General features: G+C 45.3%; 4 protein-coding genes across 5 annotated transcripts in view; 1 reads left to right on the forward strand and 3 right to left on the reverse strand.

Moving 5' to 3' along the window:
- Nucleotides 1-73,870: 73,870 nt before the first annotated feature.
- Nucleotides 73,871-85,171, forward strand: LOC123763704 (golgin subfamily A member 6-like protein 25). The gene is made up of 2 exons (XM_069304281.1): nucleotides 73,871-74,031; nucleotides 82,312-85,171. Exons 1-2 carry the CDS (start codon nucleotides 73,989-73,991, stop codon nucleotides 84,237-84,239), a joined length of 1,971 nt encoding a protein of 656 aa, XP_069160382.1. The 5' UTR covers nucleotides 73,871-73,988; the 3' UTR covers nucleotides 84,240-85,171.
- Nucleotides 85,172-94,282: 9,111 nt separating this feature from the next.
- LOC123763703 (Structural maintenance of chromosomes 6) lies at nucleotides 94,283-223,983 on the reverse strand. The gene is made up of 25 exons (XM_045750994.2): nucleotides 223,831-223,983; nucleotides 217,582-217,737; nucleotides 201,356-201,457; nucleotides 195,951-196,047; nucleotides 194,955-195,113; nucleotides 192,652-192,773; nucleotides 190,280-190,402; nucleotides 189,672-189,794; nucleotides 184,824-184,954; nucleotides 170,964-171,167; nucleotides 170,593-170,789; nucleotides 161,551-161,688; nucleotides 156,885-157,069; nucleotides 151,155-151,330; nucleotides 148,573-148,707; nucleotides 134,243-134,378; nucleotides 130,952-131,083; nucleotides 130,142-130,261; nucleotides 112,987-113,174; nucleotides 112,636-112,801; nucleotides 111,527-111,640; nucleotides 110,636-110,730; nucleotides 108,998-109,151; nucleotides 102,985-103,109; nucleotides 94,283-95,384 (listed from the first exon to the last, which is right to left on the reverse strand). The coding sequence occupies exons 2-25, from the start codon at nucleotides 217,735-217,737 to the stop codon at nucleotides 95,333-95,335; spliced, it is 3,330 nt and encodes a 1,109-aa protein (XP_045606950.1). The 5' UTR covers nucleotides 223,831-223,983; the 3' UTR covers nucleotides 94,283-95,332.
- Nucleotides 223,984-235,453: 11,470 nt separating this feature from the next.
- On the reverse strand, nucleotides 235,454-261,395 carry LOC123763702 (uncharacterized). Of its 2 annotated transcripts, none has more exons than XM_045750993.2 (2): nucleotides 260,381-261,395; nucleotides 235,454-249,075 (listed from the first exon to the last, which is right to left on the reverse strand). In XM_045750993.2, exon 2 carries the CDS (start codon nucleotides 248,679-248,681, stop codon nucleotides 246,912-246,914), a length of 1,770 nt encoding a protein of 589 aa, XP_045606949.2. In that variant the 5' UTR covers nucleotides 248,682-249,075; nucleotides 260,381-261,395; the 3' UTR covers nucleotides 235,454-246,911. The 2 variants fall into 2 exon arrangements, with proteins under 2 accessions (XP_045606949.2, XP_069160383.1); XM_069304282.1 differs by having other exon boundaries at nucleotides 260,272-260,424.
- A 9,992-nt stretch (nucleotides 261,396-271,387) lies between these two features.
- The window catches only part of Glyp (glycogen phosphorylase), a 42,738-nt gene continuing 39,125 nt past the window's right edge, over nucleotides 271,388-275,000 (reverse strand). Inside the window, exons 6-7 of the mRNA XM_045750992.2 lie at nucleotides 273,505-273,758; nucleotides 271,388-273,269 (exon numbers count right to left, since the gene is read on the reverse strand). Coding sequence (XP_045606948.1) covers nucleotides 271,973-273,269; nucleotides 273,505-273,758 — 1,551 coding nt within the window. The 3' untranslated portion in view covers nucleotides 271,388-271,972. The remainder of the gene's footprint in view (nucleotides 273,270-273,504; nucleotides 273,759-275,000) is intronic.

A 275,000-nucleotide genomic window follows, 5' to 3' on the forward strand; every position in this document is an offset into this window, starting at 1 on the left:
CTACGTTCCTGTGCTTTGTTTAGATATTCTTAAATAAGTTATATATTGAATCCACATCGAAATCCCCATTTAAGTCACCTATCGCTGGGTTCATGTCTCGCTCCAAGACCGGCCCACACCCCATACCCAAGCCATTCCAATCAATTTGACCCAAAAAATTTCTTAGGCTATTAAAATCAGCTTTTCGAAAATCTGGCACTTTAACAGAATTTTCTCCTACTGGTCTATTCCATTCTATGCTAAATCTGATTTCTTTGTGATCACTGCTCCCTAGCTCACTCCCTATTTCGATGTCATTAATTTGCGTTTCCCTGTTAGTTAACACTAAATCTAAAATATTATTTTCCCGTGTTGGTTCCTTAATGTGTTGCGTAAGAAAGCAATCGTCAATTAATTCTAGAAAATCTTCTGCTTCACTATTCCCTGTTTTGTTCAACCAGTTTATTCCGCTAAAATTAAGTCACCCATGACATAAATACTGTTAGATCTAGATGCTCTAGATATTTCATCCCATAGATGCTTTGCTTCCATTCTGTCTAAATTTGGTGGCCTATATATTACTCCTATTATAATATTATTAGCTTTTTCGTTTAATTCAATCCAAATAGATTCTGTGTGTGGCTCTGTTTTGATTCCCTCTTTGAGACTACATTTCAAATTGTCCCTAACATATATGGCTACTCCACCTCCTCGTCTAATATATCTATCTGTGTGAAATAGTTTAAATCCATATATTTGATATTCAGCTAATAGTTCTCTATTTTCTACATTCATCCACGTTTCGGTAAGTGCAATAATATCTATTTTTTCTGTGCAGACAAGAGCATTTAATTCGTTAATTTTATTTCTTAGACTTCTACTGTTAGTGTAATATACCCTAAGTGAATTGTTATTTTGCGGACCTTCTCTTTCCCTGATCGTTTTGCCAATTCCTTTCTCCCACAAACACATACTTTATTACCTCCTTCCTCCAAATCAATTCCCATACCTCTATCTACTAACAGTTTAAACCCAAACAAACACCTCTAACCACTTCTTCTAGCGAGTTCGCAACAGCAACAACCCCAGCTCTCGATAGATGCACCCCATCACGAGCATACATTTCATTTCTTCCATAGAAGTGTTCCCAGTTGTCTATGAAAGATATTGCATTTGATTTGCAATATCTTTCCAGCCGGCAATTGACACCAAGTGCCCTCGATATCCATTCATTTCCCACTCCCTTTCTTGGAAGAATGCCACATATGATCGGGATTCCTCCCTTGCTCCTAACTAACTCTATGGCTGTTTTATACCTCTGAATCAGTTCCTCACTCCTGACTCGACCAACATCATTTCCTCCCACGCTAATGCAAATAATGGGATTGTTCCCATTACCAGCCATAATATCATTCATGTTGTTTATAATATCACCAATGCCAGCTCCGGGATAGCAAACCCTTAACCTGTTCCCCCTATCTCTAGCACAAAACGTTCTATCCAAATACCTTATCTGGGAATCTCCCACAACTAATGTTTGCTTAGGTACTTCCTTTACTTTCTGAGGGGCCTGCGCTTCCTTTCTCTTCGTTGCTTTCCCTTTTGCGCGATCCACAGTCTCTCCACAGCACTCGTCCTCCAAAACGTCAAATGAATTTGAAGTTGCTATGGCGTTTGAAGGCGGCTTTATCAAAGTCTTCTTAAGGCCCCTGTCTTTCGCAACTCTCCAAGACGAGGTCCCTTTACTGCTGGTCTCCTCCTTCGTTACTTCTCGTTGTTTTTTAAGCTGACGCACCTCCTCCCGCAGAGAGTCCAACTCTGTCCTCAGGGCTCCCACTAGAGTCACCAGGTCCTTCACTACAACTTCCATATTGCTATGATAATATAACAACACTCAGGAGCTCCGGTTAACACAACCTCTCACTGAATATGAAGAAAGATTAACAAAGCTTAAGTTGCATTCACTGGAAAGGCGAAGAGTTAGGGGTGACATGATAGAGGTTTACAAGTGGATGAATGGACATAACCGGGGGGATATTAATAGGGTATTAAAAGTATCAACACAGGACAGAACACGAAACAATGGATATAAATTGGATAAGTTTAGATTTAGGAAAGACTTGGGTAAATACTGGTTCAGTAACAGGGTTGTTGATTTGTGGAACCAATTGCCGCGTAACATTGTGGAGGTGGGGTCCCTCGATTGTTTCAAGCACGGGTTGGACAAGTATATGAGTGGGATTGGGTGGTTATAGAATAGGAGCTGCCTCGTATGGGCCAATAGGCCTTCTGCAGTTACCTTTGTTCTTATGTTCTTCTTATGTTCAAACCTGAATCTAAATCATTTATATATATTATAAACAACAGGGGTCCCAGGACAGAGCCTTGAGGCACTCCACTTACAACATTTTCCCACTCTGACTTGATTCCATTTATACTAACTCTCTGTTTCCTTTGGTATAGCCATGCCCTAATCCAGCTTAATATAGCACCCCCAATACCATGAGACTCTATTTTTTTAATCAGTCTTTCATGTGGCACTGTATCAAAAGCTTTGCTAAAGTCAAGGTATACAACATCGCAATCCTTACCACTATCAACTGCCTCAACAATGCTAGAATAAAAAGATAACAAATTTGTTAAACATGAACGGCCATTTATAAAACCATGTTGCGACTCAATTATTAATTTATGTTTTTCAAGATGAAGACGAATTTTATTTGCTATTATAGATTCGAGTAACTTTCCCACAATAGACGTTAGGCTAATTGGTCGATAGTTAGACGCAAGTGATCTATCTCCTTTCTTAAAAACTGGTATCACATTAGCAACTTTCCAAAACTCTGGCACTCTGCCTGACTCTATTGATTTATTAAATATGGTTGACAGTGGGTCACAAAGCTCCTCTTTGCATTCTTTAAGCACCCTAGCAAACACTTCATCCGGCCCTGGGGATTTGTTTGGTTTGAGTTTTACTATTTGTTTAAGAACATCTTCCCTGGTAACTGCTAAACTCGTCAACCTGTCCTCGTCCCCACCCACATAGACTTGTTCGGCTGAAGGCATATTGTTAAGTTCCTCTTTAGTAAATACAGATACAAAATATTTATTAAAAATACTACTCATCTCTTCATCACTATCTGTTATTTGACCTGTCTCAGTTTTTAATGGACCTACCCTTTCCCTAGTCTTAGTACGATATAACTGAAAAAACCCTTTAGGATTTGTCTTTGCTTGCCCTGCTATGCGAACTTCATAGTTTCTTTTTGCTTTCCTTATCTCTTTTTTAACATTTCTAACCAGTTGTACGAATTCCTGTTCTAAAGTGACCTCCCCATTTTTAATCCTTTTGTACCAAGCTCTCTTTTTACCTATAAGGTTCTTCAAATTCTTAGTTATCCACTTTGGGTCATTAGTATACGATCTATTCAATTTGTATGGTATACTACGTTCCTGTGCTTTGTTTAGAATATTCTTAAATAAGTTATATATTGAATCCACATCGAAATCCCCATTTAAGTCACCTATCGCTGGGTTCATGTCTCGCTCCAAGACCGGCCCACACCCCATACCCAAGCCTTTCCAATCATTTGACCCAAAAAATTTCTTAGGCTATTAAAATCAGCTTTTCGAAAATCTGGCACTTTAACAGAATTTTCTCCTACTGGTCTATTCCATTCTATGCTAAATCTGATTTCTTTGTGATCACTGCTCCCTAGCTCACTCCCTATTTCGATGTCATTAATTTGCGTTTCCCTGTTAGTTAACACTAAATCTAAAATATTATTTTCCCGTGTTGGTTCCTTAATGTGTTGCGTAAGAAAGCAATCGTCAATTAATTCTAGAAAATCTTCTGCTTCACTATTCCTTGTTTTGTTCAACCAGTTTATTCCGCTAAAATTAAAGTCACCCATGACATAAATACTGTTAGATCTAGATGCTCTAGATATTTCATCCCATAGATGCTTTGCTTCCATTCTGTCTAAATTTGGTGGCCTATATATTACTCCTATTATAATATTATTAGCTTTTTCGTTTAATTCAATCCAAATAGTTTCTGTGTGTGGCTCTGTTTTGATTCCCTCTTTGAGACTACATTTCAAATTGTCCCTAACATATATGGCTACTCCACCTCCTCGTCTAATATATCTATCTGTGTGAAATAGTTTAAATCCATATATTTGATATTCAGCTAATAGTTCTCTATTTTCTACATTCATCCACGTTTCGGTAAGTGCAATAATATCTATTTTTTCTGTGAAGACAAGAGCATTTAATTCGTTAATTTTATTTCTTAGACTTCTACTGTTAGTGTAATATACCCTAAGTGAATTGTTATTTTGCGGACCTTCTCTTTCCCTGATCGTTTTGCCAATTCCTTTCTCCCACAAACACATACTTTTATTACCTCCTTCCTCCAAATCAATTCCCATACCTCTATCTACTAACAGTTTAAACCCAAACAAACACCTCTAACCACTTCTTCTAACGAGTTCGCAACAGCAACAACCCCAGCTCTCGATAGATGCACCCCATCACGAGCATACATTTCATTTCTTCCATAGAAGTGTTCCCAGTTGTCTATGAAAGATATTGCATTTGATTTGCAATATCTTTCCAGCCGGCAATTGACACCAAGTGCCCTCGATATCCATTCATTTCCCACTCCCTTTCTTGGAAGAATGCCACATATGATCGGGATTCCTCCCTTGCTCCTAACTAACTCTATGGCTGTTTTATACCTCTGAATCAGTTCCTCACTCCTGACTCGACCAACATCATTTCCTCCCACGCTAATGCAAATAATGGGATTGTTCCCATTACCAGCCATAATATCATTCATGTTGTTTATAATATCACCAATGCCAGCTCCGGGATAGCAAACCCTTAACCTGTTCCCCCTATCTCTAGCACAAAACGTTCTATCCAAATACCTTATCTGGGAATCTCCACAACTAATGTTTGCTTAGGTACTTCCTTTACTTTCTGAGGGGCCTGCGCTTCCTTTCTCTTCGTTGCTTTCCCTTTTGCGCGATCCACAGTCTCTCCACAGCACTCGTCCTCCAAAACGTCAAATGAATTTGAAGTTGGTATGGCGTTTGAAGGCGGCTTTATCAAAGTCTTCTTAAGGCCCCTGTCTTTCGCAACTCTCCAAGACGAGGTCCCTTTACTGCTGGTCTCCTCCTTCGTTACTTCTCGTTGTTTTTTAAGCTGACGCACCTCCTCCCGCAGAGAGTCCAACTCTGTCCTCAGGGCTCCCACTAGAGTCACCAGGTCCTTAACTACAACTTCCATATTGCAATTTTCGCCGCTACCGGCCAAAAATAGCGCGATTTTCGCCGCTAGCAGCCAAAAACTGTGCGATTTTCACCGCTAGCGGGCAAAATCGGGCGATTTTTCCCGCTAACGGCCGAAAACCGCGCTATTTTCGACGCTAGCGGCCAGAAACCATGCGATTTTTGCAGCTGGCGGCCAAAAACCGCGCGAATTTCGCCGCTACCTGCCAAAAATCGACCGATTTTCGCCGCTACCGGCCAAAAACTGCGCGATTTTCGCCGCTAGCGGCCAAAAACCATGCGATTTTCGCAGCAGGCGGGCAAAAATCGCGATTTTCGGCGCTACCGGCCAAAAATAGCGCGATTTTCGCCGCTAGCGGCCAAAAATCGTGCGATTTTCGCCGCTAGCGGCCAAAAATCGTGCGAATTTCGCCGCTAGCGACCAAAAATCGTGCGATTTTCGCCGCTAGCGGCCAGAAACTATGCGATTTTTGCAGCTGGCGGGCAAAAATAGCGCGATTTTCGCCGCTACCGGCCAAAAACCGCGCGATTTTCGCCGCTACCGGCCAAAAACCGCGCGATTTTCGCCGCTAGCGGCCAAAAAACCATGCGATTTTTCGCAGCTGGCGGGGCAAAAATCGCGATTTTCGCCGCTACCGGCCAAAAATAGCGCGATTTTCGCGCTAGCGGCCAAACACAGTGCGATTTTTGCCGCTAGCGGCCAAAAATCATTCAAATTTTGCCGCTAGTGGCCAAAAATAATGCGATTTTCGCCGCTAGCGGCCAGAAACTATGCGATTTTTGCAGCTGGCGGCCAAAACCGCGCGAATTTCGCCGTTACCCTGCCAAAAAATCGACCAATTTTCGCCGCTACCGGCCAAAAAACCGCGCGATTTTCACCGCTAGCGGCCAAAAACCATGCGATTTTCGCAGCTGGCGAGCAAAAATCGCGATTTTCGCCGCTACCGGCCAAAAATAGTGCGATTTTCGCCGCTAGCGGCCAAAAACCGTGCGATTTTCGCCGCTAGCGGCCAAAAATCATGCAAATTTCGCCGCTAGCGGCCAAAAATCGTGCGAATTTCGCCGCTAGCGGCCAAAAATCGTGCGATTTCGCCGCTAGCGGCCAGAAACTATGCGATTTTTGCAGCTGGCGGGCAAAATAGCGCGATTTTCGCCGCTAACCGGCCAAAAAACCGCGCGATTTTCGCCGCTAGCGGCCAAAAACCATGCGATTTTCGCAGCTGGCGGGGCAAAAATCGCGATTTTCGCTGCTACCGGCCAAAAATAGCGCGATTTTCCGCCGCTAGCGGCCAAAAACCGTGCGTTTTCGCCGCTAGCGGCCAAAAATCATGCAAATTTCGCCGCTAGCGGCTAAAAATCGTGCGAATTTCGCCGCTAGCGGCCAAAAATCGTGCGATTTTCGCCGCTAGCGGCCAGAAACTATGCGATTTTTGCAGCTGGCGGCCAAAAACCGCGCGAATTTCGCCGCTACCTGCCAAAAATCGACCGATTTTCGCCGCTACCCCGGCCAAAAACTGCGCGATTTTCGCCGCTAGCGGCCAAAAACCATGCGATTTTCGCAGCTGGCGGGCAAAAATTGTGGCAAATTTCGCCGCTAGCGGGCCAAAAATCGTGCGAATTTCGCCACTAGCGGCCAAAAAATCGTGCGATTTTCGCCGCTAGCGGCCAGAAAGTATGCGATTTTTGCAGCTGGCGGGCGAAAATAGCGCGATTTTCGCCGCTACCGGCCAAAAACCGCGCGATTTTCGCCGCTAGCGGCCAAAAACCATGCGATTTTCGCAGCTGGCGGGCAAAAATCGCGATTTTCGGCGCTACCGGGCCAAAAATAGCTCGATTTTTCCGCCGCTAGGGGCCAAAACCGTGAGATTTTTGCCGCTAGCGGCCAAAAATTGGACGATTTTTCCCGCTACCGGCCGAAAACCGCGCTATTTTCGACGCTAGCGGCCAGAAACCATGCGATTTTTGCAGCTGGCGGCCAAAAACCGCGTGAATTTCGCCGCTACCCTGCCAAAAATCGACCGATTTTCGCCGCTACCGACCAAAAACCGCGCGATTTTCGCCGCTAGCGGCCAAAAACCATGCGATTTTCGCAGCTGGCGGGCAAAAATCGCGATTTTCGCCGCTACCGGCCAAAAATAGCGCGATTTTCGCCGCTAGCGGCCAAAAAACCGTGCGATTTTCGCCGCTAGCGGCCAAAAACCGTGCGATTTTCGCCGCTAGCGGCCAAAAATCGTGCAAATTTCGCCGCTAGCGGCCAAAAATCGTGCTATTTTCGCCGCTAGCGGCGAGAAACTATGCGATTTTTGCAGCTGGCGGGCGAAAATAGCGCGATTTTCGCCGCTACCGGTCAAAAACCGCGCGATTTCGCCGCTAGCGGCCAAAATCCATGTGATTTTTGCAGCTGGCGGGCAAAAATCGCGATTTTCCGCCGCTCCCAGCCAAAAATAGCGCGATTTTTTGCCGCTAGCGGCCAAAAACCGTGCGATTTTCGCCGCGAGCGGCCAAAAATCGGGCGATTTTTGCCGCTAACGGCCGAGAACCGCGCTATTTTCGACGCTAGCGGCCAGAAACCATGCGATTTTTGCAGCTGGCGGCCAAAAACCGCGCGAATTTCGCCGCTACCCTGCCAAAAATCGACCGATTTTCGCCGCTAACGGGCCAAAAACCGCGCGATTTTCGCCGCTAGCGCCCAAAAACCATGCGATTTTCGCAGCTGGCGGGCAAAAATCGCGATTTTCGCCGCTACCGGCCAAAAATAGCGCGATTTTCGCCGCTAGCGGCCAAAAACCGTGCGATTTTCGCCGCTAGCGGCCAAAAATCGGGCGATTTTTTGCCGCTAACGGCCGAAAATCGCGCTATTTTCGACGCTAGCGGCCAGAAACCATGCGATTTTTGCAACTGGCGGCCAAAAACCGCGCGAAATTCGCCGCTACCTGCCAAAAATCGACCGATTTTCGCCGCTACCGGCCAAAAACCGCGCGATTTTCGCCGCAAGCGGCCAAAAAACCATGCGATTTTCGCAGCTCGCGGGCAAAAATCGCGATTTTCGCCGCTACCGGCCAAAAATAGCGCGATTTTCGCAGCTAGCGGTCAAAAACCTTGCGATTCTCGCCGCTAGCGGCCAAAAATCGTGCAAATTTCGCCGCTAGCGGCCAAAAATCGTGCGAATTTCGCCGCTAGCGGCCAAAAATCGTGCGAATTTCGCCGCTAGCGGCCAGAAAACTATACGATTTTTGCAGCTGGCGGGCGAAAATAGCGCGATTTTCGCCGCTACCGGCCAAAAACCGCGAGATTTTCGCCGCTAGCGGCCAAAAACTATGCGATTTTTGCAGCTGGCGGGCAAAAATAGCGCAATTTTCGCCAATACCGGCCAAAAACCGCGCGATTTTTTGCCGCTAGCGGCCAAAAACCATGCGATTTTCGCAGCTGGCGGGCAAAAATCGCGGATTTTCGCCGCTACCGGCCAAAAATAGCGCGATTTTCGCCGCTAGCGGCCAAAAAAACCGTGCGATTTTCCCCGCTAGCGGCCAAAAACCATGTGATTTTTGCAGCTGGCGGGCAAAAATAGCGCGATTTTCGCCAATACCGGCCAAAAACCGCGCGATTTTTTGCCGCTAGCGGCCAAACACCATGCGATTTTCGCAGCTGGCGGGCAAAAATCGCGATTTTCGCCGCTACCGGCCAAAAATAGCGCGATTTTCGCCGCTAGCGGCCAAAAAACCGTGCGATTTTCCCCGCTAGCGGCCAAAAACCATGCGATTTTTCGCAGCTGGCTGGCAAAAATCGCGATTTTCCGCCGCTACCGGCCAAAAATAGCGCGATTTTCGCCGCTACCGGCCAAAAATAGCGCGATTTTCGCCGCTAGCGGCCAGAAACTATGCGATTTTTGCAGCTGGCGGCAAAAAAACCGCGCGAATTTCGCCGCTACCTGCCAAAAATCGACCGATTTTCGCAGCTACCGGCCAAAAACCGCGCGATTTTCGCCGCTAGCGGCCAAAAACCATGCTATTTTCGCAGCTGGCGAGCAAATATACTTTGGACAAGTATATGAGTGGGATTGGGTGGTTATAGAATAGGAGCTGCCTCGTATGGGCCAATAGGCCTTCTGCAGTTACCTTTGTTCTTATGTTCTTATGTTCTTAAATATCGCGATTTTCGGCGCTACCGGCCAAAAATAGAGCGATTTTCGCCGCTAGCGGCCAAAAACCGCGCGATTTTCACCGCTAGCGGCCAAAAACAATGCGATTTTCGCAGCTGGCGGGCAAAATCGCGATTTTCGCCGCTACCGGCCAAAAATAGTGCGATTTTCGCCGCTAGCGGCCAAAAATCGTGCGATTTTCGCCGCTAGCGGCCAAAAATCATGCAAATTTCGCCGCTAGCGGCCAAAAAATCGTGCGAATTTCGCCGCTAGCGGCCAAAAATAATGCGATTTTCGCCGCTAGCGACCAGAAACTATGCGATTTTTGCAGCTGGCGGCCAAAAACCGCGCGAATTTCGCCGCTACCGGCCAAAAACCGCGCGATTTTCGCCGCTAGCGGCCAAAAACCATGCGATTTTCGCAGCTGGCGAGCAAATATCGCGATTTCGCCGCTAGCGGCCAAAAATAGTGCGATTTTCGCCGCTAGCGGCCAAAACCGTGCGATTTTCACTGCTAGCGGCCAAAAATCATGCAAATTTCGCCGCTAGCGGCCAAAAATCGTGCGAATTTCGCCGCTAGCGGCCAAAAATCGTCCAAATTTCGCTGCTAGCGGCCAAAAATCGTGCGAATTTCGCCGCTAGCCGCCAAAAATCGTGCGATTTTCGCCGCTAGCGGCCAGAAACTATGCGATTTTTGCAGCTGGCAGGCAAAAATAGCGCGATTTTCGCCGTTACAGGCCAAAAACCATGCGATTATCGCAGCTGGCGGGCAAAAATCGCGCTTTTCGCCGCTACCGGCCAAAATAGCGCGATTTTCGCCGCTAGCGGCCAAAAACTGGGCGATTTTCGCCGCTAGCCGGCAAAAATCGGGCGATTTTTCCCGCTAACGGCCGAAAACTGCGCTATTTTCGACGTTAGCGGCCAGAAACCATGCGATTTTTGCAGCTGGCGGCCAAAAACCGCGCGAATTTCGACGCTACCTGCCAAAAATCGACCGATTTTCGCCGCTACTGGCCAAAACTGCGCGATTTTCGCCGCTAGCGGCCAAAAACCATGCGATTTTCGCAGCAGGCGGGCAAAAATCGCGATTTTCGCCGCTACCGGCCAAAAACCGTGCGATTTTCGCCGCTAGCGGCCAAAAATCGTGCGAATTTCGTTGCTAGCGACCAGAAATCGTGCGATTTTCGCCGCTAGCGGCCAGAAACTATGCGATTTTTGCAGCTGGCGGGCAAAAATAGCGCGATTTTCGCCGCTACCGGCCAAAAACCGCGCAATTTTCGCCGCTACCGGCCAAAAACCGCGCGATTTTCGCCGCTAGCGGCCAAAAAACCATGCGATTTTCGCAGCTGGCGAGCAAATATCGCGATTTTCGCCGCTACCGGCCAAAAATAGAGCGATTTTCGCCGCTAGCGGCCAAAAACCGCGCGATTTTCGCCGCTAGCGGCCAAAAACAATGCGATTTTCGCAGCTGGCGGGCAAAAATCGCGATTTTCGCCGCTACCGGCCAAAAATAGTGCGATTTTCGCCGCTAGCAACCAAAAATCGTGCGATTTTCGCCGCTAGCGGCCAAAAATCATGCAAATTTCGCCGCTAGCGGCCAAAAATCGTGCGAATTTCGCCGCTAGCGGCCAAGAATAATGCGATTTTCGCCGCTAGCGGCCAGAAACTATGCGATTTTTGCAGCTGGCGGCCAAAAACCGCGCGAATTTCGCCGCTACCGGCCAAAAACCGCGCGATTTTCGCCGCTAGCGGCCAAAAACCATGCGATTTTCGCAGCTGGCGAGCAAATATCGCGATTTTCGCCGCTAGCGGCCAAAAATAGTGCGATTTTCGCCGCTAGCGGCCAAAAACCGTGCGAATTTCGCCGCTAGCGGCCAGAAATCGTCCAAATTTCGCCGCTAGCGGCCAAAAATCGTGCGAATTTCGCCGCTAGCCGCCAAAATCGTGCGATTTTCGCCGCTAGCGGCCAGAAACTATGCGATTTTTGCAGCTGGCAGGCAAAAATAGCGCGATTTTCGCCGTTACAGGCCAAAAACCATGCGATTATCGCAGCTGGCGGGCAAAAATCGCGCTTTTCGCCGCTACCGTGATGGTCGAGCACGGTCGAGAGCTGGGGTTGTTGCTGTTGCGAACTCGCTAGAAGAAGTGGTTAGAGGTGTTTGTTTGGGTTTAAACTGTTAGTAGATAGAGGTATGGGAATTGATTTGGAGGAAGGAGGTAATAAAAGTATGTGTTTGTGGGAGAAAGGAATTGGCAAAACGATCAGGGAAAGAGAAGGTCCGCAAAATAACAATTCACTTAGGGTATATTACACTAACAGTAGAAGTCTAAGAAATAAAATTAACGAATTAAATGCTCTTGTCTGCACAGAAAAAATAGATATTATTGCACTTACCGAAACGTGGATGAATGTAGAAAATAGAGAACTATTAGCTGAATATCAAATATATGGATTTAAACTATTTCACACAGATAGATATATTAGACGAGGAGGTGGAGTAGCCATATATGTTAGGGACAATTTGAAATGTAGTCTCAAAGAGGGAATCAAAACAGAGCCACACACAGAAACTATTTGGATTGAATTAAACGAAAAAGCTAATAATATTATAATAGGAGTAATATATAGGCCACCAAATTTAGACAGAATGGAAGCAAAGCATCTATGGGATGAAATATCTAGAGCATCTAGATCTAACAGTATTTATGTCATGGGTGACTTTAATTTTAGCGGAATAAACTGGTTGAACAAAACAGGGAATAGTGAAGCAGAAGATTTTCTAGAATTAATTGACGATTGCTTTCTTACGCAACACATTAAGGAACCAACACGGGAAAATAATATTTTAGATTTAGTGTTAACTAACAGGGAAACGCAAATTAATGACATCGAAATAGGGAGTGAGCTAGGGAGCAGTGATCACAAAGAAATCAGATTTAGCATAGAATGGAATAGACCAGTAGGAGAAAATTCTGTTAAAGTGCCAGATTTTCGTAAAGCTGATTTTAATAGCCTAAGAAATTTTTTGGGTCAAATTGATTGGAAAGGCTTGGGTATGGGGTGTGAGCCGGTCTTGGAGCGAGACATGAACCCAGCGATAGGTGACTTAAATGGGGATTTCGATGTGGATTCAATATATAACTTATTTAAGAATATTCTAAACAAAGCACAGGAACGTAGTATACCATACAAATTGAATAGATCGTATACTAATGACCCAAAGTGGATAACAAAGAATTTGAAGAACCTTATAGGTAAAAAGAGAGCTTGGTACAAAAGGATTAAAAATGGGGAGGTCACTTTAGAACAGGAATTCGTACAACTGGTTAGAAATGTTAAAAAAGAGATAAGGAAAGCAAAAAGAAACTATGAAGTTCGCATAGCAGGGCAAGCAAAGACAAATCCTAAAGGGTTTTTTCAGTTATATCGTACTAAGACTAGGGAAAGGATAGGTCCATTAAAAACTGAGACAGGTCAAATAACAGATAGTGATGAAGAGATGAGTAGTATTTTTAATAAATATTTTGTATCTGTATTTACTAAAGAGGAACTTAACAATATGCCTTCAGCCGAACAAGTCTATGTGGGTGGGGACGAGGACAGGTTGACGAGTTTAGCAGTTACCAGGGAGGATGTTCTTAAACAAATAGTAAAACTCAAACCAAACAAATCCCCAGGGCCGGATGAAGTGTTTGCTAGGGTGCTTAAAGAATGCAAAGAGGAGCTTTGTGACCCACTGTCAACCATATTTAATAAATCAATAGAGTCAGGCAGAGTGCCAGAGTTTTGGAAAGTTGCTAATGTGATACCAGTTTTTAAGAAAGGAGATAGATCACTTGCGTCTAACTATCGACCAATTAGCCTAACGTCTATTGTGGGAAAGTTACTCGAATCTATAATAGCAAATAAAATTCGTCTTCATCTTGAAAAACATAAATTAATAATTGAGTCGCAACATGGTTTTATAAATGGCCGTTCATGTTTAACAAATTTGTTATCTTTTTATTCTAGCATTGTTGAGGCAGTTGATAGTGGTAAGGATTGCGATGTTGTATACCTTGACTTTAGCAAAGCTTTTGATACAGTGCCACATGAAAGACTGATTAAAAAAATAGAGTCTCATGGTATTGGGGGTGCTATATTAAGCTGGATTAGGGCATGGCTATACCAAAGGAAACAGAGAGTTAGTATAAATGGAATCAAGTCAGAGTGGGAAAATGTTGTAAGTGGAGTGCCTCAAGGCTCTGTCCTGGGACCTCTGTTGTTTATAATATATATAAATGATTTAGATTCAGGTTTGAGTAGCAACATTTGCAAATTTGCCGATGATACGAAAATCGGTAGGGAAATTAATTCGGAGGAGGACTCACTATCACTTCAAGTTGATCTAGATAGGGTTTTGAAATGGTCAAAGGATTGGCAGATGCAGTTTAATGCTGATAAATGTAAAGTTCTGAGGTTAGGTAATGATGATAGAGTTACAAGATACGAGCTAGATGGTGTTGTGATTGCGAAGTCGGATTGCGAAAGGGATCTGGGAGTTATGATTAGTAAGAATTTAAAACAAAAGGATCAATGCATAAATGTTCGTAATAAGGCAAATCGGACACTTGGATTTATTAATCGCAGCGTTAGTAACAAGACACCTGGTGTGGTTCTCAAGCTATATCTTGCTCTAGTTAGGCCCCATTTAGATTATGCAGTTCAGTTTTGGTCGCCATATTATAGAATGGATATAAATTCACTTGAACGTGTCCAGCGCAGGATGACTAAGTTAATTCCCCAAATTAGAAATCTTTCATATGAAGAAAGATTAACAAAGCTTAAGTTGCATTCACTGGAAAGGCGAAGAGTTAGGGGTGACATGATAGAGGTTTACAAGTGGATGAATGGACATAACCGGGGGGATATTAATAGGGTATTAAAAGTATCAACACAGGACAGAACACGAAACAATGGATATAAATTGGATAAGTTTAGATTTAGGAAAGACTTGGGTAAATACTGGTTCAGTAACAGGGTTGTTGATTTGTGGAACCAATTGCCGCGTAACATTGTGGAGGTGGGGTCCCTCGATTGTTTCAAGCACGGGTTGGACAAGTATATGAGTGGGATTGGGTGGTTATAGAATAGGAGCTGCCTCGTATGGGCCAATAGGCCTTCTGCAGTTACCTTTGTTCTTATGTTCTTATGTTCTTACCGGCCAAAAATAGCGCGATTTTCGCCGCTAGCGGCCAAAAACTGTGCGATTTTCGCCGCTAGCGGGCAAAAATCGGGCGATTTTTCCCGCTAACGGCCGAAAACCGCGCTATTTTCGACGCTAGCGGCCAGAAACCATGCGATTTTTGCAGCTGGCGGCCAAAAACCGCGCGAATTTCGCCGCTACCTGCCAAAAATCGACCGATTTTCGCCGCTACCGGCCAAAAACTGCGCGATTTTCGCCGCTAGCGGCCAAAAACCATGCGATTTTCGCAGCAGGCGGGCAAAAATCGCGATTTTCGCCGCTACCGGCCAAAAATAGCGCGATTTTCGCCGCTAGCGGCCAAAAACCGTGCGATTTTTGCCGCTAGCGGCCAAAAATCGTGCGAATTTCGCCGCTAGCGACCAGAAATCGTGCGATTTTCGCCGCTAGCGGCCAGAAACTATGCGATTTTTGCAGCTGGCGGGCAAAAATAGCGCGATTTTCGCCGCTACCGGCCAAAAACCGCGCAATTTTCGCCGCTACTGGCCAAAAACCGCGCGATTTTCGCCGCTAGCGGCCAAAAACCATGCGATTTTCGCAGCTGGCGGGCAAAATCGCGATTTTCGCCGCTACCGGCCAAAAATAGCGCGATTTTCGCCGCTAGCGGCCAAAAACAGTGCGATTTTTGCCGCTAGCGGCCAAAAATCATGCAAATTTTGCCGCTAGTGGCCAAAAATAATGCGATTTTCGCCGCTAGCGGCCAGAAACTGTGCGATTTTTGCAGCTGGCGGCCAAAAACCGCGCGAATTTTGCCGTTACCTGCCAAAAATCGACCAATTTTCGTCGCTACCGGCCAAAAAACCGCGCGATTTTCGCCGCTAGCGGCCAAAAACCATGCGATTTTCGCAGCTGGCGAGCAAAAATCGCGATTTTCGCCGCTACCGGCCAAAAATAGTGCGATTTTCGCCGCTAGCGGCCAAAAACCGTGCGATTTTCGCCGCTAGCGGCCAAAAATCATGCAAATTTCGCCGCTAGCGGCCAAAAATCGTGCGAATTTCGCCGCTAGCGGCCAAAAATCGTGCGATTTTCGCCGCTAGCGGCCAGAAACTATGCGATTTTTGCAGCTGGCGGCCAAAAACCGCGCGAATTTTGCCGTTACCTGCCAAAAATCGACCAATTTTCGTCGCTACCTGCCAAAAACCGCGCGATTTTCGCCGCTAGCGGCCAAAAACCATGCGATTTTCGCAGCTGGCTAGCAAAAATCGCGATTTTCGCCGCTACCGGCCAAAAATAGTGCGATTTTCGCCGCTAGCGGCCAAAAACCGTGCGATTTTCGCCGCTAGCGGCCAAAAATCATGCAAATTTCGCCGCTAGCGGCCAAAAATCGTGCGAATTTCGCCGCTAGCGGCCAAAAATCGTGCGATTTTCGCCGCTAGCGGCCAGAACTATGCGATTTTTGCAGCTGGCGGGCAAAAATAGCGCGAATTTCGCCGCTAGCGGCCAAAAACCATGCGATTTTCGCAGCTGGCGGGCAAAAATCGCGATTTTCGCCGCTACCGGCCAAAAATAGCGCGATTTTCGCCGCTAGCGGCCAAAAACCGTGCGATTTTCGCCGCTAGCGGCCAAAAATCATGCAAATTTCGCCGCTAGCGGCTAAAAATCGTGCGAATTTCGCCGCTAGCGGCCAAAAATAGTGCGATTTTCGCCGCTAGCGGCCAGAAACTATGCGATTTTGCAGCTGGCGGCCAAAAACCGCGCGAATTTCGCCGCTACCTGCCAAAAATCGACCGATTTTCGCCGCTACCGGCCAAAAACTGCGCGATTTTCGCCGCTAGCGGCCAAAAACCATGCGATTTTCGCAGCTGGCGGGCAAAAATTGTGCAAATTTCGCCGCTAGCGGCCAAAAATCGTGCGAATTTCGCCACTAGCGGCCAAAAATCGTGCGATTTTCGCCGCTAGCGGCCAGAAAGTATGCGATTTTTGCAGCTGGCGGGCGAAAATAGCGCGATTTTTCGCCGCTACCGGCCAAAAACCGCGCGATTTTCGCCGCTAGCGGCCAAAAACCATGCGATTTTCGCAGCTGGCGGGCAAAAATCGCGATTTTCGGCGCTACCGGCCAAAAATAGCTCGATTTTCGCCGCTAGGGGCCAAAAACCGTGAGATTTTTGCCGCTAGCGGCGAAAAATTGGACGATTTTTTCCCGCTACCGGCCGAAAACCGCGCTATTTTCGACGCTAGCGGCCAGAAAACCATGCGATTTTTGCAGCTGGCGGCCAAAAACCGCGTGAATTTCGCCGCTACCTGCCAAAAATCGACCGATTTTCGCCGCTACCGACCAAAAACCGCGCGATTTTCGCCGCTAGCGGCCAAAAACAATGCGATTTTCGCAGCTGGCGGGCAAAAATCGCGATTTTCGCCGCTACCGGCCAAAAATAGTGCGATTTTCGCCGCTAGCGGCCAAAAATCGTGCGATTTTCGCCGCTAGCGGCCAAAAATCGTGCGATTTCGCCGCTAGCGGCCAAAAATCATGCAAATTTCGCCGCTAGCGGCCAAAAATCGTGCGAATTTCGCAGCTAGCGGCCAAAATTAATGCGATTTTCGCCGCTAGCGGCCAGAAACTATTCGATTTTTGCAGCTGGCGGCCAAAAACCGCGCGAATTTCGCCGGTACCGACCAAAAAACCGCGCGATTTTCGCCGCTAGCGGCCAAAAACCATGCGATTTTCGCAGCTGGCGAGCAAATATCGCGATTTTCGCCGCTAGCGGCCAAAAATAGTGCAATTTTCGCCGCTAGCGGCCAAAAATCTGGCAATTTTTGCCGCTAACGGCCGAAAACCGCGCTATTTTCGACGCTAGCGGCCAGAAACCATGCGATTTTTGCATCTGGCGGCCAAAAACCGCGCGAATTTCGCCGCTACCTGCCAAAAATCGACCGATTTTCGCCGCTACCGGCCAAGAACCGCGCGATTTTCGACGCTAGCGGCCAAAAACCATGCGATTTTCGCAGCTGGCGGGCAAAAATCGCGATTTTCGCCGCTACCGGCCAAAAATAGCGCGATTTTCGCCGCTAGCGGCCAAAAAAGCGTGGGATTTTCGCCGCTAGCGGCCAAAAATCATGCAAATTTCGCCGCTAGCGGCCAAAAATCGTGCGAATTTCGCCGCTAGCGGCCAAAAATAATGCGATTTTCGCCGCTAGCGGCCAGAAACTATGCAATTTTTGCAGCTGGCGGCCAAAAAACCGCGCGAATTTCGCCGCTACCTGCCAAAAATCGACCGATTTTCGCCGCTACCGGCCAAAAACCGCGCGATTTTCGCCGCTAGCGGCCAAAAACCATGCGATTTTCGCAGCTGGCGAGCAAATATCGCGATTTTCGCCGCTACCGGCCATAAATAGAGCGATTTTCGCCGCTAGCGGCCAAAAACCGCGCGATTTTCGCCGCTAGCGGCCAAAAACAATGCGATTTTCGCAGTTGGCGGGCAAAAATCATGCAAATTTCGCCGCTAGCGGCCAAAAAACGACGAGATTTTCGCCGCTAGGATCCAAAAACCATGTGATTTTCGCAGCTGGCGGGCAAAAATCGCGATTTTCGCCGCTACCGGCCAAAAACCGTGCGATTTTCGCCGCTAGCGGCCAAAAATCATGCAAATTTCGCCGCTAGCGGCCAAAAATCGTGCGAAATTCGCCGCTAGCGGCCAAAAATCGTGCGATTTTTCGCCGCTAGCGGCCAGAACTATGCGATTTTTTGCAGCTGGCGGGCAAAAATAGCGCGAATTTCGCCGCTAGCGGCCAAAAACCATGCGATTTTCGCAGCTGGCGGGCAAAAATCGCGATTTTCGCCGCTACCGGCCAAAAATAGCGCGATTTTCGCCGCTAGCGGCCAAAAACCGTGCGATTTTCGCCGCTAGCGGCCAAAAATCATGCAAATTTCGCCGCTAGCGGCTAAAAATCGTGCAAATTTCGCCGCTAGCGGCCAAAAATAGTGCGATTTTCGCCGCTAGCGGCCAGAAACTATGCGATTTTTGCAGCTGGCGGCCAAAAACCGCGCGAATTTCGCCGCTACCTGCCAAAAATCGACCGATTTTCGCCGCTACCGGCCAAAAACTGCGCGATTTTCGCCGCTAGCGGCCAAAAACCATGCGATTTTCGCAGCTGGCGGGCAAAAATTGTGCAAATTTCGCCGCTAGCGGCCAAAAATCGTGCGAATTTCGCCACTAGCGGCCAAAAATCGTGCGATTTTCGCCGCTAGCGGCCAGAAAGTATGCGATTTTTGCAGCTGGCGGGCGAAAATAGCGCGATTTTCGCCGCTACCGGCCAAAAACCGCGCGATTTTCGCCGCTAGCGGCCAAAAACCATGCGATTTTCGCAGCTGGCGGGCAAAAATCGCGATTTTCGGCGCTACCGGCCATAAATAGCTCGATTTTCGCCGCTAGGGGCCAAAAACCGTGAGATTTTTGCCGCTAGCGGCGAAAAATTGGACGATTTTTCCCGCTACCGGCCGAAAACCGCGCTATTTTCGACGCTAGCGGCCAGAAACCATGCGATTTTTGCAGCTGGCGGCCAAAAACCGCGTGAATTTCGCCGCTACCTGCCAAAAATCGACCGATTTTCGCCGCTACCGACCAAAAACCGCGCGATTTTCGCCGCTAGCGGCCAAAAACATAAGAACATAAGAACATAAGAACAAAGGTAACTGCAGAAGGCCTATTGGCCCATACGAGGCAGCTCCTATTCTATAACCACCCAATCCCACTCATATACTTGTCCAACCCGTGCTTGAAACAATCGAGGGACCCCACCTCCACAATGTTACGCGGCAATTGGTTCCACAAATCAACAACCCTGTTACTGAACCAGTATTTACCCAAGTCTTTCCTAAATCTAAACTTATCCAATTTATATCCATTGTTTCGTGTTCTGTCCTGTGTTGATACTTTTAATACCCTATTAATATCCCCCCGGTTATGTCCATTCATCCACTTGTAAACCTCTATCATGTCACCCCTAACTCTTCGCCTTTCCAGTGAATGCAACTTAAGCTTTGTTAATCTTTCTTCATATGAAAGATTTCTAATTTGGGGAATTAACTTAGTCATCCTACGCTGGACACGTTCAAGTGAATTTATATCCATTCTATAATATGGCGACCAAAACTGAACTGCATAATCTAAATGGGGCCTAACTAGAGCAAGATATAGCTTGAGAACCACACCAGGTGTCTTGTTACTAACGCTGCGATTAATAAATCCAAGTGTCCGATTTGCCTTATTACGAACATTTATGCATTGATCCTTTTGTTTTAAATTCTTACTAATCATAACTCCCAGATCCCTTTCGCAATCCGACTTCGCAATCACAACACCATCTAGCTCGTATCTTGTAACTCTATCATCATTACCTAACCTCAGAACTTTACATTTATCAGCATTAAACTGCATCTGCCAATCCTTTGACCATTTCAAAACCCTATCTAGATCAACTTGAAGTGATAGTGAGTCCTCCTCCGAATTAATTTCCCTACCGATTTTCGTATCATCGGCAAATTTGCAAATGTTGCTACTCAAACCTGAATCTAAATCATTTATATATATTATAAACAACAGAGGTCCCAGGACAGAGCCTTGAGGCACTCCACTTACAACATTTTCCCACTCTGACTTGATTCCATTTATACTAACTCTCTGTTTCCTTTGGTATAGCCATGCCCTAATCCAGCTTAATATAGCACCCCCAATACCATGAGACTCTATTTTTTTAATCAGTCTTTCATGTGGCACTGTATCAAAAGCTTTGCTAAAGTCAAGGTATACAACATCGCAATCCTTACCACTATCAACTGCCTCAACAATGCTAGAATAAAAAGATAACAAATTTGTTAAACATGAACGGCCATTTATAAAACCATGTTGCGACTCAATTATTAATTTATGTTTTTCAAGATGAAGACGAATTTTATTTGCTATTATAGATTCGAGTAACTTTCCCACAATAGACGTTAGGCTAATTGGTCGATAGTTAGACGCAAGTGATCTATCTCCTTTCTTAAAAACTGGTATCACTGCGAACAATGCGATTTTCGCAGCTGGCGGGCAAAAATCGCGATTTTCGCCGCTACCGGCCAAAAATAGTGCGATTTTCGCCGCTAGCGGCCAAAAATCGTGCGATTTTCGCCGCTAGCGGCCAAAAATCGTGCGATTTTCGCCGCTAGCGGCCAAAAATCATGCAAATTTCGCCGCTAGCGGCCAAAAATCGTGCGAATTTCGCAGCTAGCGGCCAAAATTAATGCGATTTTCGCCGCTAGCGGCCAGAAACTATGCGATTTTTGCAGCTGGCGGCCAAAAACCGCGCGAATTTCGCCGGTACCGACCAAAAACCGCGCGATTTTCGCCGCTAGCGGCCAAAAACCATGCGATTTTCGCAGCTGGCGAGCAAATATCGCGATTTTCGCCGCTAGCGGCCAAAAATAGTGCAATTTTCGCCGCTAGCGGCCAAAAATCTGGCAATTTTTGCCGCTAACGGCCGAAAACCGCGCTATTTTCGACGCTAGCGGCCAGAAACCATGCGATTTTTGCATCTGGCGGCCAAAAACCGCGCGAATTTCGCCGCTACCTGCCAAAAATCGACCGATTTTCGCCGCTACCGGCCAAGAACCGCGCGATTTTCGACGCTAGCGGCCAAAAACCATGCGATTTTCGCAGCTGGCGGGCAAAAATCGCGATTTTCGCCGCTACCGGCCAAAAATAGCGCGATTTTCGCCGCTAGGGGCCAAAAAGCGTGGGATTTTCGCCGCTAGCGGCCAAAAATCATGCAAATTTCGCCGCTAGCGGCCAAAAATCGTGCGAATTTCGCCGCTAGCGGCCAAAAATAATGCGATTTTCGCCGCTAGCGGCCAGAAACTATGCAATTTTTGCAGCTGGCGGCCAAAAACCGCGCGAATTTCGCCGCTACCTGCCAAAAATCGACCGATTTTCGCCGCTACCGGCCAAAAACCGCGCGATTTTCGCCGCTAGCGGCCAAAAACCATGCGATTTTCGCAGCTGGCGAGCAAATATCGCGATTTTCGCCGCTACCGGCCATAAATAGAGCGATTTTCGCCGCTAGCGGCCAAAAACCGCGCGATTTTCGCCGCTAGCGGCCAAAAACAATGCGATTTTCGCAGTTGGCGGGCAAAAATCATGCAAATTTCGCCGCTAGCGGCCAAAAACGACGAGATTTTCGCCGCTAGGATCCAAAAACCATGTGATTTTCGCAGCTGGCGGGCAAAAATCGCGATTTTCGCCGCTACCGGCCAAAAACCGTGCGATTTTCGCCGCTAGCGGCCAAAAATCGTCCAAATTTCGCCGCTAGCGGCCAAAAATCGTGCGAATTTCGCCGCTAGCCGCCAAAAATCGTGCGATTTTCGCCGCTAGCGGCCAGAAACTATGCGATTTTAGCAGCTGGCGGGCAAAAATAGCGCGATTTTCGCCGTTACAGGCCAAAAACCATGCGATTATCGCAGCTGGCGGGCAAAAATCGCGCTTTTCGCCGCTACCGGCCAAAAAAACGCAATTTTCGCCGCTAGCGGCCAAAAACTGTGCGATTTTCGCCGCTAGCGGGCAAAAATCGGGCGATTTTTCCCGCTAACGGCCGAAAACCGCGCTATTTTCGACGCTAGCGGCCAGAAACCATGCGATTTTTGCAGCTGGCGGCCAAAAACCGCGCGAATTTCGCCGCTACCTGCCAAAAATCGACCGATTTTCGCCGCTACCGGCCAAAAACTGCGCGATTTTCGCCGCTAGCGGCCAAAATCCCAGCGATTTTCGCAGCTGGCGGGCAAAAATCGCGATTTTCGCCGCTACCGGCCAAAAATAGCGCGATTTTCGCCGCTAGCGGCCAAAAACAGTGCGATTTTTGCCGCTAGCGGCCAAAAATCATGCAAATTTTGCCGCTAGTGGCCAAAAATAATGCGATTTTCGCCGCTAGCGGCCAGAAACTATGCGATTTTTGCAGCTGGCGGCCAAAAACCGCGCGAATTTCGCCGTTACCTGCCAAAAATCGACCAATTTTCGCCGCTACCGGCCAAAAACCGCGCGATTTTCGCCGCTAGCGCCCAAAAAACCATGCGATTTTCGCAGCTGGCGGGCAAAAAACGCGATTTTAAGAACATAAGAACATAAGAACAAAGGTAACTGCAGAAGGCCTATTGGCCCATACGAGGCAGCTCCTATTCTATAACCACCCAATCCCACTCATATACTTGTCCAACCCGTGCTTGAAACAATCGAGGGACCCCACCTCCACAATGTTACGCGGCAATTGGTTCCACAAATCAACAACCCTGTTACTGAACCAGTATTTACCCAAGTCTTTCCTAAATCTAAACTTATTCAATTTATATCCATTGTTTCGTGTTCTGTCCTGTGTTGATACTTTTAATACCCTATCAACATCCCCCCGGTTATGTCCATTCATCCACTTGTAAACCTCTATCATGTCACCCCTAACTCTTCGCCTTTCCAGTGAATGCAACTTAAGCTTTGTTAATCTTTCTTCATATGAAAGATTTCTAATTTGGGGAATTAACTTAGTCATCCTACGCTGGACACGTTCAAGTGAATTTATATCCATTCTATAATATGGCGACCAAAACTGAACTGCATAATCCAAATGGGGCCCAACCAGAGCAAGACACAGCCCGAGAACCCCACCAGGCGTCCTGCCACCAACGCTGCGACCAACAAATCCAAGTGTCCCATTTGCCCCACCACGAACACCCATGCATCGATCCTCCTGTCCCAAACTCCCACCAATCACAACTCCCAGACCCCCCTCGCAACCCGACCTCGCAACCACAACACCATCCAGCCCGCATCCCGCAACTCTATCACCACCACCCAACCTCAGAACCCCACACCCATCAGCACCAAACTGCATCTGCCAATCCTTTGACCATTCCAAAACCCTACCCAGATCAACCCGAAGTGATAGTGAGTCCTCCTCCGAACCAACTTCCCCACCGACCCCCGCATCATCGGCAAATCTGCAAATGTTGCCACTCAAACCCGAATCCAAATCATTTACATATACTACAAACAACAGAGGTCCCAGGACAGAGCCCCGAGGCACTCCACCCACAACACCCTCCCACTCCGACCCGATTCCACCCACACCAACTCTCTGTTTCCCCCGGCACAGCCATGCCCCAATCCAGCCCAACACAGCACCCCCAATACCATGAGACTCCATCCCCCCAATTTTCGCCGCTACCGGCCAAAAATAGTGTGATTTTCGCCGCTAGCGGCCAAAAACCGTGCGATTTTCGCAGCTGGCGAGCAAAAATCGCGATTTTCGCCGCTACCGCCCAAAAATAGTGCGATTTTCGCCGCTAGCGGCCAAAAACCGTGCGATTTTCGCCGCTAGCGGCCAAAAATCATGCAAATTTCGCCGCTAGCGGCCAAAAATCGTGCGAATTTCGCCGCTAGCGGCCAAAAATCGTGCGATTTTCGCCGCTAGCGGCCAGAAACAATGCGATTTTTGCAGCTGGCGGGCAAAAATAGCGCGATTTTCGCCGCTACCAGCCAAAACCGCGCGATTTTCGCCGCTAGCGGCCAAAAACCATGCGATTTTCGCAGCTGGCGGGCAAAAATCGCGATTTTCGCCGCTACCGGCCAAAAATAGCGCGATTTTCGCCGCTAGCGGCCAAAAACCGTGCGATTTTCGCCGCTAGCGGCCAAAAATCATGCAAATTTCGCCGCTAGCGGCTAAAAATCGTGCGAATTTCGCCGCTAGCGGCCAAAAATAGTGCGATTTTCGCCGCTAGCGGCCAGAAACTATGCGATTTTTGCAGCTGGCGGCCAAAAACCGCGCGAATTTCGCCGCTACCTGCCAAAAATCGACCGATTTTCGCCGCTACCGGCCAAAAACTGCGCGATTTTCGCCGCTAGCGGCCAAAAACCATGCGATTTTCGCAGCTGGCGGGCAAAAATATTGCAAATTTCGCCGCTAGCGGCCAAAAATCGTGTGAATTTCGCCACTACCGGCCAAAAACCGCGCGATTTTCGCCGCTAGCGGCCAAAAACCATGCGATTTTCGCAGCTGGCGGGCAAAAATCGCGATTTTCGGCGCTACCGGCCAAAAATAGCTCGATTTTCGCCGCTAGGGGCCAAAAACCGTGAGATTTTTGCCGCTAGCGGCCAAAAATTGGACGATTTTTCCCGCTACCGGCCGAAAACCGCGCTATTTTCGACGCTAGCGGCCGGAAACCATGCGATTTTTGCAGCTGGCGGCCAAAAACCGCGTGAATTTCGCCGCTACCTGCCAAAAATCGACCGATTTTCGCCGCTACCGACCAAAAACCGCGCGATTTTCGCCGCTAGCGGCCAAAAACCATGCGATTTTCGCAGCTGGCGGGCAAAAATCGCGATTTTCGCCGCTACCGGCCAAAAATAGCGCGATTTTCGCCGCTAGCGGCCAAAAACCGTGCGATTTTCGCCGCTAGCGGCCAAAAACCGTGCGATTTTCGCCGCTAGCGGCCAAAAATCGTGCAAATTTCGCCGCTAGCGGCCAAAAATCGTGCTATTTTCGCCGCTAGCGGCGAGAAACTATGCGATTTTTGCAGCTGGCGGGCGAAAATAGCGCGATTTTCGCCGCTACCGGTCAAAAACCGCGCGATTTTCGCCGCTAGCGGCCAAAATCCATGTGATTTTTGCAGCTGGCGGGCAAAAATCGCGATTTTCGCCGCTCCCAGCCAAAAATAGCGCCATTTTCGCCGCTAGCGGCCAAAAACCGTGCGATTTTCGCCGCGAGCGGCCAAAAATCTGGCGATTTTTGCCGCTAACGGCCGAGAACCGCGCTATTTTCGACGCTAGCGGCCAGAAACCATGCGATTTTTGCAGCTGGCGGCCAAAAACCGCGCGAATTTCGCCGCTACCTGCCAAAAATCGACCGATTTTCGCCGCTAACGGCCAAAAACCGCGCGATTTTCGCTGCTAGCGCCCAAAAACCATGCGATTTTCGCAGCTGGCGGGCAAAAATCGCGATTTTCGCCGCTACCGGCCAAAAATAGCGCGATTTTCGCCGCTAGCGGCCAAAAACCGTGCGATTTTCGCCGCTAGCGGCCAAAAATCGGGCGATTTTTGCCGCTAACGGCCGAAAATCGCGCTATTTTCGACGCTAGCGGCCAGAAACCATGCGATTTTTGCAACTGGCGGCCAAAAACCGCGCGAATTTCGCCGCTACCTGCCAAAAATCGACCGATTTTCGCCGCTACCGGCCAAAAACCGCGCGATTTTTGCCGCTAGCGGCCAAAAACCATGCGATTTTCGCAGCTCGCGGGCAAAAATCGCGATTTTCGCCGCTACCGGCCAAAAATAGCGCGATTTTCGCAGCTAGCGGTCAAAAACCTTGCGATTCTCGCCGCTAGCGGCCAAAAATCGTGCAAATTTCGCCGCTAGCGGCCAAAAATCGTGCGAATTTCGCCGCTAGCGGCCAAAAATCGTGCGAATTTCGCCGCTAGCGGCCAGAAACTATGCGATTTTTGCAGCTGGCGGGCGAAAATAGCGCGATTTTCGCCGCTACCGGCCAAAAACCGCGAGATTTTCGCCGCTAGCGGCCAAAAACTATGCGATTTTTGCAGCTGGCGGGCAAAAATAGCGCAATTTTCGCCAATACCGGCCAAAAACCGCGCGATTTTTGCCGCTAGCGGCCAAAAACCATGCGATTTTCGCAGCTGGCGGGCAAAAATCGCGATTTTCGCCGCTACCGACCAAAAATAGCGCGATTTTCGCCGCTAGCGGCCAAAAACCGTGCGATTTTCCCCGCTAGCGGCCAAAAACCATGCGATTTTTGCAGCTGGCGGGCAAAAATAGCGCGATTTTCGCCAATACCGGCCAAAAACCGCGCGATTTTTGCCGCTAGCGGCCAAAAACCATGCGATTTTCGCAGCTGGCAGGCAAAAATCGCGATTTTCGCCGCTACCGGCCAAAAATAGCGCGATTTTCCCCGCTAGCGGCCAAAAACCGTGCGATTTTCCCCGCTAGCGGCCAAAAACCATGCGATTTTCGCCGCTGGCTGGCAAAAATCGCGATTTTCGCCGCTACCGGCCAAAAATAGCGCGATTTTCGCCGCTACCGGCCAAAAATAGCGCGATTTTCGCCGCTAGCGGCCAGAAACTATGCGATTTTTGCAGCTGGCGGGCAAAAATAGCGCGATTTTCGCCGCTACCGGCCAAAAACCGCGCGATTTTCGCCGCTAGCGGCCAAAAACCATGCGATTTTCGCAGCTGGCGGGCAAAAATCGCGATTTTCGCCGCTACCGGCCAAAAATAGCGCGATTTTCGCCGCTAGCGGCCAAAAACCGTGCGATTTTCGCCGCTAGCGGCCAAAAATCATGCAAATTTCGCCGCTAGCGGCTAAAAATCGTGCGAATTTCGCCGCTAGCGGCCAAAAATAGTGCGATTTTCGCCGCTAGCGGCCAGAAACTATGCGATTTTTGCAGCTGGCGGCCAAAAACCGCGCGAATTTCGCCGCTACCTGCCAAAAATCGACCGATTTTCGCCGCTACCGGCCAAAAACTGCGCGATTTTCGCCGCTAGCGGCCAAAAACCATGCGATTTTCGCAGCTGGCGGGCAAAAATTGTGCAAATTTCGCCACTAGCGGCCAAAAATCGTGCGATTTTCGCCGCTAGCGGCCAGAAAGTATGCGATTTTTGCAGCTGGCGGGCGAAAATAGCGCGATTTTCGCCGCTACAGGCCAAAAACCGCGCGATTTTCGCCGCTAACGGCCAAAAACCATGCGATTTTCGCAGCTGGCGGGCAAAAATCGCGATTTTCGGCGCTACCGGCCAAAAATAGCTCGATTTTCGCCGCTTGGGGCCAAAAACCGTGAGATTTTTGCCGCTAGCGGCCAAAAATTTGACGATTTTTCCCGCTACCGGCCGAAAACCGCGCTATTTTCGACGCTAGCGGCCAGAAACCATGCGATTTTTGCAGCTGGCGGCCAAAAACCGCGTGAATTTCGCCGCTACCTGCCAAAAATCGACCGATTTTCGCCGCTACCGACCAAAAACCGCGCGATTTTCGCCGCTAGCGGCCAAAAACCATGCGATTTTCGCAGCTGGTGGGCAAAAATCGCGATTTTCGCCGCTACCGGCCAAAAATAGCGCGATTTTCGCCGCTAGCGGCCAAAAACCGTGCGATTTTCGCCGTTAGCGGCCAAAAATCGGGCAATTTTTGCCGCTAACGGCCGAAAACCGCGCTATTTTCGACGCTAGCGGCCAGAAACCATGCGATTTTTGCATCTGGCGGCCAAAAACCGCGCGAATTTCGCCGCTACCTGCCAAAAATCGACCGATTTTCGCCGCTACCGGCCAAGAACCGCGCGATTTTCGACGCTAGCGGCCAAAAACCATGCGATTTTCGCAGGTGGCGGGCAAAAATCGCGATTTTCGCCGCTACCGGCCAAAAATAGCGCGATTTTCGCCGCTAGCGGCCAAAAACCGTGCGATTTTCGCCGCTAGCGGCCAAAAATCATGCAAATTTCGCCGCTAGCGGCCAAAAATCGTGCGAATTTCGCCGCTAGCGGCAAAAAATAATGCGATTTTCGCCGCTAGCGGCCAGAAACTATGCGATTTTTGCAGCTGGCGGCCAAAAACCGCGCGAATTTCGCCTCTACCTGCCAAAAATCGACTGATTTTCGCCGCTACCGGCCAAAAACCATGCGATTTTCGCAGCTGGCGGGCAAAAATCGCGATTTTCGCCGCTACCGGCCAAAAATAGCGCGATTTTCGCCGCTAGCGGCCAAAAACCGTGCGATTTTCGCCGCTAGCGGCCAAAAATCATGCAAATTTCGCCGCTAGCGGCCAAAAACCGTGCGATTTTCGCCGCTAGCGGCCAAAAACCGTGCGATTTTCGCCGCTAGCGGCCAAAAATCGTGCAAATTTCGCCGCTAGCGGCCAAAAATCGTGCTATTTTCGCCGCTAGCGGCGAGAAACTATGCGATTTTTGCAGCTGGCGGGCGAAAATAGCGCGATTTTCGCCGCTACCGGTCAAAAACCGCGCGAATTTCGCCGCTACCTGCCAAAAATCGACCGATTTTCGCCGCTACCGGCCAAGAACCGCGCGATTTTCGACGCTAGCGGCCAAAAACCATGCGATTTTCGCAGCTCGCGGGCAAAAATCGCGATTTTCGCCGCTACCGGCCAAAAATAGCGCGATTTTCGCAGCTAGCGGTCAAAAACCTTGCGATTCTCGCCGCTAGCGGCCAAAAATCGTGCAAATTTCGCCGCTAGCGGCCAAAAATCGTGCGAATTTCGCCGCTAGCGGCCAAAAATCGTGCGAATTTCGCCGCTAGCGGCCAGAAACTATGCGATTTTTGCAGCTGGCGGGCGAAAATAGCGCGATTTTCGCCGCTACCGGCCAAAAACCGCGAGATTTTCGCCGCTAGCGGCCAAAAACTATGCGATTTTTGCAGCTGGCGGGCAAAAATAGCGCAATTTTCGCCAATACCGGCCAAAAACCGCGCGATTTTTGCCGCTAGCGGCCAAAAACCATGCGATTTTCGCAGCTGGCGGGCAAAAATCGCGATTTTCGCCGCTACCGACCAAAAATAGCGCGATTTTCGCCGCTAGCGGCCAAAAACCGTGCGATTTTCCCCGCTAGCGGCCAAAAACCATGCGATTTTTGCAGCTGGCGGGCAAAAATAGCGCGATTTTCGCCAATACCGGCCAAAAACCGCGCGATTTTTGCCGCTAGCGGCCAAAAACCATGCGATTTTCGCAGCTGGCAGGCAAAAATCGCGATTTTCGCCGCTACCGGCCAAAAATAGCGCGATTTTCCCCGCTAGCGGCCAAAAACCGTGCGATTTTCCCCGCTAGCGGCCAAAAACCATGCGATTTTCGCCGCTGGCTGGCAAAAATCGCGATTTTCGCCGCTACCGGCCAAAAATAGCGCGATTTTCGCCGCTACCGGCCAAAAATAGCGCGATTTTCGCCGCTAGCGGCCAGAAACTATGCGATTTTTGCAGCTGGCGGGCAAAAATAGCGCGATTTTCGCCGCTACCGGCCAAAAACCGCGCGATTTTCGCCGCTAGCGGCCAAAAACCATGCGATTTTCGCAGCTGGCGGGCAAAAATCGCGATTTTCGCCGCTACCGGCCAAAAATAGCGCGATTTTCGCCGCTAGCGGCCAAAAACCGTGCGATTTTCGCCGCTAGCGGCCAAAAATCATGCAAATTTCGCCGCTAGCGGCTAAAAATCGTGCGAATTTCGCCGCTAGCGGCCAAAAATAGTGCGATTTTCGCCGCTAGCGGCCAGAAACTATGCGATTTTTGCAGCTGGCGGCCAAAAACCGCGCGAATTTCGCCGCTACCTGCCAAAAATCGACCGATTTTCGCCGCTACCGGCCAAAAACTGCGCGATTTTCGCCGCTAGCGGCCAAAAACCATGCGATTTTCGCAGCTGGCGGGCAAAAATTGTGCAAATTTCGCCACTAGCGGCCAAAAATCGTGCGATTTTCGCCGCTAGCGGCCAGAAAGTATGCGATTTTTGCAGCTGGCGGGCGAAAATAGCGCGATTTTCGCCGCTACAGGCCAAAAACCGCGCGATTTTCGCCGCTAACGGCCAAAAACCATGCGATTTTCGCAGCTGGCGGGCAAAAATCGCGATTTTCGGCGCTACCGGCCAAAAATAGCTCGATTTTCGCCGCTTGGGGCCAAAAACCGTGAGATTTTTGCCGCTAGCGGCCAAAAATTTGACGATTTTTCCCGCTACCGGCCGAAAACCGCGCTATTTTCGACGCTAGCGGCCAGAAACCATGCGATTTTTGCAGCTGGCGGCCAAAAACCGCGTGAATTTCGCCGCTACCTGCCAAAAATCGACCGATTTTCGCCGCTACCGACCAAAAACCGCGCGATTTTCGCCGCTAGCGGCCAAAAACCATGCGATTTTCGCAGCTGGTGGGCAAAAATCGCGATTTTCGCCGCTACCGGCCAAAAATAGCGCGATTTTCGCCGCTAGCGGCCAAAAACCGTGCGATTTTCGCCGTTAGCGGCCAAAAATCGGGCAATTTTTGCCGCTAACGGCCGAAAACCGCGCTATTTTCGAAGCTAGCGGCCAGAAACCATGCGATTTTTGCATCTGGCGGCCAAAAACCGCGCGAATTTCGCCGCTACCTGCCAAAAATCGACCGATTTTCGCCGCTACCGGCCAAGAACCGCGCGATTTTCGACGCTAGCGGCCAAAAACCATGCGATTTTCGCAGGTGGCGGGCAAAAATCGCGATTTTCGCCGCTACCGGCCAAAAATAGCGCGATTTTCGCCGCTAGCGGCCAAAAACCGTGCGATTTTCGCCGCTAGCGGCCAAAAATCATGCAAATTTCGCCGCTAGCGGCCAAAAATCGTGCGAATTTCGCCGCTAGCGGCAAAAAATAATGCGATTTTCGCCGCTAGCGGCCAGAAACTATGCGATTTTTGCAGCTGGCGGCCAAAAACCGCGCGAATTTCGCCTCTACCTGCCAAAAATCGACTGATTTTCGCCGCTACCGGCCAAAAACCATGCGATTTTCGCAGCTGGCGGGCAAAAATCGCGATTTTCGCCGCTACCGGCCAAAAATAGCGCGATTTTCGCCGCTAGCGGCCAAAAACCGTGCGATTTTCGCCGCTAGCGGCCAAAAATCATGCAAATTTCGCCGCTAGCGGCCAAAAACCGTGCGATTTTCGCCGCTAGCGGCCAAAAACCGTGCGATTTTCGCCGCTAGCGGCCAAAAATCGTGCAAATTTCGCCGCTAGCGGCCAAAAATCGTGCTATTTTCGCCGCTAGCGGCGAGAAACTATGCGATTTTTGCAGCTGGCGGGCGAAAATAGCGCGATTTTCGCCGCTACCGGTCAAAAACCGCGCGAATTTCGCCGCTACCTGCCAAAAATCGACCGATTTTCGCCGCTACCGGCCAAGAACCGCGCGATTTTCGACGCTAGCGGCCAAAAACCATGCGATTTTCGCAGGTGGCGGGCAAAAATCGCGATTTTCGCCGCTACCGGCCAAAAATAGCGCGATTTTCGCCGCTAGCGGCCAAAAACCGTGCGATTTTCGCCGCTAGCGGCCAAAAATCATGCAAATTTCGCCGCTAGCGGCCAAAAATCGTGCGAATTTCGCCGCTAGCGGCAAAAAATAATGCGATTTTCGCCGCTAGCGGCCAGAAACTATGCGATTTTTGCAGCTGGCGGCCAAAAACCGCGCGAATTTCGCCTCTACCTGCCAAAAATCGACTGATTTTCGCCGCTACCGGCCAAAAACCATGCGATTTTCGCAGCTGGCGGGCAAAAATCGCGATTTTCGCCGCTACCGGCCAAAAATAGCGCGATTTTCGCCGCTAGCGGCCAAAAACCGTGCGATTTTCGCCGCTAGCGGCCAAAAATCATGCAAATTTCGCCGCTAGCGGCCAAAAACCGTGCGATTTTCGCCGCTAGCGGCCAAAAACCGTGCGATTTTCGCCGCTAGCGGCCAAAAATCGTGCAAATTTCGCCGCTAGCGGCCAAAAATCGTGCTATTTTCGCCGCTAGCGGCGAGAAACTATGCGATTTTTGCAGCTGGCGGGCGAAAATAGCGCGATTTTCGCCGCTACCGGTCAAAAACCGCGCGATTTTCGCCGCTAGCGGCCAAAATCCATGTGATTTTTGCAGCTGGCGGGCAAAAATCGCGATTTTCGCCGCTCCCAGCCAAAAATAGCGCCATTTTCGCCGCTAGCGGCCAAAAACCGTGCGATTTTAGCCGCGAGCGGCCAAAAATCGGGCGATTTTTGCCGCTAACGGCCGAGAACCGCGCTATTTTCGACGCTAGCGGCCAGAAACCATGCGATTTTTGCAGCTGGCGGCCAAAAACCGCGCGAATTTCGCCGTTACCTGCCAAAAATCGACCGATTTTCGCCGCAAACGGCCAAAAACCGCGCGATTTTCGCTGCTAGCGCCCAAAAACCATGCGATTTTCGCAGCTGGCGGGCAAAAATCGCGATTTTCGCCGCTACCGGCCAAAAATAGCGCGATTTTCGCCGCTAGCGGCCAAAAACCGTGCGATTTTCGCCGCTAGCGGCCAAAAATCGGGCGATTTTTGCCGCTAACGGCCGAAAATCGCGCTATTTTCGACGCTAGCGGCCAGAAACCATGCGATTTTTGCAACTGGCGGCCAAAAACCGCGCGAATTTCGCCGCTACCTGCCAAAAATCGACCGATTTTCGCCGCTACCGGCCAAAAATAGCGCGATTTTCGCAGCTAGCGGTCAAAAACCTTGCGATTCTCGCCGCTAGCGGCAAAAAATCGTGCAAATTTCGCCGCTAGCGGCCAAAAATCGTGCGAATTTCGCAGCTAGCGGCCAAAAATCGTGCGAATTTCGCCGCTAGCGGCCAGAAACTATGCGATTTTTGCAGCTGGCGGGCGAAAATAGCGCGATTTTCGCCAATACCGGCCAAAAACCGCGCGATTTTTGCCGCTAGCGGCCAAAAACCATGCGATTTTCGCAGCTGGCAGGCAAAAATCGCGATTTTCGCCGCTACCGGCCAAAAATAGCGCGATTTTCGCCGCTAGCGGCCAAAAACCGTGCGATTTTCCCCGCTAGCGGCCAAAAACCATGCGATTTTCGCAGCTGGCTGGCAAAAATCGCGATTTTCGCCGCTACCGGCCAAAAATAGCGCGATTTTCGCCGCTACCGGCCAAAAATAGCGCGATTTTCGCCGCTAGCGGCCAGAAACTATGCGATTTTTGCAGCTGGCGGGCAAAAATAGCGCGATTTTCGCCGCTACCGGCCAAAAACCGCGCGATTTTCGCCGCTAGCGGCCAAAAACCATGCGATTTTCGCAGCTGGCGGGCAAAAATCGCGATTTTCGCCGCTACCGGCCAAAAATAGCGCGATTTTCGCCGCTAGCGGCCAAAAACCGTGCGATTTTCGCCGCTAGCGGCCAAAAATCATGCAAATTTCGCCGCTAGCGGCTAAAAATCGTGCGAATTTCGCCGCTAGCGGCCAAAAATAGTGCGATTTTCGCCGCTAGCGGCCAGAAACTATGCGATTTTTGCAGCTGGCGGCCAAAAACCGCGCGAATTTCGCCTCTACCTGCCAAAAATCGACCGATTTTCGCCGCTACCGGCCAAAAACTGCGCGATTTTCGCCGCTAGCGGCCAAAAACCATGCGATTTTCGCAGCTGGCGGGCAAAAATTGTGCAAATTTCGCCGCTAGCGGCCAAAAATCGTGCGAATTTCGCCACTAGCGGCCAAAAATCGTGCGATTTTCGCCGCTAGCGGCCAGAAAGTATGCGATTTTTGCAGCTGGCGGGCGAAAATAGCGCGATTTTCGCCGCTACCGTCCAAAAACCGCGCGATTTTCGCCGCTAGCGGCCAAAAACCATGCGATTTTCGCAGCTGGCGGGCAAAAATCGCGATTTTCGGCGCTACCGGCCAAAAATAGCTCGATTTTCGTCGCTTGGGGCCAAAAACCGTGAGATTTTTGCCGCTAGCGGCCAAAAATTTGACGATTTTTCCCGCTACCGGCCGAAAACCGCGCTATTTTCGACGCTAGCGGCCAGAAACCATGCGATTTTTGCAGCTGGCGGCCAAAAACCGCGTGAATTTCGCCGCTACCTGCCAAAAATCGACCGATTTTCGCCGCTACCGACCAAAAACCGCGCGATTTTCGCCGCTAGCGGCCAAAAACCATGCGATTTTCGCAGCTGGCGGGCAAAAATCGCGATTTTCGCCGCTACCGGCCAAAAATAGCGCGATTTTCGCCGCTAGCGGCCAAAAACCGTGCGATTTTCGCCGCTAGCGGCCAAAAATCATGCAAATTTCGCCGCTAGCGGCCAAAAATCGTGCTAATTTCGCCGCTAGCGGCAAAAAATAATGCGATTTTCGCCGCTAGCGGCCAGAAACTATGCGATTTTTGCAGCTGGCGGCCAAAAACCGCGCGAATTTCGCCGCTACCTGCCAAAAATCGACTGATTTTCGCCGCTACCGGCCAAAAACCGCGCGATTTTCGCCGCTAGCGGCCAAAAACCATGCGATATTCGCAGCTGGCGAGCAAATATCGCGATTTTCGCCGCTACCGGCCAAAAATAGAGCGATTTTCGCCGCTAGCGGCCAAAAACCGCGCGATTTTCGCCGCTAGCGGCCAAAAACAATGCGATTTTCGCAGCTGGCGGGCAAAAATCGCGATTTTCGCCGCTACCGGCCAAAAATAGTGCGATTTTCGCCGCTAGCGGCCAAAAATCGTGCGATTTTCGCCGCTAGCGGCCAAAAATCATGCAAATTTCGCCGCTAGCGGCCAAAAATCGTGCGAATTTCGCCGCTAGCGGCCAAAAATAATGCGATTTTCGCCGCTAGCGGCCAGAAACTATGCGATTTTTGCAGCTGGCGGCCAAAAACCGCGCGAATTTCGCCGCTACCGGCCAAAAACCGCGCGATATTCGCCGCTAGCGGCCAAAAACCATGCGATTTTCGCAGCTGGCGAACAAATATCGCGATTTTCGCCGCTAGCGGCCAAAAATAGTGCGATTTTCGCCGCTAGCGGCCAAAAATCGGGCAATTTTTGCCGCTAACGGCCGAAAACAGCGCTATTTTCGACGCTAGCGGCCAGAAACCATGCGATTTTTGCATCTGGCGGCCAAAAACCGCGCGAATTTCGCCGCTACCTGCCAAAAATCGACCGATTTTCGCCGCTACCGGCCAAGAACCGCGCGATTTTCGACGCTAGCGGCCAAAAACCATGCGATTTTCGCAGCTGGCGGGCAAAAATCGCGATTTTCACCGCTACCGGCCAAAAATAGCGCGATTTTCGCCGCTAGCGGCCAAAAACCGTGCGATTTTCGCCGCTAGCGGCCAAAAATCATGCAAATTTCGCCGCTAGCGGCCAAAAATCGTGCGAATTTCGCCGCTAGCGGCCAAAAATAATGCGATTTTCGCCGCTAGCGGCCAGAAACTATGCAATTTTTGCAGCTGGCGGCCAAAAACCGCGCGAATTTCGCCGCTACCTGCCAAAAATCGACCGATTTTCGCCGCTACCGGCCAAAAACCGCGCGATTTTCGCCGCTAGCGGCCAAAAACCATGCGATTTTCGCAGCTGGCGAGCAAATATCGCGATTTTCGCCGCTACCGGCCAAAAATAGAGCGATTTTCGCCGCTAGCGGCCAAAAACCGCGCGATTTTCGCCGCTAGCGGCCAAAAACAATGCGATTTTCGCAGCTGGCGGGCAAAAATCGCGATTTTCGCCGCTAGCGGCCAAAAACCGTGCGATTTTCGCCGCTAGCGGCCAAAAATCATGCAAATTTCGCCGCTAGCGGCCAAAAATCGTGCGAATTTCGCCGCTAGCGGCCAAAAATAGTGCGATTTTCGCCGCTAGCGACCAAAAACAATGCGATTTTTGCAGCTAGCGGGCAATAATAGCGCGAATTTCGCCGCTACCTGCCAAAAATCGACCGATTTTCGCCGCTACCGGCCAAAAACTGCGCGATTTTCGCCGCTAGCGGCCAAAAACCATGCGATTTTCGCAGCTGGCGGGCAAAAATTGTGCAAATTTCGCCGCTAGCGGCCAAAAATCGTGCGAATTTCGCCACTAGCGGCCAAAAATCGTGCGATTTTCGCCGCTAGCGGCCAGAAAGTATGCGATTTTTGCAGCTGGCGGGCGAAAATAGCGCGATTTTCGCCGCTACCGGCCAAAAACCGCGCGATTTTCGCCGCTAGCGGCCAAAAACCATGCGATTTTCGCAGCTGGCGGGCAAAAATCGCGATTTTCGGCGCTACCGGCCAAAAATAGCTCGAATTTCGCCGCTAGCGGCCAAAAATAGTGCGATTTTCGCCGCTAGCGACCAAAAACAATGCGATTTTTGCAGCTAGCGGGCAATAATAGCGCGATTTTCGCCGATACCGGCCAAAAACGACGAGATTTTCGCCGCTAGGATCCAAAAACCATGTGATTTTCGCAGCTGGCGGGCAAAAATCGCGATTTTCGCCGCTACCGGCCAAAAACCGTGCGATTTTCGCCGCTAGCGGCCAAAAATCGTCCAAATTTCGCCGCTAGCGGCCAAAAATCGTGCGAATTTCGCCGCTAGCCGCCAAAAATCGTGCGATTTTCGCCGCTAGCGGCCAGAAACTATGCGATTTTTGCAGCTGGCGGGCAAAAATAGCGCGATTTTCGCCGTTACAGGCCAAAAACCATGCGATTATCGCAGCTGGCGGGCAAAAATCGCGCTTTTCGCCGCTACCGGCCAAAAATAGCGCGATTTTCGCCGCTAGCGGCCAAAAACTGTGCGATTTTCGCCGCTAGCGGGCAAAAATCGGGCGAATTTCGCCGCTAGCGACCAAAAATCGTGCGATTTTCGCCGCTAGCGGCCAGAAACTATGCGATTTTTGCAGCTGGCGGGCAAAAATAGCGCGATTTTCGCCGCTACCGGCCAAAAACAGTGCGATTTTTGCCGCTAGCGGCCAAAAATCATGCAAATTTTAACATAAGAACATAAGAACATAAGAACAAAGGTAACTGCAGAAGGCCTATTGGCCCATACGAGGCAGCTCCTATTCTATAACCACCCAATCCCACTCATATACTTGTCCAACCCGTGCTTGAAACAATCGAGGGACCCCACCTCCACAATGTTACGCGGCAATTGGTTCCACAAATCAACAACCCTGTTACTGAACCAGTATTTACCCAAGTCTTTCCTAAATCTAAACTTATCCAATTTATATCCATTGTTTCGTGTTCTGTCCTGTGTTGATACTTTTAATACCCTATTAATATCCCCCCGGTTATGTCCATTCATCCACTTGTAAACCTCTATCATGTCACCCCTAACTCTTCGCCTTTCCAGTGAATGCAACTTAAGCTTTGTTAATCTTTCTTCATATGAAAGATTTCTAATTTGGGGAATTAACTTAGTCATCCTACGCTGGACACGTTCAAGTGAATTTATATCCATTCTATAATATGGCGACCAAAACTGAACTGCATAATCTAAATGGGGCCTAACTAGAGCAAGATATAGCTTGAGAACCACACCAGGTGTCTTGTTACTAACGCTGCGATTAATAAATCCAAGTGTCCGATTTGCCTTATTACGAACATTTATGCATTGATCCTTTTGTTTTAAATTCTTACTAATCATAACTCCCAGATCCCTTTCGCAATCCGACTTCGCAATCACAACACCATCTAGCTCGTATCTTGTAACTCTATCATCATTACCTAACCTCAGAACTTTACATTTATCAGCATTAAACTGCATCTGCCAATCCTTTGACCATTTCAAAACCCTATCTAGATCAACTTGAAGTGATAGTGAGTCCTCCTCCGAATTAATTTCCCTACCGATTTTCGTATCATCGGCAAATTTGCAAATGTTGCTACTCAAACCTGAATCTAAATCATTTATATATATTATAAACAACAGAGGTCCCAGGACAGAGCCTTGAGGCACTCCACTTACAACATTTTCCCACTCTGACTTGATTCCATTTATACTAACTCTCTGTTTCCTTTGGTATAGCCATGCCCTAATCCAGCTTAATACAGCACCCCCAATACCATGAGACTCTATTTTTTTAATCAGTCTTTCATGTGGCACTGTATCAAAAGCTTTGCTAAAGTCAAGGTATACAACATCGCAATCCTTACCACTATCAACTGCCTCAACAATGCTAGAATAAAAAGATAACAAATTTGTTAAACATGAACGGCCATTTATAAAACCATGTTGCGACTCAATTATTAATTTATGTTTTTCAAGATGAAGACGAATTTTATTTGCTATTATAGATTCGAGTAACTTTCCCACAATAGACGTTAGGCTAATTGGTCGATAGTTAGACGCAAGTGATCTATCTCCTTTCTTAAAAACTGTTATCACATTAGCAACTTTCCAAAACTCTGGCACTCTGCCTGACTCTATTGATTTATTAAATATGGTTGACAGTGGGTCACAAAGCTCCTCTTTGCATTCTTTAAGCACCCTAGCAAACACTTCATCCGGCCCTGGGGATTTGTTTGGTTTGAGTTTTACTATTTGTTTAAGAATATCCTCCCTGGTAACTGCTAAACTCGTCAACCTGTCCTCGTCCCCACCCACATAGACTTGTTCGGCTGAAGGCATATTGTTAAGTTCCTCTTTAGTAAATACAGATACAAAATATTTATTAAAAATACTACTCATCTCTTCATCTCTATCTGTTATTTGACCTGTCTCAGTTTTTAATGGACCTATCCTTTCCCTAGTCTTAGTACGATATAACTGAAAAAACCCTTTAGGATTTGTCTTTGCTTGACCTGCTATGCGAACTTCATAGTTTCTTTTTGCTTTCCTTATCTCTTTTTTAACATTTCTAACCAGTTGTACGAATTCCTGTTCTAAAGTGACCTCCCCATTTTTAATCCTTTTGTACCAAGCTCTCTTTTTACCTATAAGGTTCTTCAAATTCTTTGTTATCCACTTTGGGTCATTAGTATTCGATCTATTCAATTTGTATGGTATACTACGTTCCTGTGCTTTGTTTAGAATATTCTTAAATAAGTTATATATTGAATCCACATCGAAATCCCCATTTAAGTCACCTATCGCTGGGTTCATGTCTCGCTCCAAGACCGGCCCACACCCCATACCCAAGACTTTCCAATCAATTTGACCCAAAAAATTTCTTAGGCTATTAAAATCAGCTTTACGAAAATCTGGCACTTTAACAGAATTTTCTCCTACTGGTCTATTCCATTCTATGCTAAATCTGATTTCTTTGTGATCACTGCTCCCTAGCTCACTCCCTATTTCGATGTCATTAATTTGCGTTTCCCTGTTAGTTAACACTAAATCTAAAATATTATTTTCCCGTGTTGGTTCCTTAATGTGTTGCGTAAGAAAGCAATCGTCAATTAATTCTAGAAAATCTTCTGCTTCACTATTCCCTGTTTTGTTCAACCAGTTTATTCCGCTAAAATTAAAGTCACCCATGACATAAATACTGTTAGATCTAGATGCTCTAGATATTTCATCCCATAGATGCTTTGCTTCCATTCTGTCTAAATTTGGTGGCCTATATATTACTCCTATTATAATATTATTAGCTTTTTCGTTTAATTCAATCCAAATAGTTTCTGTGTGTGGCTCAGTTTTGATTCCCTCTTTGAGACTACATTTCAAATTGTCCCTAACATATATGGCTACTCCACCTCCTCGTCTAATATATCTATCTGTGTGAAATAGTTTAAATCCATATATTTGATATTCAGCTAATAGTTCTCTATTTTCTACATTCATCCACGTTTCGGTAAGTGCAATAATATCTATTTTTTCTGTGCAGACAAGAGCATTTAATTCGTTAATTTTATTTCTTAGACTTCTACTGTTAGTGTAATATACCCTAAGTGAATTGTTATTTTGCGGACCTTCTCTTTCCCTGATCGTTTTGCCAATTCCTTTCTCCCACAAACACATACTTTTATTACCTCCTTCCTCCAAATCAATTCCCATACCTCTATCTACTAACAGTTTAAACCCAAACAAACACCTCTAACCACTTCTTCTAGCGAGTTCGCAACAGCAACAACCCCAGCTCTCGATAGATGCACCCCATCACGAGCATACATTTCATTTCTTCCATAGAAGTGTTCCCAGTTGTCTATGCCGCTATTGGCCAAAAATAATTGGCCAATTTTGCCGCTATTGGCCAAAAATAATGCGATTTTCGCCGCTAGCGGCCAGAAACTATGCGATTTTTGCAGCTGGCGGCCAAAAACCGCGCGAATTTCGCCGTTACCTGCCAAAAATCGACCAATTTTCGCCGCTACCGGCCAAAAACCGCGCGATTTTCGCCGCTAGCGGCCAAAAACCATGCGATTTTCGCAGCTGGCGAGCAAAAATCGCGATTTTCGCCGCTACCGCCCAAAAATAGTGCGAATTTCGCCGCTAGCGGCCAAAAACCGTGCGATTTTCGCCGCTAGCGGCCAAAAATCATGCAAATTTCGCCGCAAGCGGCCAAAAATCGTGCGAATTTCGCCGCTAGCGGCCAAAAATCGTGCGATTTTCGCCGCTAGCGGCCAGAAACTATGCAATTTTTGCAGCTGGCGGGCAAAAATAGCGCGATTTTCGCCGCTACCGGCCAAAAAACCGCGCGATTTTCGCCGCTAGCGGCCAAAAACCATGCGATTCTCGCAGCTGGCGGGCAAAAATCGCGATTTTCGCCGCTACCGGCCAAAAATAGCGCGATTTTCGCCGCTAGCGGCCAAAAACCGTGCGATTTTCCCCGCTAGCGGCCAAAAATCATGCAAATTTCGCCGCTAGCGGCTAAAAATCGTGCGAATTTCGCCGCTAGCGGCCAAAAATAGTGCGATTTTCGCCGCTAGCGGCCAGAAACTATGCGATTTTTGCAGCTGGCGGCCAAAAACCGCGCGAATTTCGCCGCTACCTGCCAAAAATCGACCGATTTTCGCCGCTACCGGCCAAAAACTGCGCGATTTTCGCCGCTAGCGGCCAAAAACCATGCGATTTTCGCAGCTGGCGGGCAAAAATTGTGCAAATTTCGCCGCTAGCGGCCAAAAATCGTGCGAATTTCGCCACTAGCGGCCAAAAATCGTGCGATTTTCGCCGCTAGCGGCCAGAAAGTATGCGATTTTTGCAGCTGGCGGGCGAAAATAGCGCGATTTTCGCCGCTACCGGCCAAAAACCGCGCGATTTTCGCCGCTAGCGGCCAAAAACCATGTGATTTTCGCAGCTGGCGGGCAAAAATCGCGATTTTCGGCGCTACCGGCCAAAAATAGCTCGATTTTCGCCGCTAGGGGCCAAAAACCGTGAGATTTTTGCCGCTAGCGGCCAAAAATTGGACGATTTTTCCCGCTACCGGCCGAAAACCGCGCTATTTTCGACGCTAGCGGCCAGAAACCATGCGATTTTTGCAGCTGGCGGCCAAAAACCGCGTGAATTTCGCCGCTACCTGCCAAAAATCGACCGATTTTCGCCGCTACCGACCAAAAACCGCGCGATTTTCGCCGCTAGCGGCCAAAAACCATGCGATTTTCGCAGCTGGCGGGCAAAAATCGCGATTTTCGCAGCTACCGGCCAAAAATAGCGCGATTTTCGCCGCTAGCGGCCAAAAACCGTGCGATTTTCGCCGCTAGCGGCCAAAAACCGTGCGATTTTCGCCGCTAGCGGCCAAAAATCGTGCAAATTTCGCCGCTAGCGGCCAAAAATCGTGCTATTTTCGCCGCTAGCGGCGAGAAACTATACGATTTTTGCAGCTGGCGGGCGAAAATAGCGCGATTTTCGCCGCTACCGGTCAAAAACCGCGCGATTTTCGCTGCTAGCGGCCAAAATCCATGTGATTTTTGCAGCTGGCGGGCAAAAATCGCGATTTTCGCCGATCCCAGCCAAAAATAGCGCCATTTTCGCCGCTAGCGGCCAAAAACCGTGCGATTTTCGCCGCGAGCGGCCAAAAATCGGGCGATTTTTGCCGCTAACGGCCGAGAACCGCGCTATTTTCGACGCTAGCGGCCAGAAACCATGCGATTTTTGCAGCTGGCGGCCAAAAACCGCGCGAATTTCGCCGTTACCTGCCAAAAATCGACCAATTTTCGCCGCTACCGGCCAAAAACCGCGCGATTTTCGCCGCTAGCGGCCAAAAACCATGCGATTTTCGCAGCTGGCGAGCAAAAATCGCGATTTTCGCCGCTACCGCCCAAAAATAGTGCGAATTTCGCCGCTAGCGGCCAAAAACCGTGCGATTTTCGCCGCTAGCGGCCAAAAATCATGCAAATTTCGCCGCTAGCGGCCAAAAATCGTGCGAATTTCGCCGCTAGCGGCCAAAAATCGTGCGATTTTCGCCGCTAGCGGCCAGAAACTATGCAATTTTTGCAGCTGGCGGGCAAAAATAGCGCGATTTTCGCCGCTACCGGCCAAAAACCGCGCGATTTTCGCCGCTAGCGGCCAAAAACCATGCGATTCTCGCAGCTGGCGGGCAAAAATCGCGATTTTCGCCGCTACCGGCCAAAAATAGCGCGATTTTCGCCGCTAGCGGCCAAAAACCGTGCGATTTTCGCCGCTAGCGGCCAAAAATCATGCAAATTTCGCCGCTAGCGGCTAAAAATCGTGCGAATTTCGCCGCTAGCGGCCAAAAATAGTGCGATTTTCGCCGCTAGCGGCCAGAAACTATGCGATTTTTGCAGCTGGCGGCCAAAAACAGCGCGAATTTCGCCGCTACCTGCCAAAAATCGACCGATTTTCGCCGCTACCGGCCAAAAACTGCGCGATTTTCGCCGCTAGCGGCCAAAAACCATGCGATTTTCGCAGCTGGCGGGCAAAAATTGTGCAAATTTCGCCGCTAGCGGCCAAAAATCGTGCGAATTTCGCCACTAGCGGCCAAAAATCGTGCGATTTTCGCCGCTAGCGGCCAGAAAGTATGCGATTTTTGCAGCTGGCGGGCGAAAATAGCGCGATTTTCGCCGCTACCGGCCAAAAACCGCGCGATTTTCGCCGCTAGCGGCCAAAAACCATGCGATTTTCGCAGCTGGCGGGCAAAAATCGCGATTTTCGGCGCTACCGGCCAAAAATAGCTCGATTTTCGCCGCTTGGGGCCAAAAACCGTGAGATTTTTGCCGCTAGCGGCCAAAAATTTGACGATTTTTCCCGCTACCGGCCGAAAACCGCGCTATTTTCGACGCTAGCGGCCAGAAACCATGCGATTTTTGCAGCTGGCGGCCAAAAACCGCGTGAATTTCGCCGCTAGCTGCCAAAAATGAGCTGCCTCCCCATGTACTGACTTTAAGCGTCCCGCTGATAATCCATGGCTCAGATTATTGACTCAAATACATGATGACCAAAAGTCTATAATCCGAGAGCAGTCGGACCTGATAATGAAGCTTCAGAGTGATGCTTTGGCAATGCACAAGGCTAACCAAGATCTGTCTGCCAGAGTCGGCCACCTCGAACATGAATTAAGCTCTCTTCGGATCTCGGTTACTAACTTTAAACCAGCAGAAACCTCTAAGAAGCAAGAAGAGATGTTACAAAAGTTAGAGAACCACTTTAACTCCCTACAACAGCAACAAACTGCAACCCAAGACGAATCAGACCAACTTAAGCTCCTTGATTCTGTCATCATCTCATCACAGGATTTTCCCCATGAAACTGACAGAGAAGACTGTACTGCCATCGTGATCCAGGAATTGCGTACTAAGTTGAATTATTCAATCGAAGCAAGAGACATTAAGTCAGCTTATAGAGTGGGTACCAAATCATCTGGTGCAAACAACAGAAGGATACGCGTGAAGTTGGATAGCTGCTCCCGCAAGTCAGACCTTATCACTGCTGCAGTCGCTAGGAAATCCAAGGTTTATGTGAACGAATGTCTTACCAGATTCAGACAAAATCTCTTATTTAAACTACGTGGAATTCGCAATAGATCCACTGCTATTAAACATTGTTTTGTGCGCGATGGTAAAATAATAGCTAGGAAGACTGACTCTGGAAAAACTTATGTCATAACCACTGAAGCACACCTCACTTCTTTCCTGGATGACTGTGGGATATCAGCTGAATAACCAGAACATAATTTGTAGTCTCACATACAACCAAAGTGTACTTAAGCTCTGCCTTTCCTTTCCAAAGGTGTTTATTTTTATTTTTTTTTTAATTTTTACTTTATTTTTTGTTTGTCATCTTTGCCTGTTTTATACTCTTAATTATTTGTTCTTAGTTAATCCCCTTGTCACTAAACCTAGGGCTTTTTATTACCCTGTTAATTAACCATTACTAAGCTAATTATCTTCAAGATCATTTTTTTATGATTATTATTATTTTTCTTATTATTTTTTATTTTACATTTATATTGTCAGTCTCTACTGATTTTTTGTGTTTTATTTTATGTAACTTCTGTGTCCTCCCTGGCTATCTATTGGATCTTTATTTTACTTCTAAATTGTTACTATTTTATTGTATCTGCTTTTATTCTTGTGTTTTGCTTTATCGTGTATCTTGTATCGTGATCCCTCTGCATCTCTATGCACACTGATATTGATCCTGATCAAAATCTTCTGTCTCATATCTATACCAACCAGCACATTGATCATCATTATTGCAAGTATTTCACAGCACACCAGGCTAAAAACAAACTCCAAAATAGCACCTGTCTATCAGTTTATAACCAAAATGTTAGATCACTTGGTAAACATTTTGACGATTTAAATGCACTACTCACAGCACTAGGTACTAACCTATCGTTCATTATTTTAACAGAAACTTGGCTAAATAAAGACTATACCCAACTCTACAACTTAGCTGGTTATAAAGCCATGCATAACTGTAGGCCTAATAAAAAAGGTGGTGGCACAGCTATATATTACCGAGATACATTTATCTGCAACAGTGTTATTAGTGACAGAGATGACTACTGTGAATATACTTTTGCTCAGTTTACAATTAAATCCCTTAAATCCTCTTTGACTATTGGAGCCATCTATAGATTTCCTAATACTAACATAGCTTCTTTCTCAGACAACCTAAGGAATCTTATTATAAACAACAATCTCAACAAAAACCACATCATTCTGGGAGGAGACTTTAATATTGACCTGGGTCAACAAAATTGCTCTCAAGTTGACTATTTCCTTAACAGCATGAACTCCTGTATGCTAATCCCCACTATCACCAAACCTACCCGAGTCACTCAAACATCAGCCACTACCTTGGACCACATATGGACAAACATAACAGCTCCCCTTGTATCTGGTATAATCTACGACAGAACAACTGACCACTATCCTACCTTTCTCATAGCGAACATGGTCATAACACCACCAAAAAGCAAGAAATTTTCATTTAGGCTACACAGTGAATCAGCTTTAGACAATCTTACAGAGGCACTTCACAATATTAACTGGGATTCTGAATTCAATAACTGGGATTCTGAATTCAATAATACCCATGATATAAATTCATTAGCTAACCTCTTCCTCTCCAAAACTCTAAGCCTCTACAACCTTCATTGTCCCCTTCTTACAAAGCAAGTAACTGACAAAAGATTAAACAATCCATGGCTCACAAATGGCATTCTCAACTCAATCAACAAGAAACATGAATATGAAAAGAAAGTTAGGATTGGCCTAGTTTCAAGGGAAGTAGCTAAAAGGTACTCATCAATGCTTACCAGTATCATAAGAAAGGCAAAACTTGCATATTATGTGAATAGATTCAATGAAGCAAAAGGTAACATGAAAAACACTTGGAAAACTATCTCTAGTATCCTAGGAACTAAACAACACTCACATAACCAAATAAAACTCTACAAGGATGGGGATATACCGTCAACTGATTTAGAAATGGCAAATGAATTTAATAGTTTCTTTTCATCGGTTGGTGCTAATCTTGCCAGTAAAATCCCACAGACTCAGACACATATTAACACATATCTCTCAGGCAGCTATCCAAACTCTCTTCTCCTTTCACCAATCAGCCCGGCAGATGTTGTGTCCATCATACACTCTCTAAAAACCAAGGCAGGGAACACCAGTGAAATTCCGTCCATTGTGTACAAGAGAGCCTCCCATGCCCTTGCCCCACCCATAGCACTACTGTTCAACAAATCTATAGAGTGTCACACCTTCCCTGATATCCTCAAAAAAGCAAGAGTAACGCCAGTCCATAAAGGAGGCAATCCGGCGGACATAAACAATTATAGACCAATATCAAATCTACCCATTCTATCAAAAATATTTGAAAAAATTATTTACAAACAGCTCTATTCCTACCTCGTAAAATTCGACATACTCAGCCCCTGCCAGTTTGGCTTCCGGTCCCAAAAGAGTACCAATGATGCAATCATTAGTCTCCTTGACATTATCTACTCAGCCCTTGACAAAAATGAGTTTCCGATTGGACTCTTCATTGACCTAAGAAAAGCCTTTGATACTGTTAATCACAACTACCTCTTATTTAAACTCCAGCATTATGGAATCCGAGGCCTTGCCCTTGACTACATCCGATCCTATCTTAATGACAGACACCAATATGTAACCATCAATGATACAACTTCTTCCACTCTACCAATTACCGTTGGAGTGCCACAGGGCAGCATCTTAGGACCTCTTCTATTTCTTATATATATAAACGATCTGCCTAATGTCTCTAATATTCTCAAACCTATATTGTTTGCTGACGATACTACCCTTATCTACTCAAACCTCAACCCACATACACTAAATAATGTTGTGAATAATGAATTAAAAAAAGTCCACTTATGGATGTCAACGAACAAACTAACATTAAACATCGAAAAGACTTACTACATCTTATTTGGAAGCAAATCATCAAATGCAATTCAGCTACAGATAGACAACATTAACATCAGTAATAAAAATGATGGCAAGTTTCTTGGCCTATTCCTAGACAAGAGACTCAACTTCAGCACCCACATTCAACACATAACTAAGAAAGTCTCTAAGACAGTTGGTATACTCTCCAAAATCAGATATTATGTTCCTAACTCTGCTCTCCTCTCACTATATTATGCACTAATCTACCCCTATCTTAATTATGGTATCTGTGCATGGGGGTCTACCACTGCAAACCACCTTAAGCCCATCATCACACAGCAAAAATCTGCTATCAGAATAATAACTAACTCTGCTTTCAGACAACACTCAGCTCCCTTGTTTAAATCTCTAAACTTGCTAAATATTAACTCCCTCCACACATTCTCTTGTGTCAACTACATTTACAAAACCCTGTTCTTAAATGCAAACCATGCTCTGAAACTCTCCCTGGACAGATGTAATAGGACCCATTATCACCACACCAGAAATAAATATCTCTTTGATATCCCCAGGGTCAAACTTAATCTGTGTAAACACTCTATGCAAATTAAGGGACCTAGTCTATGGAACTCACTCCCTAGTGAATTGAAAAACTGTAAAACTTTTGCCTTATTTAAAAGCAAAACCAAAAAGTACCTAACTTCATCTATTTAGTTTCCTACACTGAGCTTTAAATTTGCTCTGTACCTAGTGGTACCCAATCTCCTAATTTTTATGTAATATCAAACAACCTTATCATTGTGTTCATTGCTGTCTTCTTTTATGTGCTAGCCATATGCTGTATTGTGACTACCAATTTTTGTCAACTACCATTCAAGCTGTCATTGCAATCAATCTTATATTGTTTCTGCTGTATTGTGCCTACCAATTTGTTGTCAACTACCATTTTAAGCTGTCATTGCAATCAATCATAGCTACCTATGTGCTTTAATATACTGTACCTATAATTTTCTCTCATCTTTTTTTTTTTCATTCCATGTAATCTGTTATCATTTTTTTGTCTATAAATTTTGCAAGTATTTACCTCCTTAAAATTTTCTTAGATTAAGGACCTGCCCGAAACGCTGCGCGTGCTAGTGGCTTTACAAGACTGTAATTACCATAATTGTATCCTCACATTCCTTATGTACATTCTTGTATATGCATAAATAAATAAATAAATAAAAAAAATCGACCGATTTTCGCCGCTACCGACCAAAAACCGCGCGATTTTCGCCGCTAGCGGCCAAAAACCATGCGATTTTCGCAGCTGGCGGGCAAAAATCGCGATTTTCGCCGCTACCGGCCAAAAATAGCGCGATTTTCGCCGCTAGCGGCCAAAAACCGTGCGATTTTCGCCGCTAGCGGCCAAAAATCATGCAAATTTCGCCGCTAGCGGCTAAAAATCGTGCGAATTTCGACGCTAGCGGCCAAAAATAGTGCGATTTTCGCCGTTAGCGGCCAGAAACTATGCAATTTTTGCAGCTGGCGGCCAAAAACCGCGCGAATTTCGCCGCTACCTGCCAAAAATCGACCGATTTTCGCCGCTACCGGCCAAAACTGCGCGATTTTCGCCGCTAGCGGCCAAAAAACATGCGATTTTCGCAGCTGGCGGGCAAAAATTGTGCAAATTTCGCCGCTAGCGGCCAAAAATCGTGCGAATTTCGCCACTAGCGGCCAAAAATCGTGCGATTTTCGCCGCTAGCGGCCAGAAAGTATGCGATTTTTGCAGCTGGCGGGCGAAAATAGCGCGATTTTCGCCGCTACCGGCCAAAAACCGCGCAATTTTCGCCGCTAGCGGCCAAAAACCATGCGATTTTCGCAGCTGGCGGGCAAAAATCGCGATTTTCGGCGCTACCGGCCAAAAATAGCTCGATTTTCGAAGCTTGGGGTTAAAAACCGTGAGATTTTTGCCGCTAGCGGCCAAAAATTTGACGATTTTTCCCGCTACCGGCCGAAAACCGCGCTATTTTCGACGCTAGCGGCCAGAAACCATGCGATTTTTGCAGCTGGCGGCCAAAAACCGCGTGAATTTCGCCGCTACCTGCCAAAAATCGACCGATTTTCGCCGCTACCGACCAAAAACCGCGCGATTTTCGCCGCTAGCGGCCAAAAACCATGCGATTTTCGCAGCTGGCGAGCAAAAATCGCGATTTTCGCCGCTACCGGCCAAAAATAGCGCGATTTTCGCCGCTAGCGGCCAAAAATCGTGCTATTTTCGCCGCTAGCGGCGAGAAACTATGCGATTTTTGCAGCTGGCGGGCGAAAATAGCGCGATTTTCGCCGCTACCGGTCAAAAACCGCGCGATTTTCGCCGCTAGCGGCCAAAATCCATGTGATTTTTGACGCTGGCGGGCAAAAATCGCGATTTTCGCCGCTCCCAGCCAAAAATAGCGCGATTTTCGCCGCTAGCGGCCAAAAACCGTGCGATTTTCGCCGCGAGCGGCCAAAAATCGGGCGATTTTTGCCGCTAACGGCCGAGAACCGCGCTATTTTCGACGCTAGCGGCCAGAAACCATGCGATTTTTGCAGCTGGCGGCCAAAAACCGCGCGAATTTCGCCGCTACCTGCCAAAAATCGACCGATTTTCGCCGCAAACGGCCAAAAACCGCGCGATTTTCGCCGCTAGCGCCCAAAAACCATGCGATTTTCGCAGCTGGCGGGCAAAAATCGCGATTTTCGCCGCTACCGGCCAAAAATAGCGCGATTTTTGCCGCTAGCGGCCAAAAACCGTGCGATTTTCGCCGCTAGCGGCCAAAAATCGGGCGATTTTTGCCGCTAACGGCCGAAAATCGCGCTATTTTCGACGCTAGCGGCCAGAAACCATGCGATTTTTGCAACTGGCGGCCAAAAATCGCGCGAATTTTGCCGCTACCTGCCAAAAATCGACCGATTTTCGCCGCTACCGGCCAAAAACCGCGCGATTTTCGACGCTAGCGGCCAAAAACCATGCGATTTTCGCAGCTCGCGGGCAAAAATCGCGATTTTCGCCGCTACCGGCCAAAAATAGCGCGATTTTCGCAGCTAGCGGTCAAAAACCGTGCGATTCTCGCCGCTAGCGGCCAAAAATCGTCCGAATTTCGCCGCTAGCGGCCAAAAATCGTGCGAATTTCGCCGCTAGCGGCCAGAAACTATGCGATTTTTGCAGCTGGCGGGCGAAAATAGCGCGATTTTCGCCGCTACCGGCCAAAAACCGCGAGATTTTCGCCGCTAGCGGCCAAAAACCATGCGATTTTTGCAGCTGGCGGGCAAAAATAGCGCGATTTTCGCCAATACCGGCCAAAAACTGCGCGATTTTTGCCGCTAGCGGCCAAAAACCATGCGATTTTCGCAGCTGGCGGGCAAAAATCACGATTTTCGCCGCTACCGGCCAAAAATAGCGCGATTTTCGCCGCTAGCGGCCAAAAACCGTGCGATTTTCTCCGCTAGCGGCCAAAAACCATGCGATTTTTGCAGCTGGCGGGCAAAAATAGCGCGATTTTCGCCAATACCGGCCAAAAACCGCGCGATTTTTGCCGCTAGCGGCCAAAAACCATGCGATTTTCGCAGCTGGCGGGCAAAAATCGCGATTTTCGCCGCTACCGGCCAAAAATAGCGCGATTTTCGCCGCTAGCGGCCAAAAACCGTGCGATTTTCCCCGCTAGCGGCCAAAAACCATGCGATTTTTGCAGCTGGCGGGCAAAAATAGCGCGATTTTCGCCAATACCGGCCAAAAACCGCGCGATTTTTGCCGCTAGCGGCCAAAAACCATGCGATTTTCGCAGCTGGCGGGCAAAAATCGCGATTTTCGCCGCTACCGGCCAAAAATAGCGCGATTTTCGCCGCTAGCGGCCAAAAACCGTGCGATTTTCCCCGCTAGCGGCCAAAAACCATGCGATTTTCGCAGCTGGCTGGCAATAATCGCGATTTTCGCCGCTACCGGCCAAAAATAGCGCGATTTTTGCCGCTACCGGCCAAAAATAGCGCGATTTTCGCCGCTAGCGGCCAGAAACTATGCGATTTTTGCAGCTGGCGGGCAAAAATAGCGCGATTTTCGCCGCTACCGGCCAAAAACCGCGCGATTTTCGCGGTAGCGGCCAAAAACCATGCGATTTTCGCAGCTGGCGGGCAAAAATCGCGATTTTCGCCGCTACCGGCCAAAAATAGCGCGATTTTCGCCGCTAGCGGCCAGAAACTATGCGATTTTTGCAGCTGGCGGCCAAAAACCGCGCGAATTTCGCCGCTACCTGCCAAAAATCGACCGATTTTCGCCGCTACCGGCCAAAAACTGCGCGATTTTCGCCGCTAGCGGCCAAAAACCATGCGATTTTCGCAGCTGGCGGGCAAAAATTGTGCAAATTTCGCCGCTAGCGGCCAAAAATCGTGCGAATTTTGCCACTAGCGGCCAAAAATCGTGCGATTTTCGCCGCTAGCGGCCAGAAAGTATGCGATTTTTGCAGCTGGCGGGCGAAAATAGCGCGATTTTCGCTGCTACCGGCCAAAAACCGCGCGATTTTCGCCGCTAGCGCCCAAAAACCATGCGATTTTCGCAGCTGGCGGGCAAAAATCGCGATTTTCGCCGCTACCGGCCAAAAAACCGCGCGATTTTCGCCGCTAGCGCCCAAAAACCATGCGATTTTCGCAGCTGGCGGGCAAAAATCGCGATTTTCGCCGCTACCGGCCAAAAATAGCGCGATTTTCGCCGCTAGCGGCCAAAAACCGTGCGATTTTCGCCGCTAGCGGCCAAAAATCGGGCGATTTTTGCCGCTAACGGCCGAAAATCGCGCTATTTTCGACGCTTGCGGCCAGAAACCATGCGATTTTTGCAACTGGCGGCCAAAAACCGCGCGAATTTCGCCGCTACCTGCCAAAAATCGACCGATTTTCGCCGCTACCGGCCAAAAACGGCGCGATTTTCGACGCTAGCGGCCAAAAACCATGCGATTTTCGCAGCTCGCGGGCAAAAATCGCGATTTTCGCCGCTACCGGCCAAAAATAGCGCGATTTTCGCAGCTAGCGGTCAAAAACCGTGCGATTCTCGCCGCTAGCGGCCAAAAATCGTGCAAATTTCGCCGCTAGCGGCCAAAAATCGTGCGAATTTCGCCGCTAGCGGCCAAAAATCGTGCGATTTTCGCCGCTAGCAGCGAGAAACTATGCGATTTTTGCAGCTGGCGGGCGAAAATAGCGCGATTTTCGCCGCTACCGGTCAAAAACCGCGCGATTTTCGCCGCTAACGGCCAAAATCCATGTGATTTTTGCAGCTGGCGGGCAAAAATCGCGATTTTCGCCGCTCCCAGCCAAAAATAGCGCGATTTTCGCCGCTAGCGGCCAAAAACCGTGCGATTTTCGCCGCGAGCGGCCAAAAATCGGGCGATTTTTGCCGCTAACGGCCGAGAACCGCGCTATTTTCGACGCTAGCGGCCAGAAACCATGCGATTTTTGCAGCTGGCGGCCAAAAACCGCGCGAATTTCGCCGCTACCTGCCAAAAATCGACCGATTTTCGCCGCTAACGGCCAAAAACCGCGCGATTTTCGCCGCTAGCGCCCAAAAACCATGCGATTTTCGCAGCTAGCGGGCAAAAATCGCGATTTTCGCCGCTACCGGCCAAAAATAGCGCGATTTTCGCCGCTAGCGGCCAAAAACCGTGCGATTTTCGCCGCTAGCGGCCAAAAATCGGGCGATTTTTGCCGCTAACGGCCGAAAATCGCGCTATTTTCGACGCTAGCGGCCAGAAACCATGCGATTTTTGCAACTGGCGGCCAAAAAACCGCGCGAATTTCGCCGCTACCTGCCAAAAATCGACCGATTTTCGCCGCTACCGGCCAAAAACCGCGCGATTTTCGCCGCTAGCGGCCAAAAACCATGCGATTTTCGCAGCTCGCGGGCAAAAATCGCGATTTTCGCCGCTACCGGCCAAAAAATAGCGCGATTTTCGCAGCTAGCGGTCAAAAACCGTGCGATTCTCGCCGCTAGCGGTCAAAAATCGTGCAAATTTCGCCGCTAGCGGCCAAAAATCGTGCGAATTTCGCCGCTAGCGGCCAAAAATCGTGCGAATTTCGCCGCTAGCGGCCAGAAACTATGCGATTTTTGCAGCTGGCGGGCGAAAATAGCGCGATTTTCGCCGCTACCGGCCAAAAACCGCGAGATTTTCGCCGCTAGCGGCCAAAAACCATGCGATTTTTGCAGCTGGCGGGCAAAAATAGCGCGATTTTCGCCAATACCGGCCAAAAACCGCGCGATTTTTGCCGCTAGCGGCCAAAAACCATGCGATTTTCGCAGCTGGCGGGCAAAAATCGCGATTTTCGCCGCTACCGGCCAAAAATAGCGCGATTTTCGCCGCTAGCGGCCAAAAACCGTGCGATTTTCTCCGCTAGCGGCCAAAAACCATGCGATTTTTGCAGCTGGCGGGCAAAAATAGCGCGATTTTCGCCAATACCGGCCAAAAACCGCGCGATTTTTGCCGCTAGCGGCCAAAAACCATGCGATTTTCGCAGCTGGCGGGCAAAAATCGCGATTTTCGCCGCTACCGGCCAAAAATAGCGCGATTTTCGCCGCTAGCGGCCAAAAACCGTGCGATTTTCCCCGCTAGCGGCCAAAAAACCATGCGATTTTTGCAGCTGGCGGGCAAAAATAGCGCGATTTTCGCCAATACCGGCCAAAAACCGCGCGATTTTTGCCGCTAGCGGCCAAAAACCATGCGATTTTCGCAGCTGGCGGGCAAAAATCGCGATTTTCGCCGCTACCGGCCAAAAATAGTGCGATTTTCGCCGCTAGCGGCCAAAAACCGTGCGATTTTCCCCGCTAGCGGCCAAAAACCATGCGATTTTCGCAGCTGGCTGGCAAAAATCGCGATTTTCGCCGCTACCGGCCAAAAATAGCGCGATTTTCGCCGCTACCGGCCAAAAATAGTGCGATTTTCGCCGCTAGCGGCCAAAAACCGTGCGATTTTCGCCGCTAGCGGCCAAAAATCGTGCAAATTTCCCCGCTAGCGGTCAAAAATCGTGCGAATTTCGCCGCTACCGGCCAAAAATAGCGCGATTTTCGCCGCTAGCGGCTTAAAACCGTGCGATTTTCGCCGCTAGCGGCCAAAAATCGTGCAAATTTCGCGGCTAGCGGCCAAAAATCGTGCGAATTTCGCCGCTAGCGGCCAAAAATAGTGCGATTTTCGCCGCTAGCGGCCAGAAACTATGCGATTTTTGCAGCTGGCGGCCAAAAACCGCGCGAATTTCGCCGCTACCTGCCAAAAATCGACCGATTTTCGCCGCTACCGGCCAAAAACGGCCCGATTTTCGCCGCTAGCGGCCAAAAACCGTGCGATTTTCGCCGCTAGCGGGCAAAAATCGTGCAAATTTCGCCGCTAGCGGCCAAAAATCGTGCGAATTTCGCCGCTAGCGGCCAAAAATCGTGCGAATTTCGCCGCTAGCGGCTAAAAATCGTGCGATTTTCGCCGCTAGCGGCGAGAAACTATGCGATTTTTGCAGCTGGCGGGCAAAAATAGCGCGATTTTCGCCGCTACCGGCCAAAAACCGCGCGATTTTCGCCGCTAGCGGCCAAAAACCATGTGATTTTCGCAGCTGGCGGGCAAAAATCGCGATTTTCGCCGCTACCGGCCGAAAATAGCGCGATTTTCGCCGCTAGCGGCGAAAATCGCACGATTTTTGGCCGCTAGCGGCGAAATTCGCACGATTTTTGGCCGCTAGCGGCGAAATTCGCACGATTTTTGGCCGTTCTTGTTGAGGTTACCTTGAGGTGCTTCCGGGGCTTAGCGTCCCCGCGGCCCGGTCATCGACCAGGCCTCCTGGTTGCCGGACTGATCAACCACAGGCTGTTGGACGCGGCTGCTCGCAGCCTGACGTATGACTCGTTTATTAATTTATGTTTTTCAAGATGAAGACGAATGGTATTTGCAATTATCGATTTAAGTAACTTTCCCACAATACACGTCAGGCTAATTGGCCGATAGTTTGATGCAAGTGATTTATCTCCTTTCTTAAAAATTGGTACCACATTAGCAACCTTCCACGACTCTGGCACTCTGCCTGACTTTAATGATTTGTTAAATATAGAAGACAATGGATCGCAAAACTCCTCTTTGCATTCTTTAAGCACCCTGTCAAACACTTTGGTATCAGGAAGCACTACCTAATAAATTCCCTGTAACCTACCTTACCCCTCTATTGTCAATCCATATGTCTGGTTTTTTTTAAACAACGCTGTTTGTCGACCTAATTGTATTTGTGCTGCTTTTTCAGCCATGTTCCCCCCTTTTTTATCTATTTTTATTTGTTCTCAACACACTTTATTCTTTATACTCAATTAGTATTAAGATTTAGTCATTAATGCTTTTCATGCCCGAAACGCTTTGTGTAATAGTGGCTTTAGGCATCGTATGTACTAGCTCTATCTATAATTCCATCAATCTTTGTAAAATCTCTTGTATGTATGTACCTTACCTAAATAAACATTTATTTATTTATTTACTTCATCCGGCAGTCCGGACCGGCTCGCGATCGTGTGCGGTCGCAGTGTAAGCGCTCTTGGATATTGTGAAATTGTGCTCAACTACTACATTTGTACTGTGCATCTGCGTGTTGGGGAAATGGCAAAGTCAGTCTGCCTCAGTGATGGACAATCCTGCACTGAGACTGTTGATAGTGAGAGTGAAGATGACTCTCCAGTACAGCTAGGTGATACCAGGCCGTACCAAGTTGCAATGTCCAGGAAGAAACGGCGTGGTTTTCATAGACAGCGAGACAGTGATAGTGGAGAGGACATGAAAAAAAGAGACAGAAAAATTGCCGAGATCCACAAGAGACACCAGTGATACAAACTCCCAGGAACCCCTCAACAGGCAACCCTACCACGAGGCAAAGCAAGACACGAAGATTAATAGAAGGAAGCGGCTGTTGTTCCCTACAACATGCCAACTGAACTTCCACCAAAAGCTGGAGTGGACAGTACGTCTGGCTGAGGAGTGTTTGGAATATAAACTACTCTTCAAGGAGGGTCTTCACCGGCCCTACATAACAGTTGGGACAGAAAAGGCCGTGGAACGCCTAATGACGGTTGGGTTTGAGAATATTGTAATGGTTACTCCGGAAGAAGGTATTATGCACACCAAGGTCATAGTTTTAAAGTATCCAACTTATTTGGATCCTGATTGTCTTCTTCTCAACAATGATAGTGTTGTATGGGCAAAGAGGAACAGTTGTTGTTGTTGTTGTTGAGTTAGGGGCGACGACGATTGTGGGATCGGATGTACCCCGGCTTACCCGAGAAGGGTGAATTGCGAAGCCAGGAAAGGCGAAATGCCAAGCCAAAACGAGTGACGCCAAGCACTAGAAACTAATACGCCACACTGCAGAGCAACGCACAAAGGGAGAGGCAGAAGCACATAATAGAACAGGGCAAACAAACAGCCAGAAGGGCACACAGCATGTCATAGAACAAATACACAGGAGATCAGAGCGCATACTTGCCCGGGGACCTGGCACGCGGGAACGCGCACCCGCACCACAGGGGTACCCACGGCCCCGGGCACACCACCAGACGACAGCAGGGAACCCGGACGGCGCGCATCCTTCCGTAACGTCACCACCAGGCCACGCCCAGCACCAGAGTCCACACCATCCCTGGCAGCGGAATCCACCACCCCCCACTGTGGAGAGTCCCCCGGCGGAGAAAGAACCGAAGGCACGTCCGAGACACAGGCACCAGCACCAGCAGGCACATGGACCTCCACCACCACGAACCGCGGAGACATCGACGCATCCGTATCCACACTGTCAATACCCGAAGACCCGCAGTCACTGAAGTCACCAACGTCGGCCCTGGCAGAAGACAAACGCCGGAAACGTTTGGGCACCGGCCGGATATCGTCAGAGTCGGTAAGTGACCCAGAAACGCGGGTACCACGAGCCGGAGGAACCGACGCCCGACACAGAACGGCAGCAGCCTCTACCACAGGGGGAACCGGGCCACACACAGCAGGAGGCTCCGCAGCCACCCCAGCACCAAGCACATCTGGGGCCCGAGTCACGGACACAGGGCCAGGCGCAGCATCAGAAGACGAGGGAGAAGACAGTGACGTCACAGGGAGCTCCAGGAAGGCCCACAGGAGCAGCTGGGGCAGCGACAGGATCAGGCAGACCAACCGACGGTACCTCAAGAACCGGAGGAGGGACGGCAACAACCGGAGGAGGGACGGCAACAACCGGAGGAACGGCAGGCGCCGCCGGGGAAGCTGCAGCAGCAAACGGGACGCGCACCTCCTCATCAACATCACCGGAGACTGCCTCCAGAGGGAGCGGCGGGAAATCCTCGTCGCGGAACTAGTTGACAGGAGCAGCTGGGGCCTCAGAGCACCCGGCAGCCTGATGCCCCAACAGGCCACACCGGAAACAGGTACGAGGCTGCCGGGCATAATACACCCGGACGTAGTACCCCATAAGCCGGACAGAAGAAGGTATATCCGACCGCAGGCGCATCCCCAACGTGCGAATGTTTGTACGCCTCCCAACATACCGCCCCGAGGAGAGCGTGTTCACCCGCACGCTGACAACAGTACCAAAACCCCCAAAGTAACGCCGGAGGAGATCATCAGGGAATTCCAGGGGCGCACCATGGATACTGACATAAGTCAGGGCACCACTGCGGTCCGAAATCGCCACAGAGCCGGCATCGTCTGGCATCCACGAACGATTTGATTGATGAAGATTAAGCCACCCAAAAAGGTGGCACGGGCATGAATAGCCCGTAAGTGGTGGCCCTTTTGAGCCATTACCAGTATCAGTAGATGATTCTGGAGATCTGTGGAAGTGCGACTGCACCCTGCGTGACGGGAGATGTCTCCCGTGATACACTGTTGATGATGAAGATTAAGCCACCCAAGAGGTGGCACGGGCATGAATAGCCTGTAAGTGGTGGCCCTTTTGAGCCATTACCAGTATCAAGAGCTGATACTGGAGATCTATGGAGGCGCGACTGCACCCTGCGTGACGGGAGATGTCTCCCGGACCAAGTCGTGACCAGATGGTGTCCACGAACTTAATAACAACCCGATGGGCCGTAACTAGCTCCACACCGTAAATAGCTTCCACCGGGATACGAAGCATGTCACACATCACCATCTCGATGGTGATGTGTGACATGCCTTACAAGTGAACTCCAGGCCCACGGAGTTCACACGCTGAACAGGAGGAAAATGGCCCCCCCCATGTCAGAACTGCCACGTCAACGCAGCCAGGCAGCCAACAAAACTGGTAGGGCAGGGACGCCCACACCACCTGGCGACCAAAACAGCAAACAACTCCAACAGCCACGGAGGGTCGGGAAACGTCCTCACTCCACGGCTGCTAGCAGTCCAAAGAGGAACAGTGTTCGTGGTGACAAAGCCAGGTTGTTGCCTTGGTAAAGGGTGAGGCTCCGGAAAGAATTTTTGTGCAAGAACTAGGCTACAGGAAAGTTGCAAAATACATTGAGGAGCCCATATTATGCATGAAGTGTTCACGTGGGGACATATGGCATGGAAATGCCAGTTTGACTCCAGGTGTCGGTATTGTGGTAATAAACACGACTCGCGAGAGTGTAGAGTCAAGATTGAAAAAAGTGAAAAAATCGTCCCATTTTGTTGCAACTGTCGAGGCAGCCACAATGCTGGTTCCTACCTATGCCCCATGAAGCCTCATCTCAGAGACTAGGACGGGTCGATTGATTGATGAAGATTAAGCCACCCAAAAGGTGGCACGGGCATGAATAGCCCGTAAGTGGAGGCCTTTTTAAGCCATTACCAGTATCAAGAGCTGATACTGAAGATCTGTGGAGGTGCGAATGCACCCTGCATGACGGGAGATGTCTCCCTTGTGAATGTGTTAAGATGAAGATGAAGCTACCCAAAAGGTGGCACGGGCATGAATAGCTCGTAAGTGGTGGCCCTTTTGAGCCATCACCAGTATCAATAGATGATACTGGAGATCAGTGGAGGTGCGACTGCACCCAGCGTGACGGGAGATGTCTCCCGGACCAAGTGGTCTAGGACGGGTCCTACAAGCAGGATAGATGTATCCTCGAAGGAAGGAAAGACTGTACCTCTCTCAACCAGTTTAAGATAAAAACTAAGCACTACCTAATTAACCCCCTGTAACCTACCTTACCCCCCTTACCCCTATACGCTGAAACTGAATAAAACGCTGAACTGTAATGCCAATCGTGACCTCAAAAGCTTCATTGAAGGTTGTAACAGGACCCATGAGCACCACACCAGAAATAAATAGTTTTGATATTCCAAGAGTACGATTTAATCAAACAAATCTACAAATCAAGGGACCCAGATTGTGGAATGACCTTCCCAACCATGTTAAAGACTGTACCTCTCTCAACCAGTTTAAGATAAAAACGAAGCTATACCTAATAAATTCCCTATAACCTACCTTACCCCTATATTGTTATCCAATGTCTGTTTTTTTTAAAGAGCGCTGTTTGTCGACAGAATTGTATTTGTGCTGCTTTTTCAGCTATGTTTTCATTCCATGTTTTCATTTTATTCTTTATGCTCAACTAGTATTAAGCTTTAGTCATTTAAGTTTTTCATGCCCGAAACGCTTTGCGTAATAGTGGCTTTAGGCATTGTATGTACTAGCCCTATCTATAAATCCATCACTCTTTGTAAAATCTCTTGTATGTATGTACCTTACCTAAATAAACATTTGATTTGATTTGATTAAGATCTCTTATTGATTATGCTTCACCTATCATTTCTTGTTTTGGTAAAGGTAGGATGGGCAAGTTGGAGAAGGCACAAAATGAAGCCATGAGAATTATCTTAGGATGCCCAAGAAATGCTATGATTGAGATAATGAAGATGGAGTTGAATCTGCAGAGTATTGGGGATAGAATTTCAGAGATAAATGTAGCCTCTGCCATTAGATTAATGAGAGGTGGGGGAGCTAATGAATTAATCCTCTCGGTTCAAAAGGTGGGAAGTAGTGAACAGTGTATGATGAAGAAGAGAGTATATATGAATAACTTATGTACTAATGTTATAAAGTATGATATTATTACAGAGTGTATTGTTGTGCCCAAGAGAAAATTTACACCACCATGGGAGGATTGTAATGTAGATGTAGTAATTACTTCCTTGCATAAGAAAAAAAGTATGTATGAAATAGGAGAGCTGAGGGCAACATATGATTGTATAATTAGACAACTGCCTACGGAAAACACTCTACATGTATATTGTGATGGGTCAGTAGCTAGGGATGGGAAGGCAGGATGTGGAGTCTTGATCAGGGAGTACACTGACATCGGCACTGTAGATACTGTTATTGGACGCCGCTTAACTGACAATGTCTCTTCAACGCCTGTATAAGAACATAAGAACATAAGAACAAAGGTAACTGCAGAAGGCCTATTGGCCCATACGAGGCAGCTCCTATTCTATAACCACCCAATCCCACTCATATACTTGTCCAACCCGTGCTTGAAACAATCGAGGGACCCCACCTCCACAATGTTACGCGGCAATTGGTTCCACAAATCAACAACCCTGTTACTGAACCAGTATTTACCCAAGTCTTTCCTAAATCTAAACTTATCCAATTTATACCCATTGTTTCGTGTTCTGTCCTGTGTTGATACTTTTAATACCCTATTAATATCCCCCCGGTTATGTCCATTCATCCACTTGTAAACCTCTATCATGTCACCCCTAACTCTTCGCCTTTCCAGTGAATGCAACTTAAGCTTTGTTAATCTTTCTTCATATGAAAGATTTCTAATTTGGGGAATTAACTTAGTCATCCTACGCTGGACACGTTCAAGTGAATTTATATCCATTCTATAATATGGCGACCAAAACTGAACTGCATAATCTAAATGGGGCCTAACTAGAGCAAGATATAGCTTGAGAACCACACCAGGTGTCTTGTTACTAACGCTGCGATTAATAAATCCAAGTGTCCGATTTGCCTTATTACGAACATTTATGCATTGATCCTTTTGTTTTAAATTCTTACTAATCATAACTCCCAGATCCCTTTCGCAATCCGACTTCGCAATCACAACACCATCTAGCTCGTATCTTGTAACTCTATCATCATTACCTAACCTCAGAACTTTACATTTATCAGCATTAAACTGCATCTGCCAATCCTTTGACCATTTCAAAACCCTATCTAGATCAACTTGAAGTGATAGTGAGTCCTCCTCCGAATTAATTTCCCTACCGATTTTCGTATCATCGGCAAATTTGCAAATGTTGCTACTCAAACCTGAATCTAAATCATTTATATATATTATAAACAACAGAGGTCCCAGGACAGAGCCTTGAGGCACTCCACTTACAACATTTTCCCACTCTGACTTGATTCCATTTATACTAACTCTCTGTTTCCTTTGGTATAGCCATGCCCTAATCCAGCTTAATATAGCACCCCCAATACCATGAGACTCTATCTTTTTAATCAGTCTTTCATGTGGCACTGTATCAAAAGCTTTGCTAAAGTCAAGGTATACAACATCGCAATCCTTACCACTATCAACTGCCTCAACAATGCTAGAATAAAAAGATAACAAATTTGTTAAACATGAACGGCCATTTATAAAACCATGTTGCGACTCAATTATTAATTTATGTTTTTCAAGATGAAGACGAATTTTATTTGCTATTATAGATTCGAGTAACTTTCCCACAATAGACGTTAGGCTAATTGGTCGATAGTTAGACGCAAGTGATCTATCTCCTTTCTTAAAAACTGGTATCACATTAGCAACTTTCCAAAACTCTGGCACTCTGCCTGACTCTATTGATTTATTAAATATGGTTGACATTGGGTCACAAAGCTCCTCTTTGCATTCTTTAAGCACTCTGGCAAACACTTCATCCGGCCCTGGGGATTTGTTTGGTTTGAGTTTTACTATTTGTTTAAGAACATCCTCCCTGGTAACTGCTAAACTCGTCAACCTGTCCTCGTCCCCACCCACATAGACTTGTTCGGCTGAAGGCATATTGTTAAGTTCCTCTTTAGTAAATACAGATACAAAATATTTATTAAAAATACTACTCATCTCTTCATCACTATCTGTTATTTGACCTGTCTCAGTTTTTAATGGACCTATCCTTTCCCTAGTCTTAGTACGATATAACTGAAAAAACCCTTTAGGATTTGTCTTTGCTTGCCCTGCTATGCGAACTTCATAGTTTCTTTTTGCTTTCCTTATCTCTTTTTTAACATTTCTAACCAGTTGTATGAATTCCTGTTCTAAAGTGACCTCCCCATTTTTAATCCTTTTGTACCAAGCTCTCTTTTTACCTATAAGGTTCTTCAAATTCTTTGTTATCCACTTTGGGTCATTAGTATTCGATCTATTCAATTTGTATGGTATACTACGTTCCTGTGCTTTGTTTAGAATATTCTTAAATAAGTTATATATTGAATCCACATCGAAATCCCCATTTAAGTCACCTATCGCTGGGTTCATGTCTCGCTCCAAGACCGGCCCACACCCCATACCCAAGACTTTCCAATCAATTTGACCCAAAAAATTTCTTAGGCTATTAAAATCAGCTTTTCGAAAATCTGGCACTTTAACAGAATTTTCTCCTACTGGTCTATTCCATTCTATGCTAAATCTGATTTCTTTGTGATCACTGCTCCCTAGCTCACTCCCTATTTCGATGTCATTAATTTGCGTTTCCCTGTTAGTTAACACTAAATCTAAAATATTATTTTCCCGTGTTGGTTCCTTAATGTGTTGCGTAAGAAAGCAATCGTCAATTAATTCTAGAAAATCTTCTGCTTCACTATTCCCTGTTTTGTTCAACCAGTTTATTCCGCTAAAATTAAAGTCACCCATGACATAAATACTGTTAGATCTAGATGCTCTAGATATTTCATCCCATAGATGCTTTGCTTCCATTCTGTCTAAATTTGGTGGCCTATATATTACTCCTATTATAATATTATTAGCTTTTTCGTTTAATTCAATCCAAATAGTTTCTGTGTGTGGCTCTGTTTTGATTCCCTCTTTGAGACTACATTTCAAATTGTCCCTAACATATATGGCTACTCCACCTCCTCGTCTAATATATCTATCTGTGTGAAATAGTTTAAATCCATATATTTGATATTCAGCTAATAGTTCTCTATTTTCTACATTCATCCACGTTTCGGTAAGTGCAATAATATCTATTTTTTCTGTGCAGACAAGAGCATTTAATTCGTTAATTTTATTTCTTAGACTTCTACTGTTAGTGTAATATACCCTAAGTGAATTGTTTTTTTGCGGACCTTCTCTTTCCCTGATCGTTTTGCCAATTCCTTTCTCCCACAAACACATACTATTATTACCTCCTTCCTCCAAATCAATTCCCATACCTCTATCTACTAACAGTTTAAACCCAAACAAACACCTCTAACCACTTCTTCTAACGAGTTCGCAACAGCAACAACCCCAGCTCTCGATAGATGCACCCCATCACGAGCATACATTTCATTTCTTCCATAGAAGTGTTCCCAGTTGTCTATGAAAGATATTGCATTTGATTTGCAATATCTTTCCAGCCGGCAATTGACACCAAGTGCCCTCGATATCCATTCATTTCCCACTCCCTTTCTTGGAAGAATGCCACATATGATCCGTATATTATACATATACATATATGTATATGTATATGAGTGGGATTGGGTGGTTATAGATAGGAGCTGCCTCGTATGTTCTTATAAGAACATAAGAACATAAGAACAAAGGTAACTGCAGAAGGCCTATTGGCCCATACGAGGCAGCTCCTATTCTATAACCACCCAATCCCACTCATATACTTGTCCAACCCGTGCTTGAAACAATCGAGGGACCCCACCTCCACAATGTTACGCGGCAATTGGTTCCACAAATCAACAACCCTGTTACTGAACCAGTATTTACCCAAGTCTTTCCTAAATCTAAACTTATCCAATTTATATCCATTGTTTCGTGTTCTGTCCTGTGTTGATACTTTTAATACCCTATTAATATCCCCCCGGTTATGTCCATTCATCCACTTGTAAACCTCTATCATGTCACCCCTAACTCTTCGCCTTTCCAGTGAATGCAACTTAAGCTTTGTTAATCTTTCTTCATATGAAAGATTTCTAATTTGGGGAATTAACTTAGTCATCCTACGCTGGACACGTTCAAGTGAATTTATATCCATTCTATAATATGGCGACCAAAACTGAACTGCATAATCTAAATGGGGCCTAACTAGAGCAAGATATAGCTTGAGAACCACACCAGGTGTCTTGTTACTAACGCTGCGATTAATAAATCCAAGTGTCCGATTTGCCTTATTACGAACATTTATGCATTGATCCTTTTGTTTTAAATTCTTACTAATCATAACTCCCAGATCCCTTTCGCAATCCGACTTCGCAATCACAACACCATCTAGCTCGTATCTTGTAACTCTATCATCATTACCTAACCTCAGAACTTTACATTTATCAGCATTAAACTGCATCTGCCAATCCTTTGACCATTTCAAAACCCTCAACCCCTTATGTTCTTTCTTGTTAGTAAACTTACTTGAACTTGAACCTCATCCGGCCCTGGGGATTTGTTTGGTTTGAGTTTTACTATTTATTTAATAATATCATCCCTGGTAACTGTTAGACTAGTTAACCTGTCCTCGTCCCCACCCACATAGACTTGTTCGGCTGAAGACATCGAGTTAAGTTCTTCTTTAGTAAATACAGAGATAAAATATTAATTAAAAATACTACTCATCTCTTCGTCATTATCCGTTATCTGACCTGTCTCGGTTTTTAATGAACCTATCCTTTCCCTAACCTTTGTTTGTTCTCTAACCAAACTTAGTTTGTGTTACTGCAGAACTTTACACCTTTATAATCTACTATTTAGTAAATACGTCCCCCATACTGGCTTGCGTCTTTCTCCCCGAGCAGAAAATCCTAGTGTCTTATTTGCCTTATTACGAACATTCATGCATTGATCCTTTGGTTTTAAATTCTTACTAATCATAACTCCCAGATCCAATTCTATAACCAATGTTCCAACGATGTGTAAATATTTCATTCAAAATGATCTGCTACCAGAAATTTTAGTCAAATATCTCCAGTTTGCTAAAAGTAGGTAGTAGCTAAATGACTGTAACTTATCCACCGCTGCCCACTGGATGGGGGGCGGTGTGCAGGACAAACATATCAATTGTGACACTAGCTCTCTACATATGTCAGTTGCTTAATTTAGTAAAATAAACAATACCCAAATTTGTAACAAATTAGATGGCAAATTCCTGAGCATTCTCATTGACCACAAGCTGAATTTCCAGGGACACATTCTAAATATATCAAAAAAAGTTTCAAAAACTGTGGTCATTCTTTCTAAGATCAGATATTATGTACCACGCCCTGTCCTGGTGACTCTATTACTCCCTTATCTATCCATATCTCAACTATGGTATTTGTGCTTGGGGCTCTACTACCCAAAATCACTTACGTCCTCTAATTACTCAACACAAAGCTGCTATTAGGACAATATCCAACTCTGGCCCCAGACATCACTCGGTACCCCTACTCAAATCTCTGAATATGTTAGACATTAAGTCTCTGCACATTCTCTCGTGTGTATTATACATATATAAAACGCTAAACTATAATGCCAATCCTGATCTCAAAAGCTTCATAGAAGGTTGTAACAGAACCCATGAACACCACACCAGAAATAAATACAGTTTTGATATTCCTAGAGTACGACTTAATCAAACTAGAAATGCTCTACAAATCAAGGGACCCAGAATGTGGAATGACCTTCCCGACCATGTTATTTATTTATTTATTTATTTATTTATGCATATACAAGAATGTACATAAGGAATGTGAGGATACAAATATGGTAATTACAGTCTTGTAAAGCCACTAGCACGCGCAGCGTTTCGGGCAGGTCCTTAATCTAAGAAAATTTTAAGGAGGTAAATACTTGCAAAATTATAGACAAAAAATGATAACAGATTACATGAAATGAAAAAAAAGATGAGAGAAAATTGTAGGTATAGTATATTAAAGCACATAGGTAGCTAAGATTGATTGCAATGACAGCTTGAATGGTAGTTGACAAAAAAATTGGTAGGCACAATACAGCAGAAACAATATAAGATTGGTTGCAATGACAGCTTGAATGGTAGTTGACAAAAATTGGTAGTCACAATACAGCATATGGCTAGCACATAAAAGAAGACCACACTTTGATTAACAAAGCTTAAGTTGCATTCACTGGAAAGGCGAAGAGTTAGGGGTGACATGATAGAGGTTTACAAGTGGATGAATGGACATAACCGGGGGGATATTAACAGGGTATTAAAAGTATCAACACAGGACAGAACACGAAACAATGGGTATAAATTGGATAAGTTTAGATTTAGGAAAGACTTGGGTAAATACTGGTTCAGTAACAGGGTTGTTGATTTGTGGAACCAATTGCCGCGTAACATTGTGGAGGTGGGGTCCCTCGATTGTTTCAAGCACGGGTTGGACAAGTATATGAGTGGGATTGGGTGGTTATAGAATAGGAGCTGCCTCGTATGGGCCAATAGGCCTTCTGCAGTTACCTTTGTTCTTATGTTCTTATGTTCTTCTTAAGACAGCAATGAACACAATGATAAGGTTGTTTGAAATTACATAAAAATTAGGAGATTGGGTAACACTAGGTACAGAGCAAATTTAAAGCTCAGTGTAGGAAACTAAGAAGATGAAGTTAGGTACTTTTTGGTTTTGCTTTTAAATAAGGCAAAAGTTTTACAGTTTTTCAATTCACTAGGGAGTGAGTTCCATAAACTAGGTCCCTTAATTTGCATAGAGTGTTTACACAGATTAAGTTTGACCCTGGGGATATCAAAGAGATATTTATTTCTGGTGTGGTGATAATGGGTCCTATTACATTAAATTATGTAATTTATGTTAAATTATTATTATGTTAAAGACTGTACCTCTCTCAACCAGTTTAAGTTAAAAACAAAGCTATACCTAATAAATTCCCTGTAACCTACCTTACCCTTCTATTGTCATCCAATGTCTGTTTTTCTTTAAAGAGCGCTGTTTGTCGACATATTTGTATTTGTGCTGCTTTTTCATCTATGTTTTCATTTCTTGTTTTCATTCTACTCATTATGCTCAATTAGTATTAAGCTTGTCATTTAAGTTTATGCCCGAAACGCTTTGCGTAATAGTGGCTTTAGGCATTGTATGTACTAGCTCTACCTATAAGTCAACCAATCTTTGTAAAAATTTATTGTATGTATGTACCTTACCTAAATAAAATATTATTATTATTATTATTATTATTATTATTATTATTATTATTATTATTATTATTATTATTATTATTATTATTATTAGTAACTGTACTTGTGGTCGATCTCGAACCCATTGTTGATGTGACGACTTATACTGAGTTTTGTAACTAGCTCATCAAGATTGTAACTTGCTTAGCTAAATGAATTGTGGGGTTCAGTCCCTGAGCCCATTATGTGCCTCTGTAACCCTTTCCACTACCGCCCACAAGATGGGTATGGGGTGCATAATAAATGAACTAAACTAACTAAACCTTTCGCAATCCGACTTCGCAATCTCAACACCATCTAGCTCGTATCTTGCAACTCTATCATCATTACCTAGCCTCAGAACTTTACATTTATCAGCATTAAACTGGATCTGCCAATCTTTTGACCATTTCAAAACCTTATTTAGATCAACTTGTAGTGAGAGTGAGTCTTCTTCCGTGTTTATTTCCCTACCTATTTTTGTATCATAAAATCATGTAACAGGATTGATTGATAAAGATTGATGTTGATTTGTGGAACCAATTACCACGTAACGTGGTGGAGGTGGGATCCCATGATTGTTTCAAACGTGGGTTGGACATGTATATGAGTGGGATTGGGTGGTTATAAATAGCAGCTGCCTCATATGGGCCAATAGGCCTTCTGCAGTTACCTTCATTCTTATGTTCTTATGAATCCTGAGCACTGTCCACTCAGCTGGCAGGCCCCCACTCCAGGGGTAACTCCAGAGGTACCTATTTACTGCTCAGTGAACAGGTGCATTAGGTGACCGGAAATCTGCCCCATCATTTATGACCCGCCGGGTATTCGAACCTGGGATTCCCTATTATGAGTAGAGAACGAATATTTGTCCTGGTAGATTGTGTTGACATGAGTAAGGTAATTATAACGAGCAGTGGGCAGGAGTAAATAAAATAAATAAATAAATGTTTATTCAGGTAAGGTACATATATACAAGAGATTTTTACAAAAATTGCTAGGTTTATAGATAGAGCTAGTACATACAATGCCTAAAGCCACTATTACGCAAAGCGTTTCGGGCAGGAAAAACATTAAAGACTAAAATTTAATACTAATTGAGTTTAAAGTATAAAATGTGTTGAGAACAAATAAAAATAAAAATAAGAAAGGGGGAAACATGGCTGAAAAAGCAGCACCAAATATAATTAGGTCGACAAACAGCGGTGTTTAAAAAAAAAACACACATGGGTTGACAATAGAGGGGTAAGGTAGGTTACAGGGAATTTATTAGGTATAGCTTCGTTTGTATCTTAAATTGGTTGAGAGAGGTACAGTCTTTAACATGGTTGGGAAGGTCATTCCACATTCTGGGTCCCTTGATTTGTAGAGCATTTCTAGTTTGATTAAGTCGTACTCTTGGAATATCAAAACTGTATTTGTTTCTGGTGTCTGGTTTCTGGAGTCTCTTATAGACATTCACGCAATTATATTTTTATAAATAAATAATAAATGAATAGTTTATTCAGGTAAAAGAACATACCTACAAAATAAATTACAAACAGAATGTTGGATTTCTAGATAGAGCTAATATATACTATGCCTAAAGCTGCTAATACGCACAGCGTTTCGGGCGTTTTATATTGTGTTTGGCTAGTCTCAGTGATTAAGAGAACAATTTTCTCATTGATACATCACGTGAATGTGATTTCTTTGTGCTCAGCGATTCCCATACTGGCGGAGTTACCGTGGCAATATGCACTGTAAGGGTAACTAAAGCCTTCCTCGCCCTGCCCTCACGCGTTTAAGGGGTAGCCATAAACTTTGAATGAGACTCCCGCGAGGGTGACTTGTGTAAAAAATTTGAAGGTACTTCATTGTCCTAAATGTGGGTATTGTGTATCGATTAAACATTTTAGAATGCATATAATGCCTTACGGAATAGTGCAGAAAGTTAAAACATAGCTGACTGTAGGGAAGAACGATGATATTAGACGTATATACGCCAAGTATTTTGAAAGGTCGATATCTGAGGGAAGCCTTGTGAGGCACGGAAAGTAGTTCCTCCATGTCTTGCACAATATTAACCAGTATATCAAGTATTAGGCTTGGCATAAAAGGATAGAGATAAAATACACCTAAAACGAGTCATATAGAGCTAATATTAACGATTCATCTATCCAATTAGAAATATTCTTCCATTTACAACAGTTTCCCCCGTTATTTTTAAAAATTTCCACAGCCCAAACTCTTGTTTTAAGTTGGTTGGTGGTCCAGGGGGAGGGGCCAGCGACGCCGCGCTGCCTGACGCACGACTGCCTTAACTCTGACGACTATCGCTTTCCACCAATTTGTTTGCATAAATGACCTACTGAGGGTAAATATAACACACATCCACACAGGCAGGGTGAATATAACACACCTATTCAGGCATGGTGGTATATGCTTCTCATCTGAGGATTAATGAGGATTTGATTAATCTGAGGATTTGATTTGATTTGAATGCTTATGAGACCCGATTATCGGAGGTAAAGCTGTTTCACCTACTGTGACGATCGTCAGTAGTCCGACTTCGTATGTACTTAGCTCTAAGATAGTGGTATACTGACTAGTAAGGAATTCTTTTAAAGTAAATGAAGCTAAAACACAAGCTTAAATATTCCAAGGCCTAGTAATTGGAATTACTAGTACATTTGTGGCATAACAGCCACATATGTACTATATTAGGGCTCTGATATCGTGTATTAGGTCTAGGAAAGTTAGGTTAGTTTAGTCTATCAAAGCAACACAAGTAAAAAATAGTTTCCTGGTGTACTTCATTCATAATGATATACCGCCAGGAATCTTAGTGAAGTATCCAAAATTTGCTTACTGTAGGTGCAGCCTGCACATGACTGTGGGGTATTTGCTGGTAGCTGTGTGACTCACCATTTATTTATTATTTATATATTTATTTATATACCAGAAGGAACATTGGGTTTATGAGAGTACATATAGCATTGATGTTTTTACATTATTGTAAAGCCACTAACACGCATATCTTTTTGGGCAGGTCCTTAATCTAACAGATCATTTTAAGTAGGAAATTTCTAGCAAAATTAAACAAAAAATGTTAACAGTTACATTGTAAGAAAATTTGACAAAGGTTAGTAGGTATATTAAAGTAAAATTTTAGGGTTATCAACAGGTACATTGTAGGTCTTCACCATAAATGTAAAGTGCCTTGTATAGTGACTGTTGTGAGCCTCTTGTTGAATCACTTGTGATATGAAAAGATTATCGATATGTATATGTATTTGTGTAAATGATTGTATATATATGTTTTGAGGCTGACTCCATACACAGTTTCAAATGTAGATATGATACTACAAATGTAACTCTGAACTGCAAATGTTAATCCTGACCTTAGAAGCTTCCTAGAAGGTTGTGACAGAACTCATGGGCACCACACCAGAAACAAATACCTATTTGATATTCCAAGAGTGCGACTTAACCAAACTAGAAATGCTCTACGAATCAAGGGACCCAGAATGTGGAATGACCTTCCCAATCATGTCAAAGGCTGTACCTCTCTCAACCAGTTTAAGAGGAAAACCAAGTACTACCTAATTAACTCCATGTTAACCTACCTTACCCCCTAAATGTCAATCCATGTTTTGCTTTTTTAAACAATGCTGTTTGTTCATCAACGAGGACAATTGATGATTTCTGCCATGGTTTCCCCCCCCCTTTTTAATCCTTTTTTTCAACACAATTTATACCTAATCCCAATTACTATTAAGTTTTAGTCTAAGTGCCCCCCCCACACCTTGCCCGAAACGCTATGCGTAATAATAATAATAATAATAATAATAATAATAATAATAATAATAATAATAATAATAATAATTTTTATAATAATTTTTATTTAGGTGAGGTACATACATAAAGAGATTTTACAAAGATTGTTGGCTTTATAGATAGAGCTAGTACATACAATGCCTAAAGCCACTATTACGCAAAGCGTTTCGGGCAGGAAAAACATTAATGACTAAAGCTTAAAGCGTATTAGAGGCTTTAGGTATTGTATGTACTAGCTCTATCTATAAATCCAATTTTATGTTTGTAAATCAACTATGTATGTACTTTTCCTGAATAAAGAATTTGAATTTGAATTTTTAATTTGAATAGAGCCCAATAGGCTCAGGAATCTGTACACCAGTTGATTGACTGTTGAGAGGCGGGACCAAAGAGCTAGAGCTCAACCCCCGCAAGCACAATTAGGCGAGTACAATTAGGTAAGTACACACACTGGATTACCTATAAACAACCTGCGAACAATAATGTACCAAGAATTTCAGCAAAACTTTTGGGTCTGAGGCAAAGTGACTTCTGCCCCAGCTGTCCCTGCCCATCTATCATCATATTATCATGCAAGAAGAACCACATACCTATGGACCATCCTATAAAATCAGCAGACTCCTAAATGTTACTACTGCTCGGTTTAGACTCGGTTGTAAATATTTACCAGAATTTACCTGAGGGGCCACTATCTAGTGGCCTCGACGAGGACATGAAGCAGCGGTTTATCGGTCTTTCCATTTCCTGACGATTTTATCCAGCTGGAATTTAATCTGTAGCATGTATTGGCATTCACGGCTTCGGGGAGTAGGCGTTTCTATAGCTTTATAGTCGTATGGATGAAAAAGCATTGTATGTACTAGCTCTATCTATAAATTCATCAATATTTGTATCACCCCTTGTATGTATGTACTTTACCTAAATAAACATTTGAATTTGAATTTGAAAGCATCTCCTGTTTTCTGCCCTACATTATAGCTAATTGAGCTTGAAGCCGTTGCTCCTTGTTTGTGTTACATGTTCACTCTTAACCGTTCCTGGTATGAGAATCAGTAGTTCTGTGATGATCTTTGTCACCCAGTGTTGAACTTTGTCTAAAGCAGATGTCCTTCTGAAGATGAGGTTTCGAAGCTTAGATATAATAATCGAAATTATTGCACCCGAGATTTATTCGCTTTAATTCCTTGGAGTCAGTGGTTTGTTTGACTAGTCTTAAGGTTTGGTCGGCCTTTGCTTTCTTCGGTTTAACCATTATTTTATCCATTCTAGTACTCTACCATTTATTCTTCATACATGTAATATTCTTGCAGTCTTTCTAGAGGAACCTTATCCAAGGCTTCAGCGAAGTCCATGTATGTTACATCTACTGGAAGGTCTTTGTCTGAATAGCTAGTTATCATGTTAGAAAATGTGAGTAGGTTTGTAAGGCACAATTGCACTACCTGCTGACGTAGGCGACGACGCCATCTTGACTGTCAGCAAAATCACTCACCCTACGTCACTATGTGATGGAATGTGAGCCTTACTGTCGAATTTACAGATAATACTCTAACACAAATGTTCAAGACATGTGAATTTTATTCAGAATGATGTCCTATCTGAAAATGTTATTAAAGTTTACCAAGTTTGGTAACAGTGGATAGTGCATGCAGGTGATTGTAACCTTTCCTGCTTGGACGAGGGTAGAAATAGCCTAAGCATATATATATATATATATATATATATATATATATATATATATATATATATATATATATATATTAAGTCATATATTATATATATGACTTAATATATATATATATATATATATATATATATATATATATATATATATATATATATATATATATATATATATATATATATATATATATATATATATATATATATATATATATATATATATATATATATATATATTAAGCCCTGATGCTAAGAAAATAGTTAGAGGGATAGAAGCCCTAAACCAGAAAATAATAAATACAGAATATGCGGTCATATTCAATGAAACATGTTTGAAAGAAAACCTGCTGCCAGTATACACCAATATATATATATATATATATATATATATATATATATATATATATATATATATATATATATATATATATATATATATATGTCGTACCTAGTAGCCAGAACTCACTTTTCAGCCTACAATGCAAGGCCCGATTTGCCTAATAAGCCAAGTTTTCATGAATTAATATATTTTCTCTAATTTTTTTGTTATGAAATGATAAAGCAACCCATTTCATTATGTAAGAGGTAAATTTTTCTTTATTGGAGTTAAAATTAACGTAGATATATGACCGAACCTAACCAACCCTACCTAACCTAACCTAACCTATCCTTATAGGTTAGGTTAGGTTAGGTAGCCGAAAAAGTTAGGTTAGGTTAGGTTAGGTAGGTTAGGTAGTCGAAAAGCAATTAATTCATGAAAACTTGGCTTATTAGCCAAATCGGGCCTTGCATAGTAGGCTCAGAAGTGAGTTCTGGCTACTAGGTACGACATATATATATATATATATATATATATATATATATATATATATATATATATATATATATATATATATATATATATATATATATATATGACATTCGAAGCAAATATATTTGTACCAAAATACACATTATATAATATCACAGATAACGATCAGGCGATGTTGAAGCCAGTTCACTCGCTCAATAATAACAATGATAGTCTTCCTCATACAAGTGTGAATATACAAGAACTTCGAGCAAACATTCCCCAATTCCAATACCAACATAAACGCTTCTTACGCAAACATTTGGCGCGCAAATTACCGGTCACGTTTACATTTGGCGCGCGGATTAGCGGTCTGTGATTGGTGGGTTCGGGTACGTGGCAGCGTGGCTGGCGACCAATCAGCGGCCAGTTTTCATTACGCCTGGATAGGAATATTGTTTGCGTCTAGGCTGCGAGTCCTCGCCCTCAGCTAGGTTTTCTCTATTCACACCCGCAATTACGTCGGGAACTTCAACAAAATGAGGAGAAAAGGGCGACCCAAAAAGCAGAAGGGAGGAAGAAGTAAGCATAGTGACGGTTGTTAGTAGGGCGAGGAGGCGCGCCAGGACACGGCCCTGGTGGATATATTAACTGTAAGAGTGAAGTAATGGCGTCGGGGGGATAACCCCACTCTTAGTTTTCCATGGTAGGGTCGTGTGTGGCCGTCTGGCCAGATAAGGAAGGACCTAATGCATGCCCCGTGGTCGCTGTGAGGCAGGAGGCAGGAATCGTCTGCTCCTGGAGGCCACACATGAGGAGCTGGAGGTCGTGTCACCCAAATAGTTCTCTGCCAACGGCAAATGGCCGTTCTGCTTCTCTGGCATTTTCTTTTATTTTTTGTCCACGACTCTCTACTCTCGTCTGCCTGTTTGAAAGCCGAGTATTTGTAGAATCTTAATTCTATTTGTGGCATAGATAAGAAACCTGCCACTTGACAAAGTTGTGTTTTGTTATCACTTGTAAACATTGTACTTGAAAGCTGGTTTGGAGTCGAGGTGTCTGGGGGTCATAACTCGTCTTCCAGCTGGTGAAACTGTGTCATTAGGTTCATGTTATGTAAAGTTGGGTTAGGTTAGATGGGGTGCGTAGTTTAGAAATGGTTTTGAAAACTGACGTGTGTACGAAGCGACCAGCTGATGCAGGTAGACAATATTCTGCTTGGCTTAGGAGGTTGAACCACATCCGAATGCGAAGTATTATTCCCTGGAATAATTTGAGAAGCTTGTGGGGAATGGGTCCCAATCTTTACTCGAGGTTCGTGGATATGTCGGACGTGGAAATTATATTTTTTTAAGCTGGCATTTTGTAATTGGTGTTATTGTTTTTAAATTCCTATTAAAATTCTTATTAAAATTTTTGTTTGTCATATTTTTTAACTTTAGGGCATCAGTGTTGCAGTTTGCAGGGATACCAGTCACTTTGTACCAAAGAATGCTTTTATAGTAGATTACAAAACCTACTTGAACTACGTACAGGCATACCTCAGTTTAAGAGTTTAATTGGTTCCTGGAGACGCCTCGTATTCCGAAAACTCGCATTCCGAAGCTAATTTCCCCATAAGAAATAAAGGGAAATGAATTAATCCGTTCCTGACTACCCCAAAAACCCCACATCAAACTAAATTTTTATACCTAATTCATCTAAATAAATCTACAAAACTATGTTCAAGTTATTACTTACCTTGCTGTTGATTGCTGTAGGCGTATGGAAGATGGTGAGGAGGTGGGAGGAAGAGAGAAGTTACTGTTTGGAAGGGGAGTCCCCTTCCATTATCACATCAGGCAGTGAGGACTTCACTGGTATGCACACTCTGGCACATTTTGCCTGCATACCACTAGGACTTGCTTGTTTTACTAAGAATTTGTCTAAAGACACTTGTTTTTCCCTACATTTTAACACTTGTCTGTATTAAGACATCACATTGTAATTTAAAAGGTCAATGCAACGGCTTGCTACAGCTTTATCTGGGTGAGTTTTTTCAACAAAACTTTGCAGTTCTTCCCATACTTCACACATTTTCTTAATCAAGAAGGTACATCCTCTACTGCCTCTACTCACAGCTATTTTCTTAGGTTGAACCTTACCAATGGCTTTCTTGAGACCCATGGCAAGATATATAATGACAACTTTTATGCTCAAATGGCCAAAAAACCGATAAAAAACTGTAAATCCTTGTGAAGAATTCAGGTGGGATAGTCACTGGACACGAGACACTGGTAAACTGAGGCGCGATCGCCATGCCACCACGCGCCAGTCGGCCTGTACACGTATCAACAAACTCGCGTTCCGAGGTAACCCTCGCCTTCCGAGACATATTTTCCGAGGAAATCCTGCTCGTCTTCCGAAAAACTCGCATACAGGGACACTCGCATTCCGAGGTACCACTGTACAGTAATTAAATCCAGCTTAAGCTAACAATATATAATTCAACAATTGGAAAAAACTTTGTCGAAAAGCCTGTGTACAACATGACTGTACCTTATTGTATTCAAGTTTATGAAGTGCTTTGCTGCTGTATTTGTATTAAATATGCAGTATGAGTTCTTACTCTTTACTGTATGGGTAAAACTACAAGTATGGTGTTTTGCACTAGTTTCTTTAGGTCCATCTACACTAAACCACCTAGAATTACATAAACATGAGCCTAAATAATATTGTAAGAAAGGTAATTCTTTTGGAACCTAAAAGAACTTAATTTGTCTCTAGAAATAATTCACTTTTATATTTGAAATAAAACAAAAATAGTGGGTACATAATGTAATTCTAGGTAGTTATGGGTACTTGAAGGCACTGGGTTCATCTGTGAACTCTTAGTTTTAACATTTATAAATTGTTGGCTGTAATTCATGTTTTGAAACTATTTTCCACATCGTGCTAAAATACGCTTCATACGTCTTGGCATATACCATGTATAGGTATAGATGTTTTTAGTCCATAGCATCTAATGGCATAGTGGTATACACACCTGTAAGGTCCCAGGTTTGGTATTCGTTGTAGGACAAGATATTGAGCAAAGTTTTCTTTCACTTGATCTTTGCCTAGAAGTAAATAGATTCCTAGGAGTTTGGTAACTAGTTGGTTTCATCCTGGGGGAGGTTAGTAGTGGTCCTAGAGGTACTGTACTTGATAAGCCTAACTAGCTTCCTGTCCTCGGTTACTGTGTAAGGTGACTCGTATCGTGGTGTCTCCGTGGTGTAGTGGTAAGACGCTCGCCAGGCGTTCCGCGAGCGCTTTGTCATGGGTTCGTGTCCTGGCCGGGGAGGATTTACTGGGTGCAAATCTTAACTGTAGCTTCTGTTTAACTCGACAGTACAATGTGTACTTGGTTGTAAAAACGATTCTTCGTGGGGGTCGTATTCCAATGACCATAGGATTAAGGACTTGCCTGAAATGCTACGTGTACTAGTGGCTGTACAAGATTGTAACAATTGTATTAAAAAAAAAAAAAAAAGACCCTATGCTGTACAATGACATATATCTAGCCTTTCAGCTTCATGTTGGTGCCAGTTGTGCATTGATTTCACCGTTGCTGAGTGTATAAAAAGCACAGTACCAAGAAGGTTTTTCAAAATGACAATTGGATACTTTGCCAAATTTTGAATAATCTTCGTTTTATTTTTGGGTTCTTGAATTCTGTTAGATTAGGTGTGTTGCAGAGCAGTGTCTGACTACACCATTGTTTTTTTTTTTATTTTTTTGAAATAACAGTGGTGGCTAATGCATTTAGTTCTTGGATTACTATTGATATTGTTTTATGTAGAAAAGTTCAAATTGAGTTATGGTCATTTCCTAGATAATTCTGTGCCGTATTTCTTATTTTACTTGGTAGTTTATACTCCAATACTACAGTATGTTATATGCTTTGTATGTGTTTAATGCTCTAGAGCAGTAGTATGGGTTTGCTCAGGTGCTAGAATTTTTTAAACTATTGAAACTATTTAGACTATTCCTGCTATGTGAAATGACATATCCTTCAAAACTGCCTCATCGAAGCTGCATGCAGTGTCCTACTTCATGTCCCACCATATAAATATTCCATTACCAATTATCCTCACCTAACCTATATGTAACCACTTTTATCATACTCGTTTCCATCCACCATACTCTCACTCCATCCACCAATCCCAACCACACAGTCTTTGGGCAGAAAATGCATCTAGTGATTCAGAAAAATATTGAAAAAGAACAGAGGTTTGTATTATTGCTTGTTCCTGAACTTAGAGATTTAAGCTATAAAGACAGGTTTTCCCTTTCACTGTGATATTTGACATTTTATCAGTTGCCTAGAAAATAATTTATAAATAGTACATATAGTACTCTACTGTGTAGTTTAACCAGACCCTCAGTCCTTCAAAATGAACATCAAGAATGTCAATTTTTATGATGATCAAAGGCTGTCTTCTAATTACAATTCTGTTTTAGCATAATTAAAATGTTATGTTATGCATATTGTGACATTATTTACCACTGTACTGTGTAAAGCCCTCTAAGGCGCTCTGAGTTTTTTTTTAATTAGGCTCTATTTTAATGTTTTTAATGTTTTCATCATTCTTTGTGGTGTGAAATGAAAATGGCTGAGTTTGGAAACATTTGACATTAACTTTACCTGAACATTTATAAAAACAATAGAAATATGTCCTTGACAATTGCACTATGAAGTTTTTGCCAAAACTAAGTGCGCAGTGCAGTGGTTAAATGCATGTTTTTGTCAATTTATAAGCTTGATATTTTTATTTGTGTGAAATTATAATTATTTTTCATCTTGGTCACAATTATCCATGACATTATATAATAATTAAAGGTAAATAGGAAAACTTTAATAGAAATAATAATGTACAGTGATTACTAATCGGCAGCCCTCGTGGCAGAGGACTTGCAGGCTCACTTGCACTTGGCTATGGTTGTGCATTTTTTTGCCCCTCGTGGAACTCCATGCTAATTGACTCCGCAGGGACGTTGATGAGCTTGGGTGTGAACGCCTTGTTATCCGCTGTGGCACTGTCGGTGGCTTTGCCTAAATTGTATGTGCCCGTGCTCTGGGAGGCAGTGGCCGCATTCTACTCTGCCTGTCTCATGTGTCGATAGGCTGCGTTGGCCCAATTGTTAGGTTAGGAGTCCTTGGACCTTTTGTCCGCTGCCTCCTTTTTTTGTCATGCCTCTTCCCAATTGTTATTGCCCAGTTTGACTACGGTAGTGGCTTTATGCCGGACTATTTCACATCTCTCATATTCTCAGAGTTCTTGTCCATGGTCTTGGAGATGGTCCATGGATAGCTTAGTTTGAGGATTATATTTAAGCATTGTACTCATTGTTCATGCATGTCCGAGACGGTGTTGGACGTCTCAAAAATAAGCTTGTTTGTTTATGGCCACTATAGGTAAATCATTATTTTCCTGTATATAATGTTAGTTAGGTACACGCCCAAGGGTTGTCAAATTTGTCTAGCAGATCGCCGAGGACGCCGATGATAGCGTGCCGAGCGGTGTTGGATGCCAGTTAGTCGCCATGGACATACACATAGGGTGACCTAATACCCTCTTAAGCTAAGCAACTTAACACTTTGGCGTACCCCGCGCACCACCCCTCAACTGTGCGATAGAATTCTCTACAGCACTAAATGCATATAAACTCCAAAAGCCCGGCTAATTACTCGCAGCAAACAGAGAAAGTGCGAACGAGTTACCCTGGAGCACGCAAACGCGATAAAATGTTTTCACTATTTTCACTCTGGTCACCTCAATTTTCGTCCTAGGTCTTTCATTTGGGTCTCAATGGGTTTACAATAGAATTCTCTAGAGGAACATTAGCATATAAAATAAAAAACCTGGTCACGCTCCAACTGCCGACGAGTTGAAGACGGGCCACGCGTTAGCCGCGAGTGAGCGCTCAGACGCCTTCCAGCTACACTCCCAATTCCCGCCCTTTTCAAGCCTTTCTTTCGCAATTTTCTTCCTGGAAGGGCCTTGTTCATGATCACTATCCATTGTGGAGTAAGCGTAGATAGTTTCTAAAGCCGCAGTAAGAAATATAGCCACGCAAAATAGTCAAAATGTTCACACGTTTGAGATGCGAGGGGAGGTGACATTGGTCACAACAATGGAGCGAAAACAATGGGCCCACGGCATGTGCCAAGCCGCCTGAGGGCCACGAGGCTCAACAATGAAAATGGGAAGACATCGGCGCACATTTTAAAACCATTCCCCAAAAAATCGGATAAAAACCTGATTTTTGGCGATTATTTAAAGTGGATGACGCAATGCTGCGTCATCCCCGGCATTACCGACAGTAAACGGATGACGCAATGCTGCGTCATGCCCGGGTGAAAGTGTTAATAGGTATCAACAACGTGTCAGCAGATTTGAATGCAATCTGCCCTGCGCCTGCAGCCCTCCCTCAGACCTTCGGAGACAGCCCTGGGCAGCGGAGCCTCACACACAAGCTTCTAGATCCTGGCCGTGTAGAAGATATATATATTTATAATAAAACTAAGGAAAACCAGTGGACATTTGGTATTCCAATTCCTGCCCACAACCTAATCATTCTACAACAACATCCCACCGCTGCCACCAGTGTAACATCGGTTGATGTTGTTGTAGAATGATTAGGTTGTGGGCAGGAATTGGAGTACCAAATGTCCACTGGTTTTCCTTAGTTTTATTATAAATATATATATCTTCTACACGGCCAGGATCTAGAAGCTAGGAGCTTGTGTGTGAGGCTCCGCTGCCCAGGGCTGTCTCTGAAGGTCTGAGGGAGGGCTGCAGGCGCAGGGCAGATTGCATTCAAATCTGCTGACATGTTGTTGATACCTATTACGTTGTTTAGCTTAAGAGGGTATTAGGTCACCCTATGTGTATGTCCATGGCGACTAACTGGCGTCCAACACCCAGGGCTTTGCCTGTTGCTGGTTGGGGTAGGATATCACTAGCTTTAGGGTCATAGGCTCCTCCAGTTGTTTGTCTGTCTTCTGCTCATCTGAGCTGTTTTGGTGCTTTCCAAAGGGCTACTGCGGATAATGGTTTGCACTGCCTTTCCCGGTTTGCTCCTTTGATAGGGGGGGGGATGCTGGAGTTGGTCAAGGCTTTCAGGATAGGCTTCTTCCTCGTGCTTTCATTAGGTCATTGCAGAGTTGGTGACTTCCTGCATGGTTGAAATGACTCTTCGCTGGGTGTCTCATCTCGACCTAGTTCTGAAACGGAACTCGGCAAAGCTCTGTTTCATCCTCGATCTTTCGGGGTTGAACAGGTTCAACCCATCCCACGTTCTGTATAACCATTCTGACCCAGATTTGCTGCACGTTGGACGTGGGGTCCTGGATGATTTCCACGGACCTCCGGTATGCTTACTGGCACGTCCCTGTATATCTGAGGTTCAGGGATTGGTTTTGTTTTGTGGTGGCGTGTCAGGCCTACAACTTCAGGGTGCTTCCATTTGACTTCAGTCTGACTCCTTGTGTTTTCACCGGATTGACTCGGGTTGTGGTGACTCGTCTTTATATGTAGGGGGTTTATGTTATGGTCTACCTTGACGACTGGCTGGTGTAGGTCTCGTCAGTCCTCGTGTCTGCTAGTCAGGGATTTGTTTCTTTCCCAGCTTTCCAGGTTTGGGTTGCTGGTGAACTGTCAAGTCCTAGTTGGTGGTGTCCCAAGTTTGAACTTAGTTTGGCCTTTCATGGGATGTCAAATCGGCGTCGATTTCTCTTCCTCTTGTGGCTTTGCTCAGGTTGCAGTACCACTGGCTGCTGGTGTTGAGGGGGCCCTGAGTAACTAGGAGATTGCTCAAACCATCTTCACTTACCTCAATCTCTTGAGGTGTTAGAGAGCCTGAACTTTGCCTGCATGGTTTTGCTGTTGGCCAGGGTGTGGCTTCAGGGTCTGCTCTGGTTCCTTTGATTCCACCCCCTTTTGCCACTGTTGTGACCCATTGGGTTTTGACCCCAATTGCCCTTTGCCTAATGCCGTGTCACTGGCTTCCTTTTTTGGCTTTTTCGCATTAAGTTCCTTGGCGTCGTCTTTAGCCATCGCTCAGCATTGTTATGGACACATCGGGTCTGGGTTGGGCTTCATGATCAGCACTTACCAGGCCACCCAGGATCGTTGACCAATTCCGTTCCGTCGGTCACACAGTACAGTGTGGGAATTTATAGCCAATGGCATGCCAAGAGGATTCAGATTCCTCCGGGCACCGTGCTCTGGCTTCGTTGAGACTGCTCTCCGGTGGGTTCATTGTCTGAACTGGGGGTAGCTGCCTTTGGAGCTGGATGCTGCAGGTAGCAATGTCTGCTGGTTTTTTTGAGTTTGGTTCTCCATGTAGTTCACATTCGGGCAGCGTCGAATGTTCTCGTAGACGGTCTTCCTTGGTTCCTTCCCATCTCTGTGGAGCAGACAATTACACTGTCTCCTTCCTGACACTGGCTTTGTGAGAAGTTTGGGTACCCTGATGTGGATCTCTTTGCATCAGTTTGGAATTAGTGCCTCCTTTATGTGGATCTGTTCCCTGAGAGTGAGGCTTTTGTGATGGATGCCTTTTAGCTGGACTGATCACAAATCAAGCCTGGTCACGGGCTGGGCTTGGGGAGTAGAACTCCTAGAACCAGGTACAATTCAAGTGGAGGTTTTTGTATCTCTTTCACTAGCAGTTGCTACGGGTTCTGGCATGGTTTGAGTTCTATCAGGGGAAAGGTGGTCCTTTTGGCTCCTTAGTTGCTGGCTCTTTTGTTAATACTGTATTTAACTTTTGTTAAAATATAACTTTTATTATATTTCTTCATTACATTTGATTTCATAATTTGTATCATTTCAGATCCTGGAAAGCGTCTGGGGCGCCCTCGAAAGAAAGTTGATCCGTCGTATATTGAGGAGGCTACCACACGACCTGGAGCATCAAAAAGAGCAAGAGTGGAAAATGATGATGATTCCATTGATAGAAGAGATAAACAAGTGCTTTCTACAGTATTGGTTGTGGATGATGGTATGTCAGAAGGGTTACACATGACTACCAGCCAAGTTCAAGCGTTAGGTTCTCTTGTGGCTTGCCGTGAGTGTGGAGAAGCTGTGGTTATAGGAGTTAGGCCAACGACCAAAGGCATGATTTCAGAATTCACTGTATCTTGTACTGTATGTGAAGACCACAAATCTACCAATACTCCTAATTTGATTCGTGAAAGGAAGAGAAAACGTGAAAAAAAGGATGCAATGCTTCAGAAAACAGAAAACATTAATTATGCCCATGTTGCTGCATATTTAGACAACGGTCTTGGCTATAGTGGATTGCGTCACTACTGTAAGTATTTCAATGCCAGATGTTTAAATGAGGCAACTTTTATTGTATACGCCCGTCAAGTGATCAGTGATGTTGTGGCTGACACTGAAGAAAGCTTGCTGTACAGTTCTGGTATTGTTAGAGAAGTGTTCAAAAGTCAATTGGAAACTGATGGGCTTATTGATCTTACTGTTGCCTTTACAACTACTTATCATCAGTGGGGTAGTGACTTCTGCCTTGTAGCTGGTGCTGTGATAGAGTTGACGACAGGTCTTGTTCTCGATTATGATGTTGCCAACATGTATTGTCATGTATGCAAGATAAATGCCAAAAAAATTGTCTCTATGTCCCCCACAGAAATGACAGAATGGTTCAATAAGCATCAAGACACGTGTGAAATCAGAGAATGGTGTGATGAATTAGACCATGATGCTGAAGAAGGTGTTAGAGAGATAGAACCAAAGTATTTGGAATGCTTCATTGCCAAAAAGATATGGTCACGTTCAGTTGAAAAATATGGCTTCAGATACACTAATCTCATTCATGAAAGTGATGAAAAAATACATGAAGAGCTATCAAGGGCGAATGTCTATGAAGACATTCCCATTCTTATTGACAGCACTACCTCTTGCTTTAGCAGGAGAAAGAGTGAACATGCACGAACTTCTTTTCAAACGAAATTGAAAGCAAAGTGTCCGCGTGAAAGAGTGCAGACCAAAGACAGGATCATGTATGTTTATGCTATGTCTATTCCTGAATACAACAAATTTGCTATTTCCTCGAATATTAAACTAAGGCAGTTGGTAAAAGAATTAGAGAGTGGGTCAGATGAACCTACTATGATACTTGGTCAGCCAATGGAGGAATTGGAAGTTCTGCAGCTGGGTGATGTAAAGAACATAAAAGTTGCAGAGGCAAATGGGGAGCAGGAGGCTAATGAAAATGAGGATATGGAAGGGGATGAAGCAGAAAATGCAGATGATGATGAACAGGAAATTGATGATCCAGAGGAACCAGTAGGTGAGGAATTTGAGAGACAGGAAATAGAGGAAGAGGAGGAGGAAGAGCAGGAAAAGGAGCAGGAGAAACAGCAGAAGCAGCAGGAGAAACAGCAGAAGCAGCAAGAGGGAGAGGATGAGGATGAGGTAGCGAGAGAGGATGAGGATGAGGTAGCGAGAGAGGATGAGGATGAGGTAGCGAGAGAGGATGAGGTAGCGAGAGAGGATGAGGTAGCGGGAGAGGATGAGGTGGCGGGAGAGGAGGAGGAGGAGGAGGAAATGGAAGAGGAGGAGGCCGAGGTGACTATTGAAGGAACAACAATAATATTGCAGGGTGAAAGTATGGAAGTGCAAGAGTCTAAACCAGTAGCAAAAGATACCAAAAATAATGTTGACAACAATGTTAAAACAGAACAAGGTGCCCCTGACACAGATAAACTCGAGGACAATAAGCCAGAGGAAAAAAAGTGATAAATACCAATCCAATATTATTGTTGGAAATGCCTTTACTTTTAGGGGTCAAGGGGATGTACAATAATAAAATATGGCATATCTTTACCTTTTGGTTAAAGCATTCTTTGTTTAAACTTATCCAAAAAGTATTACCAGCATTCATGTTATTGTAAAATTAATAAGTTCTGCATGAGTTTTGTCAGTTATGAATTTCTGAATTATATATTTTTTCTTATGAAGCAGCTGTGTTCTTTTGAAAACGTGCAGTGTGATATCTATGAAAACATTCCTATTTTACTTGGCATTGGTTGATCATGTATTTTATACTTCTAATTAAATAAGTACTTTTTATGTACAGTGAAACAGTTTATGTGTGCTAACTGTCCATCAGCACAATAGTTGAGATTTTGAGGAGCGGTTTGCTGTTTTTTTTTTTTTTTTTTTTTTTTTTTTTTGTTATACAGTATGTATACAGGGATATATAATTGCCCAGTGACCAGCAAACTTAACAAAATTAAATTAAGAATTATAATGAAAAAATATAAAAAACTAAAAAAATTTGAACATGGTAAAGAATCAACCTTCTGGTGATTTATTCAAATTTTATTATAGATTTGCATATATGTATATGTGTGTGTGTGTGTGTGTGTGTGCACGTGTGTATTGAGTTAAATTTTCTAACTTTCACAAACTACTGATTTCATAAATGATGGTTTTATCAACCTTTAATTTTGTCGAGTTATGAGAGGTGGTGTTTACAGAGGTTATGGATTGTGAATAGCTTGTATATCACTGATATTTGCAGAGATTTATATGCAGTACTGTACTAATTGTTATGTAGTTGATCAATTACTCCAGGATTCACAAGTGGTGCGTGTGCATCACGTGTTATTATATAATCACTATTGTACAACGGCAAATATCTTTTAGGGAATAAAAATTTCATACGAGTATTAGTTTTATTTTGTACGCCTACAGTCTTTATATTTGATGGCACATCTTGTAAGTAATAGTCTGGGTTTATCTTTTAAAGTTCTGACTGTGTTTTCATTATTACTTACTAGTTTTGGTATTTCTTTTATTTGACCGAGATGTCTTGAACTTAACCATACAGCTGAGGCAGGAATATACATGGAATTGAATGGTTTGTATTTATTCCATTTTCACATTGTAAAGAATAGCACGGTAATATTTAATGGGTGTTGTGGGTGTAATGTGGCTGTGGGTGTAATGTAACAAAATATGAATTGTTGTTGAATGGTTTAAAGTGAAACAAATTAACTGGAAAGATCCAAAATCAAGCTCTATATGTGTTGGTTATGTTTTGGAGGTAGTTGAAGTGCTGCTGCTTGTTTGTGTAGGTTTTAATGTAGGTTTTTGAACTAGGTGTAGTTCTACCACAAGCTGATGGTTATTCCAACCATCCTCCAATACCACATTTACTTGCCTTTATTCGGTTTACAACTCAAATGTTTAGTTCTCTATCCAGCCCATCATTAAAACAAAGGGCTGTGAGGTTCACAACATGTAATTCAAATACTGACTACCAAAAACTATACACAAGTCAGTACAGTATTTAGACTTCGTCCACCTAGCCATGTTTGAGGCTGACTCCCAATGTGCTTCATTCACTTTCAATGTATAGCGTAAACATGCCCAAAAATCAGCATGACAACACCTCTCCTAACCTATCATAGATCTAACTATACTTAAACCCCACAATATATAATAATGTTAATTTGCATTTCAGAAAAATGTTTGTTTTTATATTGTATGGAAGATTCATCTTGTTGGTTGTCTGCTGAATAAGTCAGAAACTGCATTTTAATTGCTTGGGCTGGAAGATGGGTAGATGCCAGATAGAGGATGCTTTATTTGACTTCCAAAAATGCTTCAGTTCTCTAATCCCCTTAATATTCTAGCTCTTATAAAGGGATTAAAGCATGTCCAGAGATGTTAATTTTGTACAGAATGTTTGCTGCTACCAGCGCTGCACTTCATGGTCATCCTTAGAAAGTAATTTTTGTTAAACTTCTCAAAGGTATTGTACCTCACATTTCTTAATTCTGGAATCCATTTTGCTGCATGCCCTTAGAAATTTGAATATTTTGTTAATACAGTTTAGTAATTTAAAGTGCAGGCTCCATATCTTTTCCATAGCCACACTTCATTCTGTTCTCCAGTTAGTCTGATTTATGTTTATTTTTTTTTTTTTTTCCCATTTCATCAATGTACTTAAGACCCTTCTAAAATTGTGTTGTACACGCAATCACCAAAAACCTATTGCTAATGATAACCCATAGAGCTTCCATATGTATCCAATTTCTTCTCTTGTCATGCCATATAGTTATACAGTATTTTCATTTTCCTCATTAATTAACACTTTCGCGCTTTCGATTAGAGATAACTCGTCACTGGTTTTTCTTACGATTCCGCATAACTGCCTACTTTTCTCGTCAATCGAAAAAATATTTCTATAAATTCCATTTTTTAACCGAAATGGATGGGGATACATTTGTTTTGTAGAGAATTTATTTGCGAATTTTTTGGTACCAGAATGAATATTATATCACATAAACTTCTATGAGTAAAAAAAAAATACACAAAGTATGTTTGGGGGTGTGGCGAGCGTGTGGCAGTGGGTTCGCTTTAGCCGTTGATATATCCAACACGTGGGAAATATTTGTATGTGTTATGTATATGTCTGTGTAGGGAATTTTACTGCGATCACTGTCATACAAATTATAAAATGTTTCAACAAGTATAAACATGACAAACGTCAAACGAACGAAAACAATGCGTTCGTTTTTGCCGCGAACGCATACTGAGCGACGTGGTTCTATATTTGGCGCTTCTCTTACACATGCTTTGTACAAATGTTATACAGTTCATCTTATAGAAAATTTTTTTGCGAACACATTGGTATAAAAAAGAAATACGTACATAGAAAAGTAGGGTCAGGAAACGTATAAACTTTCCAAGCATGATTTCCCCCCTGTGTTTTCGCCAGTGCGCTCGCGGCTAACTACTCTCAACTTCACACACTCTTGCGGGTGGGCAATTACCTATATTAAACATTCATATGCATATGTCCGTGTAGAGAATTTTATTGCGATTCCAATGATACCAAAATTAGCGATGTAGGACAACTGTAGACTTCGCAACCATTAAGAGAGTGGAAACATTTTGCTGCTGTTTGGCGCTCTCGGCGAGTGATCTGCATAGTTTTTTATTTGGTGTTGATACTCCTTATGCTTGGGCGGCATTTTATAGGTATGCTCTTATAGACAATTTCATTGCGAACACAGTGATACCAAATTTAAATACGTGCGCCTTCAATTATTGTCAGGACAGTCAAAAGAGTGTACACTTTTTCGGTCTTACCGCGTAGGCGCGCGAAGTGCGGAAAGCATCTGGGGTATTGTTTTTTTTTTGAGCGCCGAGAGCGCGAAAGTGTTAATGCCAAAGCAGACCAAGGTAGCAAGACACTCAAGATAGTCAGCATATGGTATATGCTTGTGAAACTTAATAAACATAAGTCCTAACTTACAGACAAAAGTCCAGATGTAAAGCTTGTTCAGTCATGGCAAAGTTTTGTCAGGTTATGCATCATGCATGTGTGTCTTCATGGCCAGTCAGGCTTCAACCCTGCACTATAATAGTTATTTGGTGAGTGTGTAAAAGGATGCCTTAATAGGTTCTTCAAAAGTTTTGTTTACTAATTAACCACTTTCCAAACATTCTCCATACTTATCGATGCCTGATCACCGTCCTGTTGAGGGGGCAAGTCTGCATAAAGACACATGCTCACTGTGGACAGAGATATTCACAGAAGCCTGGCATATCTGATGGCCCTTAGGTGCCAGTGCTGTAAGTTAGGGGAGCTACTGAGGTGCCATACAGAAAAGAACATTTCATTACATATTCAATACACAGAAATAACACTCATTACATTCAACAATGGAAAAGCCCCTTGGTGGGGGTTTTCATTGCAATTGGTCACATCAGTTGCAGGTGTTCTGTTTGACATGCCAGGAAGCAGATCCAGAACCTGGCCTCCCCCTCAGTGAGGCACAGGGAGCAAGTGATAATGCGCCTTCCCACTGGGAAAGCATCCAGAAAGCCAGTGAGCTTTATTGCAAGGTTCACAGAAAGTAATGCATGGAAACCACCAAACAAGTAAACCTGTCCTGAGACCAAGTCCATTCCATCCAGCAGTCGACTCCAAAGATGCATTCATCAATTTTAACATGCTTTTCATTCAAAATAGGAATTTTCTCAAATATAAATTAATATTGTTATACTGTATACTGTATTAGCATATTGGGCATATTTAGGCATTGGTTAGGTTAGGTTAGGTGTTTAGGTTCTTTGATGATTATTTGTACCGGTACTTGTAGTACGTGGATGAAGCATTTCCAGCGTTGTGGTTCGAACAAGAGTCGTCAGCGAAGCACTTGTTCTGGAAGTGTTCGGACGTCATCAGCTGTGAGTCGTGTGTAAACCGTTTTTCATTCATAAACGGGGTTTGGCGGCTGCATGGAATGGACTTTGGCCTTTGTTTATGAGGACGGCTAAACAAGTCCACAAATGATTCAAATTAAACAATTGATTCACTCAAACCCTATAAACTTGGTACAGTACTGAGAGCTGCCATCAAGTGGCCCAGAGCCTGCTCTCCTGGGTCATTTCTGTCACTGATGTGGTAGTGTCGACTACCTGTAGTGCTCCAGGTCTGTCTGCTTTTGACGTGTCGCCCCCTCTGCTTTCTGCTAAGTGCCAGCCTTTCTTTGGCCTTCAATCTGCAGGGGCCATTTGCTTGTGTTTTTTTTGTGGATAGGTGTGGATAGAGCCAACGTGGAGTTCACCAACACCTCCCAATCTGGGGCCCTAAACACCAGATGGGGCAGCTCGGTGACATCCAACCGGACACACAACCTAGACCGTTGCAACTTAAAACAAACAAATACGCAAAGCAGTTGCAGCCTTATAAGCCCTAACTACTTCAAGAGGGCCAGAAAGAAGTGCAACACGAGGGGAAAACAAACACCACAGGACCTTCGGTCAAAGGTGTCGCTGACCCAACCATGGTGGACACAGAAGGAATGAATGAAGGCACATGGCATGGATGGTGAGCAAACCTCAAACTTGTCTTGAGCAAGAGCAGGTTTGGGGGAATATCCAAAGGACCACTGAACCCAAAAGAGATTTCCAAGGCCTGAAGGGGAACACACGCAGGACACCCAGCCACTTGGATTGCTACACCAGACTTTTAGATAAGCTGACACAGCCTGGGTCATGCAGATGTTAAGGCCATGCTTGGTGCTAAGAGAAGCATGCAAACCCCCAGTGTGCCCGCCAGCCAAAGTGGCTCCTGATCCAAGCTAAGACAGGAAAGTCCCAAGATACCAGACTCAGCCTGGGTAAGGGCCACCACAAGTGAGGAGGACCTAAAGTATAAGGAAGTGAACACCCGAACACTCCAGGGAAGATAACCTTGACGATGCAAGGGCAGCACAGTGAAGGTAACCCTGCACACATGCAGCTCCAAGTATGTGGAGTACTTAGACTACTGCAGTGTACAAGAAATACCACCAAGGGCAAACACCACCACTTTGCTGAAAAAGCAAAACACTGGAGCCAGCATGGAAGAGGCAACCTGGTACCACCTACATCAACACTAGAATTGAAGGTAGAAATGCTGGTTGGTAATGGGCTACCTCCCCCATCTATCCCCAAACAAGTGGGGGAGGTAGCATGAATGAGCTTGCTCTAAGGGAAGGGAAGGGAACTATCATAAGAAAGTGCCAAGCCTTTACAACTACAGTATATAGCACTTGGATGGGAGCAGGATAAAGTTTTGGGATGGGACTTGGGAAAGGAATGGTGCCCAATCACTCGGATGGTCGTGGATTGAGTACAGACCTGCATGAATCGAGACCGTCACTCTATTGTCCAGCCCAAGTGGTTGGGCATCAAATGTTTGTTTACATGATTGGGAAGAGTTCTTTCACTGGTTTTCAAGGTTTCGGTTTCTATTGAAACTAGCAGTAGTTTGTTTTAACTTGCTGACTCTGGTTGCCTTCCCCAGTGAGGTGGCAAAAATATATGTCACTGCTCCCTGCACCTCTGTGATGGGAGCCAGGTTCTGGCTCTAGTTGCCAGTAGGCCTATAGATTTCCACGGCTGATGCAACCTAGTAGATGGTACCATATCAGGATATAGTAGCTTCAGGGAGCTGTCTCTCCCAAGTAATGTTTAAAGTGTGTTCAGTTAATTTAAGAGATGATCTTTTAGAGAATTAATTTGAGAACTCGTCTATTAGCTGCACTATAGTTTGCTGACAGTAGTCTTTGACATCTCATGTTCTAAAATTAGTGGCATATCTGTCTTCCACACTGGTATGACACTCAAATTCAATTAATTACCTAGCAATCTGTTGTCTTCCTACAAAATATATATATAAAAAAAATTCTACTTCTTTTCCATGGAGATGAACTAAGACTTAAGAATTTTCTATATGATCTTGAAATTAAAAAAGTTGGGATGGAAGATACTGGAGGGCCACGTACCAAATCTACACAGTAAAATAACAACGTACTGGAGTGAACGATACGGAAGAAAATGCAGAATAGAACCAGTGAAGAGCAGAGGTGCCATAGGCACAATCAGAGAACACTGTATAAACATCAGAGGTCCGCGGTTGTTCAACATCCTCCCAGCAAGCATAAGAAATATTGCCGGAACAACCGTGGACATCTTCAAGAGGAAACTAGATTTATTCCTCCAAGGAGTGCCGGACCAACTGGGCTGTGGTGGGTATGTGGGCCTGCGGGCCGCTCCAAGCAACAGCCTAGTGGACCAAACTCTCACAAGTCAACCCTGGCCTCGGGCCGGGCTTGGGGAGTAGAAGAACTCCCAGAACCCCATCAACCAGGTATCAACCAGGATGAAGTGCTTGAAATGTTTATCTAACAGATGCAGGTAGCTTTCAATATGAAGAGATGATAATTAGGCAAAATAGAGATACTGTACTGTACTGATAATACCCAACCACTTGGGCTGGACTGTAGAGCAATGGTCTCACTTCATGCAGGTCAGCGTTCAATCCCTGACCGTCCAAGTGGTTGGACACCATTCCTTACCCACCCCATCCCATCCTAAATCCTTATCCTGACTGACAAGTGCTATAAAGTCATCATGGCTTTGCGCTTTCCTCCGATAATTAATATTAAACAAATGTACTGATAAACTGGATGTATAAAACAGGTAGGTAACTGTATCATGCATTTCCAGACACAGTTGTCTGGAATAGTCTAGTAGTAATACTGGAATCGGGTACTATCCAGTATTTTTTTTTTAGGGGAGCACCTTGATGCTCTCTGAAGCTATCCTACTGAGATGGCTCCCAACTACTAGGTCACACCAGCTGTGTTGTTCAGCTGTCCTACTAAGGACCAGTTCCAGAGCCTGTAAATGCAGGAAGCAGTTGACACTGCACTTCACCAGGAAAGTATCCAAAAGTCAGTGGTTACCTTGAGGTGCTTCTGGGGCTTAGCGTCCCCTGTGGCCCGGTCATTGACCAGGCCTCCTGGTTGCTGGATTGATCAACTAGGCTGTTGGATGCGGCTGCTCGCAGCCTGACTTACGAATCACAGCCTGGTTCATCAGGTATCCTTTGGAGGTGCTTATCCAGTTCTCTCTTGAACACTGTGAGGGGTCGGCGGAAGCGTGTTGAACAGTCTCGGGCCTCTGATGTTGACAGAGTACCCGTTGCACCTTTGCTCTTCAACGGGGGTATTCTGCACATCCTGCCATGCCTTCTGGTCTCATGTGATGTTATTTCTGTGTGCAGTTTTGGGACCAGCCCCTCTAATATTTTCCACGTGTAAATTATTATGTATCTCTCCCGCCTGCGCTCAAGGAAATACAGATTTAGGCTCTTTAGTCGGTCCCAATAGTTTAGATATTTTACTGAGTAGATTCTAGCAGTAAAGGATCTCTGTACGCTCTCCAGGTCAGCAATTTCTCCAGCTTTGAAAGGGGCTGTCAATGTGCAGCAGTATTCCACTCTAGAGAGCACTAGCGTTTTGAAAAGTATCATCATCGGTATAGCATCTCTAATGTGAAAAGTTCTTGTTATCCAACCTGTCATTTTTCTTGCACTTGTGATGTCTACTTTATTGTGTTCTATAAAGGTTAGGTCTTCTGACATGAGTACACCCAGATCCTTTACATTGCCTTTTCATTCTATGTTATGATTTGCCCAAGTTTTGTACTTGGTTTCCGTTTTTATATTTTCATATGAAACATATTTTCAGTGAAACAGATGACAACAAAGAAATGAGTGAAATATTGAGGAATCAATATGACTTTTCAGCGAGCCACTAAATCCATGAATTCTTCATGGATGTGATATCAACATCAAATTTTGAAGAAGTCATAGACAGTATGCCTATGCACTCTGCACCAGGCCCCTGATTCTTGGAACTCCATATTCATCAAGAACTGTAAAAACCACTATCGCAGGCCATTCTTTGGAGACAGAGCCTAGATACAACCCATACCAACATTTTCCCTTGACACTGCCGCTGATACTAAGTGTAGTATCCCTGGATACTGCCATTGAAAAGCAGAGGTGCAATAGATATTCTTGAGAGAGGGCTCTATCAACATCAGAGGCCCAAGGCTGTTCAACACGCTTCCAATACACATAAGGGGCATAACTGGCTGACCCCCTCACAGTGTTCAAGAGAGAACTGGATAAATACCTCCAAAGGATACTTGATCAACCAGGCTGTGATTCATACATCAGGCTGCAAGCAGCCGTGTCCAACAGCCTGGTTGACCAGTCCAGCAACCAGGAGGCCTGGTCGAGGACGTCGAGCCTAAAACTCATAGCAAGGTAACCAATACGTACACAAATCCACAGGAGCCGTGATGAGGGTTTAAACCTATGCGCTGGGTGTTCTCAAGTGCACGCTCTGGTCAACTGCGCCACATGGTAAAATAATTGCAACCTGGGGTGCTACAACTATTGCACCTCTGCTTTTCAACAGGGATATTCTACACATCCTGGCATGCCTTCTGGTCTCATGTGATGTTATTTTCTGTGTGCAGGTTTGGGACCAGCCCCTCTAATATTTTCCATGTGTAAATTCTCCTCCCACTGGCCTGTGTTTGAGGACGGGCTAAGTCCATTCCCTGCACCCGCCAAACTCCATTTATGAATAAAAAACTGCTTACATACGACAACTGATTACGTATGAACACTTCCGGAACAAGTGCTTCGCTGACGACTTTTGTTTGAACCAATGCCGTAAATGCTTCACCCACATACTACAAATGCAATTAATCGCCAGCAGAACCTATACACCTAACCTAACAAATGCCTAAATATGCACTATATGCTAATATATAATAATATTAATTTATATTTGAGAAAATTCCTGTTTTGAATGAACAGCATGTTAAAATTTATGAATGCATCAACAGTCGACCATGTGAATGGTTGACCATTGGATGGAATGGATTTGATCTGAGGACGGGTTGCCTCCCAAGAATGTAAGCAAACAAACTTGCACTCGTTTGCCCCACAAGTTGGGGGAAGGTGGGAGCCGGGGCTCACACTGTTCATTAGCTAATGCCATCAGTTCTGTTGCTGATGCAGATTTTAAAGAACGTCAGTTGTAAGGCTCCCAGATCATTAGCAAGCTGTGGCAGATCCTAGTCCTTTTCTGCTAAGTGCCAGTCTTTCTTGAACTTTGTCCTGTGTGGCCATTTGTTGTGCATTGCTTTGTTACTATGTGGACCTGGCTCTTGCTGTGTTTGGAGCTGCATTTGGAGGTCAAGTGCAGCTCACAATCTACGATCTTGAGCCCTGTGGGAAATGCTGATCCTTGTAATCATTGAGAGTTGTTTGACCATTACCGGTATGTTCTAACTGATGTAGCATGTGATCACCATTACCCATATGTACTGCTAACTGATGCAGCATCTGTCATCACAAAGTATATTCATGTATTAACATTTGTGTATGTTGGTAATATAAACACATTACAGCTTGTGGATAATACTTTATATTTCACTGATCAAATTATGAAACAATAAAGGGAATGTATACATGGAATGAACACAAAAGAAAAAAAGAAAATAAGGGTCAAAATGGCTTGCATTGACATCTTGCAGCTAATTAGCCCAATGATGAGGCAGGCTCTCCACACCTCATCTAACGACTCAACAACAGATACACAGACCTTGTACACCCACTCATCAGTGTTTCTGTTGTGTTAACAATGATTTGGCCATATAAACACAATGCAACAAACATCACGACAAGCTTGTATTCTGTAGTTAAATGTAATACAAAAGTATAAGAAGTACAAAATCCTTATTATTATTTTGAATTCACCAAAATTCATCTGCATTATAAAACTTTCATAGCATTCATACATGCTTATAGGGTATTTCAGAGCAAATGATCCAATGACTGACTCCAGCATCTCAGATGATTCTTGCATTTAGTTTAGCAGCAGGAATTTCATTCCTATTTATAGTTCAGCCTATGAATAAGATGAGATGGCACCAGTCACTTTGAGGTCAAAAGTGATTGGTGCTCATTATTTCAAGTGGCCATAACTGGCTTCTACTCATCTGAAGCACAACAAATAATTTAACATTGAATTAATTTCAGAACGTATTAACCCTTTTGTATTTCATAGATACAACACATTTGTTAATTTAAAATAGAGTAACTATTGTTTCTCTATTACAGTATCCTTTTAGAATACAGAACATAAAACCAATTATCGACAAATATCAAGTTTGACTAATATCAATTATTTCCAGGCTTTATAGTCCTCGGCTATAACTTCTTTCATTTAGTTAACTAGAATCTTTCAAACCTTGATGACTGAGGTTGAAAAAAAAAAAATTCATCCTTATACAACTATACCAATTTTTAATAAGATGAGCAATGGCTTGGATGTATACTGGAGACACAGTACCACTGTCCACAACACCCTCATATATACCCTTGTTTTAACCCATACACCAACACACATCTGCACACAAAGAATTATGGAAGATTTGATCATGCAAAATGGGGCTTCTCACGTTTCAATTCCTCGTCTTTCTGAATCGTTTCTTTCGGGGTCAGGCATTCTGTAAAAAAAAATATCCAGTCAATTAACCGGATAAGAAATGCATGTGATATAAAGAGGAATTAGTAAATTTTGAAATATGGAACAAAAATTGGGAACCATTTTTGACCATGGAGCCGGTCGGCCGAGCGGACACCATGCTGGATTTGTGATCCTGTGATCCTGGGCTCAATCCCAGGTGCTGGCGAGAAACAATGGGCAGAATTTCTTTCATCCTATGCCCCTGTTACCTAGCAGTAAAATTGGTACCTGGGTGTTAGTCAGCTGTCACGGGCTGCTTCCTGGGGGTGGAGGCCTGGTCGAGGACCAGGCCGCGGGGACACTAAAAAAAAGCCCCAAAATCATCTCAAGATAACCCCCCCTCTCACCTGTATACCTATCCTATCCTATCTTTTATTAGAAATCCATTAACCCTTCCACTGCATGACACAGCTGGAGTTGATCACACTAATTATCCGTTAACTGCAACATGGCTGGGGTCGTTTTTAACCACTGTGCTGCGCCAACCGAGAAAACTTGGTAGATTGGAAACTGCGCCAACCGAGAAAACACCTTTTGAATATTTGGTACCCATTCAAAATGTGCGCGCGGTAGGTTGTGTACGAAATGGACTCTTAGGACCTCCAGCGAGAGGCAGCCATCTTGGAAAAAATTCCCAGAATCCCCTAGGGCTGCTGGCTGGGTTAGTACTGAGTGAGCAACCATGGGAGGCGCACGTGCCTCTGGCTCCCAAACACCTGTCTGACGGGTGTTGAAAGAACACGCTCTGTCGGTGAAATTCAGACCTTATTGTTTGAAGAACATAAGGGTCATGATATTGGTGAAGCTAGGCGCAATAAGGACCTAACACAAAGGTCGGATGCAACTGATACAGCACCTATGACAACAATATAGCAAGCGAATCCAGTTGTGGCTCTTGAGCGCCACGCTTGCACACCTATGCCATCTCCAATTTATATACAACATACATAGACAAATCATTTCCTGGTGATGATGCATCTGATACAAGTAGCATAGATGAACAGTGTTAGCGGCTTCCATGGTAGCATTTTCCATAGATATTTTCAAGAATAGCCGAATCTCTTCCAGAATGCCTGAATCTCGATGTCCGAATCTAGAACGACCGTGGACATCTTCAAGAGAAAACTAGACTGTTTTCTAAAAGAAGTTCTGGACCAACCGGGCTGTGGTGGGTATGTGGGCCTGCAGGCCGCTCCAAGCAACAGCCTGATGGAACAAACACAAGTCAAGCCTGGCCTAGGGCCGGGCTTGGGGAGTAGAAGAACTCCCAGAACCCCTTCAAGCATGTATCTCTTCCAGATTGACTGACACTCTTTGAGAATGACAATCTTTTCCAGTGTGGAACCTTACAAAGCGATCTTTTCAAGAGTACCTTACAAATTGATCTTTTCCTATAATCTTTTCAAGACTACCTTATGATTTACAAGCTTGGCTACATACCACCTACAAGTATTAAAGCCAAGGGTGTTCGCGAGTGCATTATTTGCAAGCACACAGAATGAAAAAACGGGAAGCGAAAATCTATCTTATCTGGTGCAACGAGAGCGAAGTCGCGCTGTGTACCATGGACTACTTTGTTGATTATTACTCACTTCTGAAGTGCTGAATGTGTAATACAGTGTGTTACTTTATAGTGTGTGAAACTGTACATATTGTGTCTTTAGTGAATTTTTAACAAGTAATATTGCAACAATAAACATTTATTGTGGACACATTACTGACACATGTATCACAGTGCCATGGAACATTATGAACGTTCTACTGTATACATATTGTAAAGGACACAAATATGCATCATATATGATTAAAAACAAAAACAAATAAAACTGCAATAAACTCACAATAAACGAGTGAGAGTTTGTGTGCGCCGAGTCACAAACTCGGTGCATCACAGTGGTTAACCCATCACAGTGGTTAACCACTGTGATGGGCAGAGCGTATTGTGAAATTTTCCCTGTGTACATAAAATCAAGTGTTTCAAAAAAATCATTTTTTCTTTGTAAAATGATAAATTCCCTTCCCAGAACTATGTAAAAATAAATACCAAATTCCACTTACTTTGGCTGTGGGGACGTGGACAAGGTGCGCTGTGACGAAGCTCCCAGACACGGTCGCACGGGCCATTCAAGCACCGGGTGTTGCCACAAATTTATTTTAAATTATTTGTTCTATGTATTTCCAATGCAGTTATAATTGTTGTTTTATCGTATGATGCATATTTGTGTCCTTTACAATATGTATACAGTAGAACGTTCATAATGTTCCATGGAACTGGGATACATGTGTCAGTAATGTGTCCACAATAAATGTTTATTGTCGCAATATTACTTGTTAAAAATTCACTAAAATTACAATATGTACAGTTTCACACACTATTTACACAGTAACACACTGTATTACACACTCAGTACTTCGGGTGAGTAATAATCAACAAAGTAGTCCATGGTGCACAGCACGACTTCGCTCTCGTTGCACCAGGTACAGATGGATTTTCACTTCCTGTTTCTTCGTTCTGTGTGCTTGCAAATAACGCACTCACGTACACCCTTTGCTTCAGTACTTGTAGGTGGTATGTAGCCAAACTTGTAAAGCATAAGGTAGTATTGAAAAGATTACAGGAAAAGGTCAATTTGTAAGGTAGTCTTGAAAAGTTTGCTTTGTAAGGTTCCACACAGGAAGAGATTCAGCCAGCCTCAAAGAGTGTCAGTCAGTCTGGAAGAGATTCAACTATTCTTGAGAATATCTATGGAAAACACCACCATGGAAGCCGCTAACACTGTTCATCTGTGCTACTTGTATCAGATGCATCTTCACTGAACGCAGAAAATGATTCATCTATGTATCATCTATATAAATTGGAGATGGCATAGGTGGGCAAGGGTGGCACTCAGAGCTACAACTGGATACGCTCGCTGTATCGTTCTCATAGGTGCTATATCACTTGCATCCGACCTTTGTGTTAGGTCCTTATTGCGCTTAGCTTCACCAGTATCATGACCCTTATGTTCTTCAAACATTAAGGTTTGAATTTTACCAACAGGGCGCGTTCTTTCAACACCGCCTTGGACAGGTGTTTGGGAGCCAAAGGCACGTGCACCACCCATGGTTGCTCACTCAGTACTAACCCAGCCAGCAGCCCTAGGGCATTCTGCAAATTTTTTCCAAGATGGCTGCCTCTCCCTGGAGGTCCTAAGAGTCCATTTTGTACACAACCAACCGCGCACACATTTTGAACAGGTACGATGAAATAAAAAAAAAGAGTTTTCTCGGTTGGTGCAGTTTCCCATCGACCGAGTTTTCTCGGTTGGCGCAGTCCAGTGGGTTAAAGAAACGTGTAAGATTTAAAAGTCCTGTTTGTACACGGGGCTAACATTTGCAGCCTCAGGTGTCCAGTAAACAGATGCTATCTTGGAAACAATTTTGGGCACCCTCTCCTAGGTGTGAGGCTTCAGTTACTGAGAGGGTGACCACATGCTGCAGCAGCTCACAGCACTGCCATGCAGCTTGTGCCCACACCATCATTTAATAACCACAAAATAAATAGCTGATTGTTTTGCAATGATAGTGTAATAGTAGACCGTGTCTGTGATAAAGACTATACACAAGGTTCAGATATCATGAACACAGTGCTGGTTATGATGTTCACAGTGGAAGAGACAGACATTAGCAGCACACAGCCGCAGTGTCGTGCAATTAAGCATCATGAATTGGGTTCTAATGTTTTAGAAAATACACTTGTGGAAAATGATTCATATTCATGATTTGGTGACAGCAATCTAATAATAATAGCAGTATTGGAGACATTTTGCTGCACAAGATGGCATCACCTACTGGTAGCATGTGGTGCTATGTTGTGCTGGGATTTTATAACCACACCCACCAGAACTGCTTACCAGTTATAGTGCATAAAAATGTAGACAGTTATATGTAACATGTGTACATTGTGTCTAGAAAGTTAACTTGTTTACATGATGTAATAACAAACATCTATGTTTTATTAATCAAAGAATACAGTGCTACCTTTGTTTTCAAATTTAATATGTTCGTAGTGATGGTTCAAAAACCAAAATAAATTTTAACACAAGAAATAATGTAAATTGAATTAATCCGTTGTACACTTCCAAAGATATTAATTTAAAAATACATCTTATAAATACTTCTACTCATTTTGTACTACAGTATGTACAAGTATATCTTACCTTTATTGAGAACTCTTGTTGGCATATGAAGATAGTGAGGAGGGGGGGGGGAGGGAAGAGAGGTGGTGTGATAGTATTTGGAAGGGGAGTCCCCTTCCATTATGACATCAAGCAGTGATGACATCTCTCACATTTTACAAGCATACCACTAGGACCTGGTTGTGGCTCACTGCTTGCTTGTCTTACTAAAAATCTGTCTACAGACACTTGTTTTTCCCTACGTTTTAACACTTGTCTGTAGCGAGACATCACATTGTCACACGATGAATGATCTCTTGTTTTTTCCTCTATTGTCATCCTCACAACTATTTTCTTAGGTTGAACTTTACCACTGACTTTCTGGGAACCCATGGCATGATATATAATAAGAACTTTTATGTTCAGAAACCAAAAATGCAGAAAACTATGAAATTCTTCACAAAGAACTCAAGCGAGGTCATCACTAGGCGGGAGACACTGGTAAACTGAAGCGTGCCAGGTGCTCGGTGGGTCCATACGTGTATCAACAAACTCAAGCACCAAGGCAAACCTTGAATTTGAATACAGAGTCAAATTTTTAGAAGAAATTGAGCTCGAGAACCAAAAAATTTGAAAAGAGGGGCATTCGAAACCAAGGCACCACTGTACTGTTAATGGAACTCATATTAGTGACAAATATATATATATAATTCCTTCATATGATAAGTTGGATCACACAAGTGGACCACACAACAAGTGAACCATATGAACCAAACACCAGCCAGAGTGGACCACACAACAAGTGAACCATATGAACCAAACACCAGCCAGAGTGGACCACACAACAAGTGAACCATATGAATCAAACACCAGCCAGAGTGGTCCACACAACAAGTGAACCATATGAACCAAACACCAGCCAGAGTGGACCACACAACAAGTGAACCATATGAACCAAACACCAGCCAGAGTGGACCACACAACAAGTGAACCATATGAACCAAACACCAGCCAGAGTGGACCACACAACAAGTGAACCATATGAACCAAACACCAGCCAGTGGTTCACACAACAAGTGAACCATATGAACCAAACACCAGCCAGAGTGGTTCACACAAGTGAACCATATGAACCAAACACCAGCCAGAGTGGTCCACACAACAAGTGAACCATATGAACCAAACACCAGCCAGAGTGGTTCACACAAGCGAACCATATGAACCAAACACCAGCCAGAGTGGACCACACAACAAGTGAACCATATGAACCAAACACCAGCCAGAGTGCACCACACAAGTAAACGACTGTGTTTCCATGATTTTAATTTACCGATTTGTGGGACCTAATCTTTTATTAATCTTTTGAAGATTAATTTAAAGGCTGAAGTGTGAATAGCTAGCTAATGTCTTGAACTCTTCTTATATACATTTTCTGTGATGAGACAAGATGAGTGAGGGTGAACAGATAAGGGAATATTGTACTGTAAACCTCACTTTACAGTGAGGTTTCACTCACTTTTGTCTGTGTCGTCATAATTCAGTGACCCATGACTTTGAAAGTTTCAGATTAATAAATCATTTCTAAAACCAGTGTTTTAATAGCTCTTCATTATCCTAATTAAAGTAAACTAAATAAAACCAAAAATATACTGCAATATGATAGGCATCTGCTATTTGAGAAATTATTCATGTTATTGGCACAAGAACTCCAGTGTGAGTGGACGGGTCTAATCCGTGTACACCCAGCACCATACATGTTTCGTTTGATTTCGTCGCCACAGTTCAGTGACCTACAGCTTCAAAATAATAAAATAAATCAGTTCTAAAATAAGTATTTTCTATAGCTCTTATTATCGTAATATTGTTGCTAAACTAAATATATAACCCATAAATATATAATTTTATGTAAATCCAATATTTGAAAGAAATTTATGTTACTGTATCTGGCTTAAACACCAGCCTACTGTAGGGTGTATAGACCTAGTCTGCGTTCATACAGTAGGCACCGAGTGCAATTAGCTTTGTCTGCGAGTATCGTGTTTGTCCGCCAGTAGAAGAATAATCTTCGAATTTACCATTTTTTTACTACAGCTGTATTGTTATACAACAAGATGTCTCAAGGGCTTGCTAATAGTGCCTTATTAGTGCCGAAAGTGAGTCAATATTTTGCAAGAACTAGTAGCAGAAAATCAACCAGCACAGCCGTACCCAGCACTGGTACAACAGCAGCCAGCACCAGCTCAGAAGCAGCTGAAGTAAACACAGCAGCAGCAAGCACCAGCAAAGCTGATGCAAACATCTAAGAACATTGTGTGTGGAGTGTACAGTACAGTTAGAATAAGTGTTAAATTTAAGTACATAGTGTTAGTGTTCAAATTAAGGTTGCAGTACAGTAATTTTAGTGTAAAATAGTTTTCATAAACTGTATTGTAGTACTCAATATACAGCAGAACTACTTATCAATACAGTGCTAATGGCATAATACAGTACAGTACATATTTACTGTACAGCATTCACAACTCCATGAGAAATCAAGATGGACATTATTCCAACAATAAGGTAAATAACAACTGTAACAAGTTGCTATTTTTAGTAGAGTAGTAATATATAGGTACAGTATATAATATGATAATACATTGTTATTGTTTACAAGAAAAAAAAAAGACTGACACAAACGCCTCCTGAAGGTCACCTCCAGAAACGAATCCAACCCTGCAATGCACTGGGGTTGGTCCCATATAGTGGGTTGAATGGAGGTTGTACTGTACGTGTATACCTATATTCTATGCGTTCTGTGATACAACTATTATTACTGACAGCCCAATCTGTAATGCTAAACTTCTAAGGGTATTGGTTCTCTACTCAGGGTCTTTCCCCAATGATGTGTTAAAAGTCATTCAAAAATTTTGCCATCAGGGAGCTACATGGCCCAATACATGGGACCTTCCTTGCACCACCATATGTGGAGCCGGTCGGCCGAGCGGACAGCACGCTGGACTTGTGATCCTGTGGTCCTGGGTTCGATCCCAGGCGCCGGCGAGAAACAATGGGCAGAGTTTCTTTCACCCAATGCCCCTGTTACCTAGCAGTAAAATAGGTACCTGGGTGTTAGTCAGCTGTCACGGGCTGCTTCCTAGGGATGGAGGCCTGGTCGATGACCGGGCCGTGGGGACATTAAAAAGCCCCAAAATCATCTCAAGATAACCTCAAGATGCAAGTCTGCAAAACTACTATAAAAAGGTATTCTCCAAATATCACGCAGACAACTCACATTTTCATATCCAAACTAAATGGTTTCTCTACAGGGGATACCTAATTACTCAAAATTACAGTGTACTGTACAGTACTTGCATGTAGTCTTAGTTAACAATTAAGTCATGCTTAGCATTTCATAATGATTAAAGAGAAAAAATACATAAATACCTGAATATATAAATATTTGGGTGAGCAATAGTGTCTATGTCAAGTGGAGTCAAGAAGATATACTGAGTCTTGCACTTGGCTGCTTTGATCATCATAGTCATACTTTGCTTCCTGGACACTATATCCTGCGGGATCATAAGCATATTGAAGAACTTAATTGTGTACAATAAAATAAATCACACATTAAACACAAAATAAATTACATCATAACAAACAGCTGTATTCATTGAAGTTAAACCTGTCATACAATAATGATAATTTAACAACAACACCTTTTTTAGAGGTGGTCTATAGATAGATAATAATTAATGTTATTAATTAAGAGAAAAACAAATCTCAATATGGTAGACAGCACATAAAATATTTATAGCACACAAAGTGTAACAGTAGCCTTCAGAGCAAAGTCAAAGTATAGAAACAAATGTCTTATAATATACACCACATTTTCCTCTCGAGTATCCTCAACACTTGGGAATTCTGATCCCCCCCCCCCCTTCACACTCCCCCTCTAAATAAATGCTTAAAGTCTCTCAAAGTCCTGCTCAGCCATGCTAAAATAGCCTAAAATATTCTATTAATATTTTCAAAGTTCTGTTTCAAGTTATAACTAAATTTGGTGTAAAAATAATTTTTATATAAATGTTCTTGAGAATAAATGGAAAAAACTAGCGTAGAATGTAATGCAATGCCAATTTCTGGGCGAGCCCTGGTGGTTCCCTCAAGTCATCTTGCTAAGATAGCCCCTAACTGGTGTTAGTTCACATCAGCTGTGGAGCTCAGTTCTACCTACCAGGGACCAGAGCCAGAACATGACTTCCTCACAGAGTTGCAGGAAGTAGGTGATGCTCCACCACCTCATCAGGGAAGGCACCCGGAAAGTCAGCAAACCGATAGAAAAAAGAAACCGTAGCCTCACAACCTGCCAAATGAACTCCCTCCACAATGTAAACAAAGTACTGGTATTTAAAATGTGTCTAAACAAGCATGTGCTCCTTTGCACCACCCTTCCCACTCGTTTGGGGAGGGAGGGGGGCTGGGGCCCACATTGTCCACTGGCTGGAGCAGTCAGTCCTGGAGCAGATACAAACACAATATATCCCCAACGGACAACCTGGAAGGGAGGTTGGGGCGGAGGGGAGATCAGGGAGCCACTGGAGATCACTCAGAAATTGGCATTTCATTACATTCGCTGCTGGTTTTCTGGGAGGAGCTCTTTGAGGCTTCATAAAGCTAACTACCAATGGAAAAGAAAATAGAGACTCATCAGGGAGGAGGAATGGCAAGAGGTCAAGATGAAGATGAGACAGCAGGCTGAAACACACGACCCAATGCAACACAAGGGATGACAAGGTCCAGGAACATTAACCCAGTACCAGGCCACCAGTACCCTGTTTAAACACCAGAACCCATGTTCCCGAATATCAATCCAGGACATGTTAGCAAAAACAACTGGAAGAGCGGAGTCCTCACCAACATCATGGGCATGAGAGTAGACTAAAGGCTGGCTAGATTTTATATCATTGCGGACAATCTGGGAGACATGAGCCTTGGAACAGGGAACCAAGGAAACAGGATTGATCCACAAAGCATTCACCAAGGCAGAATCTGTGGCCTGAAGGTAGCAGAAAGGAGTTGCTACATGAGCCTACAGCACATGATTCACTCCCTGCCTAACCAAGCATCGATAACCAAAGGACCCTTTTGGATGCCAGCCAATGCATTCTTTGCAAGAAAAGAGCTGGCTGCAAACAAATAAAATGCCCACTGGGGTCAAAAGAACAAAAACTCTGCCTCTAGAGGAAAGCATGAAGCTCCCTGACCCTATAACTGGAAGCCAAGTCTAACAAAAACAGAGCTTTCGAAAAAGAATCCTGGACCAAAGGGGGGGGGGGACATCATAAATCTAGAAGAAACCAAGTGGGCTCAATCGGTGCATGAGCAGCCCAGAGGTGAAACAATGAATAAAGCTTACAAAATGGATCTGAAGATATATTGATGCCAAAGGCAAGCAACAGCGCTGCACAGTGCTGCCAGTGTTGCACAATAAGAGGCGACTTGCGCTGTATGGATACCGGAATACCATCTCAAGCAGGGATGGCGGTTACCAAACCAACTATCTATTTTCACAGCGGAATTATATGCCTTATATCAAGCTCTCTAAATCATCACAACATTACCAGTTGGGATATATACAATCTGTAGTGACTCCAAGAGCGCGATTCAAGCAATTACGTACTCTTCGAAAACATGCAAGGAGATTGTCTACCCATGCCTTCAACTTCTTCACAAACATCAATTGAACGGTTATGACACCTCTATCCAATGGGTCCCAGCACATTGTGGTATTCTCCATAATGAACTTGTAGACCAACTAGCCACAGCGATGCACAACATGCCTCACCTTACCCATCATCCAATTCCCCATGTTGCACGTAAAGGAGCCTTCAAAGATACCATCTCCCAGGATTTTGCAACAAACTGGAAAACGTTATGCTCACCTTTGCACTATGGGTCCATTAAAAAGAAATGGGAAACTTGGAAACATGTCCGGTATAAAAGCAGAGAAATTGATGTAACGATGACCAGATTAAGGCTGGGACATACCAAACTAGCAGCACACAGCTCTAAGTACAGAACAGACATCAATGAACTCTGTACTCACTGTCAGATGCCTGAAACAGTTGAACATTATCTCTTGCACTGCTTCCGACATCATAGTGCCAGAGTAAATTTCAAACAAGTCTTTATCGCACTTAAAATACCCTTCACCATCGAGCATATATTAGGAGGTGGTGACCACTCGTTACTAGAAAAATACCAAATAGTCAAAGCACTGGCTAAATATCTCCAGTCGACCAACAAATTGGGTCACATCTGACCCGCGCCACAGTTATACCTGGCGCCACCAACAGCTAAACACAGACAACTGCCTCGTCACAGCACCAAGGATCAGCTGACGCCATAAACACAACACACCGCCCTACGGTGCGGCAAGTCTCCCTACAACACACACCTGTTTTAATCACCGTTCCTCTATCTACAGCACAACATAACAAACACCTTGGTAGCTCCGATCATCCTCAACATAAACGCGTCCACCAACATCAGTACTGGTGCAGTCATCGGGAGGACAATCCCTTCATGCAAACTGCACCTACTATCAAGAAGAAGAAGAAGAAGAGGCGACAATATTCAGCGTTAAGTGCCGATCAAGAAACTACCAAGAAAGAATCACATGTTCTGCAACTGAAGAGCAACAATGAAGAGAAAGAAAATGGCAAAACGAGTGTCAAGAAACTTCCCACTGCTGCTGAGAAGAGAACCACAGGTGGGACACCCTCAAATTAGCCACCTGTTTGCTGTAGAGATGGCAATAAAGACACATTGAAAATAAAAATAATAAGATGGCAATAAAGACCAAATGAAATTGTGTAGAGCACCAAACCTTGAGAATCCAGAAGTAGAACTACTCGCAGTTTCCAGTAGCTCCAAGGAGCAACAGACCAAAGAGAGCTCCCCCATCCACATGTTCAGAAAATGAAGCACTCGGTACAATCCGAATGGAGCCGGAGCACAGGTCTTACAGGAATTTGAAGCCTCCTTAAGGCATGCCACTTGGCCGCAAACTACCGCACCATAGTGTGTGGCCACCAAAAAGGAGGTCACCAATGATCCTGAGCAGCCTGGCGAGTGCTGGTCACAAGCTCCAACCCAGAGCCAAGGCACCCGTAAAGACGCTGAGTGAGGGAAAAGAGGAACATATCATGGAACTGAACCCTGAAAAGCCCATAGAAGCCAGTGACACAGCAGTCACCAAAAGGCAAATGGGGCTTGCACCCAGCAGCCGTGATGGTGACGAATGGCGTGGAACCAGAGAAACCAGAACAGCCCCCAAAGTCACAGCCTGCCCAGCGGAAAAACCACGTAGGCAAAGTTCAGAAACTCATGCAACTACTCAAGTAAATGCCAAGTCATCCAGGACTGTCTCAACACCAGCAGGCAGTAGCACTGCAGCTGAAGCCAAGCTGCTGGAGGAAAGGAAAGCAACACAGACAAACGCCCACATGAGGCCCCAGCCAAGTCCAAACCTGGTCCAGAATCAACTGGACTTCTGCCAGGCCTCCCAAGATAGCCAAAATCACCCCAGCAAATGTGGGAAAATAAAGCAGACGAGAGAAGGGACGAAGCCCAAGAAGGGGCAAACAGTCCCAGAACTGCTAAAGGGCTTTCCCCCACAGTTGTCCTTCATGCCCACTACCCCTGAAGAAAGGGCAGAGTCCAGGGGAAAAGGCAGCAAAGAAGGGGCTACAGGTAGGATCCAGAAGCCACTGCAGGAGGAATAGGCTCGAATGCTTCCATTCCCAACCCGAATGGGGCAGCCCCCGAAGTCGCCCGGGACAGGGGGGAGAGGGGAGAAGCTGCATGGACAGGCGGTGAGGTGTTTGCTCGTTTCCTTAAGTTATATGGCAAGTTCTGCCTCCCCGTTTGGTTTTTGGTAGCATTTTCTTAACAAGTGGGGTTTGTTTTGTTATGCACAACCTTTCTGGGTGCCAACATCGGTCGATCGCAGACATGGAATGCCCCCAACCACATGGGAACTTTTATAGGCCATTGCTCCCTTTGCCTCGATGAGGGGGCCAAGTTCTGGATCGTGGTCCCCGGTAAGCTGAACTCCAATCGACTGATGCCTCAGACTAATATAACACACATCAGCCTGATAGCTCCAGGGAGTTGTAGGGGCTCCCTACTAAAAGTATTGCTTTTCAAATACAGGTATTTTAAGAATTGCTCGTAGCAGTGATGCAGAGCATAGAGAATTATGTCCTCCAAGGGTTTGAGTGACCTTTCGCGCTCTCCGCAAAGGTCACTCAGCCAACCGAATGTGCGCGCTGCGTTTTTATAGCTTAAGCGTAAAAACAAAAATGTGTATACTCTTTTTACTCTTCTGACCTTAGTTCTCATGCTACGTATTTCATTTTGGTACCAACGTGTTCGCAATAAAATTCTCTAGAAGAACATCAGTAAAAAAAGTCACGAAACGTATAGGGATACCAGCACCAAATAAATAACTACGAAGATGACTCGCCGTGAGCGCCCATCAGCAACAAAATGTTTTTACTCTTGGGATTGTAATCACCTCCACACTTATTCTACAGCGTTAATTTTGGTATCAATGGACTCGCAATGAAATTCCCAACACGGTGATATGAATATAAGCGTAGAATAATGATGCGGCCCGCCCGCAAGAGTGTGGGAAGTGGTGAAATTGTTACCCGGTATCGGTGACGGGACGACGCACGGCGCTTTGAAAGTTTATACTTATTTCACTCTCATGACATTAATTTTCTATGTACGTCATTCATTTTTGTGTCAATGTGTTCGCAATAGAATGTTCTATGTGCCCATAGGTAAAAAATATCAACAAAGCGTAAGTTAGAATAGCGCCAAATATAAAACAACGCTGGAACATATCAGTGAGCGTCAAACACACACGAAATGTTTTTACTTTTGTTATGTTTGTCAAGTTTATACACGTTGCACACAGTTATTTTTGGTTGTATATTGATCGGAATAAAATTCCCTAAACAGACATATGCATATAATACATGATATGGGGGAAGCATTACCAGTATAAACGGCTAAAGTCACCCACCTGCAACCCGTTTGGGACAAAATACCATTTGATCGAAGTTATCCACACCTTTCATGAACTTATTGTACCATGCAGCCTAGTGGTGAGAAAGAGAGCCTCAAAGCGCGCAGTTTGAAACAAACCCAAAGTAAATCGGATAAAAATTGAATTTTATACAAATATTTTAAAAGAGGACTCAACTTTATGTCCACTATGCGTTAGCGTTAGACGAAACGGGACGCGCCGGCGCGTCCAGATAGCGCGAAAGTGTTAATGCAGTAACAGAGCATAGAGAATTATGCTCTTTAATTGTTAATTTATCTTTACCAATAAACTTTTTATAGGAATTACAGACAACTATTTGAAATATAAACCACTCACCATAAAAACATCAAACTCATCCAAAATCCTTATAGGGGATTCAATGACATCCCAGAGAGCAATGATGAAGGACACAGTTGAAAAAGAGCGTTCTCCTCCTGACATCATTGCTAATGTCTGCTGTGGCATCCGCTTTTTATCCCGATTTCCAGAGCTAATGGTTTACAAAACCTCAATTAAATATTGGAATTTAAATATAATCATCTTAAGTAAGCATTAAAAACAATTCCCCCCTCATCTCCCACAAAATGTGGGGATTCAAAGATGCATGGACTGATCATGCAAATGGGATATGGTCAAAACACATACAAGATGGTTCCACAAAGCTTGATTTGTGATTGTGTAAACCATACATACATATATATACACACACACACACACATTATATTTTATATTATAAAATATAAAAGTCGAGGAGGTTTTTCTACTCCTCGACTTGTAGTAACTTAGTCCAACAGGCTGTTGGTTGAAGTGGCCTGCAGGCCCACATATTCACTACAATCCATTTGCACCGGCACTTCATGCAAGAACTTATCTAAAAGCTTCGTCGAGATATCCACCTTTGTTCCGGCAAAATTTCTAGTGCTTGCCGAGAGATTATTTAACAGCCATGGACCCCTCCGAGTGTTCTCTGATTGTGCCTATGGCACCTCTACTCCTCACTGGTTCTATCCTGTATTTCCTTCTGTATCTTTTACTCCAGTACATTATTCTACTGTGCAAATTTGGGACCGGACCCCTCCAGTATCTTCCATATATATGTTATTTTATACCTTTCTTGTCTTCTTTCCAGGGAGTACATCTTGAGAGCTTTGAGACGGTCCCAATAATTTAGATGATTTATCGTTTCCATGCATGCCGTATATGTTCTCTGTGGTCCCTCTATTTCAGATATCTCTCCTGCTCTGAAAGGGGAAGAGAGTACTAAGCAGCACTCAAGACGGGACACCATTTGTGATTTAAATAGTATTAGCATTGTTGTGGGATCTCTGGATTTGAAGGTTCTCATAATCTATCTTATACTTTTCCTGGCTGCTGCTATATTTGCTCGGTTATGTTCACTAAATGTCAGGTCGTCAGACATCATAATTCCCAGTTTCTTTTACATGTTGATTTCCTTCTATGAGTAGGTGAGTAGGTCTGATTGTGTCCTGTATCCTGTATTTCACTGACGTTCAAGTTCAAGGCAAGTAATTATCAAAAGAAGGCATCAAGCAAGGCAAGCCAAGGCAAGGCATCTGCGGGCTGCTTCAAGCAACAGAATGTTGGACCAAGTTATCACACGTCGGGGAACAGAAGAACTCTCAAAACCCTGTCCAGGTATGCTCCAGGTATGTAAGGCAAAGCACGGCATGGCAAGGCTAGGCTAGATGATTGGGTTAGGTAAGGTGTTTGGGTTAGGGTCGGGTAGATAGGTTCTAAAATCAGTTAGTGAACCATCTTGCATACGATGTAACTTATATTCATACAAAAACAGATTTGAAATGGCAACACACATTACTGTATCTGAAAACAAACTATCTCATGACACGGCCTGTGTGTGGGTTTTACACCATTAATTTTTATATACACTTTTTATCTTAAACGAATAATAAAATAAGTACTGTACTTGGAACAACACTACAAATAATAACTTACTTTGCACTTCTGACTGAATCTACATCCTGTCCACTTCCCTTTTTGAAAACATTCAAAGATAGGGTCTGGTTTTCAAAGTCAAACATCAAGTCCCCCTGAAATGTTATACAGTAACAAATAAAAAATATCTTTTACTCTGCTATTTTTAAGACAAACCTATTATTTTAAATATCATAGTAGTATCCAAAAGTACTGCCCTATACATAAAATACTATATAATAAAACAAATGTGTGTGAATGTATATCTACTTTCCCCCAGAAAGTAGATACTGTAGTTATATATAACATGTGTATGCAGTGTGATAATAGCAAAGAATATAATATTGTGTGCAGATTAGGGACATGAGTGTATTTGTGTTTATCAATGATCTGCACATTTTATTACAGCAACTTCTCAAATTACACACTACTGCATAATACAATGCAAAAAGTAGGGAAAAACTAATCTGATACAGTACTGAAATAAGCCAATATAAATACACTTGCTGAAACTCTTGGTGCATGCCTAGCACGGGCAACCTCCTTGGAGTCTCGTCTAACAATGCTAATGAATCGTAATGTCCTCTAGATACTTATTTTTTCCTCTATACACAAAACTACATAAAATTTTAACAATATCAAAACAAAATTTATTTTTTCTGAATTTTTTTTGTTCTTTTGCATACCAGCTGGTATGGTATGTCACATAATTGAAGTATACAGTGCAAGGTTAAAACACCTACCAAGTTCTTCATTCATATTTGATTATGTGGTGTGACAAACAAACCCTAATTTACAGTATTCAAATCGCTTATGAACCAGATATTTATATACAGTAACTGGAAATCCTATGTGAAAAAGAAGCCATGAATAGAACCCAAGGAAACATAAAACAATTATTTAAATACTTACAACGAGGTTGCGAATACAGAGAGAAGCTTTGAAATTGGATTTTATCATTATGGACAAAAATTTCCGAAACTTTTTGAAGTGCTCCTGTCTTTCTGCAAGGCTCTCCGATATTTTCTGAAATTTATAAAATCAATACAGTACTGTATAAGATACATTTTTGTACAGAGGCTTTATAGACTAAAATATTTACCCGAACACTAAGATATGATGATATACTGTACCTCATAATATAAACAATATTGCACCAGTATTATGAAATAGTGTTCTAAAATACACATATATAATTATATGACTTCTACTATTGTACTAGTAAATTTTATTTTTATATATACTGTAATAAAATAACCCTAGAATCTATCTATGTAGCATGGTGATGGTGAGCAAATCTATTCAGTTTCATGATATGATTAGTTTATATTACTTCTACTGCTAATTGTGTCATCATCCTAATTTTGTGATTTAGACTGTCTTTACATTATCCTCTTTTGAATTCTAAGCTAAATGTGACAAACTTTATGCCTACAGTGTAATGCTTTATTTAGATTGTTATACAGTACACCTGCTTAGTCTAGCCTGCATTTAAATGATGTGTATAAGTTGTTACCAATTAAATTTCTGATTATGGCAATGACAATGTCTTTGTGCCATTCTGAGTACTCAGAATGTACTGAATACTTAGTACATTCTTTATCAATGTACCACTCCACAAGGTACATTAATATGGCAATCACAATCAATGATTTCACACAACCCAGTCCTGCATCATGATCCTCAATGTGAAGAAAACTGCCTTAGATCAACATTCATGGCTGATGAACAAATCCACAAGGGCCGTGACAAGGATTCGACCCTGCGTCCAAGAGCATCCCAGATGCTGCCTTAATCGACTGAGCTACGACATGGCCAAAAAGAGTTGAAACCGAAGTTCTACTGAACTTACTGGATCCTGCAGTCTCTCAGAGAGACAACCCAGGATTTTACACAACTCCCCCATGCACTTTCCTTATTTATTCATGGCTGATGATCGAAAACAACTGGTTTGTTACACCATCATCATTCATACGTATATTTTGCACTATACTGTACAGTAAAAAATATTTGACACATACCTTTATTAAACTATAATGTGAATCCATTTCTGCAGAGACTTTAGCATATCTTTCCTTGGTGTCTTTATATCTTTGTGCTATTTGCACTGGGTCACCACAATTAGCACTTTCCTTATTTAGTCTAGCTAGAAGACCATTGTACTGGCGTTCTACTTCTTCAACGCTCCTGAAAAAACACAAATATTATCATCTCACATTCTTTAAACTATTGTCCATATGTAACATGATAAATATTTGGTACAAGTCAGCATCACATTGCTTTTCTTCACAAGAAATGGTAAACTGTTACATAAGAAATGATCTATAAGAATACAGAAAAGTGTAGTGAAGAGATGAAAGCAGTAATCTGACCTGTTGGTGTTTATGCGCGGTTGAAAATTAGTAGTATTTTGCAACTCTTTCTCTACATCATCACTTGCTTTCTTTAGCTTCTTCTGTGCCTCAATTCTGCCTTTATTTAATTCTTTTTCCTTCTTTTTGTACATTTCACTGGCCTGCAGGTTTTTGTTGACATTATGTTCAGTCAGGTTTAATTTCTCCTGAAAAGTAACATCACTGTCAGTATAATATACCATATTTTAGGTATATTTTGGGTATATATATATTTTAGGTATAATAATTTTACACATGAAAGGAGGTTTTCAATACAGGTTAGTGATTATTGAGGGCTTGCTAAAGAATTATGAAGAAAGAATAATTCAATTGGAACAAGAAAATGAAGGTCTCAAGATTGAGTTTTCTAATTTATTTATTTATATATACAGGAGTTCTTACATTCTTATACAGCCACTAGCACGTACAGCATTTCGGACAGGTCCTTAATCCTAATTTTTCCCGGAATATGACCCACCAGATCGTTTAACAACCCATTCACGTTTCGTTTAATTAACTCAAATCAACACAAATTGCTTAACAACCCATTCACTGTTGGAGGATATTTGAATTTTTATTCACTATTGATTTTAGGAGGATAGACAAATACTGTATGGGAAAGAATAAATCACCCCTTAACCCTTAAACTTCACTGGCGCACATGCCCACACACACACACACATTTTATTTATTTTATATAGTACATTTATAGAGGGTATGAATGAATGAATGGATGGATGGATGGATGGATGGAGAGAGGACCTTGCTCAAACTTGAACTTGCTCAAACACTTTCCTTTTTTTTGTGCTACTAGCAAATCCTACAACTTTGTCTAAATGATCATAAACGTAACTTGAAAAATGAGAAAATAAAAAATAATTATAATTTGAATATTGAAAACTTTAGATTTTCAAATCAGCAGCAAAAATATAAAATATCACCAATTGTTCATTAGGTGTTGTTATGCTCTCAGAATAGCTTATGATCTTTATTTTCATAGATTTAGAATATAAATTTTCAGTTTAGTTCACTGTAAAAAAAATCGTCAATGAGGCATTCGAAATAAGCACCAAATTTAGACAAAAAACCAGCGTTGAATGTAGAGAAACGCCATTTTCTGGGTGATACCCGGAGGCTCCCCAGAGCTATCCAGGCTGACATGTAACTATTAGCTTTCTGGCATCAGCCAAAGTGCATGGAGTTCTTGCCTACCAAGGACCACAAGCCAGAACCTGGCCCCCTCAGAGAGAGGCACGAGGAGCAATGGCCTACAGAAACCCCCGTGTGTTTGGGAGCATTCTATGTCTGCCATCGACCGGGTCTGGCACACAGAAAGATAGGCATCTAAAACAAACCCCCATTTTGGTGAAAATATTGCTACTGAAAGCCGAACGAGTGGACAGAACTCTCCAACAAAAATTAGCAAACGAGCATGACGCCATCACGTTGCCTCGCTGTTTTCTGCAAACCCCTCCTCCCCGGGAGGGGGAGGGAAACCCCCAGACCCTCGTGCCGGCAATCCAAACAGCAGTTCTTAGGCTGGATGTCAAAACACGCGAAAACACAACTGACCAGAGGGAGGGAGGGATGCCGGGGAGCCTTCCAGGGTCTTATCTAGAAAATGGCATTTCATTACATTTAACGCTGGTTTTCTGGGGGGAAGCTCCGTTGGCTCCCCGGAGCTAACTACCCAAAGACAAGGAAAAATACAGGGACTCACCCAGGAAGCAGTCAGTCCATACTCCTCAACGCGAAGTGGAGACAACTGGCTGCAACTGCCAACTCAATGGAACGCAGGTTCTACCAGGTCCAGGGACATTGACAAGGTAGCGAATGGCTAGGACCCTGTTCGACCTCCAAAAACCCAATGCCTGAATGTCAACCCAAGACCTGTTGCCAAAGACGGCAGCCAAAGCAGCAAGCTAACGAACGTCGTGGGCACGGGTATGGACCGCAGGCTGGCAAGTTAATAACCCTGCGCACGATTGAGACTCAAGCCCAGGAACAGGGAAGGAGGGAAACCGGGTTAATCCAAAGCGCATCCCCCGCCACCGAAACCATTGCGCATAAATGACGACAGAGAGCCGCAACCAGACACAACACATGATACACCGCCAGCCTGACCAATCAAGCATCAACAACCAAAGGACCCTTCCTGAAAGCAGCACATTCGTCGCCAGAAAAGAAAGACATGGTTGCAACCGAACAAACCTACCACCAGGACCGAAGGAGCAGAAACCCCTGCACCGGAAGAGAGCATGAAGCTCCCCAACCCGACCCCCAAGAGGCCAATGCCAACAGGAAAAAAGAGCCTTAGAAAAACAATCCTGAACTGAAGGGGCCACAACAGAGGAGAGAGAAAAGAGAACACCCAGTCCAAGGACCATGACGGCTCAGGAGGCGTATGAGCAGGCCGGAGGTGAAACAAAGCACGAGACAGCTTGCAGAATAGGGTAGAAGTAACATCAATACCAAACGCGAGTTGCAGCAGCTCTGCCAGCGCCGCACGATACGAGGCAACAGTATTATGTCCAGGACCGTCATATAAGATGCGGTCCTGGAACAACTAAGAAAGGTTGTCACAAGACAACCCTATCAGAGACCGATGTACACCTACGCAGTGATAGGAAAAACTGGAAGGATCGCCAGGAAACTTCATACTGCCGCCAAGACGAAGCACGCAGGTGGGAGACCAACAACGAAGCCACCTGCACCCCATACAAGTGATGACAGACTCGATACCAGCCTCGTACCAGGCTGGACCAATCTGCTGAAAGAGGCAGAGCCACGGGAAGACCCTCGGGTTCGGATACCGAGCAAGCAGCGCCTGAAACCAAGGCTGGGCTGGCCACCAAGGAGCCAGCGGTACAACTCTTCCCTGGTAAGTCTCCAAGCGAGCCAGGACCTGGAGCAACAGCTGAACCGGGACAAGAGGTACAGGTAACCCAACCTCGCCCAGTTGACGAAGCATTGAAGGCGTTGACCCCGACGGCCTCGCAGTCGGGAAGGGCACCACGTATACCAGGAGACGCCTTGACCAAGCCGACGCGAAGAGATCCACTTCCGGAGGCCTGAACGACTGGCAAAGCCAACTGAACGAGTTGACGTCGACCGTCTATTCCGCGAACAGAAGAATGAACCAGGACATTGGGTACCCCCCTGAACGTAAACCGCCAGGAGATCCAAACCGCGAGAACTCAGCAGATGAGTCACCCGAAGCGACCAGCCCCAAAGTGCCAGGGACCATGTGGAACCCCCTCGGTTCAGACAATGAACCACTGGGGAACAGTCTGAATGGAACTGGATCGTCGAACCGCGAGTGACATGAATCCTCCGGAATGTCATCCACACAGCCGCGAACTCCTGCACCGTGCTGTGAGACGGGAGGACGGACCCCACCATTCCTGACCGGCCTGATGAGCACTGGTCACAAAGCCCCCAGCCAATAGATGACACATCCGTGAACACATCGAGTGAGAGCTCGGGAGGTGCCAAGGCACTGAACTCTGAAAAACCTGAAGAGGAAGCCGGTGCAATGCCCCCGAAGGCCGAACTGCAGAAGGGTCGTCCCCGAAGGAACCAGAACAGCCGACGAAGCCACACCTGACCCGGCAGGTAGACCATCATGGCAAAGTTCAGGCTCCCGCTCAAACCCTCGAGCAACTGCCACGTGACCCAGGAGTCCCTCAGAAACAGACGAAGGCGGGAATGCAGGCGAAGTAAAGCCACCAGAGGAAAAGACAAGGAAGTAGTCCGAGCATCTACACAAGACCCAGCTAAGACCGAACCTGAGAGGGAACCAGATGAGACTTCCGCCAGTTCACCAGGAACCCGAACCCGGTGAGCTGGGAAAGAACCAAATCCCTGGTGAGCAGACACACGGACTGGCTAGGAGCCCAAACCAGCCAGTCATCGAGTTAGGCCAGAACCCAAACAACTAAGAGACGCAGGCAGGCCACCACGACCCGAGTAAGGAATGTGAAAACACGAGGCGCCAGATTCCAACCGAATGGAAATCAATGAAAGCTGTAACTTTGATGCCCCATAACAAAACCGAGCCAGTCCCTAAACCTCGGATGAATCGGGACATGCCAATATGCATCCTTGAGGTCCAGACACACCATTCAAGCGCCCGGCTCCAACAGAAGACGGACCTGAGACAGAGTAGTCATCCGAAAGAAGGGGCAATAAACCCATAGGTTCAGACAGGACAAATACAGAATGAACTGGAGGTTTGTGCAGTCCCGTTTCGGGAACGGAAACGGGTGGGAAACCCACCATAGAGACGAGGTCATTTAGACCATGCCCAAGCGAACCCACTCTGAGATGACTTGACAGAGTGCAGGGATCTGAGCCTTCCATCTGAGCCTCCCTCCACTCAAGCGCGCGGGAACAACAGAAAATATGGCAAGCCTCCAGTGAGAAGAGTGGGCAGTGTGCTAACCAGGACGACAACGGAACTTCATAGCGAACCCAGTACGGATACGAAGATACATACACGAAGGAACTCAGATCCATCACAAAAGCACAAATCTGGTCATGCAGAAGGTAAGCCGCAAGGGCTTCCCACACCAAATGTGACAGGACCCGGGAAGCCGAAAACCTCCAGAAGGGACCGAGGAACCAATGGGATCACGGAACCAAACCCGGGGAGGGGTAAACGCCAAATCCAATTCCTACGAGGAGGGAGCAAAAGAGAACCCCTCTCCTTGTAGGATGAAGCCCCGCTCCGAGGGTACAAAAACCCAGGCAGGGTCCAACAGGGCCCGAGGCCCCCGAAGTCAACCGCTCCCCCGCCCTGGTGTAACAAACTAGCTGTTGTAGGCATGACCCAGAATGTTCGAGAAACCACGGGTAGGGACCTGACCCCAAGCACATGGTCGCATCCCAGGGGGGGGGGATTGGCGGTGAAAGTAACTGCCGCCTTTGTTCACAATTTCGTATAAGGAATTATTCGACATTATTCAGTAATTTAGAGAAATTAGTCTTCATCCAAATTGTATAATATCCCTGTTTATAGTATCGAGAGTATCCTGATTGTTAGAATAATGAGTTAAGTCACCATCAGTGACGTCACGAGTCGGGACTAGACTTTGCGGCGGAGTGACCTGAGGTCACAGGTCATTAGAGTTTCCACGTCCACTATTTCTCAAAGGTCAAATAGCCATTTTGTAATCGGGAATAGCCCTTCCCTAAGATGCTTGTGTAATTAACTTCAGTTAAAATAATTCAACCAATCTGGGTCAGTCAGTGCAACAGAGATGAGTTGTTCAACTTAAGCCTTGCTAGCAACTTGGTGAACTAGGCGGAAGAATACGCTGCTCTGGCGTCTGGGTAGAGGAGCATGTGGTAAACAGTGTGGGATCCGGAGCAACAAAGGGAAGGTGTCCACTCCACCTCTCCCAAGACCAGGAGTCCACCGCTGGTCGCAAACAAGGTAGAGTCGCTCAGAGTTGTTATAGGGAATAGGTCAACTCATTGCTTCTCATGTCAGGGTGTGATAAGTTTAGGGAGTGTTTTGATTTTTAGATTTTGTTTAGTTTTTGAATAAACCATTTAGCTATTAAGCTGTCTTTTTTATTAATTTCCATTTTTGTAAATTTATGTGTATTGGCCCGTGCCACGTGGGTAGCCGGAGAGGCCGAGTTGAGTTGGGCGCCGATTCTAACACCGAATCAGAATTCATTATTCCCTTTGATTGTTAATTAATTCCACCCTTAACGTAAATCAAAGTATATATATTACTAGTGGGGATCAAGCCCCAAGGTTTATGGATTAGCATGATCGATCCAGACCTCAATCATTGCTCAGTGTTACTGGTCTGGTGGTGGCAGCGCAAGGCGATTCTAGAGTTTTGCTAGAAGTCGGTTTCTACGTCATAAGGTTGTAGAATCTTAACACTTTCGCGCTTTAGATTAGAGATAACTCGTCGCCGTTTTCTCTTACGATTCCGCATAACAGCCTACTTTTCTCGTCCATCGAAAAAATATTTCTATAAATTCCATTTTTTAACCGAAATGGATGGGGATACTTTTGTTTTGTAGAGAATTTATTTGCGAATGTTTTGGTACCAGAATGAATATTATATCACATAAACTTCTATGAGTAAAAAAAAAATACACAAAGTATGTTTGGGGGTGTGGCGAGCGTGTGGCAGTGGGTTCCCTTTAGCCGTTGATATATCCAACACGTGGGAAATATTTGTATGTGTTTTGTATATGTCTGTGTAGGGAATTTTACTGCGATCACTGTCATACAAATTATAAAATGTTTCAACAAGTATAAACATGACAAACATCAAACGAACGAAAATAATGCGTTCGTTTCTGCCGCGAACGCATACTGAGCGACGTGGTTCTATATTTGGCGCTTCTCTTACACATGCTTTGTACAAATGTTATACAGTTCATCTTATAGAAAATTTTATTGCGAACACATTGGTATAAAAAAGAAATACGTACATAGAAAAGTAGGGTCAGGAAACGTATAAACTTTCCAAGCATGATTTCCCCCCTGTGTTTTCGCCAGTGCGCTCGCGGCTAACTACTCTCCACTTCACACACTCTTGCGGGTGGGCAATTACCTATATTAAACATTCATATGCATATGTCCGTGTAGAGAATTTTATTGCGATTCCAATGATACCAAAATTAGCGATGTAGGACAACTGTAGGCTTCGCAACCATTAAGAGAGTGGAAACATTTTGTTGCTGTTTGGCGCTCTCGGCGAGTGATCTGCATAGTTTTTTATTTGGTGTTGATACTCCTTATGCTTGGGCGGCATTTTATAGGTATGCTCTTATAGACAATTTCATTGCGAACACAGTGATACCAAATTTAAATACGTGCGCCTTCAATTATTGTCAGGACAGTCAAAAGAGTGTACACTTTTCGGTCTTACCGCGTAGGCGCGCGAAGTGCCGAAAGCATCTGGGGTATTGTTTTTTTTTGAGCGCCGAGAGCGCGAAAGTGTTAAGTCGGTCAATCGTCTTAAGACCATGTGGCGTGGGGTCGGCTCAAGTAAAAGTTTGGGGTCCCTTGGTAGAGAGTTAAATAGGGTACAGAGAGGGGATAGAGAGAACGAATACCGCACCCCGTGTTACACTGGGAACCTCACCCAGAGGAACTGGGGCCGAGCCGTCCTCCACAAACCTCGCTTCTAAAGAAAAGGTAGGAGCAGCCGAAAAAGCAGGAACAAAGGGGACCCACTGGTCAGACTCAGAAGCTCCGGCAGAGGACTAGGCTCGAATGCCTCCGTTGCCACTCCGGAAGAGGACTCCCGAGACCACCCGAGTCTCAACACCAACTAAACCCTGAAACCCTGTCCTGTCTCTGAAATCCTTAGATGTTTCGGAGCTAGCAGCAAGGGGGAGGAGGGGACTGAATGAACCACCTTAGAGGAAGGACAACAAGGGGGAGACGGAACCAAAGTTGACGCGATTCCCACCCCCAAGTCCGGAGTCCCTATAACTAAAATGGGACAGTCTCGGGGCATCCAAGAAAGCAACGAACCTATCACATTGCAGCAACCTAAACCGAGCATGCAATGCCTCTGCTGCCTGCACCCTCATATCATGTTCAGTAGCCTTGGTGAACTGGAACACATACAAAGAACAAACGTCGCACGACTCCGGGCTAAAAGAATCACCAACCCGACAAGCAGCATGGCGAAGGCACAACCGATGATTGTCACCCAGAGACAAGGGGACAGAGCTACCATCAATCTCGCACGAAGTGAGAGGGGACTCAAGGGTCAAGGGACACTGGCTGCCACACACCAGCCAGCCGGCCAGCCACTGGCTGCCACACACCAGCCAGCCACTGGCTGCCACACACCACCCAGCCACTGGCTGCCACACACCAGCCAGCCACTGGCTGCCACACACCAGCCAGCCACTGGCTGCCACACACCAGCCAGCCACTGGCTGCCACACACCAGCCAGCCACTGGCTGCCACACACCAGCCAGCCACTGGCTGCCACACACCAGCCAGCCACTGGCTGCCACACACCAGCCAGCCACTGGCTGCCACACACCAGCCAGCCACTGGCTGCCACACACCAGCCAGCCACTGGCTGCCACACACCAGCCAGCCACTGGCTGCCACACACCAGCCAGCCACTGGCTGCCACACACCAGCCAGCCACTGGCTGCCACACACCAGCCAGCCACTGGCTGCCACACACCAGCCAGCCACTGGCTGCCACACACCAGCCAGCCACTGGCTGCCACACACCAGCCAGCCACTGGCTGCCACACACCAGCCAGCCACTGGCTGCCACACACCAGCCAGCCACTGGCTGCCACACACCAGCCAGCCACTGGCTGCCACACACCAGCCAGCCACTGGCTGCCACACACCAGCCAGCCACTGGCTGCCAGCCAGCCACTGGCTGCCACACACCAGCCAGCCACTGGCTGCCAGCCAGCCACTGGCTGCCACACACCAGCCAGCCACTGGCTGCCACACACCAGCCAGCCACTGGCTGCCACACACCAGCCAGCCACTGGCTGCCACACACCAGCCAGCCACTGGCTGCCACACACCAGCCAGCCACTGGCTGCCACACACCAGCCAGCCACTGGCTGCCACACACCAGCCAGCCACTGGCTGCCACACACCAGCCAGCCAGCCAGCCAGCCACACACCAGCCAGCCACTGGCTGCCACACACCAGCCAGCCAGCCAGCCAGCCAGCCACTGGCTGCCACACACCAGCCAGCCAGCCAGCCAGCCAGCCACTGGCTGCCACACACCAGCCAGCCAGCCAGCCAGCCAGCCACTGGCTGCCACACACCAGCCAGCCAGCCAGCCAGCCAGCCACTGGCTGCCACACACCAGCCAGCCAGCCAGCCAGCCAGCCACTGGCTGCCACACACCAGCCAGCCAGCCAGCCAGCCAGCCACTGGCTGCCACACACCAGCCAGCCAGCCAGCCAGCCAGCCACTGGCTGCCACACACCAGCCAGCCAGCCAGCCAGCCAGCCACTGGCTGCCACACACCAGCCAGCCAGCCAGCCAGCCAGCCACTGGCTGCCACACACCAGCCAGCCAGCCAGCCAGCCAGCCACTGGCTGCCACACACCAGCCAGCCAGCCAGCCAGCCAGCCACTGGCTGCCACACACCAGCCAGCCAGCCAGCCAGCCAGCCACTGGCTGCCACACACCAGCCAGCCAGCCAGCCAGCCAGCCACTGGCTGCCACACACCAGCCAGCCAGCCAGCCAGCCAGCCACTGGCTGCCACACACCAGCCAGCCAGCCAGCCAGCCAGCCACTGGCTGCCACACACCAGCCAGCCAGCCAGCCAGCCAGCCACTGGCTGCCACACACCAGCCAGCCAGCCAGCCAGCCAGCCACTGGCTGCCACACACCAGCCAGCCAGCCAGCCAGCCAGCCACTGGCTGCCACACACCAGCCAGCCAGCCAGCCAGCCAGCCACTGGCTGCCACACACCAGCCAGCCAGCCAGCCAGCCAGCCACTGGCTGCCACACACCAGCCAGCCAGCCAGCCAGCCAGCCACTGGCTGCCACACACCAGCCAGCCAGCCAGCCAGCCAGCCACTGGCTGCCACACACCAGCCAGCCAGCCAGCCAGCCAGCCACTGGCTGCCACACACCAGCCAGCCAGCCAGCCAGCCAGCCACTGGCTGCCACACACCAGCCAGCCAGCCAGCCAGCCAGCCACTGGCTGCCACACACCAGCCAGCCAGCCAGCCAGCCAGCCACTGGCTGCCACACACCAGCCAGCCAGCCAGCCAGCCAGCCACTGGCTGCCACACACCAGCCAGCCAGCCAGCCAGCCAGCCACTGGCTGCCACACACCAGCCAGCCAGCCAGCCAGCCAGCCACTGGCTGCCACACACCAGCCAGCCAGCCAGCCAGCCAGCCACTGGCTGCCACACACCAGCCAGCCAGCCAGCCAGCCAGCCACTGGCTGCCACACACCAGCCAGCCAGCCAGCCAGCCAGCCACTGGCTGCCACACACCAGCCAGCCAGCCAGCCAGCCAGCCACTGGCTGCCACACACCAGCCAGCCAGCCAGCCAGCCAGCCACTGGCTGCCACACACCAGCCAGCCAGCCAGCCAGCCAGCCACTGGCTGCCACACACCAGCCAGCCAGCCAGCCAGCCAGCCACTGGCTGCCACACACCAGCCAGCCAGCCAGCCAGCCACTGGCTGCCACACACCAGCCAGCCAGCCAGCCAGCCACTGGCTGCCACACACCAGCCAGCCAGCCAGCCAGCCACTGGCTGCCACACACCAGCCAGCCAGCCAGCCAGCCACTGGCTGCCACACACCAGCCAGCCAGCCAGCCAGCCACTGGCTGCCACACACCAGCCAGCCAGCCAGCCAGCCACTGGCTGCCACACACCAGCCAGCCAGCCAGCCAGCCACTGGCTGCCACACACCAGCCAGCCAGCCAGCCAGCCACTGGCTGCCACACACCAGCCAGCCAGCCAGCCAGCCACTGGCTGCCACACACCAGCCAGCCAGCCAGCCACTGGCTGCCACACACCAGCCAGCCAGCCAGCCAGCCACTGGCTGCCACACACCAGCCAGCCAGCCAGCCAGCCACTGGCTGCCACACACCAGCCAGCCAGCCAGCCACTGGCTGCCACACACCAGCCAGCCAGCCAGCCACTGGCTGCCACACACCAGCCAGCCAGCCAGCCACTGGCTGCCACACACCAGCCAGCCAGCCAGCCACTGGCTGCCACACACCAGCCAGCCAGCCAGCCACTGGCTGCCACACACCAGCCAGCCAGCCAGCCACTGGCTGCCACACACCAGCCAGCCAGCCAGCCACTGGCTGCCACACACCAGCCAGCCAGCCAGCCACTGGCTGCCACACACCAGCCAGCCAGCCAGCCACTGGCTGCCACACACCAGCCAGCCAGCCAGCCACTGGCTGCCACACACCAGCCAGCCAGCCAGCCACTGGCTGCCACACACCAGCCAGCCAGCCAGCCACTGGCTGCCACACACCAGCCAGCCAGCCAGCCACTGGCTGCCACACACCAGCCAGCCAGCCACTGGCTGCCACACACCAGCCAGCCAGCCACTGGCTGCCACACACCAGCCAGCCAGCCACTGGCTGCCACACACCAGCCAGCCAGCCACTGGCTGCCACACACCAGCCAGCCAGCCACTGGCTGCCACACACCAGCCAGCCAGCCACTGGCTGCCACACACCAGCCAGCCAGCCACTGGCTGCCACACACCAGCCAGCCAGCCACTGGCTGCCACACACCAGCCAGCCAGCCACTGGCTGCCACACACCAGCCAGCCAGCCACTGGCTGCCACACACCAGCCAGCCAGCCACTGGCTGCCACACACCAGCCAGCCAGCCACTGGCTGCCACACACCAGCCAGCCAGCCACTGGCTGCCACACACCAGCCAGCCAGCCACTGGCTGCCACACACCAGCCAGCCAGCCACTGGCTGCCACACACCAGCCAGCCAGCCACTGGCTGCCACACACCAGCCAGCCAGCCACTGGCTGCCACACACCAGCCAGCCAGCCACTGGCTGCCACACACCAGCCAGCCAGCCACTGGCTGCCACACACCAGCCAGCCGGCCACTGGCTGCCACACACCAGCCAGCCAGCCACACACCAGCCAGCCAGCCACTGGCTGCCACACACCAGCCAGCCAGCCACTGGCTGCCACACACCAGCCAGCCAGCCACTGGCTGCCACACACCAGCCAGCCAGCCACTGGCTGCCACACACCAGCCAGCCAGCCACTGGCTGCCACACACCAGCCAGCCAGCCACTGGCTGCCACACACCAGCCAGCCAGCCACTGGCTGCCACACACCAGCCAGCCAGCCACTGGCTGCCACACACCAGCCAGCCAGCCACTGGCTGCCACACACCAGCCAGCCAGCCACTGGCTGCCACACACCAGCCAGCCAGCCACTGGCTGCCACACACCAGCCAGCCAGCCACTGGCTGCCACACACCAGCCAGCCAGCCACTGGCTGCCACACACCAGCCAGCCAGCCACTGGCTGCCACACACCAGCCAGCCAGCCACTGGCTGCCACACACCAGCCAGCCAGCCACTGGCTGCCACACACCAGCCAGCCAGCCACTGGCTGCCACACACCAGCCAGCCACTGGCTGCCACACACCAGCCAGCCACTGGCTGCCACACACCAGCCAGCCACTGGCTGCCACACACCAGCCAGCCACTGGCTGCCACACACCAGCCAGCCACTGGCTGCCACACACCAGCCAGCCACTGGCTGCCACACACCAGCCAGCCACTGGCTGCCACACACCAACCAGCCACTGGCTGCCACACACCAGCCAGCCACTGGCTGCCACACACCAGCCAGCCACTGGCTGCCACACACCAACCAGCCACTGGCTGCCACACACCAGCCAGCCAGCCAGCCAGCCACTGGCTGCCACACACCAGCCAGCCAGCCAGCCACTGGCTGCCACACACCAGCCAGCCAGCCAGCCAGCCACTGGCTGCCACACACCAGCCAGCCAGCCAGCCACTGGCTGCCACACACCAGCCAGCCAGCCACTCCCTCCATCAACACCTCACTCACCAACATTCTCCTCCCACCATTGTGTTTTTGCTTTTATTCACTATAAACAGACGTTATATATAAGTATCTACATGTTTTGTTCACCATAACTGTACATCTAAGCTTGTATGGTGAGTTCAGGCAATAAGATACGCACACCAGCTGACACACACTGGAGTTAAGTGATGTAATACAGCTGCAGACACCAGACATTGTTGCACTCACGGAGACAAAACTTGAAGATGTAATTTTAAATGAGGTCATATTCCCAAGGGGCTACTCAATTTGGAGACGGGACAGAAAAATTAGGAAAGGCGGTGGCGTTGCTGTGCTGGTAAAAGAACACCTAAAGGTGAAGGAAATAATGACTGCCAATCCACAAGAAGTTGACATAATAGCACTAGAGATCTGCTATGAGGATGATAAACTAATGATGATAAATGCATATAGTCCACCGCCAAGCAGCACATGGTCAAAGGAGGAGCTAGATAGTAAACGTGAAGGTCTTATAACAATAATGAGAGAGATTATAGCGAGAGCGGATAACGATAGATCACGACTGTTGATAGTCGGTGACTTCAACTTGAAATCCATAGACTGGGAAGCATATGAAGCTAAAACAGAAGATTTTTGGACCTGTAAATTTGTAGACCTCATCCTGGAAACATTCTTGTATCAACATGTTAAACAAGCTACGAGGATGAGGGAAGGGGACGTTCCCTCCATGCTAGATTTGATATTTACCAGGAAGGAGGAAGAGATATTTGACATTCAGTACCTTCCTCCCTTGGGTAAAAGTGACCATGTCTTTTTGGGAATAAAGTATGCAATGCATTATAAGCTGGAAGAAAATAAGGAGGTTGAAGCAGTTGAAAAACCAGACTTCAGGAGAGGACATTATGGTGACCTTAGAAATTTTTTTAGTGAGTATAATTGGACAGACTTGATGCTAGGCAAGGAAGTGAATGAGATGTATGGCAAGTTTTGTGAAATATATGATAAAGGCACACAAAAATTTATACCAAAACAGAGAAGCAGAACTAGGAAACAGGATTGGTTCAATAGAAATTGCGAGAGGGCTAGAGACCGAAAGACACAAAAATGGAATCAATACAGGAAGAGGCCGAACCCCCAAACATACCAGCGATACAAAGATGCGAGAAACAACTACACGGCAGTGAGGAGAGAGGCAGAAAGAAATTTTGAAAAAGGGATTGCGGACAAATGTAAAACAGAACCAGGTCTATTCTATAAATTCATAAACAACAAATTGCAGGTAAAGGATAATATTCAGAGGTTGAAAATGGGAAATAGATTCACGGAAGATGAAAAGGAAATGTGTGAAACACTAAACGAAAAGTTCCAAAGTGTGTTTGTACAAAATGAAATCTTTAGGGAACCAGATACAATAAGAATTCCAGAGAACAACATAGAACACATAGAGGTGTCTAGAGACGAAGTGGAAAAAATGCTCAAGGAGCTCGGTAAGAACAAAGCAGCTGGCCCAGATGGCGTTTCACCATGGGTTCTGAGAGAATGTGCATCTGAGCTCAGCATTCCACTTCACCTGATCTTTCAGGCATCCCTGTGTACAGGAATCGTAGCAGACGGGTGGAAACAGGCTAACATAGTTCCAATCTACAAAAGTGGCAGCAGGGAAGACCCCCTCAATTATAGACCTGTATCATTGACAAGTGTAATAGTGAAAGTATTGGAAAAACTAATCAAAACTAAATGGGTAGAACACCTAGAGAGAAATGATATAATATCAGACAGACAGTATGGTTTTCGATCTGGAAGATCCTGTGTATCGAATTTACTCAGTTTCTATGATCGAGCCACAGAGATATTACAGGAAAGAGATGGTTGGGTTGACTGCATCTATCTGGACCTAAAAAAGGCTTTCGACAGAGTTCCACATAAGAGGTTGTTCTGGAAACTGGAAAATATTGGAGGGGTGACAGGTAAGCTTCTATCATGGATGAAAAATTTTCTGACTGATAGAAAAATGAGGGCAGTAATCAGAGGCAATGTATCAGAATGGAGAAATGTCACAAGTGGAGTACCACAGGGTTCAGTTCTTGCACCAGTGATGTTTATTGTGTACATAAATGATCTACCAGTTGGTATACAGAATTATATGAACATGTTTGCTGATGATGCTAAGATAATAGGAAGGATAAGAAATTTAGATGACTGTCATGCCCTTCAAGAAGACCTGGACAAAATAAGTATATGGAGCACCACTTGGCAAATGGAATTTAATGTTAATAAATGTCATGTTATGGAATGTGGAATAGGAGAACATAGACCCCACACAACCTATATATTATGTGAGAAATCTTTAAAGAATTCTGATAAAGAAAGAGATCTAGGAGTGGTTCTAGATAGAAAACTATCACCTGAGGACCACATAAAGAATATTGTGCAAGGAGCCTATGCTATGCTTTCTAACTTCAGAATTACATTTAAATACATGGATGGCGATATACTAAAGAAATTGTTCATGACTTTTGTTAGGCCAAAGCTAGAATATGCAGCTGTTGTGTGGTGCCCATATCTTAAGAAGCACATCAACAAACTGGAAAAGGTGCAAAGACATGCTACTAAGTGGCTCCCAGAACTGAAGGGCAAGAGCTACGAGGAGAGGTTAGAAGCATTAAATATGCCAAAACTAGAAGACAGAAGAAAAAGAGGTGATATGATCACTACATACAAAATAGTAACAGGAATTGATAAAATCGACAGGGAAGACTTCCTGAGACCTGGAATTTCAAGAACAAGAGGTCATAGATTTAAACTAGCTAAACACAGATGCCGAAGAAATATAAGAAAATTCACCTTCGCAAATAGAGTGGTAGACGGTTGGAACAAGTTAAGTGAGAAGGTGGTGGAGGCCAAGACCATCGGTAGTTTCAAAGCGTTATATGACAAAGAGTGCTGGGAAGACAGGACACCACGAGTGTAGCTCTCATCCTGTAACTACACTTAGGTAATTACACTTAGGTAATTACACAGTCAGCTGGTGGCTGCCGCCATCACTGGTTCAAGGCCAGACTCACTAATACTTCAACAATACTGTTTGTGGTGTTATTACACTATATATGCACATTATATATAAGTATCTACATGTTTTATTCTCCATACCTGTACAAATAACCTGGTATGGTACCCAAAGACCATAGTGGCTACCAGTACACAACATGACGTCATGCAAACGGACGACGTTACCTTCCTCGCCAAAATGGCGCCTCCCAACATACTCCTTTTGCTGTTATTACACTATACAATATACACACATGCTAACAAGCGTGTTAACATGCTTGGCCTGAGTTGTAGTGGGTCATCTTTGGTTGCTGGGGGTTTGTGTTATGGCCTACTCAACAATTGGCCGGTGTGGTTTCCCAGTTGGGCCACGTGTCTGCTAGCCAGGGATTGGGTTCTTACCCAGCTTGCTGGGTTCAAGTTCCTGGTGAACAAGTGCAAGTTCCTGGTGAACAAGTGCAAGTTCCTGGAGAACAAGTGCAAGTTCCTGGTGAACAAGTGCAAGTTCCTGGTGAACAAGTGCAAGTTCCTGGTGAACAAGTGCAAGTTCCTGGTGAACAAGTGTAAGTTCCTGGTGAACAAGTGCAAGTTCCTGGTGAACAAGTGCAAGTTCCTGGTGAACAAGTGCAAGTTCCTGGTGAACAAGTGTAAGTTCCTGGTGAACAAGTGCAAGTTCCTGGTGAACAAGTGCAAGTTCCTGGTGAACAAGTGCAAGTTCCTGGTGAACAAGTGCAAGTTCCTGGAGAACAAGTGTAAGTTCCTGGTGAACAAGTGCAAGTTCCTGGTGAACAAGTGCAAGTTCCTGGTGAACAAGTGCAAGTTCCTGGTGAACAAGTGTAAGTTCCTGGTGAACAAGTGCAAGTTCCTGGTGAACAAGTGCAAGTTCCTGGTGAACAAGTGCAAGTTCCTGGTGAACAAGTGCAAGTTCCTGGAGAACAAGTGTAAGTTCCTGGTGAACAAGTGCAAGTTCCTGGTGAACAAGTGCAAGTTCCTGGTGAACAAGTGCAAGTTCCTGGTGAACAAGTGCAAGTTCCTGGAGAACAAGTGTAAGTTCCTGGAGAACAAGTGCAAGTTCCTGGTGAACAAGTGTAAGTTCCTGGTGAACAAGTGCAAGTTCCTGGTGAACAAGTGCAAGTTCCTGGAGAACAAGTGTAAGTTCCTGGTGAACAAGTGCAAGTTCCTGGTGAACAAGTGCAAGTTCCTGGTGAACAAGTGCAAGTTCCTGGTGAACAAGTGTAAGTTCCTGGTGAACAAGTGTAAGTCCCAGTTCTGTCCTAGGTTCAGACTTGGTGTGGCCTTATGTGGGACTCATTATTGGGAATATTTCCTTTCACCTGATGTGTCTGCAAACTTAGCAATAAATAATTACCCAAGAGTTACGCAGCTGATGTGGTTTGCGTAACTCACAGGTAATTATTAATCAGGTAATCATGGGAAAGGTCAGTAGGTGATTGCGACAAAATTAAGTATCTATTGCTCGATGTGTGCAGCAGCAATGGGGAAATCAGAATTTCTCATAACAGTCAACAATAACATCTAGCTTACCTTCAAATTTTCAGCTTGTTCATAAAAGGACTTTTCATCCCCTTTCAATTTTTCAAATGCTATTGAAGATTCTCTGAAAGAATTCTGACTGCTAGCAACTTCTTCCTTGATCTTTTCCAACTGTTTGAAAGAGAAAGGAGAAAGAAATAATAAAATAATAATAATTTGTCATCCACACTTCTGTGGAAATAAACATTTCATTCAATAGCTCAGTTGATAGATCTTTGGCCTCACGCGCGTTGGGTCAGCGGTATAAATGGGTAGAATTATTACATGTTGTATTGAGGATATTCGTATTCTTCAGAGGTATAATTAAGGGGGACCAGGCAACTTCTTCACTCGGATCTTCAACAGACATATCCTGAAAGCCGCAACCTCTCCCCACTTCTGTAAATTGTCGACAATGTACCAAGGCAGCATGTTCCACGGGGGCAAGATGGGAAAATTGGCATACTTTGCAAAGTGAGGAATCTTAACATGGAACTAATTCCATCAAGTGAGAAGTGAGGTAATGGGAAGGGAATTATCAGGAGATAATGCCAAGCCATCACGACTATATATCACTTGGAAGGGGTCAGGATAAGGATTTTGGATGGGACGGGAGGAGGAAGGAATGGTGCCTAACCACTTGGACGGTCGGGTGGAGGGAATGGGAGAGGTTGTGGACAAAAGGCCATATATATATTATATATATATATTATATTACATATATTATATTATATATATATATATATATTATATTATATATTCGTGTGGATCCTCTTCGGTCACCAAAAGATACTCAAGCGTGTGAAGTTGGAATTTACTTACATTAATTTGAGCTTCTCTCAACACTGCTTCCTGTTGTTTTATATCTTCCTCAAGTTGAGACACATCTGGTGGGGGAGGCTCCTCTTGATTCATCAAGTTGGCCAACTGTAAACGTGACTGATCCAACATTTTCTGTTGGACAAAATGACATGCATTATATTATTATAAATAAAAAAATTAATAATAGCAATATTATATATATATATATATATATATATATATATATATATATATATATATATATAAATATATATATATATATATATATATATATATATATATATATATATATATATATATATATATATATATGAATATATATATATATATGAATATATATATATATATGAATATATATATATATATATAAATATATATATATATATATATATATATATATATATATATATATATATATATATATATAAAAGAGAGAGAGAGAGAGAGAGAGAGAGAGAGAGAGAGAGAGAGAGAGAGAGAGAGAGAGAGAGAGAGAGAGAGAGAGAGAGATGAGAGAGAGATGAGAGAGAGATGAGAGAGAGATGAGAGAGAGATGAGAGAGAGATGAGAGAGAGATGAGAGAGAGATGAGAGAGAGATGAGAGAGAGATGAGAGAGAGATGAGAGAGAGATGAGAGAGAGATGAGAGAGAGATGAGAGAGAGATGAGAGAGAGATGAGAGAGAGATGAGAGAGAGATGAGAGAGAGATGAGAGAGAGATGAGAGAGAGATGAGAGAGATGAGAGAGATGAGAGAGAGAGAGATGGAGAGAGAGAGAGAGAGAGAGAGAGAGAGAGAGAGAGAGAGAGAGAGAGAGAGAGAGAGAGAGAGAGAGAGAGAGAGAGAGAGAGAGAGAGAGATGAAAGAGATGGAGAGAGAGATGAAAGAGATGGAGAGAGAGATGGAGAGAGAGAGATGAAGAGAGAGAGATGGAGAGATGAGAGAGAGAGAGAGATGAAGAGAGACAGAGATGAAGAGAGAGACAGAGATGAAGAGAGAGACAGAGATGAAGAGAGATACAGAGATGAAGAGACAGAGAGAGAGAGAGAGAGAGAAAATCTTCAGGGAAGCAGACAATAAGAATTCCAGAGAACAACAAAGAGCACATAAAGGTGTCTAAAGACAAAGTGGAAAAAATGCTCAAGGAGCTAAGTAAGAACAAAGCAGTTGGTCCAGATGGAGTTTCACCATGGGTTCTGAGAGAATGTGCACCTGAGCTCAGCATTCCACTCCAACCGATTTTTCAGGCATCCCTGTGTACAGGAGTTGTAGCTGATGTGTGAAAAAAGCCTAACATAGTTCCAATCTACAAAAGTGGCAGCAGGGAAGACCCCCCTCAATTATAGACCTGTATCATTGACAAGTGTAATAGTCAAGATATTGGAAAAAATAATTAAAACTAAATGGGTAGAACACCTGGAGAAAAAATATAATATCAGACAGACAGTATGGTTTTCGATCTGGAAGATCCTATGTAAGGAACTTACTCAGTTTCTATGATCGAGCCACAGAGATTTTACAGGAAAGAGAGGATTAGGTTGACTGCATCTATCTGGACCTAAAAAAGGCTTTCGACAGAGTTCCACATAAGAGGTTGTTCTGGAAACAGACATATTGGAGGGGTGACAGGTAAGCTTCTAACATGGATGAAAAATGTCCTAACCGCCAGAAAAATGAGGGCCGTAATCAGAGGCAATGTATCGGATTGGAGAAATGTCACAAGTGGCATACCACAGGGTTCAGTTCTTGCACCGGTAATGTTCCTTGTCTACATAAACGATCTACCAGTTGGAATACAGAATTATATGAACGTGTTTGATGATGATGCTAAGATAATACGGAAGATAAGAAACCTAGATGATTGGCATGCACTTCAAGAAGACCTGGACAAAATAAGTATATGGAGCAACACTTGGCAAATGGAATTTAATGTTAATAGATGCCATGTTATGGAATGTGGAACTGGAGAACATAGACCCCCACACAACCTATAAATTATGTGAGAAATCTTTAAAGAATTCTGACAAAGAAAGGGAACTAGGGTCTAGGGGTTATTTTGAGATCTTGAGATGATTTCGGGACTTTTTAGTGTCCCCGCGGCCCGGTCCTAGACCAGGCCTCCACCCCCAGGAAGTAGCCCGTGACAGCTGGCTAACACCCAGGTACCTATTTTACTGCTAGGTAACAGGGGCATAGGGTGAAAGAAACTCTGCCCATTGTTTCTCGCCGGCGCCCGGGATCGAACCTGGGACCACAGGATCACAAGTCCAGCGTGCTGTCCGCTCGGCCGACCGGGGTGGTTCTAGATAGAAAACTGTCACCCGAGGACCACATTAAGAACATTGTGCGAGGAGCCTATGCTACACTTTCTAACTTCAGAATTGCTTTTAAATACATGAATGGAGAAATACTAAAGAAACTGTTCATGACTTTTGTTAGACCAAAGCTGGAATATGCAGCGGTTGCATGGTGCCCATATCTTAAGAAGCATATAAGCAAACTGGAAAAGGTGCAACAACATGTCCTTCAGCTTTGGGAGCCACTTAGTGGCAAGAGCTATGAGGAAAGGTTAGAGGCATTAAATATGCAAAAACTAGGAGATAGAAGAAAAAGAGGCGATATGATCACTACATACAAAATAATAACATGAATCAATAAAATTGAAAGGGAAGAATTCCTGAGACCCGGAACTTCAAGAACAAGAGGTCAAAGATTTAAACTAACGAAACAAAGCTGCCAGAGGAATATAAGAAAAATTCACTTTTGTAAACAGTGGTAGACGGTTGGAAAAAGTTAGGCAAGAAGGTGATGGAGGCCAAAACCGTCAGTAATTTCAAAGCATTATATGACAGAGTGCTGGGTAGATGGGACACCACGAGCATAGCTCTCATCCTGTAACTACACTTAGGTAATTACACACATACACACACACTCACGTATACTGTACTAATATACAGTAATTTACATGCACTAACCAGCTGTGACAAGTTTCAGCAATTACCTTAAAACACCATCCAAACTTCATACACAAGGATAAAAGTAGGAATGATGGAGACAGAATGAGGGGAAGAAAGGAAAGGAAAATGGATAAGGAAGGTGAGAGGAAAGAGTAAGGAAAGACAAGGGGAAGACAGAAAGAAGATGAGAGGAAATAGAGATGAAGTGGGAGACTTGGGAGGAAAAAGAGGGATAGGAAGAGGGGTGTCAAGAGGTAAAAAGATAGGAATAAAGAGGAGAAATAACAAAATGCTGAATGGAAAGGAAAACAAAAGTAGACACATTAGAAACAAACCTTATTAAGCATCAGCTTTCTTCTCGATGGCAATATTTCAGCTTCTAGGTTACTCATGTTCACTCGTTCCTCCTGCATTTGCTTATTAAACTCTTCCATGTTTTTTCTCATTTCTTGCAACTTAGCTTGAGTGTTCCTTCATAAGGAAAAATTCTATCAGATATATACATACAGTAACATTACAAAGGCACATAAGTGAATAGACATAAGATTTATACGAGAAATTTTTCTGATACAGGTAAATATGCCATTTTCAAAGGTGTCCGGCCCAGGACCTAACAAAAACTCATGTTTTCAAATGGGAATTCTTCAGAAAAACAAAAATCAGCGTTGAATGTAACTTAATGCCATTTTCTTTACGAGACCCGTCGGCTCCCCAGAGCTTATCCAGGCTGAAATGGTTATGTTAGACTTTGGCATCAGTGTGAATGGAGTTCTTAGCCGTACCAAGGACCACGAACCAGAACCTGGCCCCTTCAGAATGGCACGAGGAGCAATGGCCTGTAGAAACCCCCATGAAATTGGAAGCATTCTATGTCTGCCATCGACCGGATCAGGCACCCAGAAAGGTAAGCATCCCAAAACAAACCCCTATTCTGGTTGAAACTACTACTGAAAGTCAAACAAGTGGACAGACCTCCCCAAAGAAAAACGAGCAAATGAGTATGACATTCCACGTGCCGCGCCACTGTCTGCGCAGTTCCCCACTTCCCGGGAGGGGAAAGGGGGAGCCCCAGACCCCTCACGCCAGCTACCCACACCTTCAGTTCTGAGGCTGGATGTCAAAAAAACAGACAAAAAAAAAAACGCCGACCGGAGAAAGGGAAGGATGCCGGGGAGCCTCCGGGTCTCACCCAGAAAATGACGTTTCATTACATTCAACGCTGGTTTTCTGTGGGGAGCAGAAGCGGCTCCCCAGAGCTACTTACTCCTAGGAGACCCGAACCCTGAACAGGGAAGAAGGGAATCCAGATCAACCCAAAGTGCGTCCCCAAACACCGAAGCCGTGGCGAGCAAATAACGGCGGAGAGCCGCAACCGGACACAACACGTGATGCACCCCCGTCCTGACCAACCAATCACCAGAGGCAAAAGAACAGAAACTTCTGTGCCAGAGGAGAGCATGAAGCTCCCAGACCCGACCCCCAGAGGCCAATTCCAACAGGAAAAAAGCCTTGGAGAAACAGGCCTCAACCGAAGGGGCCACAACAAACCGATGGGGAGAGAGATAAGAGAGCACCCTGTCCAACGACCAGGATGACTAGCAACACACGAGCAGGCCAAAGGCGAAACAATGCCCAAGACAACTTGCGAAACGGCGTAGAAGTGATATCGATGCCGAAAGCAAGCTGCAGCGGCTCTGCCAGTGCCGCACGATACGAGGCGACAGTATTCGGCATAAGATGACGGTCCTGAAACAGCCACAAGAGAAAAGACAAGACAACCTTAACAGACAGCGAAATACACCTACAAAGAGACAAAAAGAAATGGAAGGACTGCCAGGAAACTTCATTCTGCTGCCGAGGCGAAGCTCACAAGAGGGACATCATTAACAAAGCCACCTGATTACCATACAGATGGTGAAAGACTCGAGTAAAAAATACCAGACACGAAGACTCGAGGAGAATAACGAACCAGCCACATAACAGACTGGACCGATCCTGCTGAAAGAGGCAAAGCCACGGGAAAACCCCTGGGGTTCAGACATTGAGCAAGCAGCGCCTTAAACAAAGGCTAGTCCGGCCACCAAGGGGGCCAAGAAGACTACTATTCCCTGGTAAGTCTCCAAGCAAGCTAGGACCTGGAGCAACAGCTGAACCATGAGGCAACAGCTGAACCATGGGGAAGAGGTACTGGTAACCCCACCTCGACCAGTCCTGCCGAAAAGCATCGACCCTGATGGCCTCACAGTCGGGGAAGGGTGCCACATATACCTTGAGATGCCTTGACCACGCTGACACGAAGAGGTCCACCTCCAGGAGCCCGTACGTCTGGCAGAGCCAACTGAATGAATCGGCGTTGACCATCCATTCTGTGGACAGGGGAGTGAACCGAGACAGACCGTCCACCAGGACGTTGGACACCTCCCGAATGTGAACTGCCAGGAAAGCCAAACCCCGAGAACTCAGCAGATGAGTCACCCGAAGCGACCACCCCCAAAGGGCCAAGGACTGCATCGAACCCCCACGGTTCAGGCTATGAACCACCAGGAAGTAGTCCGAATGGAGCTTGCTCGTCAATCCGCAAAGGACCTGAACCTTCCGAAGCGACATCCACACCGCCGTGAACTGCCGCCCCATGCCGTGGGCCCAACAGAAGGACGGACCCCACTGCCCCAGCCACCTGGTGAGGACTGGTCTCAAAGCCCCAGCCAAGAGACAACGCATCCATGAACACACCGCGTGAGGGCACGGGGAGGCGCCAAGGCACTGAAGCATAAAAAACCCAAAGAGGAAGCTGGCGAAGTAGCAGCCGACGCAAGACCCCCGGAGGCCGAACCCAGCAATTGCGAGAGGTGGAAAGAACGTCCCTGAAAGAACCAGAACAGCCGACGAAGCTAAACCCGACCTGGTGGGTAGACCATCATAAAGTAAAGTTCAGGCTCCTGCACAAACCCTAGAGCAACCGCAGAGTGACCCAGGAGCCCCCAGAAACAAGCGAAGGCGGGATCGCAGCCGAAGCAGAGACTCCGAAGGGAGAGAGAAGGAAGCAGTCCAAGTGTCCCACACAAGAGAGGGAACCTGAGAGAGAACCAGATGGGACTTCTGCCCATTCACCAGGAACCCGAACACGACGAGCTGGGAAAAAAACAGATCCCTGGCCAGCAGACACGCGGACTGGCTGGGAGCCCAGACCAGTCGGTCATCGAGGACCTAAGAGACGCAGTACCATCACCTGAAGACCTTAGAGAGACATAGATGGGCCATCACTACCCGGACAAGGAGTGTGAACATGCGAGGTGCCAGGTTCAACCCGAACAGGAGACAACAAAAGCGGTCACTGAGACGCCGCACAACAAAACTGAGCCAATCCCTGAACCTCGGATAAATCAGGACGTGTCAATGCTCATTCTGGACGACCCCGGACTTCCAGGACGCTCCTTGCGAGAACCCGACTTATGCACAGAGCAATCACCGCTCCAACCAGACAAAGACGGGCAGCAAAGGCAGCGCCAGCACAGAAACCGGCACCAGTGGCCTACCACGACGAGAGGAACTTCAAGCCCTGGCGCGACCCTTCCATGAGGAACCCCCCCCCCCGGGACCCCCGAAGAACCAACCAGTCCGACATCGGGCGACAACTAGATGAGGTCTCCTGCAGACTCTGCAAACAGCAGGGACAAAATTGCAAGGAAAACTTAAAGAGCTAGGGCCCAAGCAGATCCAACGAGGAAGCGAGCACCACCTGCCGACACGCAAGACGTGAAGGAATAAAACGGCAACGCCGCATCCTGCAGGATCGGTGCAAACAGCTTCAACAGCGTAGATGAAGCATGCGCCACCAAAACCAAGACACCAGACACAGGAACGGCCCCAAGTACTTCTACATCCTCCTCAAGTCAATCCGAAGACAGCTCCAGGAGGGAAAAGAACCACAAGACCGAAGCCAGCAAAGCCACGAGCACCCAAGGCCTCAGTCACTAGTGCAGTCGAAAGGGAGGGAACCTGCATGTGAAACTGCACCACGCCAACATCCCGCTGAAGGGCAGGGCCAAAGAAACACGCATTGAGTTGTTCGAAGTCGCACCCCCCTCCCAGGTAAACCTGGACAACCGTCAGCGTCTCCTGCTTCTCAAGAGTGCGGGTACCACAGAAAGCACTCCAAGCATCCAAAGACAACACAGGGCAGTCTACTAGCCAGGATGAATAAAACCTCATAATGAACCCAGTAGGAATACGAAGACCCAAACCTGAATGAAGACAGATACATTATAGAGGCGTAATCTGGGTCGTGCAGGAGGTAAGCTGCAATGGCCGCCCGCACCTCATGAGGCGGGTTTTCTAGAAAACCTCTAGAAAGACGAAACCGACGAACCCAAAAGGACACGGAACCGATCCCGGGGAAGGCCAACACTAAATCCAACTTGTACACAGGAGGGGGGGGGGGGGGGGGGAAGAAAACCCCACTTCTTGCAACAGTAAGCCCCACTCAGAGGGTAGAAAAACCCAGGTGGGGTCCAACGGAGCCCAAGGCCCCCAAGTCAGCCCCTCCCCAACCCCAAGACCCTGGGCCAAGTCATCCTCCAAAGCCCCGGCCTCAAAAGAAAAAGCCGGGGCAGCTGAAAAGGGAGGAAGGAAACCGCCCATAGGTCAGACCCAGACACCACAGCTGGAGGAACCAACTCGAATGCCTCCGTCGACAGCCAGAAATAGGCACCCCGAGACAGCCCGAATCTCAGAACCTTCTAAACCCTGTCCCGTTCCGGAAGCCCTCAGACGCTTTGGAGCCAGAAGCAGGGGAGAGGGGGGACCAGAATGCACCACAGCAGGGAAAGAACGAGTGGGTGCAGACTGAACCAAGGCCAAAGCTACCAACACCACCAAGTCCGGGTCCCTATAAGCAAAACGGGGCAGCCTCGAGGCTTCCGGGTTAGCAATCAACCTATATCTAGCATGCAATGCCTGAGCTGCCTGCATCCAGATAGTCATCAGTGGACTGGGTGAACCGAGTCACTAAGAAGCAACAAAACTCGCAGGACTCTGGGTCGAAGGTGTCACCGACTCAACAGGCAGCATGACAGAGGCAAAAGCAGCGAGTTACACTGACACAAGGGGACAGAGCAACCCTCAAACTCGCACAAGGCGAAAGGGGACCCAGGAGTCGCATCCATCGAACCCCTTGGGGCCCCCGCTGGGTTTCCCATGGCCCTTTGAATGGTGAAGCTAAGCAAAGCCCAGGCAAGGTACTGCAAATTGGCGCCCAAATCTACCAATCAAACTTCTAAAGGCTGAACCCCCAGGACGTGTCCACTCACAGGGGCCTAGCAGGGGATACCATCCAGAAACACAGATGCATATAATCCTAAGTATAGATAGAGGGCAACCAACTAAAGGCAGACCCCCACATCAGGCAGGAAAATAAAAACAAAATAAAAACCCCTCAAGAGGACAATGTACCCAGGTGGAACAGAGCCGGCTGCTATACTAGGTGATAACTAGCTGTGCCCCTACCAGCGCAAACTAACCCTTACCCTAAGGTAAACAAGGAGGAAACCCCCAGAACACTCAGGGCAGTCTATTACCGAGCAGCAAAAGACCAAACAGAGGTAGACCCCAAGGTGACTTGGGGAAGATGGCCTCAAGCCCCAAGGGCAGTATTTACAGGTAGGGCAATTAGGGAAGGCAACCCTAAGTGCATACAGCCCAAGCACCTGTGAAATTACCCAGCTCACGCACCACCCTGAAGACAGCACTAGACACAAGGCACAGCACTGAACACAGAAAGCAGGAGCTGGAGTCAAACGACCAAGCCTCAAACACATCAGCCGAGAACTAAAGGTGTGGGTAGCTGGCATGAGGGGTCTGGGGGTCCCCCGTCACATGGAGGGGGTTAGCTGCGCAGACGACGGCGTGGCACGTGATGATGTCATGCTCACTTGCTCGTTTTTTAGGGGGAGTTCTGTCCACTCGTTTGACTTTCAGTAATTTCAACTAGAACAGGGGTTTATTTTGGGATGCTTACCTTTCTCGGTACCTGACCCAGTCGATGGCAGACATAGAATGATCCAAATCACATGTGCATTTTTATAGGCCATTGCTCTTCGTGCCTCTTTGAGGGGGGCCAGGTTCTGGCTCGTGGGTAGGCCTAAGAACTCCATTCACACTGACTGTTGCCAAAGTTTAATATATCCTTACCAGCCTGGATAGCCCCGGGGAGCCATAGGAGTGCCCCCCCCACAAAAGTCTTTACTCCTACACAGTAAACTTAAATTAAATAAATGTTTGGGGAACAAATTATTGTATTTTCATCTTACATTACTTTTAATGAAATAACTTAGTTGGGTTGATGTACAAATGTATGTGTATATAGAAAATATATTAAAGTACATATATGGTAGCCAATACCAGTGTAGTATTGTAAGTGATCAAAACATATTTATACATGTTGTATAGTACTGCGAATAATCAAAGCCATTAATGTTTTTTAATATAAAAAAAAACCAGCGTTGAATGTAATGAAACGCCATTTTCTGGGTGAGACCCGGAGGCTCCCCGGAGCTTTACCGGCTGATATGCTAATGTCAGACTTTGGCATCAGTCATGTGTATGGAGTTCTAGGGCCTACCGGGGACCACGAGCCAGAACCTGGCCCCCTCAGAGAGGCAAGGGGAGCAATGGCCTATAGAAACCCCCATGTGGTTGGAAGCATTCTATGTCTGCCATCGACCGGGTCAAGCATCCAGAAAGGTAAGCATTCCAAAACAAACCCCTATTCTGGTGAAAATTGCTACCTAAAGCCGAACTAGTGGATAGAACTCTTCAACAGAAAACAAGGAAACTAGTATGACGTCATACGTCACCGCGCCGCTGTCTGCGCAGCTCCCCCCTCCCCGAGAGGGGGAAGGGGGAGCCCCAGACCTCCCACGCCGGCTATCCACCCATCAGTTCTGAGGCTGGATGTCAAAACACGCGAAAAACGCCGACCGGAGGGAGGGAGGGTTGCTGGGGAGCCTCCGGGTCTCACCCAGAAAATGGCGTTTCATTACATTCAACGCTGGTTTTCTGGGGGGAGCCCCGTCGGCTCCCCGGAGCTAACTACCCACAGAGGAAGGTCAAAGGGACAGAACCGGGAGGCGGACACCACGCACCCCCCAAGGAGGCGAGACCACCGGCAGCAAACGCCAACCCAAGGCGCCACAGCCCTGAAAATCCCGGGAACAACACGAGAACCACGAGCAGCAAGGCCCCTGCACGAACACCAAAAATCCATGCCCGAAAGACCGCAAAGCCACGTCGCCCCAGACGGCAGCGAGAGCAGCGAAGCCACGAACGCCACAGGCATGAGGGAAGAACACAGGCAGCTTAGCCGCAAGAACACTGCTGTCCACCCGGGACACTATCACCCGCGAACCAGGAAGAACAGAACCGGATCAACGCAAAACGCGCTCCGGACCCAAACGCCGTGGCACGCAAACAACAGCGGAGGGCCGCCACTGAACACAAAAACGACACACCCCCGGCCCGACCAACGAAGCACCAACAAACCCTGGACCCCTCCAGAATGCAGCAGCCCCACCCCGCGCCAGAAAAGATGGACACTGCTGCCACCAAACAACCAAAACGCTAAAACCGAAGGAGCAAGAAAACTCAGCGAATCGACCCCCAGAGGCAAAGGCCCAAAGGAAAGAGCCGACGAAAAAACACACCGGAACCGAAGGGGCACTACCAACCGAGGAGAAGACAGAGCACGCTGACCAGAGACCAGGATGGTGCAAGCGGCGCACGAACAGGCCGGAGGTGAAACGCCGCACAAGACAGCTGACTAACGGTGCAGAAGCAACACCAAGACCGAAAGCAAGCTGAAGCGGCTCCGCCCGCGCCGCACGAAAAGAGGCGACAGTATGTGGCAAGACGACGGCCCCCAACCCCCACCAGAAAACCAAGCCGAGAGTAACCAAGCTAACAAGAGTAACCACCTAAGAAGGGACAGGAAAAGGAAGGACCACCAAAATACCCCATACTGCCGCCAAGAGAAGCACGCAGGTGGGACACCTACCACGAAGCCACCCGACCACCAACCGGAGGCGAGACCGCGAGGCAGAACATAAGCAGCCCCGACAAGGCCCCTCTGAGCCCAGGAAAAAGGCGGAGCCGCGGGAAGATCTCGGGCGCGACCCCCGAAACCCAGGCGGCACAAGGAGATGGAACGTCTGCCGAACAGAAAAACTCCCCAAAGCATGCAAGCCCGCCAGGAGTTCAGAAACGACGGGTCCGACGCGAGACATCGCAAGACCCCAAAAAAAAAAAAAAAAACAACCGGCAGGGCAAGCTAGGAAACCAAAGAAGGCGGAAGGGTCGCCGCCAGAACAGTACCCGAACCAAGGGGTACGAACAACTGCAATAGACCGAGAGACAAAGAAGCACATCACAGGACACAGGCTGACCAACGCCTAAGAACACACGCAGAACATCCCTGCTGCAGAGGAGGTAGGAAGAAAGAGCAGAAGCACAAAAACCCCAGGAGAACAACCAGGGGTGGACAATCAGGCAGGGACAGAAAAACCCCCACGCAATCCCCAGGCACAAAACGGCAGCAAAGTGCCACTCCACAACCGGACACAGGAACAAGGACACGCCACTGTGAAACACGGTACCAATGCACACGTGCAGCAGCAGCAACAGGCACCACTGCAACACGCAACATGTAAATAGCAACTCCCTTCTGCAAGGGCAGAGAACGGAGCAGGCAGACCCCAGACAGGGCCAACAGAGACACGACAAAACCCTGCAGGCCCAGAAACCTGCACCAGGCGACCGACGGCGGAGAAACCCCACTCGATACCTGCTGGATGAGGTACTGGGAGCTCTTTTACACCGGAAGCCTGGCCCAAGGCCAGGCTAGACCGGCCAGAGGGTGGCCCACCAAGCAGCTGCTAGGAGCAGTCCACCGGCCCACATACCCCCACAACCAGGACGGGCCGGAACTGCCATACGAAAACAGGCTAGTGCGCCCTGGAAGTCCACGGACGAACCAGCAAGAAGGCTTATGCTCGCAAGTAGGTCGTGTAACAAGCACAGACCTCTGATGGGAATACAGTGTTCCCCAAATGTGCCAATAGCACCACTGCACTCCACTGGTACTATCCCGCAAGTTCTACCAGATAGGCGGGACCCAAGAGCCAGAGCTCAAATCCTGCAAGCAGAGCCAGGAGCCTTACCAGGTGAGTACAGAACCAACCCTACAACCCCCACACCTCACAACATTAAAAGGAGGGTCCCCTGAATGACTCCAGCATGGGTTGGACATGCACAAGAGGGGGACAGGAAGGGTTGAAAAAAGGGACAGTCACTGGTATGCGAACGGTCTCAGTCGTACAAAAATATACCTAAATAAAGACAGGTATATAAACAACTCCGCATCCAGCGCCCAGCCAAAAGACGCCAGACCGCAGAAACTCACCTGGCGAATGGTGGCACGAACTTGACACGACTCAACCGTGCCCAGAAGAACCTGGGAGCACCGCCAGGTGAAGACGCCAGAGCCGGACCCTGCCGGACCCGCAGGAGAGCAGGGAGAGGCGAAGGCGAAGGAGGCGGGCCACACCCATGACACAGGGAAAGCCGCGGTGTCCTCCCCACAACTGGGAACCAGGACACCCCCGGCGCGAAGGGGCACATACCGCAGCCAGGGAGAAGAACGAGAGGTGAAGCACTGTAGCAAAAAGGGCGCAAAACACCAGCACTGAAACACCGCCCAGACCAAAACAAACTCCACGGCGCATGCGCATAACACGCTGGCCGAACCACACACCCTCCCTGCGGGAAGGCGCCAGCCAGGACTACTGCACGAGAAAAGTAGCCAAAAGAGGAAGCAGGAACAATAAAACCGGCCAAAGAAGCAAAGAGCCCAAAAAGGAACCCAACCGGGCGACAAGCAGCCCAACCGGGCGACAAGCAGCCCTACCGGGCGACAAGCAGCCCTACAGGGCAACAAGCAGCCCTACAGGGCGACAAGCAGCCCTACAGGGCGACAAGCAGCCCTACAGGGTGACAAGCAGCCCTACAGGGCGACAAGCAGCCCTACAGGGCGACAAGCAGCCCAACAGGGCGCAACCCGTTCTCGCAAATTCGTAAAGTCAATATTGACTTATTAACTACGTGCATAGGTGATATACTAAACATAATAGATACTCTTAAAAAGATTCATAGAAAACACCAACCTTACCTAACCTTGTTAGTATCTTAAGATAAGCATCTTATTGCTTCGTAATTACAATTATTACTTAACCTATACCTATTATAGGTTAGGTAATAATTGTAATTACGATGCAATAAGATGCTTATCTTAACATACTAAGTAGGTTAGGTAAGGTCTGTGTTTTCTATGAATCTTTTTAAGGGTATCTATTATGTTAAGTATGTCACCTATGCACATATTTAATAAGTCAATATTGACTTATTTAATTTACGAGAACGGGTTGCAGGGCGACAAGCAGCCCAACAGGGCGACAAGCAGCCCAACAGGGCGACAAGCAGCCCAACAGGGCGACAAGTAGCCCAACAGGCCGACAAGGACGAGGAGCCGACAGACGTTCTAATAATGCGGGAAGTAGTGAAAAACCTTCCCGTACCCTCGAGAACAGAAGCCAACACTAGTCCCGAAGGCACACGAAGGCGCAGGCGCACCCGAGATCAGAAGTCACGCAGAACCCCATCGAACGGGGAAACATGACGAAAACACCGTCCCAAAAAGGGGTGGGAGGAAACATCCACCCACAGGACGGAACCAACCGACTCAAAGGCCAAGGAACCGAGCCCGGGAAGAGGCCGACGCCCAACAGCACGTACGGCGAGTGGGGAGGAAAAACCCCACTCCGCGTAACCACAAGCCCCACCTAGAGGGGGATAAAAACCCCCACAGGGTCCAACGGGGCCAAGGCCCCCCAAGTCAGCCCCTTCCCAGCCCTGGGAACCTACACGACAGGCCCCGGGGCCGAGCCGTTCCCCCAAAGCCCCGGCCGTACCAGAAAACCGGGGCAGCCGTGAAAACACTAATGAAGGGAGCCCACTGGCAGACTCGTACAACACGGCTGGAGGAACAGGCTCAAATGCCCCCGTCACTACCCCGGAAGGGGAATTCCCCAAGACTGCCCGAGTCTCAACACCATCAAAAACCCCGCCCCGAACCTACAGACGGTAAGGAACCGGATGCAGGCAGGAAGGGTGATCCAGGGGAAAGACAAGGGGGCGTGGATGGAACCAAGCAACCAACACCCCCAAGTCCCAAAACGAACTACAACGGGGCAGCCCCGGGGCTCCCGGGGAGGAAACCACGAGAACGTTGCCACCACCAAGGCTCAAGTGCAACGCCCCTGCTGCCTGCACCCGCTTTGTTAGCACAACTGGGTAACCGAGCCACAACGAGCAACCAAACTCGCAGGACTCCGGGTCGAAGGTGTCACCGACCCCACAGGCAGCAGACGGAGGCAAAACAGAGAGTCGCCCAGAGACAAAGGGTGAGAGCAACCCTCAAACTCGCTGGAAGCGAGGGGGGGACTCTGGGGTCACATCCATCGGACCCACGCGCCCCCAGGGGTTTCCCAGGGTCCTGAGCGTTTACTATAAGAGGACTCGCGCTCAGGTAATCCCAGGCAGGGTACTGCTAACCGGCACCCAAAGCTACCAAACAACTTTCTAAGAGCTGAACCCCCGGGACGTGTACACTCACGGGGACCTAGCAGGGGTACCACCAGAAAATACTCAGAACACAAGGGACACAAGGGGCAAGAACGAAGGCAGACCCCCCCCACCAGGTAGATAAAGAAAACCCCGCAAGAGGACAGCGTACCCAAGCGGAACAGAGCCGGCCGCTATGATTGGTAAAGACAAGCTGCACAGTTCCCTGCGCCCCACCAGTGCAAAAACTGCCCCGTACTCTAAGGCGTACAAGGGAGACAGAACACCCGAGCACACAAAGAGCGGCCGAAAACCAAGCAGGGGCAGGACCCAAGGAACTTGTGGAAGGAGGCCCCAAGCCCCAAGGGCAGTACTTACAGGGCAAGCCCTAGGCGCATGCAGCCCGAGTACTGAAGAATCACTCCCGACTCATGCACCACCTAGAAAACAGACACCACACTCTAGGTACAGTGCTGAAACAACCACTGGAGCCGGAGTACATAACCATTGCCCATAGCATCAGCCGAAGAACTGATGGGTGGATAGCCGGCGTGGGAGGTCTGGGGCTCCCCCTTCCCCCTCTCGGGGAGGGGGAAACTGCGCAGACAGCGGCGCGGTGACGTATGACGTCATACTAGTTTCCTTGTTTTCTGTTGAAGAGTTCTATCCACTAGTTCGGCTTTAGGTAGCAATTTTCACCAGAATAGGGGTTTGTTTTGGAATGCTTACCTTTCTGGATGCTTGACCCGGTCGATGGCAGACAGAATGCTTCCAACCACACGGGGGTTTCTATAGGCCATTGCTCCCCTTGCCTCTCTGAGGGGGCCAGGTTCTGGCTCGTAGTCCCCGGTAGGCCCTAGAACTCCATACACATGACTGATGCCAAAGTCTGACATTAGCATATCAGCCGGTAAAGCTCCGGGAAGCCGACGGGGCTCCCCCCAGAAAAGTGTTGAATGTAATGAAATGCCATTTTCTGGGTAGAGCCCCTGGAGGCTCATGGAACTATTGGACTGATACTATATATTATTAATACTGGGCTTCAGTCTTATGGAGTTGTCATGCCTACCGGGGACCACTAGCCAGAACATAGTCCCCTCAGAGGCAAAGGGTGCAATGGCCTGTGAAACTCTTATGTACAAAAGTACAATATTCATGTTTGCCATTGACCAGGGTTGAGCACCCAGAAAGATAGTTGCTTCAAAACAGACCTCTCCTGGTAGAAATATTGCAACCTAAAACCGAACAGAGGCTAGAAACTCCCCCAAAGAGAAACAAATGACATGCCATCACACCTCGCACCGCTCGTTTGCCCCCTCCCCCGGGAGTGGGAGAGGGTTTTCCAGACTGTCAGTTTGGAGGCTGAAAAACAAACAAAACCCGCCTACCTGGGAGGGAAAGGGTGCCAGGGAGACTCCGGGGCACTACCCAGAAAATGGCGTTTCATTACATTCAACGCTGGATTTTTGTAGGGGAGCCCCATTGGTTTCCCTGGAGCTAACTACCCAAAGAGAAATAAAAAAGCTCTTACCCGGAAGGCAGCTGCACTGCACAACCCATCACGAAGATGAGACAACTGGCTACAACTGCCGACCTCAGGCGATAAGACCATTGAGGGCCCCGGCACATTAACGAGATAATGGGCAGCCAGGACCTTGTTCGATCTCCTAAACCCTCGCACCCGAATATCTGCCCAAGACACATTGGCAAACACAGCAGCCAAAACTGTGAACTTTGGAACATCATGAGCGTGAGGACAGACTGCAGGGGATATCCGAGTATTTTAAGTGACAATAGCTCTGGGGTGTACTGACCTGGCTAGATTTTGTTAGTCATCTCCTGCAAAGCAGTAGATTCGGCCTGTTCCTTACCACCAATGCATCTGCATGCTCCCACATCAAGTCACAACCAAACAACAACAACAACCACATGTGCTACATGTATTTGCTACATGTATTGTCTTGACACGCCCACCCCCCCACCACCCTACCTTCCACGAGAGATGGCACATCTGCCGTCAAGCCAGCCTCTCGACGCCAGACATATGATCGTGATGGTCGTTATTTTGCCAGCTTCCAGTCTACAGCTCCAGAATTTTGTCTTGGCCACCACCAACACGCAGAAAGAACACCAGCAGGGTGAAGCCCATCTGGTAATTGAGGCCAGAGCAGGCATCCACCCAGTACAGCTTCATCCAACAAACTGACGGTCCGGATGCCGGCTCGGTGGGCCGGGACTCCTCTCCCTCTCCAAGGGGTGGGGGTGGTGGGGGTGGGGGGAGTTGCGTGAACAAGCTGTGTGCGGTGTGATGACGCATTGCTTGTTAGCTTGTTTCTCTTTGGGGGAGTTTCTAGCCTCTGTTTGGTCTTAGGTTGCAACATTTCTACCAGGAGGGGTCTATTGTGAAGCACCTACCTTTTTGGGTGCTCAACCCCGGTCAATGGCAGACATGAATACTTTTATTCATGTCTGTTTGAATAATGCTTGTTGGGTGGGATGTAGTGTTGCTTGTTGTTCTGTAATTATTCAATTGTGTTCCTTTTGGTCACGTGCAAAGTGGATTAGCAGCAGTCATGCAAACCTTGATTCAGTGTAAATTAGTGTAACATAACTTAGCTGATTAGAGAAATTGCAACTCTTTTCTGTATATCTTGAGACACTCCTAACAAACATCTACTCTTTCCTTAAAATCTTTATGTAATGATAATTAGGTTAGCAGTAAAAAATATAGGCCTACAGGAGAATTAAATATAAACTGTCAACCTATCATAATTTGAAGAAACAGTCGTGCTGCCTCTACTTCCTGAATGAGAGTGACTTTAGATTGTGAGTGATTGCTTGCTTGCTTGTTTTGCTTTGTACCTCAATGTAAGCTGATGCAGTGCCAACAGACATGTACTAAAACCCTAATCTGACTGATACTGGAACCTCCATACCTTAGAAAAGAAAGCTGTACCACACACACGTAAAATAAAAGAAATACATTATATAATACCTCACTTTTTGTTCCACAGACACTTGCAAATACTTAGTAGGTACTTGGCCTTTTCCCGTGTACACACGGTAGTTGGGGTCAGGGGTATAGTTGTCCAGATTCAATGTGAAGGCTGCCTTACAATTCAGAGGAACTCTGAAATAAAATTTGAGTTTTGTGTATAGCATATATTCAACCTTGAAATTCATTAAACAAATAATCTATTGGTAAAAGCAGACAGAGTTGAGCAGTAACGTACTGAACAGAGTTCTCTCGGCAAAAAAATATAGAACAAGATAAAATTACATAGCATTAATAAAAATTAAATGCCTCTGTGGCATCTCGGTAACTCCTCTATACCCAGGATCAGGAGCTTCATGCTACGCAGTATTGCACCAGGCACTGAGCAATCTTTCACTCCTACAGAGAAAGATTCACTCCCCGACCAAAGAGCCAGAGCTCAACCCCCGCGAGCACAATTAGGCGAGTACAGAAAAGGGTGGGAAGCTCAGTGAAGTATATTGCCCCTAGATTACCTGTTGTCAATCCAGAGTTTTTCTACTCCCCCAGCATGGCCTGTAGTCAGCTGTCCCTAAGAATTGCCTTGTCTGTGAGGCTGTTTGTCTTTGTAGCCTGAAGGCCAACATAACCATCATAGCCTGGCTCATCCAGTAACCCATGCAGAAACTGGGCCTGTTCTTGCATGAAAGTTTCCATTCTTGTACCAGCAACATTTCTTATACTGATTGTCAGATTAAGAAGCTGTTGTCCCCCGATGTAAAATAAATTATACACAGTACACACACTTCCTACCATATCTCTCACTCTTGTATGTTGAAATTTTATTGAGTAGATTTTAAACTCGGTCTTTTAGTATCTTCCACGTACATATTATTAGATCAACTCCGTCCAAGTTTTGTTCCAAAGAGCCCAGTTTGAGTGTCTGAAGTTAGTCCCAGTAGTTTAAATACTTCACTGATTCTATTCATGTATACGTCAGTCCAATCCAGGGTATTTACTCACTTTGACACTAATTCTTCATATCAGAGACCTTCTTGCAAACGATCCTTGACAATTTAAAAATTGACATGGCTCATTTAGAAAATCTCCATTTACTTGTTACCTAACTCCACTGACTGTCACTAAATTGTAACACTACTGTCAAACAGGTCTGGGGTAAAGAAAACACACACAAACAGGTCTGGGGTAAAGAAAACACACACAAACAGGTCTGGGGTAAAGAAAACACACACAAACAGGTCTGGGGAAGAGAATGCAAACAAACAGGTCTGGGATAGAGAATAAACAAACATTATTTCCAGCCTCACTTGCATAGAGGGTGAGGAAAAGTAGCTGCTTAAAAGCTGCTTTTATTTATTTATAAGCAAGGCCCATTTGATAGTTCCCCTATGCATTCTCCCCATGGTGATAATGGCACTGGATACATGTGAAATATAACAACATTTATCAGAAACTAAACTGAGAAAGCAGCAACTTGTAAAATTACAATGTGACACTTCCATCTGGTTACCTACTGATGAATACCCTACAGCAATTAAAACATTTTCCCCACCTTCAGTCAACAGTAGCTGAACAAAGCAAATTATCTTATACGGTATGAGCTCAGTTATCTGAAACCCGCTGAACCGAATACAGCACAGCACAGTATTTGGATTATCTGGCCAAAATCCTGTCCAGATAATTTTCTGGCAAAACTTCACCATATACATACAGAAATCCGGATAACGGGAGATTAAGTTGTGTAACTTTTCACGAACTACACATTTCAAGATCTACAGTACCAAATATGATGATGAACTACAACAAGGTACAGTAATATGAACAAATCCCCAAGGGCCGTGATGAGAGTTCGAACCGACTTCCGAGAGGATTCCAGACGCACCTTAATCGACTGTGCCACGTCACGGTAAAAGAATTGCAACCGGGAGTTCATCTGCCCTCACACGGATCCTGCAGTCTCTCCTAGACAAACCAGGGTTTTTACACAATTACCCCGTGCAAACGGGCTCTGTCAATAAGCTGTTCTATGTATCTATATGGGTTTGTGAATGTATCCATGTTCTATACGGGTTTGTATCTCGGAGAGATTGCAGGATCTGTGTGAGGGCAGATGAACTCCCGGTTGCAATTCTTTTACCGTGTCGTGGCACAGTCGATTAAGGCGTTTCTGGGATCCTCTCGGACATAGGTTCGAACCCTCATCATGGCCCTTGTGGATTTGTTCATTTGATGCATCACGCTATTGTGATTTCTGTGTGTAATGAAACAATAAAATGAAGTTTCCATTTTAAATTATATTTTTGATTTATAGTGTGTGGAAATTCAAATTAAGTTGGTTGTGATACAAAAAATTGCAAATGCAGTCATTGTTGGACTTTCCCTCTAAGAATTCTGCTTATCTGGTGAGGGGTCTTTCCCATACAGGTCGGATAAGTGAACTTAGACAGTACCTGACCATTTACCATTCTCTTGATTTCACATTCCCACTAACATTTTCTTTACTCAAATGTTTCCTATTTTACCCAATTCTATGCATGTACTAGACTAACACATTATATAAATTAAGAACAGGATTTACTCACGTTGCTACATCTTTCAAAATAAGTCCAGCCTCCTGTACAGTAGGGATCAGTAAGATGGACTCAACTTGCATCTGATCAAGCAATGTATTTGCAACTACAATATTACTGGGGATGAGAACTGACCATAGAGAAGGATACATGTTCGACTGCACCTCAAACCTTCGCACATCATGTACCTAAAATGGAAAACCAGCGTTTAATGTAATGAAACACCTGCTTGATACTTGCTTGATGGGGTTCTGGGAGTTCTTCTACTCCCCAAGCCCGGCCCGAGGCCAGGCTCGACTTGTGAGAGTTTGGTCCACCAGGCTGTTGCTTGAAGCGGCCCACAGGGCCACATACCCACCACAGCCCGGCTGATCCGGAACTTCTCTTAGAAAACAGTCTAATTTTCTCTTGAAGATGTCCACGGTTGTTCCGGCAATATTTCTTATAGTTGCTGGGAGGACGTTGAACAACCGTGGACCTCTGATGTATATACAGTGCTCTCTGATTGTGCCTATGGCACCTCTGCTCTTCACTGGTTCTATTCTGCATTTTCTTCTATATCGTTTACTCCAGTACGTTGTTATTTTACTGTGTAGATTTGGGACCTGGCCCTCCAGGTCCCAAATCCACCATTTTCTGGGTAGAGCTCCAGAGGCTCCCTGGATCTATTAAACTGATATTAGCTAATATTAATATGGGGCTTCAGTCATATGGAGTTATCATGCCTACCGGGGACCACTAACCAGAACATGGTCCCCTCAGAGAGGCGAAGGGGAATTGGTACTGTATTGTAGTTAGAAAAAAACATTGTATTCAGTATAAAATGTATTTGTATGTTAATATTTTGGAGGGCGGGGAACGGATTAATTCAAATCCCTTTATTTCTTATGGGAAAAATCACTTCGACTAACGATATTATTATTATTATTATTTTCATTTATATATATATATTATATATATATATATATATATATATATATATATATATATATATATATATATATATATTATATATATATATATTATATATATATATATATTATATATATATATATATTATATATATATATATATTATATATATATATATATTATATATATATATATATTATATATATATATATATATATATATATATATATATATATATATATATATATATATATATATATATATATATATATATATATATATATATACTGTATATATATACCTAGTAGCCAGAACGCACTTTTCAGCCTACTATGCAAGGCTCGATTTGCCTAATAAGCCAAGTTTTCATGAATTAATTGTTTTTCGACTACCTAACCTACCTAACCTGTAGAGATAAGTTAGGTTAGGTTATTTCAGTAGCCTCATACATCAAAAGACTCACTGAATCTCAGGGAACTTCCATGGTAAGCTGATATGACTTAAATCCAGCATATGGGAGAAATAGGAGAGAGGGCACAGTAACAACATGCCCCTGATATGAACCGCACAGAGAGCTAAACCCCGAAAACTCGGCAAACAAATCACTTTAAACAACCAACCCCAAAGAGCCACGGATCGCAAAGACCCCTCGCGGTTCAGACAGACAACAGAGCGCAATCCAAATGGAGCCAGATCGTATAGCCCCAAGCAAGCTAAATCAGACGCAACGCAAGCCACACTGGATAAAACGCGTGAATACGCGAGGTGGCAGATTCAAGCCAAAAGGAATGCAATGAAAGCGGTAAGCCTACTGCCCCACAACGAAACCTAATCAGTCCCTGAATCCCAGATGAATAGGGATGTGCCAATACTCGTCCTGGAGGTATAGAGACACCATCCAAGAACCCGGCTCCAAAAGAAGCCAGACCTGGGACAGAAAGGTTATCTGAAAGGAGGAACAAGGAATCCAGGGGTTTAGACAGGACAAGTCCAGAATGAACCGAAGATCTGCAAAGTACCGTTTTGGCACTGGAAACAGGCGGGAAACCCACCAAAGGGACAGGGTTGATTTGACCACAATCAAACACACCCACTCCAAGATGACCAGATGTGAAGGGAGAAAAGCCTGCCCCGCCAGCCCTGAACACCCCAGAGAGGAAGGAGCGACCCAATACCACCGCAGGCCGGAAGACACGACCGGAAACGCCCACAAATCGTGTGACCAAGTGCAGTCAAATAGACCCAGATGCACCCCCCCCCCCAATGCCCTGTCAACGGGGCGACCCCCTCAGTGAGCCCAACTTGCGTGCATGGCGAATTCCGTGCTGACCAGATGAAGACGGTTCTGGACACAGAAGACGGTTCAAACACCGGCTCAGAAACTGGCACCAAAAAAAGGTCCACCCTTGACCAGCAGATGCCAGCGCCCTGGAATGACCCTTCTGGGAAGTACACGAAAGCACACCCCAGACAACCAACATATATGAAAGAGGGAAGCAACTAGCAGAAGCTGCTTGGAGAAACCGAGACAACGGAATTCACAAATAATAGCAGACAAAACAGAGACAAGAACCAAAGAACCAGGGCTCAAGTGGAATCCACAGAGAACGAGAACAGCCTGCCGACAGGCAAGGTGAGAGGCATAAAACAAGGACAATGCCTCCCAGAGGATAGGTGCAAACAGTTTAAGCAACGCCACCGACACCCTGGACGCTGAAGTCAATGCGGCAGATGATGACCCGGCAGCCAACTCCTCTATATCCTCAACAAGCCAGTCCAAGGACAGCTCGAGATGGGAAAAAGAAGCTTAGGACTGAAGCCAAATACCCGTGAGCACGAAGATCTTTCACAGCCAAAGCAGCTGAAAGGGAAGGAACCTGGACATGCAACTGGAGCACACCAACCTCACGAAGAAGCACAGGGGCATACAAGCATACATTAAGATGCTCAAACGTGCCCCCTAAGTACATTTACAACACCATAGTGAGCACCCAGCACTCAAGCATGCTGGAACAACAGAACGTATGTCACGCCCCCAACGAAAAGAAAGGGCAGTCTGCAAGCCAGGAAGATGCCGGCACCTCGTAATGTATCCAATACGGAGAAGAAGACCCGAACACAAGAGACACAGGGTCAAGCACCGAGGTGGAAGCCGGGTCGAGCAGAAGGCACACACCTAGGGCCTCCCAAACGTCCACAGGGGAAATTAAAAAAGTTGAAAACCTCCAGAAGGACGCAGCCACGGAACCCAAGGGAACCAGGGGGAAGCCAACCCTATATCCTTTATCAAAGTCACACAAGGAAGGGGGGGGGGTACGAAAACCTCAAACCTTGCAACAGTAGACCCTATGCCGAAGGCACTGAAGTCCAGGCAGGGTCGAAAGAGGCCCAAGCACCTCAGGCCGCCTCCCCCCAGCCCCAGAGTCCACCCAAGTAGGATTTGGGGCAGAGTCATCCTCAATGCTCTTCACCGTTTAAGAAAAGGCAGAGTCCAAGGGAAATGCTTCCAAGATAGGGACCTGCTGGAAGGACCCAGGAGCCTCTGCAAGAGGAACCGTTTCAAATGCCTCTGTCCCCATCTCGAATGGGGCAACCCCCCCCCCCCCCCGAGCCTCATTCCCAGCTAAACCCTGCCCCGACTCCGAAACCCTTAGACGTTTTTGAGCCGGAAGCAGGGGAGGGGGGGGGGGGGGGAGGAGGAGGAGAACAGTGAACGACACCATTCACCATTCACAAGGGGAGAACGAAGGGGCGTGAATGCAACCAAGGTCGAAGTGACCAATGGTCCCCAAGTCCGGGTTTTTATAACCAATACAGGGCAGCCCCGGGGCATTCGAGTGGGCAACCAACTGTGCGCGTTGCAGCAGCCTAAACCTAGCATGCAACTGTTAGCAAGTGGTGGATTTTGACTCCAAGGGCCTTTTCTTCATCAATCTGATGTAATGTAAAGCTATTAACAGTATCGCTCACTTTGGACATCGATCACGTCCAATTTTTCTCTCGAGTCCTAGCCGTGGACAGGACTTGCGTCTACTACAAAAATATTTGTATAAAATTCATTTTTTATCAGATCGACCTCGGGATAGTTTCAAAATAAGTGCCTTTAGAATGTGCACAATTTGATACCAAAATGAAAGATGTAACATGAAAACGTGATGTCAGAACACTTGAAAGATTATAAATACTTTTTGGGTCCAAATTTTAAATTTAAAAATATTTGTTAAAATTCTATTTATTGTGCTATTATTATGAGACTAGTTTTAAAATGCACGCCTTTATATTGCGAACAATTTGATACCAAAACGAGCGCTGTAACATGAAAATTGATGTTATCAAACTGAACGAGTACACACATTTGGTTGTGGTGTGCAAATTGGTGCTCGTTCACGGGTAATTTTAGGCTTTGCTGCGGGGAGTCTTGCCAGGCTTTTGGACATTATATGCATACACATCTGCAAGGAATTTAATTGTGAACACAATGATACCAAAAGGAACGACGTAGCACGAGAACTAAGGTGAGAAAACTGAAACGAGTATACACATTTATGCGTCGCCGCACGCGTGCCCGCACCATTGGCTCCATGACGTCAAAGTCTGCGGTGCTCACACGGCGCGCGCGATAGTGTTAAAGAGCATTAAACCAGTTTTCTGACCATTTGTGGAGTTCATGTACATCTCTTTGTAAGGCTTCAATATCATCATCATTTCCCACTTTATTATAAATCTTTGAGTCATCTGCAAATTGGGTCATGTAATTTGTATGTTATGCTGTAGGAATTTGGAAAGTGAAAGTTCCCTGCACATTTCATTTGCACTTCTAGCTTCCACCAATGTTTTCGTGTTGTTTGTCCAACTTGTTTATTCCCCTCAGTATCTTGGCACTAGTCTTATTGCAAACCTCAATGCTTTTCTTATGTTTTGGTTTTTGTGCTTCAAGAAATGTATATTCCAGCATTGACACTTTCTAGTTCTTACTCGAATTATTTTTTGTCATTAAAAAAATGCAAGAATTTACTCATTTTGGAAGGTTATTTAAGTATATTAATTAGGAAGAACAGCAGCCCTTGGACCAAGCCCTGAGGGAACCTGCTTTCCATTTATCTCCAGCTTGACACACACACTGATTGTGGCTTTAGGCAGTCACTGCATTCAAATGATTTGCAACAAATTAGTAGATATGACATTCATTTATACAGATGATGAGTCACAATAACGTGGTTGAAGATATGATGACCAAACCACACACCGGAAAATGAAGAGATGACGACATTTTAGTCCGTCCTGAACTACAATCAACTTGATAATGGTCCAGGACGGATCAAAATGTTGTCGTCTCTTCGTCTTCTGGTGTGTAGTCTGGTCATCAAATTCCTTAATGAGCATGTTAATCTGTCCAATTACTCTTGGTTCCCTAAAATGGGAGAATTAAATATAAAAGGGGCTGTAATTTCTACACAGTTCACCCGACATCGATGCAAATACTGTACCCTAAAATTAAGTAGAAAGTCAACAATTGAACATCATATAAATTGTTTCGTTTAAATTTGAATATGCTGGAGTACAGAGCCAAAGCCACAAACATTATGTCATTGTCCAAATAAGTACAGTACTGATGAACTGTACTGTATTAAACTGTACTGTACTGTATCAGGAATGGAACACAGTTGAGAAAAATAAGCAATACAAAATATTTCAACAAATAAATCATGAGCTTGCAAGATACAAGAAGATTAATTGAATGAAACAAAATTAATAATCTTATACAATAAAAAATATAACTGACATATTGAACAACTTAATTTGAAAGAAAACAAGTGAATTCTTAACTCACCTTATCCCTAAACCTTGACACTATTATAGTTGGTTCAGGTTCTCTGCCAAACTTCATTTTTTTAATAATCGTTGTTAAGACTTTTTTATCATTGTAATTATCTACACAAAAGCTTTTGATCCTATTTCCTATGACAAACTCCGCTACGTGTCCCCACTGCTCATTGCCAAGTTTTATATAAGAACCTGCAAAATAGTATTAAATTACACATTTGTTATAAGTGAAACAATCTACTGATGGACAAAGAAAATAGAAATACAAAATTGTTAATTCATATTTTTCACAGAACTACACAAATAACCGATTTGAAGAAAACCAGCATTGAATGTAATGAAACGTCATTTTCTGGGTGAGCCCCCAAGAGCCTCCCTGGAGCTAATATGCAATACATTAGACCAGGGCATTAGTCAATGGAGTTCAGCCTACTGGGGACCATGAGCCAGAAACTGGCCCCCTTCAGAGACACACACAGAGCAATGACCCTGGAAAAACCTCCTGTGTTTGGGGTTTTACCCTATCTGCTATCGACCGGGGTTAGGAACCCAAAAAGGTTGGCATTACAAAACAGATCCCACACGGTAAGAAAATTGCAACCGAAAACCGATCAAAGGCAGAACTCCCTCAATTCCCAAAGAAACAAGCAAACGTCACACTCCACCACGGCATCGCTCGTCCATGCAACCTCCTGATCTGATCAGTAGGGGGCTGATCATCCTTCTCATCTCTCCAAAACCAAGGCTCGACTTGCCACTGAATATAAAACGTGAACCTTTACCACCGAGAGAGAAACATATGAAATGCCCGGCCAAACACTCAATGTACAGTACAACACCACCAGGAAAAGAGGGAATTGGGAAGGGAGGGGAGGGAGGGAGAGAGAGAGTCGGGAAGGGAGGGAGGGAGGGAGAGAGTCGGGAAGGGAGGGAGGGAGGGAGGGGAGGGAGGGAGAGAGAGAGTCGGGAAGGGAGGGAGGGAGGGAGAGAGTCGGGAAGGGAGGGAGGGAGGGAGGGGAGGGAGGGAGAGAGAGAGTCGGGAAGGGAGGGAGGGAGGGAGAGAGTCGGGAAGGGAGGGAGGGAGGGAGGGGAGGGAGGGAGAGAGAGAGTCGGGAAGGAAGGGAGGGAGGGAGGGAGTCGGGAAGGAAGGGAGGGAGGGAGGGGAGGGAGGGAGAGAGAGAGTCGGGAAGGAAGGGAGGGAGGGAGGGGAGGGAGGGAGAGAGAGAGTCGGGAAGGAAGGGAGGGAGGGAGGGGAGGGAGGGAGAGAGAGAGTCGGGAAGGAAGGGGAGGGAGGGAGGGAGGGAGGGAGAGAGTCGGGAAGGAAGGGAGGGAGGGAGGGAGGGAGGGAGAGAGTCGGGAAGGAAGGGAGGGAGGGAGGGAGAGAGTCGGGAAGGGAGGGAGGGAGGGAGGGAGGGAGAGAGTCGGGAAGGGAGGGAGGGAGGGAGGGAGAGAGTCGGGAAGGGAGGGAGGGAGGGAGGGAGGGAGAGAGTCGGGAAGGGAGGGAGGGAGGGAGGGAGGGAGAGAGTCGGGAAGGGAGGGAGGGAGGGAGTCGGGAAGGGAGGGAGGGAGGGAGGGAGTCGGGAAGGGAGGGAGGGAGGGAGAGTCGGGAAGGGAGGGAGGGAGGGAGGGAGGGAGGGAGAGAGTCGGGAAGGGAGGGAGGGAGGGAGAGAGTCGGGAAGGGAGGGAGGGAGAGAGTCGGGAAGGGAGGGAGAGAGTCGGGAAGGGAGGGAGGGAGAGAGTCGGGAAGGGAGGAAGGGAGAGTCGGGAAGGGAGGAAGGGAGAGAGTCGGGAAGGGAGGGAGGGAGGGAGGGAGAGAGTCGGGAAGGGAGGAAGGGAGGAAGGGAGGGAGGGAGAGAGTCGGGAAGGGAGGGAGGGAGAGAGTCGGGAAGGAAGGAAGGGAGGGAGGGAGCCGGGAAGGGAGGGAGGGAGGTAGTCGGGAAGGAAGGGAACTGCTAGCGGGCATCCCCACAGCCCCGGGGCAAAGCCGTCCTCCACACCTTCTGCCCTTAAAGAAACTGAAGAATCCAGAGGAAAGGCAGCAAAGAAAGGGCCGCTGGCAAGACCCAGAAGCCGCCCAAGTCTCGGCACCAACTAAACCCTGCCCCGACCCCCACAGACAGTCACGAGCCGTGAACAAGGAGGGAAAAGGGGCGAATAGCACCTAACCAAAACAGGGCGGCCCAGGGCATCAAGGTGGAGAAACCAACCTAGAGCATTACAGCAACCTAAACCAAGCTTGCAACATGGATGCCGCCTGTACTCTGAACAGTAAGGACATCAGAAGAGTACTGGAGAACAAGCAAAGAAAACATCTTGCAAGACTAAGGGTCAAGATGTCAGTGATCCAACTGGCAGCATGACGGAGGTAAAAGTGGCAACTATAACCCGGAGAAAAGGGCACACCAATCAACGAACCCACACAAGACAGGATGAAACCAGGAAGACACAGCCAGTGGTCCACCGAGCCCCAACAGGGTTTTCTAGGGCCTGTAGGCTGACTGCTACGAGAAGCTCGGGCATGGTGTTGCTAACTGTTTAACACCCAAAACGAACAAGGGGTAGATGACAACACTGAAAACCGCTGCGATGTGTACAATCTCAGGGGCCTAGCAAAGGACCACCAAACACTACCAGTGGAACTATAACCACACTAGGCAGACCCCCACCAGGCAAATGAAAATAAAAACAAAAGAAAAACCCCGCAAAAGTACACCGTCCCCAGAGGCAACAGGAACTGGTCGTCGCGTAGGTGGCAGGCTGCACAACACCTTGATGCCCTAACCAGCACAATACCAATCCCTACCCAAGGCCAAACAAGGGCCCCAAGGCCCAGCTGGCCCCAAGGGTGAGGCAAATGCCGAGCAGCAGGAACCCCTATGGGAATGGTTCCTGAACGCCCCAGGGAAGATAACCCTGACTCACAGGGTTATCTTAGGGAAGGAAGCCCCTAAATGCATGCAGCCCTGGTACTGATGAGGAACACCTGGCCACCATACAACACAAACACAGCAGTGAGCGCCACGGAGGCAAACACAGCCTAGGAAACCGAGGCCAGAGAAGCGTCTGTCCTGGTTGACATTAGCTTACAAACTGAAGTGCTATGCAGCTGGCGCAGTGAAATCCGGGGACCCCCCTTCCCTCTCAGGGAGGGGAGGGCTGCGCGGACAAGCGGCGCAGCAGTAGTGTTACGTTTACTTGTTTACTTGTTTCCATGGGATTGAAGGGAGTTACATCTCTCTGTTCGGTTTTTGTTGTTAGTTTCTTACCATGTGGGGATTGTTTTGTTATGCCTACCTTTTTGGGTGCCTAACCCCGGTCGATGGCAGATAAGGAAAATCCCCAACCACAGGGGTGTTTTCCAGGACCATTGCTCCCTGAAACCTCTCTGAAGGGGCCAGGTTCTGGCTCATGGTCCCTGGTAGGTCTGAACTCCATAGCTAATGTCCTGGTCTAATATAAAATACATTAGCCCAATAAGCTCCAGGGAGCTGTAGGGGCTCCCCTCAGAAAACATTATTTCTGCTTTGTTTCTGTAACTTTTTTTTTATGCTTATGTCTGTTTGGCAGAAGTTTATACATGTTCATACACTTTTTCACTCTGATAAGTCTTGTTTATCTCCCCAAAAATCTCAAAAACACTGGCACTCCCAATCCCTCAACCCTCCCACAACAACAATAGCTCATGTACAGTAATTTTTGTGTCTTGTTAGGTTGGGGTTTGGTTACATAAATGAACATTATCAAGAACTTCATTAATCTTGACAAACGCTTTCAAAGGATTCCTGATCACCCAGGTTGTGACTTAAATGCCAGGCTGCAAACAGCCGCATCAAACAGACTGGTGGACCAGACCATTAACCAGAAGGCCTGGCCAGAGATAGGGCTGCAAGGATTTTGACCCTTGGAATCATTGGCGTGTAATCAAGCAAAAACTCCAATAAGCTAAAATTCCTTCTGTAACTAAATTCTTTCATTCCTCTCCTAACCAATTTCATTACATTTCTAGGCATGCCTTGGTGGCTCCCCAATTCTAACCCCCCCCCCCCCCCACACACCCTTTCAAATTGTTCGTTGGAGTGTCTTTGTGTTCTGCTCCAGAACTGACTGCTTGGGTTAGTGGACAGCACGAGCCCCAGCACCACCTCCCTCCCTTAAATTAGGAGGGGTGGGGCAAACGAGTGCACGCTGTTTTGAGAAATAATTTGTTTACACTGTTGGAGTAGTTTATTCAGCAGGTTGAGAGACCTGAGATTGAGTCTGTTCTGGACACAGCAGTGGTTTGTGCTGGTTTGCCGACTTTCTAGGTGCCTTTTCTGATGAGATGGAGGAGTGTAGCCTTCTTCTTACACCTCTTGTGAGGGAACAACGCTCTCGCTCTGATCCTTGGTAAGCTGAACGGAACTCAGCGGCTGATGTGGTCTAGTAGTTGGGAGCTGTCTTGCAGAGATGGCTCAACCATTCTCAATTGTGGTTCAAGAAACCACAGGGAATCCCCCCAGAAAAAGATACCTTCATGCATTCATTTGAGCAGACAAGTTTCCTACAACATGTGCCTCTTAGATAATCATGCAATGCTCTACCATATATATTATATATTAGTATAACTTATATATTTTGTATAAATAAACATTATTATTATAATTATTTTAAAGAGAAAATAAAACATGACTTACCCAGGGGCCCAACTGGTTTTTTAGAAAATGCTCCTCGTTCATAGGCAATGTCAATTTCCTGAAGAAGCTGTGGTACCCAATGGCCAAATACAGTGGAATTGTTGCTTTTCAAGCTTCTCAGTTCTTGTTCCAGTGACTCTGAAATTAAAGCTTGTGATTACAATTTCAGTGAACATACTGATACAGTAAAAGGTTACTGATCTAGACTGTTTTTTTAGCATTCCGTATCTAGTAATACATGTTAACACTTTCTCTGAGGGATAACGTTATTGTCGTCCTAAAATCAATACACATAGTTCACGGGAGGACGACAATGTCATCCAAAATTTAAATATTTGTAAAAATTCCATTTAGTGTCCGATTATTATGGGATGTGCTTTAAAATATGCAGCAAAGTCTTGCGGCTCTCTCTATAACCTACGTGCCATCACTACACTGCTGCTTGAGTGGCCACCAATACAGCAGGTGGCATTGTGTGGGTGGACACTCACCCACCCTACCCTCAAATTGAAACGTGTGCCCATTTCGGTTGTTTTACCTCTGGTATTTTTTGTTACTGCCTATATAAACACAAAACACAAAAATGAATGATATAGTGTAACAAATAATGTCGGGAATGAATAACAACTGTAAACAATGACGAAGCCATTTTTTTCACATGATGTAATTTATCTTATTTTATTGGCAATATTGTTCTATTTGACCTTCTATGCATATATCCCTTTAGAGCATTATATTGCAAATAATTTTACACCAAAATGAACAACATAGCACAAAAATTGAGGTGAGAAAACTGCAAAGAGTATAAACACTGTAGTGTGGTTGTCAACGCACGGCCTACCTTGCGGTGCGCTGCTGGTGGCCCACTGGGGTGGGAAAGGTGTTGAAACAAAAACAAAACTCATACATTAGACGTTAAAGGGACGATGATTCATTTTTACATCATTAATATGTGGCTTTAGTGTTTTTGGTGTGAAAATTGGCATTATTCTTGTTTTTTTGATGATGAAATATCTGACGAGAAAAATCAAGTGTTGAATGTAACAAAATAACTCTTATTGGTCAGCCACTTAGAAGTTCTCCGATGCTACAACTTGGCAATGACCACGCTTTGCTGATCACACCATGACTCGGAAGATCCACGAGCCCTACCAGGGACCAGCATCAGAATCTGACCCATCAAAAAAGGCAAAGATCAGAGATCACAACAGAAAGAAGCAGAAAAATCAACTAGAAAGTTAAAACATTCCAAAATAAGCAACTGTTTTGAAAAATATGTAACCAAATAAAAATCATATAAACAATAATCACCACAGGAAAATTCCAGATGTAATATGCCCACCAGCCAAAAAATGGTGGCTCAGACAGATTAGGGTCTTAATGAACCAGTCACTACAATAGACAACCTGCCAACTCGCACAGGAAAGAAAGGAACAGGTCAGGGATGGGGAGTGTTTCTAGTGCCCCTCTAACTTCTTTCAAAAAGACACAGCCCAAAGAAACACATGACCAACTGGGACTAGGTACACTGACTGAATACTAGGCCACCAGAGCCCTGTTAACACTTTCGCGCTATCTGGACGCGCCGGCGCGTCCCGTTTCGTCTAACGCTAATGCATAGTGGACATAAAGTTGAGTCCTCTTTTAAAATATTTGTATAAAATTCAATTTTTATCCGATTTACTTTGGGTTTGTTTCAAACTGCGCGCTATGAGGCTCTCTTTCTCACCACTAGGCTGCATGGTACAATAAGTTCATGAAAGGTGTGGATAACTTCGATCAAATGGTATTTTGTCCCAAACGGGTTGCAGGTGGGTGACTTTAGCCGTTTATACTGGTAATGCTTCCCCCATATCATGTATTATATGCATATGTCTGTTTAGGGAATTTTATTCCGATCAATATACAACCAAAAATAACTGTGTGCAACAAGTATAAACTTGACAAACATAACAAAAGTAAAAACATTTCGTGTGTGTTTGACGCTCACTGATATGTTCCAGCGTTGTTTTATATTTGGCGCTATTCTAACTTACGCTTTGTTGATATTTTTTACCTATGGGCACATAGAACATTCTATTGCGAACACATTGACACAAAAATGAATGACGTACATAGAAAATTAATGTCATGAGAGTGAAATAAGTATAAACTTTCAAAGCGCCGTGCGTCGTCCCGTCACCGATACCGGGTAACAATTTCACCACTTCCCACACTCTTGCGGGCGGGCCGCATCATTATTCTACGCTTATATTCATATCACCGTGTTGGGAATTTCATTGCGAGTCCATTGATACCAAAATTAACGCTGTAGAATAAGTGTGGAGGTGATTACAATCCCAAGAGTAAAAACATTTTGTTGCTGATGGGCGCTCACGGCGAGTCATCTTCGTAGTTATTTATTTGGTGCTGGTATCCCTATACGTTTCGTGACTTTTTTTACTGATGTTCTTCTAGAGAATTTTATTGCGAACACGTTGGTACCAAAATGAAATACGTAGCATGAGAACTAAGGTCAGAAGAGTAAAAAGAGTATACACATTTTTGTTTTTACGCTTAAGCGATAAAAACGCAGCGCGCACATTCGGTTGGCTGAGTGACCTTTGCGGAGAGCGCGAAAGTGTTAAAAAGCCAAAACCTAGAGTTGAATGTAATGAAACACCTCATTCTGCATATGTCCCAGTGGCCCCTTGAAGCTATCTCACAGATTACTCCATGCAATTGGGTCACATCAGACGCGGGTGTTCTGTTTGGTCTACCGATGACCAGAAAAAACAAATTTGGCTTCCTCACAGAGGTGCAGAGAGCAAGTAACAATTCACCACCACACCAGGAAAGGATCCACAAAGCCAGTGAAGCATTACAGAGAACTGGAAGGATAACAAAGGCCAAAGCCACAAAAATGCAAAACAACTCCACAGACGATTCATACTGAAAAAGAGAAACATTCAAAATTAGTGCGAAACCCATAGTACCAAAAGCCACTATCAGGTGACCTGACTTCCACATGCTGCCACCTTCCTTATCAGTTCGGATGATGATGAACAGCACACCAATGAAATGACTAACCTGGTAGGGAGGGAGACAGGGAACCACTGGAGCTCATCCAGAAAGAGGCATTTTACTACATTCAACACTGGGTTTCTGGAGGGAACTCCCCTTAAGCTAACTATCCACAGTGAACAAAAGCAGGACTGACCAGGAAGGAGGAGAGGTGGCTTGCACTAGGATACCTTACCTTACCTTGAGGTTACCTTGAGGTGCTTCCGGGGCTTAGCGTCCCCGCGGCCTGGTCGTCGACCAGACCTCCTGGTTGCTGGACTGATCAACCAGGCTGTTGGACGCTGTAGGATGTAGAGAATCCAAGAAGGAAGACAGCACAAGGCAACACATGACCATTAAGAACAAGGACCTTAAGCAAATACCAGGCCGACAGAACCCTATTAGAATGTCAAAGCCCCAGAGCCCAAATACCAGCCCAGGACATTTATTAATTAATTTATTTATATTTATTTATATATATATACATACATAAGAAGGTCCATTGGGTTTATGAGTACATAGCATTGATGTTTTTACATTCTTGTAAAACCACTAACACGCATGGCATTTTGGGCAAGTTAGGACACATTGGAGAGGAGCTGCCACCAGACACAACAAGTACTGTAAAGCACCTCCATCTGGACCAACCAAGCATCAATCACCAACGGATCTCTGCAAAAACTAGCCAACTCATTCTTTGCTAGAAGAGAAGGGAAGGCTGCAAAAAGAACAAACTGTCTACTAGTTATAGAAAGATAGAGAGATATATACATATACTGTACATATATTCATTGAATATGACTGCATATTCTGTGTTGATTATTTTCTTGTTTAGGGCTTCTATCCATCTAACTAGTACTCTTGTATCTTGGTTAAATTAGAAGAGGATTTCTCCATAATGTCAGATTTGCTCAATGTTGACTAAAAGAAAAAACCCAGTGTTGAATGTAATGAAATACCATTTTCTGGGTGTGACTTGGAGACTCCCCGGAGCTATACAAGTTGATATGTTAATGTCAGACTTTGGCATCAGTCATGTGTATGGAGTTCTTTGGGCCTACCGGGGACCATGAGCCAGAACCTGGCCCCCCCCCCCCCCACCTCACAGAGGCACGAGGAGCAATGGCCTATAGAAGCCTCCGTGTGGTTGGAAGCATTCTATGTCTGCCATCGACCGGGTCAGGCACCCAGAAAGGTAGGCGCCCCAAAAACAAACCATTATTCTGGTGAAAATTGCTACAAAAAGTCAAACTAGTGGACACAACTCCCCCAAACAGAAACAATCACGACGTCACACGTCATGTGATGCTGCCTGCGCAGCTCTCCCTTTCCCGGGAGTGGGAAGGGAGAGCCCCAGACCCCCACGCCGGCAATCTACACCCCAGTTCTGAGGCTGGATATCAAAACATGCAAAAACCGCCGACCAAGAGGAGGGAGGGTTGCCGGGGAGCCTCCAGGTCTCACCCAGAAATTGGCGTTTCATTACATTCAACGCTGGTTTTCTGGTGGGAGCCCCTTCGGCTCCCCAGTGCTACCTACCAAAAGATGAAAACCAGGACTGTTACCCGCAAGACTTAAAACTTACTCGGGTAACAGAATTACCCAGGAGGCAGTCGCCGCTTACTCGTCAACGCAAAGTCGAGACAACTGCCTGCAACCGCCGACTCAAAGCGACAGACATGACTAGGCCCAAGAATGTTCACCAAGTAACGTGCAGCCAGAACCCAGTTCAACCACCATAAACCCCACACCCGAATGTCAACCCAAGACATGTTACCAAAAACAGCCACAAGTGCAGCAAACTTACAAACGTCATAGGCACGAGGATAGACTGCAAGCTGGCTAGACCAAATAACCCTGCGAAAGACCTGAGAGACCCAAACCCTGGAACAGGGAAGAAGGAAAACCAGATCAACCCAAAGAGCATCCCTGGCCACGGAGTCCGTGGTGCGCGAAAAACAACAGAGAGCCACAACCGGACACAACACATGATGCACCCCCGGCCTAACTAACAAAGCATCAACAACCCAAGGACACCTCCGGAAAGCAGCAGTGTCATTCTTCGCCAAAAAAGAAGAAGACGGCTGCAAATGAACAAACCTACCACCAGGACCAAACGAGCAGAAACCCCTGCGCCAGAGGAGAGTATGAAGCTCCCCGACCCGACCCCTAGGGGCCAATGCCAACAAGAAGAGAGCCTTAGGGAAACCAATAAAAGAGCCTTAGGGAAACCAATAAAAGAGCCTTAGGGAAACCAATAAAAGAGCCTTAGGGAAACACTCCTGAATCGAAGAGGTCACTACAAATCGAGGAGAAGAGAGACAAGAGAGCACCCTGTCCAGCGAACAGGATGGCTAAAGTGACGCACGAGCAGGTCGGAGGTGAAACAAAGGAGGTGACAGTATTCGGCACAAGATGACGGTCCTGGAACAACCAAGAAGAAAGGACAAGAAAACCTTAACAGACAGCAAAGTAACCTACGAAGCGAAAGAAAGAAAGAAATGGAAGGACCTCCAAGAGACCTCGTACTGCCGCCGAGACGAAGCCCGCAAGTGGGACACCATCAATGAAGCCACTGACCACCATAGAGATGATGATAGACCGAGTCAAAAATACCATATGCAAAGACTCGAGAAGATCGAACCAGCCACGTGACGTACTGAACCAATCTGCTGAAAGAGGTGGAGCCTGGGGAAAACCTCTGGGTTTGGACACTGTGTAAGCAGCGTCTAAAACCATGGCTGGGCTAGCCACCATGAGGCCAAGAGGACTACTCTCCCCTGGCGAGTCTCCAAGTGAGTCAGGACCTCGAGCAACAGCGAAACCAGGGGAAAGAGGTACAGGAACCCCCCACCTCGCCCAGTCCTGCCGAAAGGCAGTCAGGGAAGGGCGCCACATATATCGGAACGTGCCATAACCACGCCGACGCGAAGAGGTCTACCTCTGGGCACCCGAACGTCTGGCAGAGCCAACTGAACGAGTCTGTGTCAACGCTCCATTCCGTGGACAGAGGAATGAACCGGGACAGGCCATCCGTCAGAACGTTGGACACCCCCCGAATGTGAACCGCCAGGAGAGCCAAACCCCAAGAACTCAGCAGACGAGTCACCTGCGGCTGTGCACAGAGTGACCACTGCACCGACCAGACACAGACGGTTCTGAAGGCACCGCCGGCCCCGAAACTGGCACCTTTGGCCTACCCCGACGAGCGGAACCCCAAACCCTGGCACGACCCTGTCTGGAGGAACCCCCTTGGAACCCCCTGAGAACCAACAAGTCGGACATCAGACGACAGCTGGAAGATACAAGACATCTGCAGATACTTCTCAACCGCGGTCTGCAAACAGCAAGGGACATAAGGGCGAAGACAACCCAAGAGCCAGGGCCCAAGCTTATTCCAAGGAGGAAGTGAGCACAACCTGCAGACACGCTAGACGCACAGCAAAAAACCGCGACACAACATCCTGCAGGATCGGTGCAAACAGCTTCAGCGGCGCAGACAACGCACAAGCAGCCGAGACCAAAGCACTAGACCCGGGAACAGGCCCGAAGCGTCTCTACATCCTCTGCAAGCCAATCCGAAGACAGCTCCAGGAGGGAAAATAAATGTAAGACTGAAGCCAGCAAACCACGAGCGCGCAAGTCCTCAGCCACAAGTGCAGCTGACAGGGAGGGTACCTGCACATAAAGCTAAATCGCACCCACATTATGCAGAAGGGCAGGAGAGAACAAGCACGCATTAAGATGCTCGAAGTCGCCCCCCAGGTAAACCTGGAACACCGTCAACGCCTTATGACACTCAAGCGTGCACGTACGACAGAAAACACTTCAAGCATCCAACAACAGCACAGAGCAGTCCGCAAGCCAGGATGACTCTGGAACCTCCTAACAAACCCAGTATGGAAACGAAGACCCAAACCTAAAGGAAGACGGATCTATAATAGAGGCATATTCAGGGTTGCGCAGGAGGCAAGCCGCAATGGCCGCCCACGCGTCGGTAGGCGAGATGTGGGATGCCGAAAACTTCTGAAAAGATGGAACCGGGGAGGAGCTGAACCCAAATCCAACTCGTACGCAGAGGGGGGACAGGAAAACCCCTCTCCTTATAACAGAAAGCCCCGCTCGAGGGTTTGAAAGCCCAGGCAGGATCTAACGGGGTCCCACTGCCCTCCAGTCAGCTCCTCCCCAACCCCAAAGAGGTTGTCCAGTCCAACCAGTTCACATCAGGCCCCGGGGATGAGTCATCCTCCAAAGCCCCGGCCTCAAGAAAGAGTCGGGGCAGCTGGAAAGCAGCAAGAGAAGAGGCCCACAGGTCAGACCCCGGCTCTACAGCTGGAGGAAAAGACTCGAATGCCTCCGTCGCCACCCAGGAAGGGGCAACCCCCGAAACTACCAGAGTCTCAGAAACCTCTTAAACCCTGCCCCGACTCCGAACCCCTCAGACGCTTTGGAGCTGGAAGCAAAGGGAAGGGGGAAGGGGACAGAATGAACCACAACAGGGGAAGAATGAGGAGGGTGCGGACTGAACCAAGGCCGAAGCGACCTATAAGCAAGTCCGGGTTCCTATAAGCAAAACGTGGCAGCCTTGGGGCATCCGGGGATAGCAACCAACCTAGCATGCAACGCCTGAGCCGCCTGCACAAGAAGAATGTCATCAGTTGATTGGGTGAATTGAGTTACAAACAAGCAACAATGCTCGCAGGACCCTGAGTTGAAGGTGTCACCTACCCAACAGGCAGCATGACAGAGGCAAAAACAATGAGCGTCGCCCTGAGACAAGGGGACAAAGCAACCCTCAAACTCGTACAAGGCGAGAGGGGGCCCAGGGGTCGCATCCATCGAACCCCGTGCTCCCCCGCAGGGATTCCCAGGGCCCTTAGACTGGTATTGCTAAGAGTAAACACAGGCGAGGTACTGTGAACCGGAGCCAAAATCTACCAAACAAACTGCTAAAGCTGAACCCTCGGGACGTGTCCACTCACAGGAGCCATGCAGGGGGTACCACCAAACACAGGAGGGCAAAACCCTAATATAACCGGGGCAAGGGACACAAAGGCATAACCCCCCCCCCCCCCCACAAGGCAAAAACGAAAAGAAAAACCCCGGAAGAGGACAACGTATTCAGGAGGAACAGAGCCGGCTGCTGTAATAGGTGAAAACTAGCTGCACAGTACCCCGTACCCCTACCAGTGCAAAAACTACCACTTACACCAAGGTAAACAAGGGAGGAACCCCCCCCCCCCCCACAACACACTCGGGGCAGTAAATCACTGAGCAGCAAAAGAACCCAAGGGGACTTGTGGAAGATAAACCCAAGCTCCTAGGGCAGTACTTACAGGGCACTCAGGGAAGGGAACTCTAAGCACATGCAGCCCAAGTATCTGTGAATATTACTCCCAGCTCGCACACCACCTTAAAAGCAGTACTGGACGCAAGGCACAACTGAAGAGAATCTGGAACCACACAAACGAGCCACTATCACATCAGCCGAGGACTGAAGGGTGGATCACTGGCACAGTGGGGTCTGGGGCGTCCCCTTCCCCCCTCCTCAGGAGGGGGGAAGCTGACGAAGACATGTGGTGCGGCACGTGTGATGTCGTGCTCATTTGTTAGTTTTCAATTGGGGAGTTCCGTTCACTCGTTATTCTTCTCTAGAATACCCAAATCCCCAGAATAGGGATTTGTTTTGAGGCACTTACCTTTCTGGGTGCCTGGCCCAGTCGATGGCAGACAAAGAATGCTCCTATTCCCATTGCTCCTTGTGCCTCTCTGAAGGGGCCAGGTTCTGGTTCGTGGTCCCCAGTAGGCCTAAAACTCCAATCACACTGACTGATGCCAAAGTCTAATAATACACATATCAGCCTGGATAGCTACGGGGAGCCATCGGGGCTTCCCCCAGAAAATAAAATCACACTAAAGCATGACAATATACAACAGACTGGCTAAAACAAGTGACGAGCAAAATGCAAATGCAGAGGAAAATTAACCATCAGAACTTACGATATTCGCTTCTCAAAGCTTTTTCTTCCTGAAACATGTTGTCCAAAGCAATTTTTTTCATATCAACAGTGTTCTGAATGTTCTGAAGATGAGATTCCTCAGTTCTCCTGATCTGTTCCAGCACTTCTATTTCACTCTTTTTCTCATTCACCTTTTCCTGCCACACTGTATGCTGCCTCAGCCATTTAGATTGTGCCCTCCAAGGAAAAAATAATAATTACACTTAAATTTTACAAAAAAATTATATATATTCATACACATATAAACACACACACCTTAGCATGCTGCAAGTACTGTAATTCACTTATAAAACCAAATAAAAGTTTAATTATAAAAAGTCAATTTTGGTAAGAACAGGTATTCATACGTACTCATCATTATCTTTTGCAACTGCTTCTTTCAAATGAGTTACTTCTGTCTGAATATTTGCAACTTTTCGTTCAGCAGTGAGGCAATGCATTTGTTTGTCCTTGTGCAGCTTTTTTGCTCTTATCATTGACTCATTGGACGCTTTTACTTGTTGTGAAATGTCCATCACCTTGTTGGTCATATTGTTTAGTTCTTCTTGGATCTCACTGCAAGTAAAAATAAAGCATTGAGTGGAAGAAGTCCCTATTTCTGGGTAGAAGTAGAATTACTGGACGACAGAGCCAGAGTGCACGGGGGGAATTGTGTGAAACCCTGGTTCGGCTTCACAGGAAGCTTCGGAAATCCTCAAGGGTGCAGTAGTACCCAAGGTTGCAATTCTTTTAACCATGTCGTGGAGTAGTTGACTAGTAGTTGCATCTAGTAACACCCAATGCATAGGTTCGAATCCTCATCATGGCTCCTGTGAATTTTCTCACTGGTATCAAAGTTATGAAAAATGAACTATGAAGACAGGCCAAGAAATAAAATGATGACATTTCAGTACTAGTATAAGAGAAAAGGACAAGAGGTAAAATAATAACAACATACAAGATACTGGGGGAGAATGGATCGACCAAGTGGATTGGGACAGTGTTTCCCAGGCGAGGGACAATAAAACAAATGCACACACATAAAACCAGCACTGAACGTGATGAAACACCATTTTCTGGGTGTGATCCGGAGGCTCCACAGAGCTATACAGGCTGATTTGCTAATGTCAGACTTTGGCATCAGTCATGTATGGAGTGTATGGAGTTCTGTGGGCCTACCGGGGACCACGAGCCAGAACCTGGCCCCCCTCAGAGGCAAGGGAAGCAATGGCCTATAGAAACCCCCGTGTGGTTGGAAGCATTCTATGTCTGCCATCGACCGAATTGGGCACCCAGAAAGGTAAGTGTCCCAAAACAAACCCCTATTCTGGTTAAAATTGCTAGCTAACACCGAACTAGTGGATAGAACTCCCCAAAATGACACAAGCAAACTAGCATGATGTCACACGTCACCACACCGCTGTCTGCACAACTCCCCCCTCCCCGGGAGAGGTAAGGGGAAACCCCAGACCCCCACGCCGGCAATCCACACCCCAGTTCTGAGGCTGGATGTCAAGAAAATGCGAAAACCGCCGACCGGAGGGAGGGAGGGATGCCGGGGAGCCTCCGGGTCACACCCAGCAAATGGTGTTTCATTACATTCAAAGCTGGTTTTCTGGAGGAAGCCCTGTCGGCTCCCCAAAGCTAACTATCCACAGAGGAAAGTAGAGGGACACATCCAGGAGGTGGTCGCTGCACGCTCCACAATTCAAAACCGAGACAACTGGCTGCAACCGCTGACCCAAGGCGACACATGCCCGACTAGGCCCAGGAACGAGTACGAGACCACGAGCAGCCAGGACCCTGTCTGACTGCCAAAAACCCTGCCCCGAATGTCAAACCAGGCCACGTTGCCAAAAATGGCGGCAAGACCCGCGAATGTACGAACGTCACGAGCACGGGGATAGACAGCAGGTTGGCTAGCCGTAAGAATCCTACGGACGACCTGGAAAACCTGTACCTGCGTACAGGGAAAAAGGGAAACTGGAGTAACCCAAAACGTGTCCACAAACACAAAAGCGAAGGCGCGCAAAAAACGGCAGAGAACCGCCACAGGCCACAAAACACGATGCACCCCCGGCCTAATCAACCATGCATTAATAACCCAAGGACCCCTCCAGAAAACAGCAGTCTCAATCTTTGCCAGACAAAAAGGAGACAGCTGGAGACGAAGAAACCTACCGTGCCGACCGAAGCAGCAGAAAACCAGAACAGGGGGGGGGGGGGCCACCATAAACCGAGGAGAAGAAAGAATAGAGCACTCTGCCCAAAGACCAGAACGGCACAGGCGGCGCATGAGCAGGCCGGAGGTGAAACAACGCACGAGGCAGCTTGAGGAATGGTTTAGAAGTAACATCAATACCGAATGCAAGCAAAAGCGGCTCCGCCAGCGCCGCACAATTCGAGGTGACAGTATGCAGCAAAATGACAGCCCTGAACCCCCCCACAAGAGAGGAACAAGACAACGCCAAAACAACACAGCCACCTAAGAAGGGACAAAATGAAAAGGAAGGACCGCCAAAAAACCCCACACCGCCGCCAAGAAGCATGCAGGTGGGACACCAGCAACGAAGTCACCTGATCACTAACATAAGGCGAGACTCGAGGCAGAGCCGAACGAGCCGAGGAAGAGGTGGAGCCGCGGGAAGACCCCGGGTGCGACCATCGAGCAGGCAGAGCCGGAAACTCGAGCTGGCAAAAGAGGAGATGGAACGTCTGCCGTACCAAAAAAACATCCCAACGCCAGCAAGCCGCCAGAAGGTTGGAGACCAAGACCCCGACAGGCTCCAGAGAAGGGACACTGCGAGACTCCGAAAACGCCAACAGGCCCGGAAAGCCAGGAACCAGAATCGAAACCTGGCAATAGGAGAGCCAAAAGGCACAAACAAAACACACAACGTGTAGAACAAAAGGAAGCTGAGGAATGAAGAAGGTAGGCAGCAAATGGGAACAAAGGGACTGGACCAACACCAAAAGCCGCTGGACATGTCACAACATGTCCTCGGGAGACAGAAGATCCAGAGGGAACATGACCACCACAAGCAAAATTCTCAGAGGAAACGACAGGGGAAGAGAAATACAAGCCAAGGAACACATGGGGCACACGTAACGGGGGAAACATGTTACCTGGTAGATACCTGGTTGATGGGGTTCTGGTTGTTCTTCTACTCCCTAAGCCCAGCCCGAGGCCAGGCTTGACTTGTGAGAGTTTGATCCACTAGGCTGTTGCTTGGAGCGGCCCGCAGGCCCACATACCCACCACAGCCCGGTTGGTCCGGCACTCCTTGGAGGAATAAATCTAGTTTCCTCTTGAAAATGTTGAACTGAAATGTTGAACTGAACGCCCAAATGAGCCGTAGAAAAGAGAGAAGAAGCACACCAGTGTCCATAGAAGACAATAGGAACGCATGAGGAAGGGAAGTGGCGGAGGCCAACCCCGCACCCAGCGTCAAGTGCAGAGAAGATAGCCTAGAAAGCTCGAGAACCTGTACAGAAGTCAAATGACAGGCTGGAGGCGGGACTAAGAGCCAAAGCTCATCCCCAGCAAGCACAACTAGGCGAAGACAACTAGGGGAGTACAGAGAATTCAATGTACATGGAAAAGCGAAGCCTGGTACAGCAAGACCGGCAAGGAATGAGGGACCCAGAAAATCATGGGAACAAAGAACCCAAACAAGATAGGCCCCAGGAAGAAACACGGAAGGGCCGAACAAAACGCCACAACCATACCCCAACACACAACCGCAGTATCAAAACCGCAGCAAAACGTCACCACACAGCACCCCTGGACACAGGAACATGTACCACAAATCAGGCACCTCCACCTTTGTACCCTGGAAAACGGTGGAGGCGGGGGCCCCGAAACGCAAGCATGGATGGACATGCATAGGAGAGGGACTGGATGGGCAAAGTCAGGAGCCACCTCATATGGGCCAAGAGGCCTCCTGCAGTCACCTGTGTTCTGACGTTCGAATCGGGAGGTAAGGAACAAGAGCCGCCACGTATGGGCTAATAGGCCCGCTGCAGGCACCCCTGTTTGTATGTTCCTTGTTCTCATGTATGTATGTACTCCCATTCATACCCCCAAAACGAACCAGCACCTGGATAAAGGAAACGCCATACCGCTTAAACTCACCTGCAGAACATAGGCACGAAAGGATCACGACAATGTTACTAAGTTGGTGCTGCTGAAGGTGCTAGGTGCCGGTTGGTGCTAGGTATCGTGCACCCACAGCCCAGAAAAACGGGAGCACCACCCGCGGAAGCAGGCCAGAGCCGCTCATGCAGGAGAAAAGGAGGGGAGAGGGGAAGGAGGCGCCCCCACCCAAAACGCAGGGAAAACCCAGTGTCCTCCCCATAGTGGCACTCCAGAACACTCCCAGGAGCAACGCGGCACGGACTGCAGAATGAGAAGAGCGAAAGGCAAAGCACTCTAGAGAAAATGGACGGAGAACACCAGCACATGTGCACACCGCCCAAACCAAAACAAAATCCCACAGAGCATGCGCAGGACACTAAAGTAGCCCAACAGTTTGTATCCCGAGTGATTCGCTCAAGAGAAGAAACAGCCCAACGCACAGAAACAGAAGCCAAAAAGGAGTAAGCAGCGACACATAGTCGGCTCAGTTAATGAAAACAATGAACCGAACTGGAACCCAACCGGGCTACCAGGAGCCCAACTGGGCAACAAGTAGCCCAACCAGGCCACAAGTAGCCCAACCAGGCCACAAGCAGCCCAACCTGGCATCCCGGACCAAGAGTATGGAAGGAAAACGAGCAGTGCCGAGACAGCACGGAGAGAAGATACATGAACAAAAGAACGAGATGGGGCCGAAAACCAAGAGGAAACATGGAAGAAAACCAACAAGCCCTAGAAAGGACTGGCGAGAAGCCTCACCGAAAGACGACAGACATTCCAATAATAAGGGAAGGAGCAATAATCATCCTGAACCTTCGAGAACACAGAAGCAGGTACAAATGACGAAGGCATAGAAAGGCCCAGTCACACCCGAGACCAAAAGTCATGCAGAACCCCAAGAAGAGGGGAACATGACGGAGAAGTCCCGTTCCAAGAAAAAGGGGAGGGAATAACGGAGAAGAGCACCCACCGACAGGACGGAACCAACGGGCTTAAAGGACAAGGAACCAAGCCCGGGGAGGGGCCAACGCCCAACAACTCGTGTGGAGAGTGGGGAAGGAAAACCACACTCCATGCAACCGCAAGTCCTACCCAGAGAGTAGAAAAAAGCCCGGTGGGGTTCAACGAGGCCTGAGGCCTCCCAAGGCAGCTCCTCCCCAGCCCCAGGAACCCACACGGCAGGCCCCCCAAAACCCCAGCCTCAAGGAAAAACCTGGGCAACAGTGAAAAGCACAAAGGAAGGGAGCCCACTGGCAGACTCTTACAACACGGCTGGAAGAACAGGCTCGAATGCCCCCGTCGCTACCCCGGAAGGGGAGTTCCCTGAGACCAACCAAGTCTCAAAACCATGGAAACCCCGCCCCGACCTCGAACCAACAAATGGGAAGGACCCAGATGCAGAGAGGAAGAGGGGGGGAAGGGACTCAATAAGACCACCAATCAAAACAGGGCAGCCTCGGGGCTTCCGGGGAGCAAACAACCTAGCACGTTGTCACCAAAACCCAAAGTGCAGCCCCCGTGCTGCCTGCACCCACATAGTCAGCATATTTCTGGGTAACCGAGTCACAAACAAGCAACAAAACTCGCAGGACTCAAGGCTGAAGGTGTCACCGACTCCATAGGCAGCAGACGGAGGCAAAACCGAGAGTGTCACCCTGAGACAAGGGGACAAAGCAACCCTCGAACTCGCACAAAGTGAGGGGGGGTGGACTCCGGGGCCACATCCATCGGGCCCACGCTCCCCCTAGGGGTTTCCCAGGGTCCAGAGCGTTTACTATAAAAGGACTCGCGCTCCGGTAATCCCAGGCAGGGTACTGCTAACCGGCGCCCATGTCTACCAAACAACTTTCTAAGAACTGAACCCCCGGGACGTGTACGCTCACGGGGACCTAGCAGAGGGAACCACCAGAAGAAGGAAGAGAACTCGGTACAAAAGGGGGAAAGAACCAAAGGCAGACCCCTCCAACCAGGTAGTCAAACAAAATGAAAGAGAAAACCCCGCAAGAGTACAGCGTACCCAGACGGAACAGAGCTGGCCGCTCTGATTGGTGAAAAACTGCGCAGTACCCTGCACCCCTACCAGTGCAAACTGCCCCTTACCCTAAGGCGAACAAGGAAGACAGAACCCCCTATCACACAAAGGGCGGCCGAAAACCAAGCAGTAAACGGCCTAGCAGAAGCAGGACCCAAGGAACTTGTGGAAGGTAACCCCAAGCCCCAAGGGCAGTACCTACAGGGCACCTAGGGAAGGGAACCCCTAGGCGCATGCAGCCCGAGTACTGGAGACTCGGTCCCAAATCACGCACCACCTAGAAGACAGACACCACACTCTAAGTACAGTGCTGAAACAACCACTGGAGCCGGAGCACACAACCGGTGCCTTTAGCATCAGCCGAAGGACTGGGGTGTGGATTACTGGCATGGGGGTCTGGGGCTCCCCCTTCCCCTCCCAGGGAGGAGGGAGCTGTACAGATAGCGGCACGGTGACGTGTGACATCATGCTAGTTTGCTCGTATTTTTGGGGGGAGTTCTATCCACTAGTTCGGCGTTAGCTAGCAATTTTAACCGGAATAGGGGTTTGTTTTGGGACACTTACCTTTCTGGGTGCCCGATCCAGTCGATGGCAGACATAGAATGCTTCCAACCACACGGGGGTTTCTATAGGCCATTGCTCCTCTTGCCTCTCTGAGGGGGCCAGCTTCTGGCTCGTGGTTCCCGATAGGCCCACAGAACTCCATACACATGACTGATGCCAAAGTGACATTAGCATATCAGCCTGAATAACTCTGGGGAGCCGACAGGGCTCCCCCCAGAAAAATTGCATAACAAAAAGAGCCATACACAGCAGAACAGTAATAGTTGCAACGGTTAAGCGTCTCTTAAAAGTTGGCTGTACACAATGGAAATTCACACCTCAGTTAAGCACAAGGGCCATGTCAACTCGGGTCAATGGTGAAAGTGGTCACATAGGTGACCACCTTCAGTGATGATGTTGCCCTACTAATCCACGAGAATCACTACTTCCACATCAAAAGAGGGCCGAGGATAACATGCCCGTATGAGATGAATAGAAGAGCAAGTTTAAATGAGAATCGACAGAGTGAGAACTGTTGGGAGTGTGTTGGGGTGTGATCCAAGATTCTTGGGGTCAAACATCAAGTACCTCAAGGTCGAATGGAATTCACTGTGGAAGTAAGTACGGTATCCCTTTTCCCTTCAGTTCATTAAGATGTATCAATACTAGTGTTCAGCACTGCTCCTGTTATTCTTTATAGTAAACCTAAGTGATTTCAGGATTATTCAAGCACCAGGCAAGGATCCTTTTACCAATAATTCATTGCCTAACCTGTCCTGGAAGGATATTAATATCCACATGTCCTTACATCTTTTCCCAGTCCCCTGTCTGGTAACTCAGGGTAGTGGCAGCTTAATACTTTCGTCCGGCGGCGATGCAGTTTGTGTCCATTAATAATCTTACAGATGTTCAGCGGGATGCATTTTGCATCAGAAATTAAAATGTTAAAATTCCATTTATTGTTCCATTATTATGGGACTAGTTTTAAAGATTAGTTTTAGCTAGTCCTAGTAACCTCTTATGACCATGCTCGTCCCAGTCACCTCTTATGACCATGCTCGCCCCAGCCACCTCTTATGACCATGCTCGCCCCAGCCACCTCTTATGACCATGCTCGCCCCAGCCACCTCTTATGACCATGCTCGTCCCAGTCACCTCTTATGACCATGCTCGTCCCAGTCACCTCTTATGACCATGCTCGCCCCAGCCACCTCTTATGACCATGCTCGCCCCAGCCACCTCTTATGACCATGCTCGCCCCAGCCACCTCTTATGACCATGCTCGCCCCAGCCACCTCTTATGACCATGCTCGTCCCAGTCACCTCTTATGACCATGCTCGCCCCAGCCACCTCTTATGACCATGCTCGCCCCAGCCACCTCTTATGACCATGCTCGTCCCAGTCACCTTATGACCATGCTCGCCCCAGCCACCTCTTATGACCATGCTCGCCCCAGCCACCTCTTATGACCATGCTCACCCCAGCCACCTCATATGACCATGCTCGCCCCAGCCACCTCTTATGCTATCACTATTATTCCTAAGATTAACCCTTTAACTGCACAACACGCCTGCAGGCCCACGTCTGGGGTGCACTACGCGCCTCCAGGTATTTGTATTTTTCACGCTCCTTTCAAAACTCCTGCGGCTACATGGGGTTCACATCAGCTTCCTCAGCGCTCTTGTAAACAGACGCCATCTTTAAAAAAAATCGTGGTCCACATTCCCAGGGTGTGAGAGCCTCAGTAGTGAGTGAGCAACTAAGGCCGGTGCACGCAGCATGAGTTCACATCACTGCTGTTCAGCTTGACACTATTCAACCCGTTCTCGCAAATTTAATAAGTCAATATTGACTTATTAGTTGCGTGCATAGGTGACATACTAAACATAATAGTTTCCCTTGAAAAGCTTCATAGAAAACACCGACCTTACCTAACCTACTTAGTATGTTAAAATAAGCATCTTATAGCTTCGTAATTACAACTGTTACTTAACCTATTATAGGTATAGGTTAGGTAATAATTGTAATTACGAAGCAATAAGATGCTTATCTTAACATACTAAGTAGGTTAGGCAAGGTCGGTGTTTTCTATGAAGCTTTTCAAGGGAAACTATTATGTTAAGTATGTCACCTATGCACATATTTAATAAGTCAATATTGACTTATTAAATTTGCGAGAACGGGTTGCACTATCAGTCTCTTTGGACCGGACAGCCGTCCATTATTTTTCTCTTGAATCCTAGCTTTGGACCGGACTTGCGTCCACTACAAAAATATTTGTATAAAATTCTTTTATGCAATCAACCTCGGGGTAGTATCAAAATACGCGCCTTTAGAATGCGCACAATTTGATACCAAAATGAAAGATGTAACACAAAAATTTATGTCAGAACACTGGAAAGATATAAATAATTATGATGATGAGCTTTAACCCTTAACATGCTCGGGGTCTAATATCCTGCTATCCACACAGGCGCATGTCATTTTGAAAAAAAAAAAATTTTTTTTTTTTGCTAATCTGTTAAGTTCTGTTCACTGATCACGGGAAAAATAAAAAAAAAATTCTATTGTACTTACTTTTGTTGCAATAGAGCCGAGAAGCTCGGTGATGACGTCACAATCTGCATGTTCGCTCATGCAGTACACGCCCGGGAGATGTTGCGCGCGGTCCTCAAACAGCCAGAGTTGCCACAAATATATTTTCGCGCTATTTATTTACAATGTCTAAGCGCATTTTATCTAATTTTTTTTCACTAATTGTGTTTCAAATACTGTTTGAACATATTTTGTATCAATAATTGTTGCATATTTGAGTATACACAGGCGCACACAAATGTTTTCAATTACGGCAATATAATATGTCATTACAGTCTATTATATTGTATGTTCTGCTTATATTTGTATATATTTACACACACGCACACGCTATCTGCTTATATGTTTACATATTTACACACTCGCACACGCTATACACACTTTGAAGCACACTTAGAAGATTTCTAGACTGTGGTAGTCATTGAAGCAGTCGACAGCACATAATGGGATACCACACGTTTCACACCATGTTTGCACAAGCTTCCGTTTCTTGTCTCTACGTGTCGTTGTTTTACACACCAAGCAATCACGTTGGGCTATTGCACGCTTCACACCAGGTGGCAAATACTTAAGTTTGTGTGCTAGGAAGCCTTCAGTGTGAGCGAGGCGTGGAGTACCAGCATGCTGCAACAGTGGGTTTATGATGGGCCGCTGAATACCTGGGACATCTTTTGCAAACTTTCCTAATAACTGTATTGCAGCATCAAATACAAAGTCACGGAAAGTGGGCTTACGTCCAGTTCTCACAAGGTACATGTTGAAACAGTTCAGCATGCTCATGTCCACAAGATGGAAGAACACTTTTTTCGTCCACCTACATGTCTTCCGCACACACTCTGCAGTGCCAATCATCATGTCTGATTTATCAATCAACCGCATGTTGATATTATAGTCTAAAACACAGTCTGGCTTATATAGTGGTGCGTTTGTTTTATGGCTCACTTTCCCACTGTTCACCATTGTTCCATCATGAATTGTTGTCAACAAGTTCACCTCTCTTTTGTCTTTCCACCGAATTGACAGAATGTTATCACTTTTCCTTCTCTGACACTCACCAACTGCAATGTCGTTGTCAAACACAGGCATTTCCCTTCGTTGTGGCTTTACTGTACCAACCAATCCGGTTCTATTTTCTAGCAAGAACCGAGCTAGCAAGGGACTTGTATAGTAATTATCTGTGTATAAAATGTGTCCCTTGTTCATCCACGGAGCCATGATGGTCTTCACTACACTCCCCGAGAATCCATGTTCGTCGTTACCGGGAATGTCTACATCACTAGCCGAGTACAGAATCATGTGTAACACGTATCCTGTCTCACAATCACAAAGAACAAAAAATTTCAGGCCAAATCGGTTTCGTTTTGAGGGAATGTACTGTTTGAATGGAACACGTCCCTTGAAAAGTATGAGAGATTCATCAACCACCAGCTTCTGTGCTGGTACGTAAAAATCTCTGAATTTTCCAATAACATCGTTCATGTAGTGCCTCACTCGCCACAGTCTATCATCAGGTGTTCGGTCCTGAACACTTCCAAAATGTAGACACCTGAGGAGTATCTGAAACCTGTCTCGTGACATATATTTCCCGAATAAAGGTGTTGGTATTGTCTTGTCCTTGCTCCAATAGTCATTTATTGCATGTTTGTGACAGTGCTTCATCAACAAACAGAGTGCCAAAAACACATACATTTCCGCCACTGTGGTATTTTTCCAACGCTGCAGTCGTGAAAATTCTGTGATTTCCCTCTCAATCAGGTAAGCAGCATGCAGGTTCGTTTGGTGTACAATGTATTCCATGAGTGGTTCATCATAGAATGCTGTAAAATATTCCATCTCAGCCATGTCCTCACCTTGATTAGGGAAAAGGTTTGTAATCCCTACATCTTTATCGTCAAAGTGAGGAATATTAGGAATAAAATCGTCACCATCACTCCACTCAAGTACACCAGGCATCCTGCGAGATGCAGAGGAAAGACGGCGAGGAAGCGATGCATACCGGCGACCAGGAGCTGAATACCGTCTGCGAGAAGCACGGCGGCTACGTGCACGTGAGGTGGGTGCACGTGAGGTGGGTGCACGTGAACACGAGGGTCTTGGTCCCTCATGTGGTGCCATGCGGTGGCGCTTGGCCGGGCGAGATGCTGCTGACGCGACAATTTCTCGCCCAGTTACACCACTGGTACCAGCCACAGGCTCAATAAAACTTTGATCTGAGTCACTAAACCCAGAAAAGGAGTCACCTCCCTCTGACTCGTCACCCTCAAACAGAAAATATCCACAGGAACTGTGAGGTCGTGGTAGAATTGGGGTAGAAAATGGGCGAGGAGGCATGGGAGAGCGTATAGGCCTCGCCATGGCATGGCGGTCATTCTCACTTTCACTGCTGCTGCTACTATCACCCGACAACTGTGTATAATCCTCATCGTTGTCTGAATCGTCAAACACACTTTCTTCACCTTCAGAGAATAATTTGTGGGCTATTTGCTCTGGGGTGAGGGACTGAGTGGTGCGTGCCCGTGAGGCGTTTGACCGTGCGCTCGCCATGGTGACTCTCGCTAAACTGAGGCCTCCCATGCCATCGAATCGTGAGCTGGATTTTTTTTCAAAATGGCCGCTGTTTACTAGAGCCCCTGGGCAGCGTATGGGACCCCCAGCTACACCGCGGGCCATTCAAATCGTGTGCGGTACCCATACACTTCATATGAAGTGAAGCGCAGTTGACTGGTAAAACGATTTACACTTCATATGAAGTGATGCGCACTTTAAGGGTTAAGAATTAAAATATTTGTTAAAATTCCAGTTATTGCTCTATTTTTATGAGACTAGTTTTAAAATATGCGCCTTTTTATTGCGAACATTTTGATACCAAAATGAAAGATGTAACAAGAAAATTGATGTTATCAAACTGAATGAGTATACACATTAGGTTGCAGTGTACAAATTGGTGCTCGTTTACGAGTAACTTTAGGCTTTCCTGTGGGGAGGCACGCCAGGCTTTAGTACATTATATTCATATACACCTGTAGGGAATTCATTTGCGAACACAATGATACTAAAACGAGCGACGTAGCATGAGAATTAAGGTGAGAAAACTGAAACGAGTATAAACATTTTACTGATTTTGTGCATTCATGGGTAACTTTTCCGACTTTAGGCTTTGCTGTGGTGGAGTCTTGCCAGGCTATTGGACATTATATGCATATACATCTGCAGGGAATTTAATTGCGAACACAATGATACCAAAACGATTGACGTAGCACAAGAATTAAGGTGAGAAAACTGAAACGAGTATACACATTTAGGCGTCGCCGCACGCTCGCCCGCACCATTGGCCCCATAACGTCACAGTTTGCCGAGCGCGCATGGCGCCGGCAATAGTGTTAAGACCACAGCATCGCCTAATGTCAAAATATATATATAACTTGTATTATTTAGCCATGATAGCATTACAGAAGAGCCTGGGTGTGATAATGACTGTGTACAATGTTCAAATATTAGTAATTCAATGCTGTTCACGATGTTCACAGCGCTACAGCACCACAGCATTATTTCGTCCATCTAGAATTCTTCAAACGACGTCTTAGGTTCCTTTACAAAATAAACTTGGTCAATTATGTATTTACAGGATTTAGTGACCAGTATTGTGATAATAGCACGATTGTGGTGATAATAAGCACTGTGCGTAGTATTGTGGGAGGAGTAATTGTGGTGAGGGAGCGAGGGAGAGAATCGAGGTAGCCTCCCTGTGTGACAGCCACTCTTGTTTTGCTCATCATACTAGCTTAGTGGTTCTCTATGGTGAACACATTTGTACATGGGTATATACAATGTGTGTAGTAACAGCAACAGGAGAATGTTGGGAGGAGCTATTTTGGCGAGGGAGGTGACATAATCGTAGCGTCGTCTGCTGGCTGCTGTGTGATTTCTCATGCAGTGTATGGTGGCCATTGTAAAGTTTGGACACAATACTGGCTTACTTGTATAGTTCTGGTGAATAAAACATGTAGATAGGTATACATAAAATGTGTAAATAGTGTAATACAAACAATAACAATATGATGGGAGGAGCAATGTTGGCGAGTAAGAAGTTGGAGGAGTGAGGGAGTGTTCATCCTCCAACATCCCTCCTGGATGTTGGAGGAGTGAGGGTGTGGCAGCTGACATTTGCGGAGTTCTGAGTGTGTTCATGGTGAATGTATATATATAGTGTGATAGCGTATAGTGTGTAAATAGACTATATATATACATAAATTAGCATAATATAATGGAAATATGTTCTGGATATGTGTACACATGTGTCATGCACATAACACAGTGTCTTCGGACAATACGGATGTTCTATTGCCATAATAATAATAGTATACATGTTCGTTATACAGTACATAGGATTGGCACGTAAAAGCGTATAAAATGTATTTGGAACTGTGCGCAGAAAATGAACAAAAATATATTCGCGGCAACTCGGGCATCCTGCCCCGAGCGCCCTACCGACACCGGGGCGTATGCCACAGACAACCAGGGAATGATGACGTCACGCACTAACTTACGGACCCCATAGCAGCTAAAGTACTTACAACTTTGACCTTCTGTTATTATACCCTTACTCAGGGAAGTTTTTTTGACACTAAAAACAGAAAATAATTTTTTTCCAGAGATTTTATTTCCTGCGCACTGGGGGGGGGGTGTCATATTTGGAGGCCGCGCAGTTAAGGAGTTAAACATCGAAGATGCTCCTATGATTGAAGTTTAATCTTCTATTCCTAAGATTATACTACAAATTTGTGTACAAAATAAATCTGTTCTGTTTCCTTGAACAGATTGGCCTGGCCTCGGGCCGGGCTTGGGGAGTAGAAGAACTCCCAGAACCCCATCAACCAGGTATTGTTCTTGAGTGTGTAATGCAGCACAAACCAATCCACTTACCTGTGTAGTCGTTTTTCCTCCTCATACTTTGCACGAAAGTTATTAATCTTCTCTTGAACTGCAGCTACTTTGCTTTCGTGTTGTTCAAGTTCTTCACGAGCATTTTGTTCCTCCTTTTCTGCTCGTATAACCTGATAAAAAGATCAAAAGCCTCTCAGGATCTGTGGTTGAGAACTTAAGCTTTAAAAGTGAGATACTGACAATCTTCATAAAGTCAAGAAATTACTTTTTTGCCAGCGGATATAACATCTATTCTGAGGGGAGCCCCTTTGGCTCCCTGGAGCTATCCAGCCTGATATGTAACTATTAGCTTTCTGACATCAAAGTGCATGGAGTTCTTGCCTACCGGAACCACGAGCCAGAACCTGACCCCCTCAGAGGGGCACAAGGAGAAATGGCCTATAGAAACCCCCATGTGATTGGGAGCATTCTATTTTTGCCATCGACCGGGTCTGGCACCCAGAAACATAGGCACCCCAAAACAAACCCCTATTCTGGTAAAAATATTGCTACCGAAAACCGAACAAGTGGACAGAACTCCCCAACAAAAATTAGTAAACAAGCATGACGTCATCACATTGCCACGCTGCTGTCTGCGCAACCCATTTCCTCCCTGGGAGGGAGAAGGGGATCATCGCCATCCAAGTGCCCGGCTCCAAAAGCAACCAGACCTGGGGCAGAGTGATCACCCGAAAGGAGGGGCAAAAGACCTAGGGGTTCAGACGGCACAAGTCCAGAATGAACCCCAGACCTGCACACACAGTCCCGTTTCCAGATTGGAAACGGGTGGGAAACCCACCTGAGGGATGAGGTCATTTCGACCACATCGAAACGTACCTACTCCAGGATGACCTGACACAGCGCAGAAGAGGACTGCCCAGCAAACACTGAACTCCCCAAAGGAGGAGGAGCCACCCATCGCCACTGCAGGCCAAAGGAAACGACCCGAAACGCCCAAAAATCATGGGACAAGGAGTGAGCCCCAACCCTCACGGGAAGGTCTTGCTGCGATTTTGGACTTTATATGCATATACTCTTATAGGGAATTTCATTGCAAATACATTGATACTAAAATGAAAGACCTAGGATCAGAATTGAGATAAAGTTGAAAAGAGTATACCCATTTTATTGCTCTTTATTGGTGCTCACTGGGGTAACGCTCTGTCACTTTCTCTGTTTGCTGTGGGTGGTACGCCGGGTTTTTGGACATTATATGCATATATACCCATGTAGGGAATTCTATTGCGAACATAATGATACCAAAATGAAAGACCTAGGACGAGAATTAAGATGTCCAAAGAGGGTATACACATTTCATTGCTCTTGCGCGCTCCCAGGTAACACACACTCACTTTCTCCCTTTCTTGCCGGGCTTTTGGGCTTTATATGCATTTAGTCCTGTAGAGAATTCTATTGCGAACACATTGATACCAAATTGAATATCTTAGGACGAGAATTGAGGCAACAAAGTTGAAAAGAGTATACACTTTTCAGAATTACCGCACTTTCCCTCGAGCTCCGCCGGAAACGCCCAAACCCACCTGAGGTAGCACGGGGCTTGGGGCCCAAAGCACGAAAGTGTTATATTAACAGGGTGACCCACGAAAGGGCCGATGCCCCTTACGAGAAGCAGACTGATGCGCAGAGCCAACAATGCACTGACCAAATGCTACCAGCTCCGAAGGTAACCGATTCTGAAATTGGCACCACTGGCCTACCACGACCGAAGGAATACCGAATCCTGGCACGACCCCTCCAGAAAAGACGCCCACGGCCACCCCGGAGAACCAAAAAGTCAGACATAGGGCAGCAGCAAGACGAAGCTGCCTGCAGATACTGCACAACCACAGAATCTGCAAACGGCAAAGGCCAAAAGGGCGACGAAAACCTAAGAGCAAGGGCCCATACGGATTCCAGGAAGCAAGCAAGCACAGCCTGCTGGCACGCGAGGTGAGAAGAAAAAATAGAGACGACACCACCTCCTTCAGAATTGGTGCAAACAACTTTAACAAGGAAGCCGACGCCCAAACTGCCGAGGCAAGCGCACCTGACACCGGCCGGCACCCAACACTTCCACATCCTCCTCAAGCCAGTCCCAAAGACAGCTCGAGCAGGAAAATGAAACGCAAAACCGAAGCCTAGTGCCACTGGGCGCACAAATCCTCAGCTACCAGGGACACCGAAAGGACAGAAACCTGCACCTGCCCAATATCCTTAGGAAGAATGGGGGCAAATAAGCACTCATTGAGGTGCTCCAACTCGCCCCCCCCCCCCCCAGGTAAACCTGAAAACTCAAAAAACCCAAAGAAGTTTCTCGTCATTCAACCGTGCGGGTCTGACAGAACGAGTGCCATGCCCCAAAGAAAAGAAAGGGTAGTCTGCCAACCAGGGTGACTCCAGCACCTCATAACACACCCAATAAGGAAAAGCAGAGCCGAACTCAAACGAGGCAGGGTCTATTATTGCGGCAAAATCCGGGTCATGCAGGAGGTACACCGCAATGGCCTCTCGAATCTCCTTAGATGGGATGAGGGAAGCCAAAAACCTCCGGAAAGAAGGGACCGAAGAACCCGAGGAGCAGAACTCGTATCAAATTCGTGCAAGGAGGGGGGTAAGAAAATCCCTCCTCCCTACCCCCTTGCAACAATAAGCCCCTGCATTAAGGGTACCAACACCTAAGCGGGGCCAAATGGGGCTGAGGCAGAGCCGTCCTCCAAACCCTCCGCCTCTAAAGAAAAGACAGAGTCCACTGGAAAAGCTGGGGAGCCCGCTGGTCAGACTCCAACGTCCCAGCCAGAGGAGCAGACTAGAATGCCTCCTTCGCCAAATCAGATGGGGCAGCCCCTGAGACTGTTTGAGTCTTACCAACATCTAAACCCTGCCCCAACTCCAAAACCCTCAGATGTTTGGGAGCCAGCAGCATGGAGGGAGGAGGAAGGGGGGGGGGAGAAACAGGACAAACAACAGCAGGGAAAGGATGAGGGAGAGTGGATAAACACCAAAGTCGAAGCGACTAATGCTCCCAAGTCCAGGACCCTCTAACCAAAGCGGGGCAGCTGTGGGTAATCCGGAGAAGCAACCAACCTAGCGCATTGCAGCAACCGAAACTTTGCATGCAACGCCAAACCTGCCTACACCCGATTATCAGTATTTGTGGACTGGGTGAATTGGAGCACCAACAAGGAACACCACTCGCAGGACTCCGGGTCAAAGTATCATCAGCCCAACAGGCAACATGACGGAGACAAAACCAGTGAATATCACCCCGAGACAAGGGGACAGAGCAACCTTCGAACTTGCACAAGGCAAGATGGGACACAGAGGACGCATCCATCAAACCAATCAGCCCCAATGGGGTTTTCCAGGGCCCTTAGGCTGACTGCAAAGGAAAGTCCAGGCAAGGTACTGCTATCCGGTTGGCCCAAACTACTGAGAATAATTAAAGCTGAACCCCTGTGACTTTTACAATCACAGGGACCTAGCAGGGGACCACCAAAATAACAGGGTGAACCATGGGGCAGACTCCCCCCCCCCCCAGGCAACAAACAAAAAGAAAAAGAAAAACCCAGCAAAAGTATGTCTCCAGGAGGAACAGAACCCGCCACTGTGACAACAGGTGATAAGCTACACAGTACCTTGCACCCCTACCAGTGACAATACTACCTCCTACCCAAGGTCAAACAGCGACTATGAAAACCCCAGCCGACCCCATGGGTGGGCAATCACCGAGCAGCAAAAAGATCCTTATGGAGGTAATTCCCAAATGACTTGTGGAAGATAACCCCAAGCTGCAAGGGCAGTACTTACAGGGCACCTAGGGAAGATGGCCCTAGGTGCATGTAGCCCCAGTATTCCGTGAATTACTCGTGGCTCGCTGAACGCCGCAAAGGTACAGCACTGCACAGAACCAGGAGCCAGAGTTTAACGACAGCCACTCAACACATCAGCCTCAGAACTGGGGTTGTATGGCCAGTGCAGGGGTTTAGGGCTTCCTCTTCCCCCTCTCAGGGAGGGGGGGGGGGGGGAGTTGCACAGACAGTGGCGCGGCGGCGGTTGTAACATCATGCTTGTTTGCTTGTTTTCGGATTTGGGAGTTCTGCTTGATAGTTCGGTTTTCGGTAGGAATTTTGAAGCAGGTGGAGTTTTTGGGATGCCTACCTTTCTGGTTGCCTAAACCCGGTTGATGACAAATATGAAATGCTCCCAACCACATGGAGGTTTCTATAGGCCAGTGATCCTCGTGCCCCTGAGTGGGGCCAGGTTCTTGCTCCTGGTCCCCAATAGACAAGAACTCCAATTGAATTGACTGATGCCATGGTCCAATACATATATAGCCTGGTAAGCTCCGGGAAGCCGGAGGGAGTCTCCACAGAAAATCCTACTAATTCTTTAGTACATCAATGTTTGTACGATGGTGCATATAGTCACAAAAAGTACTATCTAAACAGAAGAATGAGTTGTAGGTAGTTACATCAGCCTTAAGAGGATTTAATGGCCTACCGGACACCAAATCGAGAACCTGGTCCCCTAACAGTGGCTCAGGGAGCTGGAGATTGTTATGATCACTAACCAAGAAAACATTCAGAGAGTTAAACAAAACAGAAATCGGCAAGATTCACAGAGAGAAGGTAGGCTTGGATAATTACAGTTAGGTAATTACATAAAATAATGTAAATAAATAAATACTGTATATACCAGGTGTAGAGATAAATTCACAATGAAAAACAGTTCAAAACTGTTTAACAGATGATTCTTTTATTTTTATACTGAATACTAAATATTTTTTCCTTCTTGTAAAATACACTGTGGGAATACCATCAGACTTCAAACTTACGACACGATACTTACCAATGCCCACACTAATTCTTTCCGCAAATCCTGCACCTTCTTTTTCATTTTACTAGCAAAGATAGAAGAAAATTCATACTGGGCACGATGTTCATCTACCTCCTTCTTAAGCAATGGTAGAATCTGAAAGTGTCCAAGGAAAAAAACAACTTTTAATATTGCAAATAACTTTGTTTTGTAAACTAAGGCAGTTTAGGTAAATCCATACCTATGTGGAAACAAAACAAGGCAATTACATTTCCTTAACCCATGAAGGTACAGACACACTACAACCTAAGGCAGGAGAAGTATCATGTGCATGAAGGTACACATGTTTTTATAAACAAACACGGAGCCCCAGTGGGCCCCAGGAAGCCACTGGGACTCCTCCAAAAAGATACACTTCATTACAGTCAGTCTTGGGTGTTTTATGTTATGAAATTGTATAATATTCAACTTGAAACAATTATTTTTATTACGGAATCAATGCTGAACAATGCTATATTATTTGGCATTGTTAGGCCAACAATGCTTGATTTGTAAGCATTTTAAAGAAAGTTTGCAATGGGTAGTAAACAGTGCATTAATGATTATTTTTATCACTTATTTCTAATAACCATATAACTTACCTCCTTCCGCTCCCGAATAAGAGTAAGAGATATGTTGAGAGCTTTGTCCAGTTGATTGTAATCTTCTTTCATTTGCTGCAACTGTGTAGCCTTCAGGAAAAATTGGTACAGTGCTTGTGGGTCCTGAAACCATAATACATTCATTATCAATGAAATAACAAATGCTAACTTGCTCTCAAGTTAGCATAAACTTGCTTATAGTCAACATTCCGCAAAGATCTTAAATAGTGCAACTTGCCTGGAACAAATTGGTTTGTTTTAGAGTTTATTGTAACCAGAGTTCAGTTGCAAATAAGAGTAGATATTTCTTGACAAGAATTACTATTTTTGCTACTTTTCACTATTGTTGGCCAATCATTATTGAAATTTAACAGATCAAATGCTGCAACATGTTTTTTTAGAACATTCTGATATCAATAATCACTTACGAAAAAGTTAATGCTTTCTCTTTTTTTGGTACCCCATACCCGACTCGGTGATAAGGAACCACATGAGACTGGCAAGGAAAATAAAAGCATGTGAAATAAACGAGAAATTGCTAGAATGGATAAAACAATGGTTAAAACAAAGAAGGCAAAGGGTTGTCCTAAATGGAAATGAATACGACTGGAGAAATGGGGTGAGTGGGGCACCGCAAAATTCCATTTTTGCGACCAGACCTTTTTGCCACACGCATCAATGGCATACACGAGAATATTATAAACCAAATAAAAATTCGCAGATGATATTAAGATCTATGGTAAAATAGGAAACAAAAATTACATCGAGGCCTTGCAAAGAGATCTACATAACTCCACAAATTGTCAAAAGACTGGCAAATGCCATTTAATATTGAATACTACAAGACCTTGCATGTAGGGCATAACATTACACATCCAACTATGAAAACAACCTCACTACCATGCAGCAACTTGATATAGAAAAGCACCTAGGAGTCAGAAGCCACCAGTCATTAAAAGTTGCACAAACGGGAAGGAGCTGCAGTAAAAAACCCAACCATACCCCTAGGAATAGTCAAATGAACCTTTTACTTCAAGAAAATAAAATGATTATTCAATTGTACAGATATCTGGTGCAACCCCTATGATGCATGATTTTTTACTACAGAGCAACAAAAATCATCCCACAACTAAATTCACTCTCATACCAGGAATGGTTAAGGGCCATAGGGCTAACAATACTGCAGACCAGACACGACTGGGCTGATCTCATTAAAACCTTGAAAATACTGAACAAGTTGGAGAATATTCATCTAGATCACTTCTTTAAAAAGGTCAAACTTAACACACACAAGGGCAACATCTTCTAGCTCAACAAGCCCCAATATATGACAGAAAACAGCATATGGTTTTCCCCCAGGGTTGTAAACCCATACAACTACATACCTGCTTAATCAGTAAATGCCAAGACATTACTGCAGTTCAAAGGCCAGTTAAGAGGAGGGGGAGGGGGGCCCTTGGAGGCCTTTGACAAACTACCAGCTTCCTGTCCCTCACTAAGCCCCTAGATAAATGGTTGGCCCTTGGGTAAATTCAAATAAATTCATCCAAGACTATTAATTTCATCTGTAAGTGAAAATATCAACAGAGCTGCACGACCGGGTTGGGAACTAGACACACACATTCATTGCCCATACATTGTTCTCTTGATAGTATTGGCCTTTAGCCAAGGTAACATACTCAGGATGTTTTCCCAAGATGGGTCTGCTTATTGAACACCTGAGAACCAGATGTGTCCCCCATGAACCTGCAATAGTTTCAAATTTTGCACGGCACTAAAAATATTTTGAGATGTGATCCACACCACTAGTCAAACATATAAGAATGTGATGCTCAGTACAAGGGTTAAGTGATTTGGTATAAAACAACTGTATGCACAAAAAAAAATTGTCCATTGTCTACAAAAATAAATACTATAATTTTAGCATTATTATAATAAATGAAATAGCAAAAATTGGACACGATGGAGTCTTTAACAAACCGATCCATTTAAGCAGGATTCCACTGTACTTGTCACACACAATTCATTAGAATATTTGACAAGGAACAGTAAAATGTGAAATACTTACTAATTCAATTTTTATCTTTGATACCTTACAACCCCTTGGTGCTTACTTTATAATGTCCATCAATAACTTAAGTCAATGCAACAAACCTAAAGTGTCATTCCAGTTTCTATTTTATACCTTTCTGCAAAGAGGTAAGATCTCCAAATTCTGAACCATTATGAATACAATACTGTACATCCAAATGACTGGCCAATTATCTTGGAGATGCTAAGGCTGCTATTAGGTGGGAAAGCAAATACCGTGGTTTAAGAATGTGTATATCCACAGACTAAACTAGCCTATTTACATCCAATGTTCATCTTACCGTAGATTTCAGGAACGCTCGAGACATATCTTGATTGAGAACAGTGATAGGGTTATCAACTTGCAGGTTGAAGTGGTCTAACATTCTTTGCATTTCATCCTTCTTCACCGAGACAATAGTACCTAAGAAAATGCCAGATTTATAATTTGACACATTTATTCATAGCTACAAGTTTACTTTTGAGAGGCATCTCAAAGTCACATTAGGCCAACAAGTGGTCTTCCCCAGGACGCAAGCCACAACAGTTGCCCAACCCATAGTTACCTATTTACTGCAGGTGAACAGCTGCTTTAAGCATAAGGAAATGTGGCAAAATGTCTCATCCTGCTTGGGAACTAAACCCAGGCCCTATCAACTGAGTTAACTGCTAATTACTGGCTATAATTCTGGGCATCTCTAAAATGCATGAAAATGATCTGCCACAGAACAAACAATTTGCACGGTACAGTACTGTATTTATTTTTATTTTTTATTTATTTATTTATACATACAAGAGTTCTTACATTCTTGAACATCATACAGAAGCACTGTATCTGCTCAAATTCAACCAAATGCTTCCCAACTCATTAGACAAGACTACATTGCACCAGGACTATATATTCTAACATACTGCTAAATTAACAGTATGTTCTTTGATGTAGAGTTGCTGTTCACCAATGTGCCCATGGATGAGACTATTGGAATGAAGGAAAGAATTTATCAGGATCCAGTTTGTACTCCCCTTGACATCCAAGAAGGTACACTTACGGAGGTACTCAAAGCATGTACCAAATAAGGCACTCTTACCAAGTCCTGATGGGCACATGTATAAACAAGTACCATAGATGGCGTTGTTATAGGTTCCCCCCTTAGTGTCCTATTTGCTAAGTTTTACATGGGAACCATTACTCAAGGCAGAACAATGCAAGTGATTAGAATAGTATGAGCAATGTGATGCAATACCTGGATTTTAAGGTGCTCAATCCATCTTGTCATTTTTCTAGCTGATGCAATATTTTCTTGGTTATGCTCCCTAAACAGTAGGTCATCAGACACCATTAATGTTCAGATCCTTCACATGTTGCTTTCCTACTTTACTATGGGTAGATCTCATTGTGTCTTATAACCTGTATTTGCTTTATGTTCTTAATTCTTACCATACCTAACTGGAAATGTCTGTATGATCAAGGTTGGAGGCCAGACAGGAAAGAGGGATAGAAGAAGTGGGGAAAGAAAGAGAGGAGAAGGGGGGAAAGGGGAGGGAAGATGGGGGATGAGGTGAGGATATGGGGAGAGGGGGAAAGAAGAGGCGTGGAATAAGGAGTTGGGAGAGATGGGGAAAGAAAAAGAGGCAGAATAGGGGATGGGGGCAGTGCCAGGTACCCCTTCAAGTATACAGGATACTGAAAGCAATAGACAATGTGGAAAAAAGTCTTACACAGATGAGACAGAATTAGGGAGCACGGGGGAATTTTAAAACATGGATGAGCCAAAGAAATGTAAAAAAAATATTATGCAGCAAGACAAGCAAAGGTAATGAACTCTAACAATTCACAGCTTCAAAAGCACACACAACCGGTTGCAACCCATCCTCCGAATTGACAGTACGATTTAATACTAAGTGCAATAAGTACACTTTCTTACTGTCATAAACAGTGCATAACTGTACTTATGGGGCTGTTACATTTACCAAACTCCCTCCCCCGATTTAATTCTCCTCGTTTTCTGTTAAGACACTCAGAATTTTAGGATGAAGTTTTCAATTTAGATTAGCAAGTCACAAGTCTTAAATATCAGGAATTTCTTTTTCAGGTTTATTAAATAATGTAGATTTTATACAAAGTTTTAAAATATCCTGAGTTACTTTATAATTTATTGATATATTTTAGTTTTGTTTTATTAGTTTTATAAAACTGTAATATCAATATACTGTAGCTATAAGTTAAGTACTAATTGTAATTAACAAGCAATAAAATTATTATCTTCAAAAACTAAGACGGTTAGGTAAGGTTGTGGTTTTCTATTCAGTTTTTCAGGTAAACTCAAATATTCACAATATATTTGACAGTACGATTTATTACCAAGTGAAAATAAGTACAATTCCTAACTGCTATGAATAGTACATAATTGCACTTATTTGTCTTCTTACATTTACCACCCCATTTTTGGAGGACGAGCTGCACAACCATACTGGAATGTCAAAGGTAAAGATGTAACAGGTGCAATAGTTAGGAGGCAGAGCTCTGGAGCTGAAACTCACTCCGAGTAGACAAGCAGCAAAGCACATGCAAACAAACTCAACTTGCTCATTAAACACCAGTTACCATTTTTAGCCTTTATCTTGTATCCTCCTCCACCATTACTGTGTATCTTGCGTTCAACAACAATCGAGTCACCAAACAATTCGTGCTTGAAGGCATCTCTCCCAGAGTTTTTTATTCCAATCTCGATTGTGGCTATTTGTTTTCCATACTTCACAAGTTCTGCAGAAATGGTAATCATTATTACTAATAGATCACAGTGAGGTAAATGGTGAGATAATGACAATCAATACATTGAAGGGAAGATAAATACTATCAGGAGAAAGTGGCAAGTCATTACGACTATATATCACTTGGAAGGGTTATCTTGAGATGGTTATCTTGAGATGATTTCGGGGCTTTTTTAGTGTCCCCGCGGCCCGGTCCTCGACCAGGCCTCCACCCCCAGGAAGCAGCCCGTGACAGCTGACTAACACCCAGGTACCTATTTTACTGCTAGGTAACAGGGGCATAGGGTGAAAGAAACTCTGCCCATTGTTTCTCGCCGGCGCCTGGGATCGAACCCAGGACCACAGGATCACAAATCCCGCGTGCTGTCCGCTCGGCCGACCGGCTCCCAAAAGGGATTAGGACAAGGATTTAGGATGGGACAGGTGATAAGGAATGATGCCCAAGAGGTTGGGCACCATTCCACTTGGACAGTCGGGGATTGAACAATAAGTTAAAGAGTAAGCAAAATGGCTGATGAGTATAAAATTAGAAATATAATAATAACTAATAATAAGTGAAATAATAAATAATAAATGATGGCAGTGGGGACGATGATGAAAATCAATTGGAGCTCTTAGGTGACTCGAACCCCATGGCCAACAGACTGCCAGCCGGAACCTCTACCACTGTACCACCCTGACCTTATATAAATTATACAACCTAGGATTCTACTTAACAAACAGGAAGACTGAAGGCCCTACTGAAGCCAGTCCAGGTTTTATGTATAACCTCCAAGCATCCGGCTGCCTTTTTAAATGAAGTAAATATACTGCAGTAGAAGTTTCATACCTTTAAGATTATTTCCTCTATTTGTTAAACGACTACTACCTCCAAGGCCAACTACCACTGCTGTTAAAATTGCGCTCTTGCCACTCCCATTTCTTCCCTGCAAGACATAATGTAACATTACTTAGTACATCAATCACATAAGATATTTTAATAAAACATGATAACTATAGACTTATACAGTACCAATATGCAAATAAAATACTTCAACGTATTAGAAATAAAGTACATACTGTACAACAATACAGTACTGCATATACAGCCGACACCTGTATCAATAATAAACAATCAACACACCGCTACAATTTCTGCCATCTCAATTCATATCCGTGTGGTCTTGCTTGTTGCTCCAGCTTTCCTATTCACTTCACAATTTTATGATGCATTATATGCAGCACTGTGAAAACAGATCTAAATCATAATATCAAAGACACGACCAAATATCAAAGTATCTACACAGTATCAATATCAAAGACTACACAGGACCTCATATCAGGTTCAGCCCTACAACTTCCTTGTGTTGTGATGTTACGCTTGTCATCTATTGGGCCACAGTCATCTCACCTGCCGTAATGCAGCACGCTATGCAAACTGCGGCAAAACAAGCCATACAGACAGAGATAACGGTGGGTGCTCTGCTGCATCTCGCTGCTTTTTATGCCATGGCCATCACAAGGTTACGTCCAAGAGTTGCCCTGTATATCTTGAGGCCCTCCAGTTGGACATCGATCATAAAACAGCGGGAACCCCTCGACATGAACTGTTCCAGAGGTTACGCGCCCTCAATCAGCCTATCGCTTCTTCTCGCCTCCAGGTTCCCCCTGGTCGGGCCTCTTCACAAGTAGAAACTAGCAGATGCTCTTGCCTGTCCCAGTCACATGCCTCATACGCCCAGGGTGCTAATCGATTTTCCCTCCTGGATAGCCTTGACAGGGGCGGAAACTCATCCACGGATACAGACATGGACTCTCGGTCTCGGGCGGAGCCTGGCACTCGTCACCCTCCTGCCTCTCCCCAAAGAAGCCAACACTGGCGTCGTCGACACTCCCATTGATCAGGAGGTACTGCTCCAACAGATAGCCCTGATGATCCTCTGGTCCCGCAACCCGTTCTCGCAAATTTAATAAGTCAATATTGACTTATTAGTTGCGTGCATAGGTGACATACTTAACATAATAGTTTCCCTTGAAAAGCTTCATAGAAAACACCGACCTTACCTAACCTACTTAGTATGTTAAAATAAGCATCTTATAGCTTCGTAATTACAATTGTTACTTAACCTATTATAGGTATAGGTTAGGTAATAATTGTAATTACGAAGCAATAAGATGCTTATCTTAACATACTAAGTAGGTTAGGTAAGGTCGGTGTTTTCTATGAAGCTTTTCAAGGGAAACTATTATGTTAAGTATGTCACCTATGCACATATTTAATAAGTCAATATTGACTTATTAAATTTGCGAGAACGGGTTGCATCCCGCAGGCACTTTCCCAGGGAAGTGTGACACCGGTGGAACACGAGGCTCAGAGTGAAGCACCCACCAGTCACAGGCGTCGTCAAGAGTTCGCGAGCAGATCACCGCTTCCGTCAGGCAGAGAGAAGCATTGATCAACATTCTCTGGACTGGCTGTCATTAATACCACACATTTTACTTACTTTGTATGAGGGTTTTATGGCTTTTTCTAGTAGTTTTCCCTTTGGAGACATCTTTGCACAGGTGGTCAGAAAGTTAGCTGTTGTATTTCAGGGATAATGGCACCCCATCCTAAGAATACTGTGGTGTTTTGGAATGCTTGCTCCCTTTTTAATTAGACGCAATTTCTAGACAATTTTATCGCCAGTGCACCACCGTTGATCATGAACAGTGGTGTCTGACCCAGGAGGACACAGTGGAACACTTTCACTGCCCTCGTTTTCATAGCGCTCGCATCAGACTACAGAGTGCCTTTGTAGGCTAAATATTCCTCGCCTCACAGTTCCCGTTCTCCTTGACGGGGCAGGTGCGAGAGATGAAGACGTCCGTCATGACATCCTTCGCCATACCTTCCGCTTGAACCGTCATGTCCGTGGCCTGAAGAGACTAAAATATGTAGCCTGAGGAGATTGCAGGGTCTATGGCCTGAAGAGACTATAGGGACCCCATCCCTCCGCTATTTCCCAGTATCAGGCAGCCGGGGCGCATCCGATCCCACGATCGTCATCGCCCCTAAATCAACACAACAACAAACACACGACCAAGAAACTGTTTAGTATCACTAGCATAGAGTGCTACAGTAATGATTGATGTTGATAGTGCAGGCCATTCTCTTAATTTGTTATTCTTTTAAAAATCCCAGAGTTGAATGTAATGAAATGCCTCTTTATGGAGAAGCCCTGGTGACCCCCTGAAAGCTATCATCCCAAGATTGCTCCATACTAAAAGATCAGTCACTGGAGTTCTGTTTGGCTTACCAGGGACCGGAGCCAGAACCTGGCCTCCCTCACAGTCGCATGGAGTGAGTGGGTGGGTGACAATCCGCCACCCCACTGGAAAAAGCCTCCAGAAAGTTAGAGAAGCTTTAGAGACACTGGAGGATTTACGTAAAACAAAGCCTCGAAACCACCAAAGAATTCAGCAGACAATTCACACTGACCATGGGATTCACTTAAATTAACCCTAAGCCCATTAGTATCAATTACCACCAACAGATGGCCCAGTCCCAGGTCTCGACCAACTCCTCCATCTCGGTTTTGGAGCTGATGAACACCCCAACAATGAACTGAGAAACCTGGAGGAAGGGGGAGGGGAAAAATCAGGACTCCTCCAGAAAGAGGCATTTCATTACATTTAATACTGAGCATTTCAAGGAAGACTCTCAGTGGCTCCCTGAAGCTAACTAACCACAGAAAGCAAATATGGGACTTACCAGGAAGGAGGAGAGGTGGCAGGCAATAAGACCAAGAAGAGAAACCAGGCTGGGAGACATGTACCTGAATAGTATCTGGATGGGGTTCTGGGAGCCCTTCTACTCCCCAAGCCTGGCCCAGGGCCAGTTTGACTTGTGAGAGCTTGGTCCACAGGCTGTTGCTTGGAGCAGCCCGCAGACCCAAATATCCACAACAGCCCAGTAAGTCCGGCACTCCTTTTAGAAAATTATCTAGTTTTCTCTTGAAAATGTCCACAGTTGTTCCCGCAATATTTCTTATACATACTCGCTGAGTGGATGTTGAGTAACCACGGACCTCTGATGTTTATACAGTGTTCTCTGTGCCTATGGCAACCCTGCTATTTACTAGTTCTATTCTGCATTTTCTTTCACATTGTTTGCTAAAGTAAGTTATTTTACTGTGTAGACACAGCCCAAAACAACACATGACCAACTGGGACCAGGAACATTTGCCAAATACTTGGCCACTAGGGCTCTGTTAAAACACAAAACCCCTGACACCGAATATGATTCCCTGGAACACACCAGGGGAAACGGGGAGCGCGCACACCAGGGGAAACGGGGAGCGCGCACACCAGGGGAAACGGGGAGCGCGCACACCAGGGGAAACGGGGAGCGCGCACACCAGGGGAAACGGGGAGCGCGCACACCAGGGGAAACGGGGAGCGCGCACACCAGGGGAAACGGGGAGCGCGCACACCAGGGGAAACGGGGAGCGCGCACACCAGGGGAAACGGGGAGCGCGCACACCAGGGGAAACGGGGAGCGCGCACACCAGGGGAAACGGGGAGCGCGCACACCAGGGGAAACGGGGAGCGCGCACACCAGGGGAAACGGGGAGCGCGCACACCAGGGGAAACGGGGAGCGCGCACACCAGGGGAAACGGGGAGCGCGCACACCAGGGGAAACGGGGAGCGCGCACACCAGGGGAAACGGGGAGCGCGCACACCAGGGGAAACGGGGAGCGCGCACACCAGGGGAAACGGGGAGCGCGCACACCAGGGGAAACGGGGGGCGCGCACACCAGGGGAAACGGGGGGCGCGCACACCAGGGGAAACGGGGGGCGCGCACACCAGGGGAAACGGGGGGCGCGCACACCAGGGGAAACGGGGGGCGCGCACACCAGGGGAAACTGGGGGCGCGCACACCAGGGAAACTGGGGGCGCACACACCAGGGAAACTGGGGGCGCGCACAACAGGGAAACTGGGGGCGCGCACAACAGGGAAACTGGGGGCGCGCACAACAGGGAAACTGGGGGCGCGCACAACAGGGAAACTGGGGGCGTGCACAACAGGGAAACTGGGGGCGCACACAACAGGGAAACTGGGGGCGCGCACAACAGGGAAACTGGGGGCGCGCACAACAGGGAAACTGGGGGCGCGCACAACAGGGAAACTGGGGGCGCGCACAACAGGGAAACTGGGGGCGCACACAACAGGGAAAATGGGGGGGCAAACACAATGAGAACTAGGACAATCCCTGAATATTCAAGGGCACTCACCGGGTGATCTGAAGCAATCGCTAGGTAATTTTGCATCTTGAACAAAGGAGGAGTATGGGGTAATCAAAAACATAAGTGTGCAGTATATTATACAACAAAAATGTAAATGATAAATAATGTAGATTTTGTGATGTGTACCCAACCAGAAAGCTGTGATATAAATTTAATCATCACAGATACACTGGTTTCAACTGTACTTTCCTACAATCACACGAAAGGCACAATATTCAGTGATTTAGACAAGGTATATCTTGAGGTTATCTTGAGATGATTTCGGGGCATTTAGTGTCCCCGCGGCCCGGTCCTCAACCAGGCCTCCACCCCCAGGAAGCAGTCCATGACAGCTGACTAACTCCCAGGTACCTATTTACTGCTAGGTAACTCTGCCGATTGTTTCTCGCCGGCGCCTGGGATCAAACCCGGGACCACAGGATCACGTGTCCAGCGTGCTGTCCACTCGGCCGACCGGCTCCCTTAAGGGTAATTAAGTCTTATGATATATATATGTATAATACAAACCATTAACTGTAAGCATTACTAGGTTACATCTTTTCTTACAATATCTGCGCATTAACTGTATCTTTATGATTCTTTTATACATTATTCATCCATTTGTTGTGTTTTAATCATCATTTGTCAATATAGCCCGTTGTTCAGGCTGCGATTTATACGTCAGGCTGCGAGCAGCCACATCCAGCAGCCTGGATGAAAAAACGGCCAACCGGAGACCTGGTCAGAGACCGAGCCCTGGGGACATTGATCTCCGGAAGCTACACAAGGTAGCCACAAGGAAAATAGGTTGCCAACAATAACAGGAATACAAAATTAACTCTAGATAAGGGCAGCAAGCAAAAGCAACCCTGCAACAAGCCACTATTAAACACACGATTCAGTAATTTTGATATGGTACATCTAGATGTAACTTTCTTTATGTAATTAATTATACAGTACTAAAATTATCTGCTGTACAACTTACTTGTACAAAGTTGATGTTCGAGGAAAAGGTGAAATTCAAGTGGTCATGACACATGAAGTTCTTGACTGTAACCCATTCCAGGACCCCAGCCGAAGCACTCTCCTGAGAAAAAAAATAAATACAAAAAATAATATGTTAAACGTCATGAAATGCCCCTTTCCAAGTGGCAATTAGTAGCTTCCCATTGCTTAAAACAATCAAACACTCCAAGGCCCCTTTACTTGAGCAGGCCTACTAAAAAACTAGCATTGAAAGAAATGAAGCTCCATTTTCTGGGTGAGCCCCAGAGGCTCCCTAGAGCTATTGGACTGATATTGGGGGGGTTATAAATAGGAGCTGCCTCGTTTGGGCCAATAGGCCTTCTGCAGTTACCTTTATTCTTATGTTCTTATGTTCTTATATTAGTGATATAAGTCTGGGGCTTCAGTTGATTGGAGTTCTGCCTACCGGGGACCACGAGCCATAAATTGGCCCCCCCTCAGAGAGGCGCAGGGAGCAATACCCCAAGGAAAACCCTACTGTTTTTGGGCGTACAGGTATTCCATCTGACACTGACCAGGGTTAGGCACCAAGAAAGATAGGCATCCCAAAAATTGCAACCTAAGACTGAACAGAGATCCAGAACTTCTCCCAAAACAGACAAGGAAACATCATTAATCCGGTGCGAAGCTTGTTCATGCAGTCCCTACCAGAGGGATAGGGGGAAGTCCCAGACCCACACACTGGCAGCCTACTCCTCAGTTCAGAGGCTAAACTAGCGAAAACAAAACCGCCAACCAGAAGGAGGGAGGGTGCCAGGAAGCCCCCGGGGCTCACCCAAAAAATGACATTTCATTACATTCAATGCTGGTTTTCTGTGGAGAGCCCCATTGGCTCCCTGGAGCTACACACCCAAAGATAAGTAAAAGACGGACTTACCTGGGAGGCGGCAGCACAATGTGCCTCAACTCGAAGACAACTGGCTGCAACAGGAGGCCCAAGGCCAAACAAGAATGACTTGGACCCTGGAACATTTACAAAATAACGGGCAGCCAGGACCCTGGTCGACCTCCAAAACCGCCACACCCAAATGTCAGCCCAGGACATGTTCCCAAACACAGCGGCCAGAGCAGCATACTTGCTAATATCATGAGCATGAGGGCAGAGGGCAGAGGGCAGGCTGGCTAGACTTAATGACCCTGCAGACAACCCGAGAGACCCGTGCCCTGGAACACGGGAGAGGACTCTCCCGTGATAAGACTCCAACCGAGCCAGAACCGAAGCAACAGCTGGACCAGGGTGAAGAGGTACAGGTAACCCACCTCAACCAGTCATGCCGAAAAGCGCCCACCACGATGGCTCCAGTCAGGGAAGGGCACCATATATATCGCGAGATGCCAGGACCACACCAACACGAAAAGGTCCACCTCAGGGGCCCGTACATCCAGCAGAGCCAGCTGAAGGAGTCGACGTCAACCGTCCATTCCATGAACAGGGAAATGAACCGAGACAGGCTGTCCGCCAGGACACTGGACACTTCCTGGATGTGAACCGCACAGAGCTAAACCCTGAAAAACCAGCAGACGAGCCACTTGAAGTGATCAGCCCCAAAGAGCCATGGACCGAAGAGGCCCCTCACGGTTCAGACAACGAACCACAAGGCAAGTGAACACATCGAGCGAGAGTTCTAGAAGGTGCCAAGGCACCAAACTCCGAAAAACCTGAAGAGGAAGCCAGCAACAGCAACCGATGCAAGGCCCACAGGGAATGAACCCAGCAGCTGCGAGAGACGGAAGGGACAGCACCGAAGGAACCAGAACAGGAGTCGAAGCCAGACCCGACCCAGTGGGTAACCCAGCATGTGAAGTTCAGACACTCGCACAACCGCTTGAGCAAGCTCCAAGTGACCCAGGACCTCTCAGAAACAGCTGAAGGCAGGACTGCAGCCGCAGCAACACCGCGTGAGGGAGACTCGGAAGCTGTCGGAGTCAAGTCCCGTCCAAGTCTGAACATGGGACAGAACCAAATGGGACTTCCACAAGTTCACCAGGGACCCGAACCCGGTGAGCTGGGAAAAACCAAACCCCTAACGGGCAGACAAGCAGACTGGCTGGGAGCCCACACCAACCAGCCATCGAGGTAAGCCAACACCCGAACACCTAGCAGATGCGGCACAACGAAATGGGGCAAGATGCGTGAAAATGTGAGGGGCCATATTCAAAATAGAGATCCTAAATGTAGTTGTTGTCCTTGTATATAAGTCACCGGAGGCAAACCCTCAGCAGTTTAAAGACCAACTAATGAAAATAGAGCACTGCTTGGAAAACCTCACAAATCCAGCTCCGAACATCATCCTGCTTGGGGACTTCAACCTACGGCACCTGAAATGGAAGCACCTGGCTAATACAGTAATATCAGAAAGAATACCAGGAAGTAGCCTAAATGAACAGGCACATGCAAATGACCTGCTACGGATGTGCGATAAGTTTGCCTTAAACCAGCAAATAGTAGAACCAACTAGGAAGGAGAACACGCTGGACCTCATTTTCACTAATAATGATGAGTTGATCGGGAACATAATGATTACAAATGCCTGTTACTCAGATCACAACTTAATTGAAGTTCTGACAACCATGGGGAATGGACCTTCAAAACCAGTCCAGATTCCCGGTGGAGGAGATTTCAGCAAATTCAACTTCAATAATAAACGGATAAACTGGGAGCAAATAAACCAGGACTTCACAGAAATAAACTGGGAAGAACAGCTAGGAAATGCAAACCTGAACCAGTGCTTGGAAAAAATAAGCTCAGTAGCACTAGAAATATGTTCAAACCGCATACCCCTAAGAAAAAAGAGAAAGAGATGCAGATTGGAACGGGAACGTCGTTCCCTATATAGGCGAAGAAAACGAATCGCGGAACAACTTGAGAGTCGCACCCTATCTCAAGAACAGCGAAGAAGGTTAGGTAGAGAAATAGAAACAATTGAACTCAAGCTACAAGAATCATACAAAACCCAGGAGAGGCAAAGAGAGCAAAAGGCCATCAGTGAAATAGAGAGAAATCCAAAATATTTTTTTCTCCTATGCAAAATCAAGATCAAAAACCACATCTAGTATCGGGCCCCTGCGAAAGGGAGATGGAACTTTCACCGATGACAACAAAGAAATGAGCGAGTTACTGAGGAAGCAGTACGACTCTGTTTTCAGCGAGCCATTAAATGCACTAAAGATTGATAACCCAAATGAATTTTTCATGGATATGATACCAACATCAAATCATATATCAGACGTCGCCCTATCCCCACTAGATTTTGAAGAAGCCATAAACAGTATGCCTATGCACTCTGCACCAGGCCCGGATTCTTGGAACTCCATATTCATCAAGAACTGTAAAAAACCACTATCGCAGGCCCTTCACATTCTGTGGAGACAAAGCCTAGATACTGGTGTTATCCCTGACATACTAAAAACAGCAGAGATAGCACCACTCCATAAAGGAGGAAATAAGGCAGAGGCAAAAAATTACAGACCGATAGCACTAACATCGCACATCATAAAAATTTTTGAGAGAGTGCTAAGAAGTAAGATCACAAAATACATGGAATCACAGCATCTCCATAACCCCGGACAACATGGTTTCAGAACAGGGCGCTCTTGCCTGTCGCAGTTGCTGGACCACTATGATATGGCATTAGATGCTATGAAAGACAAACAAAACGCTGATGTAATTTACACAGATTTCGCAAAAGCTTTTGATAAATGTGACCATGGTGTAATTGCACATAAAATGCGTTCAAAAGGAATTACCGGGAAAATAGGCAGATGGATCTACAATTTCTTGACTAACAGAACCCAATGTGTAATAGTCAACAAAATCAAATCCAGCCCATCAACCGTGAAGAGCTCAGTCCCCCAGGGTACTGTGCTTGCTCCAGTACTTTTTCTCATCCTCATATCGGACATAGACCAGAACACAACCTATAGCACTGTATCATCCTTTGCAGATGACACTAGGATTTTCATGAGAGTTGGCAACATAGAGGACACGGCAAACCTCCAATCAGATGTAGATCAGGTCTTTCTATGGGCTACAGAAAATAATATGGTGTTTAACGAGGATAAGTTCTAGCTCATGCGCTACGGAAAAATTGAAAATATAAAAACAGAAACCACGTACAAAACTCAGGCAAATCATAACATAGAACGAAAAGGCAATGTAAAGGATCTGGGTGTACTCATGTCGGAAGACCTTACCTTTAAAGAACACAATAAAGTAGCCGTCACAACTGCAAGAAAAATGACAGGTTGGATAACAAGAACTTTTCACACTAGAGATGCTATACCGATGATGATACTTTTCAAAACGCTTGTGCTCTCTAGAGTGGAGTACTGCTGCACAATGACAGCCCCTTTCAAAGCTGGAGAAATTGCTGACCTAGAGAGCGTGCAGAGATCCTTTACTGCTAGAATCCACTCAGTAAAACATCTAAATTACTGGGACCGACTAAAGAGCCTAAATCTGTACTCCCTTGAGCGCAGGCGGGAGAGATACATAATAATTTACACGTGGAAAATAATTGAGGGGCTGGTCCCAAACCTGCACACAAAAATAACACCACATGAGACCAGAAGACATGGCAGGATGTGCAGAATACCCCCGTTGAAAAGCAGAGGTGCAACAGGTACTCAGAGAGAACTCTATCAACATCAGGGGCCCGAGACTGTTCAACACGCTTCCACTACACATAAGGGGCATAACTGGCAAACCCCTCACAGTGTTCAAGAGAGAACTGGATAAGCACCTCCAAAGGATACCTGATCAACCAGGCTGTGACTCATACGTCAGGCTGCGAGCAGCCACGTCTAACAGCCTGGTTGATCAGTCCAGCAACCAGGAGGCCTGGTCGACGACCGGGCCGCGGGGACACTAAGCCCCGGAAGCAAATCAAGGTAGCCTCAAGGTAGGTAGGTAGGCCAAATGGAAGGTAACAAAAGCAGTAAGCATGCCGCCCTACAATAAAAACCATAAAACCTGAACCTCGTCCGGGGTTCGGTCTTTGAACCCCGGATGAATCAGGATGTTCCAATACATGTCCCGGAGGTTCAGAGACACCAACAATCTGGCTTCAAAAAAGCCGGACCTGGGACAGAGTAGTCATCCAAATGGATGGGCAAAAAATCCAACGGTTCAGACGGACAAGTCCTGAATGAACAGAAGATCGCACAGTTCCGTTTTGGTACTGGAAACGGGCAAAAAACCCACTTGACGAACGAGGTCATTTCGACCACGCCCAAGCGCACCCAATTCAGGATGACCTGACGGAGCAAAGGGGAAGAAGTCCGCCCCGAACCTCCCAGAGGAGGAGGAGATGCTCAACATCACCACAGGTCGGAAAACATGACCAAAATGTCCACGAATCGTGGGACCAAGCGTGGGTACACAGAACCAGCTTCCCCCCCCCCCCCCACCAGCAGGGAGGTCAACGGGGGGCAACTCGCGAAAAACGGCCGGTGCCCCTTACGGGAAGCCGGCCGACGTTCAGCTCTGACCAGACAACGACGGCTCCGAAGCTGGCACCAAGGGCCCACCTCGACCAGAAGAAACCCGAGCCCTGGCATGACCCTTCCGAGAGGCCCGAGAACCTGGTTGATACCTGGTTGATGGGGTTCTGGGAGTTCTTTTACTCCCCAAGCCCGGCCCGAGGCCAGGCTCGACTTGTGAGAGTTTGGTCCACCAGGCTGTTGCTTGGAGCGGCCCGCAGGGCCACGTACCCACCACAGCCCGGCTGATCCGGAACTTCTCTTAGAAAATCGTCCAGTTTTCTCTTGAAGATGTCCACGGTTGTTCCGGCAATATTTCTTATGCTCGCTGGGAGGACGTTGAACAACCGCGGACCCCTGATGTTTATACAGTGCTCTCTGATTGTGCCTATGGCACCTCTGCTCTTCACAGGTTCAATCTTGCATTTTCTTCCATATCGTTCACTCCAGTACGTTGTTATTTTACTGTGTAGATTTGGGACCTGACCCTCCAGTGTGAGAGAATGACCACCCACGAAAAATCAACAAATCTGAAAGAGGACAGCAACTAGCCAAGTCTTCTTGCAAAACCGAATAACAGTACCTTCCGCAAACAACTGACAGAAGGGCAAAAAAAATCTAAGAGCCAGAGCCCAAGCGGATTCCAAGGAGAGAGCCAGGGCCCATGCAGATTCCAAGGAGAGAGCAAGGACGGCCTGATGACATGCCAGGCGAGAGGCAAAAAACAGAGACACCGCCTCCCGGAGTATCAGCACAAACAGCTTCAACAGGGCAGCTGACGCTCTGGCCGCTGAGGCCAGAGCCCCAGATGATGGCCCGGCATTTAATGCCTCCACATACTCCGCAACCCAGTCCAAGGACAACTCGAGAAGGGAAAAGTAGTGCAAGACCGAGGCCAAATGCCCGCGAGCGCAAAAATCTCCCGCCACCAAAGCAGCCGGAAGGGAGGGAACCTACGCATGCAGCTGCACCAGACCAACATCACGAAGAAGCACAAGGGGCAAAAACGCACGCATTGAGGGGCTCAAAGTCGCCCCCCCCCCCTCTTTCCCCATGTGAGAGAGTGTCTCTCAAGATTCTCCCACAGCTGATTGGAATGGCTCATTGCAGTGCACAGTGCACTGATCTTCGTGCACAAGCCTATCTCTCTTAACCCTGGATAGTGACCTGGCATGTTGGGTATCTCCAGAATGCCCACTTAACCAAGAACACTTTCATAATACGGAGGCCGCCGTATGTCCAGGCAGGAAGTAGATACAGGGAGTTAAGCATACTTGCCACCAAAGGGTCAGTGAGTACATTGCCCGCGTGAGAGACAGTAGAGGGGACATGCCAACGAGGCGACCGTCTGACCTCTGGGGTCAACCGGCGCGATGGTGAATAACAGCCATGACGTGGTCGTGATGTGTTCATGACATCACTCCTGCTACTGCTCATCGAACGAGCTAATATGATTGGTTCCCGCTCATTTGCTGCAATGCCATTGGTCAAATTGTAACTCTTTGTGCTGGGTGCCACGAGATGCCTGGCAGCACTTGTAAAGCATTCAAGTGAGGGACACTAAACTCAGGACAGGTTCTGTTCTGTCTACCGGCCAATAGACTGAACACCGTCTATTCCTCACCGTCAAGTTAACTCAGCGTCTCTACGATATACTACACACTCGCCCGGAATCACGATTGTGATTATATTGTTCAGAAGCCTAAAGTGACAAATCTCCAGAGCGAAACAGACTGGTATCAGGTAACCCCTGGTGACAAAGGTCGTTGTGAGTGACTTAGAGTGAACTAAGGCAGTGCCGCCGCCTAAGTAACCTGTGTGTGACTTTACCACAAGTGTACCTGCATGGTACCACGGCCGCCGTCAGCCGCCACTCGTCCCGAGCGTGTACCTCAGTACTTCAGTACCTCGAGATGCCTGCCGCCGCCCTCACTACTACATGACGTCACCACCTTACTCATCGCCAGTGCCAGTGTGTGTGCATGTGTCTGTCTCTTAAGCATACAGCACACCCTACTGCAAGTACCCTCCATGTCTATGAGCGAAACCAGCTGTCAGGCCACCTACGAGTGCTTGTATAAATGTGCCTGAGTGAGTGAGTAAGGAATGGTACCTTATCTGTAAGTACAACAAGATCTTGTCATTGTTTTATTGTGTCTGTGTTGATCTGAGGTATCAACCACAGTTCTCACCTTCTCATACCTGTCACAGGTCATAGGTGAATCGACGATGTATGCGTGTTTATCTGTGTGGTATCACGGCATTTCACTCGTCTGTTGAATGTGAGCTTCACATACACCACACATTTAGTTATTGTGTGACATTATTATTGTGCATGTTATTGCCTGTACCATTGACAGTGTATTTGTTGATTTATTGCATATCATCATTACCGAGTATCAGGTTGGAACTCTTGTGATCCCTTTGCATACCAGCAGTTAGGTTGCCGTGTTAATGATTGGCTGTCAACTGTGTTAAGTTAGGTGGTTCTCCACGAGTGGATACGAGTCCATTAGCCAGACGTCAAGAGTCTCGCTAATACAACCATAGCTTTGCTGACGCCAATCTAAAGTAAATCAAGCACCCTGTGTATTAGTGGTTAAGTTAGTAAATAAACTACTGTTAAGCTTTATGCAGTGTTTCCGTTGAACCACTTCTGAATACTGCCAACATTACTCAAGCCTTCAGCTCTAAGTGTCTTCAACACCGAGTTGCCTATAATCACTAAACTATAAATGCGATGAGGACCCTAGGAGTCCCTTAAAGTGTTAAATCATTGAGGAGATTCCAACGATCAATGTGGAGCAGGACCCTCAAGGACTCTAACTCGACCTTGCTCCCAGGCCCTGTACGGTTGCTCTCGTATTTTCTATTCTGCTAATTCCGACAGCTTCGTGAAGCGTCTGCCACATGTACATTGGCGACGTACGCATTGCAGTCGGGAAAGCAAAAAAAGAAAACCCCCACACCCCAAGTAAACCTATAGGACTAGTAATCTCCTGCCATTCAGGAGAGTCCAACAAAACCCGTGCCATGCTCCCCGAGAAAAGAAAGGGAAGTCTGCCAGCCGAAAGCAAGCTGTAGCGGCTCCGCCAGCGCCACACGATACGAGGCAACAGTATTCGGGAGCACAAATATGGTGGTGGTCCTGTAACAACCATGAAAGTTTGGACAAAACAACCTTATTAGAGAGCAAAGTACACCTCTACTTCGCGTCAGCCAGAAAAATGATCAGATGGATTACGAGAACTTTCAAATCCAGGGATCCCATCACAATGGTTGTACTCTTCAAATCACTTGTGTTGTCCCGTCTTGAGTACTGCTCAGTACTCACTTCCCCCTTCAGAGCAGGAGAGATTGCTGAAATAGAGGGAATACAGAGAACATATACGGCACGTATAGATGAGATAAAACACCTAAATTATTGGGATCGTCTCAAAGCTCTCCAAATGTACTCTCTAGAAAGGAGACGAGAGAGATACCAAATAATATACACATGGAAAATACTGGAGGGTCAGGTCCCAAATCTACACAGTAAAATAACAACGTACTGGAGTGAACGATATGGAAGAAAATGCAAGATTGAACCAGTGAAGAGCAGAGGTGCCATAGGCACAATCAGAGAGCACTGTATAAACATCAGAAGTCCGCGGTTGTTCAACGTCCTCCCAGCGACTAAGATATATTGCCAGAACAACCGTGGACATCTTCAAGAGAAAACTGGACGGTTTTCTAAGAGAAGTTCCGGATCAGCCGGGCTGTGGTGGGTACGTGGCCCTGCGGGCCGCTCCCAGCAACAGCCTGGTGGACCACTCTCACAAGTCGAGCCTGGCCTCGGGCCGGGCTTGGGAAGTAGAAGAACTCCCAGAACCCCATCAACCAGGTATCAACCAGGTACACCTAAGCAGTGATAGGAAAAACCAGAAGGACTGCCAGGAAACTTCATAGTGCCGCCGAGACAAAGCACGCAGGTGGGAGACCAACAACGAAGCCACTTGTGCCTCACATAAGTGATGATATACTTGAGTCAGAAACACCAGACGCGAAGACTCGAGTAGAAGAACGAATTAGCCTCGTACCAGGCTGGACCAATCTGCTGAAAGAGGCAGAGCCGTGGGAAAGCCTTTGGGTTCTGACACTGAGCAAGCAGTGCCTGAAACCAAGGCTGGGCCAGCCACCAAGAAGCCGGGACAACTCTCCCCTGGTAAGTCTCTAAGCAAGCCAGGACCTGGAGTAATAGCTTTACTGGGGAAAAGAGGTAGAAAGAGGCACTTCCTGCATGAAGGTATCGACCCCGATGGCTTCGCAGTCGGGGAAGGGTGCCACACATACCGGGAGACGCCTTGACCACGCCGATGTGAAGAGATCCACTTCCGGAAGCCCGAAAGTTTGGCAGAGCCAACTGAGCGAGTTGGTGTTGACTGTCCATTCCGTGGACAGGGGAATGAACCGGGACAGGCCGTCCACCAGGACACTGGACTCCCCACTGAACGTGAACCGCCAGGAGAGCTATACCCCAAGAGCTCAGAGGCGAGTCACCCGAAGCGACCAGCCACAAAGAGCCAAAGACTGCATGGAATTCCCTCGGTTCAGGCAATGAACCACCAGGAAACAGTCCGAAAAGAGCCAGATCGTTGATTGAACCTGGTGAACCTCACCAAGTTCAATCGGGTTCAAAAGTCAGGAACCCGAACCTGGTGAGCTCAGAAAGAACCAAATCCCTGGCGAGTCGACACGCAGACTGGCTGGGAGCCCAAACCAGCCAGTTGTCGAGGTAGACCAGAACCCGAACACCTAACAGACGCAGGAGGGTCACGACCCGAGTAAGTGTGAAAATGCGAGGCGCCAGATTCAAGTCGGATGGAAGGCAACGAAAACGGTAACTTGATGCCCCACAACAAAACCGCGCCAGTCCCTGAACCTTGGATGAATCGGGACATGCCAATACACATCCTCGAGGTCCAGGGACACCAACCAAGCGCCAGGCTCCAACAGAAGATGGACCTGGGACTGAGTAGTCATCCGAAAGGAGGGGCAATAAACCCACGGGATAAGACGGACAAGTCCAGAATGAACCGGAGGTCTACGCAGTCCCGTTTCGGGACTGGAAACAAGCGGGGAAATCCATCTGAGAGACGAAGTCGTTTCGACCACTCCCAAGCGAACCCACTCTGAGATGACTCGACAGAGTGCACGAGAAGAGGCTTGCCCACCAGCCCTGAACCCCAGGAGGAGGAGGAGCCACCCAACACCACAGCAGGCCACACAAAACGACCCAAAAGGCCCACAAATCGTGGGACCAGGCTCAAGTGAACAGTGCGAGTCTCCCTCCTCATTGCCCCGTCAATGGGACGAACCGTAAAAAGAGCCGACACACCTTATGAGAACCTAAGCTGCACACAGGGCAATCCCCCCCCCCCCCATCCCCGCCGATCAGAAACAGATGGAACCGAAGGCTGCGCCTGCCCTGAATCTGGCACCAATGGCCTACCACGACGAGAAGAACCCCGAGCCCTGGCATGACCCTTCCAGAAAGCCCCCCACGAGACCCCGGAGAACTAACAAGTCGGACATAGGACGGCAACTCGCCGAAGCCGCCTGCAGATACTGCAGACTCTGCAAACAGAAGCAGACAAAAAGCCAAAGACAACCTAAGAGCCAGAGGCCCAAGCAGATTCCAAGGAAGAAGCAAGCACCACCTGCCGATACGCGAGTTGAGAAGCAAAAAAATGCAAAACCACATCCCGCAGGAGCGACGCGAACAGCTTCAACAATACAGACACACGCACTGGCGAGGTCAATGCACCAGACCCAGAGGCGGCCCCAAGCTCTTCCACATCCAACTCAAGCCAATCTGAGGACAGCTTGAGGAGGGAGAAGAAACGAAGGGCCGAAGCAAGCAGGCCACATGTATGCAAGTCCACCACAACCAAGACAGCCGAAAGGGAAGGAATCTGCATATGAAGCTGCATTACACCAACATTCCCCAGAAGGGCAGGGGCGAACAAACATGCAATGAGATGCTCAAATTCGCCCCAAAGAAAAACCTGAAATGCCGTCTGAGCCTCCTTCCACTCAAGTGCGCGGGACCGACAGAACGTGTGCCAAGCCTGCAACGAGAAGAGCAGGCAGTCTGCCAACCTGGACGACTCTGGAGATTCATAACGAACCCAGTAAGGACACGAGGATCCATTCACAAAGGAACACTGATCCATCACGAAAGCATAATCCGGGTCGTGCAGGAGGTAAGCAGCTAGGGCCTCCCGCACCACACAAGACGAGACATGCAAAGCCAAAAACCTCCTGAAGGACGGGACCAAGGAAACCACAGGATCACGGAACCAAACCCGGTGAGGGGTAGACACCAAATCCAATTCCTATGAGGAGGGAGCAAAAAGAGAACCCCTCATTGTAACACCAAGCCTCGCTCTGAGGGTTCAAAAACCCAGGCGGGGTCCAACAAGGCCCAAGGCCCCTAACGTAACTCCTCCCCTGCCCCTGGGAACCTCACCCCGAGGTTCTGGGACCCAAGGCTGAGCAGTTCTCCAAACCCTCCACCTCTAAAGAAAAGGCAGGAGCAGCTGAAAAAGCAGGAATGAAGGGGGCCCACTGGTCAGACCCAAAACCTCCAGCTAGAGGACTAGGCTCGAATGCCTCCGCCGCAACCCCGAAAGGAGACTTCCCCGATACCGCCCCAGTCTCAATACCAACTAAACCCTTCCCCGCCTCCGAAACCCTCAGACGTTTTGGAACAGGCAGAAAGGGGAAGGGGTGGGACCGAATAAACCACCGAAGAGGAAGGACAAGGAGAGGGGGACGGAACCAAAGTCGAAGCAACTCCCACCTCCCAAAGTTTTGGGTCCCTATAACCAAAACGGGGCAGCCTCTGGGCATCATGGGAAGCAACAAACCTATCGCGTTGCAGCAACCTAAACTGCACATACAACACTTCTGCTGTCTGACCCCCTCATTTCATGTACAGTAACTTGGGTGAACTGGAGCATGTATAAGGAACAAACGTCACATGACTCCGGATCAAAAGAATCACCGACCCGACAGGCAGCATGGCGGAGGCACAACCGGTGATTGTCACCCCGAGACAATGGGACAGAGCAACCATCAACCTCACACGAAGCGAGAGGGGACTCAAAGGTTACATCCATCGGACCATGGAGCCCCCCTTGGGGTTTTAAGGGTCGCATTCATTGGACCACGGAGTGTCCGTGGGGTTTCCAGGGCCCTTAGTCTTGGTGTCACACTAAGGGAAGCCCAGGCAGGATACTGCGAACCGGCGCCCAAAACCACCGAGCAAGCTTCTAAAGCTGAAACCCCGGGATGTGTCCACTCACAAGGTTATCTCGAGTTGATTTCGGGGCATTAGTGTCCCCGCGGCCCGGTCCTCGACCAGGCCTCCACGCCCCAGGAAGCAGCCCGTGACAGCTGACTAACTCCCAGGTACCTATTTACTGCTAGGTAACAGGGGCATAGGGTGAAAGAAACTCTGCCCATCGTTTCTCGACGGCGCCCGGGATCGAACCCGGGACCACAGGATCATATGTCCAGTGTGCTGTCCGCTCGGCCGGCTGGCCCCAATCACGAGGGCCAAGCAGGAGGTACCAACAAGAACACAGATGTCTAGCAAAAGACCCCCAAGTACATATAGATAGAGGGCAATCAACCAAAAGCAGACCCCCACCCCCACCAAGCAGGGAAACGAAAACAAAAGAAAAGCCTCGCAAGAGGACAATGTACCCAGGCGGAACAGAGTCGGCTGCTACAATAGGTGAAAACTAGCTGTGCAGTACCCTGTGCCCCTAGCAGTGACAAAAACTACCTCCTACCCAGAGGCAAACAAGGGCAACAAAAAATCCAGCCGACTCCAAGGGCGGCCAAGTACCAAGCAGTAAAAAACACAGCGGAGGTAGGCCCCAAGGTGACTTGTGGAAGGTGGCCCCAAGGGAAGTACTTACAGGGCACCTAGGATAGGAACCCTAAGCGCATGCAACTCGAGTACCGTAGAATATTACTCCTGGCTCACACACTACCTGTAGAGACAGATCATGCCACAAGTTACAGGAACTGAAAATAAAAACTGGAGCCAGAGGCACCCGACCAGCCAGTATCACATCAGCTAAGAACTGCTGGTAGGATCACTGGCGCAAGGGGTCTGGGGCTCCCCCTTCCCCCTCCCGGGGAGGTGGGGTGGGTTGCGCAGACTGCGGGCAAAGCAACGTGATGAAGTCATGCTCATTTACTAATTTTCATTGGGGAGCTCTGTCCACTCGTTCGGCTTTTGGTAGCAATATTTTTACCAGAATATTGATTTGTTTTGGGGTGCCTGTCTATCTGGGTGCCCGACCCGGTCAATGGCAGACATAGAATGCTCCCGACCACACGGGGGTTTCTATAGGCCATTGCTCTTCGCACCTCTCTGAGGGGGCCCAGGTTCTGGCTCATGGTCCCCGGTAGGCAAGAACTCCATGCACTTTGATGCCAGAATGCTAATGCAGTACTGTAGTTACATATCAGCCTGGATAGCTCCAGGGAGCTGAAGGGTTCCCTCTAGAAAATACAGTATCAAGTGTTAAATGTAATGCAGCACCATTTCCTTGTGAAGTACTCGGTAGCTTCCCTAGCTAAACACAGGTGCAACAAATGCCTTGGGGAGATACTGCAGGCCTCTGAGACCCACCCTTAACTGATCATTACAACAATGTATACATGCCTAATGGCAATGAGAGAGGTTCTACCGAGACCAAACAGTATGAGGGGACTGTATTAGGCATCAACAGGGGATCATGGAAAAGCAAAAAATGAAGAAACATCACAAAAGACACTGACACCTGGAGTATACCTGGCACACTGCAGCCCATCCTCATGTAGTGGTAGTACTTGTAGTATATTATTGCCATAATATACCCACAAGAACACACCAGAAAGTAGAAATTGGCCCTATTGAGTTGAACAAACCAGAAAATTTTTTTACTTGTGTTGCTTTGACAAACTAAACCTAACCTATCCTTCCTAGGCTTAATACACAATATCTCAGCCCTAATATAGTACATGTGTGCGCTATACACAGCCTAGGAATATTTAAATTTGATTTTAGCTTTATTTATAATAAAAGAATTCCTTACTAGTCAATATACTATCTAAAATGTACATATGAATTCGTGACTACTGACGACCATCACAATAGGTACCATCTGAACAGGAGGATGGGTTGCACATTGACACCTGGAGTATACCTGGAATGGGTTCCGAAAGTTTTTCTACCCCCCCAAGTCTGGCCTGGGGCCAGGCTTGACTTGTAACTGTTGCAGACTTCTGGTAACTGTGGTTACTGGTTGCTTGAAGTGACCTACAGGCCCACATATCCACTACAGCCTGGATGGTTTGGCACCTTTTTCAGTAATGTGCAATTTTATCTTGAACACATTTTTGAACCAGTAATATTTCTTATTTTTTCTAGGAGGATACTGAATAGCTGTGGACCACTGATGTTCATACACTCTTCTCTGATTGTGCCTATGATAGCTCTCATCATTGGGTCTATACTACATTTCCTACCATATCTTTCACTCCAGAATGTTATTTAACCATGCAAATTTGGGACCTGGACATCCTGTATTTTCAATGTATGAGTGTACAGTATATATATTATGTGATACCTCTCGTCTCCTTTCTAGAGTATATTTGGAGAGTATGAAGATGGTCCCAATACTGTAGTTAAGGTGCTATATCTTGTCAATGTCCTCTGTATTCCCTTAATCTCGGAAATCTCTCCTGCTTTGAAAGGAAAAAATGAGTACAGTATAGAGCCGTACTTAAGGCGAGAAAACACAAAGGGTTTGAAAAATACAAGTCTTGTAGTGACATCCCTGGATTTGAAAGTTCTCATAATTCGTCCTGTCCTTTTCCTGGTTGATGCTATATTTTTTTTTTTTTTTTTATTATGCTCACTAACCATTGGGTCATCCAATATAATTATTCCTAGATCCTTTACATGTTTTCTGTGAGCAGATCCAATTGCTGATTGTGTCTTATACCCTATGTTTCATTTAGGTTATTCCTTTTTACCATATTTAAGTACTGATATCTAGAATTTATCAGTGTTAAACATCTTGTCAGATTTTCTTTCGTATACTGTAAACCAATTTACAATGTGATTTTAATTTAAGGAAGTAACACTCTAACATGGTAAAAAAATATATATTTATTTGTTAAACATGGGGTTGTCTGGAAGCCAGGAAGTGGAAAAGGATAAACTCAATGAGTGAGGATCCAGCACAAATGCCTAGTTCCTTTTCATAGAAGTACAAAAGCAAGTCCTGTCAGGCCAAACTACGGGGGGGGGGGGGGGGGGACAAGACAACCAAAATCTGCAAAGGTGGGAATGGGGGCAGGAGAGTATTGGAAGAAGTCCTCTCATAATTATACGGAAAATAAGAAAACACATCCATTCGGAGCAATAAACACACTAGGCCAGAAACAAAACGCCTTCCTGTGGAAATCACCAAATCCCAGTGAACTGGAAGCCTTACCATTTGTTTAAAAATTAACATTCCTCCGTGTCAGTGGTTGAACATTTTTTAATGATAATAAGAGTACAGTACTGGACTTAATATGACTTTAATACTTTAGTAAAACTGTAAAGTCATGAAAGTGAGGAAAATTAATAATACCAAACATTACCAAACCCACCTCATGTGATAGCTGTAGATCAAAGGATGTACTCGTGTTGCTGCTGCTGTTCTCACGACATGGTTTGTGCCGTTTGTAACTTCGTCTCTTCCCGTCATCCACCTCAGTACTATCGTCGTCATCATCATCATCTCTCTGGGACCCATGTAGAGACATCTATAATATTAAAGAACGTTATGAGTAATAACAAGTACTGGCCATAATGAAAAGCCTTTTTCTGCTGGAGACCTCACTAGCTCTCCTGGGCTAAGCACTAGTCAAACCATGTCTCATTAAAATGCCCATGCCTCTTGAGACTAGCCCTTGTCTACCAAAACCTGAACCAAAATCTAGCTCTCTCAACAAGGCAAGGAGCTTGGAGATCAAGATCGACCCAAAACCAAGAAAACTCTCACCAGAAAGTGTTAGCACAACATGTGCAATTGCTTGAAAGAAATTAGAGACCTGAAAGTAGCAAGGCAAATAATCCTTGACAATGTAAACACATAAAAGAGGGAATTATTTTATATTTATCATGAAATATACTGTAATGCACCGAGATTCCTGATGTTTTCGTTGTCACTGCAACCATTTACCGAAATACCAGATGGGCACTTTTCTCAGTTTGAGCTCCAAATGAAAAAGGACAGCTTAGGAAATCTTTATTAAAACACAAGCTGTACTGTATATCTTTGCTATCAATCAACATACAGTATTTTTAGGTTAAGCTAGTTTAAGTTGAGTAAAAGAAGGCGAGATCGATTTTAAAATATCGTAAATCAGTAAGCCACTTAAACCTATGTATGAAGTAATTTGTATCCTTAAGTATGACGTGAACTGCATCTTATAATTAATCAATATGAAGTGACCTCTATCACCCAGGGTATGGATCAAATAATGCACAGGAATTTCCAAACACGACTGGTTTTCTGTTAAAAGCCATATAATGACCAGACCACACACTAGAATGTGAAGGGACGACGATGTTTCGGTCCGTCCTGGACCATTCTCAAGTCGATTACTTTAGCCACGTTATTGTGGCTCATCGCCTGCAAAAGCCATATATTTATGGTCCCGGTAGTACAGTCTGGTTCATTCGACACACAAGACTTCTGGGCGGGAGAGAAATGGTTGGGCATATTGCCTATCACCTGATGCACCCGTTCACCTAGCAGCACGTAGATACCCAGGAGTTAGTCAGCTTGTTGTGAGGTTGCACTCTGGATTGGTCTGTAATTTGACCTTGTCATTAGGCCTCAACATAAGCCTAACGTGTATAAACATACACTTGCTGCCTGTCCTCCGACACCGAGTTAATATTATTATATTTATTGTTACACTTGAATGGATTAAATTTGTTTGGGATAGGTTACATAGATTATAAAATTCGTTGGCAAATAATTTTATGTACAAAGTGATCTACATCTTATTACTCTGGCCAAGTAGTCCAGAAATTCTAAAACTGCGAAAATTATAATTTCATATTTTCCAAGTTCTGTCGACAATACAGTACTTGAATGTCTCACATAAGTGTCCTTTTTACATGATTGCAGATAGGTACAAAAACCTATGTACAAACTGTCTTTGGGTACAAGATGACCATAGGCCTATCTGTCTAGGTAATGTCACTAGCAAGATAATGTAATTATAAGGAAAATGCACTTAGCCAAGATGCCTATATAACACTTGGATGAGATATATAACACTTGGATGGGATAGGAGGACAAAGTGCTATGATTTTACCAGAATTTACCTGAGTCTTATGGTTTTAACAAGGTATGAAAGCCAGATTTTGTCCAAGATCCACCCATTATTCCCGAGGTTAACTTCCAGCTAATGGACATGAGGAGGAATACAAGTCACATCGTACACAAGACGATTCGTCAGAGGATTTTGAAACTTACTTGACCTAACCTAACCCAAGCAAACCTAACCTAACCCAACTAAGCCCAATACATCTTAACCTAAGGTAGGTTAAGATAATGTCACTAGCTTAACCTAAGGTAGGTTAAGATAACCTCAAGATAACTCAAGGTAATACAGCCTAGCACAACAATATACAGTTTTAACAAAAAGAAAACGAGCTTCGTCGAATCGTTTCATGTTCGAAATGATCATACCCCATGAGGATACAAGGCCAAAACACTGGGATGGGAACGAAGTAACTAACCACCTATGATAAAATGTTAACATTTAAAGTACAACTGGAAAAGATCATCAAGGCAAATGGGGGGGGGGGCACTTTCGACAAGCCGCCTGTACTCATCGAGGCCTCTAATGTTAGTGACTCTCGGGTAAACTCAGGCAAAAGGGTGTGTGTGTGTGGGGGGGGGGAGGAATGAACAATGACCCTAGAGAAGGCTAGAGAAGGCGATGTCATCACTGGGTAAAGTCAATAGTTAGCCAAGTGGAACTTGGACGAGTTCTTAGTTTGTGTATTTCCCCTCCATACCCATCCTGCGAGAGGTAGCGGACCCGTACCTGTCCTGCGAGAGGTAGCGAACCCGTACCCGTCCTGCGAGAGGTAGCGGACCCGGACCCGTCCTGCGAGAGGTAGCGGACCCGTACCCGTCCTGCGAGAGGTAGCGGACCCGTACCCGTCCTGCGAGAGGTAGCGGACCCGTACCCGTCCTGCGAGAGGTAGCGGACCCGTACCCGTCCTGCGAGAGGTAGCGGACCCGTACCCGTCCTGCGAGAGGTAGCGGACCCGTACCCGTCCTGCGAGAGGTAGCGGACCCGTACCCGTCCTGCGAGAGGTAGCGGACCCGTACCCGTCCTGCGAGAGGTAGCGGACCCGTACCCGTCCTGCGAGAGGTAGCGGACCCGTACCCGTCCTGCGAGAGGTAGCGGACCCGTACCCGTCCTGCGAGAGGTAGCGGACCCGTACCCGTCCTGCGAGAGGTAGCGGACCCGTACCCGTCCTGCGAGAGGTAGCGGACCCGTACCCGTCCTATTAGAATTAGGACGGGTACGTACCCCAGAATTAGCACATCTCAGCAAGTTACATTGTACAGTGGAACCTCTATTAACGAGTTTAATCCGTTCTGGCACCGAGCTCGTTACCTGGAAAACTTGTCTTTGGAAACAAATTTCCCCATTTAAAATAAAGGAAATAAATTTAATCCGTTCCACTCCCAAAAACATCCATACTTGTATGACTTTTTTTTATGTAAAAAAAATATATTTTTATATTGCACATGTAAATATAAATGTTTTGTTGTAGTGTTTTAATATTTACTTTACCTTATGAAGAGTAGTTGCTGGCTAGAGGGAGACGATGGGGAGGTGGGAAGGATGAGAGGGGTTATGGTGTGGAAGGAGAATCCACCTCTGAGTCAGGCGGACTCTCTCTTCTTGGGAATTTCACCCAAATTTCATTTCAAATGTCACACTAGGATGCATTAGACCAGCACCAAATAAAAAACTACGTTGATTACACTCATTGTGTCAACAATATAATAGTCTTACCACGAAGATACAATATAATGCCGTTTTCTCAAATAGGCAATGTGGTTATTAAAGAAAATGGAAATTTCATGGCAAACATGTATACAATCCCCAAGCCGATCGGATAAGAATTGAATTTTATAGAAATATTTGCTCAAATGACGCTTGAGCGCGGTGTTTGGGTGCATTCAAGAGAAAAAAAGTGTTACGTTCAAGCGACATATACCTGCGAAAGTGATAACACTTCCATAAAGTGTTATCACAAAGTGATAAATTAATTAAACATTTTCACACATCGGGTTGTCACTGCTTTATCAGGGCAGCTTTTCCAAGAATGCGTTCACCTTTTCAAACATTCCAAACACTTCCCTGATCTCAGTGGAAGAGGCAGCATCCTCCCTTACCAATGGTGTAAATTGTTGATGAGGACCTGCCATACTTCCTTGTGAGATCAATCACACAGACACCACACTCATGCTTTGCTATAATTTCCTTCTTTAAATCCACAGTAATTGTGTCTTTCTTCCTCTTGACAACACTATCTTTAGCAAGCAGCTTCTTTGGAGACATCGTGTTACAAATTGTAGTCGCAAAACCACTAAAAACCCAAAGAAAAGCTCAAATAAATCCAGAGGGATGATTGTCGTGTGAGATACAACAACAACACTGGCGTCGGAGGCGTCCGAGAATTTGCGAGAACCCGCGAGACGCTAGGAAGCACCATGTGGTTTCACTCGTTAATAGAGGCGAGCTCGTCAATAGAGACAAATTTGCTGCGAGTGGCTTGCTCGTTACTGGAAAAACTCGTTAATAGAGCCACTCGTTAATAGAGGTTCCACTGTACTCATCTAGTTGTGATTGCAGGGGATGAGCTCTGACTCTTTGGTCCCACCTCTCAACTGTCAATCAACTGGTGTAAAGATTCCTGAGCCTACTGGGCTCCATCATCATATCTACATTTGAAACTGTGAATGGAGTCTGCCTCCACCACATCGCTGCCTAATGAATTCCATCTGTTAAAAACTCTGACACTAAAAATGTTCTTTCTAGCGTTCCTGTGGCTCATTTGGGTACTCAGTTTTCACCTGTGTCCCCCGACTCCCCTCGTTTGTTTTTTGTTGTTGTTTTAGATTCTGATAACCTGAACTAAAAGTTCCAAGTAGCACGGGCTATGGTGAGCCCGTAGTGGACTTACCTGGCACAGGAACGGGGCTGTCACTCTGCCTTTCCGCTTTCGTTCGTGTTCCACCCGTGCTAAATAGTTTGTCTTTGTCAACCCAGCCACAAATAACCCAACAGGAAACTCACTTTTATCAAGAGCTGCATGAATCAAGTTAATCATACTAATAAGTGCATCGTTAGTGCTTTTTTGGGGTCTGAAGCCATATTGACAAGAGCCAAGTATATTGTGTTATTAACGTTAGTTTGCACTTCAATGAGCTTGTGGTCCGAGTACGTAGTGTCTGAGACAGTAATGTCTCTGATTAGCTCCTCATTGTTCGTGAATATCAGGTCTAGTGTGTTTTCGTTCCTAGTTGGTTCTGTAATCTGCTGATTGAGCAAGAATTTGTCACAGAATCTCAGTAGTTCTCTGACCTGTGGTTGGTTATTTCCAGGTTGACTTCCTGCTATGATGTTATTGTTTACTATTCTCCATTTTAAACTGGGTAGATTGAAGTCGCCAAGGAAGATGATATCTGGTACTGGGTTTGCTAGATTATCAAGGATATTCTCTATTTTGTGGATCTGTTCAGTGAATTCCTCAACTATTGCATCTGGCGGTTTGTATATTAAAATAATAAGTAGATTCATATTTTCTACCTTGATTCCAAGGACCTCTACCACCTCATTGGACGAGTTCAGGAACTCTGTGCATGCCAGCTCCTCTTTAATATACAGACCTACTCCTCCACTTGACCTAATTACTCTGTCTCATCTATATAGATTATAATTCGGAATCCAGATATCACTATCCATGTGGTCTTTTGTGTGGGTTTCTGTAAATGCACCAAATATTGAGTTCGATTCTATTAGGAGGCCATTTATATTTCTTGATTTTGGTTTCAAGCCTTGTATGTTTGCAAATATGAATGATTTCCCACATTGCGTGTCACTTTTGGTGGGACTGTGTAGGATTTGTTTTTTCCTTTTTTTTCAGGAATATTCCTGCGCGGGCCCTAAGCCTCTGGCTGGCCCACTAAGTGTTGCTTGTTTCTGTTTTACTTGGGAGAAGTATGAGCATTTATGACTCATGGTCACTTCAGTAAGATTTTGCCCTATGTGTTTAACAACTTCTGCTCTGTTGAATCCAAGTTGAAATCGTAATGGGTTTGTAACTGTGCACTGTGTTAGATAATGTTCCAGTGGTCTGTCGGGCATTTCTCCAGTGCTGACATTTCCTCTCATCTTCCGGAACCTGTAAGCCCATTTCCCATGCACATGGGTATCCTAGCCTGATGCGATGTAAGTGTACTTCTGTTGCTCTACTGCTGCCTTTCATCAAACTAAGTGGTTCGTAGCTGGTTGAATTCTTGTACCAACCCGCAGATCCTGATGTTGCAACTGCTGTGTTGTGGTCACTGTACATCACCTGCATTGCTCTGTTACTAATTACTGTCTTAATCTGTGATAGACAGTGGTATATAAATGTCTAGGATTGGTTGATGAAATCCGATGAGGAACCATATAATTGAAAATCTTCAGGCTTGTTTGTTGTTTAAGATTCAGCTACTGAGAACCAAAAGTTCCCAGTAGCACGGGCTATGGTGAGCCCGTAGAGGACTTACCTGGCATAGGAGCGGGGCTGTAACTTCAAGTACTAACCTTTGGCTTTATTCCTTAGCCTCCCTCGAGCCACTTAAGTAAGGATAGAGGTGACTCCCGACGACACCACCAACTGAGAGACGGGCCTGGAGCCCAGCTGTAGCCCTCTTCCCGCCACCTCTATGTAAACAACACGAACACTCACCAGCAACCAAAACCAATACATCTTATATATTATTTATTATTTATTTTCAATTTCAATTTCAATTATTTATTCTTATTTATTTATTTTTACTTATTCTTATTTATTTATTTTAACTTATTCTTATTTATTCATTCATTCATTCATTCATTCATTCATTCATTCATTCATTCATTCATTCATTCATTCATTCATTCATTCATTCATTCATTCATTCATTCATTCATTCATTCATTCATTTATTGAAAACTTATTAACTTATTGAAAACTATAGAAATAAGGAAATAAATAGTGTACCACATCAAGTTCAAGTATGTTTATTGAGATAAGCAATAAATACATCTCAAAGGGATAGAGTAGCTTAGGCTATTTCTACCCCCTCTACTTCAAGTCCCTCAAGGGGCGCACAAATTCAGTGAGTACAAATAGACAAATAACATTACAAGAATCCCATTTAACATTGCAGGTTTATATAGTAAGTACAGCATATAATTGTTACACTCTCGGGGCAAAATTCTTGTAGCTCCTAAGTATACTGTCTATCATACCATTATCACACATCCAAACAATTTGATGTGGTACACTATTTATTTCCTTATTTCTATAGTTTTCAATAAGTTGACACTCTAATACATAATGTTCTAAGGTGTGGGCGTGCGGCATACTACATAATTTACACTCCTTATCTTTTTCACTGACATCAACACCGTATTGCCAGATATATTTGTATCCTAATCTTAATCTCATGTAAATTGAATCCTTCCAAGTAGACTTTCATCTACCATAAGTGAAGGACGAATTTGTATTTATTATTGAATAATTCTTAAGTGTGTTACTACTGTCCACCTTTGCCATTCTCTTTATAATTTCTTCACCCTCTTGGATCATCTTGATTCTTGTTTTTATTTGTTTCAAGGTTAACTGACATACAACATCAACAAGAGTTTTTTCAGTGGCTCTCTTCGCTATGTCATCAACTACCTCATTCAACAGTATTCCCACATGTGAAGGGATCCACATGAATCTTACTTTATACCCAGTTTTTTCTAATTTCTTAACATTCTCTCTACACTCTATCACAATATTCTGATATACTGGGCGTCTGCTATTTAAAGACTCTAACGCTCCTCTGCTGTCAATAAAGAAGCAAGCATTTTTACCACATTTGACTACTTCCTGTAATCCTACTAATACACCTTGGAGTTCAGCTTGCGTTGAAGAGACATTGTCAGTTAATGGCGTCCAATAACAGACACTCCCTGCAATACCTCAAATCTTATCTTACTGACAGGCTCCAGTATGTTTCTGTGAATAATACAATTTCTCCCACCCTACCCATCAACATTGGTGTTCCTCAGGGCAGCATACTTGGCCCTCTCCTCTTTCTCATCTACATTAATGACCTTCCAAATGCCTCCCAACACCTCAAACCAATTCTATTTGCTGACGACACAACCTTCATTTACTCCAGTCCTGACCCCCTTGCTCTAAATGCCACAGTAAATACTGAGCTAGAGAAAGTCCATCTTTGGCTAACTGCCAACAAACTCACCCTTAACATTGACAAAACGTTTTATATTCTGTTTGGCAATAAATCCTCTAATCAGATAAATCTCAAAATAAACAATACCCAAATTTGTAACAAATTAGATGGCAAATTCCTTGGCGTTCTCATCGACCACAAGCTGAATTTCCAGGGTCACATTCTAAATATATCAAAAAAAGTTTCAAAAACTGTTGGCATTCTTTCTAAGATCAGATATTATGTACCCCGCCCTGCCCTGGTTACTCTCTATTACTCCCTCATCTATCCATACCTCAACTATGGTATTTGTGCTTGGGGTTCTACTACCCAAAATCATTTACGTCCTCTCATTACCCAACACAAAGCTGCTATTAGGACAATAACCAACTCTGGCCCCAGACATCACTCGGTACCCCTACTCAAATCTCTGAATATGTTAGATATTAAGTCACTGCACATTCTCTCTTGTGTATTATACATATATAAAACGCTGAACTGTAATGCCAATCCTGACCTCAAAAGCTTCATTGAAGGTTGTAACAGAACCCATGAGCACCACACCAGGAATAAATACAGTTTTGATATTCCTAGAGTACGACTTAATCAAACTAGAAATGCTCTACAAATCAAGGGACCCAGAATGTGGAATGACCTTCCCAACCATGTTAAAGACTGTACCTCTCTCAACCAGTTTAAGATAAAAACTAAACAATACCTAATAAATTCCCTGTAACCCACCTCACTCCTTTATTGTCAACCCATGTCTGTTATTTTATTTTATTATTATTATTTTTTTTTTTTTTTTAATCAACACTGTTTGTCAACCTATTGTATTTGTGCTGCTTTTTCAGTCATGTTCCCCCTTTTTTTTATCTTTATTTGTATTTGTTTTCAACACTTTTTATTCTTTATGCTCAATTAGTATTAAGTTCTAGATATTAATGTTTTTCTTGCCCGAAACGCATTGCGTAATAGTGGCTTTAGGCATTGTATGTACTAGCTCTATCTATATATCAATCCATTAATGTAACATCACTTGTATGTATGTACCTTACCTGAATAAACATATTTATTTATATTTATTTTATAGTATCTACAGTGCCGATGTCAGTGTACTCCCTGATCAAGACTCCACATCCTGCCTTCCCATCCCTAGCTACTGACCCATCACAATATACATGTAGAGTGTTTTCTGTAGGCAGTTTTCTAATTATACAATCATATGTTGCCCTCAGCTCTCCTATTTCATACATACTTTTTTTCTTTTGCAAGGGAGTAATTACTACATCTACATTACAATCCTCCCATGGTGGTGTAAATTTTCTCTTGGGCACAACAATACACTCTGTAATAATATCATACTTTATAACATTAGTACATAAGTTATTCATATATACTCTCTTCTTCATCATACACTGTTCACTACTTCCCACCTTTTGACCCGAGAGGATTAATTCATTAGCTCCCCCACCTCTCATTAATCTAATGGCAGAGGCTACATTTTTCTGACCAGGGGGAGAAAGATACTGGCAGCATGGGGCGTTAAAGTTTATTGAAGCTTAAATTCTGCAGAACATGTAAATATATAAAGTAAGAATTAACAGTAACAATTCCGAGTCCGAGGACTAGATTTAACTTAAAAGGTACACCCGTAGTAATTATGAGACCTAGCCTATAGTGACATGGAAACTAATTCTGCAGAAACGTAAAGCTTAACTGGTACTAGAATTAAGGACGAATGCCAATGTGAGTAATTATATAACACTAGGATATAACAGGCAGGACACAAAGAGTAACTAATAAGTGAGAGACCACATAACACATAATGTACCCGACCAAGAGGCCGGAAAGACCTAATGAATAAGGAGAAGGGGGTGACTACAAGTAGGGCTTACTAGCACCTAGACTGGGCAAAGTATTAGCTGCGGACAGCGGGACACTTGGGGACCGGCGCTGCACCCCCACCGCAGGCCAGCGGCCGGACCCCCCCCCCCCCCCCCGAAGGGCGAGTGCCAGCTGGCCGCGTGAGGCACTCAAAGTGGCAGAGCAACAACGTCCCGCCTGACGTAGGATGTGAAAGCACTACTCCTCCACCTGCCGACAGCCATTATTTCTGAAGTGGCGAGCCCATCCCGAGACAGCTGGGTGGCCCTGCCGATACGGAAGGAATGCGGCGCGTAGTCATCTGGAGGCAAGCCTATCGCCGTGAGGGCAGAGCGTAGGATCTTGGAGAAATCTCGCCTGGTGACAGGAGCGCCTGCGGCGTGTTTGAATATGGGCCCCGGGCCCAGGCCCCTGTAATTAAAGTATTTAGACAGGGCACGGACCGGGCAGTACTTGCTGGAAGGGTTCGCTCTCAGGGAGAGGGTGGGCGTGCGCCCTGCACTGTGCTTGTAGGTGTTGAAGACGATATCTATTCCTGCCGTCGTAAGTGATACCTGCTCAAGGTTGAGCGTGTGTCGTCCATGGTCCACGTAGACCGCCTCACCCGGGCGTAGGCAGGCGTGGAAAGCCAGGGAGAAGAGCGCCCTGTAGCAGGACTTCTCATAGGCAGAGTTACATACGCCTCCCAGTGCCCGCAGCAGGCGATGCAGGAGGCTCCTCGTCACAGGGAGACGCCGTGCAGGGGCCCGCTGTGCGGAGTTACGTGCCCCTTTGAGGAGTTGGGTGACCAGGAACTGCCGAGTTGGGTCCCTAGTCCTACCGTGTAGCTTGCAGACGAAGGCGATGGCCGCTAGATAGGCGTGCAGAGAGCGGTAAGCCAGGCCCCGCGAGAGCAGGGATTGCAGGAAGTTCCCCAGAGTCGAAGGTGCAGCATCGAAGGGGCATTCTCCTCGCCGCCCTGCCGAGACGTAGGCGGCGTACTCCACCCACTTAGCCCTGTAAGTACGCCTCGTCGCTGGCTGCAGGGAGTTGAATAGGGTCCTCACAGTTGCAGGGTGAAGTTGCAGGGCAGGAGGTGCGCAGGAACTGTTGTCGGCGTCTCGGCGAGGCCTGCTTCTCGCAGGAACAAGGGCGGCAGCGTCTGTAAGCGGGAAAGAGCATCACAAACCCCGTTTAATTTTCCTGGGAGGGTAGGAGTGTAATGTTATGGATGAGTAAGAGCACTGTCAAGGGCCTGACAATTTGCATTAGTAGGGGGCACCTAGCAGAGAGTGTGTTGAGCACGCTTACCACTGCACTGTTGTCCGATTTACACACCAGCCTCTTATTGGCCAATACCGGGGCGAAAAGTGCTATGCCCATGAAGAAAGGGTAGAGCTCGAGCAAAGCAATGTTGAGCCGACCCCAGACCTGAGGCCACGTTCCCCTGAACCAGGCTGCCCCTAGCGTTAGTCCATACCAGTTTTGCGAGGGCAGCGGCGAGGGCAGGCGGAGTGAGGGCAGGGCCCCATTGTGCGCCCGTATTTATACGGCCCCAAACTGCCCGCGCAACGCCGCGGGACGCGCTGCGCAATTGTTTCTTTCTCCCCCGCCAGAAACATCCCCGCTTGCGTCAAGCAGTGACCATTATCTCTACAATTCTATCCCCAATACTCTGCAGATTCAACTCCATCCTCATTATCTCAATCATAGCATTTCTTGGGCATCCTAAGATAATTCTCATGGCTTCATTTTGTACCTTCTCCAACTTGCCCATCCTACCTTTACCAAAACAAGAAATGACAGGTGCAGCATAATCAATAAGAGATCTTACAGTACTCAAGTATATCATTCGTAGCACAGGGACTCCCACTCCACGGGAGTCATCTCCCGTCACGCAGGGTGCAGTCGCACCTCCACAGATCTCCAGTATCGTCTATTGATACTGGAAATGGCTCAAAAGGGCCACCACTTATGGGCTATTCATGCCCAAGCCACCTTTTGGGTGGCTTAATCTTCTCTCTCTCTCGACTCCCACTCCCTTTCCACAGCATGCCAAGGCCTTCAGAGGTTGTAATCTCTTCCGACATTGACCCAACAGTCTGTTCATCTCAGCTTCCAAACTCTCATGGGTATATCCAACATATATGCCTAAATATTTATATATATTAACTCTCTCTATATTTTTACCGTTTATTTTTAATATAATGGGCCTCCGACTTCTACATTCAAACTTAGTTTTGTTTTCATTAACCACCAGTCCCATATGGTGACACAGGTTTCTGAAATTGTCCAACACTGTTTGAACCTTTGAAATATCCTTGCCCTGAAACAAAATATCATCGGCATATATGATCGGAGTTACCCCATTTGAGTATCTCTCAGATGCTATCTTATTCATTAGTACATTAAACAGGGTGGGACTCAACACTCCTCCCTGAGGTGTGCCGAGTTCAAAAGACCTCACACCTGACATACAACCTTGATACCACACCTGAGCCTTCCTTTCGTAAAGATAATCCCCTATCCAGCACAATAATCTCCCTTTAACACCAAGACCAGCTAATTCATATAAAATAACCTCTTTGTTGGCTTTATCAAAAGCTCCTTGTAAATCAATAAAAATTATATAATAATCATTTTCATTAGCTAGACATTTAATAATACAATCAGAGGTACTTTTTCCTTTGAGGAACCCGAACAAATTACTAGACAGCTGATCACCTAATATATATAAAAGTCTATTTAAAATGATCCTCTCCATCATTTTACAAAAACACGAGGTTAAAGACACAGGTCTGTACTCTCCACTGGCTTTAGGGATAGGGATGATCATAGCTTTTTTCCATTTACTGGGAATACTGCCCTCTTTATAACTAATATTAAAGAGGTCTAAAAGTGGGCTTTTCGTCATAATGGCAAGTTCATTAAGTATTTCATAAGTTACTCCATCCTCCCCAGGGGCGGTAGATTTCCCAACTTTAATCGCCGTTATTAGTTCTTCTCTGGTAATACCTGTGCAAGTGACATCACCACTGTTACCTGCTGTAAGTATAAAATCCTTTCTTAGATCTTTCCAAGAATCTAATGACTCTCTCGTTACAGCGGGTAATGAACTAAGTTTGGCAGCTTCCGCCCATTTATTTACGAGACCATTTGCAATTCCTTGAGGGTTAGGATGTGCAACAAAATTATGCTTTTTACCCCTTATTTTATTTACGTCTTGCCAGATTTCCTTCAAGTTTCTGTTACTCCCAACTTTCTCTGCAAACTAAGGCACAGTTCCTTCAGGCGCTCCTCATACCCCATCCCTCGTAATTCTGAGACGAGTCTCGTTGCAAACCTCTGAACCTTTTCCAGTTTCCTTATGACGACCGCCGGGATCCTAACGGTCACCCTGAGGAGTAGCCATCTTCCTTTTCGTATCGGGAAGGCCACAACAACACTGGCCAGGCTCACAAAGCGCGTTTGGGAAAATGCCAAACTGACATTGCATACCAAGGCACAAGTCGACATAGCATGTGTGGTGTGTACAATTCTCTACGACTCGGAATCCTGGACCCTGCGCTCTCGCCAGGAGAAAAATGGCTCAATAACTTTCACATGCGGATCTGAGACGCATCCTTGACATCACGTGGAGAAACCACGTCACTAACAATATAGTACTCGAGAGAACAGGAGTTCCTTCAATGTTCACACTCCTGAAGCAGAGACGCATACGATGGCTGGGACATGTCACACGCATGGAAGATGGCCGCATACCGAAGGACCTCTTGTATGGAGAACTGGCATCAGGAAGGAGACCCCACCGGAAGACCTCAGCTGCGTTTCAAAGACGCCTACTAACGCGACCTCAAGCAGATGAAAATCGACATCAACACTTTGGAGGCAGGAGCTGCGGACAGATCTGCCTGCAGATGCAAAGTGCAGAAGGGACTCCAGCAATTCGAAGATGAACTGAAGAGGCAGGCGGAGGATAATAGACTTCAGAGGAGGTTGTTGTTGTTGTTGTTGATTTAAGGGCGACGACGATCGTGGGATCGGATGCGCCCCGGAGGACCCGTTAAGGGTGAATCACGAAGCCCGGAAAGGTAAAACGCCAAGCTAAATCGCGAAACGAGTGACGCCAATCACTAGAAACTAATATGCCATACGGCAAATAAACGCACAGACGGGCAGATGATTGGGGGGAGTCCCTCAGGGTGACAAGCACCGGCCCCGATCCATACAGAGAACACCAGGTACCATACGGGAGACATCTCCCGTCACGCAGGGTGCAGTCGCACCTCCAGAGATCTCCAGTATCAGCTCTTGATACTGGTAATGGCTCAAAAGGGCCACCCCTTACGGACTATTCATGCCCGTGCCACCTTTTGGGTGGCTTAATCTTAATCAATCAATCACCAGGTAGCAAAACCAAAACTCGACCCCCAACCAAAACGCAAAAGTCATCCAGTGTCCTCCGGCAGAGCAGAAACCGGCCGCCCACCACGACCGAGGGCACACCAGAAGCCCACCAAGACCTACCAAGCCTCGGCACCTCTCGGCCAAACCGGCCCCCGAACACCGTCACCCCGCCGGGAGAACCAGTCAGTACACGTCAAAAAAAAACTCTATCAACAATCCCGTGACCCAAGGTGATATGTGCGTCAGGCGTCGTACAATCGGACCGTTGAAAAAGGATGCCAAACGGCAGTAGTAAAGCCAAAACGCGAAAACAAGACGTGAACAGGCGGAGGTGATGTCCAGACGTCCGCTCGGCTTCAAGGTTGAACCAGGAGTCCTTCAGAGGAGGTCTCGACCACTGTCAGACGCACCCACTTCGGCGTTTATCTGCCCTCGCTGCAGTCGGGACTGTCACCCAGCCTAGAGAACATAAAACACATCATCACCAAAAAACTCTCACATCTCAACAAAGCCTACCTACACCAGAGAATAGCTGAAGGTTCGCCATCTGCAACATGGTATCTTCAGGCAACCAAATTAGAAAGGTTAAATATCTCAAAAGGAATCCACAGGGAAATAGCAGTTAGGTTATATAGACTACGTCTAGGTTACAGATGCAACTGGGAGATTGGTGAACCCCGACAGAGAGTGTGCATCTTCTGCCAAACTGTCACAGAAAAGCCATTACTTCACTATCTTCTGGAATGTGAAGCAACCAATGACCTTAGAAGAGCTTTAAGAGTTCCTGAATCATGCAGTGGCCACCCTGAAGCCATCAACACAGCCACTCTCCTGGTCAACAAAGGTGTCCAGCAGCTGGACACCCTCATAAAAACTGTGAAGCAGTATCCTCCCCCGCGATAACAGCTTGATGGTTAAATGCAACCTCAGAATACTGAGAAAAAACAAAAAAATTTGTACCACTTACGGGCTATTCATGCCCGTGCCACCTCTTGGGTGGCTTAATCTTTATCAATCATCGGGACTGTCATTCTCGGGTTGGCCTTCACAGCCACATAGAGGCGCTGCATCCAACTAGACTACAACAAATAGCCACCCAGGGCACAACTCCATAACCACGCGGGATTGACGGATGCCTACTACCCCAGAAGATATGTTGACAGTTGAAATCACCCAACAGGAGCACTGGCTCTGACAAGGAGTCCAGGAGGTGCTTAAGATCAGGAAAGGAAAGCGGGACATTGGGGGGAGATATATGGAACAGACTGTATACAATTTACTCACAAAAACACGGGCTGCAGAATAATCGATAGGCGATGGAAACAGTAGGGGGACGAAGGGAATATCAGCACGAATCAAGAGAGCAGTAGAGTTATAGGCCCCAGCAAGAGCTGGGGGGGGGGGGGAGGGAGGGAAAGACAGGAATAACCAGGACGAGCACTAAGCATCAGTTCCTAGAGACAAACACAAAATGGTGAAAACTGTAAAATCAGAAGTTGGTTGTTCATGGAACTTGGCATAAAATCCATGAATATTCCATTGAAGGAGTATTCCATTCCCTTGAATACAACCAGCGAAATCATTTAATGAGGTACCCATTCACTGCTAGGTGAACAGAGGCTTCAGTTAAGGATTGGCGCCCAGTCAATCCTCCCTGGCCAGGATACGAACCCAGGCCAAAGCGCTCGCAAAGCGCCGGGCGAGTGCTTTACCAGTGCCACGGGGACTGCTTACCACTGCAAGGCACTGCCTACTGAGGGGGGGGGGGCATGTTAATAAATTGAACAAAATATGTTCGGTAAGAAAATAAAACATACATGACAAAAAACAGTTTTATTAAACTATTTTAATATGATTCTTTCAGCATCCTTCAACACACAATTGTTTGTTCTGTACATATCACTCTTAACTGCAGCTGGAACCATCTCCACACACAAGATTCTAAAGAACCTTTCAGCATCAAGATAAATTTGTGCAAATATAAAAATGTGTATAGAAAACATATGTAATAGTGTGTGTGCATGCATATAGAAATTTAATATATATATATATATATATATATATATATATATATATATATATATATATATATATATATATATATATATAATATATATATATATATATATTATATATATATATATATATATATATATATATATATATATATATATATATATTATATATATATATATAATATATATATATATATATATATATATATATATATATATATATTATATATATATATATATATATTATATATATATATATATATATATTATATATATATATATATATATATATATATATATAATATATATATATATATATATATATATAATATATATATATATATATATATATATATATATATATATTATATATATATATATATAAAACCTAAAAGGGGTACCACCACTGGTGCAAGTGTAGGGACCCATAGCCTCAGAGAAGAAAATAAAGAGTACTCAGGGAAGACCTTGTGGATCCTCACTGCATTTTCTTCTCCTGCCACCCCTATTCTTTTAGTGTGTGTATATATATTTAACTTTATTTTAAAATTTCATTACACAAAGAGGGTTACAACATTGGTTACATGCAGAGTACAAGACTACTTGTCACAAGTTGTATAGCTCCTCAGATGGCGAGCAGGAACCATAGATCCATGGATATACAGTATATATATTATATAATTATATATATACACACATTATACTTGCATACTTGGTGTAGTATACAATATCTGATTTGCCTAACAGGCTGAATGACTTTTTATTTTCAAATACAGTATTTTTTCCAGATTGGTTCTTTTCGAACAATAATAGTCTATTATTTTTATTATACTGTATTAGGAACTTGAATTACTAACTTAGTTATATTAGACTATGTTAGTTTATATTAGTTTATGTTAGACTATGTTAGTTTATGATAGGTTACGATAAAGGGCGTGGGTCATTAATTCCTCTGAACTTCAGTAGTCAGGGAAAGGCGAAAATTCCAGCAAAGCAGCAGTAGCTGCTTCTGGAATCCTTCCTTATTGAGACTACCCATAGCCGAATGGATAGAGCTTCTGCCTCACACACGTGGGGTCCATGGTTCGAGTCTCCTAAAGCCCAGGTAAATGGAATAGATTATTATTGTTAGAAAAGAACCAATCTAGAAAGAAATATTTTTAAATAACGAAACTCATTTGGCCTGTTAGGCAAATCGGACCTTGCATACAAGTTGTGTGGTTCTAGCTATTAGTCATGATATATACTGTACGGTATATATATATATATATATATTTATATTATACACACACACACATATTGTACATACGAATATACTGAAGTCCAATCCTGCTTAATTATGGCACTTCATTTGATTCTTAAGTATATAACTGTTTCACCAATTCAGTTTCTTACAACACACAATTTGCCTGTTCTTGAAGCCCTCTTGGTTGCCCATGGTACATACTGCATGTTTTCACAATGAAAATGTATAATTATGGTCATTACACCATCAAAATCTGGGGTGACAATTCCTACTGATGCCACAACTTACTTTGAACAAGCTACCACCACTATCTTAAACACTAAAAATATAAATTAAATGTTTGCCTTAATGATTATTTTCTACTAAAATTATAACAAGTTGCCAAAACATACATAATGCCCATTACTATCAGGAATACTAAACCCTTTTCAGGTTTGGATACATGTAATATGTATATACAGTACATTAATTTTCTTTAAACTATGTGTATTGCAGTATAATGTAATAAATATGCATTATCAGTATGGTGCTTACCATCTAGATGTTACAGGATGAAGAAGAGATTTGAGGTTACATTTTTGTTCTGACTTTCATATTGTATAAAAGAAATTGCAATCATATCTAAGTTGGCATTACTGTATTCTTAAATCATCTGTTAATGCTAAAGAGGTAAATCTACAATGGCTTTACATTCAGTTTCCATAAATAAATGCTTGGTACAGCTGGAATTCACAGTTGATAAAACAGTACTGTACTATGCAAGCGGTGGCACAGTCAGAATCACCTTACTGAAGTGGCACGCAGACTTGCTAGTGTCCTATCTACTTATGAGTAATTATGTTTAACTGGGTGAGTAGCATAAGTAAAATATTCTTACATTTAAATATGCTAATAAAATAATTATTTTTGTTCACACTTCCACTGCTGTGCTCCAGTTCTTTCAACCTGTTTATTCAGAACCTACATTCGATAATGATAAAAATATTTTTATTGGGATGCAATGCTCATGTCAGGAAAATCCAAATTAACATAATTAACTGGAGCAAAACAATACTTAGCTAATGTGTCAACAGCAGAAGAATCATTAATGAACAACAGAGACATTCTTAATTCAGTACAAAGACGAGGTTTGGTGTTGAGACAAATCTAACTGGGTAGAAAGGCAACATTCTTTGTGCTAAAAAACAGCATTGAAGATAATAAAAAGTAATTTTCTGGGTGAGCCCTGGAACTATCGGGCTAATTTGCGATACATTAGACGAGGGCTTTAGTCAATGGAGTTCAGCCTACTGGGGACCACGAGCCAGAACCTGGCCCCCTCAGAGAGGCACAGGGAGCAATGGCCCTGGAACCCCTTCCCCCTATGGTTGGGGTTTTCCTTATATGCCATCGACCGGGGTTAGGCACTCAGAAAGGTAGGCATAACAAAACAGACCCCACATGGTAAGAAAATTGCAACCGAAAACCAAACAGAGAGGCAGGAATCCCCCAATTCCCAAGGAATCAAGCAAATGTCACACCAAGCCGCTCATCCCCCCCTGCGAGGACAAGGGGGGCCCCGAACCCCCCACATCAGCTATCTAGTCACTCCAGTTCGGAGGTTAAGCATCAAAACGACGCAAAAACTGCCAACTGGAGGAACACATTGAGCGAGGGCTCGGGTAGGTGCCAAGGCACGGAACCCAAAAAAACCTGATGAGGAAGCTGGTGATGCAGCAACTGATGCAAGGACCCCCCGGAGGATGAACCCAGCGATCGCAAGAGAGGAGGAAGGGGGCATCCTCGAAGGAACCAGAACAGACACCAAAGCCAAACCCGACCCAGTGGGTAGACCAGCATGGCGAAGTGCAGACTCCTTCTGTCTGTACAACTGAAGTGCGTTTAAAAATGACCAAAGTGCACAACTGCTCGAACAACCGCTGAGTGAACCGGGACCCCCAGAAACAGCAGAAGGCGGAACCACGGCCTCAGCAATGCTTGCAGAGGCAGAGACATGGAAGCAATCCAAGAATCCCAAACAAGACCCAGCCAGATCCGAACCCGGGCAGGACAGAACTAGACGGGACTCTCTCCAGTTCACCAGTAACCCGAACCCGGGCGAGTTAGGAAAGAACCACACCACTGGTGAGCAGATAAGCAGACCAGCTGGGAACCCACACCAACTAGTCATCGAGGTAGGCAAGAACCCGAACCCGTAGCAGAAACAGTCAGGTCACCAAGACCCGGGTAAGACACACGTGAACACGTGAGGTGCCAGATGCAAGACAAAAGGAAGGCAATAAAAAGAGTATGCCGGACACTCCACCACAAATCTATCCAATCCCTGAAGCCCGGTTGAATGGGAACATGCCAATACATGACCCTGAGGTCCAAGGACTCCATCCAGGCACCCGGCTCCAACAAAAGCCGGACCCCGAGACAAAGCAGGTATCCGAAAGGAGGGGCAAGGAATCCAGGGATACAGACAGGACAAGTCCAGAATGAACCACAGATCTGCACAGTCTTATTTTGACACAGGAACAGGCAGGAACCCCACCTGAGGGATGGGGTCGAATCAACCATGCCCAAGCGACCCACTCCAAGATGACCAGACGCCGCGCAGGGGAAGAAGCCTGCCCTGTTAGCCTCGAACCCCTTGAAGGAGGAGCTGTCGCCCAACGCCACCACAGGCCGGAGGACACGACCCGAATGCCCACAAATCGTGAGACCAGGTGTGAGCAAACAGAGTGAGTCTTCCCCCATCGCCCTGTCAAGAGGGCAACCAACAAGGGGCCGACTTGCACGTAGGACGATCATCGTGCCAGCAAGACGAAGAAGGCTCCAGAGGAGGCACCGGCACAAAAGCTGCACCAAAGGACCACCTTGACAACAGAAGCTGAAGCCCCTGTACGACCACAAAACACGTGCCAAGACCCAAGAAGTGCAGTCTGCAAATCAGGAAGTACCTGGAACATACCTCAGGCTGCGAGCAGCCGCGTCCAACAGCCTGGTTGATCAGTCCAGCAACCAGGAGGCCTGGTCGACGACCGGACCGCGGGGACACTAAGCCCCGGAAGCACCTCAAGGTAACCCCAGAATAGGAAGTCCAAGGCACACAGGAGGTAACAAAGGACCCCAAAGGGTACCTGAGAGGACATAAACCTCCGGAACGAAAGTGAAGAGTCCAAAGGAACCCGGAAACAAACCCGGGGGGAACCCAAACCACCACATTTGCTTGTGGAAAATGCACCACAGCAAGGAAGGGCAAAAGGCATCACCCAGACTGAACCCCTGGTTAAACTGAGGGACAAAATGCATGGGAGCAAACAACCAGGGACACCGGACCTAGACATAACACAGACAGAAAACACAAAACCTGGCAAAAAAAAACAACACCCAAGCGTTCCCAGAGGAACAGAATAAGGGCAGAATGCCCTAGAAGAAAGAACGAAACAGAAACGGCAACAGGAGGATAAAAATTCGCGTAGGAGGCGAAAAAACGCCTCCAAAACTCACGCCAGCAAATGTGGGAATTAAGCAGACCAGAGGAGGGCTGAACAAGAGGGCACAAAGCTCAAGCAGTGCAAACTGCCCCAGAACTGCTAGTGGGCCCCCCACAGCCCCAGAAACCTGCAACAGAGCCATCCTCCACCCCTGAAGAAAAGGCAGAGTCCAGGGGAAAGGCAGCAAAGAAGGGGCTGTTGGTAGAACCCAGAAGCCTCGGTAGGAGCAGGCTCGAATACCTCCATTCCCAACCCAAATATGGCAGCTCCCGAAGTCTCATCACTAACTAAACCCCACCCTAACCCCGAAACCCGCAGATGGTTCGGGAGGAAAGAGGGAAAGTGGGGGGGGAGAGAGAGAGAGAGAAAGGGTGAACAATGCCTAACCACAACGGGGCATCCAGGTGGGAAACCAACCTAGTGCATTCAAGCAACTTGAACCTAGCATGCAATGTGGATGCTGCCTCAACTCTAACAGTAATGTAATCAGAATAGTACTGGAAAACAAGACTTGCAAGACTCCAGGTCAAAGGTGTCATTGACCCAACAGGCATCATGACAGAGGGAAAAGTGGTGACTGTCACCCTGAGACAAGGGCACACATCATCCTTCAAACTGGCACAAGGTGGGCTGGAACTCGGAAGACACATCCATAGGTCCACCGAGCCCCGATAGGGTTTTCCAGGGCCCGTAGGCTGACTACTACAGGAAGCCCAGGCAAGGTGTTACTAACCGGTTAAGACCCAAAGCTAACAAGGGAAGGGGGGAGATCAAAACTCTGAAACCCCTGCAACGTGTACAATTATGGGGCCTAGTGGAGGGCCACCAATATATTATTGTGAAACTATAGCCACACCAGGCAAGGAAAACAAAAACAAAATAAAATCCCTGCAAAAGTACGTCCCCCAGGGAAAACAGGAACCGGCCCCACATAGGTTGGCAGGCTGCACAACACCTTGATGCCCCAACCAGTACGATACCAATCCCTACCCAAGGCCAAACAAGGGCCAGAAACCCCAGCTGGTCCCAAGGGCAGGGTAAGTGCCAAGCAGCAAAAACCACTACGAAATTGGTTCCCAAACGCACCAGGGAAGAGAACCCTAACATGCAAGGGTAGTACTCACAGGGCACTTAGGGAAAGATGCCCTTAAGCGCATGCAGCCTCGGTACTCTTTGAGGACACCTGGCCACCACACATAATGACACCACAGAGGACACCAAGAAGATAAACTCTGCTTAGAAACCAAGACCAGAGATGATGTCCACCCTGGATCGGTTTAGCCAACGAACTGGAGTTGCTAGGTAGCTGGTGATGGGGGGGGGTCTGGGGCTCCCCCCTTCCCCCTCCCAGGGAGGGGAGGGCTGCGCGGCGTGACAGCGTGATGTGACATTTGCTTGTTTGCTTGTTTTATTGAGAATTGAGGGAGTTCTGCTTCCCTGTTTGGTTTTTGGTTGCAATTTTCTTACTGTGTGGAGTCTGTTTTGTTATGCCTACCTTTCTGTATGCTTAACCCCGGTCAATGGCAGATAAGGAAATAAGGCCATTGCTCCCTGTGCCCCTCTGAGGGGGCCAGGTTCTGGCTTGTGGACCCCGGTAGGCTGAACTCCATTGACTACAGCCCTGGTCTAATATATCACATATTAGCCGGATAGCTCCAGAGAGCCAAGGGGCTTCCCACAGAAATGGTAAGGTTCTCGCATTTCACAGAGAAAACTGTCCAGAGTATAATATTGGTCAGGCTTCAGGAAATGAAAGGGGGTGAGCTGCCGTGGAGTGGTTAGCATATTTGGCTCATGTACGACTGAACCTGGTTTCGTTACCTGGACAGGACAAGACATATGGGCACGCTTCCTTATGCCTGATGCCTTTGTTTAACCAGCAATAAGTAGATACAGTATCTGGGAGTTAGGCAACTGTTGTGGTTTGAATCTTGGGGAAGTTCAGTCATTTACCAAGGAGGACCATGATAAACCTAACAGACTTTCTGCCATTCACACTGGGAAACCACAAGTCAAAATCAAAATATTGTTTTCCAATGAAATGGAAATGTTTGGATTAAAGCTAAATTTAAAAATAGCATTGTACAGTATAAGTAGTTTGCATGAGAGAATTTTCATCACTCTAATATACATGATTGTAAAGCTAGGCTAACCAGGCACTGACAAGTTTAATCATCCTCCAAAAATGATAGTACCCCGTACTGTACTGTATCTGTAGGACTGTATATATAGGTATCAAATTTTACTACTGTATTACGGGTACTTTACTTTTGATATATTAGAGGTAAATAAAAAGGGCAACACCCTAACGTAACCTCTCCTAGACATAACATAAGCAATCCGAGGTGTAACACTCGTAATATTATACAGTGGAACCTCGAGTGACGAGCGGCTCCAGTTAAGAGCATTTCGAGTAACGAGCAAGCCACTCGCAGAAAATATGTCTCAACTGACGAGCTTTCGCTCGATAAACGAGCATTCCCGCTGGTTCTCGGACACCTCCGATGACAGTTTTGCTGTTGTTTCGCAAGACGAGTTTTCCACATGACGAGCTCGGTGTCGGAACAGATTAAACTCGTTAATCGAGGCGGCACTGTACCTAATATATGCAATCTTACGTTGCATGTAGTACATGTTTGGACACTACAGGGCCTAGAAGATATTATGTCTTGAGCTCTCTACAAACCCAATACAGTACAGTAATACAAACATTATTTTGGGGGCACCACAGTTCATACTGTATTTTGTACGTATAACACATAAGTCGTTACAGTATACTGTATGTACTATCATTGTTAGAGGGTATTTTGGATAAGTAAGCAGCACATGACCTCTTTATGCAGTCCACCTTATCAAATTAGAAAACTGAAAAAAAGTTATAAAGATGTATGAGGTAAGCAAGTCACTACAGAAATATATCAAAGTATGCATTGAAATAAATAATTGTACAGCATCACTTGAACACGTGGGTCACTGAGCACTGACATGGTATGCCTGCACAGAAAGGCACACCATATTGTGAAGGAAGCTTCAACTTAGTTGGACAATTTGGGAAAATACCTCACAGCTAGTGAAAAAGTTGTCATATTAGAATACCTCTAATCTGAGCTGTGAAAGATTTTTGTTTTTAGTTACAATACTGTATGTCAAAGCAAAAGGCCTCTGAGGCTCACCTCTGCTAGCTGGCAGCTAGGACTGGAATCTGGCTTTCTCTCTCTACAAGGTGAGGTGGGGGAGGGGGGCTTCAGGATCAGAGATCAACCCAATCAGAAAGTATTGGTAAAACAAAACAAGCAATTGCTCAAAGAAAATTAGGTATTCATAGCTAATTAGACAAACAATTATTGCTGTGATGTAAACACTTCCACAATGTTTTGCCTGACTTCTGACAGGTGGAAACCCGAGTCACTCTGAATCCCCGCCATTTAAACCCTCACTCATGAGTCACCCGTACCCAAATGCTTGATTTTTAGGATGGGCAGTTTAGTAGCTCCCCAAGCTAACTCTCAATGGTGCCTCAGCAGGGGAGGCCAACATTTCTCACGTCAGAAACCAAGTAGTGAACATAAAAATGGGGCCAGACAGTAGAAGAAAAGGTTCTGGGGTAGAACATCAGCTGCATGCCAAACGATCAGTCATTTAAAATAGCTGCAACCAGACAGGCAGTATCAGACATGGAGCTTTTTCACAAGACAAGATTATGCATCTGATTTACCTCATTTCATATACAGTACCTAAACTTTAAATCCATTAATGCAACACACATTAGCCAGCTCAAATACTATATACAAATTATACAGAAAAAGGTTAGATATTAATTACATTTTACAACAAGTACATGAAAGATTGGGTATTCATAGATGAATATATTTCTTAAAATCAATGTACATGTATCTAAATGTAGATAAAAGCTACTGTAGTGAGTAGGGATATAAGAACATAAATAGCAGGCATTACCAAAGTAGACCTGTTAGCTCATTCAGGGTGATGCCCATCCAGATCCAACCACTCTCCTCTTCCCAACAAGCTTATTTTACATAAAGACTACATAAAATACACCATCTATACCATCTGCCTCTATGATATTGTTTACCAACATATTCCATTCTTCTACCACCTTTTTACCAAACCTGCACATCCTCACAACCTTCCCTGAATCTTTGGCATGGGTTCTGCCCTGGTCTGATGTTAGGCAATTATCAAAAGTAAGTAATTATCAAAAGATGATGACCAGCCCAGAAGACTATACTGTACTGTATAGCACCATGTGTGTCACAAAATATTCAAAGGAACTTACATATCATTCACGATGCCAATATGAGGGCAGACCTGAGACGAGTGATGTCAAAAGGAGAAGACTCCCTGAACATATTATCGAGGGACATCTGACTCAAAGGACCAGTGGGAGAGCAAAATTTATGATTATTCTAAAACTTAAAATTTTATAAGGAAATGAATATATGTTTGGAGTAATTTAGATACAGTACTCCTAAAAAATTTTACTTCACAAAACTCTCTAGTATGCATTTGGTAATAGGGCACCAACTTTAACAATCACCCTGAATACATCTTCCACAAATATTTAACTGCATGAATTTTCACTATTTTGCACCTAAAAAAAAAAAAAAAATCAGCATTGAATGTAATGAAATACTTCTTTCTGGTAGAACCCTGATGGCTCCCTCAAGCTATCTCACCGAGATGGCTCCCCACTACTGGGTCACATCAGTTGGAGGAGTCCTGTTAAGCCTATAGGGATCAGAGCTTAAACCAGGCCCCATCTGAGGTGCAGAAAACTTGTGATGTATTATCCTCACCCACAATGGGAAAGCATCCAGAATGTCAGCGAAGCTTTACAGACACTTACAAGGTTCATAGAAAGTAAAGCACAAAAATGGCCAACTGACTCCACAAAGTTTTCAGGCAAAGGCAAGTAATCCACTAACTACAAACCACTGTGAAAGTGGTCGTGAAGGAATAGCTCTACATCCCCGACGAGAAGAGACAGCTAAACTCCCTCCACTGTTAAATTGGATGAGACCATCCTTCAAGAGAAAGCCAGACAAAACCCCAAGCAAACCCTACCTTGACTCTGAAACCACAGAACAACAAGAGCCAGAAGCAGGGAAAAAAAGAAAGCAGAGCAAAGCACAATCAGAGGGGAGGCAGTGGGGACAGAGCACAGTGGGTAGAGCACATCTACACCTTGAAACAACCCAGGGGCCAACTCCGGGCATCCTACTGAACACAAAGCCATGAAATAACATACACAGATAAACCCACCTGTGAAGTGGCAGCTGGCTGGCAAGCTTGGTAACAAGAAGGATGGCGAGAGAATGGTGATGCCACATGCGCTTACGACATACAACCCCAGATTGTAGATGTCACTGACCCAGCAGGCATGGTGGAGGCAGAGAGAATGATCACCAGCCAGCGAACTGACTGATGAGCACCTAACAAGCTCACGTGTAGTGAGTGTGGCCTTAACGGGTTGAGGATGCTTGCCAAAAGAACAGACACTAAACGTAGTCTGTGAACAACGCAGCTACGAAAGGCGTCTGCGGTTTGCCATATAAATGAAGCGTGTGTGAATCCTTGTGCACTCCACTTACAACCAACCAGAATGCTCCTAGTCTAAGGCCTAAGCAGAAGAGTCAATACTGTACTCATACACACCCCAGTGGTCAGGCCTTGAAGAGGCAAACTCCCAAACACACCAGAGAAGTAACTCTGACAGTGCAGGGACAGTGCTAAATGAGCACCCAGGGAAGGGAATCTTGAGCTCAAACAGCTTGAAGCATAAAATGTACAAAGTTCACTCAATCAAGCCGGAAAGAATACATGCACTTGAAGCAAATACTAATGCTAAAGTGTGAAAACACAAGCAAATGGCCCAGACATAACAAAGTTCAAAGAATGGTCAGCACTTAGCTTAAGAAGCAGTGGGACTTGTGCAACTGATGAAGACCCAGGAAGTCCCCACTACATGATGTTTACACCAGAACATCAGCGAAAAGACTGGCCTTGGAGTCAGTTGTGGACCGGGGTTCCGGGTCGCCCGGTGGTGGCTATCTGTACTAATGGGCTTACGCTAGTTAGTGGATGGCTTGTGTTTGCCTGAATAGTTCTATGGAGTCATTTGACCATTTTGGTGTTTTATTTTTTATGAACCTTGAAGTTGTCTGTAAAGCTTAGGTGACTTTCTGATGCTTTCCTGGTGTGGGTGATGAAAATATATCCCCAGCTCACTGCACCTCTGTGAGGCGGAGGCGGACAGGTTCAGGCTCTGGTCCTCGGTAGGCCTAACAGGACTCCTGCGACTGATGTGACCATGTAATGAGAAGCCATTTCAGCAAGATAGCTTCAAGGAGCGAAAAAAAGGGTTCCTTCTAGAAAAAAATTCAATCAGACTGTAATCTGTATGAATTTTTACAGAGATAACATGAAGGATGTAAGCTTAATCTTGGTTGAAATAAACATGTTTTTTGAGTTTGTATGCTTATTAAAGCTCTCGTATGTGCATTCACCTAAAACACACAAACACCACCCCACTCTCAAAGATAATATTTACCTCTCAAGCCTGGCAAGCCTTATAGCATGTAACTGCAGATCTTTTACAAAACAAGGCTCTTTCAAAGACCTGCAGTAAGCACATTCAATTAATTACTACCCTGCAATGCTAACATTACATCATTACTTTAAAGCCATTGTAGCAAGGTTCTGAATAATGGATGAGAACATAATTGTGTTAACTGCCATCTGATTCATTGTGGCCTCTCTTTAAGTGCACTATTTACATAACTAGTACACTACTAATGGACTTATAGTTCTTTACTCCTTTTGCTATACAGTTCATGTTACAGCATTCTTCAACTTACTCAAGGAGATGAGAACCAACATTATAGTATACAAACAAAATTTTCTTTGCATTTACTCTAAATATTTATAACAATGTGAATTTACACCAAAGGTCTCATTAATGTCACTAACTGTGTGGACAATGTGACACTGTTAACAATATACAGTTGGTTTCAGTACAATTATTATGAAGGAAACCAACACCAGTACTCAACATAAACATTTAACTATTTCAGGAATCCTCTCATTTACACGTCAAATAACTCAAAATGTTCCGCAAAGAAATACATTAATGACAACTAAACAGAAAATATGACAATTTTAGCAGCAGTATCCCATACACCAAAAGATGGCCTAATAGCGATGTTATTAGTCATGTATCTTCAACATTATAGACTAGAATACTGGTTAAATGCCTCCATATATGACTTAAATAATAAATATAGATTAACACAATCTGTAACATTGTCAATTACAAGCCTTAGAAACTTGCTTTTGTCAGCAATGAAGATTAACAGATATGAAAGACATTAATTATTACTATACATAGTAGATTCACTTCAAGATAGTCACTAATATTAAACATTTAACTTAAATGTCAAGAAAAAGTACTATACAATAGAGTCAAAGAACATAATAAATTGACAATGCTACCAGAGATGCTATCAATTACATCAAGATAACATTGTAGATGTGCTCAACAAGTTCATGAATCTAAGGACAAAGACATTACAGTAATATTATATTAGTGTGTAGGCTCTATATACACAGCTTGAGTCAGGAAGTCTGAAAAATGAGATTATGCTTAGTCTGACGCGTAATCCAGGTACTAAAATAAGGCTATACTGTACAGTGTTTTTCTGGAAAAGAACTGCAAACAATTTTGATGCTGCAATAATCAAAACTGTTGTCTACTTGATAATAAGCTCTGCAATTTTGCGTGTCCATGCAAACTTGTAACATATTACTATGTACACCTCTTTCAATAATTCTTACTAAAACATCTCACTAATGAAGTGAGACAAAGATTGTAACTAACACACCCTTATACACACACAAACACAAATGATTATAACACTTGTGTACATATTTGTGAACAATCTGGTTATCAGTTTCAGAATGTGGCTTAGGGTAGTTGAATTTCTTCTATAGTCATAATTACTGAAACATTCCAAGCAAAGCACACATGCCTATTTAAATTAATGACATAGATCATCAATACTCCAGCAAATCTTTTAGCAACAACACCGTTGGTTTCAGTACAATTATTACGAAGGAAACCAACAACAGTACTCAACATAAACATTTAACTATTTCAGGAATCCTCTCATTTACATGTCAAATACTGTAACTCAAAATCTTCCGCAAAGAAATATATTAACAACTAAACAGAAAATTACCGATGGTAATATCTGCTCGAGCCGGCAATAATAACCAATTACCTCATATCATAATCGGATCTATTTAACAATAATATAAAAGTTTGCATGCAATAGTTGCATCACATTAAGTTTAACTTAAATATTGTTAGTGCAGTTTAAAACTAAAACAAACAAAGGTCCTCAAATGTCATATCAGCTTTTTCCTTTTTAATAAGTTTATTATTAAAACAATGATGCTGGTTTCCTTGCTGATGACCACCTTCACTTCCACTGGCCTCAATGCCAAACACAAAATCACAATCACTGCTGGACAGAGCATCATTTACCAACCATGATTCAAATGAGACATTATTTCTTTGTTTGAGTTTAGCATTACTATCAAAACACAACTGGATTTTGTTCGACAACTGCTCCCTCTTTCCTGCTAACTTGTGTATTTCTTCATGTCTCCTCCATATCAATTTTTTAAAAGGATTTTCACATCTCTTTCTCTTATTTACGGTTGTTTCTGGAACTTTAAAGTCACTCCATGAACCCTCACTTATTGATTTTAAGAAAACTGGTGAAAATGACAACTGATCAACTTCTTTGCAATTATCATTTACTGAAGTACTGACTGGATGTGGAATCTTTCTCAAATGTAACTCAGACTCTTTTATAATGCTCACATCACTTCTATTTGCTATTTTATCACCAATTTTATCATCAGCTTTATTTGCAATCTTATCACCAGCTTTATCTACAATTTTATCATCAGTTTTATTTGCAATCTTATCAACTGTATTATCTGCAATCACTTCTTTAATTTTATTTGAAATTTTATCCTTGAAATTTTTCAATATAGGAGTATCAGAAACGTTCTCATCTATTACAAGGTCTTGTGGTGCATCATTTTCTGTGTCTTTGTTAGCTTGTAATTCAATAGAAGATTTAACATTAAGACATTTATTAGTTTGTGATCTGGTCAAAGGCCGTTTAAATGAACCACAGTCATAAAATTTAACAACTTTCCTTTCAGAATGTGGAGACTGCAAGTCTTTGGGTTCATCTAACTGTGAACCATCTTTGGGTTCATCTAACTGTGATTCAGCTTTGAGTCCATCTAATTTTGAATCGTCATTGGGCTCATTTAACTGAGAATCATTTATGGGTTTATTCAACTGTGAACCATCATTGGGTTCATCTAATTGTGATTCAGTTTTGAGTCCATCTAATTGTGAATCGTTATTGGGTTCATCTAACTGTGAATCGTTATTGGGTTCATCTAACTGTGAATCGCTATTGGGTTCATCTAACTGTGATTCATCTTTGAGTTTCCCTAACTGAGAATCATCTGTAAGAGGCAAAATACTAGATGTTGTAGACAATAAAGCCATTGGTTGCTCATCATTATTTATGTGAACTTTTACGTGTGTGGCCAGTTCACTGCAACTAGCAAATGACAGTGTGCAGTCTTTACATCCATATATTTTACACTTATACTTATGAATGTTCAGATTGCCAGGATATGCTTGTCCGCAATCCTTACACGCGTACCAGACATCGTGTGCTCGTTTTAAATGATTTATAATTTTTCCAGGATACAGAAAATCATCACCACAATACTGACATATGTACGATGCACGGCCACTATGGTTAACCAAATGAATCTTCATTTTCCATGCTTTATTAAATTGTTTGTAACAATAAAAGCATTCATACTCCCCTCCCACGTTGTGGAAATGTGAGTGCATCTTAAGACGCTTCTCTGATCCAAATGCCCTATTACACAGGTGGCAAACATTTTGCCTTCTTACAGAATGTTCCTCTCTCTTATGTTGTAGAAGATCGGTTTTTCTGCTGAAAATCTCACTACAGTCATTACAGTTTATTTTTTTTTTGGATCTAGCCATCCTTTTTATGGGTGGCTTGACTTCTGAGTTGCTCACCATGTACTTTAAGGGGGCAAGAGGTTGTTGCAATTTAAGATAAAGCTGCGACTCATCAACTATACATGTACCGGTAATGTGTTCATCTTTTATAGTACTATACTATTTATTATAATAAGTACTGTATTGTTGTTTAAACAAATCTTAAGGAGCTTCCGCACCATGAAGGCTTTTTAATCGACTGACCAAGATCTTAATTTCTTACACTTGCTCTTCAAAATGCAACATGCAACACCCTTAAAGGTTCTACTTCAGCTTTAATTCTCATCTCTGTTCTTAAAAGTCCTTGATTGTTAATTTATTTTAAAAATATCCAAATTCAGTCTTTTTTCTGAATATCTGACAAGCTGCAGGTTTTTAACGTTTTGTCTACTGGCAGTTGGCTTCTCCATAAAATCTGAAAATAAAGAATTTGCATCAAACATGGAAAATCAAAGGTTACAATCTATTGCAATGTATTCAACATCCATAGAATATATAGTGTATTCTATATCCAAAGATTATGACTTATTGAATTCAACATCCAAAGATTGTGATCTATTATAATCTTTATCCAAAGTACACAGTTTCCACTGTTAGTTGCCTTTAAATATTCCATAAAGTTAAATACTGTACAGTATTATGTAATAGAATTTGAAACATATCTTGATAAATTTGATTTTCTAATATCACCACCATGTAATAAAGTAGACATTGATATACTATATACTGCATGTTGCAGACAATATAGTCATTGGTTATATCAGCAGCATATACCAAGGGGTAAAGACCAAACAAAAGGGATGTAGAATAAATGCATGGGCACAAAGATATACAGTACAATAAATAGTTAATACATGTACAGTGGTACCTTCATTTACGAATTTAATCCATTCCCAGAAACGGGTCGTAACCCGAAAATTCGTAAGCCGAAACGAATTTTCCCATAAGAAATAATGTAAATTGAAAATCCGTTCTACACTCCCAAAAATATTAACTTCAAAATTCACTTCATACATAATAAACACAAATATTTTGTACTATAGTATGTACAAGTTATAGCTTACCTTTATTGATAACTCTTGTTGGTGTATGGAAGATGGTGAAGAGTGGGGGGAGGGGGAGGGGAGCAGGAGAGGTGTTAGTGTTTCAAAGGGGAGTCTCCCCTTCCATTATAACATCAGGCGGTCATGACTTCTCTGGGGTACTACACACGTACGTACACACACACACACATTTACTCATTCATTCATTCATATTCATTCATTCATTCATATTCATTCATTCATTCATTCATTCATTCATTCTCTCTCTCTCTCTCTCTCTCTCTCTCTCTCTCTCTCTCTCTCTCTCTCTCTCTCTCTCATTCTCTCTCTCTCTCTCTCATTCTCTCTCTCTCTCTCTCTCTCTCTCTCTCTCTCTCATTCTCTCTCTCTCTCTCTCATTCTCTCTCTCTCTCTCTCATTCTCTCTCATTCTCTCTCTCTCTCTCATTCTCTCTCTCTCTCTCTCTCTCTCTCTCTCTCTCTCTCTCTCTCTCTCTCTCTCTCTCTCTCTCTCTCTCTCTCTCTCTCTCTCTCTCTCTCTCTCTCTCATTCTCTCTCTCTCTCATTCTCTCTCTCTCTCTCATTCTCTCTCTCTCTCATTCTCTCATTCTCTCTCTCTCTCTCTCTCTCTCTCTCTCTCTCTCTCTCTCTCTCTCTCTCTCTCTCTCTCTCTCTCTCTCTCTCTCTCTCTCTCTCTCTCTCATTCTCTCTCTCTCTCTCTCTCTCTCTCTCTCTCTCTCTCTCTCTCTCTCTCTCATTCTCTCTCTCTCTCTCTCATTCTCTCTCTCTCTCTCTCATTCTCTCTCTCTCTCATTCTCTCTCTCTCATTCTCTCTTACTCTCTCTCTCATTCTCTCTTACTCTCTCTCTCATTCTCTCTTACTCTCTCTCTTTTTCTCTCTCTCCCTCCCTCCCTCTCTCTCTCTATCTCTCTCTCTCCCCCGCTCCCCCCCCCCCCCTCCCCTACGTTTTGCCTGCATACCAGTAGGACCTGGTTGTGGCTCACTGCTTGTTTTCTCACTAAGAACCTTTCCATAAAGACTTGTTTTTCCTCAGTGGTCATCCTCGCATGTGTTTTCTTATGTTGACCCATACCATTGACTTTCTTGGGACCCTTGGAATGGTATATAATAATTACTTTTATGTTTAGAAACAAAAAAAAATAAAAAACAATGAAATTCTTTACAAAGAATTAAAGCACAATTGTCACTACAGAGGAGGCAGTTTTAAACTGAGGCGCAGTCACCGCAGTCACCATGAACCACACGCTCCGTTGACTCATATGTATATCAACAAACTCGCAACTCGAGGCAAAGCTTGTAAACTGAATCAAATTTTACAAAGAAATTGAGCTCCCAACCCGAAAAATTCGTAAATACAGTGGCACCTCGACTTACGACTGCCCCTATTTATGAAGTTTTCGAGTTACGAAGTAAATTTGGTCGGAAAATGCAACTTGACTTACGACCTTTGCCTCAACTAGCGACTTTGTTGATACGCATTTGGGTCGACCGAGCTCGTGGTTCCTGTGGCACAGTTTACCACAGCCGCCCGCTTAGTGATGATCGCACTTGTAAAGAATTCCTTTATTTTGGTGCTTTTATGTTTTTTGAACATAAAACTAATTATTATACAGTATATCACAACATGGGTCCCAAGAAATACAGTGGTAAGGTTCAATCTAAGAAAACATATGTGAGGATGACCATAGAGCAAAAACAAGGGATCATTCATAAATATGAAGATGGTGTGCGGGTTGTTGAACTAGTTAGGCAGTACAAAAAATCTATGTCAACGATATCCACCATACGTGCTAAGAAAAAGGACATTATGAGTGCTAAAGTGGCAAAAGGCATAACAATAATCACAAAACATAGAACACAAACACTTGAGGATGTTGAACAGTTATTAATTTGGATACACAACAAGGAGTTAGCAGGTGATAGTGTTTCAGAGGCCATCGTTTGTGAAAAAGCAAGAAAATTGCATGAAGATCTTATAATGAACACCCCTGGAATGAGTGATGAGGATGCAAAAAAAGTTTAAGGCAAGCAGGGGATGGTTTGAGAAATTTAGAAAAAGAAATGGCCTTCATAGTGTTGTGAGGCATGGGTAGGGTGCCAGCTCAGACAAACCAGCGGCTGAAAGATTTGTTAGCGAATTTAAAAATTTTGTGCAGAGTGAGGCATACCTACCACAACACGTGTTTGTGACAAGACAGGGCTATTCTGGAAAAAATTGCAGAAGAAGACATACATTACCCAAATCAAGCTGCAGTAGGCCATTGCCTTAACCTTTTTAATGACAATGTGATGCATCTCTACAGACAAATTTTAAAATGAAGGGAAAAACAAATCTCTATGGAAAGATTTTTAGTGAGACAAACAAGCACTGAACCACAACCAATGGTTCTAGTGGTATGCAGGCAAAACGTAGGAGAGAGTGTACCCCAAAGAAGTCATCATTGCCTGATGTTATAATGGAAGGAGACTCCCCTTCCAAACAGTAACACCTCTCCTCCTCCCCCCCACCTCACCATCTTCCATATGCCAACAAGAGTCCTCAATAAAGGTAAAGTCCTCAATAAAATAAACACACTGTATTGTTGTTAGAAAAGAAATTGTATTCATTAAAAAATGTATTTTAAGTTAATATTTTTGATGGTGTGGAACAGATTAATTCCATTTACATTATTTTTATGGGTAGTTTAGTTCATTTATTATGCACCCCATACCCATCTTGTGAGCGGTAGTGGAAAGGGTTACAGAGGCACATAATAGGCTCAGGTGAACAAATTCACAAGGGCCGTGACGAGGATTCGAACCTGCGTCCAAGAGCATCCCAGACGCTGCCTTAATCGACTGAGCTACGACATGGTCAAAAGGAGTTGAAACCAAAGTTCTACTGAACTTACTGGATCCTGCAGCCTCTCCCAGGCACAAACCAGGGTTTTACTCAACTCCTCCCATGCATTCAAGCTATGTCAATGGGCTGTTCTCCCTCTTCGCCCCTTGGGGGAAGTGACCTCTCCCTCTTTGGCGAAGAGGGAGAACAGCCTATTGACATAGCTCGAGTGCATGACGGAGTTGAGTAAAACCCTGGTTTGTGCCTGGGAGAGGCTGCAGGATCCTGTAAGTTCAGTAGAACTTCAGTTTCAACTCCTTTTAACCATGTCGTAGTTCAGTTGATTAAGGCAGCGTCTGGGATGCTCTCAGTCGCAGGTTCGAATCCTCGTCACGGCCCTTGTGGATTTGTTCATTTGATATATCACGCAATTGTGATTTCTGTGTGTAATGGGCTCAGGGACTGAACCCCACAATTCATTTAGCTAAGCAAGTTACAATCTTGATGAGCTAGTTACAAAATTCAGTACAAGTCGTCACATCATAAATGGGTTCGAGATCGATCACAAGTACTGATTCTAAATTAAGCACCTAACATATGTGGAGAGCTAGTGTCACAATTGATATGTTTGTCCTGCACACCGACCCCCATCCAGTGGGCAGTGGTCGATAGGTTACAGTCACTTAGTTACTACCTACAGTTAACAAACTAGGGATATTTGGCTAAAATTTCTGGTAGCAGATCATTTTGAATGAAATATTTACACACTGCTGGAATATTGGTTATAGAATTGTCTCTAAATTCACGTATCTTTTCGCATTCCATCGCATAGTGACGAAGTGTGTGCAAATAATTTTGTTGACACAGTTTACATTTGGTCAGGTCTACATCAGCAGATAATGAGAATTCCCAGAAATACTTGTAACCAAGTCTAAGCCGAGCAGTGGTAACATCTAGAAGTCTGCTGATTTTATTGGATGAACCATAGATGTGTGGCTCCCTCTTGCATAATAATATGATGATAGATGGAATTACTGGTGTCGATTTCACCTTGCCTCAGATCTACAAGATTTTGTTGAAGTTCTTGGTGTACTGCTGTTCTCAGATTGCTCATTGACAATCCAAGGTTACACTCAATGTCTCCTTTAAAGGCAGATTCTTTGGCTAACTTATCAGCTCTATCATGCATTCAGAGGCCAACATGAGATGGAGACCACATGAAATGGACTGTTACCATCATTAATAATTTTGTTGTATTTGTGTCTAGCTACAGACACGAGCATGTTACAGTTACTGTATATCTTAAAGAGCCGAGAGCATTTCAGGATGATAAAATCACTTACAATTAATGTATCAAGTTTGGAGACTAGTACACATTTCAGTGTAAGGAGCAAGGCAAATAGTTCAGTCTGAAGGGTAGAGGCCCAGTTGTTTATACGGACTCCCCACTCAAATACCCCACTTCAATACATACTTTGATATACTTCTGTAGTGACTTGCTTACCTCATACATCTTTATAACTTTTTTTTTCAGTTTTCTAATTTGATAAGGTGGACTGCATAAAGAGGTCATGTGCTGCTTACTTATCCAAAATACCCTCTAACAATGATAGTACATACAGTATACTGTAACGACTATGTGTTATACGTACAGGCATACCTCAGAATAAGAGTTTAATCCGTTCCTGGAGACGCCTCGCCTTCCGAAAACTCGCATTCCGAAGTTAATTTCCCCATAAGAAATAAAGGGAAATGAATTAATCCGTTCCTGACTACCCCAAAAACCCCACATCAAACTAAATTTTTATACCTAATTCATCTAAATAAACCTACAAAACTGTGTTCCAGTTATTACTTACCTTACTGTCGAGTGCTGTAGGCGTATGGAAGATGGTGAGGAGGGGGGAGGAGGAGAGGAGTTACTGTTTGGAAGGGGAGTCCCCTTCCATAATCACATCACATAACCCCATGCCTTGTAACACTATGGATACCACTTCTCTTTCTAAATTTTTCAAACCAGCCCCTGCTTGCCTTAAACTCTTTCTTATCTGCATCACTCGTTCCAGGGGTATTCTTTAGAAGGTCTTCGTGCAACACCCTGGCTTTCTCACAAATAATGGCCTCCGAAACACTATCACCCCTCAACTCCTTGTCGTGTATCCAAATTAATAACAACTTTTCCACTTCTTCAAGTATTTGTGCCGTTAATGTTCTTACTCCTTTTGCCACTTTAGCACCCATAATCTTATTTTTCTTCTTAAGTATAGTGCATATTGTTGATGTGGCTTTGTTGTACTGCCTACAAAGTTCAACAACACGTGTACCGTTCTCATGCTTCCGAATGATCTCTTGTTTCTCCTCTATTGTCATCCTCACAGGAGCTTTCTGGCCTTTATCCTTACCACTGGCTTTCTTGGGACCCATGGTGAGATATATAATAACAAATTGTATAGACAAATCACCAAAAATCCAACAAAACACTGAAAATCCGCGAGAAGAATTGATGTGGGGGTAGTCACTGAGCGCCAGACAATAATAAACTGAGGGGCGGCGGGGCGGAGGGGCGACGAACGCGCTAGGTCGGCTGTACGCGTATCAACAAACTCGCGTCCAAACTCGCCTCCCGAAGTAACCCTCGCCTTCTGAGACAAATTTTTGGAGTAAATACACCTCGCCTTCCGAAAATCTCGCATACAGGGACAATCGCATTCCGAGGTACCACTGTACAAAATACAGTATGAACTGTGGTGCCCCCAAAATAATGTTTGTATTACTGTACTGTATTGGGTTTGTAGAGAGCTCAAGACATCATAATATCTTCTAGGCCCTGTAGTGTCCAAACATGTACTACATGCAACGTAAGATTGCATATATTAGGTACAGTGCCGCCTCAATTAATGAGTTTAATCTGTTCCGACACCGAGCTCGTCATGTGGAAAACTCGTCTTGCAAAACAACAACAAAACTGTCATCGGAGGTGTTCATACGGACCTTTTTTTTCTCTGGACTGACTCCTCTTTATCTAATGAAAGCCAAAGATCCACCCAAAGTGCGTCCCACGCACACAGGTGGAGTGCCACGGAGGCTGTGGTGTGTAAATAATGGCGAAGAGCCGCAATCGGACACAAAGCATGATGCACCCCCGGCCGAACCAACCTAGCATCAACCACTGAATGACCCCTTCGGAAAGCAGCAGACTCATTCTTCGCTGGAAAAGAAGGAAACAACTGCAAACGAATAAAACGACCACCAGGTCCGAAAGAGCAGAAATGCCTGCGCCGGAGAAAAGCATGAAGCTTCCCGACCAGACCCCCCCACCAAGAGGCCAATGCCAACAAGAAAAAACAGAGCCATAGAAAACCAGTCCTGAACCAAGGAGGCTGCCACAAACTAAGGAGAAGAGAGAGAACCCAGTCCAATGACCAGGATGGCTCAGGCAGCGCATGAGCAGGCTGGAGGTAAAACAACACCCGTAAAAACTTATGGTAAGAGCTGAAAGAATGGATCTGCTGAAAGAGGTGGAGCCGTGGGAAGCCCCTCAGGTTCAGACAATGAGCAAGCAGCATTTGAAATCAGGGCTGGGCCAGCCACCAAGGAGCCAACAGGACTACTCTTCCATGGTAAGTCTCCAAGCGAGCTAGCACCCGGAGCAACAACCGGACCGGTGGGAGGAGATACAGGTAACCTCACCTCGACGGCCTTGCAGTCGAGGAAGGGTGCTACATACACTGGAAGATGCCTCGACCACACCGACGCAAAGAGGTCCACCCCCGAGCGCCCGTACATTCGGAAGAGCGCACTGAATGAGTTGGCATAGATCGTCCATTTTGTGGAAAGAGCAATGAACTGAGATAGGCTGTCCCCCAGAACGTTCAACACTCCCTGAACGTGAACTGCCAGGAGAGCCAAACCCTGTGAGTTCAGCAGACGAGTCACCCGAAGCGACTATCCCCAAAGAGCCAAGGACCTCATTGAACTCCAGCAGTTCAGACAATGAACCACAGGGGAGCTGTCTGAATGGAGCCAGATTGATGCTCCGCAAACGACATGAACCCTCTGAAGCGAATGCCACACCAACGTAAACTCCCATGCCGTGCTGTGAGCCCGATGGAAGGACGGACCCCACTGACCCTGGCCAGCCTGGTGAGCACTGGTCACAAAGCCCCCAGCCAAGAGACGAGGCATCTGTGAAGACATCGAGTGAGTCACAGGCACAGAACCCCGAAAACAGAACCCCGAAAAACCTGAAACACAAGGCACAGAACCCCGAAAAACCCGAAGAGGAAGCAGGCGATGCAGCAGCTGACGCAAAGCCCCAGGGGTCAAATGTAACGTATTTGTAACCTACCTAACCCAGTGATGGTGAGAACGGCAGAGGGGATGTCCCCAAAGGAACCAGAACAGCTGCCAAAGCAGATCCGACCCGACGAGTAGACCAGCATGGTGCAGTTCAGACTGCTGCACAGCTACTCGAACAACCGACGAGTGACCCGGGTGCCCTCCAAAAACAGTCGAAGGCGAGATTGTAGCTGCAATAACAACGCCACGGGAGGGAGAGACAAGGAAGCGGTCCAAGAGTCCCTGCCAAGTCCAAACTCGAGAGGGAACCATATGGGACTTCCTCCAGTTCACCAAGAACCCAAACCCGGCGAGCTGGAAAAGAACTAAATTCCTGGCGAGCACACACACAGACTAGCTGGGAGCCCAGACCAGCCAGTAGTCGAGGTAAGCCAGAACCCGAACCCCTAATTGAATTGGGACGTGCCAATACGTGTCCCAGAGGTCCAGAGATACCATCCAAGCACCCGGCACCAAAAGCAGCCGGACCCGAGACAGAGTGGTCATCCGAAAGGAGGGGCAAAAGACCCAGGGCCTCAGACAGGACAAGTCCAGAAAGAACTGCAGATCCGCAGTCCCGCTTCGGAACTGAAAACAGGCGGTCGCATCAGCCGTGGAGTTTTGAGGCCTACTGGGGACCACAGCCAAACCCTGCCTCCCCTTTCTCTTTCCCATCAAGGAGGCGCAAGGAGCACACTCGCACAAGGGGGGGGGGGACACAGATGGAGACTGAGTACCCAAATGAGCTACATAGATATTAAAAAAAACTTTTTCAATGTCAGAGCAGTTAATAAATGGAATGCATTGGGAAGTGATGTGGCTGACTTCATTCACAGTTTCAAAAGAAGATATGATAAGAGCCCAATATGCTCAGGAACATTGTTAATACAGTAAATCATCTCACAAAAGCAGACCTTGGCTGTTAACCTGGGACCCTACCAATAATTGTTCCCATTTGGGCCCACCACCATCTAAGAACAGCCTTCGATTAGGTGAAGAAAGTTTTTTGTAGTTGTTTTTTCTCTCTGGGAATAGGTTCATATATCAACATCCAACTTTGGCCCCAGACATCACTCGGTACCCTTACTCAAATCTCAGAATATGTTAGAGATTAAGTCACTGCACATCCTCTCATGTGTATTATATATATATAAAATGCTGAACTGTAATGTCAATCCTGACCTTAAAAGCTTCATTGAAGGTTGCAACAGAACCCATGAGCACCACACCAGAAACAAATACCTTTTTGATATTCCAAGAGTACGACTTAATCAAACTAGAAATGCTCTACAAATCAAGGGACCCAGAATGTGGAATGACCTTCCCAATCATGTTAAAGACTGTACCTCTCTCAACCAGTTTAAGATAAAAACTAAGCACTACCTAATTAACTCCCTGTAACCTACCTTCCCCTAAAATGTCAACCCATGTCTGCTGTTTTTAAACAATGCTGTTTGTCGACCAAATATATTTGTTTGCTGTTTTTCTGCCATGTTCCCCCCTTTTTTATTTTTATATTTTCTCATCACATTTTATACAGTACTTTAATCTCAATTAGTATCAAGTTTTAGTCTAGTGTTTTTCCTGCCCGAAACGCTTTGCGTAATAGTGGCTTTAGGCATTGTATGTACTAGCTCTATCTATAAATTCATCAATATTTGTATCACACCTTGTATGTATGTACTTTACCTGAATAAACATTTGAATTTTGAATTTGAATTTTGAGGGTTAGGTTATCTTATCTTGAGGGTATCTTGAGATGATTTCGGGGCTTTAGTGTCCCAGCGGCCCGGTCCTCGACCAGGCCTCCACCCCCAGGAAGCAGCCCATGACAGCTGACTAACTCCCAGGTACCTATTTTACTGCTAGGTAACAGGGGCTCGGCTCCCAAAGGCTCGGGCTCCCAAAGGCTCGGGCTCAGGCTCGGGAGGCTCAAGCTCTATCAACTGGGCTATGAATAGTCTTAATATGGAAAGTTTCTAGGAATAATAAAAATAATAAGTAATAACTTAATAAGAAAAATAATTTTATTCAGTACAGTGTTTACTAGTAGCTAATTATTAAGATGTTTTATTGCTCCTGAGAAGCCCACACAACACAAGTACTGAAAACAAATACAAGTCAGAGCACAGTTTGGAAGAGGAAAGTCTTTGCCAACAATATGAACTATGAGAAATGGAAATAATTTATAACGATATAATTTATGACTGCACCAGCTCAAGATAAAAAGACAGATGGCTAAGATATTGGTGGTGTACAATGGCCAGTTATGTTTGAGGTCATGTTATACCCTAGGACCAGCTCCAGCCACTTGGGCTGGACAGTAGAGCGACAGTCTCGCGTCATACAGGTTGCCATTCAATCCCCGACCGTCCAAGTGGTTGGGCAACATTCCTTCTCCCCGTCCCATCCCAAATCCTTATCCAGACCCCTTTCCCAGTGCTATATAGTCGTAATGACTTGGTACTTTCCCCTGATAGTTCCCTTCCTTTCCAGAACAAACTGACATGCTACACTGCAGATGATGAGTCACAATAACGTGGCTGAAAAATGTTGACCAAACCACACACTAGTAATTGAAGAGACGACGACATTTTGCCAGGTTAAGTTAGTTAAGAAATGTTTCTTCTGTGAGTTAGGTTATGTTAAGTTAGTTAGGAAACGTTTCTTCTATTGGTTAGGTTAGATTACTGTTGTTGTTGTTTAAGATTTGGAACAAAAAGTTCCAAGTAGCACGGGCTATGGTGAGCCCGTAGTGGACTTTTAGGTTAGGTTCAGTTAAGAAAGGTTTCTTCTAGGAGTTGGGTTGGCTTAGGTTTGATTAGAAAAGATATTTCTCTGGGTTAAGTTAGTTAAAGTTTATAAAGTATTCGTCTCAGGGTCTGCACTTTGCTTTTATCAATCATGAAATACATGAAAATTTTTGCCAATATACATAGAATGCCGGTACCTCCACATACGCATCTTAGTTTATATGAAACAACCCCGTGTTGTACTGTATGTGGACTACATAACTTTGTAGAGCCGGGCAAGTTTGGAGCGCTTCAGAACATTTCCAGCTTAGGCGACAGAGCACTTCATACCCATTAAGTTTTGCCAAGGTTTAATACCTAACCCAGCCTAACCTAACAATACACAGGTGAAAAAGAAAATGAGCTTCGTCGAAGCGCTTGTGCACGTTTTGACCGTACAACTATCATGACAGGTTTATAATTTCCATCAGATATTCTAGCATCACTGCTTAACTTATATGGCAAGCAATCACTCTATTGCCAGTTTAAACTTTTTCAAGTAAAGCTAATCATATGATCATCAGTCTCCTAGCGCGAGTATAATCCTTTGGATAAATTAGGTAAACTAAGGTTAAACTAAATCGTCAATTACTTACCATAATATGAGCTCAAGTGACCAACTGACCCTTATATACCATGCCCTTCTCATTTCTTTTAGTCCATGAACATAATAAAGACTTTAAATGCGAATATTGGTGTAATTACCTCCGAGGAAGAAGAAGGTTGCGGAACAAGAGGCCACGATAACAAGTATGGGTCGCTTTCTTTACGGTACTCCTCGTGCCTCTCACCACAGAAAATGGCGCCTTGAGGACCAACTATATGGAAATTTAAATTGAAATAAGTTTATTGAGGTAAAATACACACAAAGGGATCAGGTAGCTCAAACTATTCCCACCCCGTTCAGTACATCGTGTTAATACATATATAGACACACAACACAAAGAATAAACATTACCGAATATTCTGAGATAAACATATACCCAAAAAAACTATATGGAAGGATTATTAGTCAACTTCGAATTCAAATTTTTTGTCAAAAGAATCTGTGTACAAAGAACATAGGACTAAAGTGCAATTATGGGGACAGCATTTCCAATACTAATAAAGCCACTATTACGTAAAACGTTTTTTTGTGTATTAATAAGCTTGGGTATACACGGCAATGTAATGCTTCCCTATTCTAAATTTATCTGAATTTACCCGAGGTAACTAGTAAAGTGGCCTCGACGGAGAGAGGAAGCCGGCGGCTTGTCAAAGGTCCGCACATTTCCCCTGGTGATCTTTTCAAGATCACTTTTTAATCTTTAATATAGAAAAGAAAAAGATGAAGATAAAAAAAACCGTTATAAGTTAATCGAATATCCCCCATCTCATAGGATGGTTAGTCATACATGCCAAATATAACAAAACAGTAACATAGTATAATAAGTATAATAGAGCCAACACTTAAAAATAAATAAGGCACAGACTAATTCTCGTCAGTATAAAGAGGCTCGTAGCTCTCAAGGCTGTTGCCAGTCACCATCATAATATTATGAATTATTATTATTAATCATTTGTTATTTACAAGGTTTATTTTATTAACGAGCTTAGGTATATACAATAATGTGCTGCTACCCTATTCTATATGAGTCTGTTGGCATTCTTTCTAAGATCAGATATTATGTACCCCGCCCTGCCCTGGTGACACTCTATTACTCCCTCATCTATCCATATCTCAACTATAGTATTTGTGCTTGGGGTTCTACTACCCAAAATCATTTACGTCCTCTAATTACTCAACACAAAGCTGCTATTAGGACAATATCCAACTCTGGCCCCAGACATCACTCGGTACCCCTACTTAAATCTCTGAATATGTTAGACATTAAGTCACTGCACATTCTCTCATGTGTATTATACATATATAAAACGTTAAACTGTAATGCCAATCCTGACCTCAAAAGCTTTATAGAAGGTTGTAACAGAACCCATGAGCAAGCCACCAAAAATAAATACAGTTTTGATATTCCTAGAGTACGACTTAATCAAACTAGAAATGCTCTACAAATCAAGGGACCCAGAATGTGGAATGATCTTCCCAACCATGTTAAAGACTGTACCTCTCTCAACCAGTTTAAGATAAAAACGAAGCTATACCTAATAAATTCCCTGTAACCTTCCTTACCCCTCTATTGTCAACCAATGTCTTTTTTTTTTAATGGCGCTGTTTGTCGACAGAATTGTATTTGTGCTGCTTTTTCAGCCATGTTCCCCTCCCTTTTTATCTCTTTTTTTTATTTGTTCTCAACTCCTTTTATTCATTATGCTCAATTAGTATTAAGCTTTAGTCATTTAAGTTTTTCATGCCCGAAACGCTTTGCGTAATAGTGGCTTTAGGCATTGTATGTACTAGCTCTATCTATAAATCCATCACTCTTTGTAAAATCTCTTGTATGTATGTACCTTACCTAAATAAACATTTGATTTGATGAAAGATTAAACAGCGTAGATAAAAACCTAGCTATAAGTTCATCTAATATTCTTCTCACAGGATGGTTAGTCGTACATGGAATCAGGGGTAAAATGGGCTTGCGAGATTATATAGATACTGATTTTTTTACATTCTTGCAAAGTCACTAATACTCATAGCATTTTGGGCAGGTCCTTAATTTAACACAAGATAAGATGAAGAGATACATTGTAACAAAATTTTATATCAACATGTAACTTCAATATAAATTGACAGAGGGGATTACACTGAAGATACACGTCTCAAGTACTAATATTTGGGAAGTGGGTAGTACAAGATACAGTGCGAGTTTGAAGCACAAGGTAGGAAACTATGGAGGATGAAATCAGGTATTTTTTGTTTTACTTTTGAGTAAGGTAAGGGTAAGTTGAGTAAGGTGAGACCTTTTGAGTAAGGTTTGAGTTAAGTAAGGTAGGATAGAGCAAGTCTGCGAGCGCCTCGGCTCAGACGGTGATGGTGGCAGCTTTTGGGGCTGGAATGAAGGACGCTGCTGCTTGTGCAGCCTGGGGTCTTTAGCGGAGCTGAAGTCGAGATCAACCTAGTGGTCGACCTTGTAGAAGCCCCCCTCCCCACGAGTGGTAGGGGAGGTAGAGAGACTTGCGTCAGGAGCTGTGATGGGATCCAGGCTATTGGTTAGGTACGTCACATTTAGTTGATCAAGCCACCTGTGCTAAAACAAAGGCGTCGCCAGACTTGTGGCTTTATCGACAATAGCAGTGTAGTAACCTGTAATATGAGACAAGTTATACAATTTACAAGCCATACAGTTTAAGCACCGTATATAATAAGTAGTTTAACAACAAGCTAGTATTGCTTACAACACAAAGCTGTTTAACAACTACAATAACAATTATTGTCATTAACAATAAGCAATGAAATTAAACAAAGAAAGTAATTCCCGACTCAGATATTCAGCTAGAAATTACATTTTACCAACCTTAACGCCAGCTTGACCCGGCTGACCTGACCATTACAACACCAATGGTCGAGCGAGCCTCCAGCCGGTTTAACATTAGCTCCGCCCTCCTCCCCCCCCCCGATACAGGGGCTACGAATGTATGACATTTTACTACAAAGGGAGTTACAGCCCCGCTCTTGTGCCAGGTAAGTCCACTACGGGCTCACCATAGCCCGTGCTACTTGGAACATTTTGTTGTTGTTGTTGTTGCTGTTATAGATTCAGCTACTCGGAATAAGTTACAAGTAGCACGAGCTATGGTGAGCCCGTAGCTTACCTGGCACAGGAGCAGTGCTGTGTGGGAACATTTTGTTCCCATGTTGTTGTTATAGATTCAGTTACTCGGAACAAGTTCCAAGTAGCAAGGGCTATGGTGAGCCCGTAGTGGACTTACCTGGCACAGGAACGGCGCTGTGTGATTTTTTTTGTTCCCGATGATTGATGAAGATTAAGCCACCCAAAAGGTGGCACGGGCATGAATAGCCCGTAAGTGGTGGCCCTTTTGAGCCATTACTAGTATCAAGAGCTGATACTGGAGATCTGTGGATGTGCGACTGCACCCTGCGTGATGGGAGATGTCTCCCGTGTTTTTTTTTTCCCCAGTAGCTGAATCTATAACAAAAACTACAAGAGGTGGCATGGGCATGATTAGCCGTAAAGGGTGCTTAACCCGGCCTGACCTTTAAGTACTCGAGCCGCTGCGCGCGTAGCAACGCGCAAGTCTCTAAGTCACTCATTTTCCCCCATATAGAAAAACCCGCGCTTTCTGAAATCATTGATCCAATAAGAAAGGAACTTAATGTTCCAAACGTAATTGGTCGTGTTACTGAAATTAAGTCTCTAATTCGTATAAAAATGCTTAGGCTAGCTCACATTCTTGCAAACAGTAGCTCTTCAGACAAAGGGCTTCTAGTAGCTGTAGTATACATAGACTTCGCAAAATTTTTTGATAAGGTACCAAATGAAAGACTGGTAATAAAATTACAAGTACATGGAATAAATGGTACAATACTAGAATGGTTAAAATAACGAAAGCAAAGGATCGCCATAAACGGATATGAATCTGACTGGAGAGATGTGAGTGGGGTACCACAGGGGTTCATTTTGTGGCTAACCCTATTTTGTCTCTTAAATCAATGACATATATAAGAATATTACAAACCACATCATGAAATTTGCAGATGATAATACAATTTATGGTTGAGTGGGAAGTGAAAATGATATCGAGGCCTTACAAAGAGAGCTGCATGAATTCCAAAAATGGTCAGAAAACTGGCAAATGTATGTTAATAACTCACTTTCCTCCCACGCGGACACAAAAATGGGACAACTATTTTTATCTTGAATGTGAGCAAGTGACATATTTTTATGTCTGACAAACAAATAGTTCTATAATATTCAATTCTTATCCGAGCGACTTTGGGGATAGTATGAACATGTTTGCCATACAATTTACGTTTTCTTTAATAGCCACATAGCCTATTCGAGAGAATGAAATTGTCTTGTATCTTCGTGGTAAAACTATTGTATTGTTGACACGACAAGTGTAATCGACGAAGTTTCTTTATTTGGTGCCGGTCTAACGCATTCTTGTGTGACATTTTATATATATGTTCTTCTAGAACATTTTCTTGCAAACACATTAGTACAAAAATGAAATATATACATCGAAAATTAAGGTCAGGACAGTGAAAAGAGTATACACTTTTCAGTGTTGCTGCTCGATCGCCCGAAACGCCGAGAGCACTTTGCGCTAGATTTTTGTCGTTTGCCGGGAGGAGGAAAGTGTTTTATCGATAAATGAAGGACCTTGCATGTGGAGTATAACAATCCACGCCACAACTACCAAGTTAAGAGCATTACCTTGCAACAGATTGGTGAAGAAAAGGACCTTAGAGTCAGAATCCATCATTCACTGAAAGTTGCGTAACAAGTGGGATGGAGGAGAACACAGGAACTTGCCAAGCCAACACATCAACCACATGTACAAAATGACAAAGTAGAAAAATATATTAAAAAGGGGATTAACTGAATACCACTGGAACCAATGTATTTTTCTTTATTAAGTTAAGCACGTAAATTAAAATCAAATTTGAAAGGTTCTAGCACATCCAAAGAGGCAAATTGGAAAAATTGTGAGGTGTATTTACTGTTGTACCAAAACTCAGACAGACATTACCTTAATCCTACAGCCTCGGCCACGATGTTGAATGGCTGGCCCTACAGGTCAGAAGACCTGTACCCCAGTAAGCCCCAAGACACACTAACTAATATTTTCTAAAAACGCTTACCGTGGGACAGGCTCCACCCCCCCCTAGTTCCTAGGCCCAATTTAACTCCGCCTATCCCAAGACTATAGCCAATGGATTTAAACACAACTGGGTGATCTAGAATCTTGGCCAATGGCATGGACAGGCACTACCCTGTGAGGACCCCGCCTCCACAGGCATCCATGGCTTCAAACAATCAGAATCAGGCTTGACCATAAGGGTCAATTCCTCTTGACAGAAAAACTCAGTAACTGGGTCGACAGCACCACGACTGTCCTGTGGGAATGTTGGCTGGGCACCCACGTGTAACTTAAGAGCACAAGTTTATTGGCCCTGAGGTACTATTTCCAATTCGTCACTGGAAAGGTGGACAGGAGAGAGAGGGGAACAAGTGACTTCAAACTGTTTATGACCACGAGGGTCAGACTGTGATGAATGGGAGGGGTAACCAAAGGGAGGGAAGGCAAGCGAGGGAAGGGGAAGAGGGAGGGGAAGGAGCTATGGTCTGCACATACCATTATATTACCATAAATTTTAGTGTCATCTGGAAATTTCATGATGTGGTTTGTAATATTCTCATCTGTGTCATTGATGTATATTACAAAGAGGGTTGGTCTTAAAATGTACCCCTGTGACACCCCATTTAGCACATTTAACCAGTCAGATTCATTTTATTTAGCATGACCCTTTGTTTTTAATGTTTTAACCATTTCTTTATTCATTCCAGTATTCTCCCATTTATTCCATGTTCCTTTAATTTCTTTGACAGTCTCTCATATGGTACCTTGTCAAAAGCTTATGTTACGTTATTTGGTGGATTTAGATACACAGAGTTTAGTGAGTTTGTCATATTTATTTAGTAATCCTGGTTACAGCAGTCGGTTTGTTAGCAGTGTCATAGAAGTTAAAATTCTGGAGGAGGAGCGAAGGGCTGGAGGTAGAGAGCATGCAGAGGGCTGAGTGAGGCCAGGGGTAGAGAGCTCAGATGTGGGGTGAGAGTCGTAGAGCGTGGCGCTCTGAAAGTGGGCGAAGTCGAGCCGTCGAGGAGCTTCCAAGAACGTGTAAGCTCGATGCGGCCGGAGTCTGGCTGTCTGCCTGTGTCAAAGCTGAAGTGTCTGAGTCGGTAGGAACTGGACACGTAGAGTGCTACATTGTTGTTGGTGAGGTTGGTGATGTGTGGTATCTCTCAAGCGTCTGTAATTAACTAACCACTCTTGAAAGTAGACTGAAGAATATTCGATTGATTGATTGATTAAGATTTAGACACCCAAGAGGTGGCACGGGCATGAATAGCCCGTAAAAAAATATATTTATTTATTTATGCATATACAAGAAGGTACATTAGGATTGTGAGGATACATAATATGGTAATTACAATCTTGTAAAGCCACTAGTACGCGCAGCGTTTCGGGCAGGTCCTTAATCTAAGAAAATTTTAAGGAGGTAAATACTTGCAAAATTTATAAAAAATTATAACAGTTACAAGGCAAGAAAAAAGAAAAAAAAAAGATGAGAGAAAATTGTAGGTATAATCGCTAATCACTTTCGCGCTCACTGCCTTCTGAAAAAAACTTACCCTATGTGATATCTGCGTTTCGCGCGCCTATGCGGTAAGACCGAAAAGTGTATACTCTTTTGATTGTCCTGACACTAATTGTAGGCGTACGTATTTAAATTTGGTATCACTGTGTTTGCAATATTAATAGGGGGGATATTAATAGGGTATTAGGGGGGATATTAATAGGGTATTAAAAGTATCAACACAGGACAGAACACGAAACAATGGGTATAAATTGGATAAGTTTAGATTTAGGAAAGACTTGGGTAAATACTGGTTCAGTAAAAGGGTTGTTGATTTGTGGAACCAATTGCCGCGTAACATTGTGGAGGTGGGGTCCCTCGATTGTTTCAAGCACGGGTTGGACAAGTATATGAGTGGGATTGGGTGGTTATAGAATAGGAGCTGCCTCGTATGGGCCAACAGGCCTTCTGCAGTTGCCTTTGTTCTTATGTTCTTATGTTCTTATGTAATAGAATTGTCTATAAGAACATACCTATAAAATGCCGCCAAAGCATAAGGTATATCAACACCAAATAAAAACCTATTCAGATCACTTGCCGAGAGCGCCAAACGGCAACAAAATGTTCCCAATCTCTTAATAGTTGTGAAGCCCACAGTTGTGCTACAGCGTTAATTTTGGTATCATTGAAATCGCAATAAAATTCTCTACACGGACATATGCATATAAATATAGATTCAATGTCGTAGCCCACTCAAAACAGTGTGGGAAGTGGCTGAAGTGTTACCCGCGGCGGCATATCGGCGAAACTCGCTTTGAAAAGTGTATATTCAATTCACTGTCCTGACATTATTTTTCGATGTATGTATTTCATTTTTGTTCCAATGTGTTTGCAAAAGAATGTTCTATAAGAACATAAGTATTAAAGGTCACATAAGGATGCGTTCGACCGGCAACATATATAAAAATACGGCGATTATACTCGTGTTGTCAATAATACAATTGTTTTACCACGAAGATTCACTGTCACGCCGTTCTCTTTAATAAGCTGTTCGGCTATTAGAGAAAACGTAAATTTCATGGCAAACATTTGTAAACTATCCCCAAGTTGATCGGATAATAAATGGATTTTATACAAATATTTTTTGTCTCGACGACATGAGTGGGCAACGGTGCGTAACCGTAAGAACAATAGCTGACTCACATAGGTAGCTCAGATTGATTGCAATGACAGCGTGAATGGTAGTTGACAAAAATTGGTAGGCACAATACAGCATATGGCTAGCACATAAAAGAAGACAGCAATGAACACAATGATAAGGTTGTTTGGGTTAAATACATAAAAATTGGGAGATTGGAAACACTAGGTACAGAGCAAATTTAAAGCTCAGTGTAGGAAACTAAGAAGATGAAATTAGGTACTTTTTGGTTTTGCTTTTAAATATGGCAAAAGTTTGACAGCTTTTCAATTCACTAGGGAGTGAGTTCCATAGACTAGGTCCCTTAATTTGCATAGAGTGTTTACACAGATTAAGTTTGACCCTGGGGATATCAAAAAGATATTTATTTTTGGTGTGGTGATAATGGGTCCTATTACATCTGTCCAAGGAGAGTTTCAGAGCATGGTTTGCATTTAAGAACAGGGTTTTGTAGATGTAATTGACACAAGAGAATGTGTGGAGGGAGTTAATATTTAGCAAGTTTAGGGATTTAAACAAGGGAGCTGAGTGTTGTCTGAAAGCAGAGTTAGTTATTATTCTGATAGCAGATTTTTGCTGGGTGATGATGGGCTTAAGGTGGCTTGCAGTGGTAGACCCCCATGCACAGATACCATAATTAAGATAGGGGTAGATTAGTGCATAATATAGTGAGATAACAGAGTTAGGAACATAATATCTTATTTTAGAGAGCATATCAACTGTCTTAGAGACTTTCTTAGTTATGTGTTGAATGTGGGTGCTGAAGTTGAGTCTTGTCTAGGAATAGGCCAAGAAACTTGCCATCATGTAACTTGTTTCGAAACTTGTTTCACTCGCAGCTGCAGCTCGAAACTTGTTTCGAGTGAAGCTGCCTTGGCGGTAAGAGTGAGGCAGAGCCTCTCGATTGATGAAGATTAAGCCACCCAAAAGGTGGCACGGGCATGAATAGCCCGTAAGTGGTGGCCCTTTTGAGCCATCACCAGTATCAATAGATGATACTGGAGATCTGTGGAGGTGCAACTGCACCCTGCGTGACGGGAGATATGTCCAAGATGAAGGTTAAGCCATCCAAAAGGTGGCACGGGCATGAATAGCCCGTAAGTGGTGGCCCTTTTGAGCCATCACCAGTATCAATAGATGATACTGGAGATCTGTGGAGGTGCAACTGCACCCTGCGTGACGGGAGATATGTCCAAGATGAAGATTAAGCCATCCAAAAGGTGGCACGGGCATGAATAGCCCGTAAGTGGTGGCCCTTTTGAGCCATTACCAGTATCAAGAGCTGATACTGGAGATCTGTGGAGGTGCAACTGCACCCTGCGTGACGGGATATGTCTCCCGTGAGAGCCTCTCGTTCCACCCCAATTTATAAGCTCCCAGAACTTCCCGCGCAGTCCGCAGAAGGCGCTGCGCAAATGTTTCTTTGTCCCCCTTTTCAGAAACATCTCCGCTTTGTTTCAAAGCAGAGGCCATTTAGTGTATGGGTTGAGGTCTGAATAGATAAGGGTAGTATCGTCAGCAAACAATATAGGTTTAAGAATATTAGAGACATTAGGCAGATCGTTTATATATATAAGAAATAGAAGAGGTCCTAAGATACTGCCCTGTGGCACTCCGACGGTAATTGGTAGAGTGGAAGAAGTTGTATCATTGATGGTCACATATTGGTGTCTGTCACTAAGATAGGATCGGATGTAGTAAAAGGCAAGGTCTTGGATTCCATAATGCTGGAGTTTAAGTAAGAGGTAGTTGTGATTAACAGTATCAAAGGCTTTTCTTAGATCAATGAAGAGTCCAATCGGAAACTCATTTTTGTCAAGGGCTGAGTAGATTACGTCAAGGAGACTAATGATTGCATCATTGGTGCTCTATTGGGACCGGAAGCCAAAGGAGTATATCGAATTTTACGAGGTAGGAGTAGAGCTGTTTGTAGATAATTTTTTCAAATATTTTTGATAGAATGGGTAGGTTTGATATTGGTCTATAATTGTTTATGTCCGCCGGATTGCCTCCTTCATGGACTGGCGTTACTCTTGCTTTTTTAAGGATATCAGGGAAGGTGTGACACTATAGATTTGTTGAACAGTAGAGCTATGGGTGGGGCAAGGGCATGGGAGGTGCTCTTGTATACAATGGACGGAATTTCACTGGTGTTCCCTGCCTTGGTTTTTAGAAAGTGTATGATGGACACAACATCTGCCGGGCTGATTGGTGAAAGAAGAGAGTTTGGATAGCTGCCCGAGAGATGTGTTAATACGTGTCCGAGTCTGTGGGATTTTACCGGCAAGATTAGCACCAACCGATGAAAAGAAACTATTAAATTAAATTCATTTGCCATTTCTAAATCAGTTGACGGTATATCCCCATCCTTGTAGAGTTTTATTTGGTTATGTGAATGCTGTTTAGTTCCTAGGATACTAGAGATTGTTTTCCCAAGTGCTTTTCATGTTGCTTTTTGCTTCATTGAATCTATTCACATAACATGCAAGTTTTGCTTTTCTTATGATACTGGTAAGCATTGATGAGTACCTTTTAGCTACTTCCTTTGAAACTATTCGATATGATATATTATGATACTGGTAAGCATTGATGAGTACCTTTTAGCTACTTCCTTTGAAACTATTTGACGATTGTACGACGATGAGTACCTTTTAGCTACTTTCTTTGAAACTATTCGATAATTGATGAAGATTAAGCCACCCAAAAGGTGGCATGGGCATGAATAGCCCATAAGTGGAGGTCCTCTTGAGCCATTGCCAGTATCAATAGATGATACTGGAGATCTGTGGAGGTGCGACTGCACTCTGCGTGACGGGAGATGTCTCTCGCAGATTATTCGATTGATAAAAATGGGTCCCCAAACTGGATTCCTAAATATCTACTATTCGTATCACAAACACTTTAGCTCCCAACACCCAAGGCACTGTCTTTAATGAATTTGTACAGAATGTAGAAAGATACCCATCCTTTGCAGCAAGAAAATTTTTTGTTGGCAAAAAATGCCAAAAATATGTAGAATGGAATCCTTATGGTCCAAAACAGGTCAGGTTTCAGAAAATTGTTTGAGGTTATGCTACACCTCTATGCAATTATACTTAAGACCTGCTGCTAACACACTAGTCAGTGAGCAATGTACTGCATGGAAAACAATATTTTAGTACCATATTTAATGATTGGGTTGTATTATCATTATTAAAGAATAATGTTAATTAAATATTTAAAAGTAAATTCAGAGGTGAAATAAATAATATTTCCAAGACCTATCTTTATTCTGCAAGGCAGAAAAAATTAAATATAAAATTTATCATAAATATCCCAGTGGAAACAGCTTTAATAATTATAAAATATAATACAATAAATTTCATTATACACAAGTTCCACATTAAAAATTTTCTGTAGTACATATTACTTTGTTCAGAAAAATAAGTAGTCAAATTTGTAGGACTTGAAATTAAATTTTGTTTTGGAATATTATGCAAGTTAAACATAAAATTACATTATTGGCACAAAACAGTTTTGATCAAGCAGCTAGCCTATGAAAGTGAGCATCAGTGACTAGGTGACACAAAAGTGCTCAAGACAAACACTTTAACCAGTAACTAATCCAAAGTGACAATCTCTTATGCTTTTCCATTTCTAACAGGAAGCAAATATTTAGGCATTATTCATATATGACATTTATAAATGGACAAGTTACTCAAGATTAAACATAACTTTTGTCATTTCCTTTATATGAATGTTTATATCAAGTGTTTGATTTACAAGCCTCTATTTCCTCAAAGTCCCACAACTACCTATCGTACATAATTCCTTATAATCTGTCTCTTGAATAACCTTACTTCTCTGCAGTGTCTGTTTCACGAGGCTCGTGGGGAGCTGGAAGCTTTTCCCAGGATGGTTCTACTCCCCAGATCTCTCTTCCATACTCTGCAATTGTACGATCACTAGAGAACTTTCCTGACGATGCAATGTTGAGAAGGGCCTTCTTGGTCCATTCTGTTGGTTTCTGGTACAGCTTGTTTACAGAATCTTGGCACTTTATGTAGGATTCAAAGTCGGCAAAGAGGTAGAAACGATCATGGTGCATGAGAATATTTACCAAATCCTTAAACTGGTCAGGATTATTTGGAGAAAAGAATCCACTCTGAATCTGATCAATACACTGGCGAAGCTCGGGTATATTGTTGTAGTAGTCATAAGCATTGTAACCCTTGCATTTAAGTGCTTCAACCTCATCAACATTCATACCAAAAATGAAGATGTTTTCCTTACCCATCTCCTCCATCATTTCAATATTAGCACCATCTAGTGTGCCAATTGTGAGGGCTCCATTAAGCATAAACTTCATATTGCCAGTGCCAGATGCTTCTGTGCCAGCAGTGGAAATCTGCTCAGATAGGTCTGCAGCTGGGATAATTTTCTCAGCTAAAGTAACACGGTAGTTTTCCAAATAGATAACCTTGAGTTTGTCACCTATGATGGGATCATTGTTGACAACTCGAGCAACAGAGCAGATGAGACGAATAATTTGCTTGGCCGTGTGATAGCCAGGTGCAGCCTTCCCACCAATCATTACAGTGCGAGGTACAAATTTAGCACTTGGATTAGCCTTGATACGATTATACATGGTAATGATATGGAGGCAGTTTAGAAGCTGACGCTTGTACTCATGAATCCGTTTAACTTGAATATCAAACATAGAAGAAGGGTTTATTTTGATACCATATTCTTGTTCCAATTGTTTTGCTAGCCGTAGCTTGTTCTCCTGCTTGGCTGTCTGGACAGCACGGATAAGTCCACTGTCATTCACCAAAGGTTTGAGCCTAGCTAGCTGATCTAAGTGGACTACCCAATCTTCACCAATCTTCTCTGCAATAACATCAGCAAGGGCTGGGTTACACAGCAGTAGCCAGCGGCGAGGAGTGATGCCATTAGTTTTGTTCTGGAACTTTTCAGGACTCATTTCAGCAAAATCCTTGAAAATATCCCGCTTGATAATTTCAGAGTGAATTGCTGCAACACCATTCACAGCATGAGATCCAACAATACACAGGTGGGCCATGTTGATTCTCTTCTCACCATATTCTTCTACAAGAGACATGTTTCCTAGACGATTGTTATCACCTGGCCACCTATGAGATGAAGATAGAACGGTATTGTTAATTTGCAGTAATAACAAATTATCCAGTAGTTGTAAGTGTAATATAAACTTTTGTACTCATTAAATTCCAGTAAAAAATATTAAATGTGTGAATGAATAAATTTGACTTTTTAACCAGCTGACAAAAGCTAGATGCCTGCACAAAGTCACCCAAATATGAATAAATGCTGCATTTTTACAATAACAGGGTACAATATTTTAGTTACCTCCTTGCAACTTCTTGTAGATGAAGATGGTTAATCTCATAGATGATCTGCAAGTGCCTGGGAAGTATATGTTCCAACATACTTACTGGCCACCGTTCGAGAGCTTCAGGCAAAACTGTGTGGTTGGTGTACGCACAAGTCCTTACACAGATGTCCCAGGCACGGGCCCATGTAAGTCCTTCAATGTCAACAAGGATGCGCATCAGCTCAGGAATGGCTAATGAGGGGTGAGTATCATTCAGCTGGAGGGCCACCTGTAAGAAAATACTTATTTAATTTCCATGGCACAACTATGCCAAGACTGAGCAGTTTTACGACATTTATTTCCTACTGTCGAGGACAGAAAACCTGTTAGGCTAATCCAGGACCTTGTTGACCAACAACTGTTCTCACCCAGGCTGCAACCACTAACATTTACCTAAATATTCAGTAAATGTTTTTGCCGTTTACCAGACAAAAACGTTTTTGCTGTTTGGTAAACAGCAGTACAGTATTAGTTGTAAGAATATGTGCCTAACTGCCACATCCTGCCTGGGAATTGAACCTAGGAACAGTACAAAAAAAAAAAAAAAAAAAAAAAAAAAAAAAAAAAAAAAAAAAAAAAAAAAAAAAAAAAATATGCTAGAGTTGGGATAGAGATGAACAAAGAAGTCACTCCAACCCTTGTTACAGGATAAACCTTTCTTCCTCGGTACCATAGAAATTATAATATAAAGGGGAGAGATCCAAAAATGAAAAACAAACTTTCCAAAGTCAAAATTAATCCAGAACTATCAAGCAACAAGACATTCTAGAGCAGCATTAAGAAAGGTGAATATGAAACTTGGCCTTACAGAATTGCAGGAAAGAAACTACTTTAAAAAGTACCGAGATCGAAATCCAGTTGTAATGGATTAAGCACTGTAATGCCAACCTATGTGAATAATACTGGGCATGACCCTCCTCTTCCTGAAGGAAATGTAGAGAGTGACACGTGCATTCAGAAAATGCTGCAGAGCATGACAAGAGGCCTCATGCTGGCTATGCATAAAGCTCTGGACGATAATGGAAACTTCTGTCACCAAACTCTTATAGGCTTCAAAGTTCTATGCCATTGCTGAGCACAAAACTGAACAAATGGATCAGGTCGAAGAAAATCAGTGACATCCTTACAACTGCAAACTTAAGTAACATTGTATTATATACATTACATTACTTGTATATATAAAACATTTGTTGTTATGTCACTACATGCTAGAAATTGCTTTTTAGGGTGAAAACTGAATTAAGTCTGTAGACCTCCTGGTGGTAGGTAAGCAAACAAGCAATTAGGGAGAACCATCTGTTTGTGATCACTCTCGACTCCAAGAAGGCTTTGAAAGCGAGATTTAATTAATGCACCTCTTGTCATTCTGGCCTGGATTAAGTTTTCTCCAATGATACTAACACCTATTATGACCCTACAGATGTTTAAAAATTCTGTAGAAATACTGGTAGAATATTGTCCTGCCTAACTG

This window comes from Procambarus clarkii, chromosome 52 (genome assembly GCF_040958095.1).
Source record: "Procambarus clarkii isolate CNS0578487 chromosome 52, FALCON_Pclarkii_2.0, whole genome shotgun sequence".
Taxonomy (NCBI): domain Eukaryota; kingdom Metazoa; phylum Arthropoda; class Malacostraca; order Decapoda; family Cambaridae; genus Procambarus; species Procambarus clarkii.

What these genes read in the sequence shown, in the direction of transcription:
- LOC123763702 (XM_045750993.2), bottom strand. Translation starts at nt 248,681, where the DNA reads ATGGTGAGCAACTCAGAAGTCAAGCCACCCATAAAAAGGATGGCTAGA.
- LOC123763703 (XM_045750994.2), bottom strand. Translation starts at nt 217,737, where the DNA reads ATGTCTCTACATGGGTCCCAGAGAGATGATGATGATGACGACGATAGT. An exon ending in TAGAGGAAATAATCTTAAAG is followed by an intron (nt 195,114 to 195,950) that starts GTATGAAACTTC and finishes CCATTTCTGCAG; the next exon opens with AACTTGTGAAGTATGGAAAA. An exon ending in AAGAATTAGTGTGGGCATTG is followed by an intron (nt 184,955 to 189,671) that starts GTAAGTATCGTG and finishes TCTTTTTATCAG; the next exon opens with GTTATACGAGCAGAAAAGGA.
- LOC123763704 (XM_069304281.1), top strand. Translation starts at nt 73,989, where the DNA reads ATGAGGAGAAAAGGGCGACCCAAAAAGCAGAAGGGAGGAAGAA. An exon ending in AAAGCAGAAGGGAGGAAGAA is followed by an intron (nt 74,032 to 82,311) that starts GTAAGCATAGTG and finishes GTATCATTTCAG; the next exon opens with ATCCTGGAAAGCGTCTGGGG.